Source organism: Thunnus maccoyii, chromosome 17 (assembly GCF_910596095.1).
Source record: "Thunnus maccoyii chromosome 17, fThuMac1.1, whole genome shotgun sequence".
Lineage (NCBI taxonomy): Eukaryota > Metazoa > Chordata > Actinopteri > Scombriformes > Scombridae > Thunnus > Thunnus maccoyii.
Genome location: NC_056549.1, coordinates 4,079,148 through 4,335,577, shown reverse-complemented (window position 1 = coordinate 4,335,577; position 256,430 = coordinate 4,079,148). Strand labels below are relative to the sequence as shown.

General features: G+C 38.1%; 20 protein-coding genes and 2 long non-coding RNA genes across 27 annotated transcripts in view; 12 read left to right on the top strand and 10 right to left on the bottom strand.

The window, feature by feature from the left end:
* Window positions 1-2,909, bottom strand: part of adat2 (adenosine deaminase tRNA specific 2) — a 3,100-nt gene extending 191 nt beyond the window's left edge. The window contains exons 1-5 of the mRNA XM_042390200.1: window positions 2,652-2,909; window positions 1,742-1,846; window positions 1,455-1,605; window positions 920-1,026; window positions 130-202 (exon numbers count right to left, since the gene is read on the bottom strand). Coding sequence (XP_042246134.1) covers window positions 130-202; window positions 920-1,026; window positions 1,455-1,605; window positions 1,742-1,846; window positions 2,652-2,723 — 508 coding nt within the window. The 5' untranslated portion in view covers window positions 2,724-2,909. The remainder of the gene's footprint in view (window positions 1-129; window positions 203-919; window positions 1,027-1,454; window positions 1,606-1,741; window positions 1,847-2,651) is intronic.
* Window positions 2,910-3,472: 563 nt separating this feature from the next.
* On the top strand, window positions 3,473-12,290 carry pex3 (peroxisomal biogenesis factor 3). The gene is made up of 12 exons (XM_042390166.1): window positions 3,473-3,750; window positions 4,916-5,047; window positions 5,145-5,226; window positions 5,355-5,398; window positions 5,528-5,649; window positions 6,103-6,169; window positions 6,298-6,352; window positions 7,285-7,423; window positions 7,543-7,613; window positions 7,693-7,815; window positions 9,240-9,336; window positions 9,940-12,290. Exons 1-12 carry the CDS (start codon window positions 3,678-3,680, stop codon window positions 10,021-10,023), a joined length of 1,089 nt encoding a protein of 362 aa, XP_042246100.1. The 5' UTR covers window positions 3,473-3,677; the 3' UTR covers window positions 10,024-12,290.
* A 37,452-nt stretch (window positions 12,291-49,742) lies between these two features.
* Window positions 49,743-54,656, top strand: atf3 (activating transcription factor 3). Its single transcript, XM_042390196.1, has 4 exons — window positions 49,743-49,869; window positions 51,139-51,397; window positions 51,523-51,630; window positions 52,116-54,656. Exons 2-4 carry the CDS (start codon window positions 51,140-51,142, stop codon window positions 52,422-52,424), a joined length of 675 nt encoding a protein of 224 aa, XP_042246130.1. The 5' UTR covers window positions 49,743-49,869; window position 51,139; the 3' UTR covers window positions 52,425-54,656.
* Window positions 54,657-69,529: 14,873 nt separating this feature from the next.
* batf3 (basic leucine zipper transcription factor, ATF-like 3) lies at window positions 69,530-72,489 on the bottom strand. Its single transcript, XM_042390203.1, has 4 exons — window positions 72,245-72,489; window positions 71,768-71,872; window positions 71,266-71,310; window positions 69,530-70,575 (listed from the first exon to the last, which is right to left on the bottom strand). Exons 1-4 carry the CDS (start codon window positions 72,317-72,319, stop codon window positions 70,441-70,443), a joined length of 360 nt encoding a protein of 119 aa, XP_042246137.1. The 5' UTR covers window positions 72,320-72,489; the 3' UTR covers window positions 69,530-70,440.
* Window positions 72,490-73,108: 619 nt separating this feature from the next.
* On the bottom strand, window positions 73,109-78,285 carry nsl1 (NSL1 component of MIS12 kinetochore complex). 2 transcript variants are annotated; one of them, XM_042390190.1, is made up of 6 exons: window positions 78,043-78,285; window positions 76,885-76,957; window positions 76,635-76,768; window positions 75,475-75,529; window positions 74,259-74,326; window positions 73,109-74,135 (listed from the first exon to the last, which is right to left on the bottom strand). In XM_042390190.1, the coding sequence occupies exons 1-6, from the start codon at window positions 78,220-78,222 to the stop codon at window positions 73,878-73,880; spliced, it is 768 nt and encodes a 255-aa protein (XP_042246124.1). In that variant the 5' UTR covers window positions 78,223-78,285; the 3' UTR covers window positions 73,109-73,877. The 2 variants fall into 2 exon arrangements, with proteins under 2 accessions (XP_042246124.1, XP_042246126.1); XM_042390192.1 differs by having other exon boundaries at window positions 76,635-76,765; window positions 78,043-78,284.
* Window positions 78,286-78,317: 32 nt separating this feature from the next.
* Window positions 78,318-85,421, top strand: tatdn3 (TatD DNase domain containing 3). Its single transcript, XM_042390186.1, has 10 exons — window positions 78,318-78,489; window positions 78,806-78,838; window positions 79,326-79,399; window positions 80,037-80,121; window positions 81,293-81,355; window positions 83,215-83,324; window positions 83,729-83,784; window positions 83,873-83,985; window positions 84,781-84,861; window positions 84,957-85,421. Exons 1-10 carry the CDS (start codon window positions 78,433-78,435, stop codon window positions 85,104-85,106), a joined length of 822 nt encoding a protein of 273 aa, XP_042246120.1. The 5' UTR covers window positions 78,318-78,432; the 3' UTR covers window positions 85,107-85,421.
* On the bottom strand, window positions 80,130-86,649 carry LOC121882164 (spermatogenesis-associated protein 45-like). 2 transcript variants are annotated; one of them, XM_042390205.1, is made up of 2 exons: window positions 86,306-86,649; window positions 80,130-80,276 (listed from the first exon to the last, which is right to left on the bottom strand). In XM_042390205.1, coding segments are annotated over exons 1-2 (243 nt in total). In that variant the 5' UTR covers window positions 86,547-86,649; the 3' UTR covers window positions 80,130-80,274. The 2 variants fall into 2 exon arrangements, with proteins under 2 accessions (XP_042246139.1, XP_042246138.1); XM_042390204.1 differs by lacking the exon at window positions 80,130-80,276 and adding an exon at window positions 85,444-85,612 and having other exon boundaries at window positions 86,306-86,648.
* A 3,189-nt stretch (window positions 86,650-89,838) lies between these two features.
* Window positions 89,839-107,658, top strand: flvcr1 (FLVCR heme transporter 1). Of its 2 annotated transcripts, none has more exons than XR_006092016.1 (11): window positions 89,839-91,081; window positions 91,718-91,862; window positions 93,600-93,740; window positions 96,722-96,789; window positions 98,798-98,901; window positions 99,115-99,225; window positions 101,045-101,150; window positions 101,464-101,575; window positions 101,666-101,733; window positions 103,260-103,457; window positions 106,717-107,658. XR_006092016.1 is itself a non-coding variant. In XM_042390143.1 (11 exons), exons 2-11 carry the CDS (start codon window positions 90,374-90,376, stop codon window positions 103,356-103,358), a joined length of 1,662 nt encoding a protein of 553 aa, XP_042246077.1. In that variant the 5' UTR covers window positions 89,839-90,201; window positions 90,306-90,373; the 3' UTR covers window positions 103,359-105,092. The 2 variants fall into 2 exon arrangements, 1 of the variants encoding a protein (XP_042246077.1); XM_042390143.1 differs by lacking the exon at window positions 106,717-107,658 and having other exon boundaries at window positions 89,839-90,201; window positions 90,306-91,081; window positions 103,260-105,092.
* A 2,436-nt stretch (window positions 107,659-110,094) lies between these two features.
* On the top strand, window positions 110,095-113,191 carry LOC121882769. Its single transcript, XM_042391210.1, has 6 exons — window positions 110,095-110,104; window positions 110,985-111,287; window positions 112,187-112,522; window positions 112,631-112,723; window positions 112,811-112,839; window positions 112,921-113,191. The coding sequence occupies exons 1-6, from the start codon at window positions 110,095-110,097 to the stop codon at window positions 112,981-112,983; spliced, it is 834 nt and encodes a 277-aa protein (XP_042247144.1). The 3' UTR covers window positions 112,984-113,191.
* A 5,401-nt stretch (window positions 113,192-118,592) lies between these two features.
* On the top strand, window positions 118,593-122,762 carry LOC121882146. Its single transcript, XM_042390183.1, has 7 exons — window positions 118,593-118,664; window positions 118,871-119,007; window positions 120,340-120,645; window positions 121,311-121,640; window positions 121,852-121,944; window positions 122,031-122,059; window positions 122,141-122,762. The coding sequence occupies exons 2-7, from the start codon at window positions 118,962-118,964 to the stop codon at window positions 122,201-122,203; spliced, it is 867 nt and encodes a 288-aa protein (XP_042246117.1). The 5' UTR covers window positions 118,593-118,664; window positions 118,871-118,961; the 3' UTR covers window positions 122,204-122,762.
* A 1,349-nt stretch (window positions 122,763-124,111) lies between these two features.
* LOC121882767 lies at window positions 124,112-170,186 on the top strand. The gene is made up of 12 exons (XM_042391209.1): window positions 124,112-124,270; window positions 124,408-124,477; window positions 124,768-124,873; window positions 124,974-125,112; window positions 126,337-126,484; window positions 128,863-129,168; window positions 129,372-129,725; window positions 154,946-155,278; window positions 155,566-155,682; window positions 156,371-156,396; window positions 167,619-167,738; window positions 169,556-170,186. Exons 1-12 carry the CDS (start codon window positions 124,112-124,114, stop codon window positions 169,652-169,654), a joined length of 1,977 nt encoding a protein of 658 aa, XP_042247143.1. The 3' UTR covers window positions 169,655-170,186.
* LOC121882171 lies at window positions 132,472-134,365 on the bottom strand. Its single transcript, XR_006092025.1, has 3 exons — window positions 134,215-134,365; window positions 133,939-134,115; window positions 132,472-132,557 (listed from the first exon to the last, which is right to left on the bottom strand). It is a non-coding gene; the product is annotated as an uncharacterized LOC121882171 (long non-coding RNA).
* On the top strand, window positions 132,554-142,057 carry LOC121882149. Its single transcript, XM_042390187.1, has 7 exons — window positions 132,554-133,388; window positions 136,048-136,178; window positions 136,997-137,302; window positions 138,226-138,561; window positions 138,743-138,850; window positions 140,793-140,882; window positions 141,975-142,057. The coding sequence occupies exons 2-6, from the start codon at window positions 136,133-136,135 to the stop codon at window positions 140,813-140,815; spliced, it is 819 nt and encodes a 272-aa protein (XP_042246121.1). The 5' UTR covers window positions 132,554-133,388; window positions 136,048-136,132; the 3' UTR covers window positions 140,816-140,882; window positions 141,975-142,057.
* LOC121882145 lies at window positions 144,897-148,703 on the top strand. The gene is made up of 6 exons (XM_042390182.1): window positions 144,897-144,955; window positions 145,779-146,084; window positions 147,083-147,415; window positions 147,635-147,739; window positions 147,826-147,854; window positions 147,937-148,703. Exons 1-6 carry the CDS (start codon window positions 144,910-144,912, stop codon window positions 147,997-147,999), a joined length of 882 nt encoding a protein of 293 aa, XP_042246116.1. The 5' UTR covers window positions 144,897-144,909; the 3' UTR covers window positions 148,000-148,703.
* On the top strand, window positions 169,658-177,378 carry LOC121882139. Its single transcript, XM_042390172.1, has 8 exons — window positions 169,658-169,694; window positions 171,134-171,268; window positions 172,573-172,881; window positions 173,559-173,879; window positions 174,195-174,302; window positions 174,849-174,874; window positions 175,479-175,568; window positions 176,616-177,378. Exons 2-8 carry the CDS (start codon window positions 171,223-171,225, stop codon window positions 176,712-176,714), a joined length of 999 nt encoding a protein of 332 aa, XP_042246106.1. The 5' UTR covers window positions 169,658-169,694; window positions 171,134-171,222; the 3' UTR covers window positions 176,715-177,378.
* A 4,615-nt stretch (window positions 177,379-181,993) lies between these two features.
* Window positions 181,994-186,805, bottom strand: LOC121882121 (cytochrome P450 2K1-like). The gene is made up of 9 exons (XM_042390149.1): window positions 186,599-186,805; window positions 186,304-186,466; window positions 186,016-186,165; window positions 185,745-185,905; window positions 185,384-185,563; window positions 184,708-184,849; window positions 184,436-184,620; window positions 182,637-182,778; window positions 181,994-182,336 (listed from the first exon to the last, which is right to left on the bottom strand). Exons 1-9 carry the CDS (start codon window positions 186,803-186,805, stop codon window positions 182,149-182,151), a joined length of 1,518 nt encoding a protein of 505 aa, XP_042246083.1. The 3' UTR covers window positions 181,994-182,148.
* A 4,594-nt stretch (window positions 186,806-191,399) lies between these two features.
* LOC121882122 (cytochrome P450 2K1-like) lies at window positions 191,400-195,388 on the bottom strand. Its single transcript, XM_042390150.1, has 9 exons — window positions 195,182-195,388; window positions 194,888-195,050; window positions 194,596-194,751; window positions 194,352-194,506; window positions 194,043-194,222; window positions 192,679-192,820; window positions 192,337-192,521; window positions 191,671-191,812; window positions 191,400-191,587 (listed from the first exon to the last, which is right to left on the bottom strand). The coding sequence occupies exons 1-9, from the start codon at window positions 195,386-195,388 to the stop codon at window positions 191,400-191,402; spliced, it is 1,518 nt and encodes a 505-aa protein (XP_042246084.1).
* A 2,223-nt stretch (window positions 195,389-197,611) lies between these two features.
* On the bottom strand, window positions 197,612-202,172 carry LOC121882119 (cytochrome P450 2K1-like). The gene is made up of 9 exons (XM_042390144.1): window positions 201,966-202,172; window positions 201,672-201,834; window positions 201,387-201,536; window positions 201,137-201,297; window positions 200,776-200,955; window positions 199,402-199,543; window positions 199,060-199,244; window positions 198,353-198,494; window positions 197,612-198,269 (listed from the first exon to the last, which is right to left on the bottom strand). The coding sequence occupies exons 1-9, from the start codon at window positions 202,170-202,172 to the stop codon at window positions 198,082-198,084; spliced, it is 1,518 nt and encodes a 505-aa protein (XP_042246078.1). The 3' UTR covers window positions 197,612-198,081.
* Window positions 202,173-204,290: 2,118 nt separating this feature from the next.
* On the bottom strand, window positions 204,291-208,970 carry LOC121882123 (cytochrome P450 2K1-like). Its single transcript, XM_042390151.1, has 9 exons — window positions 208,764-208,970; window positions 208,472-208,634; window positions 208,181-208,336; window positions 207,937-208,091; window positions 207,626-207,805; window positions 205,859-206,000; window positions 205,517-205,701; window positions 204,810-204,951; window positions 204,291-204,726 (listed from the first exon to the last, which is right to left on the bottom strand). Exons 1-9 carry the CDS (start codon window positions 208,968-208,970, stop codon window positions 204,539-204,541), a joined length of 1,518 nt encoding a protein of 505 aa, XP_042246085.1. The 3' UTR covers window positions 204,291-204,538.
* A 2,116-nt stretch (window positions 208,971-211,086) lies between these two features.
* On the bottom strand, window positions 211,087-219,295 carry LOC121882117 (cytochrome P450 2K1-like). Of its 2 annotated transcripts, XM_042390142.1 has the most exons (10): window positions 219,253-219,295; window positions 215,183-215,313; window positions 214,914-215,076; window positions 214,626-214,775; window positions 214,376-214,536; window positions 214,023-214,202; window positions 212,655-212,796; window positions 212,313-212,497; window positions 211,606-211,747; window positions 211,087-211,522 (listed from the first exon to the last, which is right to left on the bottom strand). In XM_042390142.1, exons 1-10 carry the CDS (start codon window positions 219,278-219,280, stop codon window positions 211,335-211,337), a joined length of 1,470 nt encoding a protein of 489 aa, XP_042246076.1. In that variant the 5' UTR covers window positions 219,281-219,295; the 3' UTR covers window positions 211,087-211,334. The 2 variants fall into 2 exon arrangements, with proteins under 2 accessions (XP_042246076.1, XP_042246075.1); XM_042390141.1 differs by lacking the exon at window positions 219,253-219,295 and having other exon boundaries at window positions 215,183-215,701.
* Window positions 219,296-224,870: 5,575 nt separating this feature from the next.
* Window positions 224,871-228,625, top strand: LOC121882147. Of its 2 annotated transcripts, XM_042390184.1 has the most exons (8): window positions 224,871-225,084; window positions 225,244-225,576; window positions 226,243-226,338; window positions 226,435-226,530; window positions 226,628-226,656; window positions 227,229-227,276; window positions 227,465-227,533; window positions 227,746-228,625. In XM_042390184.1, exons 1-8 carry the CDS (start codon window positions 225,024-225,026, stop codon window positions 227,872-227,874), a joined length of 861 nt encoding a protein of 286 aa, XP_042246118.1. In that variant the 5' UTR covers window positions 224,871-225,023; the 3' UTR covers window positions 227,875-228,625. The 2 variants fall into 2 exon arrangements, with proteins under 2 accessions (XP_042246118.1, XP_042246119.1); XM_042390185.1 differs by lacking the exons at window positions 226,243-226,338; window positions 226,435-226,530; window positions 226,628-226,656; ... (1 more) ...; window positions 227,465-227,533; window positions 227,746-228,625 and adding an exon at window positions 225,719-226,165.
* Window positions 228,626-231,643: 3,018 nt separating this feature from the next.
* LOC121882174 lies at window positions 231,644-232,324 on the top strand. Its single transcript, XR_006092028.1, has 3 exons — window positions 231,644-231,730; window positions 231,822-231,850; window positions 232,025-232,324. It is a non-coding gene; the product is annotated as an uncharacterized LOC121882174 (long non-coding RNA).
* The last annotated feature ends 24,106 nt before the right edge of the window (window positions 232,325-256,430 follow it).

Sequence of the window (256,430 nt, the reverse complement as noted above, 5' to 3'; positions counted from 1 at the left end):
AACAGGAACTGAAAACAAAGATGGGTGAAGATGAAAGGAAACATTACAAATAGAGAAACAAGAAAACTGAGAGCAGACAAGAAAAAAAAAAAAAGAGAAGAAGAAGAAGAGCAGCTTGTTTCTAATCACCGTTTGGATTCTCCTGTTTATAGAAAGTCTTCAGCATCTCTACGGCTTCTTCTGCTCTGTGGCCTGAAACACACTGAACACACACACACACACACACACACACACACACACACACACACACACACACACGATTCAATATGGCCGAATGTTTGTGGACACGTGAGTTTTACAACCACATGTGCTGCTGTAACAAGCTTCCACTCTTCTGCTTTCAGATTTTCCACCAGATGTTGGCACCTGGCTGCAGGGATTCGCTCCCGTTCAGCCACAAGAGCATCAGTGAGATCCAACACTGATGTTGTGGAGGATCAGGTCTGGCTCAGCGTTAGTGCTGGATGGGTTGAAGTCAGAGCTCTTTCACATCAAACTGGGGAAGTTTAAAGCACATTATAATGTCTAAAACATCACTGTGTGCTGCAGTATTAAAGGGCAGGTTGACAAGTGTGTGTTAAAGCAACAGTCAGGTGTCTAAAAAGACTGTAACGTTGAAAGATATCTACTTGATTTGACTCATTTGGACGCTGAAGCTTCATATTAGCTTCACATAAACTTTTAAATACATTTTTTTTGCACAGAAGAAGAGTTTGATCATGTTAGTTTGTTTAGAAAAGGCTCCAAAGACAAATAACAGCGATCACGTCTTCAGTCTCTGGAGAGTAGTTCTGTGCTTGTGTTTCTAAACTAACTAACATGACTGTAATCTTTGTGGTGAAGCAACATGTCAGCCAGTGCAGCAGTGAGGCAGCGGTGAGGCTCACATCCTTTAACTCTTAGATAAACACACACAGACCTTGAACGTGGTCCCGGTGTGAGGCAGGTCAGCAGAGGAAACATCCAGAACTGAAACGCAGCCTCCAAACCGCTCGTTCCTGCAGCCGTACACGACCACCGGGATGTCTGACAACCGGCTAAGGAACAACTCTCAGTCAACACTAGAGCTGTTAGTCGATTAGTCGATCGACAGATAGTCAATCAGCAACTATTTTGATGATCTAATTACCACTTTAGCCAGTTTTTAAGCCAAGATAGCAAAAGTTTGCTGGTTTTAGCTTCTCAAATGTGATGATTTAATGATTTTCTTTGTCATATATGATGATAAACTGAATATTTTGGGGTTTTGGATTGTTGATCAGACAAAATAAGACATTTAAAGACGTTACCATTGACTTATCATTTTATCGATTAAACTAAATAAACTCATTAAACTGAAAATAATCAGCAGATTAAAATAGTGTTAGCTGCAGCCCTGGTCAACACACACAAACACACACACACACACACACACACACACACACACACACACAGAGGCGGGGAAGGAAGGATACTGAGCAGACGCAGGGCTGCGGCACACATGATGCACGGCTCCACGGTGACGTACAAGGCTGTCCGCTCGCACACACTCCTCACATCCAGGTTGCTATGGCGACACCAGTCCAGAACCTGGTCCAAGGCCACCATCTCAGCGTGGCGAGTGGCCTGAGATACACACAAACACACACACACACACACACACACACACACACACACACACAGACAGAGAGAAAAGAAATGTTCTGCAGGGTCTGACTGGAGTTTGTTCAAACAGAGACGACACATTCGTCATTTTTCCTACATTTTTGGTCTCGTTGACCTCGTTGCGTCCCTTCCCCACCACTTCATCGTTGTAGACCATCAGACATCCGACCGGTACCTCTCCGTTGTCCAGAGCGTCTTTAGCCTGCAGCGACACATTCACAGGATGTAAACTGCACACGGACAGTTAGCTAGTATTGACCAGAGGAAAATAAGTCACTGATGCAACAATTAGTCGATGAATCGTTTAGTCGTCAAGTATTAAATTAGTCTCCAACTATTTTGATAGTCGATTGTTCGATTCCAGCTTCTTGAATGTGAATATTTTATGGTTTCTTTAGTCTTCTGTGACAGTAAGCTGAATATCTTTGGGTTTTGGACAAAACAAGACATTAGAGGACGTCACCTCAGGCTTTGGGAAACACTGATCAACATTTATCTGACATGTTACAGACTAAACAACTAATCAATTAATCGAGAAAATTATTGACAGATTAATCGATAATTAAAACAAGCGTTAGCTGCAACCTTATTTGGGTCAATTAAAAATTATGGAGCACTTACTTTTTACCATTTGTGAACAGGTGCCATCAAACAACTCACATGCTAGAGCTACAACGATTAGTTGATTGATCGATTGACAGAAAATTAACTGGCAACTTTTTTAAGTTTAAAAAGTCAAAATGATCTGATTCTAGCCTCTAGAATTAATATAATATATTACGAACGTGGAATCAGAGATGTTTTTTCTTGAAAACTGACTAAAAACGATTAATCGATTATCAAAATAGTTGGCAACTAATCGATTAATCGTCGCAGCTCTAGTTTAGTTATTATTTAAGAACTTGGTATCCGAAAAAATGGCTTAATCAAAATTATTTATTTAAAATTGTGACTAGCTGAACGATTAATTTCTTGATTACAGTATCTGACTGTTATCGATCACCCACCATGTCAAACGCGCTGGACATCCACCTCTCAATGTCCTCATCAGTCGGACAGAAACTCTCCTCTGTTCCCATGGCGACCACAACCGCTACTTATCCTCAACAAAACTCATATTACTCGCATATTGTGGAAGTTTACCGCCTGTTTATTCGCTTTTTGGGGACAATTTCGACCGTTGTCGTGTTCATAGCACGCAGAACCACGGAAGGGGGAAGATAATATTGGTCGGACCGGTCTCAGACACGACCAATCGATCTTCCACGTTTTGATGCATCAAGTTCACTATAGTAAGTTAGATGTAAACCGGAAGTGGGGTGATTTGCGTATAAAATGAATGAACACAATTTGTTAATGTGTTTCTCCAGCGTGACTTCAGGCAGTGGTGGAAGAAGTATTCAGATCCTTTACTGAAGTAAAAGTACCAATATAACAATGTAAAAATACTCAATTACTACTAAAAGTCCTGCATGAAAAGTCCTACAACAGTAAAAGTAAAATAAGTATTATGAGCTTGATGTATATGTGTGTTATATTATCCATTGTGTCAAATCTTCATCTGAAAACTAACTAAAGCTGTAAAATAAATGTAGTGGAGTGGAAGTATAAAGTAGCATCAAATGGAAATACTCAAGTAACAAAAACTTGAACACAGAAGGAGGACTGTGGATTTTGTTCCTCATCACTTACGTTGTAAGTGCTTTATGAAGGGATCTTCTAACGGTCAGTATGAAGAGGAGGAATGATTACAGCAAAAAAAACATGTTTCAATGTTCATTTGAGCTCCTGACTGTTATTTTTAGGACAGACTTGAAAGGTCGCGGATTTAATTTTGAAATTCATAACCGGAACTCACGTCATTCACTCTGCGTAACTTGATCGACATACTTTTTGACGGTTAGCATGTTAGCAAGGAGCTGCTAACTATCCGAAACTCTTCAGATAACATGTCCGTAAAATAGTCAGCGCGAAGTTAAAAAGTACGGAGTGTTTTTGTAGTTTTAGTTCGTGAATCCCTCACTTGTCCGAGGATGTTTTCGTCTGCCTGGAATTTTATTAAACGCCACAAAAGGAAATTTATCTTCGCCGGAGCTGTAGTTGGAGGTAACTGGTGTTTCTGTTAGCTCCTGTGCTAGACGCCAGACTCCACCGAACAACCTTGAAATATAATGTTGTTTTAACTATAAGTAAAAGTATACGTCTCTTGAGATATATTTAAAGACCTTTTAGCAATTTAGAGGAGTGTCCTTTTAATTTGGCACACATTTTTTCTCCATCAAGCAGCTCAATTTCCAGTATAACCAGCTGTTTATCTGGTCTCAGCTACCCACCAGGTGTATATTAATGGGAAATAACTGGAGCAAAACCAGACGACAGAAGTAAACATTTCAACTGGAATTGTGTCGGTTTTATACCGAGTTATAAATGACTTGTAATTCAATGAAGGTGTTTAGTTATATTGTATTTTAGGCTTCGCTTTTTATAAGTAAGACATCTTTAAAATGCCAGAAAATTGAATGAAGTTTGGCGTGACGCTCCATGCATGAGGGCTGCTAGTTGTTAGCATATTAACTTATCACTAAGCTGTTTTAATGCGAGGTGCAAATGAAACATGACAGATGAACAACAGCTATAACTAAACTACTGGTTAGTCAGTGTTAGATATGTATATATCTCTCCTGTGGCTGGAAATATTGATGTCTTATCAAATTTCTATTTATTTTGTAATAAATCGAGATAGTTAATCAGGCAATGACTTCTGCATGTGTTCAAGTCTTAAATGCTTTAAAAGTTTGTGGATTTGTTATTTATAAGGCCACTAAAAGCTTTTGGAAATGATTGGATCTGTCATTTAGAGAATGTGTTGGGTCAAACAATATAGAATAAATATGTTAAAGTAGTGAAATAATTTTATAGGCTAATAAATAAACAAGAGAAACACATTATCTGGGTTTTTTTCACCTAATGCTTCCTTACTTTGCATTATAATAGACAAATTTATAGCTATCGCTAGAGAAAGATTCAGTTTTTTATCATAGAGACCATAAAATATTCACGTTTTAGAAGCTGGAACCATATTATTTGTACATTTCTTTCTGAAGGAATGACTCCAAACAAGGAATCGATTATCAAAATAGTTGGTGATTAATTTAATAGTTGACAATCAATTCATTAATCGACCAACAGCTCTATATTAAAGTTGGATTTCAGGTTGTTTCCTGTATTTATTATCTGCTAGTACTACTTCTAACTCACTGTGCCTCCTCAGGAGTTTACTTCCTGGGTAAATATGCCCAGAAGAAGATCAGGGACATCCAGGAGAGGGAGGCGACGGAGTACATTGCTCAGGCCAGACGGCAGTTCCACTTCGAGAGCAACCAGAGGACGTGCAACATGACCGGTAACCGGTTCACACTTATCCTTAAGAGTTCAGCTTTTCTCTCACATTAAATGTGATTGGACTGTGTTGACGGTTGGTGTGTGTTTCTGCGTCACAGTGCTGTCTATGCTCCCTCCGCTGAGAGAAGCCATCGTCAATCAGCTCAACTCAGAGAGTCTCACTGCACTACTCAAGACCAAGTGAGCGCTTTCAAACAAATCATTCCCAATCAGCTAACACACAGATATAACATACTTTCTATATATTTAATGCTAAAATAAACTGCTTATTGTTATTATTATTGTCCTCCTCTCTCCTTCTCTCACAGACCAGCCAATAAACTAGAGATCTGGGAAGATTTAAAGATCATCAGTAAGCGTCTCTCACACTAAACTATCCTGAACAAAAAAAGAATTACTGCCTTTAATTTCTCACATTCTTCCCAGAGACTTAAGATCCAGTGTTTGATGTTTAACGTGTGAAACTCGTTGTCTTGTTCAGGCTTCACTCGCACCATCGTGGCGGTGTACAGCACCTGCATGCTGGTGGTTCTTCTGAGAGTCCAGCTGAACATCATAGGAGGATACTTGTACCTGGACAACTCTGTAGGCAAGAACGCAGTGGTGAGAAACACCTGGACGTTTATGAGCTTCTGCTGTTTCAGAACATTTACAGCAGAAACTTTTAACTAAGATCTGAAGAACAAATTTTCTCATTTTCACAGTTTCTCAAACTTACACTAAACACAAGTCAAGTAGTGGAATATATAGTTTTAGCACTCACTCATATGAAAACCTGTTACTTAAGACTTTGGAAAGCAGTTACATTGTGCTGGTTGTACTAAAGAAATACAATTACTTTCTTAAGATTATGTAATTCCTTTTAAAACATGATTTTTTTGACATAGATTTGACTTTTCTAGAAAGATGAAATGTGTCTTCAAAGCTTTAGTGTTTCAAGTGTTTTACTGGGTTTTGAGAGGAGAGAACAAACTAAAGACTCTTAAAGTCTTAAAGTTAAACTTGTGAGTGTGATAAAAGAAGCTGAAGGTATTAACGGTTTGTGTTTTCTCTCAGACTCCTCTGGCTCCTCCAGACGTCCAGCAGCAGTACCTGTCCAGTATCCAACATCTACTGGGAGACGGTACCACACACACACACACACACACTTTACCTGTACTGTTCAGTCTTGTTTACTTCATCCAGAATGTGTCGCTGCTCTCTGAAGATGAAGATGAAGATGAAGACTTGTCTCTGTCTGTGTCTCACCAGGTTTGACAGAGTTGATGACGGTGGTGAAGAAAGCGGTTCAGAACTCACTGGGAAGGTGAGTGTGAGGAGCTAAAAACCAGGCCTGAGTGACTGTATATAGAAATCCTGAAGGTGTTGTTTTAACACCTTCAGTTTTACATCAGTCTCAGTCATGAATACAGTTTAAATATGTAACATAATAATAATAAAACTATTTCACTAGAGTTAAAACAGATAAACTGCAGTCAGCTGACCAAGATGTATTTATTAGCTGCCAGAAATGCAACCAAGCAGCCAGATTCATTAGTCATGACCTCAAACTACAGACCAGGCAGCAATTCAGCCAGTTATAAAATGAGTTTGGGGTTTAATCTGTACACAATGTGTTCCAGTTTTCATTATCAACTAATAATGAACAGTTTTTGATTAGACACTTAATTGTTTAGTGTCTAAATGTTAGAAAATAGTGTAAAATCCCACGTTAACGTCTCAGGTTCCTGCAGTTCAAAATGACGTCTTCACATTGTGTATTTTGTCCAACAAACAGCCAAACAGATGCTGTTTATAATGATATAAAACAGAAAACAGCAGCGAATCTTCACATCAGAGAAACTGGAACCAGAAAGTCTTTGACATTCTTGCTTTTTGAACGACAGAAGTGATTAATTGAATGGAAATTGCTGCCCATTGACTTATTGTCCCCGCTCTAGTCTTGATGCCGTCTGTCTGTCTGTATAAACACATTAGAGCTGAAAGAACTATTAACCAATTATTTAATCAACAGGAAAATAATCAGCAACTATTTTGTTAATCAACTAATCGTTAAAGTTATTTTTCTAGCAAAAACTTCCCAAACATGAAGATTTTCTGCTTTTCATTGCTGTGACAGTAAACTGAATATCTGATCATCATCTCAGTTTTCTGACATTTTACAGGCTGAAAGATATTAATCAATAATGAAACCAGTCGTTGCAGTTTTAACCGCCGTGTTGTGGACTTTGTGCTCAGGGTGTCGTTGAAGCAGAGTCTGTCCCTGCTGGAGTTGGAGCAGCAGGTGAGCTGGATCAGAGCGGAGGTGGAGGCCGGCTCCGAGCGCCGTCTGTCCTGGTACATGCTGGCTGACGACGAGAACGCGCTCGCCGACCAGGTGACTACACACACACACACACACACACATACACACACACACACACACACACACACACACTGTATGATTCACAGCGTTCACACACAAACCTGCGTCTGTTTTCTCCTCCTCTGCGTCAGGCATGCGGTTTGACAGAAAACGACGTAACAACCATCCGACTGTTAAACGAGACCAGAGACATGTTGGACAGGTAAACATCACACCTGTGTTTGTTTGTTTGTTTATATTATTAACGTGAACACGCCTGTAAAGTGTGTTTGTGACTCCAGTCCAGACTTCAGCACCGTTTTAAACGCCTGTCTTCATCGGGGTTTCTCTCGTCTCCTTGACAACCTGGCCGAGTTCTTTCGCCCGCCTCCCGGTGACTCCGCCCCCAGCTCTGCACCTGATAGGTGAGCAGTTTAACGACACACCTGCTGATCAACATTAATCATCAGTGTGTCCCATATCCATTCTATATATACACATAAACATAATAAACATCACAGTGATGAAGCCTTTTATACAGGAGACAGGACAGGAAACAAATATGTCCGACAGACGTTAATCTCACTGCTGATTAAACTTCACTAAGAGGCGGGAAAATGTCTCTCTTAAAGGTGCAGTGTGTAGAATTATGTTTTAATTAATGTATAATCACCTGAAAATAAGAATAGTTGTGTTTTGTGACTTTGGAGTCATTTCTACGTACACACAGAGCTCGCCATGTTTCTACAGTAGTCCAGAACAGACAGTGCATTGCATTGTGGGAGAATAGTGTGTCCACCAGGAACACACTCAAAAATCAAGCAAATTCAGTCTCCATACTGACTACAGCTGCAACGATTAGTCAATTAATCGATTAGTTTCCAACTATTAAATGAATCTGCATCTATTTTGATAATCTGTTCTTCAGTCTCTGACAGTAAACTGAAGATCTGAGTCGTGACTGTTGAGATTTCAGGACGTCATCTTGAACTTTGAGAAACAGTGATCCACATTTTTCACCATTACTGACTTTTTAAAGACCAAACAACTAATCGATTAATCAATAATGAAAATAACTGTTAGTTGCAGCACTAATACTGGCTGTTTAATGTATATTTTATGTCGTCACTTTTCCTGTGAACACCTGAAACCTACATGTGTAATATGGATTTGTGTTTATCTGACAAATTATTTGCTTGTTTGTTTTTTGTATTTTTATTCAGGTATATCACAGCAGTAATATTTGTTCATTTTATGACAACGTGTCATATTAAATCCGAGCTGCAGCTGACGTTTGTTTACATTATTTTCTTGATTAATCAATTAGTCATTTGGTCTATAAAAATCTGAATATAGTAAAAAAAAAAATGTCAATCACTGTTTGTCAAAACCTGAGTTAATGTTCTCAAATGTCTCGTTTTGTCCACAACTCAAAGATCTTCAGTTTATTGTCACAGAGACTAAAGAAACCAGAAAATATTCACATTTAAGAAGCAGAAATCAGAGAATTTCTTAAAAAATTATTCAAAATGATTAATCGATTATCGGAATAGTTGGTGATTAATATTCTAATCAACTAATTGTTGCAGCTGTGTATTAAATTAACTGTAGAATCTGATGAATTATGTAAAGAAACACAAGCAGCCTCTAAACTGTCTGTAACTTTCTCTCATTGATGTTTCCTTAAAGATCATAAACAGTAAATTATTTAAGTGTCAAATTATCACGACGAGTGATTAACACGAAAATAACAGTTTAACTTATAGATTGATTGTTGAACTTGACTCTTCTATGTGTGTGTGTGTGTGCGTGTGTGTGTGTGTGTGTGTGTGTGTGTGTGTGTGTTCAGTCTGTCTGCAGTCAGTCTGCCGCTGGCGAAGATCATCCCCATCATCAACGGTCAGATCAACACCATCTGCAGCGAGACGCCCAGTCACTTTGTTCAGGTGAAACCAGTCTGCAGTCACGTCAGTGTTTCCAACGTTCAGACACACAAACACCAAACGTCAAACGTTAGATTAACGTCAGGATGAGACGCCGACTTCCACCTCTTACTATTTCCTTACATTTTAGAAAGATGATACTAATAGTTTTACTTATTTAGCACATTTTGAAAAGCAAAAGTTACCGAACTGTAAAACGATTTACAGTAAAAACAAAGAAAAAAGTCATAAAATCCAAAACATGGAAGATAAAACTTACCAAACACCATCAGTTAGATTAAAAAATGATTCCCCAGTTGAAGCTAAAACAAACAAGCGTTCACGTCTTCAGCCGACTCGTCTGTCAGCCACCAAATTTAGTCAAAATAATCCGACCGACATCGGCTCCGTTATCTGAAAACCAAACAGAGTCCTCGGTCCATTAATTTTTATGTGACATCTGCGCTGATTTAACGTCGGAAAACACAACATACCAGAAATATCAAAGACCCATTTTAAGTCAACTTTTACATTTTGAAAATAAAGCAGAAACGAGAGCAGCCAAAGCATAAAAAAAAATCTTAAATCTTTTCTTGCTTTTCTTCTCTTTGAACTCTTTTGCTGCAGGACTTGCTGATGAACGACCAGGTGAAAGAGTTCGCCGCCAACGTCTACGAGACCTTCAGCACGCCGCAGGAGCTGCAGAAATAACACGACGACAGGAAGCGAGATAAAAGCCCCGAAAAGACTTTTATTCCCTCCTTCCTGTTTTCTGGCGAGACTCTTCTTCTTCCCTCCTCGAGATCCTCGCAGACTTTTTTTTTCCGCTCGGTGAAAGATTTGTGGCTTAAAAAAAACGTCCACAGAACAGAACAGAACGGTGGAAAGGAGGACGGCACCTGCGTCGGGTTTGCCTGTGAATAACCCCCCGGGGGACCACACTGCATCTTGGGAGGCCTCATTTATAAACCTGGTAATGTGGGTTTTATTCGCCCTGAGCGGTGGAGGAGGGGAAGGTAAGCAGGAAAAACAACAAACTGTCGGTGATTGGACCTTTCACAGGCGGGATTATACTGAATTATCGTCAGTTTATTCTGTTGAAACGACAGATTTTATGATGGTTTTTCCCCCTTTTTTTTTTTTTTTTTTTTCTATCAGCGGCGGCGGCGGTGAGTGTTTTATGTCTGATTGTGTCTCCAACACTTTGGTTGTGTGTGTTTTTAGATCAGAAGGGTTTACAAGTGTATAAATCAACTTTTTTTTTTGTTTTCCACACTCATTAATCAGGGCGGTAGAGGGACGTACGGAGGGTCGGATGCACAAAAACTGCTGATTTTTTTTTCTTTTTTTTGTGCTAATACTTTTAAACTTTCTCATCATGGTTGGAAAAAGTATCTGCAGCAGCTTGTTGATCATTCGGGGATATTAAAAACTTAAAAAAATAGTAAAAAGACAAAGAAACAGATTAAATTATTGTATTAAAACAGTCGACACCTTTTCGTTTAATTCTACACTCAATCTGTCGTCATCTGTTTAAAAAATTGCATTTTTAATTTTCATGTTTAAAAGATGCAAACACAGCTGTTCGGGTGCAGAGTCAGAAAGTTGTTCATGACTTTAAAAAAAGCACATTTATTATCATTTTTTCTGTCTTCCATGTTTTCAGGTGTAGTTCTTCTTCTTGTCCAGCAGGTGTCGCACTCTCTCAGCTTGTCGTCTTCGTAGGGAATCACTTTAAACCAACATACTTCACATGAAGGGCTTCATTCCAAACATCTCCTGGTTTTTATTTTTTAGGATCAAATCAGTACTCAGTATTTCTGTAACATTTCATTCCTCACAGTCAGTTTTAATCATCCACCAGGTTTTTACTGTAATAGCAACATTTTCTCACTAATTGTCAGACGTATTGTTTCGGAATGACATCAGTTCAGTTTGTTTCTTACTCATTTGTTTGTTTCTGTTTTTTTTTTTTCCACAGAATTATTTGTGTGTTTTGACATCATGAAACACTGAATTTTAAAAGTCTTTCTGCCTGGAAGTTATAAGACATGTTTACACAGAAGAATCGGTGACGTTTCTCTTGATTTTAGTCGACACGCGACTTGAGTCAGCGAGATGAGTTATTCTCAGACACGCATAGACTGAACGGACAGCGATGGGTTTCACTAGTGAATTATGAACCGTTTTTTCTCATTTTCATGCCTGTAAACTACTTTTAAAAACTTCTTTTTTTTTGACAGCACTCATGTCAACTCTTATTTAAAAGCCACAGAAACACAACAGCTGCTCGTTACTGCGGTTACAGGTGCGTTACATCATCCAGACGCCTGTAATCATAGAAATAAACACCCTCTCTAAGTGTTACTACATTATTCTGACAGATCTGTTTTTCCCAAATACCACATAGGCTTTGATTTATCACACCTCTCAGCCAGGCGGGTGGGGTTAGCTACATGTGAATGTAGTGGAAAGTAGATTTTTTTTAAATTAATCTGTCCGTCAGGAACTTCAGGACAAAATAGTTTTATTCAGTCCACGTCATCTGTTTTAGTTCCTAATTTGAGTTCAGTGCTGTTACTCCGAAAATCCTCTGATTGGTTGCACAAGTCCGACTATAAAAGAGTAAAAACTGAAGCAAAGTTGTGGGATTATGCAGATGAGATTTAACAGAAACTAACATACAGATTTAAAAATAGTGAATCCGCTTCCTTCAGTTCTATTGGTGGGTGACGGTTTTTTTTTTTTTTTTGGTGTCATCCGGAGGTCAAAGGTCAGATTTCGGTGAGATGAGAGAACATCAAGTGTTTCCTGGGTTTACGCAATTAACGCGGCGGTCATGTGAGAATGTACAACCCTTGTATGTAATCGATGATGTCATGCGTTTTGCAAGCATAACATCCTTAATGACAGTTGAAATGTATGTTTGTAGCAATTTATTGAAGAGATAATAAATGTTGAAAAGCGATTTAATTATACACGCTTCATTTTGTGTTTTCTTTTTAAAAAAAACAAAACCCTTTAACTCCAAATAAGTTTTAACTTGATAAACAGTCGAGAAAATGACTGACGATGATGATGATGATGATGATGATGATGATGATGTCATCTCTAAATTAATGATTGTTCTTTTTTTCCCACCCAAAGTAGAAATATGGCGTTTCAAAATAAGACTCAACTTTGTCATGGAAGTCAAAAGTCAGTAGTTATTTTTTGTGACCAACTTGTTATTTGATTTGTTTTACAGCAGTCACACACAACATGACAAACTTACATTAATAGACCAAAGAAAGAACACAAGAAAACAAATAAAGGAAAGAAAATTATAGACAAAACTACAAAATACAGACAATACTGAGTTTTTCAGTGTATTTTTTTACAAAACGAACTCCTTCCTTTATTTCGCCGGATCATGTGACCGATCTGCCCGAACAAGACGCCATATTTGGTTGAGTTTACACATGAACGACTCTCATGAATCACGTTTGTCACAATGTTTTAACTGAGAGCCAAGAACGTAAAAACAAAACCGACAAAAATGAAAGACAAAAGCAGCTGGAAATGAGCTGTAATCTCTTCCTGTAATCCTTTTGTAAAATGAGTTGTTGGGGGGGTTTTTTTTTTAGATTTATTTGCGTATCGTTGATCAATTTACTGATATTAACTATGATGATGAGAACTACAAAGGTGCTGTCAGAGCTCTAAAAGTTATAAAAAGTGGAAAGATGTAATGTTGTAATGCATAAACTGTGAAATACGCGGTTTTTACCGTCTTGTTTTTCTATGCAAACTTTTCTTCAAAGCATCCTGATACCATAAAAACTTTAATAATCCAAATAAATATTTGCATTTAACAACCTTTTTTGCAAAATTCAATATTCAAACCAAAGTGAAAAAGCAGAAAATGATGCTTTTTGGTTAAGTTACGATGAAAAGGACCAATTATAAAACCTTTAACCCTCCTGTTATGTTACGTTAAGTCTCAAAAGTGACCCAATCATGTGTTTAACAGCAAAGAAATCTCCCAAACATGAAGTTTGATAACTTTTCCAGTTCTAATCATTAGAAAAAGTGAATTCAAGGCCTTTTAAAGGGTCCAGAGATTGTCTTTGGGGCATTTTTAACCCTTTTCTAAAAGTATTTACAGATGAAATTAAGTATTAAATGTCTCAAATGTTAAAGGAGTGCAACGCGAAATTAGTGGAGCCCTTAAATATATATATGAATATTACAGAGATACATTAGCTACAGACAAATAGTACCTAAAATATGTATTTGTAACAACCCTGGGGTCACTAATTCTGACTCACACCCTCAATCTTTCAATATAATCATAATTCTTCTCAGTTTCAGTCACAGCTCACTCGTTGGGTGTTATGAAACTTACCCCATACAGCTTTTTAACGCTTGTCTTTAAAAGGGAACTTCCTGATTGATACCCTTGTTGCCTTTTTCAGGTTGACGCCTGAACACATCGTTGATTTTTAAGTTCTTCGTGAGGTCGACAGACGCCGTCTCTTTGGAAAGGAGGAGCGGTTTCAGTCGAGGCTTCACGTCATCTCGTGATCACTGGATCGTATCGTTCAGACGTCTCTGACGACGCTCAGTTGGCCTCGACTTCTGGCTGAAATCAATCAACCGGTTTATTATTCTCAGGAAAGATGTCTTAAACTCTACAAAACTCCTCATTTATGCAAGTTTTTACTGTCGCTTGATGCTCAATTAAAAGGGTTTCAGATTTACTATGTTAAGTGTTGAATCTTAGTAGATAAATGATCAATATTTTCACAATTCACATTCATTCTGTCGCTTTTCTTTTGTACTTTTCTCTCACTGTTTGCCTTGAAAAAAAAAAATCTTGTTTTCCCTCAGGACAAGTTTTCCCACAGATTTTCCCCTTGAGCCTTGAATAAACACAGACAAAATCCTCGGCGGGAGCTTTTGAAGAAGCCGCCGGGTTTTCTTATCGGGACGAAGGTGAAAGGATTGCAAACACTGGAAAAAGCCAGCAGACAAAATATCAGCAAGCCAAACGATAACATCTCACAAGAGTACAAGGGTCACCGCAGCAGCTGAGAGGAGGAAGGAGCGATCAAAACACTCATCAATCATCAACTATATTGATTTATTATATTTCAGATAAATGGCGTGGAGCCAGGATGATGAATTAAAGAGCAGTTTAAAGTACTTGGAAGTGTAATCCTGGATGTGTGACATATAGTGAGAGATGTGTGTGTGTGTTATCGAGCACATAATGATATTCTCTTCCTGGTTGAGTGTGTGACTCAAAAGATGACTTCATCTTTTCTCCTGACCCTGTCTGTCATTTTTACCTTATAAGGAGGAGGGATGAGGAGATAGTTTTTTCACCATATGACACTGAACTGCTGTCAGCCTGCGATGAGACGGAAGTTTCTTCTGACCTAAAAAAAAAAATAGAGATGTGAAACTCTGTGGCTTCTTTTTCTTCAGTGAGTAATTCATTAAAATGTTGTCATGTATAAGTAATAAGTTTCTCTTTCATATAAAGAGTGTCGGTTTCAGTGGAGAGTTTTTGTCTTGTGGTTTTTGTTTTATTTTTAATTTTGTTTTCATTCCTAATGAGAAGAAAAAACAAGAAGGAAACACTGAACACGTAATATATTTCACTTTCTATTGTATATAAGATATTTATAATAATAATCTGCACTCTAAAACTTTATTACATATATCACACATTACATCTGTGATGTAAAATCTGTATTCTACGTTGTGTAAATGTTGTAATAACATGTGATTCATCTTGTAAATCCCTGTAATTCTACACTGTTATGGTTTGCCTGACATGTATAAGTGCTTGTTATTTATTACGCACAGACAGAGGAGACTGCTGCTCTGCTCTCGTCTCTGTATGTTTTGATCTGTCTAACTTGGGAAATACCCTTTTTATTATCTCGTCGTCTTGTTTTTTATCTGGTTTTCTATCGTTTCTGGTCTCTGAGAGTTATTAAACATAATTTCGTCGTACGGTTTGCCTACGATGACAAATAAGATAACTTTAAACTGATATTAAAGGTGATATAAAGTTAAACACAATGAGAAAATGAAACTCTTTCTGATTAAAGTATGTAAACGATGATACTGACTCAGCCTTATTCCCCCCGGAACAGACAAACACGTCTGGATCTCATCCGATGTGAAACATAAACATTTAAAGGATGTTGCATTTTGTCATGAAAAAAAAAAACCCAACTAGATTGCTAACGTTACATCTGCTGGGATTAGAATGATATTAGTTCAGAGCTTTTTGTGTTTAATCCATTTTAAAATGAGCGTTAGATATGAAACAAGCTTTTATTGTACTTTTAAAATAGAAAAGACTGTCACACACACTTATAAAGACATTGCTTTGACTCGCTGTGATTTTCTGTCGTTTTTATACTGTTATGATGTTAAACATGGTTCCAAAACTTGAGGTGAAGGTTTGTAAAAATGCTGCCTGCAAGACAAAAATCAGGGCTTCATCTTGCTCTGAGTGCTTCCTTTGCAAAGTTAACTTCCTCATCGAACTGACGCCAGATTGTTCACACACGCCCTCAAACAGCCGTCCGATCGTAGTGTTTGTTGCTACAGTCGATCCGTGTGTTGTTCACGTCGTCCAATCATATTTCAGATCAGATTTGGATTCAAACATGTACGAATGTATTTGAGAAGTTTCCATTTCGAGTAAAGAACAAGAAAAAGAAGCAAAATCCGACTATTACTGTTTTTTTACGTAGCTTCCTGAAGCTGACCAATCAGAACAGAGCGGGCTCATCAGGAGGAGGTCCTGTTTAAAGCCGGTATTAACATCCGTCTCAGGTGATCCAATCACAAGTAAACAGCTCTAAACACAGGTGTAAACGCACCCAAGACGCTTTGAGGACGGATTGAGATCCGATCACTCAGACCACATTCGGAGGTGGTCTGGCTCACATGTGACCACATTCATTCAGAAATGTAAACACGATGTGTCCTGGACCACATTGAAGGACCGCCTCCTCATCTGACGTCCTCTATTTTCCAGCAGACTAGGCAGAGTATTGCATCGCTGCCTGCCGGGTCCAAAGCTGTTTAACTAGTTTGATAACAGGATGAACAAATTAATTTGTTCTTCATGTGAATTAAAAAACTTAATCACCTTCCTGTTTTTCCCGTTTCCCCTAACCGGTTTCTCTCCTCAAAGAGACAATTAGAATAATAATTAAACCAAAACCAAACTTTCCTGTCAAGTTGACCTCCTGATCTATCAGGAGGACGACTGCTTCACTACAAACAGTATCAACCTGGACTGAACATCTGTTGGATGTGTAGAAGAAAACAGAACATTATAAACATTAGAGCCGGACCGATCCTGTCGGACTCAATTGAGTTATGCTGCTGTGTCTCGTGAGTAAATGCGCACAGCTTTTCTCTCTCTCTCTCTCGCCACTTAACATCGAACGAATTTGGTCTTTGTGAACGGAAATGATGTCCGTGTTTATTTGCATATAGAGCGGGGAAGTGAGATCCGATCACATGTGGTCGCTCAAGACGGATGTTAATAGCAGGTGTAAACTGGGCCTTAAAGAGACAGGAGCTAAAACAGCCTGTTTCAGACAGAGGCTGAACCGAGGGGCTGCATTAAGGACCAGCAGAAGATAAATAAGGAGTTTTTTAAACTGTAATTCATGCAAAGATATTCCATTAGAGCCCCAGAATATAAATATAGAGCTGTAACTATGCAGAATATGACCCCTTTAACATCCTCATAGGTTTTAAAACATGAATAAAACCTGCAATATTCTCAGTTTACAGCAGATGAGAATGTTCAGCTACTTTATATAAAACACAGGAAGAAACAGGATGTTCTTCAAAATACAAAACCATCACTGCAGGTGTTCAGTAATGAAAGGTTCGCAGTAAGAGAGACAGAAACAGCTGAGTCAGCTGCACCTGCCACACCGTCAGACTGTTGTTACATGTTTTGCCAAAGTTTTTTTTATTTTGTTCAGGTATGTAAATTAAAGTTAATATGCATAGATAATATATATATATATATATATTCACAGTCTGTTGAGGTGGCATGGGCCCCCAGTGATGCCGACACTGATCCCAATAAACAGCCAAGATTTAATCGGTCTATGGTCTATTAAATGTCCAAAGGAAATGAAAAACTGTCCAAGATAACATCCAACACCCAAAGATATTCAGTTTATAATGATACAAAACAGAGAAGATTAGAAAATCCTCACATTTGAAGAGCTGGAAACAGTATTTTTTTGGTTTTTTGCTTGACAAATCACAAAAAAATACAATAAGTTGATCAAAGGTTTCAGTTTGGAGGTGAGTCCCCTCGTCATGTGACAATGTGTAAACAGACTTCACCCAACCTTAATTCAATTCTAAACTAACAATAAAAACCCATTCTCCATCATTTTCCATAAATGTCGTCCCTCCTAAGGCCTTGAAACGCTTAATTGGTCGTCACAAAAACAGAGAAGCACACGAGCACTTTGTCTGGCAGACGGTTAACAAACAGCCACATGATTAAAAAAAAAAAAAAAAAAAAAAAGCCCTGTGGTTTGCACCACTGTGAGTGTGTGAGATGACCTTCTGTAAGTTTCAACACAAGAGCCTCCAGTCAGCTGCAGCCTCACGACCCGCTGACCCGCTCTGCTCCAGAGACGCTCAAAACCGACGATACCCATCTGCTGCTGATTGTCGGGTATGAAAGGTGTCAGTGGGCCAGTCACGCTGACGACATCATTTCTCACGTCCTTAAAATAGATCCACGTATAAGAATGGAGGCTTTTGTTCCATAAAAAGGGCCTTTATTTGCTGAGTAACTTGTGTTGCGGTGAAGCCGTTGAGTCACGTTCAGAGCTCTAACAAAAACAGGTTCAGCTGAAATTAACTCGAACCACATGACTTGCATGTCACAATTTGAACTTTTTGTCGTGGTGGTGGTGGTGTTGTTTGTTCTCGGTCCACAGAAAAGTGATCATCCTTTGCCCAGTTTGTGGCCCCACACAGCTGGAATCCCCCCCCCCTCAGCTTGTTATTGAGCTGAAAGTCTGAGCCACTGGTTGTGTGTGATGCTGCTCACGTCTGAACCCCTCGATAAAGTGGAAATTATATGACGAATGGAAACAAGTAGTTCTCATCTGTCATGTTATGTAACGTACTGATGAAATCCTAGAAAACAAAACGCTTTCAGTGATCTTTATCTGCTGCTCCCATGTTCCAGATAAGAGAGACAATAGCTCGACAGACAAAAAGGTTAAGACTATAATGTTTTCTTCTCTGTCTGACTCATTTTGTGGTTAAATGAGTCTCACAAACAGGTTTGTAGCTCAAAACATGAACAGGAACAAAGTTGATTCTGACAATTTTGACAATTATTTTAGTGATAAAAGTTGGTTTTTTGCTTGAAAATAAAACCTAAATGTTTCTCTGACAATAAAAAATATCTTTTATTTACATTGAGCAACACGTGAATAAAAGATTTGACACCTTGAACCTCTGCTGCATTATTTTCAACATCTCTCTGATAGCTTTTCACTTCTTTTTCAAGCCTCATTATTATCTTCTTCACATGCATTATCACCTCTTTACTCCTCATATTGACATAAATCGCGACTCTGCATCGACTCTGAGCCACACGTGAGCTCTTTTGCGCGACGTTGAAATGACAAACAGCTGAAATATTTAGTAGCCAAATGTCCAATTATGTTTGAACCCCTAAACTTTGGCTGCTGTGTGTTAAAAGGGCTCTAACTCCCACACAGTTCTTTCTATTTTCATGTAAGACCACTCAAATTAAAGCTGAAACTTGGCACTTTAATGTAGCGTCCGTTACTTTATTTCAAATTGAATATGCTGAAGACTCTGAACAAGAACTGTCCGGACTGTTTATTCTGTACACTAGAGAAGAACACCAACAACCCAAAAATGACTGACATGTATGTTTAAGTTTCGGCTCTGTAATTTAACAAAAAAAAAAAAAAAAAAGATCTAAACACATTCCAGTCTTATCGCGGTTTCATTCTGCCAAAGAACACAAAAGATAAAGATCATCAACAATATTTAAACTCAAACCGACGAGTCAGTGATTCAACCCGAGATTCTGTCAAAGTTTAACAAGCTCTTTTAGACATTATTTAAATAAATCCAAAACCTCCCCCTCACATTTTTAACTGCTTAGAGCTCCGAGTGGGCGACAAAAACAGCAGAGTCATCCTGAAGCCAAAAACAGGGGAAAACCCCCCCCCCATCAAGAGGTTTTACTGTAATATTAAGAAGTTCAGTTGTTTACTGGGACTAATGGTTTTGAGTGGGTTGAAAGTTTGTTTGTCATTAGTTTCAGATTATCTCACGTCAGTTAAATCACTCAAATATCAATATTTACATTCCCATCATGTGGTTGACAATACATCTACTGTAATGTGACGTTAAATAAAGTGAAGTGAAAACATTTACAGTTTCATCACATTTCATAACTGATTAGAAAGTTTCAAAATATAAAAATACAACATCAAGCAATAAAAGTGGCTCCAAACGGAAGTAAAGCATGTTTTTAACTAAAAGTGGTGACTAAGACAATCAGCAAAAACAAAAGCTGATACAAAAACCTCAATTCCTCCCAGTGAAACTTGGCGCATGACACAGTGACTCAGGTCATGTGACCTCTGAGTTGGCATCAGGTTTGCCTGTAACCATTGTGCCTGATGTAAGAGTCAGCGTTTGAAATTTTCCCTTCAGGGTGACATTTCCTACCGAGCGTAAAAGGATCTCTGGTGATCTTGTCAGGTGCGTGCGGGTTGTTTCAAAAACTTTCCAACCGTCAGACATAACAGCGACTCAGCAGGTTTACGGTACAGGTTCATTCAAGTTCATATTCAGGTTTGTTTCTTTCGGTTTAGGATCTGGTTTTCTGGTTCAACTAATACTTTAAATGTTTTAATTACTACTGCTATTACAAGTACTTATATTGCTACAACTACTATACTACTACTGCTGACACCAACCTCATTTGTCAGAGCTTTCTGAAACCGTTACACATCACTGTTAAAAACTAATTATATTTTATGATGTGACATCGCCGTGGTTAAGGTCTGGTTAGGGTTAGGCACAAAAACCACTTGGTTATGTTTACGGAAAGATCATGGTTTGGGTGAAAATGACTACTTGAAAACGTGGTTAGGCAGCCTTCGTCGTCATGGCAGCAGTAAACACCATGACAATCGTAGTTAGGGTTTTTAAAAAAAAACAGTCCCGACTCGCGGTTGGAAACTGGTCTCCTGCAGCTTAATCTATCTATCCAACCATCCACCCAACCCGCCTCCTGCTAATATGGGAATTTGTTACTTTATACTGACGTCATATGAACTGTGTCACTTCTTCGGGTCATAAGGGAGTTGTTTTTACTTTTCACACCTTGGTGAGGTAAAACATCACACTGACACGGTAGATCGGAGGGTGTATAACACACTTTAGCGTGTTATACACCCTCCCTGGCTGATACACTAATTTACAATGACCATTACACCAACAACTGCTTCTACTGCTCCGTTACTCTGCTATGTCATTACTCCAGAGAGTGGTTCCGTGTAATAACGTCATAACTTAAGTTATTTAGGATGTATGATGTAGTACAAAGTCAAGAGGTTGTGTTATGTAGCACAACAAGCTAGCGAAGCTCTGTAAACAGAACCGCATTCCCGCACATACTCAGTGGCGTCTGCTTTACACAGAACTACTCTCCAGAGACTGAAAAGTAATTGCTGTTATTAATCTGATTTATTGATGTTTTTGGACAGTAACAGAGGTCTACAGCACAGAGGAATAAGATATATCAGACTTTGGATACACACACAATACTTAAGTAGGTAAGTAGATCGATTCAGTGTTGGATTGGCTCTGAACATGAGATTCGTTGCCAATAGCAACAATACAGAAAATAGTCGGCCTTATCCTTTAATACCTTAAGCGTATTGAACTTGTTACTGCTGGTTGAGTTAACTTTACTCAGTTACAATTTCACAACTCTTCAGATGACTTTAAAGTAATTATCCAGCTTAGATTCAGTTAACTCACATTTTTAAGGCAGCAGGGAAACTTGCATGTTTTTACAGGTGTAGTAGTACTACTCTACAGTAGTACTGCTTCTGATACTATTACTACTATCACAAGTGGCAAAACTCTCACTAATACTGCTGCTGTTATTACAAGCAAAAACAAATCTTTAGAAATATGTGAAAACCTCCTGATCAATCTCTCAGAAAGAGAAAAAAAAAAGGAAAAACACAAGCAGAAACTAAATAATCAGTGTGATGACGGAGCCAGATTTGCAGTTTGTAGTATCAACAAACAGCTGATGACACAGAGAGAGTGAGAGAGAGAGAGAGAGTGACAGGTGAACAGTAGCCGACTCTGGTTTTAAATTGCTGTTACAGCGGTGAGTCACAGCTACTGGCAGTGAATCATACACACAAAAAAGCGCTGAGATCAACCTGTCCACTTTACTCTCACTCCTCTGTCCTCCTTTATTTATTTATTTGCACGCTCGCGTGTAAGTTAATCTGTCCTTCCACCTCTCTAGTACTCTATCTTCCACTCAGCTCCGTCATTTACTGTAATAGTAGTGAGGGCAGGCTCAGGGCAACTGTGTGTGTGTGTGTGTGTGTGTGTGTGTGTGTGTGTGTGTGTGTGTGTCTACATTATTGATTCCCTCTGAGCTCCACCAGGCAGTAATCTGTGCACTGAAGAAATCTGATTGGCTCTCTGCCGTCAGGCCTCATTACCTGATAATCCAGATCTCCGCTGATTGGATGCCCCCCCCCCCCCTCCCTCAGATCCCTCATTAGGAATTCATGATGATGCAGGCTGAGGTCACACTACTGATCGGAGGGGTGATGTCATCTCACCTGAGCCTTCTGATTGGCTCAACTTGACCCACAGAGAGAGAGAGACGGAGGGATTTTATTATTCTGTGGTAAATAAGACGAGACACGGGAGAATCTGAAGTTTATAAATGTAAAGATGATGTAAAATGAAGGTTGATGAGACAAAATGAGACTGAAAATCGACAATCAGATGAGAGATTTAATAAAAATGGATGAAATTAGGTTAGAAAAAGTGACATCAAGTGAATCGTGTGAGATGAAATGATGAGAGTAGACAGGATGAACTATAAGATATGTCAAATTAAAAGAGAGGTGACAAAAAATGGCAAAATACTGAACTGTATGAAGACTTTAATTGATATCAGATGAAATAAGACGAACTGGCAACAAGAAATTATGAAACAAGAGGAAATAAAATGAGGTCAAGTGTCATGATGTGAAATATAATCAATAGAAAATAACATCTGTAGTCCAGATGTGAATGAAAAGATTTAAAATACAGGACTGAAACTAGATTTAAGATAAAAACTAAGACTGGACAATGATGAAACTTGAAATGTTGATGCTTCTGAAATGATTAAAGGTTTATTTACAGCAGTGATGTTGCTACATTACATTCATTTGGCAGATACAACAAAGTGAGATGCAAACATCTGGCACCGGGTTTCTGTAGGACATTTTATCTTGTGGACAGATATCAAAACACCAGCTCCTCCATTAAATAAATGACCCCGGCTAACACTTGAGCGAAGGGTTTGAAGAAGAAGAGGCTCTGGCAGCGCACCAGTTCACAAGCCAATTAATCACCGTAGCAATCCGAGCCCAGACAGGCCCCAGAAATCCCCTGTTAGACCAAACACATTCACACCTGCCCACCAGCACATCCCTGCACTGTGACAGACAGACGGGTAGGATTACACCACGGTAAGCAACTCTGCCCACAAACCTGACGCTCACTGGGGGAAAGTAGCTAAGTACTTTTACTCAAGTACTGTACTTAAATACAATTTACTTGAGTATTTCCATGTGATGCTACCTTATACTTTCTACTCCACTACATTTATCTGGCAGCTTTAGTTACTTTTCAGATGAAGATTTGGTGTAATCGGGGTCACATTTCACATGTCTATGAGTTGTTAACAGCTCCACCAAATAGTGATTTTTCCCTCTAAACTTCTCACATGCTTTCATTTCAATACATGTTCAAATTTGTGTATCAGAACTTTGTTTTTTCTTCTTTCCTCTCCCATTAATCATCTCACGACCCCTCAGATTTATCTGCTGACCCTTCGGAGGGGGCCCCAACCCCTAGGTTTGGAACCACTGGACTAAACTAGCTAACTGTATATAAAGTAGTGTAAACTAGCTCCACCTCCAGCAGCTACAACAGTAACATGCTGCTCTAACACTGATGCTTCACTATTAATAATCTAATGATGTCATATATAATAATATATCAGTCAGAGGGACCAAACCACTACTTTTACTGCAATACTTTAACTACATCAAGCTCATAATACTTATGTACTTTTACTGCAATAATTTAACTACATCAAGCTCATAATACTTATGTACTTTTACTGCAATACTTTAACTACATCAAGCTCATAATACTTATGTACTTTTACTGCAATACTTTAACTACATCAAGCTCATAATACTTATGTACTTTTACTGCAATACTTTAACTACATCAAGCTCATAATACTTATGTACTTTTACTGCAATACTTTAACTACATCAAGCTCATAATACTTATGTACTTTTACTGCAATACTTTAACTACATCAAGTCGTAATACTCAGGATTTTTCATGCAGGACTTTTACTATTTTTACATTTTTATATTTTTACATTGCTCTGTTGGTACTTTTACTTCCATAAAGGATTTGAATACTTGTTCCACCAAGATCTTCAAATCCCAGTCCAGTCTCTGAGTCCTGACCCAACCCTCCATGTTGGTTAAAAGTCCTGATCCAGCTAAATACTTCAGTACAGTTTGGTTTAGAAGCACAAATACTGTGAATAAATACACAGTTTATACCTCAAATGTATAGCAACATACTGTTTGGATGACATGATGAGAGCTGAGATACCTTAATGTCGTGAGGCAACAAAAAATCTGAACTTGAGTTGAACCAGCATGACATTGCAAAACGAGACGTGAAATGTGAAATGAAACGGCTCAAGGTTACATTAGCTGCGATAAAAACGATATGATGAAATGAGGTTAGAGACGGTGTAAACCAGCTCACATGTTTCCTCACCCTGCAGCACACACAGATCTGCTGTGTCATGCAGCCCGAGACACCTGTGAGCGACCAGGGAACACACACACACACACACAAACACACACACACATAAAAAAGGGAAGCAAAATAACAAAACATATGCTGGATAAACATTAGCAGTAAGAAACATGCCTAGTCATGATTAGCAGGGCAGAACTGAGGATTCTTCTTTGTGTGTATGTGATCTGATGTAAAGAGCAGAAACAGGAAGTAGTGTGACTTCTCAGAAACTACTGGAAGTCTGAAGTTAAGCTTTAACTTTAATGACGGCGGAGCAGCGTCACAGGGAAGAGAAATGAAATACTTCTTTATAACTGATTACATTTGCCGTCAACATGATGAAGAAATTTAAATAGAAGCTACGTCAAACATTCACCTGAAATTCTACATTTTAAGGAGCTCATATCTGAATAAATGATTATCTAGTGTCATTTTTCTCATGTATGGCGTCACTTTCTTCATGTCTTTTAAAAGCAAATAAAAGATATAAATATGAACTATACAGATGCTAATATTAGCCGCTAACCCAGATATGTCATATATGACTACGAGTCTATTTACACAGTTAAAGTATCTCCCCAGTGATGTAAAGTCTTTTTTACACCACTCACTGCTTTGCACCTCTTGTAGGAGACAAATAAAGATCTGCGGTGTTTTAACGTCACCGATGCTTAAAACAGGGTGTGTGTGTGTGCATGCATGTGTGTGTGTCAGGCCACATAACCCAGTTTACACATGATCTAAAAATAACAGCACAGAGGTCGTGACGCCACGTCGAGCCGCGAGAGTCGACAGCCGAGGCCTCGGAGGCCTGGGAATCCTGGGATACGTCCCGTTCCAAAGCTATGTTTCCTTTTTATGATTCCTGGTTGGTATTTATTGATTCTTGAAGCACAGATTTAATATATTTGAGTGAAATAAGCACTTTTTTAAATCACTTTACATGTGTTTTGTATGTGCTGATAAAATTTCATGTTTCTTGTGTTTTTCATATGGTTCATTATAGGAGTATAATGAATAAATAAAGTTATTAGGATTATTATTATTATCTGTTACATAACAATAAGGACATTAACACAATACGTGTGTACTTTTCAGAGTGCTGCTGCTGCTTTTTTGTACAGTTTTGACAAAAAGATCTTAACTCAAACTCCATTTACTCACTTTTTTGGTAGCTTTCAACTGCTTCTTTTTGGTTATATATATTTTTTTTTGCATTTTTGGGTCTTTCTCAGCAGTTGAAGTTTATTTTATTAATTTTTTGTTCTTATTTTTCTCCTAAACGTTACAATTTTCTCCCTTTTTCTAACTGCAACTACTGAAGAATCTTTGTTTGTTTACACTTGTTGTTACCATGGCAACAACTACTCCTGCTGTTATCCACAATAAATCTATACAATCTAATCAAAAATATTTTAAAATATTTACAATTACACAACATACAGTTTCAACATCAACATCACACCATTGTAGTTTATTTTATTTATTGTGTTAATAAAATGACAAATCAAAAGCAAACATATGTTTTATGATCATTAATGGAGCAACAGTGAAGCCAATAACAATTATAATAACTGAACACTTTATTGATAATAATTATGTTTTTATTAGGGTGAAAAAACATGAACTAACAACAAAATACAGAGAAAAGAAACAAATAAAGGAAGTAAACTCTTCAGATTGGGACGCGGCCCTGGCAGAGGCTTCCCTTCCCTCCCTCTCTCTCTCTCTCTCTCTCTCTCTCTCTCTCTCATCTGTGCCTCTACCTCGCTCGCCCGCCCGTCTGTCTGTCTGTGTGCCAGAGGTTGAAGTCCACAGGGCGTGAATGTGTTGTCGCCGCGGTAACAGCAGCGTAAACATAAACACAAGGGTTGGTGCGGCAGAACCTAAAGCCTCAGTCAAAGATCCTTTTACACAGAATGAATAATAAATGAGCGAGGTCAGCCGGCAGGGGATTCATGGGAAATCTGTTAGGAAAATAACATGTTCTGTATAAACACTGTGTTATATTTAAATTCCTTTCCTGTAGGGAATTTACTATCCAGATGTCATGACTTGGTGTTTTTAAAAAAAACAATTGCATAAATCTTGGAAAGTGTTACGCTTTTATAAAAAAAATCAGCACATGACTAATAACTATTCTTATTACAAACAACAAAAAGGAAGCACATATTTCCGAGGAGGACCCAGAATCCCTTTATGGATTGCGTAGGACATGACTTTCATGGTCCTGGACCTCCAGGGACCATGAAAGACCATTAAACTCACAGTTGATTTGGGATAAACTGACTGTAGCAAGTTCACATTCTTTTGGGATTATGCACCAGTCAATCACAGTAACAACTGAACTGATAAGAGTTTTAAGGCTGTTTATTACCTCATCCTGTTGCCCTCCTGTAGAGGAGATCTGCATCAATATATATATAAATATATTAAGAGCTTATTAATTTAAGTAGGTGTTGTGTTTAGATGGTCCATATTCCTCTAATATATTTGTGTTTAATCAAACTTATTTGACAAAGGGTAAACTTGAGACCCAGCTGTAATAACGGAGCTGGACAAAGTTCAGACTGACCTCATGTTTAAAGGTACCTTTGTTCAGCTGTGAGGTTGTTCAGCCAGTGGAAACACTGATTCACATGGAAACTGAGAAGTTATTAAAGGGCATATATTGCACATATTTCCAGATTGATACTTTTATTCCGAGGCTTTACTGGAATATCTTTACATGATTCACAGTTTTAAAAAAAACTCCTGATTTATCTTCTACTGGGCCTTTATGCAGCCTCTCAGTTCAGCCTCTGTCTGAAACAGAGGATGTAAACTATATGTAGGAGGATTTCACTTATTTTGCTCATTTTGTTATCTTCTCAAATAAATCTGTACATGTTCAAGCTTGAATCCGATCCAAAATATGAGAGGACGGTCATTTGTGAGCGTGTGAACTGCAACTGTTTTTTTCCCTAGTGGCCACTTGCGGTATTGCAGCGGCCCAAAAAACATTTTCCCCAATAGACCACGATTATAAAAGAGACGTCTGCAAAACTGTTGACAGGACAACTCAAACTGTAAATTAAGGTCAATTATTCCTCTTTCTATTATGCAGTTTTTGACCCATGAAGGTTTTATATTTGTAAATCTTTCCTTGAGCCCAGAAAAGTGATTATAAAATCAGTGATGTCATCCCAGTGTAAAGTCTGCAGGCAAACCTGGAGGCTAGAAATGTTTTTGCTCATTCAACTGAGTAAGTTTCACCTTTGCGTCCGATATCCAGTTCTTATAATACATCCATGGAACAATCTGACGTCAGTTCGATGGAGATGTAGAGCAGGCTTAAGCCCTGGCGTCTGACTTTCAGGGAACATTTTTACATATGTTTACATGTGTTTACATGTATTTACATACATACATATGTACATTTACTTACATTCAATTTTTGGAGCTTAACATCTGATGTCATAATAGTGTAAAATAACAGAAAAATCACTTTAATCTAACGCGTTTCATTATGATTTTTAGCACATTATCACACTACCAGACTACAGACTGTGTCTCACTGTGTCATGTATCACTCCGATCAATATTAATTTATTACCCAAACCAGAAACATGACCTCCTTTTTTCAGGGCTGAGTCTGAGGAAATTCTGTTGAATGGAAACATGTGACCTTACTCTTCAGATTTTTTTTTCCATTTCCTGTTTCCACCTCAAACAGCTGACTGAGGGTGTTATTACATTTAAACTGATCAAATTTTACCACAACATATGTCTGCAAATCGTGTCGTTAATGTCAAACTGCTCCGTTCTCCGCCGCGGCCATCAGCCCCCCCCCACCATCTCCACCTCTGGTTTCATCAAAACCAGCTGTTCAATGAGCAGAAAAGTAAAAGCCTCGCTCCTCAGAGTCTGACAGTTGGTTGAAAATATGAAAATAATTATGTCATGGTTTAACTTGTGACTCATGTCCACACCTTTGCTGACATAATGATAAACATACATACATAATCACCTGTTGTATCGCCGACATCTCAACTGCTTCAAAAACAAACAAAGTGAAACGAGATGCCTGCAAAGAATTCCAGGATTTCAAACCTGTTTGGTTTCTTTCTCAGCTTGTCGGAGCAAACTCGGAGGGAACTTCCACTTCATCGTGGAAAAGGTTTGAGGCGGGAACGCCCGATCTTTTCCATTGAAACCGAGAGTTTAATTGTTGCTCCTGCGAATTTTGTCTCATCGTAGGAGGAAATGAACAGGAGAGTCACTCCTGACGCACCTGCAGGAATGAGACACATTTCCTTGGATTTTATATTTTTTTCCAAGCCAATAATTATGTCATATGTTATGAGTTTTCTCTTCTTCATTTAGTTTATTTACATTATGTTGGACAGGATTATTATTTTTATTATCTAAAGCTTTCTTATAAAGCACCTTGAAACACAAAAACAGTTCAAACATCTTTAACTTATGTAAAATAAGCATAAAGCAACTTTTAAAGGACAATGAGAAGCATAAATAAAATAAATGACCACAGCTTTTCTGGACCTTTTCATCATATAACATGATCTTCTTCGGCAGATGTAGTTTGCACAGCTGTCGTACGATTCTAGATGTTCAAATTTCAGTTTTTTTTACAAAACAAAATAAAAATAAAAGAAATAAAAATGATAAAATAAGGGAAAGTTTGACAAAATTTATTTAGTAAAATTGAATTGAATAAATCTAATTTCAAAATGTTACTGAAGAACCTGTAAACTAGATAAATACTTTTTATTTTTCATGCATATTATTTTGAAAAACAGAATTTCCTTTCCACAGAATGACGCAACACAGAGAAGGGAAAAAATGATGGAATGCACCTTTAACTGAAGTAGCTAAGACATTATAAATAACTATGACCGGAGCAGCTGGAGTATGTTGGTAGAGTACTGTAAAAGAAGGAGGGGCGCCGAGGAGGAAAAAGGGAAGAAGAAGGAGGAGAGACAGAGAGATAGAAGAGAGATTTAAAAAAAAAAAAAAAAAGGAAAAATGGAGGAATGAAGGGATGGAAGGAAAGAGGAGAGGAAGTTAGGAAAAGAATGTGAGAGAAAGAATGAAGGGAGGAATGTGAAGAATGAAGGAGGTGGAAGTGAGGAATGGCTAATGAAGGGATGGAAGAAAAAGGAAGTGGTGAGGAAACGGAGGAGGAATGTAGAACAGGCAGCTCTGGCACCGTGTCATCAGTAGGAGCTGCGTTCCCATGCTGTGAGGTCGACCGGCCGAGTTTAGAGTCCCAAAAAACCACGACGTCACCGACGGCGTCACCGACTAAATATATTTACACTGCCGCACTGTTGTTAATGTTTCGCTTCGGTTACAAAGATTCAAACAGTGGGCGTTTATCTATCTGATCTGAAAACATGCACAGTCACATAGGTGGGTGGCAAAAAAATTCTCAAACATGCAACATAGAAACTCACAATGTTTATGTGGCTTTAAGTTTCTGTTTCTGGGTCGACACAACGAAGGAGCTGAAATCTCAAAAACTCTCAAAATCACCTGTTTTTTGGGCAATATGTTTTAAATATCCTATAAAACAAAACAAAACCTCTTTTACAGTTGTAAAAATCTTAATAACTGATGAAAACAGGTATATTTTATTCCCTTTATTGATACACAAATGTAATATAATTGTAGCTTTTGTTATTTTTTGTTACTTATTGATTTGCATCAATTTCCAGCTTTCATCATGTGGTGAGATATTTGTCCTCCATGTAAGAGTTAAAGGCCGCAGCAGTTGGAAATGTTGTTTTTGTTTATCAGTTTTTATATATTTGTTAAGTTCTGATACACTCGTGCATCCAAAACGCTGACATACAGTAAGAGCAGCAGAAATCAGGAGGCTCCTGCTGTCAAAATGACCCCACATGATCATTTCAGCTGATAATTGATTATAAAAAGTCAAAAAGTCAAACTTTTACAAACAAATTAACTTTATAAAATAATTCTGTTTCTTTCTCTATTCATCACATAATTTACTCTCTGACAAAAACGTCTCACATCTCAGCGTCTAGATTGAATTACATTTAATTTGTATTTTGCGTCTCTCGCTGTCAACAGAATGTGGAAGAGCTGCACGGTCGATAACGTGCTCTGCAACATGTGTCCTTCCCTCTGTTGCTTCATACCAGGTTTTACGATGGCAAAAGAACATTAACGGTAAAAATGATCTGGCATCTGATTCTCATCAGTGACACAATGATGAGAACACCAGACACTGTTTCCCTCCCCGCAGGCTGTATCAGTGTGCACCTGTGTGTGTGTGTGTGTGTGTGTGTGTGTGTGGGTATGACTTGAGTCACTTTCAGGGGCACATGTCAGACTTAAAACCAGTTGACTGGGGATGGTTTGTGCAATCAGGGGCAAAAGCAGTGTCCCCAGTTGGTAAAATTCCGATTTTCGGGTGGTTACAGTCACCAGGAAATGACTGTAAGTGTATGTAAATACCCAAAAAGTGACTTAAGTAAACCTCTGTGTGTGTGTGTGTTCCAGGTATTCCTCACGTTGTGGGGACTCGTCTCCCTTATAGGGACAAAAAGAAAGTCCCCTTAATGTAAAAATCATTAATTTTGGGGTGAAGACTTAAAGTGAAGGTTAGTTTAGGGTTATGTTAAGGTTAGGGTAAGGGTCAAGGTTAGGCATGTGGTTGTCATGGTTACGGTGAGGATAAGTCTCCAGGAAATGAATGTAAGTCAATGCAATGTCCTCTGAAGTGATGGAAGCGCGACTGTGTGTGTGTGTGTGTGTGTGTGATTCTTTGTTTCTTCCAGGAAATTATAATATTATATAATTACTGTGAAGTTTTTTTTTATAAGAAAACTTTTCAAAAACACCACTAAAAGATAACTTGCATGAAACATTATTTGAACCCCGTGTGATGTAATTTCCTAAATTTGCTGATGTAACAACCACAAACTTCACATCCGCACAAAAAAGATGAGCTCGACTTTAAAAACAAAACCACAAGCAACTTTAAAACCCAGCAGTATGCCCATGTGATGCTGCTTCCTGCCTCTGCTTCTGCCGAAACACACACACACACGCACACACACAAACGTGCACACACACACACACCTCTACGAGGACCGTTTGAACTGCAAAACATGATTTTACCGTGTTGCACAAGCATATGTGTAAATGTGTAACTGTGATGTTCTCTCTCCTGTTGGGAAATCAGTCAGCTTCCTTCAGTCATGGATAAATACATTAAAACATGATCATTTAGCCACAAATACACACTAAAATAAAACAATCTGAAGTGCAGAAAACATATACAGACCTCCTGCTCTTTCTATGGAAGATATCATGAAACTTTAATCATCCCTGCAGGGAAAATGGGACGCTGCAGCAAATAAGAGACAGAGCAGAAGAACTGAGTAAGAGTTCACAAAAACTGGGGGGGGGAATTTTTCACACTTTGTTACAAAAGGGGGGAAAAAATCAACGTGTTTAAAGATGAACTTGTTTTAATACTTTTCTACAGTAAAGTGTCATTTTTCATGTCAAAATGCAGACATTCATTTCTAGAAAATGCTTGAAACTTGGTTGAAAGAATAAAACAAAATTAGAATTAAAGTATGAAAACTGATAATGCCTCCAAATCTGTTATTTTAGTGACAAATGTTTGATCCAGATATGCATCAAAATACACAATAAATAAATAAAAAAAGTTCCAGGAACTGCATTAAAACTAAAGGACTTCTTCCTCCCCACATGGTCAAACTCTCCACTGAATTTCATTGTTAACAAGTTGTAAAACCATTCCTGACTCTCAAAAAAAGGAAACAAATGGTACAAAGAATCATCTGTAGCCGTGAGAGGTTGTGTAAAACGATAACAGAGAAACCTCCGCGGTGAATTCATGCGAAAGCTGTGACTAATATCTACTGTAAATTTAACTTCTGTCATGCAGAAGTAGGTCAAACAAGTCAAACGAGAAGTTTTCAGCCTCGGGGGCGGTTGAAGCCTGATTTCCACAAAAGCCTCCGCAGCTCGATAGCAGGAAGGGGGGGATTCATTTGTTTCCTTTTTTTTTTTTTTTTTGAAATTACATATGAACACAATGAACTTCCTATTTGGAGTTTTATGTTGTTCTGAAGTACACCGCACAATCAACGTGGGTTCTGTGCTGTACTTAGAAAGCAGCTACAGTACATTGGAGGTGTGAGAGATGAAAGTTTAATGAAAGTTTAATGAACCCTGAGGGGAAACTGGGTCACTGCAGCAGAATATGAGTCAAACTATAACAAAGAGAACTTGTTCATATTCAGGCTGCAGCAGCATCATCACTAACAGAGAACTTTGGTTTTGTATAATTCCCCTTTAAGACAAAAGAGAGACACATTTTTGACAGGGGAGTTAAAGGATATGGCTGGCGGCTGTCAACAAGTCTCACATGCAGAGCCAAACCAACAACGAATTGATCTGCTTACAAGTATTGTGTGTGTGTGTCCAAAGCCTGCAGCCCAGTATCAAGCAAAAGCATGTGATACACTAGATTGATATCTAGATAGAGGCCAAGATGGCAAGTGGACTCAGCTGCAGGAGACGACTGTTCACTTCCTGTTTCAACAGCAAGTGTCATGTGTCCACCTGGGAGTCAGTAAAAGCATAATGTGGTGTTTATTATTACCATGATGATGACGGTTGCGTAACTTTACTTTGTATTTTATGTCTCTGTCGTCAACTGATTGTGAAAGAGCTGCACAGTTAATAACGTGCTCTGCAACATGTGTCCTTTCCTCTGTTCCTTTTTTTATAAAAACCATAACCTGGTTTCCATCATGATGAAGGTTGTGTAACTTTGATTTGTATTTGTGTCTCTTCAGGAAGTATAAACCACATTTTTAAGCACATTTAAAGTGATTATTTTAATCCAAACCATGATCTTTCCCTAACCCTAACCAAGTGGTTTTTGTGCCTAAACAGATCTTAACCACAGAGTTGTCACAGCGTAAAACATCATTATTTTCACTCCTAACGTGGTACTTTTCATGCCTAAGTGAGGCAAAATGTGACTCTGACACTTATTCTTCTGTGCCGTAGATCTCTGTTGTTGTCCCACAACTATTAAAAACACCATCAATGAGCCGCTGGGTGACATGTTCCTTCATTATGAAGAGTTTGGTCATGTTAGTTTGTTGAGAAACGGCTCCAAAGACTTAAAATAGCGATCACATTTCAGTCTCCAGAGAGTAGTTCTGTATATGGCACACACAACTGAGCATGTGCGGAAACGTGGTTCTATTTATAGCGCTTCGCTAGCTTGTTGTGCTACATAATAGACTCTATATGAAGATGGACATTGGCAAAGTCACCCATTTGAAGCCTACAGTTGCAGCTTATGGTCTGCGCCATCTTTTTTGTTTGGAGCTAGGATCTTCCAAATAGGAAGTGCAGGATGTTTCCTTTCACGCTCTGGAAAAACACACCCGGCTACCTCAGACCAAGCTAATGCTAGCTTACTGGAAACACTGAGCACTGCACACTCAGGCTAATGTTAGCTGTTTTAGCTAAATTGTGCTAACAGGGAAGGTATCGTAATCAAGCAACATTAAACTTAGTGAAATATTGCAACAATAGTCCGACTCAGTGTGAGTCCTGAAGTCAGAGAGAGCAGCAGGTGAGTCAACTGTCAATCACAGCTGTCAATCAACGACCACACAGCAGACATCAAAGCTACTATAAGTCCTCAACTCTTATTAACAGAGCAATAATTTCCAAAATGACCACCAGCACAGAGGGCCAGAATTTAGAGGTTGGGACCAGAATGACTCTTTTAAAACATTGACTTAGTATTTCTCGAGAAAAGTTGACGTTTTTTGAATGGGAGCCAGTTGGAGCCAGGGATTTTTTGGAGCTAGCATCTGGCGTCCATCAGTGTTATTGCGCCTTAAGGGACTTACGCTTTGGCTTCAATTTCAAGCCGTGGTTGCTGCTGCTTGGTTACATATCACAACCTCTTGACTCTATACTGAAGTTCAGACACCGCTGCCCATGCTGAGTGCCGTCTGCCGTACATGGAACTACTCTCCGGAGAATGAAAATGTGATTGCCGTTATTAGTGTTTTGAGCTGTTTTCATAAAAAACTACTGTCACTGTAATCTTCATGCTGGAGGAACATGTCGCTCAGTGCAGCGGCGTGGCTCATTGACGTGTTTTAAATAGTTTTGGGCAACAACAGAGGTCTACAGCACAGAGGAATAAGATATATCGAGCTTTAGATACACACACAATACTTGTTAGTAGATTAATTCATTGTTGATTTGGCTCTGCGCATGAGATTTGTTGACAAAAAGAAAAATAAAGAAAATAGCAGTGGAAATAATGGACAAAATGAATACTGGGACAGATCTCACAGGGTTTTTTTTAATAAAAAAAACAAAAAAACAAACTGCTGACATAAAACAGTGAATCTGAAATCCTGAATGCAATGTGTTGACTCACCACCAGTTATTTATACATAATGTGTAGGATGGGTCAACTGACACACTGCGGTTCCTTAATTAGGAACCTATGATAAGACTTGACCACAACACCACAGCCTGACCTTTGATCTGATCACCTCCATCCCACATGACTTCACCAAGCACACTGAACTCTGTCACACACACACACACACACACACACACACACACACACACACACACACACACCTGGTTTAGTCACCCGAACGTGGCCTCATGATAATAACACCTGCAGGGCTGAGGTTAACGCAAATGAGGAACGGTAAAGGAAGGGACAACTGACGGAAGAAGGAAATAATATTCTAGGGAAGGAGAGAGAAAAAGAGATATGCAACGTAGGAGGACAGAAAGGATTAGTCATCGTATTTTTTTTTTTACTTTGACTAGTTTCCAAAACAAGCTAATTATTGCTATTACTGCGGTATTATTCAAAGGAGCACACTCAAGTTTTACCTCTCTGAAAAAATCCCCTCCAGACATGTTTTGAAACATATAAAGCTTCTCTGCTTTGAATAATGTTTATACCACAAAAAAAAAAGTTCAATCATCTTGTTAGAAATTCTTAAAGATGCTCCTCCACACATGTTTTAAGATATAAAAAGTCTCTGCTTTGAATAATAACATGTGTCCAGTCTGTTTTGTATCGACATCAAATAGCAGCTACTTGAAACTTGTCAGTGTTCAATAATATTTGTCAGAGTTACGTGTCAATGAGACTTACAGCTTTACTTCATAACAATAATCAAGAATTATATAATTAAAGCAAGTTTTAAGTGCAGCATTTTCCTCTTGTGGGACAATAAAGATCTGAACTGAAGGACTCTTTACACTTGCTTTGAGAATGGGAGACAATTAAGGGGCTAAAACATACAAAAACACTGAGATCCTTCACTAAACTACAAGTTAAGAAACTAGATTTAACCTTTTAAACCTCTCTGACCTGCGGATGTCATTACAAACTCACACTACGCAGCCAAATTTGTGCTAGGGGAGATCCTAATGGAGTTTCTAATGATATAAAAACGTGTATATACGATGATGCATCTGGTGAAACATTATATAGCTTCTTATATTTCCTGTTAGAAAGTGAGGAAGAAGAGCCTTTTATCAACTTAAAAACTACTTAAGGGGAGGGAAAACTGAATGTTAAGGGACTGTTAAGTGTTGACCTGCTGTGTTGCTTGTTTGTCTGTTACACGATGACTTGATTATTACTCACGAAACTGGTTGGTATCAGCTGGCGTTAACCCAAAGTGTACTGAGCTGTAAAAATTAAATAGCCTCATTGTGACCCGTTCAGGTAGTTTGGAAACTCAAACAAACTGGTGCAAAGTTAAAAAACACTGAATCATCCTGTTGTTTCTTTTTTTTTGTCCTCTATGACCTTCAGCACACAATCTGCACACAATGTGGTTCCTTTATTAAAGATCACAGCCTGTGTCTTTGACCCAGTCCACTTCATTCACACTGTTCAACCCAACAGCAGCTTTTAAAAAAAGAAAAGAAAGAAATGACACCTACGCAACCACAACCTCCCCCCCACCCCTCCTGGTTTTGGCTCATCGACAGTAAAATCAAGCTTGTGTGTGTTTTTTTTTATTCGCAGCTGGAGTTTATTTACTGCATGAAAAGCCTCGAGGCAGCAAATGTTGTTTTTCAAGAGAAAAAGAAACAAAGAAAATTCATCACAAAGATCAAACACATAATACGAATTATAGCATCACTATATTAGAGTTAATACGGCACAACAACAGCATTTAAATTCAGCACAGAGCTCACATTGAACACGTTAGAAGGATCCTGTTTTCATATCGTGTCACATGATTCTGCTGACTTTTATAACCTTCAGCCCGTTTTAAGGACTGAATCATCACTCTGTGCTGCTGCGCGTTCAGCTGATGTAATTACAATGAATCACAACCACATCAGTCGACTTTCACATCAGCCTGATCTTTTATCTCCTCTAGTCTGTTTGTCGCAGTCGAAGCCGATCCATAGAAAGTCCTTTAAAAAACAAATTAAATGACATTTGTTACTTTCTTTAGAACAATCCATCATTTAACTGATTAAACTTCTTTTCGGAGCCGCAGGTGGTTTCAGCTTTATGAGGTCACAAGTACCACTTATGTCAGCCTGATTTCTTTTTGAGATGCATCTTGAGCATCATTTTGTTGGTACAAACACAAATACTTGTGTATTATACATGTTATTATCATATAGAGTATATATTTTTGTCAAAAACTAAAATTTAAGGGAAGTTTGAGGGAAAAAAATCAAGTATCTTTGAGATTAACATCTTAAAATCTGCAAGATTCAATCTTTAAAAATTATATTTTCTGGACAAACATGAACTTTATTTTAAATTCTGGACACATTTTGAAGCTTATTAAGATTTTAGGGAATTTTTGGAGAAATGTCAATAAAATGAAATTAGGGAGAAATCTAAGATAATTAGTTAATTAGTAGGATTTAAGTTTATGAGGCTAAATTATACATATGAGCTGTTTTACACCGTGAGGTCAAGTTCATCTTTATTGTCCTGTAGCCAAGATTTAAAACAACACACACACACAAACCAGACAGTAAGACAGCTGAAACAACAATAAGGTCATAAAAACATGATATAAAAAATTATGATACGATATAAACATTAACAGAGCAAAAACAACTACCGGTATAAAAACCTGAGACTTTATCAGAGGTGAGCTGGTTGTATAACAACGTCTCGACTGATGTAATGAGGAGGAAGGAGGTTAAATCACATGACTTGTTTCCAGCATGATGTTTGATGTTAAGATGCAGGAGTTCAGGTGACTTTACATCTTTAAACTGCTTGTTTTGATCCTAAAAAAAAAAAAGTCTAAAACACAAAGTGATTCAACTGCTTTTTCTAAAGTCCAGACTGAACTTTTGATGTGAATTTTTACAGTAAATTAGCTGCTCAGTGTTCCAGTAAGGAGTTTATGTTTGTGTTGTTTTTATGTATCAGATTGCAGCAGCAGTCATTTTGTGTTATATTGTTATATAACAGTTTGTGTTAATTGCAGAATTGCAGGTTTGGTCGAGTCCATGAAGTTTGGAAGATGAGGTCACTGTGACTGTGTGAAGAGTTTTGAAAAAGTGAACTGTTAAAAACCTGTAATCCATCATAGACGAGAAGTTCTTACTTAAAAATGCTCAGAAAGATGGAAATTTGAACGTCTATAATCTTATAACAACCGAGCAGCAACTACTGCTGCAGGAACATCATGTGATCCGGTAGAAAGCTCTAGAACTGCTGCTAAATGGAGCTTGTGAGGGTTTTTTTTGTGTAATTTTCATAAAAAAAGATTTAATTTATTGATTATATAAAACATTCATGATCAAAGTTGTTGAAGATTAATTTTATATTAATTGACAAATAAATTCATTAACTTTCAGCATTTACTGTAAATTAAAAATATAAACCTGCTGCAGCTTTTATGAAGGTTTGTTTCAATTAAAAGATAAAAATAATGATTTTCTGACAAATATTGATGATGTGTTCACGAAACAAAGAGCTATAATAGCTTTTGATATCAGGCCACCAGAATAATTTAATATGCTGATTAATTAATCAATAGTCTACCTAGAATACAGTTACATTATTCTGGGTTTTTGCAGTATTGGTGGTGATTTATCCTTAAAGGTTGTTTCTTTTTACAACAACATAATTGCAGTCGTCTATAAAACGATGTGTTTTGTTCTCTGACAGTAAAACAGAGCAGCAGCTGCAGTGAAACGTCTTTTCTGGAGGCAGAAGTGGATGAAACTGTCTCCTTAATCTTTATTACAGTCTAATTTATCCTCATCTCTCATTCTGGATTATAGTTTGAGTACTTTTTCCTACTTCTCTCCACAAAATGCTGGTTCTGCAGAAACATTTACAACCCGATCAGAGTCACACATCCTCCAGATTCTTACTATTTATGACGTTAATAATTCTCAAAATATGTGTTTTTTATTTATAAGACACATTGAAGTGAGCAGTTCAACACTTATTATGAAGCAAATCTTCAGATCTTTTTCCTCTTAAATTTCTCTTTCAATAAGATTTCAAGGTACCAAATTATAGAATAACTTTTCCCACCTGGCAATAAACTGATCTTCTATAAAATGTTTAAAAAAAAAAGATGCTTAAAAGAACATTTAACCGCTTTTCTCCTTGTATTCATGTTTTATTTATTTAACTCATAGTGACAAGTGTTTCATTACTGTTGCACACGAGTCAATACAGGAATATAGACCAATATCACCTTCATTGTGATTTTATTATATTTATATATATTTTGTTAATATTAATTTGTTCTCGATATCATTTTCTTTACCTGTTATCCTCTAGAAGGGGGCAACCTGGACAGTTCAACAGCCAATCACAGGTCTGACATATAGACAATTATTATTCTCTCTCACATTAACACCATTAAATTTAATCTGCACATTGAGAACATGTAAACACACAGCAGGGTCTCAGCCGGTCGGTGGGTTCGAACCCGGAAACCTGCTGCTGTGAGTCGACCTCGCTAACCACTGAACCACAGTCCTCGTCGTTTTTATGTATTTTTGTGTATTTTTTAAATTATTCAAAAGGCAAAACTGGAAGTGCTAAAAACGATAAGCCTGCTTATGGTAAAGCTGCTGTTACGGTCAGTCATCATCTCGTTTCAGCATCACGCAGATTTACCAGAATGCGGTGATTCACTCAGATCGAAAGTGCAAATGATCCCGACCGGCTGCCGTAACATTTAAAGCTCGTTTACCACATTAACACGTACAGTAAGATGCATTATCCATCCATCCATCAATCCATCCATCCATCCATCCATCCATCCAAACTCCGCCCCGCTTCTCATCAGTGGCGTGAGCGAGGAAGAGGAGGAAGAAGAGGGAGGAGGAAGAGGGGAGGGGCAGTGGGATTTCCCGGATCCCCCGTGATAGAAAAGAAGAAGAGCAAGAAGAGGAGGAGGAGGAGGAGGAGGAAGAGCCGCCGTTTCCCGGAAAAGGTGACGCAATCTGGACCAGGACGGAATGAAGAAGAAGAAGAAGGAGAATAACATTGATTTAAAAATATATAAATGTAAAAAAATATATATTCGTAAAATTGCACAAGTGTGTAATTTAAAAATGTAATTAAATTACATTTGAAATGAAATTTAAAAAATAAAGGTGGCATAAATAATAACCATGTGTTATTGTTTTGATTGTTTATTGTTTTCCTGCAGCAGACTGGACTATTTATAGAATAATAAATTGTAATTACCGTGACTAATTATTCTCAGCTGTCATAGTTGCAGCAGAAGCCTCAATTTAATTATGAATATTATTTGTATACGTGAATATGAATGATTTACATAAATAGCCTATTACATGCATGTTAGATAATAAGACTTAGATGAAAAAATATCATGTTCCAATTAATTCATCAAAAATTAATTAATTGTATTTTTGTTATGTTGCAGCTAATTAACAACAGCATAAAAAATAAGGATGAATTTTAGGTTCCTCATACTGGGATTTTTATTTTACATTTTTTCTACAGCAGCAGAGCCGTAAACAATAGCTCCTCTGTCCTCCTCCTCCTCCTCCTCCTCCTCCTCCTCCTCCTCCTCTTTATCATCTTTTATTCTCAGCAGGAGCAGATTACGTCACCCTCTTCCTTTCCGGGAAATAATGCCTCTCATCCAGCCGGTGGATTTACCGGGCAACCAGTGGGGCAACCGGGAAGAGACAGAGAGAGGATGGGAAGCCTCCCTCCTCCTCCTGCTCCCGCTGCTACAACACAGAGCTGCAGTGTCATTTCGCCGTACAGGAAACAGAAAAGGTCACTTTCTCCAACAGCAACAAAACAACAAATCCTTTGTTCTTAATCTGGATATCTGGGTTTCAGGAGGGAGGTTACGCTACGCTTCAGCGAACTTTTTATGTTACAAAATCATGTCTGGTTTTTTTTTTGGAGCTTTTCATGCTTCAAATTAATTGACACACAAGCCAGAAGTGTTGCAACACTGTTTCTGTCACACAGACACAAAAAAACAAAATGTTTTTAAACTTAAGTCATAGTCAGACTGTAGACTTCTCAGGAAAACTGCAGGTTTGAACTTCTGAGAGCACAATAAATCAACACGATGATAAAAAACTGGCTGTCATGACAGTGAATAAATGTGCTGAGTTGACTTTAAAGTCTCCTCCAACTCAGATGTGTTTTTCTTCTTCTTGTTCTTACAGTTGGATGTTTGAGCTTCTTTGTGCTTTCCAGAGTTTATTTGAACATTTATCTGCTGAAGGATGAAAGTTTCTCAAGAAGGATGCGAACCTACGAGCAGGATTTGTGACATCACAGCTACTTTAGAGCCACTTACACCAGAAACAGAAACCTTCAGAGCACAAACACTGAGAATAGACTTCACAGTGTGTCCAGCAGGAAAACTTTTGAAGAGATAAAATAAATGCATATCTAGAATTTCTCAATATGAGAGAAGGAATACTTGTAATTTTAAGGATTTTAACAAACTTTTTCATTCAAATTAGACACAAACTATCATTCCAAACAGTATCTTTTATACATCTGAAAACATGCCTGGAGGGGATCTTTAAACTATATTCAGTTAGTGTGATGAAGTCTACAAGATTTAAATACTTGTCTTATTTTAACTAAAGTAGTTTTAATTATCCAAACTAAAACCTGATCATCTGTTATATGAATCTGTCATTCAGACACACGTGATGGTCTGACTTTCATTTCAGCTTCAGGAGATGCGTCAACAGGAAACTGCTGCTGTAAACTTCACCAATGAGAGCGGCTGGTTCTCAACGTGACACACTGTCCGTAACCCTTTGACCTCAACATGATGGTGTATTAAATAAATATAAATACATATATGTATGTAGCGCTGAGAAAAGTCTAGCGGTTAAAAAGCTGCAAACATAAGATGATTTTATGTTTCCAATGCAAAAAAGAAAACTGTTGAGTTACATCAGCTCTCATGAAAACAATAATAATGTACAGAACGTCTCATATTATACAGATTATATAGATATAAATTCTGGTTTTCTGTGATGTGTCTCAGTGAAAAAGCGACCAACACAGAAAGACTTTTATTTTTCTTTTCACTTTCCTTTCTGTGAGGAGTCAACTCTCAGTATGAGAAACTCCCTGACATCCTGCTCCTGTTCTCTCATAGTGAAACTCACTGTTTTCTTTCCCAACGCCGCCGCCGCTGTGGCTGAAAGTTCATAAACCAAATGTGTGTTTTTTTCTTTACGATCCGGGGAATTGAAACCTGACAGCAGGTCAGCGACGGAGGGTGAAAGCGAGAGCACGGTGGTGGTGTGACCTTGCTGTGGTTCGCTATCAGTTTGAATTAACCGTGTTTACATGAGGCTAAAAGTCAACGACTGATATGATTCTGACGACCTAAAACACATCGACGCTGTTGGATTTATTGTAAAGTGCAGGTTTCATTTTACGAGAACTGTGACAGGAGCTCAGGGCTCGAGTTTCTTTAAAAAACGCTGTTTTATGCTGTTATATAAATAAAATATTGCCTGATTTAGCTTTAATATCATTTGTGGACTGTCACAGTAAAAAAAAACAACTAATAATAACAATATATTTGATTTATAGGGCGCTTTTCAACGAGTCACACAACAAGTTACTGGAGGTTAAAGGTCACACCTGATGTGATTTTACAGCTTTTACAGAGTCAGTGAGAAAAACAACAGATGATGTAAAACATTTCAAGACTGTTTCATTTATTGTTGACTTTGTGTAATCAATAACAGCTGATCTGTTGTTTATAACGGCTTTTTTTCCTCCTGCACTTTATTTTATTTCTTACTGTTTATTCCACCAGCGATTAAACACTGAAAATACTTTTTAAAACACACCTCTGATCCGGTTTCATTTCCCTTTTTCACTCCTACTTCAGGCGTTTTAACTCTACTTGTGTTAATTCTACAGATTTACACTATTTAAAAAAGTGTCACACTTGATCTTGACGAAAAAAGGTGTGAAATGTAAATGTCACGGCTAGAAATCCAGAAACTTATTAGATCTTTAAAGGAACACTGTGAATGAATACGACCATCTGTTTTTTCAGTTTTTGGCTAACAAACAGGAGTTCAGTCTTTTCTCCCTGCACTATGTGGGTGTGAATACATACTGTACAGCACTTTGGCACCGTATCAAACCCTTCAAACATAAAAATAGAGAATGTAATATTTAGCCGACGGGTTAGCGCTCTGATCATATGGTATTAATAGTCAACAGGGTCAGCAATGACTTCACGTCGCAGCATCAATCTGGATTACCACGTTGACCTCATAAACTTTTCAGCACCGTCTGCCTCTTGAGGCAGAGAGAGAGAGAGAGAGAGAGTATGTGTTTCCTGCCTGGTGTGTTAATTCCTTTATACCTACAGCATCTTCTCCCTCGTCTGTCGATCTAAGAATAAAAATACAACTACACCATACGTGTGTGTGTGTGTGTGTGTGTCGCCTTTAATTAGACGCAGCGTCGCGCAAAAACGTCATACTCTTAACGGCGTATTACCTAAGACTCCGTTTGTCACATTTGTGAAATGAAAATCATCTCAGGTAGTCGTGGCATGACACGACAGCAGCCTGAGAGTTCAGTCACAGCGGCTTTTTATAAACTGCAATGTTTTGGACTGAAACTGATTCATATCGACGAGGTAAAATAAGCAAAAATAAACCTGTGCGATGCTTTCACGTATATATGTTCAAATGTGGTGAACTTTGACATGCATTTCCTCATACTGTCATGCTTGTTCTGTCCTTTTTTTTACCTACTGTATGTGCTCATAGCAGAGTCACACTATTGACTAATTGCAAACTGTCATATCAGTGCTGATCTAAATTCCATGAAAAAGTCTCATTTGAGTATATTTTTAGTATTGTTTAATCTGCTACAGCGTGTCACAGCATCCAGTTTTCTATAATCTTGCCCAGTAAAGCTTTCCTCTTCATGTCCGTCTTGCTATGAACAAAACCAGACACCACCAGCAGCAGCAGCAGTGGTAGTCACTACGTCACCAAGCTTACAGCACACCACCTATTTTAGGAGGACGTGCACATAAATTTGGCAAACCGCTTTCTGGTCCAACTAGGCACAAAGTCAGGCACACGTAGCATAAAAAAGACTTTAAAGGGGACTTATCATGCACATTTCCAGCCTCTATATTTATATTCTGGAGCTCTACTGGAACATCTTTGAGTGATTTACACTTCAAAAAACTCCTTTTTTATCTTCTACTGGCTCTTTATGCAGCCTCTCAGTTCAGCCTCTGTCTGAAACAGGCCGTTTTAGCTCCTGTCGCTTTAAGGCCCCTCTCTTAATGAGCCCATTCTGCTCTGATTGATTAACTTCTGGATGATTTCCCTTCTTTTTCTCATTCTTTACTCAAAATGGAAAGTTCTCACACACATCCGTACATGTTGGAACCTGAATCCGATTCAAAAGTAGACGTGAACAACACAGAAAACAACCATAGGCCACAAAAGAAGCCTTCAGAGCAGAATGAAGCTTTTTTTTACATACATTCACCTCAAGTTTTGAAATGTTGACCATGTTTAATATAAACATTTGACATTGTAACTATAAAAATCACAAAAAGCATGATATATATATCCCGCTGAATCCTTTTTTTTTTTTTTCAGCACGTCATGTCATTTCGCAACTGATTCATATACATCAGTCTGACGCTGTTTCCCTTTCTTTTCTACTCATTGCTGCTGACACTGACGCCACCGGCAACATACTGGTTTTACTACACTACAAAATATATATAGGCCTACAACCACGTACGTGCTTCACAAGCAGAGGTCAAAGCAGCGGCAGCCGTGCATTTTCACACGACTCAAAACCACAAGAAAACCAGAACTAAAAACATGAAGTAGCGCTCCGGGGCTGCGAGCTCTGACATACTTTACATGTCACATATTTTATACGGTAGTACAGTGTGGTGGGAGGTTGTGTAAGCCATGAAACCGGAAACCGGCATCTAGTTTATTATAAAACGTAGCTACAAATACCTTAAATTCCAACATTTCTACTTATCTTTGGGATGAACCATTTTTTTCACTTTCCTTTCCTGAGAACAGGTGTTTCATGTTTGTATAACTCAACCTCATTGTCCCAGATCTCATTTTATCTGTAAACCCTGAATTTGTTCTATCAGCAGCAGGTAAAAACGTGTCATTTCGTCATTTTCAAAGGTTTCCACTGTGAGGCCGGCTGCGTATCTCAGCAGGGGAGCACCATTTGGTTGCTTATTAACCATTTTTATGACTTTTACAGCTGACTGATATTCACCATGACACCTTGTTTATACAACAAACAAACCCGCACACACAGGCAGGTCGTGAAGGATCTCCTGACTGGAAAATTGACACGAAGGTGTTTTTAGGGCTTCCCTCAAGATAATGTATAACCATAGATTAACAAAATCACACACACACGCTTACCACATACTCTCTTGCCGCACAATGACAGGAGAGGCGGAAGTTTCTAGATCACTCACAGCAGTTATACCACACGTACTCATATTTCCTGTTGTACAATTCATTTCGGGTAAGGCCACGAACGTTCAGGATGCCAACATGCAGACTGAAACATCAGATTCTCGATCTCGATATTTCACAATTTTTTTTCTAAGCTCGTCAGGAAATGGGTGTTTCGAAGAAAAGAGAAAGTAGAAGTCCTTTAGTTCTGAGCAGAAGAAACTGGAAGTTTCTATATTACAACAGTCACAGCCTTTTAGCTGGAAATGGCAGGAAATGACTGCTGAAGGAAGGAAATAAATAAATAATAAATAAATAAAGAAGACTACGATACTAACATTACAGCTGATGGTGTTACTACTAGTCATGTTTATCTGATTTGTATAATCCAAAATCATGATATTCTGCCTAAAATCTTTTGTTTCTGAGTGTGAGTCACCCTTCTGCAAAGTTGAAAAGTGTCTGTAAACAGTTTGTAGTTGGTTCATTTACAGAGAAGAGCAGCTCGTGTGTCTATGAATGTTTTTACAAGTTTTCGTGGATGTTTTTTTTTTCCTATCCCGAATTGAAAACAGCTGCTATTCTCAGGAATGATGAAACTATTTTACTTTTAGCATCCCAAATCAATGACAGCTTTTGTGGCAGCTCAAGCTAAAGGACGAGGAGAAACTGTCCAAAAAAAACCTGAACGGTGAGAAGGAAAATGGGAAAAAAACCTCAGGAGACAAACTTCAAAAAGAGAAAAATAGCCTCACTGTCTCTAACAGTACTTCCATTTTTAAAAAAAGCCCGTCATTATCCCTCATAAAAACATTGAAATTAACTTTGATGCGGCTCACAAATAAAAACACACAGCACAGAGAGTCGACTGCTACTATGAGTCTACTGTTCAGAGCTCAAATACCTGCATGTACAACGGTGTTTCTACAGAAACTGAAGGATTAATTGTTCCTTCATGTGTTGAGAAAATCCCCCGACTTCTTAAGTGAAATAAACCATTTTAAAACCTGTTGAATTAGCTAAAAATACATCGTCATAAAGCTGAAAACAGACAGAGGTAAGTTTGTCTTTGCTCTTGTGTTGTGAATTTTGAGATAATTACTTTATATGAACTTTTATAATGTGACTACTGCTCCTGCATGTTGCATTACTGCAATTACTTAAAACTAATATTACTAATACTACTAAAACTACTACTACTGGTTTTATTAAAGCCGTCAGTTTGGGTCGGTATGTAGCACCAACACAATACAGGTTAATGTTACCTAGAAAGCCACTGGAGACAAGAGGTTGTTTTGACCCAGTTTTAGTGTTTTTATGTTATTTAATCTACTCAACACTTTTTAAATGTACGTGTCACACTTTGTTATTGATTTTTGATAACTTGTGTGTCTTTTAAAGGTCATATGCACATCGTTTTGTACAAGAAACAATACATTTGTGACGGCTTTTACTTCAACTTGTCGTGTGTGACTTTGGGTCAAACAGGGTTAACTTCACCAATCTCTTGTTTTGACCCTGGTGTTATTTTTCATTTACACACTAAAAATCACTGGTTTCAAATTCTACACAGTTGTGGTCAATAAAGCACCAAAAACTAACTGAATGCAACGGTTGTTTTGACCCTGCGTCGGTGTTATTGGATTGGGTTAAAAATATGGTTATTTTGACCTAACAAGCCCACGTTTTATCTTAAAATAGTCACAGATTTATTGTCAGCCGTACAAAACGACACGCATGTGACATTCAAAAGTACATATTCATCCTTGTTACTTTCCTTGTGATTTCATTTAACTGTACACAGGGCCGCTGCTGTAAAAGAGCCAACCTATCCCGTATAAACAAAGGTTATTAACAACCAACAACAAACAGTGTTTAAGTGTAAGTTTAAAAAAGAGCTTGAGTAGATTATAACTATATTTGCAACCACCAGCTTTCAGTTTAGGCAAATAACCTAATAAAAATATAAGAAATAACACTAAAACTGGGTCAAAACAACACTTTGTCTTGAATGGTTTTCTACCCATGAGTACTAACATAAAGATAATATAACTTCACCACTTCAGCAAAACTATAGTGTGTTAATACCATAAAAGACAACTTGTACTACTTTAAGCACTGCTCAAATACTATTTCCACTATATCTACACAACTACGACCACTACTAATAATATAATAATGTATTTTTAAGGTAAAAACGCTTCACTCATCTGCTCTTTGGAAGAAATGGAAGGAAATCCCCCGTCTGTGTCAGCAGGCGAGAAAACAAGATTAACTGATTAAGACTAATTAAGACGCAGCGTATCCACATGGATCAGATTAGAGCTGCTTTACTACTGCGAAATGTTTTTATCACACCGGTCGAACTAAAACATGCAAAAAAAATATATAGTTTCACCTACCAGCTGAGCATCCGGATAATTTCACTTCTTGGGGGAAATGTTTAAATAAAGTTTTTAAAAGTGTCTTACTAATCAAAATGATCATAATATCAAGAAAAGGGACACACACACACACACACCTTCATCATCCAGCCAGCTCTTTGTCTCTGAGTCTATAACCTCATAGTTTTATACCCCGGCTGGTGAGATGGAACCACAGAATAAATAACCGTGTGTGTGTGTCATTCAGCTTGAACGGCGTTATTCACTCGTTAGTGTGGAAGGTCTGGAATTAGAATCCACAGCGGTGTCAAAACAGGGAGGGAGGATGGAGAGGAAAGGAGAGAAGGAAAGAGGGAAGGAGGGAGGAAGAGAGGGCAGATATGATCTTTATCTGTATGTATTTGTTGGTACGAATTTAAAGAGATGTGAGAAAAAAAATATAGAGTGATGTAACGCAGGAAGGAAAGAAATGGAAGAAGGAAGGTGTGGAGAGTTGAGGAGGTAAGGAAGAAAGGAGTGAGGAAGAAAGAAAGGTAAAGAGGGATAGGTGGAGGAACAGGAAAGGAGAGGAAGGAAGAGAAAACGGCAATATAATGATGGAGAGATGGAAAAGGTGAGGTAATAGAGAGGGAGGAAAGAAAAAAGGTTAGAGGGAAAGAGGGAAGATGTAGAAGAAGGGATGAAAGGAAATAAATAAAACAGAATGAAGGAGAGAGTGAAGAAAGAGGAAATATGGTGAAGGTGATGATGGAGGGATGAGGATGAAAAGGGAGAGAAGAAAAGAAAGAAGGATAGAGTGAACGATGGATGGGAAGAAAGAGACGGGAGGGAAGAGGTAAGAAAAAAGAAAAGAGAAGATCATGGGAGGATGAAAGATGGATGCTAAAGGAGGTGAAGAAAAGACGAGCAGTTACAGATGATGATGGAGGAGTGGGAAAGGGAAGGGTGGAAGAAGGAAAAGAGGGAGGAAGAAGAGAAAGAAGGGATGAGTGAACATATGGAGGAGAGAAAAGGGAGGAGGAAATAACATAAGGAGAAAAGGAAGATAGAGGGAGGAAGAGGTAAAAGAGGGGGATCAAAGGAAAGAAAAAACAGGAAGACAGAAAAGCTAATGATGGAGGGATGAAAATAAAGATGAAAAAGGAGAGGAGGAGACAAGGGAGGGAGGAAAGGAAAGAAGAGGTAGAGGGGATGAGAAAAAGGGAAGTGGAAAAGGGGGAGGAAAAAGGAAAAGAGGGATAGATGTAAAAAAAAAACAGGAGGGAAAGAGAGAGAAATGGACAAAATAATGATGGAGAGAAGGATGGAAAAGGAGAGTAGGATGCAAGGGAGGAAGGAATAGATAGAAGGAGGAAGACGTAAAAGTGAGGAGAAGAAGAAAACAGATAATAACGGAGGGATTAAAAAGAAGAACGAGGGAGGAAGGAAAGGAGAGAAGGAGGTAAAGAGGCAAAACGACTAAATGAGGAAAGAAGAAAAAGGAGATAGGGAGAGAGAGAGAGAGTAGGGAGGGAGGGAGGGAGGGGAGGGAGGGGAGGGGAGAGAGGAAGAGGGGAGGGGAGGGGAGGGGAGGGGGAAGCCTGTCCTGTTATGGCAGAGCAGCTCGGGGTTGCTCGATTGCATCATCGCAGGATAAGCCTTCTATAAATAGGATGACGTCAGCCCCGCTCTCCCTCCACCCTCTCTAGTAGCATTCCTGACCACGTCATCACGTCACGCCTCCCCCCCTCCTCACACCCCACCCCTCCCGCCGCCCTCCCCCCCTCCCTCCGCTGCCATTGACTATAAGAGCGGGTGATGCAACGGAGCGGCCACAAGCGCAACTTTTACGCACCGGCAGGAAGAGAAGACAGAGAGGAGAGACGCGACTATAAGAGGAGGTTTCTGTTTTCTCTCAATCCACTTCAGCCGATCCAGTTTCTCAAAGCTTTAAGAGGTATGTTAGACTTATGAATCCGATCTGATTGGTTTTGTTTTTTTTTTTTTGTTGAAGTGACAGAGGCGGTGTTGTGGTCGTGTGTGTTGTGTCCCGGTTAGTAGAGCGGAGAAGTGTCGGTGCGTCCCGGCGCTCGGCTGTCCCGGGACGGCTCTCACAACTTCTAAACACGCTTCTGTCTGTCTGTCTGTCAGATTCATTTAAAATAGGTCAAATGAAACACGTCGACGCGCATTTGTAGCTCCGTTATTATTGTTTTTCATTTATGACTCTTTGGAGATATTTTCCTCTCGGATGTTCGCTTCTGTTCGGTCTTTGTTGTACGTTACAATCATTTAGAACAAATACGAACTTGCGAGAGTTTGTTTTTTTTTAATTTGTGTGTTTCAAAGCTTAAGTTTTGCTTGTTAAACTGACGTGTATTGCGCTAATTTTCCTTAGTTCCTTCCTATTTTTTTGAGACTTTGAGGTTTAATGATATGGAAAAGAACTGCAATATATTCTCGGACACATTTTTAAAAGATAACCTACAAGGAAAATTACAAAATTTGAGAAATTACGGAGATAAAATTGCAAAAATAATCATTAAGTGACACTGAACATACTGTAAATAAAATATAATGACTTACAGTTAAGTAGAATAGTAATTACAGAGAGCTTAACTATAAGACTCCATGGCAATATCATAGAAGAATAACTTTTTAATATTAACTTCATGATTCAGTGTGTTGTATAAGTGTTACGTGCCTGTATGCGTGTTTGTTTTGGTTCTGTTCTCATGGAGCTGACATAAAATTCATAATTATCTTATCAACAGGTCGGTCGTAATTCTTCATGAGTCAGTGCTCTGTGAAAATGCCAAACATCCACATCTATTAATGATTCTCATTAATTATTTATGGCTTTTTTTTCTTCCAAAAGACAAATATTTGTTCAAGTTCACATGATTCTCAGCCAAATAATATGTTTATATGACCTTCTGTTTATGTTATCTTCTGCAGTATTATTATAATTATACTACAGTAACTTACTGTATGTTTGTGCTATTGTAATCCTTTATAGTATCTCTATAATATATTAATATCTTTAAATACTTGTAGTCTTTTAGTATTTTGTTAGTCTTTCAATAGTACTTTTTGTATCTTTAGAATATTTTCATGAAGTAGTTTTGTAGATTTTTTCCCCATAGCACTCTTTTGAAATGTATTATTTGTAGTATTTGTATTTATTACTCACATGTTAATAATCAGTTTCCTCTTGTGTTTCCAGAATGATGCTGCAGCACTCGGGTCCCTCGCTGGCTGACATCAGCTGCTCTGCCCTGGTGCCCTGCCTCTCCCCGCCGGGCACACTCACCCTGGATGACTTCACCAACTTCACACCCATCGTGAAAGAGGAGCTCAGGCTGGCCATCCAGACCAAGCGGCTGTCCAACGGGCTCAGCGCCGACATCAGCTCGGACGGCGCCAGCTCCAGCTCGGACCGAGGCTTTGAGCAGCACGGCTGTGTTTCCCGAGTCAAGAGAGAGGTGAGGCGGAGAGAGAATCATCTGCTTTTTTTTTTTTTTTTACAGTCACTATCAAGTGTGGCAAATGAGTAATTAGATGTAAAACCGATACCTGTATTGACTGTATTTCTGCCTGTGTTTGTCAGTTGACGTCTGAGGAGCACGACAGGAGGAAGAGGAGGAGGGAGAGGAACAAGATTGCTGCTGCAAAGTGTCGCAACAAGAAGAAGGAAAAGACTGAATGTTTGCAGAAGGTACCTTTCAACTTCCGTCAGTTGGAGAAAAGATAACTGAGCCTGTATGATGTTTGTGTCGGGATTGTTTCTCAAGATCTCCCAGTTTTGTTTCTCATTTTCAAACCACAGAAATAACTTTGGATTAGAAATGTCTGGCTTATAGGAAAAACTCATGTTAAAACTGTCGTACGTGACTTAAAAGGTTGACCTTTCTGGAGTGCAACAGGAAGTCTTGAAATATTTAAAATTCTCATGAAGTAATGTGGGTAAATACAGTAGTTTTTGAGCTCTTTGATGTACAGGATTTATGTTTTTATGTCAAGACTTGGCCATTAAATATATTTTAATGTGTAATCAGCAAACTAAATTTCTTGGTTGATAAGTCTGAGAAGTTTATCAATTGTTGTTTGAGTTCAGCCCTTTCTACCCAATTGCTGCTGTTTATGTATGTTTTTGTACAGGATATCCCTGTCTGACCTTTCTCTACTTTCTCTTCTTTGTAGGAATCAGAGAAGCTGGAGAGCGTCAATGCTGACCTGAAGGCTCAGATCGAGGAGCTGAAGCAGCAGAAGCAGCAGTTGGTCTACATGCTCAACCTGCACCGACCGACCTGCATCGTCCGAGCCCAGAACGGACAAACACCCGAGGACGAGAGGAACCTCTTCATCCAGCACATCAAGGAAAGCACCTTACAACTCCACAACCTCACCTCCACCTCCACCACCTCCTCGTCCACATCCACCTCCACGGTGGCACCTCTAGACGCAGGACTTCTGACCCTCGACCACATTCATTGTACCGGTCATCAATAGGTGATTTTGTGTCAGTTTTCTAAGACTTACAATGCTTCTACCTGGCGCAGGTGGAGCTGCCACAAAGACTTATGACCCGAGAATGACAGTGAAATATGACGAAAGCCACCTTGGGATAACTCCTGGGCCTCATTCACCGTCCACAAAGCTGCTAGAGAGAGCACCTCCCACTCCCTGAAATCGTAGCTGCTGATTGGACAGAAAGTGACATACAGCGGACAGCACCTTTACATGCATTATGTATTTCGTTTAAAACATGACAAACAGTCAGAGCCAAGGAGAGACGATAGAGCACTAAAAAAATATATATATCCATTGCAGTTTTTTATTTACTGATATTGAAGGAGATGAGTTAGATTTAGTGTCTGAATTTTTGTACCAAAGCGCGATTTCAAGGTGATCAAGGCACATAATTTCACTGTTCACCCACAAAGAAAGTAGACGCACACTGATGGGTGAGTGTGTACAGACATTTGAGTGTGTGTGAGCTACTTAAAAAAAAAGACATTGTTGTTTGTGCTTAGTGCATAGAAGATAGTATATTTATTATAGTAACTGCTGTATGACCTGTTATTGCCGTATCAACCCTGTCTGCTAGTCATTTATACCACATGAACTACTAAATCTGCTGCTACTAACCACTCAGGATCTATACTGGCTGTAGAAGTCAAATTCATGTTTTTTTTTTTATTGCCTCATTTAAAAGCAAACAGTAGCAGTCACATTAAGGAAATGTATTTTGCAGGCAGGGATTATATTTCTGCACTTAAGGAAAAAGCATAGTAAAATTTATAATCCATATATGCAGATGATACCTTACTTTTCGTAACAATTTGAAATTCGCAGGCAAACAAAAGTGAAGAAAAAAAATGATTACTGTATACAATTTCACAAATACACTTTATCACTGCATTCCCTCTTAACAGAAACTAGTGTTGCTTAAACATCTTCTGTGACGATGAAGCTACACAAGTACGTATGAGTGTTATTTTTCAGATGTGTTGTTTTCTACCTAAAATCTTGTATGTTGTATCGACTGCGCATTAACTCTGTGCTTCTTTATGTAAACACCGGATGCCTCCTTTGGTCTTGACAGAGCAAAACAAAAAAGATTGTGTTATTTTTTAAAGATGTATTTATTAATTCATGACATTTGGTTTGGAAGTTGTGTTCACTAGATATCAGTAGCTAGGTATCGGAAGTGTTGCATCAGCTTTTGGCCCATTCTCTAACACGTCTGACTCTGAAGTTATGCAAGATGATGTGATATTATACTGTGTGTTATGAGCTTTAACGGTATCCAGGCTTCGACGTACTGCCAAACCCCTCCTTCCACTCCCTTTTCCATTTTCTGGCCTGTTAGAGTGAAATCACCCCTCAAGGGAAATGTGGTTTATTGCGCAAACAGAAACTGAGGAAGTGTAATACTCGAGAGTTAAGAGGATATTTTCTTGTCAAATACTATTCATAAAATTGATCCAGCGTGTTAATCATTAGCCATGTATCTATGAGGAAGACATTGAAACCCTCCTCTTCCTCAGTCATTGCAATTTGAGCTAAAACATCAAAAGGGAAACTCTGGTTATCAGTATTTGAGTAATTGTCAAAAATCCGTAACACTTCACCAAGCAGACTGAGTGTAAATCATGTTAGCATCATCTTTGTGTGTTAGTGTTAAAGATTATCTTAAAGGTGTGTCACTATTGGGGAAATATCCCCGAGTAGTACATGACAGAAGAGTAAAAAAAATCTATGTATTTTGATTTTGAGCGGCACATTATAAATGTTCATGATGAGGACTGAAGTTTTATATTTTCTGTTTGCATGGTTGAAGTTTCACAGAAGAAGGTTTATATTGTTCATCGTGTGTTATGTAAGCAAAAAAAAAACAAAACTTTGAAGGTCACACGGTTAAAGAGATGCAGGCGTCTGCGTGTGTTAGTGTGTATGTTGTTTTTGTGATTGAAGTTGTTCGCTGTCTTGTTGCTAGGTTGCTACTGAGCACTGAGTTTGACTCGTATGTATTCTATTGTGCCTACTACTGGAGGCTTTTTTTTTATTATTATTTTTTTTCATGTAGCCACTTGACTGTCGGAGCATCAAGCCTGAACAAATAAACTGTTGGCTGTCAGGTACAACTGCACTGCTACTACCAATGTGTACTTCCATCTTCGTGATCTGTCAATTTTTGTTTTTGATACTTTGTTAAATAAAAATATGTATTGCCAATGACACCTCTTGTGTTTCTTACATTTTTGGTAATGGTCCCTTTGAAAGAAACCCATCCCATTTGATTCATATGAAAAAAAAAATATTGATTTAAATTAAGTTTGTGGTTAAAAATGACCTGATCCTAATATATACTTTATTTACAGCGTGCATCAGCTATTATAGCACTGTGATAATGAGAGAGATAATGAGAAATACTAGTGTAACTGTCTTGACTTTCAATATTTGGACAAGTAGGTTAAATATGGGGGAATACCTTATTTCTATACATTATATACACTGAGGCTCCACATTTAACCCTAACTTTATGAAGATTATTATTAATAATGTTCAGTTTCTGACACTGTCAGAGAGGAATTTGATTAACACTTAATTAACTTTTGAGACTCATATATTTGCATCAAATTGAAAGAGGTTTCTAATGTTGTAGCTGATCCCCATTCACCTACATCACATATTATTCATATTAAAAAATAATAACATTTAAACTTGGGATTATAGGCTTAAATTATTTATCGTCCTCTTTGGCTTCTGTTTTAATGAAGTCCAGCTGAAAAGTCTGCACACGTTGACATATTATGCAAAAATTATTATTTAATGCGCTGACATTTATGAGTAGAAAAAGACAGTACAGTGCATATCTTTAATCTGTCTTATTTAGAAAATCACTTGTATATAAAAATATAAGGAAAAACAACACTAGTAAAGGTCAGGAAAAATAATAATCTTCTATTTCCTCATAATATGTATTGATAAATAAATCTTACATCTCCAGATAAACTCAGGGAAGATGTTATCAGAGGAACTAAACGTTTTTTATTGTTATGAAGAAAACTTCATAACAGGAATATGAGTTCACTTATGGACTTACATGAAAGTGTAAGACCAGCTGTGTTTGTGCCGAAAAAAGGGACAAGACTGGACATGTCAGCTGAGATCCAGCTAGCAAAAGAGAGCCAGAGAGAGATAGATAGGTGTGTGTTTGAGAGAGTTGAGGGGGTGGAGGGGTGTCTGCTGCACCAGCTGGTCGGACATGACTCATTGTTTGTTATCTGTGAAGATAAGCTGTGAAATACTGATCAAATAAAAACAAACCCACCCTCTCACACCACTAATATCACAAGGTGAACAAAAACTTTGCAAAAACTGCAATTTGCTGTTAATTTCAGTGTTGCTGTTAAAAAAAGGAATCAGACTGAACTGCAGCAAATGAACAGAGAGTTTAACTTCAGTAAAAGACCCAGTCTGAACACCAACCAACACCGCACCATGCAGATAACAACCAGCTTTAACCCTCACTAACTCATCCGGATGGGTGAGTTTCACGTGGTGGGTGATGCACAAGGTTGTGAAAAAGAAGTAGAAAAAAAAGTAGTTGACAGTCAGTGGAAGTTTTTCTGATTTGCAGCTATTTTCCCATGTTGTTACACAACAACTAATTGGCCCGAAGCAGGAAACCCCACCCCTCCAGCTCACCAAGACGCATTAAACAAACACTGAGAATCACTTCTGACAGACGATGTCGTATGTAGTTCGACCCCACCTGTCTGGTACTCAAAGGTGATGAAAACAAACGCTAAAGTTTCCGTCGTTTGATATCGTGTACAAGTTTCTTAAGTAATTCTGATAAATCTATGGCTGGGTGCCGTCTCACCCTGGATAGCTATTATCTTTAAGGTTGTTTAAGGAAGACATTCTCCATCTTAAGAACTAATTTTGTTAATTATTGAGTCCTAAAACTCCTATTTCATTAAAGCAAGTTTGCCAAAGTTTAGACCAGTGAGTAAGTTTAGGATCACAGCAGCCGGTAAGAGCGATGTATTTAAAAAAAAGAATAAATTGAGTTCACTGAGTTCAGCTGAAACAGGAGCAGACATTTTCGTAAGAGTATGCTGTCTGGAAGATCCACAAACCACAAAACTCAGCTGTAGAGCAGTAATGATTAAGTGTTCTGTTTCCTTGAGGGCAACGTTTCAAAGCGTTCCCATGTTGTTTGATACTTACAGTAACTGTTATGTTAATTACAACTCATGACATGCCAAGACATCGCACTCCGGTACGCTCCTCCAGTTTCTTCCTGTTCGACTGCCATTTAAAATGTGGCGTTTGTCCAGCAGCAGCCATTGTGTGACATTACATTATATTCATTTAGAAATGTGTGCGTGCCAAGACAAAACCATTAAGACAACACTGAGGTTTAATTTAAAAAGGTAAATTACCCCCATCTTGTTCAACTTACTCACTGACTAGAATCAATAAACCTCAGACCCGGGTGACGTTGAGTTATATGACCCCTTCTTTTATAGATGTATATATTTTCACACGGCCCTCTGTAATACATATTGTTTGTCATAGCACAGACTCTTTATATTATATCAATGGTGGCACAGGTGCAACTAAAATATTACTGAGAACACAGGTGTGGTTGAAAAATGTATGACAACACGGGTGTGACAAACAACGTTAATGACAGCGCAGGCGGAAATGATGGCACTGGCATAATTATAGCACAGTTGATGCCACAGGTGTAACTAATATCATTTCTAATACCACATGTATGACTAACACAGGCATAACTGAATTCTATGACAGAGCAGGTGACACAATTACATCAGTGACAGCACAGATGCAGCCAATAACACCAATGACAGCACAGGTAAAACTAATAATATTGATAGTATGAGTTTAACTAATAAGATTAATGATAGCATAAGAGTAACTAGTAGCATTAATGATGGCACAGGTAACATTAAACCTGCAGTGTGGAACTTTTACATGTAAATGAACCTCCGTCACATTCAGACCAAATGAGTCCACACAATGCTGATTAAGCCTATCACTGCCAGATAAATCTCTCTGTATTTCACAGTACACCGGAGATATCAATCTGGTGTTGGGTTTGACATTCCCACGCTGGTCGGATAAATGCATACTGAGCATGCTCTGTGGGCAGAACAAGTGCACCAGAGACTTCCACCGGCTGAGCTGGCTAGCTTCCAGTTAGCTCTCTGCTAGCTTGAATGGGGATAAAATAATTTAATCTTGCAGCTTTTCTAGACTTTTCAAATGTTACCAGACCAAATGGATCAAATTCTAATAGTGAAATGAGTCATTTTGTGGAGGTTGTGTGACGCTCAAAATGATTTATCCACCGTTTTACAGCCACAACTCAGTAGGCTACAATAGAGCCTATGAGGTAAGCATGTGTCTACAGTGTTTTTGTAATTACTGTCACTGCCAGGAGGGGGAGACAAAAGTCCCAGACTCCGTTTTTAACAAATAACATCAGTTATTACACATTGCACATGAGTAACTAATGGCATAAATGACGTCTATGCACCTTTAAGTGTCCCAATAAGAGTATGTGAGTTGGCCATTGGTGTTTTCTTCCATTATATCTTTAATGTTATTAGTTACACCTGTGTTTGACAAGTTTAACTGAAGAAAAATACATTGCATGCATTTTTTTGCATCTTATTTTTTCTTACAAAACTTTAAATTGAGTCATCTTACTCTTCTCTCCTCCACGAAAAGAAGAATATGAAAGAAATTGCTAATATTTCACCTGGTGATGGCATGTTTTCAGAGGTGAGCCAGGGTTCAGCTGTCTTTTCTGCAGGCTTTAATTAAATGGTTTGATAGGAATGCCGGGAGCAGAAACACTAGTTGGGGTGAACAAGATCTGACATGAAAGTGTTTGTTGCTCAAATTAAATGTAATAAGATGTTTTTGTTGTTTCTGTTTGGTTATTATGAGAAACTCTGCCATAACACTTTTTTTCTGTTATGTTTATTGCAGGAATAAAGTTTTGCAATGCACTGTTAACCGAGGTTATGTACACCATGTTCATATATTTTTTTCTTCTCATGAGGTACAGTACATTCAAGCGGAAGCAAAAGTGGGAAGTTGATGTTTCAACACACGCCCTGAGCCTCGTGGAAAGCATCCAACAGTGAAGTACAGTTACTTCTCAGTTCAGATCGGGGTCATAATGGTGCTCAGTGTTGGTTGAGTTGCTCTCTAACCAGGATTCACTCCAGGACGTTGCTAGTTTTTTTTTACTACAAACTCTTACCATCTTTATAATAAACAGACATGTTTCTTGGTGGGTTTGTGTTTGTTTCACTGGCTTTGGAGTGAAAACTGAAATCCTGAAGCACTGTGGGCTGTGGTCCAGATGTTCTTACAGGGTATATTGGCTAATATAGGGCCAAAGAACACACACACACACACACACACACACACACACACAAAGAGAGAGAGAGAGAGAGAGAGAGAGGGGAGAAGGGTGAAAAAGAGAAGGAAGATGCTTTGTCATTCTCTCAGTTGAGGGAGAAACTGATGCAACTCAGTCACAAGTGGAGGCAAGGGAGGGGACTGATGCAACAGCAGTGCCATAAGCTTTGACCAGCAACATCTTGTGTGATGAGGTCAAAGGTCACAGCTGAACACACAAGCGCATAGACGTGGACCTATTACCAGTTCATCGGGTCAATCACTTTAGTCACCTCAATAAAATAAAATTAATTCAGGAACTTGTGCAAGTGGTGTAAGCGGATTTCTGCCCACAGTTAAAGAGTAACTAAACTGTACATATTGTGACATAACACGTACAGTAAGAGCTGTTTACTCATTTACTGACATATTGACAGAATACAGAGATAAGTTTAAAGGAAGTTGCACTGAACAAAACAGAGAGCACAAAATACATTATAAATGAGTGAATCCTAAGCATGACATATTTTCATATACAATGAAATAAATGTGTAAACTGTACAGCTATCTTATTTAAAAATATTTTTAAATATATATACTACTCTTCAAATCAAAGTGATGACAGCCTTTAAAAAGGGAGGGACAGGAAAGCAAAACAGGCAGTAAAATAACGGAAGAACATAGGGGAGAGAGAAATCTAACAAGGAAGAACAACTTATCAGGCAAAGGCCACATAAAAATCTGTACAGAGAAAGGTAACTGAAAGACAAAAATTACAAACTTAACAGACAGGACTGGGAAATGTAGCAACATTTGTTGTAAGTTGGGTTTTCAAAGATGTGAAAATCTTCCTGAGTTCATCAGACAGTCAATTCACATCAGTTAAAAAATGATCATCTTTAGTTTTCACAGATAGATAGACAGATGTTGCCTGGGTGGGGTGTTGTATTTGTATTTCTGGCTTTTTTGTCTGGTATATTTATATAAATCCTGTGCCACTGGTAAAAAAAAAACAATAAAATAACTGTGGACGGGGAGGGACAGGTTACATGTTTCCAGTAAGATCACAGTATTTTCTTTTAAAAGGATATGATTTCATGAAATTAAATGCAGTATTTGTGCGCCGCACCCAATGAAACCATTAAAATGACGTCGTCAAAAATCAGCTTAAACATGTGAAAACAATTTGCAAAAACCCTTGTTTCACCATGGAGAGTAACAGGCCAACAGTCCCATCCATGATGCAACGTGAGTTGCAGGCTCAGTTTGGTGTGGTGTTGAAACTGTCACGAAGTCTGTTTCTGTTAAACCACTCTTGATGCAAACCAAACTCTTTCCCTCCCCTTCAAATGAAAAGACTTTCACCATCAAACTGCTGGAAAATCCATTATTATGAAGAAGCAAGAGGAGGCACACAAGTTTAGCAAGTACTTTTTTAAAAATAGAACATCACAATAAAACATTTTTGGCACTAGTTTGTCAGTTTTTTTTTTATATTGCAGGAAGAATTGGTAAAAGATGTAGCAGCTGACAAGACAATAGCCAAGATTTAGAAGGAGTTAGAGGGGGCATAACATGCTTTTTGTGATTTTCTGTCATTTAGATACTAATTATAATTATAATTATAATTATAATGTCAGACGTCTATGTTAAACATGGTCAAAGTTCCAAAACTTGAGCTGAGCATGTGTAAAAAATGTTCCCTGAAAGTCAACAGGGCCTCAGTCTGTAGCCTTTGTTATCAAGGCATGTACAGATGTGTTTGAGAAGTTTTCAGTCTGAGTAAAGAATGAGAAAAAAGAAGTGAAATCCTGCTACTACTGTTTGTTTATGTAGCCTCTGGAGCTGGCAGAAGCTTCCCGAAGCTGGCCAGTCAGAACAGAGCGGGCTCATCGGGAAGGGGGAGACGGGAGCTAAAACGGACAGAGGCTGAACTGTGGAGCCGCATAAAGGGCCAGTAGAAGATAAATGAGGAGTTTTTTGAACTGTGAACCATGCAAAGATATTCCAGCGTGCATGATACATCCCTTGAGAAAATTAATTGAAAATGGTTTCACTCCAAAGTGGATGCATTCCTGATGCATACAGCCTGTTTTAATGGTTTAATGTTGCAACAGTAGCCCTGACAACGCTAATGTTCAGTGCTAATGCAAGGTGTAGTGTGTCCTAGCAAGGTGGAAACTAAGGGTTGAGGAGGTCAAACTTGTGTAACTTTCATGTAGGAGATCAGACTTCTTATCCTGTCATGTTTATATTAGCCATAACCATAATCTGTCTCCTGACAGCCAGTGAAGCAGAGCAGTTCCAGGTGCTGGTCTAGGAAGAGATGCCTGAGAGACGTGAGTGGGCAGGAGGAGAAAATAGGAAGAGAGAAGGGTACATAGCTCAGATGCTCATGTGCTTGTGGAACAAACAAACAGAAGGTTAGAGAGATGCAACGGTTATCAGAACAGTTGCAATAATCAATAACCTTGTCAGCATGATAGCGCTTAGTACATTCATTTAGACAGAAACTGACCCACCATGCAGCACAATGTAATGAAGGAATCAATTAAAGGCAACTAATTGTACATTAAGGTAAATAGTTGAGTTTTAAGTTTAGATTTAAGGGACTCAGCAGACTCAGATTGTCTGACATCAGCAGGGAGATTATTCTGTAAGAGGGTCTGATAGGAAAAGGCCCTGTTGCCTACTGACGTCTTTTTATCTCTGGGGACACACAGGAACCCTGCATTTTGAGAGCGGAGATCTCCAGGTGGAATACAGGGTTTAAGGAGGTCAGACAGATATGATGGGGCCCATTTAGGATTTTATAAGTCATCAGAAGCACCTTAAAGTCTGATCTAACATGGATAGGAAGCAAATGAAGGGAGGCTAGAATTGGTGTAATATGGTCAAATCATTCTTGTTTTAGTTAAGATTCTAGCTGCAGCATTTTGAATCGTCTGAAGACTTTTAGTACTTGCATGTGGCACACCTGAAGACCAACCTCAAGTCTGAATGAAACAAATGCATGTGTTTATGAATCTATGCATCAGCCTTTGACAGGGAGGACCAAATTTTAGCTATGTTGCATAACTGGAAAAAGGCAGTCTTGGCGATTTCTTTAATGTGCTTATCAAAGGAGAGGCCGGGGTCAAACGTAACACAAAGATTCTTGGCTGCCATGTTTTGTGAAATCACACAGTTGTCGAATGTTGCTTTTACTCGATCAAACTGGTGTCTGTGTCTACCAGGCCAACGATCAATAGGCCTCCAATTTAATAATTTGAATATGATCATCAGCCCTTATAGGCACATACAGCTGAGTATCATCTGCATAGCAATGGACATTTTTTCATGACTACGTATAATTTGGCAAAGAAATTAAATATAAAGAAGGAAAAGCAGAGGGCCAAGGAGGGCCTGAGGTACTCCATATCGCACATCAGATAATTTAGATGTAGTATTATTATAGCAGACACACTGTGTTCTTTCAGATAAGTAGGACTTAAGCCAAGAGAGAACTGGGCTAGAGATCAAGCATCTTCAGCAAGAAGGGCAGTTTTGATATATAGTAGATAGTGGCATGTTTTAAAAAGAAGGGGACAGAGTCAAAGATAGTGAAATATTCTTAATAAATGTGTGGGCTGTTTGCACCAATGACCTTTTTGAGGAATTTAGTAATAAGAAGGGGGAGGATTTTACATGAGCAATAGTATCTTCATGGGTGGAGGGGGAAACACAAGTCCCAGTGGCTTAAATCAAGCCAAGCAGAGGAAATTGGGCATATAAGGTTCTCCATTTCACAATTTTCACATGCAATGAGTCAAAAACTCCTCATGAATTTCTGTGAATTTCTTTGAAAGTGATGGAATGTATGACATTAAAAAACTAGACAATGAAAATGTCAAAACATCCGATAAATATGTTGCAATATAATCCTCGCCCTCTCTCTCACACCCTGATGTGTAAGCCATTTTGAGAATTGCTGACCTTTATTTCTTTCTACATTTCCTCTTATAATCCTGTGTGTGGATTGTGTTGCTGTGAAAGAGGTTTCAGTGTCTAAAATCACCAAATCTAGTAAAATCAAGGACTATTTTGATTCGGACTGAGGACAAATTTAGTTTGAAGCAGAAAGTACTGCAGGTGTTTCAAAGATGAAAGTTTGATTAGGATCTTAATGAAAATCTTTACGTCTCATTACCTTTTATTAATTCACTATGAAGATGTATGGTGGAAACATGTTGGATGGAAACCATAAACTGCAATTAAGCCCTTATATGGTGAAGGCAGTATATGGTAATATAAAGAAAAGTCAGCTGCAGACAGAACAAACAACAACAACAAATGGCTGGAAAGAAACTAACATAAAACCCAACAAACTATCTACAGTGACAAAGCCGATGCTCTTTCTACTAAGTTTCTGAAGACAGCAGCTCAATCTTGTACTAGCTTGATACTTGATACATTAATTATAACTGCAGACAGTCGTCGTTTGTGCTTTTAATCCCATGCAAAACTGCATTTCCCTAACCTGTAAAGTAAAAATTCCACCTCAAATTATTGATCGGGAATTATTAGTCCTAACTGACACCACAGTATTTGTGAATTGTTGTTTTTTTCTGTTTATTTTTTAAAGATTTCTTAATATTCCTGCTTTTTTCTTCCTCCTCTCAGTTGAAAATCAGCTTTGATACCATACTGGGTGTAGTAAGAAGGCTCACCATGATATTTTGCATGGAGTAAACACATACTCAAATAAAAACATTCAAAAATATTCATTTTTAGTGAGAAGTGCATCAGTTACAGACAGTATAAAACCCTCCATGCCTTAAATGAACTCAAAAAGTTTTGCGGAACTGCTTTTCATGAAATGCTGCTGAAAAATCCAGTGATGAAATATGTGTATACTGACACTTCCTTGATTATTCTTCCAGAGAAGTTCACAAGAATTCACTCCATAATTCAGCAGAAGTGTTTGTTTGTGTATGGAGGGTGAGAGCTGTAATGTTTATTTAATTGAGTAAATGCAGATTTATATGGCACTTTTCAAAACCAGCGTGACTAAGTGTTTCACAGATAAAACATAGAGAAAACAACAATACAAAGCATTTAGATAGTTATCTAATTCAAAGACAAGCAACAACAAGAACAAGAATTGGGGCAAGGAAGCATCAATAAATGCAATTTTAAACCCCTCAGCCGAGTTTATTGACCTAACCCAACTGTAGATAGAGTCTTGAACCAACCAGGAGCCCTTGATCTGACAACCTGAGAGGTCTAGTGGATAGGTATGAGATTAGCAACTCACTGACGGGCTAAATGGTGAAGCGAAGTTGTGTTATGAAGATTTTGAATCTAATCCTAAATTTGACAGGAAGCCAGTGTAGCGAAGCTAACCAGGGTTTGTGTACATTTCAGTTTTTGTGTGTTTGTTAAGACTGCTAGGTTTTTTGGGGGGGGCGGATACATCCTGTCAGGAAAAAGACATGAATCAACACATACTGTCACACCAAAAAGTCATGATAGCAACAATAATATCAACATTAGCTCTGTACCAAAAAGCACTGCCAGCTCGTTAAGTTCAATGAGGCTGTTGAGACTCCGACAAAAAAATAACAAACTGATAATATAATGGTTCAATGAATGATATAAGGAATACATAAAATCTATTAAAAAGCTAATGTCCTGTGATTGGTCATTTTAAATTTTTGTGTACAACTTGGTCATTGTGTTCATTATCATCTGTCAATAACGCACATAAAGTTATTTATGGACATGTTCAGGGTGTTTTTTATGTGTCAGGGCTCATAGGCTTCTGTTTATGTGCCTCTGCCTGATCATTGTGCATGGATTCGGTGTCAGATTAACAGAAAGTGCAGAGTTCACATGTAAACAAATGGAATGAGGGGAAATATAAGGGGGAGCTATAATAGCATCCATACCTGTTATATACCTATTATTCTATAAAGTAATTAAATTAGCGGAACTGATCTGGCAGGGGCTCGGACCCGGAGGACACCAACTCTACAGGACAGGTCACCTGAAGAGAGCGAGGGGGCTTGACAGGAAGTGGGCAGGTGCATGTGAATGGCTAGGGAGTGGTGGAGCATGCTGAATGCTGTAAACAGTAAGATAAGTTTACCGTTTAGCGTGTTAGAGCCAGCACTATTTGGGTGGAGGCCATCCCTCCAGAAAAGCTTTCAACGCTCCCAAAACAAGTTAAATTCGTCAATGAAAGCCACATTGTTATCGCTGCAGTTAGGTGTGCAGGCTCAGCAGGCAACTGAGACGACCAACCCCTTGGCCAAGAGATGTAAGCTTGGTAGTTCTATGTCTCCAGCACCTTCAACAAGTGGATGTAATCCAGTTTAAGCTGTTCTGACTGTTGATTCACGATATCATTTTTCCCCCCACACGGAATACAATTAGATCCAACCCTGTATGGCCTTGTGTAATCATCCTTTCCTCATTCTTTGCTGTTCTGACTTGAACTTTTTAAATTTTCTTCCAGAGAAATTACATGGAACTGTGTCGAGAATACACCAGAAATCTGTGAATGTGTGTGTGTGTGTCGGCGTGGGTGTGGAGGAATGGTGCGTATGTACAGTGTGTTTCCATGTGTCTCAGCAAGTGTGTGGTGGAAGGTGTGTATTTGTGTGTAACAGTTGTGTTTATGTTCTTATGTTTAGACTTTGAGTGGCCATTAGTCTGCGCTGGCATCCTACTGTATTCCTCAGAACTGCTCTAATCTAAATAGTGACGAGTTACCTCCTGCCCCTGCAGTATTTCCTGCGTTGCTAGGCAACCAGTGTTGTCATTGCAATGATTATTTAGGAACTGATCTCAGCTCAGTTTCACTGCACCACCAGTTTCCTGCGGAAGTCTGAAGTGTCGAGTAGGCAAAAAGCGAATACTGTTCCCTAATACTTTGTTTCAGGATTCCGGGTGACAGTCAAGGAGAATCGTGGTTATGTAAGGGGAGTTTTCTATCACATGGATGTATGACTCAGCAGTGCTTTATAGTAATTCAAGGTGTGTTGTTTAGTCCAGTTTGACAAGCACCACTCATCAGTTGCTCATCAACAAAACAACATACAGACAAATGATGAAAAGCAGCTTGTCTTTGCTTTTCAATGCTGGATGAATGCAAGTGCATGTACTGTAGATCAGCTTGAATCTTCATGTTGGGTCATTAAGAAACTTTTCTCTTTGCCTAACAGATATTTTTTTTTATCTTTACAAAATCCTTTTTTCAGTGGCTAAAATGAAACACTCCATGTCTTTTTTCTACATCAGTTAGAGTTCATTTAATAATGTGATATACAGGCCTGTATGGACAAAAGTATGCAGACACACACTCAAATACTCGATTACTGAACTTGAATTTCAATATAAATAAGCTACCGGATAATCTTCAAAAACCTAGAAGGTTGTCTAACAGCTCTTTCCAATCTTTAAAGGTATTTCCAGAATCCTAAAAGACACTTTTAGCCATGTGGATGAAAAAATATTCTGTCCGCTGCACAATGTAAAAGACTTTTTAATCCATTTCCCAAATTGGAACTCAAAGGTACAACATCAGAAACATATAAATGAGTTACTGTGCTTGTAAAATATAAAATAATAGAGAGTAAATTTAATTTAGAGAAATATAAATGAGGATTAAACTTTTTAATTTAGATTCATGTTGTACAAATTGAGCAAGGACATAAGTAATATTGGCTTCTTTATTTGTTTTTCAGACTGAACAATAATACATTCACAACTTAGGAAACGGGTTCATATCTTTTTTATCCTGCAGTGGACTGAATAGTTCTTCACCCATGGTTCAGAAAAGGTCTAATTTGTGCATACTGTCAGCAATTAATTAAATAGACACAACGTCAATCTTTTTTTGGCATTTTGTTTATTGGCTGACATCAACACTGGACACCCCTGCCAGGTATTTATCTTTCACAAAAAATTAAATGCTTACCTCTGTGATTTGAATGTAATGGTAAAGTGAGAGGCACAAACTGGTGGTAGCGCATTAATATGTACACTATAACAGCCTTCACTCTTCTGGTTTCAGGCTTTCCGCCAGATGTTGGGACCTGGCTGCAGGGATTTGCTCCCATTCAGCCGCAAGAGCATCAGTGAGGTCCAACACTGATGCTGGAGGATCAGGTCTGACTCAGAGTCGGTGTTTCAGATCATCCCAAAGGTGTTGGATGAAGTTGAGGTCAGGGCTCTCTGCAGGCCAGTCAAGGACTTCCACACTAAACTGTGAAAACCATTTCTTCATGGACCTGACTTTGTGCACGGGGGCATTGTAACATTGAATCCAAGCGTTAACCACCACAGCTTGAGACTGAAGCCAATGCAGAAATACCTTAAAGTGCCACCGATGGACACTAGATGCTCTGAATGACTCATTTTCTCTAGAAATAATAATAATCATTTTCTTCACCAGTCACTATAGTCTCAATCACTAAAATCAGGCCCCCTAATAAGTGTGCTGGTGGTCATTTTGGAAAATATTGCTCTGTTAATAAGACTTGAAGACTTATAGTAGCTTTGATGTCTGCCGTGTGGGCGTTGATTGACAGCTGTGATTGACAGTTGGCTGACCTGCTGCTCTCCTTGGCTCCGGATCTCACATTGAGTCCGACTATTGTCACAATATATCACTAAATTTAATGTTACTTGATTACAATACCTGTCTTGTTAGCACAATTTAGCTAAAGTAGCTAACATTTGCCCAACTGTGCAGCGCTCAGTGTTTCCAGTAAGCTAGCGTTAGCTTGGGTCCGAGGTAGCGGGGCGTGTTTCCAGAGCGTCAAAGGCAACACTGGAAAAGATGGCACCAACCATAAGCTGCAACTCTGGGCTTCAAACTGGCTCCAGCACAAACCAACAGGTGACGTCACACCTCGCTACGTCCACCTTTATATAGAGTCTACGGTTGAAACAGGAAAGGGCCAAACACAAACTGTTGCCACAATGGTGGAAGTTCACTGTTGTATATTGTAACATTAAGTACTTCCTTCAGGCCTTCAGGACAGTATGTGTCCACATACTTTTGGCCACATAGAGTAGCTTTGAGCAGCATCATCAGCTCAGTGAGGGAACAAAAACCCTTCATTTGATGCATGTTAGCTGAAAATTATCAGAAATTTAAACAATAATTAACCCTAGAAAAATGTGTCTTTTCCACAATTAATAGTGATATTATATGTAACCTATATTCTCCTTGTGTGCTCTTTCACTCAAGATTTAATTGAAACTTAATCCTTTAACTTTGACATAAGGATCCGGTTTCATAATCACACTGAAACATTGGTCATGTGAAAGATTATGTCACAGCTGGCTGATCTTCTGAGTCACATCTGACAGCAATTTGTTTTAATTATTTTTTATTTTTATATTATTACTTAATTCACTAGCTGCATATTCTCATTCAGTAGCCTGTTGTTTTTCACTTTATACTGAATCATCACAAACAGCTGTTCATTCTTCCTCTTTTTTTAAAAGATTTCTTCAAAAAATGAGTAAAAAGGCATTTTAAGAATAATTGTCAGTTCAATTTCTCAGAAGCCTGCTGCACGGAAATGATTAACTTCCACTTCTCCTTCTGCACCGAGATGAACTTTTCATTCATCATGACATGGAAGAGAGAGGAAAAACAGAATAGAAACCCCGAGCAGATTATGCAAAAATAAAGTGATTGTGGTCAAATTGGGGAACTATTACTTGCAGTGAGTGTCCACAACCAACGTAACCAAACCAGAAATCTCTTTTAATACAAATGAGACTTCGTTTATAGAGCCTCTCTAACACGTCTGTGACTTCAAAATGACCTCAATAAAATGAAGAAATATCCTGGAAGGTCTTTATTTTCAAACATGACTAATAATATTGGTTAACATGTTCAGGAAATGTATGACATATTTGAGGGTTTTTGCAGTTTTCATACATCAGACAATACTTCATTTATTGCTGTGTTTTATTACAGAAACATTTTGACCTCATGTGGTTTTTCAAAACCACCATCAGAAGGAAAACGACTTCAAACGCACATCCTGATTTCTCATAATCACAATGTGTCATACTTGCATTTTCCCATGTTTCTGAATACGTTTTACACACTTAATTACACTTAATACTTAAATTAATAATAAAATTCAAACGCTATAATGACTGCATCAAAATTTCAGAACCATCATCAAGCCATCAAGTCTGCAGTTATAGATGTTACTAAGTCATTAAGCAGTGTTCAAATTCACAAACCTTTATTTCAACTTCTCAAAGAGCTTCCACAGTTTCCATATAGAGGAATATGAATATGTCAGGTTTTATTTTATGCAAATGTGTATAAAATGATGGAGGATGAAGCCAGAATAAAAGATCCAGCCATAAAAAACGGAATAAATACTGTGTAAGCATCATAATGTTGAAACAAGCAGATCAAGTGTGGGGAAATGTTTGCTAACTTTAAAGCAATTTAAGAGAAAATAAACTAAGGTAAAGGGTTAATAAAGGGTCATGAGTGTAGAGTTGATAGTTTATAAGCCAGCCAGTGGATTTTATATATATTTATATGTATGGTTGGCTTGTTGGTTTAACAACCCAGTGACCCAAAAGTTGTTCTTGGGAATGGTTTAATACTGGTTTACAAAGCATGACCTATTTTATTAACATTCATAGAGGGAAAATAAAGAACATTGTGCTGAACCGAAAACAAAAAGGGAAACTGGGGCGCCTGCAAACACAGTTCAAAGCACAAAAAAAAGGATTCACACACCAAAATCAGTCAGATTTCCCCCCCCCGCTGCTCAAGTTTGATGAACTAAATGAACAGAACAATCTAGCTAGATTTGAGTGCGCAAACCCCTTTTTTGTGCTATTAACATTTATAGATATAGAAAAGTTTCAATTTATAAACTCTTTATAGAATATACCTCAGAAAGTGGTACCTAATAACTACAACTGTAGTGATTCTGTTTCAAGTCGAGTTGTGAATCCAAACACAAGTTCAATCATTATTTTGCCTTTAACAGTCTCATTTGTGATTAATAATACTGAAAATGTCAGCATTTTTTAAAAGATCATTTTAATTGGGTTTAACTGAACACATTGTGAAAACTGTGACGAAGAATCAAATACAGATTTTCACTTATCTTTCTCCAAAAAGAAAAAAATAAATAAAAAGGTTAAGTCATGTAATTTGTGTGTTATATACTCATAAACAGCACAAAATGGATTGAATGAGTGTAGAATCGATGAATTCACTCTGCAAACCAATTATTACATTCAACAACTTGACCTTTGTGTTTTATAGTTTTCACCTGTAAGCTGAAAGAGGAGTCAAACCCAGCGGTATCAGTGTGTACAGAGTGACAAAGTGTATAACTGTATTTATATTATTATGTACATGATCAGCCTCATGGACCGTTTAACCATCAGAGAACAATCGTCACTGCTGTCACCAGAGTTCAACCTGTTGCATCGCCACTTTGATGATGGTGAGCAGCGCCCTCTAGGGGCTTCACTGCGGCATTAAACAGACATTCAGAAGTTGTGGTGAGTGATGTCACTCCAAGCCTCAGACGGAGCGGGCTGCTATGGCATCGGGCTGCAAGTTGGAGGAGGCGAAAGAGCAGTGCATGATGGGACAGAAGGGCTCATGGACTCTGAGAGCTTCGGTCAGCAGACGCTGCTCCTCAGAAAGAGAATCCACCTGCAGACAAATCAGCAAGAAGAGATTCACTCTATTACTATACTGCAAAACCTTTTTGTCTATTGTTTATTTATTTCTTCATTTTGTTGTTTTAATGCATTTCTACATCTTATTTAAAATACTTTGACTAGATGCTGCATAAATAAACCTTATTTTACCTTTAAGAGACAGAGGAAAGTGTCATAAATAACCATATTATTATTATTTAGAGTAGATTATTTTATATACATACATCTTAAAACATGCCTGGAGGGGATTGTTAATATGCAAATATTTTTTTATTCAAAAGTTGAACTGCTGGATACAAGATGTCTCCTACTTTACTGAAAAAAAAAAAAAAACATCCTCAGAGTTTGTGCACCAGAGGCTTTTAAGTTCACACAGGTGTAAGTTGCATACTGAATCACATCTGTGATGTCATAAATCATGCTTGTAGGTGCACGTGTTAAACTGCACAGAGAAGCTCAAACATCCAAGAGAAGGAACAACACAAAGAAAAACACATTTTTAAGTGGAGGGAGAGTTAATAATCATAAAATGTATAAATGTATTACTACTAGTAGAGTAACCGATGGCACAAATTACCAAGGGGTAAGGATGTCATTGTAGTTTATGGGGACATATTTAGAGATGTGCACAAACAGCTACAGTTAAGCTATATACAGTAAAGTGGACTGGATGTTATTTTACCTCTCTCCTCAGCTTTCTGTTCCTCTGCTCCAACAGCTCGCAGGTCTGGAAGATAGAAATGGAAGAAAGAAGAAAGGAAAGGAGAGAAGGAAGAAGACAATGAGTTTAGTGCAGTGAATGGGTTTGCAGTTATGGAAATGTGATATTCAAACACACATATATTTGTACTGCACATGTGAGGAGATGCATTCCCTTCTAACCAGAGACTAACTTGACTCAAACTGTCTGATTTATTTGTGCCTCCAGAGATGAAGGCTTGTGTGTATTTTGTTACTTTCTAAACTGACTAAATGAGAGCAGGTGTCCAGATGAGGTGTTAGCAGGGTCTAAATGATAAAACTTTTCACATTAAACTGCTCTAACTCATCCAGAATTTGATGTTCTGGGGATTTTCTGATGTTATTGAGATGTACAGGCATAACTCTAACCTTAACTAGAAGTGTGGACCTGACACAAATGGGTCCTCATAAAGGTATATATATAAGAACACACACACACACACCTCATGCAGCACATCAGCTCTCTGTGTTTGTCTTTTCCGACTCTTCTGGGCTGCAACTCTGTTCTTTTCTCTCCTCTTCAGCCTTCTGCCTTCATCCTCTGAACCCTGACACACACACACACACACACACACACACACACACACACACGTAAAGTTGCAGAATATGAGAAACAAGACCTGCAATTGTCTTATCTGAGGAAGTTTATGCTTTACTGCAACCGCATTTTCGACCTCATTTTCATTTAGAGACAATACATTCATAACATGCATCATTTCCTCTCACAACAAAACAATCGTGATATTACAGATTACAATTTAACCACAAGATATTTGTTCAAACTCCAATATTTTGTGCCATGATTTGACCTTTGACCTCTCCATGGAGAGAGGTAGCTGTTGTGGGAGGAAAAGTGTTTCCCTCTCGTGCTGAAATAGCTTAATAGACATAAAAACACAACACGATGTGATCTTTCTTACCTCATATCTCTCACAGAGGAAGTTTTTCTTGATATTCTTCTGCTGAGAGCTGCAGGAAGAATCACAGTCTGACATCACAGGTTGTCGACGCGTCTATGCATTAAAATGAGAAATTTAACAGGAGGATGTCCTGGACACTGACGGTGTCACGACATAAAATGTGTTATTTGTTGAGTGGGCATCAAGTCCAGTGCAGCTGAAACAAAACAGGCAGAGAGTAGGCTACAGTTTCACTTCACTTTTCTTCCCACTTTTCAATTTCGTTGCCGGTTTAAAAGAAGCAGCGAGGACAGTTCACATAAGTCATATGACACAAGGGCCATGGTTGAGCAGGACTGCAAAGTTTTTTTTATCATAACTGGACATATAATTAAATCTGAGTGAGATATCAAATATAATATAGAGATAGTATGAGAGAAGCTGTACACTTGACTCGGAGTTGCTCTGTTTACGTCTTCATCTGTATCCATATCTAAAAACAGCTTACAAATGTTTTCTGCAGATGTCAGCTACACTACATGGCCAAAAGTATGTGGACACCACTGTCCACATGCTTTAATGTACTTTTGTTTAGTTCCAGTGAAGGGAGATCTTAATGCTGCAGTATTCAGTGATATTTTAGACAATAGTAACCTTTGAGGGAGGCCCTTTCCTGTTTTAATATGACAACACTCCAGTTTGGAGAACTTGACTGGCCTGCACAGAGCCCTGACCTCAACCTCATCCAAAACCCTTGGTATAAACTGGGACACTGACTGACCGCTAGCCAGACCTTTAGTGCACAATACGTATCTGTGGTATTCTTTCCAATTAGTCACATATAAACATCATTATGTTATTAATAAAAGCACAAGACAGATACAGTTCAGGCTGGAAAAGCTTTATATTACAAACAAAGTACAGTACAAGACTTTGCATCCTTTTAAAGTGACCAAAGCTTCTAAAATGACAACACAAACTCTAATTTTAGTAACATTTTATTCAAAGGAACAAGCCCTCTAGTGGGCTAGTAATGTAGGTAATATAAAAGCTGCAAGAAGAAGACAGTTGTAATGTCATGATTAATGTAGCAAGCTTTAAAATAAAATGATGAGGAAAATCATCTTCTATGTTCTTTAAGTCTGAGCTGCAATCTCAAACTTGTCTCCGCAAATTCATTCTTTCAGTCGCAACCCGAAGCTTGTGACCATAGATGAGGGTCGGGATGTAGACCGACAACACCCGCATTACCGCTGATGCTGCACCGATCCGCCTGTCAACCTCACGCTCCATCTTACACTCAGCTATGAACAAGATCCTAAGATACTTGAACTCCTCTACTTGGGACAACAACTCACTCGCAGACCACTGTGGCCTCAGATTTGGAGGAACTCTCATCCCGACTGCTTCACATTCTGCTGCAAAACACATTTGGCTGCTTCTCTGCAAAAAGTAGAGAAGCAGTCCTGAGCTGCACCTTGAGATTCTGTCCATGAAAATCACAAACAGAATCAGTAACAAGGGACAACCTTTATGTTCAAAATGAAAAACCTGAAGAGTCGCATTATATTTTACTGTTTACTGTGTACAACAAAGACTTGAAAAACAAAAATGCACAGAAATTTAACGTGTTAGTCCATCTCATCATATCATCTTAGTTCTTCTGTGGTTCCCCGTCTGGGAAGATCGGTTTCTTGGCGAGGGGCACGTAGCCGTCCGTAGCCGCCGCTTCCTCTACGGCTCTTTTGATCGGCTGCCTGTTCCACATCGCTTCCTTCGCAGGAGGCAGCGGAGCGTCTGATTGGTTGCTGCAGCCGAACACTTCTCTGTGGATCTCTAGAGAGGCGTGGCTCGGTTTCATGTTGAGGATCTCGCAGAGGCCTTCAGCTTGTTTCTGCAGAGTGTTGATCGACTGCAGAGAGAAGGAACATACATGTGTGAATGAAGCGTCGATCCGTCTGTTTGTCTGCCACCAAACTGAAACCGTATAAACGTACATTTCTAGATTAATCTGACCGGTTTGGTGTGTGTTTACCTTTATGGCCTGGATGGCCTGTTTCACCATCCCAGGAGCTGCTGCTGACAAGTCATTCATGATGCTCTCTGGTCAAACACAGCATCATTAAACTTTTGTTAATTTGTTAATATTTACTCACAGCTTGCTATGAATCATTAATATGGACAACAGAAATTTGTGAAACTTAACTGAACAGTGATCAGAGAGAAGAACAACATATTTATTACATGTGTTCATGTAACTACAGTAGAGTTGCAACGATTAGTTAATCGACAGACAATCTGCTTGATCGTTTATATGCGCTATATAAATAAAATTGAATTCAAATTGGATTGAAGTCATTTTTCATGCAAAAATACCAAAATCTCCAGGTTCTCAAATGTCTGACATCACAATAAAAAGCATATTTTGAAGGTTTTGATCACTTATTTAGATGAAAGAGAACATTGTGATGCACATTTTAACTCCTTTCTGAGGTTTTATGGACCAAACGATGAATTGAAACAATAATCAGCAGCTTAATCAATAATGAAATAAGTTGTAAAGTTGCAGCCCTGAACTGCAGACTGTCAGACACGACTGCAAACAAGGAAGCACTTCACTTGACCCGAAGAAAAGGAAATACAGTTTCAAAAAAGTACAAAAATAACATTTCGTGCTACATTCTGAAACTGACAAGGTGAACAAAAAGCACTGATGCATTTAGGTATTTCACTTCACGGACGGTGAAAGTTTCAAATGCCCAACCTTAAAGAGAAGTAGTTCTTCCTATTTATCAGAAAGAAAATGTCTGGTGGATCCTGAACAGCTAAAAACAGCTAATATACAACATTTAGCAAAGCAAATAATGATTTTGTTCATTAATGCATGAATTGTATGGTTTATAAAATGAAGGTGACATCATCAAATTACTTCTTTAATTGAACTAAAACTCCAAAACTCAAAGATATTCAATTTATTATCCAATACAACAACTGAGAAGCTGGAACTTGTTTGGAAAATGAGAACCTGATTATCAAAATAATGGCCTTTTTTTTTTTAACTGAATAATTGATTAATTAACTGATCGTTTCAGCCCTAAATCATTTCAAACATGACAGAAATATTACAACCAACTCTGAGATTTGACATTAATTTTAATCTGCTTGGTCTCTGCTGACAAAACATTAGAGAGAACACAAAGAAATGCATTTACATGTGTGTGTTTGTGTGCATGTGGATTATGGGTAACTACCTTGATCGGGGTTTTTGATCACCGCCTGAGGTTTGACGGTGTGTTCGTAAAGCCCCTGAAAAACACACAGAACACCGAACAGCAGCAGACGTCAGTGACATGTTCAGTTCTTCTACTACTGAATGAGACAAGTTTCAGTTGCTGTTTTAGTGTGTTTATAATAAATAATAATAATAAATAAATAAATAATAAATCAAATTAAATTAAATCAAGGATAGAAAACATATTTTCAGGATTTATTGGAAAACATTACATCAGCTGAAACTCTGCATTTACAACTCAATATATGAATATAACTCATGATGTGTGTTACCTCGATGCCATCAGTCATTTGTAAGCCTGAGTTAAAAATGTCAGTTGTGTCCGTGGAAACGGCGCCCTCTGGTGGCAGGTTTTAACCTGCACCGTCATGTGTTCATTATCTTTTAGTGTATCATTTGTAGTTTAAGTAGTAAGTGACCAGTTTATTTAGATAATGACAGTCTTGGTAGTTATGAGGTTAATGGGTGTCGCCGCTACAGCTCTCCTTAATTGATCGTTAAGTCATGAACCTTTTTCCCTGCTGTGTGATTTTCCTCTTAATGTGTACATGATTAAGTTACAGTTATTTATTGCCATTCCCACATTAGATGTTGTAAATTGTTATTAGCTTGATTACATCAGGAGACTGATGTGTGTCATGTACGTTTACTGTAATTCAGATACTGAGATATAGTTTATTGCACCCTTAGGTAGGAGGTTACTGTAGTGGAGAGAAAAGTAGTCCTCATTTGCCTGTAATTAATGTCACCCCAAAGGTAAGTAAGTGTGACGACAAGTGCTAATACAATTGTAAATGTAAATCTTATGTTACTGTTATTGCCTTTAGAACCACATATCAGATGGTTAGATATCTTTTGTTGGTCAATAAATCCATCAAACCGGAATTCACTGAAGTCTCATCTCTGACTGGATGCCTGTGGTGATTCACCTGCTCTGAATCACTTCCCAAACTGTATAATAATTAACAATGTCTGTACTGTCTGTAAAGGTCTCTTTGTCTGACAGTCTGAAACTCAGCTGTAGTCACGTTTCAGGCCCAACCAAGACCACCCACACACACATATTACTGCACTGTTATCAGACCTGGTAAATAGAGACAGACTGACTATGACACACACCATGAGTTTGCGTTCAGCTTTGAGGGAGTGGACCGCGTGACGCAGGATCTTTTTGGGGTACGTTCGGCGCTTCCTGGTGGTCTCGACGATGGTGTCGTCCAGCAGGCTTTCCAGATCATCAGCCTCATACTCTGCTGAGTGTTGGAGGGAGAGGAGAAACAGAAACTGTTCAATGAATAAAGCTTTAAATGTGGAAAGCTTCTGAAAACAATGCAGCTCTTCAAAACTTAAAAAACAGGTTTTGTACCACCTTCAACATCAGGCGCCTCTTCCCAAGACTGTCCGTTCACCAACACGTTGTCCTGGACAGCGGCTTCGAAGTTCTGCACAGATACAAACAGTTTTCACCACTGAACTGAACACAGTTATGACAACAAACAGCACAACCATTAGAAGTCATATCTTAAATAATAAGGCTGCATTCTACATGTTTCTTATTGTCAACAAATCCCATTCATTCCTCTTAAAGATATAAGCTTTAAAAACAGTTCACAAATATAGTTTCATTTTTAAAAGCTTCAGTAATTTCCTGCAACAATGTAGCTTTTAGCAAACATGACTCAAACAGGAGGAAATAGTGCATTTGTTGGGGACTATTTTCAGTGGCGGATGAATCCACATTTGGTGATCTAGTATTTACTTTAGCAGGATGATGTATTTGGGATGTCAAAAAATTCTTCAGCTTTATTCAAACAAAACTGAGATGCTTGTTTGGGTTCCAGCACACTGGAAGACAAATTCTGCCATCTGCTGGTTCCCTACTGGAACACATCAAGCCTGTTGGGATGCATTTTGGTGTTTAGTTTGACAGTAATATGAGTTTTGAGCAGAACACCACAAAGCTAGTACAATCGTGTTTTTATCATTTTAGAATTATTTCCAAAAAAACCCCATCAATTTTAAGTTTTAAAGACACAAGAGATCATTTTACATGCCTTCATCTCATCACACAAGATTTATTGCAACATTTTTACTTGCATAAACCAAAAAATCTATTTATCGACTCCAGGCTGTAATGTTGAGATCTTACTGACTAAGTTACTTTTAGGCCTCTGTTTAATATGTCTCTGTGCTGTTCCACTGGTTTCATCTTTCACAATGTATTGTATTTTAAAAGCTTGTTATATTATCCATTATGTCAAATCTTCATCTGAAGGGTAACTAAAGCTGTCAAATAAATGTAGTGGAGAAGAAAGTACAATATTTCCCTCTGAAATGTGGTGGAGTGGAAGTATAAAGTAGCATTAAATGGAAATACTCAAGTGAAGTACAGGTAACGTTACCTCAACGTTGTACTTAAATAAATATACTAGTTACTTTCCTCAGCGGTGTATTGATACAGTTTAATAATCCCTGTATTGTGTATTTATGTATATTTATCAACATGAAGCTGTAGACTGAGACTCACCGCCAGCAGCTCCTGCAGTAAAACTCGCTTCACGTCTTCCGGTTGTCCGTCTAAAGCCGTCTTTAAAACCTCTTTATATTTATTTATCTGCTCCGTTACTTGTTTTTTCGACGTTACTTGCACTCTATACTCTTGATTTGTTTCATTACTGCGTAAAGTGTCACTCTCTGCGGGCTCCATCTTTACCGCCAATTGTTTATATTTGTTTTGACGCAGACCGGAAGTAAATGTGTAACTTCCTGGTCCGCTTAGCTTAGCTTTCCCCCCGGAACAACACTTGGCACAAGTGTTTCCGCATGCTGTTAGCTATGCTTCGAAGAGTGAATAAAGACAACATTGGCAGTTTTTCAGCATCGTTTGCGCTCTCAGCTCTTATTATTTGTATTTTCAATGGAGTATGGCTTCGTAGACTGTCACTGTCATGTTTCAGCCCGTGAGTTTGAAGAGGTAGGCTGTCAAATGCTGATGAGACTGTGAACGTACAGCACTATTATGAGTATTTTGACCCCAACTACATCAGTTTCAGACTTCTAAACTATATATACAATGCATTTACATAAAAAACATTCATGTCAGCTTATAAAAAGCGTATACATTAAATTTTAACACTTCCATCACAGTTTTTAGCCACAGCTTCTCCTTTTTCCTAACTTTAGTTCTTGTCCTCTTTCACGTCTGTGTTACCATCATGCAAAGAAATAAACATAATAAACTAAAAAATGATGTTAATAAAAAGAAATTAACTTTTTTTTTTCCTTTGTAGGATCTGGAGGATGTGATTCAGAGGACCAGAGAGGTTAGTTCTTCTTTTCAAGACAAAACTTATTACAGATATATTATTGTTTTATAGTTTTAGTTAGTTATGATTCACAACATTCTGCTTTTAAGTTGCGTGTTAGATGGACACTGTTGCAGGAAATTAAATGTCAGACTTGCCGGCTAAATCTGTTATTTTTATAGGCTGTAAACTTCATTGTGGAGCTGCACAATGAGGCTGAAATCATCACAGTTATATGTTGACTTTTTTGTAACAGGATATTACAATATCATGACAGTTTATTGATATTAAACAGTCTGTGAAGATTTATGGTCATGGTTACAGAGACGAAACATCTTCAAGTATCTACAACCAAATCCAGTTGCCCTCGATTCAACCCTCCTTGGATATTAAACATTGAATATTGAATGACATATAGGCTGATTTTATTGGTTTCTGAAGGGAAATGGAAGAAAACTGACTTGTGTGTGTGTGTGTGTGTGTGTGTGTGTGTGTGTGTCTGTAGGTCGGCGTGAAGACGCTGGTTGCAGTTACAGAAGAGGTCGGAGAGTTTGACAGAGTTCTGCAGCTGCAGGAACGGTCTGTATGTCTCCAGTGTTATATAATCATCCCAAACACACACACACAATCTCTATCCCATGAATTTATGTCACACCGTGTGCATTTTATTGGGACTGCAGGAATGACTGATACATAAAAGATAAAAAGAAGAAAGAAAGCATGAAAAGAAAAAAAACATAGAAGCAAAACATCATCCACTTAGTGTGAAGTAAATAAGAAAACTGAGCCAACAATTACCTAATAAAGAATTTCGACTGTCTCATAAATGATTAAATGAATGAATAAATAAAATGAAATACAATTTTACATCTGAGAATGTAGATTTCCAAAAAGGATATTCAGGTATTATGCATAAAACCTTTTTTCTAGCTGGTCTAAGTGTCTAATAGCTGCTTGTTCACTACAGAACTACAGAAATGATACTTTTTACTTTATAAATGTGTTGTTGATAAATGTTTATCTTCTAAAATAAAAAAGAGTCTCATGAAAAAGAAAGTTCTGATGATAAAGGCTCAGAACCTTTAAACTGTATCAATGAGTCACTCACACACACTGTAAAGAATAAAAACGTATACATTGTCCCGTGCAGCTGCTCTCAGCTGGACGGCAGCGTGTTTATTATTCAGGGTGTTTCTGTTGAATTCTTCTCTCTCAGTTATCCAGATCTGGTGGCTCCGTGTTTCGGCCTCCATCCGCTGCAGGCCGGCGGGGGGTCTGAGCAGCGCAGCGTGAAGCTTCAGGTAGTGAAACACTCTGAGCCGCACTCAGCTTTTGATTATTTTACTTGATTGATTCTGGGAACAGGAGGAGAGTAACTGTATCCAGGCTGCTCTGTGGTGTCCCAGGTGGAGGAAAACAGGAGGTGAAGAGTTAGATGGGTGTTTCTCTGAGGCTTCTGGAGGGGATGAAAGTGTATTTATTTTTTCTAGAAAGCCATTGTTCATATAGCTTACTTATAATATAACAGCATAATACTGGCCAAACGCTGGGATTTGATGTTTTGAAACAGGATGCTGTAATGGGAGGACAGGAAGTTTCTGTATACCTAAAAAAAAAAAAAAGTAATTTGATGAGCTTGGTAGAAGTTGTGATCCTCTTCAGGGTTTCATGTTTTACCTGCTCAGTTGAATGATGCCTGGGTGCACGATAAAGTGTTGCAGGAAGTCAGCTGAGTTATTAATGTTAGTGTTAATACATTTAACTGATGATGACAAGCTGCTGTTGCACTGCTGCTGGCTTCCCACAGACTTATAAAATCTGTGTGTGGACTTCAGAAGTACAAAATATGCTTATGTATTTTATATTTCCATGCATCTGAAATCTCTTGGGTTTCCTGCGACAAGAAAATGTTATTCACCAGATTTTACAGTAGATGAGGTAAAAGAATAAAGAGAAAATGCAAAAACTGATTATTTACCTAATTAAAACTGATTATTCTTCTAAACTAAACAATAAAGAGTTAAACCAGAGTGTTTAAGCTGCAAATGGTCTTTTAAAGACAGAGTTCACCCAGTTGTTTAACATTTAAAATAAAGAGTGACCCTGAGCTCTCAGTCTTAAAATGTAACACACCTCACACACTCCTGCATAACTTCAACCGGTCATGTGTTAATGGTTAAAGTAGCTGCTGTAGGATTAAATCACAGTAACCAATGTTGATTGATGCTTTAAGTCAGTGGTTCTCAAACTGTTTCACGTCAAGGAATTAGACCACGGACCCCCGTCTGATAAGACAGAAAGTGTATGAAACCCATCACCAAAACAGCCACACATTCTGTCATTGTGTCATTTTTGCTGGGGACCTCCTGGAACCAGTAAAAGGGGTCTTTGATGGGGTTCCTCACTTTGAGAACCTGCTTTAAGTAAACTAAATCCATGCTACAGCTCTGAGTAAAGATGTTATTTCCACAGGACCTGGATGCTGCTCTGCCGATGTTCTACAAACACAGAGAACGGCTCGTTGCTATTGGAGAGGTGCTACACACACACACACACACACACACACACACACACACACACACATCTATATCTGTCTGACCAATAGACATTATGCCTTCTCTTGCCCCTAACCCTAGTTTTAACCAACCTAAATCCATCTCTGGCTCTAAACTTTACCTAAACTTCCAATCTCAACAAAAAGTCTTAACCCTAAAATTAATGGTTTATCATGTAGCGACCACCAGATGGGAGGTGAGTATCCACTATTGGATTAAAACAACATACTTGTGAGGACTGACATAACACATGCCCTTATTCTAACCTTCACCTACCTCTCATTTTAACCTTAACCCTCAAACCAAGTCTTAAAGGTGCAGTTTGTAGAATTTAGTGGCAGAAACAGAATAAAATTGTGAAGGAATTTTCATACATGTATTATATATGAAAAGCTCTTATTTTCATATATGTCATGTATGAAATGCTCCTTAGACAAACGGACAGTGAGGGACAGACAGCTGTCTTCTTCCTGGTCGAGCCGACCTGGTTTTATGATTGTTGCCATAGAGACAGTGCTTAAGTAAACAACCTTATAGTGATGTTGTGACTAAGGACAAGGTCACCTGAGTGCTGCCTGAATAACTGAGAGTGGTCCAAGTCTTTTTCCTCTGATTTGCTGTGGTGTTTTCATTTGTAACTGCTATCTCCTCGGTCGATCAAGTTTGTGTTTGTCAATAAATGTTTTTGCATAAGACGTCAATATCTCCTGGAGTTCCTGCATTAGACCGCTGGAGGATTCCACAACAATAATATTCATAAGTATGTCTTTATTAGTGTATTATCACCTGAAATTAAGAAGCATGCTTGTGTTACCTTAGAATGAGCCCTTTATGTATCTACATAGGGAGCAGGTCCTCTTCCACAGAGTCCGCCATGTTGTGCCGCCATTTTTCTACAGTAGCTCTTTTTTTTGTGAGTTTCATGGCCACCGTAGGTCCTCCTACACACTTGGAGGGGGAGGGGTATTCAGTTTGTCACTAAATCCTACACGCTGCACCTTTAAATCCTCAGACGGACCTGTAATTGGTCCTCACAAGGATGGAAATACAAGAGCACAGACACACATAATGCAAAAAACCATTTTTCACACATTCTTGCATACTGTTCACACAGAATGGCTTAAAAATGTTCATAGATTTAATAAAGCAAAGCATCACACACACAGACACATGTGCCCCCCCCACCTAAGTTAACAGAGTCTAACATTAATGTGACTTCTGGTAAAGCAAATCAGATTAAACTTGTTAAAACTCCAGACTCACCTCCTAATCTTCCTTGTAAGGAAAAAGTTAATGAACACAGTCGGTCACAATCTGTCTCATGCGTTTACACAGTCACACACACACACACACACACACACACCCTTCATTCTCCAGCAGTCTTTAATGCTCTGGAGTCTTCTAGGTCCTGTTCGTTGAGGAATGTGGGTGTTTGTCAGAGCAGATTTCAGGCATCACAAGGTTTAGTCAACGGTCCCAGACTTCTGTTTCCGTAACTGTTTTTATGGATCAGATTGGAAGTGCTGTGAAATCCGGCCTCTGCTGCACTGAACGCATTGTAGTTCATCTATGAGTCCGTAATCACTTCCCACATGTAAATGTTCTGGTTGACTAGACTGGGTTTGAACTTGAGTCAAATTTCAGTCACAGAAATAAAGACTTGAGTTGGACTTTACTGCCGTGAGACTTGACTTAGCTAGCCTTTACTGCACAATCAAATTTGAACAACTTGTAATTTTAACAAAGATAATTTAACAACTACAGCTCCCATGAGGCTTTTGACAGCACGCCAGTGGCTCACGGGACGTGTGAAGTTCTGTTTGTTGTTTTTGTTTCCAGATCGGGTTGGACTTCACGCCGTGGTGCGCTCCCACTGAGCAGGACAGAGACGACCAGATGAAGGTGTTTATTAAACAGCTCGACATCGCCAAGGAGCTCGATCTACCTGTGTGAGCGCAACAGACGGAATAAAATAAAGGTTCAACGTTTGCTGTGAAAGCTGCAGAATCCTTAGCGGCCGTTTAACGAAGGAGACTAGAGCAGCAATGATTTCAGTCCACAAAAATGCAGCAAATATGTTCATTTATAATTAATAAAATAATTTATTGCATCAGTGCCAAAACATATTTTTGCATGTTTGCATGTTGTCACCTCGACTTCATTTGAACCTGATTTGAATAAAAGCATGTGATTAGATAGATTAGCCTTCTGCCAGCTCTCAGCAAACTGATTTTCATGGCAGCGCGTTATTAAACAAGCGCTCACTGTTCACCATGAATGAACTAAACTGTGACTGAATAAAACAAAATGAATTTTAAAATATCACAAATTTACATCCTGTTTCCTGTTACAGGAACGTCCACTCACGATCAGCTGCTAAAGTCACAATAGCAACCATGAGAGAACAAGGTGGGTGTTCTACCTCCATATATCATATATCATATAAATCGTTGTAAAACAGACATTCGGAGGTTACGACTTTGTGATTTTCTTTCAGGTATCGGTCGAGCTCTGCTCCATAACTTTGCGGGGAAGCCGTCAGTGGCTCTGGAAGGGGTGAAGGCGGGTTTCTTCTTCTCTTTTCCACCTGCTGTCTGCAGGAACCAGCAGGTGAATTCACACTTCTGCACTCATGTGTAACTTTAATTAAAACTGTTGTACAGATGGCGTCTTTTACACCCCACAAGGATAGAAATACAGAAAAAGGAGGCATATCATCATCATCACTAGGATACATTTTATGGTTGGGTGTACCCTGAAACAATCGTATTATATAGTTAGCTTAAGCCCTCAGGTGATATTGTATAAGTAAATGCATATGTGAACATACCTAAAAAAGTGCCTGAATCATCATCAACATGGTCTTTGATCTCATAAATCATCTGTTACATGTACATGACAGAAAAGTCTTTGTCTGCATTTTCACTGAATCCATAAAACTGAACCATCGTATAAAATACACAGATAAAGTACAACAGGTTCTCAGTGATATACGATGCAGGAAAAATATTCTGTATGTAGCAACAGTAACAATAGTAGAGTAGCTGTAACCATGATAACAGTAATAGTGCTAGTTTAGTTACCTGGAGTGTGATAGTAATAATGGTTTATTGTTTTCAGGTATAATAAGTGATATAATTCACATTTGCTACATATTTAGTATTTTAGCAGAACGTTTTAATGCAGATAATGTGACAGCAGCGGTAAAATCTTCAAAACCAGGCGCAAAGAGGTCAAAGGTCAGAGCCACAACATCCTAATAATATTCCCGTAAACCAACTATGAGAATAATGTAATATATGAGGAAGAGCTGGAGCTCCATCGCTGAATCTGCTGTTCTGGCTTCAGTTGGAACTGAAGTCCAGTATAATGAGTTAATGTTATGATCCCCCTCTGATATGACAGAGAGACAAACTGATCAAGCAGATCCCGCTGGAACACATCTGTCTTGAAACTGACTCTCCTGCCCTGGGCCTCGACAAGCACGTAAGTTTTATCATTTGGAAATATGACACGCTGTAACACACCTGCAGATTGTTTTTTTTTTTTTTAATCTCTTCCTGTCTCTTTTTGTCTTCCAGGTGAGGAACGAGCCCTGTAACATCGTTCTGTCCTGCCAACGCATCGCTGATGTCAAAGGCCTGTCGCCGCAAACGGTTCGACTTGTCACAGCGCAAAATGCATACAGACTTTTCCCCGGCGCTAACACACACGTACATGAAACTGTATGAAAGGTTTGGCCGGAGGAAAGGACATGATATGTATTACGTCAAAAGGATTCTGCTCTGTTTTGAGCTCAATACAATCTTTTCATAACATTTTTAGCATTTTATCTGTAATGTTGCTAACGTTTATCTCATTAGCGTGCTATGTTAGCATGCAGCTCAAAGTGTAGCTGAGACCAACAGGTTGTTAGTTGAACTTATTGTGTCTGTGCCACATTTCATCTTAATCTATCCAGTAGTTATAAAGATATTTGACTCTGGAGCAAAGTGCTGGACCAACAAGCTTTTGTCTACGTTTGTTATTTGATTATTTGAAAGACACAGACCACAAACAAATCCTCGGTTGTTACACAGACTCTGAACTTTTGAAAGTAAATGAGTGAAATAAAATACTGAAAACTGAACACACTAAACTGAATGCTCTGGTTTGAGTTGGAGGTTTGTGTGTTAAAAGTCAGACGGAGCTCGCGGGCCTCGTCAGGCTGCAGCCGTCTACACCAGGTGTGATTTATCTGGAGGAGAGACAGAAAAGATACATAACAGACAGTGAAAAGGCCGGAGATGTTATACTGTCGATGGGTTAACAAGTCCGACTGTAGCTGACTGTTTTGATTTCTGAGCATGTATTCAGTTGGTTGCAATCTGCAACCTCACCACTAGATATCACTAAATTCTACACACTGCACCTTTAAATTTCTTTTCCAATCCGAGAACCTGATTATAATCCATCCACAACACAGCTCAGTTTAATCAGTGAACCTTAAAAATCTGACTTTTGAATCTGTCTTGTATCACACTCTGTGGTGTTTGACAATTTTAGGACAACAATCAGTCAGTCCAGGTGGAAAATGCAGAACACCAGGCAACATAAAACCCCAATGTGTATCACATAAACTTGTATCATAATTCAGTTGAACCTCCTCTCTATATTATAGCGTCTATAATAGGCAGTAAACAAATATCATAAGTAATGCATGTTAATAATAAGCCTACTGGAAGAGTTGGAAATACCAAACAAATTATGATAAACGCCTGTGGGAATATTGTAGATAGTCTATTACGTTATATCACCAGCTCCCATTAGGCCCTCAATTGTAGCTTATAAACTACAGTTTTGAGTTTTACTGAAATATTAGACATTTTGTAGAGATTATTGGACACACGTGGTTTAGGAACCATAAATACACAGTAATATTTTTACTTACAGCTTTCTTCAAAGTGCTTTCTCTCCGGAAGCTTTGCCGGAGGCGGCCGCTCGGTGCGGGCCGCCCTGCGCTGCGGTCCGGCGGTCAGAGCGGTGAGGAGGACCGGGCTGGTCCGCAGGTGACTCCGGTAGTGTCTCCTCTCGGTCCGCTCCCAGGACTGCCGGGGTTTCCCCTCCACCTGACACCACGTCTCCCTCCGCAGGTTCAGCTCCAGCAGAGCCTGCTCCTCGGATCCGGACATTGTCTTTATATTTATGAGTGTTTTTCCTTGTATAAATTAGCCAAAGTGCAGTTAGTTAGCTTTGTTAGCGTTTCCATGGAAACGGGAAACTTGAAGAAGCGTGCGCGCGTGCCAAAGACCTTCTTTATTTGTGAAGATGAGTCACTCTGTTGAGAGCAGGAAGAACACATTTCCGGAGTTTCCTCTTTTATTTCATGATTAATACTCTTAGAATCTCATTTGCTCCACTAATACCGGAATAACGCACACATCACATCAGTCATCAGAATATTAGACAGATTTCTGAGTTATAAAAATAAGAAAAGACTTTACTGTTCCAGAGGGACATTTGCCTTGGACACATAATGCTGCTGCTGTACAGCTCACAGTAATTCAACAGTAATACACATCACATAAACAGATAAAAAGTAGTTGTACATTGTTGTAAATTATTCAGGATAAATACTAAAAATCAATAAAAGGCCTACTCAGAAATCTGAAAAACTCCAAATAAAAGATAAAACATCCAGGAATCTCATCTAATGTTCAGTGGAGAATAATGTTACAGATGCTGCTGTAACTGCATCCTGTGTTGGACTCCAAAATACCAAAGTACTTCAAAAACTACCAGAAGCACTTACAATATGTAGTATCTTAAAATCTACATATATTATTAGATTATTATTATCAGAAAACTATAGACTAAAGCTGTTGATATAAACAATATATTGGTCTGTGTGTCCAGATAAACTTTGTATATTTTTTTTTTTAAGACGTGTCCTGATACTCCTTCATTACAACAGAAATGTCCAGATTCATCAAACTATCCACTGAGGGACAATCCTTTCTTTTCCTTTCGGTACCTGAAAAACAGTGACAGAGTGAGAGTTCATGGCTCTAATCGCATCTTCCTCCAAATCAAGTCCTCATGTTGTTAGAAGGTCATTTGATCTTCCTGGGAGAGGCCAGCAGACAACAGAAAGACTCTAAGTGCTCCAACATATTACACAATTATTGGAAATGTTCCTGAAATATTCATGTTTCTTCTTGTCAATAACTAGAAAAACTTTATGTGCAGTAGCTTCAGCAGAACAGGACTGATGAGATGCTGGTGTTTGTTATCACAAACTGGGTGATTATGTCTTACTATCAAATATATAAATGAAAAACAGCAACCTTGCTCTCATCGCAGTAGAAATATTTCACTTTGAAAATTAACACTGTTCAGATTAAAAACTCTTATGTGAGCAGTGTTGAGTTTCACAACATCAACAGTGAGTTTGATGGTAATTTGGGGATGTGGGGGCGCTATTGAGGAGAAGTAAAATCAGATAGTAAGATTCATGTTTTTGCAGATCTCCAGCAAAAGATATAGAAGTGCCACATCACTGAGTGTGTCTACAGGACCCTTTAGTATCCTGGTTTTGGTTATGTGTTGCATATCCTGGTTTCATAAACCTGGATAAGCCCTTATCCTGGTTATGAGTGGAGTAGATATGGAGTAGGCCACTCCGATAGGAAGCAGAATACTGGGGCATGTGCACACCTTATCCAGGTTTCTGATAATTATCTGCTATGTTTGCAGGTGTGTAATGGACTCAAGTTAAATATGATGGTAAATGATGTGACGTAATGATGAAGTCTGACTTTGGTGATGCAGATTATGAAATGTGTTGTCACTCTGGTTTTCCGTTAGATCAGATGGAAAATCTAAATCCAGCAGAGTTATACAGAAACCAAACTGATGTTCAGATCGAACACACCTGTAGACGGCAACTCGTTCTCATTCCTGGATGCTGTTATGATCACGTAAACGGAGGAAATGAATAACCAGGTTTCTCGTGTTTCATGTAAACGCCCCAAATATGATCAAAACCAGGATAAGAGTGAAAACTGCAGGATACTAATGTGCATGTAAAAGTACTCACAGGCAGGTGTGGTGACAGGTGCATGCTGGGTGAGGTCAGCGGTGACACACTTGAAACTTTAACCCAGAGAGGGCAGTAGGGATGGGCGGATCGACGCTGCAGGATTGATACTTCGATACTCACAAACTCTTTTGGTGTCGATTCCTTTAAACAAATATCGATAATAAAGTTAAATAAATAAAAAACGTGGGTGGCTGCATCACCTCTGAATGGTTTCAGTACTTTTGTAGAACGTTTGTGCCAATAAACAGCCCTGACATACTTGACTAGCCTGTGTCACATGACTGTGGAAACCTATGTGACACGAGAATCGAGACGCAACCGCACACAGTCGCACACTTACACATTAAACTTGTGAGAGAACGGCAGAAAGGAAACGTAGTGCGGTGTTGTGCTACTTTTCACCTGTAGACAAAAATAGAGCAAGATGCACAATTTGTGACAAGAAAGTGCCAAACAGCAGCAACATGAGTGAATAAATAATTTAAGAAATGATCAGTATCGGCATCGGTATCGTTAAAATTGTTAAAAAAGTATCGGTATCGTATTGAATTAGTTTGGTATCTCCCGTCCCTAGAGGGCAGTGCCTTTCAGCTTGGTGTTAAGTTACTCTTTGTCAGAGTTAACAGCTCTTTAATGTCAAAAACTGCTGTGGTTAAATTCACAGAGTCCACAGATTTTTCACACACCTATATATATAGTGAGGAATCGGTGTCATGAGATCAGACTCCTACCTGCAGCTTCTCACTGGGTCAGAGGATGATTAGGATTAGAGCAGATAATGACCAGAACATATGGACACGCTGGGTGGGGTATATGAAGCAAGCAGCAACACTAAAGGGACAGTAAAGGGGAGAACAGAGGTTTATATTTGTCATATTGTTTGTTTAGAGCTGAAGCAGTTAGTTGATTAGTCAAATTAATCTGCACCTATTTCAATAATTGATTTGGTTTTTAAAGGCAAAAATGCCAAAAAATTGCTGGTTTTCTTAATTTTCTGTGTTTCTTTTTTAGACCAACTGATAAAATCAACAATGAACATAATCATTAGTTGCAGCCCTAAAATACTGAAATATTACGGAAAATTTTAATAATTTTTCAGTTTTTCTCCTTTTTTATTTTATTATTTAGTGCAAGATAAGTGATTAACATAAAAAGACAGCAGGCTACAAACAGGAGGAGCAAAAGAACCAAACAATAACCCAAACAAAACGACAAGATGAGCAAAATAATAATAAAAATAAAATAAATAAATAAAATTTTGGCTTAATAGCCCTGCTAGATGCACGTTTGGTGTGTCCGTGTGTCAGTTTGTTGAATGTTTCAGTTTTGATCCTGATAAAAAATTCAAAAATATTGATACATTTTGCATAAAATTAGTAATTAAACTGAATAATTAGCTTTGGCTCATGTGTAAGTTGGAGTATCTAATAAATATTTGACGTTGCAGGTTGTTGCGTCCCAGCTTCTACATGGTAACAGATTACCATTCACACTCTTACACACTGTTGTACAAGATACTACAGGCTGTTGCTGCTCTACTATTGGTTCATCAGCATCGGAAGGCCGCGTGTCAGCGTCGGCTGAACAAAAGACAGAGAGACCTGGAGGTGGCATCTAGAGAGAGGGAGAGAGAGAGAGAGAGACGCACGAGTGTGGTTTACAAGCAGCATGCAGGTTCAGAGAAGCCGGCGCGAGGAAGACAGAAGTGGTTTAATGATGACTGGACGATAAGAAAAGAAAGAAAAGTAGGTGGTTTCTATTTATGCTGTTTACATTGTAGCGGTACCCACTTCCCCGAATGAGGAAACCACTCTGTCGTGCGTCTCCTCGCTTCCTGCCTCGCTTCTAGCTGTCATCAGCTACTCAGCAGCCGCGCGGACAGCAAGAGAGAGGAAAAAAAAACATCAAATACGCATCATGGTTGCCGGCGAGCTCGTGCAGGAGCATCTGCGCGCGGATGCCGGCGCACCTGACGACATCACGGTCGGCAGGAAGACTCCTGAGCTGCAGGGAGCAGCCGAGCCATGCACGGACCCGATATACCGAGAGGCGCTGACGGGCGGGGCGGGGGAGACGCTGGAGTCACAGACGGAGCCGGAGAAGGAGGTGCCGCCGGATGAAAGAGACGCGATGCTGCCCAGCGGAGGAGGATGGGAGGCGGGGAAGGAGGAAGGGAAGCGGCTAGAGACCAGACTGTACTGGAGGCGGTTCGCCGTGCTGACCGTGTTCAGCTTGTACTCTTTAGTGAACGCCTTCCAGTGGATCCAGTACAGCATCATCACCAACGTGTTCACCCGGTTCTACGGGGTGACCAACGACAAGGTGGACTGGCTCTCCATCGTCTACATGGTCGCCTATGTGCCCCTCATCTTCCCGGCAACCTGGTTGCTGGACCGGAAGGGTCTGCGGCTCACGGCCCTGCTGGGCGCCGGCCTCAACTGCGCCGGCGCCTGGCTCAAGTGCGCCAGCGTGAGCCCCGAGCTGTTCGGAGTCACCGTCACCGCGCAGGTCATCTGCTCCGTGGCGCAGGTGTTCATCCTCGGCCTGCCGTCCCGCATCGCCTCGGTGTGGTTCGGACCCCGGGAGGTTTCCACCGCGTGCGCCACAGCGGTGCTGGGGAACCAGGTCAGTGTGAGCGTGCATGTGCGCGTGCCACATATTATTGATACATTTCACAGTGTTTTTAGGTTAGAATAGACTAGAATAGACCAGACTAGAGACATAAAGAACAGAGGAGAAAAGAGAGATGTAGATAACGGAATATAAAATGTCAAGAAAAGACACAGAATAGTTAAGAAAAGTTAAGTGAGGAGAGATGTAGCTAATAGAATACAATATAATAACCTACATTAGAAAAGTAAACAGAAGAAGAGAGACAGAAGAGAAGAGAGGAGAGGAGTAGCTAATGGAGTAATAGAAAAGATAGAATAGAATAGATACATAGAATATTTAGTAGACGATAAAGAGAAGAGATGAGAGGTGTGGCTGATGAATTAGAATAAAAATAGACCAGAATACAGTTCAATGCACTGACAAAAAAAAGTATAAACATGTATATCATAACAATCAGAAAACATGATTGAACAGAACTGAATAACTGAACACAATGAGGAATCCTACTGAAAAGAGTAAAACACACAAACGTCTCAGAATCACCAAAACCTCAATTTACATGCTGTTATGTGACATGATGAAACACAGTATAACAATGATAATACTGTAATAGTTTTAATAATCTCTGTTTATGTCTCTCGTCCCTAGTTGGGGACAGCCATTGGCTTCCTGTTGCCTCCAGTTTTGGTTCCCAACACGCCCGAAAACGATGAACTGACAGGTCACAACATCAGCATCATGTTCTACGGCACCGCTGCTATCTCCACAGTCCTCTTCATTCTCACAGTTATAGGTACTCTCCACCAACACATACACACATATACACACACACAGCCACTGCCCTGCGTCATGGGAAGTTGCATACATTTACTATGTGCTGCCATCTGTTCCAGTTGCTGAGGATTTGTGCTTCAGTTACCTCAAAGCAGGCATAGCTCTGTACATTAGAACAGAGGACTGTGTGTGTGTGAGCAGATGTCCCCACAAGGAGGGAAATGTTGCCAACGTAGGGACATTTTTCTGCTCCTTATATATTTAATGAGCCACTTTAAGGTTAAGACTTGAGTTTGGGATTAGGATTAGGGTTAGACCTAAAGGCTAAAGTTAAAATATGTGAATTAACTATGTGTTGTGTATTGGAGAGAAAGAGGAACACTTTGGCTTTTAACAGCTATGAAACAGTTTGCAAACATATCGGACTGTTGAACCCGTGGCTGCGGTTTAAACCAGACAATCAAATGCAAACAGGATTCCTAATTACTGCATAACACAGCGATTACATACAACTTTGATAATAGTAAAAGCAGATATGAAATTCATTGGATTACCTGTTACAAGCACACACACACGCTGTTGTTTGTTTTAATCCCACAAACATCGTCTTGCTGCTGCAAAATACTCACCAGTGAACCAAATGTGTATTAATCAGCTGCTGAAAATAGTCTCCAACAAATTCACTGTGTGCAAAAGGTTGCAAAAACTGAACAGTGTACAATAAAAGAGCATTACCAGCATCATCCGTTAACCGTAAATGGAGACGTTTATACATCAAAACTCTTTTTAGGCTCGTGCAAATATTAATTTTACTGTAGAAGGTTTATACACTTGTCTTGTTACGATATTAAAATGACTAAGAAATGATATTTAAGGTGGAGCGGCCACATCTGGTCGCTGTGTGTTCCATTTAAAAAGGTCAGTGTTTGTACTGCTACAGGAGCACCAAGCTAGTTAATCAGATACTGTAGATGCATCACTAGTGTTTATCTAGTGTGATGCACAAAAGGTCATCAAGCTGCTCTTATTGCATGAACATTCAGTGATAATGTACACAGATTGAATTGAAAGTGGATTTAAAGTAGTCCTACTTCTCGATGAACCAATTAGTTTGATCTATAAAATGTCAGCAAACGGTGAAAAATCACAAGATGCAACTAAAATGTCCCGACCATCAGTCCACAACCCAAAGACATTCAGTTTACTGTCATACAGAACTAAATAAACCAGAAAATATTCACTTTTAATATTTTGTCTTAATGACTAATTCTCTGTTGATTGACTAATCGATTAATTGACTTATCGTTTCAGCTCTAGTTAGAAGACTAAGTAATAATTGAGTAATTGTTTCAGCTCTAGTGGGTTTGATGTTTGTGAAAGTGTTGTTATTTTATATGTAAACCTCATGGAGTTCCTCAAGGAACCCTCCTGGGCCCCCACATCCGATCACAAGTGGACGGTTTTAAGTACGTCTGTTGGTTAGAGAGGATGGATAGAGGATGTTGGTTGAGTAGGTGGTCCTTCAATGTGGTCCAGGACACATTGCGTTTACATTTCTAAATGAATGTGGTCGCATGCGGCCCAGAGACCGAGACGGATGTTAATACCAGGTGTAAACAGGGCCGTAGTCGGCAGTCTGAAGGCTCGTTGAGCGGATCAGTGTTTTCTGATTTTGTGTTTTTTACAGTCTCTACCTTTCTGTCAGATAAGAGACACATTGAGCTAAACTTTATGTTTGTTTATGTGTGTTTCACAGTCATTAAGGACCGCCCTCCCCTCCCTCCCAGTCAGGCCCAGGCCGTCCTACCAGACTCTCCTCCTGAGGATTACTCCTACAAAAAGTCCATCATCAACCTTGTAATGAATAAAGCCTTCGTGCTACTGCTCATCAGCTACGGTAAGAATGAAAAGCCACCAGATAAACTAGAACAATTTCAATCAATTTGTCGACTTTCATGTCCAGAGAGCAACTTTCAGTGACCGCAACAAGTTGTCTCAACACCTGAACTTACTCCTGGAACTAAAATCGAGAACCAGGACTAAATTGGTACTGGTTCCTGACTGGTCAGTACTGTAATATTGATTAATTCATTCTAATATAGCTGGAGTTTCAAATTCCTAACTGTTTCCTAATGATGACGAAGCCGCCGGCGTCAGGTGACCACGTCTGATGTTGCGTAACTGCATGTTTACACTCTGTCCTCTGCAGTCATGGCTGACAGAGCAAAATGTTCAATAGTTCAATGCTCACTTTACTAAATATAATGAAAATGTAGCTAAATGCTTTATATGTAAAAAGATAGTTGCATGTAAAGGAAAAACACTTTCTATAAACCTGAAGCAGTGCAGCGTGTTTGACTGCTTTAGCAAAGCGGCAGCTGCAGTTACGTCCTCAAGTCAAGGTAACACTTGTTATCATTATACAAATAAGTCTGTAGTTATTAACTAAGGACACAGTTAGCATCTATTTTAAGCACTTATGTTTCTAATTAATCCCACAGACAACGTCAGTCAAGCAGCAGCTGCAGCTTCATCTCTCATTATATATACAGGAAACAATTTAAAAAAGTATAATAAAATTACTGTTTAATCTTTTCACATCTTTTCCTGTCATGTCTTTATTTTTTTAAGTGTGGAGAGTAGTATCAATAAGATTATCAATAAGTATCAATATTAATGTCAGTATCAATAAAATCCTGATGATACTCATCCCTAGTAGTAGGGACCACTACTACTTCAGCTAGTACTACTACTATACTACTACTATCACTTTGTTTACTTTTACTCCTATTATTACCACTTACTACTGCTATTACTACCATAAACAATACATTTACCAGTAATACTGCGACTAATGCTGCTACTACAACTACTTCAACTATCACCTCTTGCTAGTACTACTATCACTACTATCTTCACCAATAAGTACTACCACTACTACTTCCAATAAGATTGTTATCACCACTATAGTTACCACTTCTACTAGGCCTGTTACTAGTTCTACTACAGTACCACCACTACTATTACTGCTGCTACTACCTCTAAGACAGTTATTTCCAGTACTACCACTAATATTACTTCAAATCTATCGTTACATCTGTACTTTTACTGTTTCCATCAGTACAACTACAGCTGCTTTAAGTAATACTGCAGCTACCACCACTACTCACATTAGTGCCTCTATATTTTTGTAAAATCAAAGAAAAAACACATAAATATTATTTTTTTAAATGTCTGACATTCCTGAGACCACACCTCACAGTTACAGGTTGTGTGTTTGAAAACCCTCAGACCCTTCAAACCAGTTAAAGTCCAGTTCAGATTAATGATTTGCAACAAGACTGGATCCAACTTGCAAAAGAATCCCCTGACGTCTGATCGTAAACCTTCTGTAAACCGTAAACCGTTTCCATAGCAACGATGCACTGGCATACCCCACTACTTCTGCGTTGATACACTGTATTAAGTGGATTAGCTGGAAGTCTGCGGCAGAGACAGGGTGTCTACTCCGATCTATGTAAGGAGTCGGAGCTCCGCCATGTTTTTGAACTGGACTGTGCTGTTTCCTGATTGGCTGAAGAGAAATAGCTACGTCCTTACGTTCTAAAACCGCACTTAGCGATGTGACAACGACTTCAGACTCTCTGCAACTCACCAGTTCACACCGCTGCAACTTTGTCTTGTGAATCACTGATTTGAACTAGGCTTTAAAAAACTCAGATTTCATGATATAATAATGCTCTAAAAGTGAAACTTGAGGTCTCTGTTTGTTATGTTGTGTGAGTTTCAAGACTCTCAGGCTTATTAAACCTGTAAAAGAAAGATTTTTTTGGTTTTCAAATTTCCCCTGGGAAGAAGGGGCCACTTTAAGCACAGCACTGCAAACTGCATGAGACTGAAAGTGCTCCTCTTCACTCTCGTGTTGCTAGAGTGACCATCTCCTGACACGTGTTGTTTCACATGACTCCTCAATGTGTGACAGAGCAAACAACACACACACACACACACACCTCACAGCTCTCCTTGTATAAATGATCTGTCACACTCATTCAGCCTCACACTTTTGTGATCTCCTGCGTTTGACAGTCCAACTCAGCCAAGAGGAGAAAGCCCTTTTTTTAATGTCATACCCCTTTGACCTGCATGTGTAATGACTCTAATTATGTATGTAACCTGGCAACAGCCAATGAGAGAGCACACACACTCAAGGACAGTCAGGACAAGGTGGAATAGACAAAGAGACACAGCTGGGCAGCTAGTTGTATGTCACCATATTTACTTTCTACTCCACTGATTTAGCATTTTACTCATATAACATCAGACTCATGATGGATAGTTTTTTAAAAGAAATTATCAAAATTGATGCAGCAGAACCAGAGATATCATCTTTTTTTATTGGTCTTCCTTGTCAAAACCCAGTGCCTACATTACCCATAATGCAATTTGACTTCAGATAATTCAGTCTGAGATTAGAGCGTGTTATGCTGGTAGTGGCTAATGTAGCCTGGAGCTGCTAGCCTCCAGTAGAGATGAGGAGAGGTCTGGTAACTTCACTTCTTTCTAACGCCACGCCCCCCCAGATTTTTGTAGTCTTCAGCTCCAGCCGACGCTGACTCAAGTGACATCACTTGAGGCAGTTTATCAGATTTTACACAGCCCCCTCTGGAGACACAAAAGACTTTATTGAGTGGATTCCTCTTTTATTCATGTTTCATTGTTGTAACACTGAGCAGTGACACTGACTGTTTGTGTTTGCTAGCAGCCGCAGATTTGAAACCATTAAAACAAAACCTCAACATACGCACAATAGATTCACTTAGCGTACAAAACAGAATTGCTAAAATGAACTATACACTCCTCTTCTTCTTCTGGCTGCAGGTATAATGACTGGCTCCTTCTACTCTGTCTCAACACTTCTCAACCAGATGATCATGGCCTACTACGAGGTAAACAGCTGGGAGCTAATGAGTTCATTAAAACAATCTGTTACATCTCACTCTTGTCTTTTTAACTGCTTTGTAATTACGACTCTTTTGGAATTTATCCAGATATTTGTGTCTGTGGTATCTCTTGCCTCCTCTTGACAAAACACAATCATAACTCAAGGTCCATTTACTAGCTTTCAGCTGCACTGCATGGTCATAAAGTTTGTTTTTATAGCCACAACAGGAGTAGAGTTAATGATTAAGATGATTGACGATCCATAGACGGTCCGTAGTGAATCTCTTGACAACTACTTGTCAAGATTATGCTCAAATTTGGTGCAGATATTTAAGGCCTCCAGAGGGTGACATGCTAATGATCTGGTGATCTGTAGCGCCACCGACAGGTTAAATCCTGTGCAACAAATTTAGTTCATGACAGGATACCACAGCACGCTACCACGCTAATCTCAGCATATTACTGGAGCTCTGCAGTGATAAGTCGATTAATCGATCAATCGAAAATTAATTGGCAACTGTTTTCATTATCGATTCATCGTTTTAAGTAATTTTTCAAGAAGAAATGCTTCTCAAATGTTTCAAATTCTCAAAATCAGTCATATGTGATAGTAAATCTGAATACCTTTGGGTTTGGACTGTTGGTCAAAACAAGATATTTGAAGGTTTCAACTTGGGCTTTATGAAATAAATACATACAATTAATAAATAATAAAATTATTAATGATATAAATAATAATAACAACAATAATGACATTATTATTATTAAATAATAATAAATAAATGAAAATAATCATCAGTAGTTACCATGCTAACTGCTCATATGTGAATATGTACATGTAACATACTAATCATATACATGCTGATGTGGCTTTTTCCTCATTTCTGATCCTCAGCTCCTCCAGACATATTGCAGCATAAATAACACACACTAAAAGCTTTTTCTGTTCTGCTGCAGTTAATTTAATTTGTGTTCTTGTGGGATTCGGTGGTTGTTTTTTGCCGTTTGTCCTTAACTGTTCACTGTGTTTTCCACAGAAAACGTTCTGTATCCGCTCCTCTCTGTGAGCAAGACTAACAAATCTGTGTTGTTGTTGTTGTTTGTGAGCATGAAAAGCATCTGGACTTCAGGTGGATCAGCTGTACTGTTGTATTTATAGAGTTGTGCAGTGAAGAGAAGCAAAGCTCTCAGTTTACTGCTGATCTTTATTTAGACCCTCACATACTGTTACACGTTGAAGATCGTCAACATAACTCAGCCGTTAAATCTCTTATCTGGAGCGTCTATCTAAGTTTGAAATGTGCATATAAGCAGGTGGAGGGAGGATGGAGAGAGAGAGAGAGAGAGAGAGAGAGATAGAGAGTTACTGGAACAGAGAAACTTCTGATGGCTTTGATGAGACATGAGTTTATTGTCTGTGGCTCTGAGTTCATTAGCTGCTTTCACGCATGCCTGCTGCCCACCATAACACAGTCCTCGAACACACACACACACACACTCCCACATACTCCCACGCACACACACACACACACACACACAAACACTCTCACATGCACAAGAGGCAAAACAATGGAGAGAAAGACTGATTCAGTCACTTTAAAACAATTCTGCCTTTCTTTCTCTCTCTCTCTCTCTCTCACACACCTACACACTGACAGGAAGGTTATTCACTTTTTGCCTTTCTTAGCAATACACACCATCCCTGTCTCACACACACACACACACACACTCTTACTGGGAGATGCTCACCCTTGTGTGAACTTATAAAACTCTTTGTCACTCAGCTGAACTGTCAGATGACTTTGCAGCTCTCTCCCACCAGAAATACTGTAAATCCCTGTTCCTGCCCTTCACATACACACACACACTTATACACACTTACAGAACATGTGACTGGTTTATAGTCGAAACGTGTGTTTCTGCTGAGATTTGATGAGTTTAAGGGAGCAAAAAGTCATTAAGTCAGCTTCTTTAGTCCCAATAATGCTTTATTCTCTTATCTTCTTTCCTCAGAACCAGGAGTTGAATGCTGGGAGAATTGGTTTGACGCTGGTTGTGGCTGGGATGGTTGGCTCCATCCTCTGTGGCCTGTGGTTGGACCACACAAAGACCTACAAGTAGGTAACACACTAATTCAAGTACCAATCCCAACTCAACTGGTGGAGTTTGATCAGATCAGGTTCTACTTCAAAGCACCAATCATTGATTCCTCTAAGAATCATAGGTTCCCTTCAAAGGATGATAACAGAAATTGAAATATATATATAATCTCTGTTTGTTAACTGAAACACAATCAGGTAAATGTTAATGTTTGTGCTGGTGTTTTACAGGATGACCACTCTGATCGTGTACATCCTGTCGTTTCTGGGCATGGTGGTCTTCAGCTTCACTCTAAACCTCGACGACATCTACCTGGTCTTCTTCACGGCTGGAGCGCTGGGGTACGACTGACCTGAGTCACTAAATTATTCTGTTACATCACAGACTGTATAACACTTGTGTTATACTACATACTGTACAAGTGCTGTACATTATTTACTCTTTTTATACTTTAAAATTGTATTTAAGTTATGTAAAAAATACACGGCTGTGTTTCTGGAAGTAAACAGAGGACAGCAACATTAAAACTGCACCTTTTTAAGCACTGAAAAGACAAGATTAACATGTGGAAACTCATATTTCAATATTGAACACTTGAATAACTGTGTGATATTTGTCAGGGCAGAATAATGTAGTGCTGTAAGCAATCTAAACAAGGTTTCAACTGGCTGTTTTTCTTTGACTATAGCTACTTTACGTATTATACAATGTGTCATCTCTTATCAGAGGTTTGACCTTGAAACCAGAGGCTAGAAAGCAGAGAGGTCGGTTATCTTCAGTTATGTCAGAGGCCTCATAAAGTCCAACACCTGCAGAGTCTACATAATGAGTTCCTACCTCACAGTTCATGTGTATGAGGAAATACAATGACATTTCTACTCATACAGGAACATGCTCAATAGACTTGTTCACAGTCAGATTTTGAAAAAGTTAGACATCTTAGGTCGCCGCCGCCGTCGCCCTGCAGTTTATCCTCTCAACCCCTCGATGCAGCTTTCAAAACAAATAGTGAATACACCGGGTGTGGGCTCTATCGTTCTCTCATATTGTTGTGGGTTTAAACACACCTGCTGTAGGTATGAAGCAGGCACTGTCAAGATGTTTACACTAAAAATATACAGCTTTCAGCCCACAGATTGAGTGTACATTTACAGAATTACATATTGTCCAATACCTTCTTAGATATTTAGGCTCCAGTGTGTAAAAGTCACAATTGTGAAGAGATGTCCCTTCTTTCAAACCGGAACCTCCTCACCTACCAAATGACAAAACACAACATTGTTTTATATGGTATTTCCTGCAGTGTGGATTTAAATATAAAGACCAACAGCTGTGTGACAGCTACAAAATACACATTGTTTAGATCCTCAGAGGCTTTGACCACATACAGTACATAAGCACAATAGACAATTCAATTCGTCAAATGCTTGAGGAGCCTGTCAGCCAAGTTTAGGCTGACAAAAGGCCTCTCAGAGGAGCTGGAGATGGTACAAAAATGATACCGCGAGGCGTGATGAGGCCACCCTGCCCTGCACACCCTCACCAACATACTCGAGGACGGTTCATCCCCTCCGCACGCTTTCCTGCCTCAACACCCGCTTACGTCATCGACACACAGTGCTTATGGGTTTATTTTAGGCTTTATGCTCTTAAATTCATGCTTTGCTTACGATGTTGATCATTATGTTTGACGCGTTATGCTTCATTTGAAAGGTAACATCTTCTAGCGAAATGCGCTTGTTTAGCATGTGGCTAAAACACATCGGTTCAAACATGGTTCAAAAAAGTGGTTTTGGTTTATAATGAGTCGTATTTAATTAACAATAATTAGGATATGCTCTATGCCAGAACTATGTAAATCACCACATACTTTCTACATCTTTTCAACCACACATGTATAAAATTCCAGACCTCTAGACCTAACCTTGACAGATCTTTGGAGTTTTTAGTTTGTTTTGTCACCGGTGTCCCTGAACTTCTCCAAAAGGTCTCCAAGTGGCCAAATTGTGTCAGTTGCTTTTACTCATAACTGTGTGACGCTAAGCTGCTTACAACCGGCTTAATTGGGTCACCGGCGACCCGGTGGATGTAAAGAGGTCAATAAATGAAACATGAGAAAGATTTAAACTGTGACTCATCAGCCTGACGTCCGTGTTGCAGGTTCTTCATGACGGGTTACCTGCCTCTGGGATTTGAGTTCGGAGTGGAGATCACCTACCCGGAGTCTGAAGGGACTTCGTCCGGGCTCCTCAATGCTTTCGCTCAGGTATCGTAAAGATTTTAAAGGTGCTAAGTGTCAAACGTTCACATTATACATCATTATTACATCAATTTTGAAACTCTGCATCTTACATCGGTGCGTTTACATGCACATAAGTGACTGGTTTACAGTCGATAGATGCACATGGACAACAAAAAGCAACCAAGTTTAACATAGACACTTGACATAAAGCATAATAGGCCACCTTTAAAACATTTAAGGTGACAGCAGATGGTAAATAAATGAATGTTTTTTCCATGTTTCCTACTGTAACTGTGTACCTATGTGTGTGTATGTGTCTATGTGTGTGTGTGTGCAGATATTCGGGATCATTTTCACTCTGATTCAGGGCAAACTGACCACAGACTACAATCCGCTGGCAGGAAACCTCTTCCTCTGTGCCTGGATCTTCCTGGGAATACTGCTCACAGGTAGGGAGTGTCCGTGTGTGTGTGTGTTCATTTGTGCTTAGTGTTAATCGAAATATCAAAAATTTAATGTTTCCTCGTTGTATGTTTCAGCCTTAATTAAGTCAGAACTGAAAAGACACAACATCAACATGGGAGCAGACGGAAAACACACACAAGCAGTAAGTACACAAAAAAAAACACACCCAGGAGTTTACAGTATATTTCATCAGGCAACTTTGTCCTGTATTTTTTTTTTTAAAACATCAAATTCACCCAAAAGCCCTCTTTTCCCCTGTATCGCTCTTCTTCCTCTCTGTCATTTGCTTCCCTGTGGATTGCCCTTTAGAAACGACATTATGTCTGACGATGTATCTTTGTTCAGTGTGTTCGAGACAGATTCTTGAACCTCGGTTTGGATGTTTTGTCTCTTTTTCTGTCTGTTCTGGCATTGCTCCCGTATAAATCGTCCTCTAAACAGACACGGCTATAAAAATCCTTTCTCCTCTTGAATCTTAACCTCGCCACCGGCTAATTATTTCTGATGATTTCTGAAGGTGCCTTGCAAAACACCCTTCAGACAAGCCAGGCCATTAAATCTTTTTTCTGTTTCTGCGCTCTTCAATCAGTCTTTATTCCACCTTCCCACCATCCTGCTGAGTCACGGGTGAAGTGGCTCTCAGAGAGGGCAATTCATCGATCCCGTCCTCTCCGTCTGCTTCTTTCTTAGCTCAGAGGTGTCCAACTAAAGGTTCCCCAAGAGGTCACACACTCAAGTTTGACACACATTTATATTTTTGTCCTCTTTTTGAAATATAGCCTGGTAAAATAAACCAAATGAAATAATTTTACAGGGTCATGACTTAAAGGACAGGTTCACAATTTTACAAGTCTGTCGTAAATCACCTGTCATTTAAAGCCACTATGTAAATGATTTAAATGTAGCTTTACTTTGGCGCCATCTGGTGGTGGTATAAAGAAAGAGACTGTCGTACTCACTGAGAATGGACTGCATCACTTTTCATCAGGGTTTAAAAGATGCTACAATCACATAAAAATTCTACTACACATTTAAACCTGTAATAACTGATTTTTTGGCCACTTAAGAGCAGCAAAAATAAGTCGTGAACACAACACTGATATATTATCACCTTTTAAGTTGATATGGCGAACTTGAAAGGAAAACCAGAACAATACAGTGATGATTTTCTGTGTTTTTCTCATCACAATCAGCGACACAGTCATGTGATCAATTGTTAATATAAAAATATAGATTAAAGCTGCTTTAAAGAAAAGCCAATAACCACTATCCTAAGTGAACATCTTGTCTTGTATTTATTGATGCATTTAAACAAAAGGCTTCACATTTTCAGAATTGTATTTAATTGTCTCTGTGGAGGTTCAGTAATTTCCGGATTAAACAAAAAAGGTACATTAGTTGTTATCTTCACTCAACACATCTCCCAACTCCCAAACCAAACATCATGCTTTGTAGATATAAGATTTCTCATATTATATTCTGTGAATTTCCCATCTGAAAAACAGAAACAAATATTAATGACAGCCCAACAATGGGTGTGTTTGTCTAATCCGGTTCATATTTCCTGCTTCGCTAATTAGCACTCCAATTCATCCATTACTCTTCAGACGCATACAGAGTACTTGACTTATTGTTTTTCTAATTGCCCTTTAAATGTCTTTCTCCCAGCTTCTTACCGAGTGTCCCAGGGACTGCCCTTCAGAGAAGAAGACCAACGGAGTCCAGCTGGAATCCTCAGTCAGCTTCTCCCATGAAACCTCATTGTAACCCTGCCAAGACAATGGATCACAGGACAACTAAAAAAAAAGGTTTCCCTGCTGCCCTGGGATACATGTTGGCACCACACTATATGTGAAGTACCTGAAGGTACACTTGATATTTTTATTGCCAAGTATAATCTCTTCAGTTATTGGAAAGCTGGAGGCTCTGGATGTGAGCCACGTTTAATCAAGCACAGCCACAATTTACAGTGGATTCAGGGCAGGTGGGATGACCAACATGGCACAGAGGGAGTTTGTCAAAATGCTCCACCCAAGCTGTTTGACTCCTTCTACTCTCCTCTGCGGTTTGTACTCCCAAACACTTGCACAGAGGAAGCATTGCCTCCGGTTTACAGAACTTTCGGTTTTGTCCAGAACAGGTCGTTTTTGGATTGGTGATAAAGTATGCAAGCAAGACGCTCCGCTGCACTTTATTTGTGTTGTAGGTGAAGCATGGCGCTCCTAGTTTGGTTACTGTATGTAAATCTGGTTTCGTAGGAAAACAGGATGGTGAAACAAGCTTCAGATTCCTAGAAGAACCAGAGAACCGTTCTGTTTGGTTTTGTACTGTGGCCACTGCCCACTGCACAGGGCCAACGTTTCCTGAGTTTACTTGAATTAATCTTTCATGCTCATGGATTATAGTTGTAAAACACACTGTAAATGTTGTTAATATTGTTTCATTTGGTTATTTCTTTACATACAGCAGTGCTTATGTTGCTAATCCAAGAAGAACTTTCAAATTTCAGATTTACACCTGTAATCTGTTTTGAAGCAGCACGGGATAAAGAGAGACGGAATAAATCATGTTAATTTTCTACAGTTCTGCATGCATATAAACAGACAAGCTGCAAATAATTTCATAAAGCTTGTTTTAGTCTTTGTCTCTGCATAATAATGGATGGATCTTCAGATCCAAGTCTAGACAAAATGCAAAAAAAAAACGACAGAAATTGTAGCTTACTCAATTGATATTGTCTAAAATTATCTGCACATCCACACTGATTTTAATTTTCACCCAGCTTTACATATGAATGTGCTTCTTATTAGCTGGGGTACATAAATAGCTGCAGTTAAAATCTGCCATGGCTCTTATTTTGTGACTGACAGCACCTACGCGGCAAAGCAAACACAGCTCAGCTAACCCAAACTAACACGTCATTTCATTCATGACAAATGAGTCAAATAGCTCAGAAGTATTGTTGCTGGCTTTGGGATTCATGAGCTTTACCCGCTCTTTACTTCACCACCACAAAGGGACATATAGAGGGGAGGACAGGTTAGGGAAAGTGGACGCCGTTTAGAGCAGTTTTTTTTGCGACTCTGTCATCAAAAGTGGACGTCAGCCACTTAAGACGAGGCCCTGATGTAACTGACACCGAGAATATGTTTATGGTTCATGCAGTTGGAATAGAAAATGTGAAAACACCAGGGACCAGGATGGAAATAAGTCCAGGTCGTTACATCCCTGACAAAGTCTGATATGTTGTATATCAAAATATATTGGAGTGTTGTCAATAAACCTGAACCAAAAAATTATAAGTAATTCTCAAAATTGTTGGGTTTTTATCAAAGGGCCCAGTTATTAACAAATTCTTTACCTGTTGCAGTTTCTTTTAGTTCGAAATTTTAACATGAAAATGTTGACGTCACAGGAAGTTCCAGCAAATAGTTTAATCACCATTTGATGGAGAAAAGTTACAGACTTGATGATACCTAAATTTGACTGTAATGAACGGGATTAAAGAAAATTATGACATGAGAAATAGCTATCTGCAGTAGTATAACATATTATGTATGTGAATAGAATATAGCGGCTTTCATTGTATCTACCTAATGACACAACTGTGCTGCAGTGTTTTCCCACACAACCACTAAGGACCAAACAGAATGTGAACATGTTCTGAGTTCAGTGCACAATAAGAAACACACGCACAACTTCAAGTTTTATACTTAAACACATGATTTCAAATGTGTTTGTAATGTCGACTCCTGTCCATTATTACACACTGAGAATCTGTATGACACTGCTAAGTCGAGCTACTGTTTGTGAGATGTGGAGGTGTGACAGAAGGAGAACGCTATCTTGTGGGTTTTCTATGGTAACAACAAAGAAAGCAGAGTGGATGGAGAAAGCACAAAGGTGTTTAATTTTCTCTGTGACTAAAGAAGATGCTAATTTATATTTTCAGGTCCTTTTGTTCATTTCATTTCTGTTGTATAAAAAATTGGACTTGCAGAAGTAATTTTGTTTTTTGTAGCTTTCTTTACCCATTGTAACTCAAAGCACTTTTTTTACATCTGTGTGTATGAATTTGACAACTTCAGGTAGCTTACCTCCACTTTTGTGTCAAATGTCTCATGTCGTGTTCACACCAAACATGAAGCGTTATTCACGCTAGTTTGACCGCGGTAACATTTGTTTTTATTCGTGTAACGGTGCAGCAGCCCCACTGTATTCGTATAAACTTGCGTCCGCCCGGTCGCACAGCTGCTACACACAGCTGTTCAGAAAGTCGCTGGTGCTGCAGCTTGATTGGCTGTCTTGATGTGAGCACTGTTTGAATTTTTGAATTTGTCTGTCCTCTCATCTCACCGCCAGCTTGGTCCGCGTTGCCAGATCACCAGTCAGTTCGCGTACAGCGGGGCAGCACTGTGATTTGTGTCATTCGCTGCACCCGGAGCAAATAGACACAAATTTGCATCTTTGCATTGACTTTGTATGTAATCTCGTTGTGTGAAAAATTTGCTTCACGTTCTGTGTGAACACACCATAACACCATGTCTACATTGGGTATGTTTTAAGTATTTCTTTTGAATTTTACTTTTACTAAAGCCTATGTAACTGAATCCTTTTAGAAAAAAGTCTTTGAGTAAGTCTTCAGTAAATTATAGTTTAATTTGATCTTGAACCCTTTTTTTAAAATCAAAAAAATAATTTTCTGTGAAAAACGAAAAGCAAAAACAAGAAGCCCAGCTGTGACATTTTTGTCGCAGCAGGAAAGGCACAGGTGTAAATAATAAAATGAATGATGGCTGAATTCCATTTAGCTGCTTCAGTTTCATGGTCCTTGTATTGCACATCCTTAATATTTATTTGTTACACCTGTGCTCTTCCTACTATGACAAGTCATGCTACAAAAAAGCTTATTTTACTTATGTCATGCCCTCTTATTATATTTACAACATGGTAACATGTTCCTCTAAACCACTCATAAATCTGCTGCTTCACTTTCTTTTGATTTATGGTAAATATTTATTTTATTTTTTCTGTTATGACCAACTTTTGAAAACATTTCATTTGTTTTACTAAATTAGCAACTCTAACATTTCTTTGTCTTTTTCTTTCTTTTTTTTTTTTACAGGAACTTTTATGGAGAACTAATTTATATATTTTTGTCTTGTCAAGTTATGCTGTTTATTAATATCTGGTCACAGTGAATAAATTATAGTAAAATTATGGTAAATAGCCTTAATAATGTTTGTATCTGGTGTGTAAGATACTGATAATTTGACATGTTTGTGAGACTTTCATATGTTTGTGCATAATAAAAAAACAATACTAACAAGAGCATTTTTCAAACTTTTCAAAGTGACCTAAAAGTTTTGTTGCATTTGGTAAAAATATCTCTTCAGTCTCATGTTTGTTCAACCATATTTTACGTTGTCTCCATCCTCCTCCATGACCAAAATAGTTTTCACAAGTGAAATCAGTAAAGTATGTTATGCATAGAGAGACTATTTACAGATTAAAACCCTTTGAACTCTTTCCTTTCCTGGCACTACTGTATCCATGTAACAGATCTTTGGATGTAGAAGCTGTTTGACATCGTCATTCAAAGCAAATTCTAAAGATCTTGGTTGAAGGATGTTTCAATAGGTGGTGAACAAAGGACAATTTGCAGTTAACAGTTTAACTGTTCTCTGATACACAACACCTTGGTCAAATTGATGTCTACAAGAGCAAAGACAGAATACATCATTTGTGTATTTTCCAGACTGCTTTTACAGTGGCACATACTTTAATCCAGAATGTATTTTGACCCAGAACTGCAGTGCAGATACTTAAATCTGTGTACTGTCTCAATGTATACCACTACTGAAAAATGTAAAGGTGCTCATTTTATTTGCCTGTGAAACTTCTGTTGGACTTTCAGTTACTTTGAAAGCCATCCACACACTGTGGGATGTGGAGGAAACTTGTCTGCTGTCGTAAATACTGGAAACACTTTATATGCAGATGACATTACTCTGTACATGTCCGTTAAAGTCAAAGGAAGCTGTGTAAAGTCACAACAATAAAACCATTTTACTCCAACATCCTTGAATGTTTTCATGTCAGTTTTGTCACAGATAAACACACATTTCCTTGTAAACCACACACAAAATCACTCACAAACATAATTTGTGAGTGATGGAGTGAAATCAACATTTTTGTGATCACACGCTTACAGAGCCAGGGAAGGGCTGTGTCAAACGAAAGATTAGCATATTAGATTCATTTTTAAAAACTCTATAATGACCATATTTCCCATATACTACCAAATTACATAACCCTTTCAAGTTTAAGTTTATGTACTTGTACTGGCTGCTTACAGTCTATGGTTAACTGTGATAATGCTAATGCTAATTTTCACTAACGAAAAACATGCTTAACCCAAAAAGCTGACCATTCATCTCCGTAGAAGGTCCTTTAGTACAACCAAATGCTGAACAAGACTTTTTTAGGCGACCAAAATCTTACAATTAACTTTCATGAATGGAAAACACACTGAAATAGCGATAACTACAGCTACGCCTCTACTCTGTGAATCTGGGGTTATGCCACGGTTATGTTTATCACTACCCGATTTGCGTCGCTTCCCAATCTGCATCATGCATGCGCGAGCAGTTCTGCCATCCTGGACAGCTACGCACGTCAACACTACTTTGACAAATCATATTAGAGTTTAGTTTAACAGTGTTGTCACTGCCCGATTTGCGTCACTACCCAATCTGCACTGTGCATGTGCAATATTTTATTACATCATATTTCATAGATGATATTGCAGCATCGCACTGGCCACGTTCCCCTGTCTGTTACAGCCCAATAGCTACAGCATCAACAAAGATGAAACATTTTGAGTATGAAGCATATCAAATTGCTTCAGATCAGAAGAAAGGACATCAATAGTCAAAACCTGAAAAAGACAAGAAATACTAAAAGTAGACTAAATGTTTTTTGACCCGATGTAGAAAATATAACCTGGGTGATTATCTGTCCTCTCTGCAACATCTTGATCAAACACAGTGTTAGTGATCACCAACTTGCTGTAGATAAAGCACAATTTAAAACTGCAAGGCCACCAGGAGAGGAGTGTATATCACCCGAGTTTAAAACCTTTTCATCAACATTTTCTTGTTCAATATTGCTATTAGATGCAATATAGTTTTAATAAGTGTAATTCAATTATAGTTACTGATGGGCATGGTTTGGTGTGAACATTAACATTGTGAAACTGTGCCCCCCTACATGAGGCCCCTGGTAGAAACGTGTATGAGTGTTTTCCTGAAAAATTAACAAATCACTGTGACTGACATGAAGAACATCAAATTAAGGAAGTGGAATGCTTTAAATAATGCTCTTTCACATGTCTCACGTAGCTATTACATAAAAGAGATTGTGTAATGACACTGTGATGCCCACAACTTCTTCAAGACTTGTGTGACTCAATTCTTCCGTTTTTTAACAGGGTGAGGCAGCAATAAACCAGTTTTCTGTTTTAATACGCAAGCATTCACAAACTGAAAAAAAACAACAACCTAGAAATATGCTTTTCTGTTGCTTGAGGGATACATACAGTACATACAGACACCTACAGAAATGATGTCGCTCATTATCTGGATATTTTAACAGACTCAGTGGTGACTGATGCTGTTTCACAAACTGACTCAGAATCTCAAGCACAAAGAGGAAGTTTCATCGTCACCTACAGTTCTGTATTAAAGACGGAGAGCCTTACAGAATATCCGCGTGTTTGCAAAGAACAGACTGAGAATGACTCCACTGGAATTAATACTCATTTTTATTCTTCAGTTTGAAGGTAAATCACAGATTTTATTTCATTATATAAATGTTTATCTGAGCTTTTACATCATGTAAACTTACCTTGTTATTAAAGCCTGGCAAAATTAAACCAGCATAGGAAGCAAGAATATTATTGAGTTCTTTATTTGGAATCTTAAATTGGTGAATTCTGAATTCTGAATCTAACCTACCTAACACTAACACTAACCCTAATCTGATAGTGAATGGTTTAATGCTTAGCACATTTGTCAATAAAAAATATCTTTAGTAATAGCGAATACTTCCTTTTCTTTAACTTAACAATTAAAGACCTCTACCTCTTACCAACAGATGTTCAATAAATAAGCAAAAAAGAGCAAAAAAACTTTGTAATAAACAAGATATTCCGGTAGACAAGATCTATACGCAAACTAAAATTTTAAGTTTTAAGAGTGAGATGTGCAAAATTCTATAATTTTCTTCCTCTTTTTTTTTCTTCATTTTTTTTTTACCAACAATGAATTGATCAACTAACAAGTATTGTGTGTGTATTTAAAGCCTAATATAGCTTATTCCTCGATGTCAAATGTCAAAAACACGTCAGTGTTTCACTCACATTGCTGCACTGCGTGACATGTTCCTTCACTACCATGAACACACACACTGTAGTTTATTTCAACTCAATCCCACAAACACAATGCTGCAATGTAAGTAATGGGGGACAAAATCCACAGTGTGTCCACACAGTCATTTAAAAGTTGATGTGAAGCTTATATGAGGCTTCACCAGTCTGAGTTAGTCATATCAAGTGGATATCTGACACATTTACAGTCTTTTTAGTATCAAATTCCCTCTTTGTGTTTCCTCGGACAGTGTTTCCCTGTTGAGCTGCTGTGGAAGTATAGTAACAAAAAGAGGGACTTTGGCACTAAAAAGACTGTAACGTTGAAAGATATCTACTTGATTTGACTCATTTGGACGACTGAAGCTTCATATTAGCTTCAGATAAACTTTTAAATAGATTTTTGCACAGAAGGAGGACTGTGGGTTTAGTCTCCCATCACTTACATTGTAAGTGCATTATGAAGGGATCTTCTGGTGGTCAGTATGAACAGGAGGAATGATTTCAGCAAGAAAAACATGTCTCAGTGTTCATTTGGGCTCCTGACTTTTATTGTAAAACAGACTTGAAAAATTGCCAACCTGTCTATTAAACTCAGTCCATGTGATAGAATATACAGATATTAACATTATAATATAATACACAGTTAGTATATATAATGCACAGAATGATAAAAGCACACAAACCAAACCAAAGCATCAGATCAGCACGTTTGATCAGAATCTACTTTTGTTTATTTTGATTTACTCTGTGGTTTTAACATTAGAGAATAGTTTAGAAAATCCCAAAGAGCCAACAGCTCACTGAATAATTGAGACATAAATGAAAACGATTCTCTCCTATAAACACCACCACTAGATGGTGTAGGTTGACAGATTCTCTCACTGTGGTTGCAAATGTAAAATGCAGATGATTTTAAATGTAATGTGTCATTTCTTACAAAACGTGTGATTTCTTTCAACCAGGCATCAGTGGAGGAATCCATCTCTTCTACAGACCTGGAGCCGAGGCCATTCTGCCCTGTGACGATGTTTCATCCTCTGACAGAGTTTGTTCCACAGTTTACTGGCTTTACAGCAGAGATCTGTCTCAGACATTTGGTCTGGTTAAGAATGGAAATGTGAATAAGTCAGCCCGAGCTGCCAGGATGAGTCTGGACACCAACTGCTCTCTGGTCATCAACAACATCACTGCTGAAGATGTTGGTTACTACTCCTGTCGACAGGCCCAAAAACTGGACATTAAAGTGTATCTAAGTATTGTAACAAGTGAGTCTCATTTATCACTGAGATTAAACAGTTGAACTATGTTTAATTCAGATGGCATGTGGTGCTAGATGTTGTCAGCTGACAGGAGCACAGAGGTCAATCTCTAACCAGCTACTACACCTTCACCCTGTCCACCCCAACTCTGTTTCCAAGTTCAGGTGGAGGGTTCAGTATGATGGGGCTCTCCCAAACTAAGGGGGAGTGGAAGTAGAGTATAAAACCCTCCCTTTGAATGGTGACACAATGCTGGGGTGGTCAGGGGTGAAGGTGAAAGAAATAAATTATCATAAGTGTACAAAAGATCAATACAGGTGATACAGACATGAAAATATCTACTATTTAAGCTATTAATATATTATATGTATTTGCTTCACTTTTAGTCACACAGGGTTCAAGGGATGGCAGTGTCTGTCAGTCAGTTGGTCTGGCCACTTTGGTCCAGACTGAAATATCTCAGCAACTATTGGATGGATCGCCATGACATTTGATACAGTCATTCATGTTCCACACAAGAAAAATTAAAATAATCTTGGTGATCCCTCATCTATTGCCATCACAAAGTCAAAGTTTTAATTTGTCCAATCAGACATTCCCCTTCACTTCAGCTATACTTTTTGTCAAAGTCATGCACATTTGACCAAAGGGTGCACAGATGGCAGTGGCGTAAAGTCCCCATCCACCACTGAAGAGACCCAGAGTTCATTACAGGTCATTTGTAATGTATTTATTTTCAGCTTTAGTCAGCCTGTCTAATTCAGGGAAACACCATGGATAGGTCCTGACTCAGTTTTCCTTCATTTAATTTCAGTTGTTTTCAGTCAAACTGAATTTGCCCTCACACTGGTCAGGAAAAGCAGCTTTTTGACTCTAAATCAACAGTTTTAACTTTTTTCTTTCAGTCTTGCCATCTCCACCAGATGCTGATCCAAAGACAGACGGTAAAGTCACATTAGAGTGTTCTCTGCTGAGATTCAGCGGCCTCACTCCTTGTCGACAGAACAGCATCCGCTGGGTGAATGAAACAGGCACTGTGCTGCCTGGTGAAGGTGTCACATACGAGATCATCGAATCGATGAAGTGTGTCTCTCCTCTGACTGTGAAGCGTCAGAGTGGCCACAACAGGAGATACACCTGCCAGGTGGTTGATGAGAGGAATAATGTCCAGATAGAGGTTGACTACACACCTGTCTTCACATGTGGGATAAATGATGATCAGACAGACAAGTCCAATACAGGTAAGATAATGTTCAGCCTACCAGATACACTGCTGGGTTTGTTCTGCAAGGAATTCAATATTAGTTCAATGATTAACTGATATGTTTTTTCTAAACAATGTACCACAGATTGGTCTCCTCTGGACTACGTCATGTTGACTCTGCGTATTTCAGGACTTCTCCTGATTACTGTAATTGTTGTTCTTCTCATCAAAGGCAGAGGTCAGAACATAATTTTGTATTCATTTTTCAACCTGATGCCATCAGAAGTTCAGAATTTAAACTACTATTCATTTATTTATTTTCCAGGGAACAAAACACCACCTCACCAAAACAACGTGAGTTACAAAAAAAACTACAACATTTTGTACCCATGAAACACTTTTTCAGAATCTCACATGTTGTGTTGTATTTCACAGGTGCATGACGATGGCGATGAAGTCAAGTATGAAAATGTAGAAGCAACTTCTGCTGCTACCTGACTGCACTGATCAACAACCTTCTTATTGAATTCCATTTAGCTGCTTCAGTTTCATTGTCCTTGTATTGCACATTGTTAATGTTATTTGTTACACCTGTGCTTTTCCTACTATGACAAGAGGTGAAAAAGGCTCATTTTACTTGTTATGTCATACCCTTTACTTTTCTTATTATATTTCGAATATGGTAACATGTTCCTCCAAACCATAAATCTGCTGCTTCACTTTCTTCTGATTTAGGATAAATATTTATTTTATCTTTTTCTTTTGTACAACTTTTGAAAACATTTTATTTGTAAAACTTTAGGGGATGTTTGATGCATTCTTTTTCTGCTTTTTACTAAATTAGCAGCTCCAACATTTCTTTGTCTTTTTCATTTTTTTTTTACGGGAACTTTTATGGAGAACTAATTCATATATTTTTTGTCTTGTCAATTTATGCTGTTTAATATCTGGTCACTGTCAATAAACTATAGCAAAATTGAAGTAAATGGCATTGATAACATTTGTATCTGGTGTGTAAGATACTGATAATTAGACATGTTTGTGAGACGTTCATATGTTTTTTGCATAATAAGAAACAATACTGACGAGCATTTTTCAGACTTCTCAAAGTGACCTAAAAGTTTTGTTGCATTTGGTAAAAACATCTCTTCAGTGTCATGTTTGTTCAACCATATTTTACATTGTCTCCATCCTGTTTTCAGACTTCCTCTGAATGACCAAAATAGTTTTCACAAGTGAAATCAGTAAAGGGTGTTACATGTAGAGTTAAGTAGGTTAGTAACCCTAACCCCTAACCCTGACCCTAACCCCTAACCCTAACCCTAACCCTTACCCTAACCCTAACCCTGACCCTTACCCTAACCCTAACCCTAACCCTAACCCTAACCCCTAACCCTGACCCTGACCCTAACCCTAACCCTAACCCTTACCCTAACCCTAACCCTAACCCTAACCCCTAACCCTAACCCTAACCCTTACCCTAACTCTAACCCTAACCCTAACCCCTAACCCTGACCCTGACCCTGACCCTAACCCCAACCCTTACCCTAACCCTCACCCCTAACTCCTAACCCTGACCCTGACCCTGACCCTAACCCTAACCCCTAACCCCTAACCCTAACCCTAACCCTAACCCTGACCCTAACGCTAACCCTAACCCCTACCCCTAACCCTAACCCTAACCCTAACCGTAACCCTTACCCTAACCCTAACCCTAACCATAGCACTTCAGGCTTTCCTCCAAGCCTGTAGTAATGCCCTAGATTGTCAGTAGTATTGCAATTTCTGAAGGTGACTCATTTTGCTCACTACTTTCATGAAAACAAACAAAAAAAAAGCTTCATTTTATATCTTGGGCCTTTAAAGTGCTCTCTGAAACTCGGCCTGGGATGGCTTGTGTCCATGAAATGAGAAAATTAAAACTTTATCGTAGAGCTAAACCAAATACATCATTGGAAAGGTCTTGCCCTGGAGAGTAACATATGTCGGTATGAAGATTCTACATGGCTCCCGCTTTGATATACTGACCTTTGAACCTTGACCTCAGCGCATGTTTGAAGGCTTATAATTCAGCAACAAACGGGGCTACAGACATGGTACCACCTGTTATAGAGCACGCTTGACCTGAACTATCATGTGAGTATAGTCAACAACTGGGGACACTGTCATATATGGGTAAAATATGGTTAAAATTATTTTCTGCCTATTTAACAATTAGATATTTAAAATCTGATTACACTAATGTATTTACTGTCCTCTTAAACTCACTCAGTGTACTCTCAATTCAGAATTCATAACTTCCAATTCTAAGAAAACACAAACATTTTTAAAAAAAAAAACTACAATTCCCTAGAGCCGGGCCATGCAGCTTGATACAAATTGGCACCACAGTTGCAGTTCTTCCGGTTTTCAGAGTAGGGTTGTACATATGGGGTCGTAAAAGATATATTTACTGAATATATCAAATATCTAGTACAGCTGAACAAGTAATATGATAAACATACTACATCTAGATGGCCTGTTTTAAGAAAAAGTTAAAATATTGGTTTATTTCAGATATTTTAGCTCATATTCTAGAAATGGGGTTTTGAGTCGGCGGTTCTTCCAGTTTCCGGTTGGACAAAAAAAACATTTCCCAGAATTGAAGGAGAAATTATTAAAACTGATGGCCTTAACATTAACCTATTGTATTGTTGAGTTCTCTATCATATTGAGACTATCTCTCCACCCAGTTACATATTACATATGTACGGGTACTGACCCCACTGCGACAGTTGACATGGATATCTCTTTAAGACACACCACTGCGTGACACATGCACGGGTATTTAAAGCTATAATATGTAACTATTATGCATTAAAATGTCTAAAAACCACTAGACCTATGTTATATATTTTGTTGAGTTGTGTATTTACATTATCCCAAATGTTTCCAACAATTTTCCACCCCAGGGAAATCTGTGATTTTAATCAAGGTAAAGAGTATACACGAACAAGATTCATGTGTCGGCATTTTGTTTGTCCCCTACAATGGCGTCTACCAAAGAGTATACCCATACAAGATAATACCTTGGCGTTGTGGTTGTTCGACAGACACTGTTATGAATTGACTTGTATTCAGTTAAGCCACATTTTTATGATAAACTTTTTAGATCTTGGTCATTTCTAACTGTATCTTTTAACAGGATGAAGGATTTTAGTCATCGGATCACTGGATTTTAAGTTATCAGAGAAACAAGCTGAGCAAACGTTAGCAGCAGCTCATCTACCAGCCCCTCCCGGAAGTCCGGTGCTCGACGAACATCATTGGAGAAACATTGATTTTTTTTACATGAAACAGCTTTATTCAGTATTTTTACAGTTTTAATCCTCATGTATGTTTGTTGTTGGAGAGGAGGAGATCTCTATTTGGCCCCTGGTAAAAACATCCTGAACGATGAACACTGGTGTAATCCTAACCTGAAGAAGCTGGTTGTTTAACAATGAAGACAACAACTCTCATGATCCCACGCTACTTCTCACCATCATCACACTCCATCTTTTGTTATTATTTTGATGAGAGACCCCTAGCAGCTGAAATTACATATTTTGCGTTTAAATAGACAGTATAGTCTAATAGTCTAATAGTCTAACTGCATCAGACAAAGGATTTGTCTCTATACTTGTCCTGTTAGATCTTAGTGCTGCATTTGACACAATTGACCATCAAATCCTTTTGCAGAGACTGGAACATTTAATTGGCATTAAAGGAACTGCATTAAGCTGGTTTAAGTCCTATTTATCAGACCGATTTCAGTTTGTACATGTGAATGATGAATCATCCGTGAAGGCAAAAGTTAGACATGGAGTTCCACAAGGTTCTGTACTTGGACCAATTCTATTCACCTTATATATGCTTCCTTTAGGTAATATTATTAGGAAACACTCCATAAATTTTCATTTTTACGCAGATGATACCCAATTATATTTATCAGTGAAGCCAGATGAACCCAATCAGTTAAACAAACTCCAAACATGCCTTAACGACATAAAGACCTGGATGACCTGCAATTTTCTACTACTAAATTCAGATAAAACTGAAGTTATTGTGCTTGGCCCTAAACACCTTAGAAACACATTATCTAATGATAAAGCTGCTCTGGATGGCATTACCCTGGCCTCCAGCACCCCCGTAAGGAATCTGGGAGTTATCTTTGATCAGGATATGTCCTTTAACTCCCACATAAATCAAATTTCAAGGACTGCCTTTTTTCACTTACGTAATATCACAAAAATCAGGCACATCCTGTCCCTAAAAGATGCAGAAAAACTAGTTCACGCTTTTGTTACTTCTAGGCTGGATTATTGTAATTCCTTATTATCAGGCTGCCCTAACAAGTCTCTAAAGACTCTCCAGCTGGTCCAGAATGCAGCTGCACGTGTATTGACTAAAACTAGAAAAAGAGACCACATTTCTCCCATTTTAGCTTCACTACATTGGCTTCCTGTAAAATCTAGAATAGAATTTAAAATCCTTCTCCTAACTTACAAAGCCCTTAATGGTCAGGCACCATCATATCTTGAAGAGCTCATAATACCGTATTATCCCACTAGAACACTGCGCTCCCAGTATGCAGGCTTACTGGTGGTCCCTACAGTCTTTAAAAGTAGAATGGGAGGCAGAGCCTTCAGCTATCAGGCTCCTCTTCTATGGAACCATCTACCGGATTCAGTCCGGGGTGCAGACACCCTCTCTATGTTTAAGAGTAGGCTTAAAACTTTCCTTTTTGATAAAGCTTATAGTTAGGGCCGACCAGGCTCGCCTTGGATCAGCCCTTAGTTATGCTGCTATAGGCCTAGACTGCTGGGGGACTTCCCATGATGCACTGAGCTCCTCTCTCCTCCTCCTCCTCTCCATCTGTATGCATTCATGTAACATCAATGCATGTCACTAACTTTGCTTCTTCCCCGGAGTTTTTTTTGTGCTTTCTCATCTCACAGAAAAACCTGAGTCCCGGGCTGAACCTTCGCGGTCCTTCACAGTCCTGATGGCATCCTTCCCTGGCTGTTGCTGCCCCCCCTGTCCCCCCTCCCCCTTTCCCTCTCTCTTTCTCTCTCTCAACCCAACCGCTCATGGGGGAATTGTTGGGTCTCTGTAAATTAAAGAGTACGGTCTTGACCTGCTCTATGTGAAAAGTGCCTTGAGATGACTTCTGTTGTGACATGGCGCTATATAAATAAAGATTGATTGATTGATTGATTGATTGATATAAAATAAATAAGGAGTTTATTTATCATATTTCAGATCGGATTTCAACTTGAATATGTACTTGAGAAGTTGACATTTCGAGCAAGAAATGTGAAAAAGTAATGAAATCCTATTATTATGGGGTGTTTCATGGTTTGTTGATGTAGCCTCAACAGACGGCAGATACCTGCTGAGGGGCAGCTTCCAACAGCTGTTGAATCAGAACAGAGGGGGGCCTTAAAGAGACAGGAGCTAAAACAGCCTGTTTAAAACAGAGGCTGAACTGAGGGGCTGCATTTAGGGCCAGTGTAAGATAAATAAGGAGTTTTTGGATCAGTAAATGATGCAAAGATATTCCAGTAGAGCCCCAGATTAATAGATTAATAGAATAGAATAGAATAGAATAGAATGGATAAGGTGAATTTGATGTTGATGTTGATGTTGATGTATATTATATATATATATATATATATATATATATATATATATATATATATATATATATATATATATATATACAGATCATGCTCTGTAAGGAAATAAGAATTGGCTAATGTGATGATAATCTTTTTATTCTCTTTTTGGTTTTTCACCAAACAAGCACTTCCTCTTTTAATTTCACAACTTTTACAGCTTCTCCATTATTCTGCACTGTGCGTGAGCAACATACATCGCAGAAATAATGGTGCTTTTGATTACAGTGGAAAAACTGATATGCTGATGTAAACCTAGATCATCCTAATACGTTTTTTTTTTTTTTTTACATCTTAGGCTAAAAAAAACGAAAACAAACAAGAAAACACCAAAACATTTCTCTACATCTGTAGTATAGGATGTCTATGTCTGTTCAGTCACGTCACCTTGAATGCACCGTCAATCATTTAAAACATCGCATTAGTTATATTATTAGCTGTTTGTGTTGTTCTGTTCAAGAAGTCTATCAAAGTAACGAGGTAGGGTGCTCTTAAAAAAGGATTTTATTTGTAATTTCCAAAATGACACAACAGCAGTTTGTGAGAAACAAGTTTCTTATAATTGTGGCTGCTGCGTGCTGTGGTCTGAACTGTCTGAATGCACAACACACAAACAGAAGTGTTGTAACCCATTACTCTGTAGGACTTACAACAGGTTGGGTGGTGGGTGATGTTGTCATTTTCAGTCAGGCAGTCAACCACAAAGAGGAAACAGCGCCATCACAGACATCTGTATCAGAGGAGAAACGGCCGATAACTTCTGCCTGCTGACAGAGAATGACTCCACTGGAATTAATTCTTATTTTGGTGCTTCAGTTTGAAGGTAAAGTAGTGTTTTATTATTTAAATGTAAATTTTTGATTACAAAAATGAATGAATTAAAGGTTGGTGTGAAAATTAGTACTAGGAACTATTTGCCACTATTTGCCTGCTTTAGCTGCTCCTTTAATAATCTTTAATAACCTTTCTGGAATGTAAAAATGTAACAAAATATACAAATATTTGTGTGAGAGAATAAAAAGTACAGCAATTATGAGTCAGTTTAGGTTTACATGTATTTTCAAATGTATATAAACTAGATCAAATAGTCTGTTTGCTCTGTTCTCTCTGTGGTTCCTTTAAAGGACAAGTTCACAACTTTTCAAGTGTGTCTTAAAACAGCAGTCAGATGTCCATATGAACGGTGAAAGAGGTTTTCCTCACTGTAATCATTCCTCCTGTTCATACTGGATATTAAAAGATCCTTCAAATGTGCTTTCAATGTAAGTGATAGAGGCGGAAATCCACAGTGTGTCCACACAGTCATTTTGTGAAAAAATACATTTAAAAGTTGATGTGAAGCTTATATGAGGCTTCAGCAGTCTGAGTTAGTCGTATCAAGTGGATATCTGCCACATTTACAGTCTTTTTAGCATCAAATTCCCTCTTTGTGTTTCCTCGGACAGTGTTTCCCTGTTGAGCTGCAGTGGAAGTATAGTAACAAAAAGAGGGACTTTGGCACTAAAAAGACTGTAACGTTGAATGATATCTGCTTGATTTGACTCATTTGGGTGCTGAAGCTTCATATTAGCTTCAGATAAACTTTTAAATATAGTTTTTTGCACAGAAGGAGGATTGTGGATTTATCCCCCATCACTTACATTGTAAGTGCATTATGAAGGGATCTTCTGGTGGTCAGTATGAACAGGAGCAATGATTATGGTAAGAAAAACCTGTCAATGTTCATTTGGGCTCCTGACTGTTGTTGTAAGACAGACTTGAAGTATTTCCAACCTGTCCTTTAAACTCTGTCCATGTGATAGAATATGCAGATATTAACATTATAATATAATATACAGTTAGTATATATAATACACAGAATGGTAAAAGCACACAAACCAAACCAAAACAGATCAGCAGATATGACAGATTTGATCAACTTTGGTTTATTTTGATTAACTCTGTGGTTTTAACATTAGAGAATAGTTTGAAAAATCCCAAAGAAACCACAGCTCACTGAATAACTGAGACATACATGAAAACGATTCTCTCCTATAAACACCACCACTAGATGGCGTAGGTTGACATATTCTCTCACTGTGGTTGCAAATGTAAAATGCAGATGATTTTAAATGTAATGTGTCATTTCCTGCAAAATGTTATTTCTTTCAACCAGGCATCAGTGGAGTCATCCATTTCTACTACAAACCTGGAGACGATGCCATTCTGTCCTGTGATGGTGTTTCATCCTCTGACAGAGTTTGTTCCAGAGTTAACTGGCTTTACAACAGAGATCTGTCTCAGACATTTGATCTGGTCCAGAATGGAAATGTTGTTAAGAACTCACAAGCCCGAGCTGCCAGGATGAGTCTGGACACTAACTGCTCTCTGGTCATCAACATCACTGCTGAGGATGCTGGTTACTACACCTGTCGACTGAGTTCTAAACTGGACAGTGCTGTGCTTCTAAGTATTATCACAAGTGAGTCTAATTTATCGCTGAGATTAAAGAGTGGAACTCTGTTTCCATGTTTCCTGTTCCAGGTGGAGGGTTCAGTATGATGGGGGCTCTCCCAAACTAAGGGGGAGTAGAAGTAGAGTATAAAACCCTGGTCTGGCCACTTTGGTCCAGACTGAAATATCTCAGCAACTATTGGATGGATCGCCATGACATTTGATACAGTCATTCATGTTCCCCACAAGAAAAATTAAAATAATCTTGGTGACCCTTCATCTATTTTCATCACAAAGTCACAATTTCAATTTGTCCAATCAGACATTCCCCTTCACTTCTGCTATACTTTGTGTCAAAGTCATGCACATATGACCAAAGGGTGTGCGGATGGCAGTGGGGTAAAGTCCCCATCCACCACTGAAGAGACTCAGAGTTCATTACAGGTTATTTGTAATGTATTTATTTTCAGCTTGAGTCAGCCTGTCTTATACAAAGACACTTCATGCTTAGGTCCTGACTCAGTTTTCCTTCATTTAATTTCAGTTCTTTCCATTGAAACTGAATTTTCCCCTGATATTACAAGTCACATGTTAAATCAGATACACTGACACTAGTTAGGAAAAAACTTGAAAAAAGGTCAGGAAATGCAGCTTTTTTACTTTAAATGAACAGTTTTTACTTTTTCCTTTCAGTCTTGCCATCTCCACCAGATGCTGATCCAAAGACAGACGGAAATGTCACATTAGAGTGTTCTCTGCTGAGATTCAGAAGCCTTGGTTGTCGACCGAACAGCATCCGCTGGGTGAATGAAACAGGCACTGTGCTGCTTGGTGAAGGTGTCGGATACGAGTTCATGGGACAGACAAACTGTGTTTCTGTTCTGACTGTGAAGCGTCAGAGTGGCCACAACAGGAGATACACCTGCCAGGTGGTCGAGAGGAATAAAGTCCAGATAGAGGCTCACTACACACCTGACTTCACAGAAGGGACAAGTGATGATGAGCCAGACAAGTCCAATACAGGTAAGATAATGTTCAGCCTACCAGATACACTGCTGGGTTTGATATGACAAAAAGAAAACTTTGCCTCTAAGAGTATCTTCACAACAGCAACATTAAAAAGAGGAAACAGTGTTTATTCTCCACAGATACATTATGGTTATTTTGTTCTGCAAGGAATTCAATATTAGTTCAATGATTAACTAACATGTTTTTTCTAAACAATGCACCACAGATTGGTCTCCTCTGGATTACGCCATGTTGACTCTGCGTATTGCAGGACTTCTCCTGATTACTGTAATTGTTGTTCTTCTCATCAAAGGCAGAGGTCAGTGCATAATTTTGTATTCATTTTTCAACATAAACCACCAGAAGTTCAGAATTTAAACTACTATTCTTTTATTTATTTTCCAGGGAACAAAACACCACCTGATGAAAACAATGTGAGTTTCAAAAAAAACTACAACATTTTGTACCCTTGAAACACTTTTTCAGAATCTCACATGTTGTTTTGTATTTCACAGGTGCATGACGATGGCGATGAAGTCAATTATGAAAATGTAGAAGCAACTTCTGCTGCTACCTGACTGCACTGATCAACAACCTTAATATCAACGCAAAAAAAGTAAAATGTCGTTTTACATGAGTGATCAAAGCTTTGAGATAAAATGAGAGTTTGGGATATTTTTTACATTTACAACATAGATTTAAGTGCTTGCAATTAAAAAAAAACAACTTATGTTGACAAACCAACAAGGAATTAAAACCAGCTCTGCAGCTTTACTGAGCTTTTTGTCTCTTTCAGCTCATAGTTTTAGTTTCAGGTACATTTAGTTTCAGGTTCAGTCTTAGAGCTCTCATGAACCTTCTTTCCAGCAGCAGCAGCAGCTGTTTTCAGCAAAAAAAACTCAGATAAACCAACTGTACACTACCTGCCCTGTACCAAACAGCTGGCAGACAAAGTTAGTGACTAGCTGATGAAGAAAGTGGAGCATTTAGCAGCCAAAGAGCCAGATATGTTTCTCAGGAGATGGTAAAGACCAAACCAGAGCTAAAATGAGAGTTAATATTGAACTTAAATTGATCAGGTGACAGAAAGACTCCAATGGGATGATATTGTTGTTCTGTGTCTGCTGGAAGTGTAAATAGGCGGCTATTTGCTAGCACAATATTTTGCATGTAATAAAATATGTTGAATAATACACAAGTGTACATCATTCCTATGAGTGCTTTCTTTACATTCATTCTTTGTATAAAAGGTAGACATGAGGTTACATACAGTACAAGCTTTTTTTTAATATGTTTTTACACTGTTGGAAGTGTTGACAATATTCATGAATGTGTAAGTTTAAAAAGGGTTTGTGTTATGATGGTTTAAGGAAGCTACATGAAGCTGAATTCCTTCCTCAAGTCAAACTCAACTTCAACAGCCAGTTTTGCTTTAACCAAAGTTGAGAATGTTAAAAAGGTAGACTACAGCTTTACTTACACTGAAATTAAATGTACAGATGGATAAAAATCTAAATAATCAACAGTATATGATTCTGTCATTAGGAAGTAAAATACAGTATGTCCTCTCTCCCACTAGATGGTGCTAACGGTCTGTGATGGCTCCATGTCTCAGTAACAGACTGTAGTTATAGTAAGGTGTACCTCGTTCAGTCTGCATCAGGATATCAGAACAGGTGAAAGTTTGGGTCACTCTTTATTTTACATGTCCTTTAATTTTATACTAATCTCTTGACAATGTTGTAAGTGTTTTGCAGGTATTTATCAGTGAATATTTGGGACATTTTACAGGAAGGGTGGTGCAATTTGGTACAAGTGTTGAGTTGATAAGTGTCCAATCATTATATTTAAGTTCATATGTAGTTAATTTCCAAAAATTATTAATAAATTAGACTTTTAACAATTATTTAACTGACACTTTCGGTGTGCAGTTTTGTGTGTCAAAGGATATGTCCACAGCTCATATTTCCTTTGTACAGTCAATATTTCACTTCAAATTTCATATCTTATTTCAAAACTATTACTGTTCCATTCTGTAAATAGGTATCCTTTCTTGATTTGGGGTGAATAAAATTAAGAGGGGTAATGTACAGCATATTGCATGACCAGCTCTGCTAACGCACCCAGGTGTAGCCCACTACCGACGCTGACCTAGTTGGCAGAGGTAGTGTGGTGTCCCTCTCTGCTCGGTGTAGTGTGGGAGTGCTGCGGGTGTATTTCTGCATTCGTCTGGCTAGTGCACCCGTTTATCATCCCTTGTGTACAACAAACACTCACACATTGCCCACTATTGAAACCGACCTAGTCGGTGGGAATAGCATGAGAGTTCTCGCTGCCATGTCCAAACAACACAGCATCAGTTAGCCGCTATGATGTTGGTCCATCATTTTGCAGTTTTAGGGACTAAACAAGTTCCTCAGGCCTCTGAAATGCAAAATGTTGACCATACCAAGGGTAAAGCAGGCTATCCTGGCGACTGGCTTGCAATGGTCAACCTCAAGGATGCCTGTTTCCAAATACCAATCTGGGAAGGGGTGGCACCCCTCTTGGACAGGAGGCCATGGGAACTCCTGGTTTGCTGGGACCTCCTGAGTCACGTGCAGGTGGCCCTGTTCCATCCCTTTCTACAGGGGCTCAAAATCTGGGTTTGGCCCCTGAGAGGGCCAGTCTGTTAGGCGCTTAGGCTCACACTGTCAGTGGTTCAGACCATGCACAGTGCTCAAGCACTGTTGACAAGGGCAGCTTATTCGTATTGCTGGGACCTCTTTGTGTCTTGGTGCAGGGTGAACTGAGTGGACGCACTGACATGTACAGCTCCGGAGGTGCTCCAATGTCTGCAGGAGCTACTGGAGGCAAGTAAATCACCATCCACCCTTAGGGGCACAGTAGCAGCCATCAAGGCCACTCGTGTTGGGGGTAATAGGATGGCCAAGGGTGATTGCAGCCTCATCTCACAGTTCCTGAAAGGCACTTAGATTCTGGCACCACAGAGCAGAATGTTGAATCTCATGATGGCTGCCTTACAGCGTGAGCCCTTCGAGTCCCTGGAGACATTAAATGGTTGTCACTGCTCTGTCGATGGATGAGAGCTGCTGTGGATTCCTGCCAGATGACGTGGGTGTGATCTTGTGTTCAAATCCAGCATTCCCTCCCAAGGTACTCTTCAACTTTCACATGCATCAATCAGTGGAGTTGCGATACCTCTGCCTCGCCCAGGAATGGGGTGAGGAAGACCAAGAAGGGTCATGGTTATGCCCAGTCAAAGCCCTGAAGGCCTGAATGGAGGCGTTCAGGAAAACAGACCAATCGTTTTTTGCTTTAAGCCCCAGTGCCTGGGTCTAAATCCAGGCTGTCTCATTGGGTCATGGAAACAATCCAGCAGGCGCACAAGGTGACTGGTGCTCTGGCACCAGGGGGAATGAGGGCGTACTCCACCCAGGGCGTAGCAACCTCCTGGGCCTTGTCGTGGGGAGCCAGCCTCTCAGAGGTTTGAGTGGCTGCTACATGGTTGCATCTGTCTATGTTCACCCAGTTTTATTGCTTGAATGTGGCTGCCGGCACCTCCCCTGTGGAATGGGTGCTGGGTGCCTCTCCACCTTAGACAACGTTTTCACTATGCCACTGTGCCGGTGAACCCATCTTGGCCCAGCCAGGGAGATGTCTTGTATCATTGTCAGTTGGCCTAGCAGGGGGCAGGCTATCTGAGCAGCCTCTATCCTTTCACACCCATCCTTTGCACCATGCCTGGCGCCGGAGTATTGGGCAGTATTACAGAGTGTCTGGTGGTTTCACTTGCCGAGGTCAGGGATCTCGGAGTGTACTTAGGGAGTGGTGCCAGTGAGAAAAATAGTTCCAGGGTGGGTCCTCTGGTCATCCTCACAAAGCTTCAAATTATGGATTTCTAATTCAATTCATCCCTGGGGCAACACTCTAAAATCTATGTTTTTTATTGAAAGAAAATCATCAAACAGTTACATAAAATAACACAAATAACATAACAGCTCAGATAAGTACACATTGCAAAGACAGTCATTCAAACAACATACAACTACATGGTTTCAGCCATAGCAACTACCATAGCAACAATAGAAAGCCTGAAAAAATCTTCGCAATAACTGACAAACAAAACATCATATACATTCACTGAATGAAGATTATGATATAAAATGCACATTTCTCACTAGAAATATTATCAAAATGCATTTTAATGCCAAAACTATCTTAAAATATTGCATTTTGCAATGAGAATAAAAGGAATGTCAGCCATTTTGGTTTTATTTCACAGACAGAAACGTCACAGTCATGTGACATAGATGCAGGCCAAGAGAAAAGAATAGGCCAATAAAAAAAAAAAAAAACAACTGCATGAGGCCCAGTTATCAAATTAAGGACGTAAAATGCTTTGAATAATGCTGTTTCATTGTGTCTTTCGTAACCATAACATAGAAGTGATTTCCTAATCAAACTTAGGACACAACTTCTTCAAAACTTCTTCTTCTCAGTTCTTCCTTTTTTGCAGGGTGAGATAGCAATAAACCAGTTTTCTGTTTTAATATGTGGGCATTCACTGACTGAAAAAACAACAACCTAGAAATAAGCTTATCTGTTGTTTGAAGGATATATACAGATATCTACAGAAATGATCTCACTCATCATCTGGATATTTTAACAAGTTCAAAGGTGACTGATGCTGTTTCACAAATTTACTCAGAATCGCAACCACAAAGAGGAAGTTTCACCATCACCTACAGTTCTGTATCAGAGATGGAGAGCCTTACAAAACTGCTGCCTGTTTGCAAAGAGCAGACGGAGAATGGCTCCACTGGAATTAATCCTCATTTTTGCTCTTCAGATTGAAGGTAAATCATTGATTTTATTTTTTAATATAAATGTTTGTCTGAGCTTTTACAGCATGTCAACTTTGACATCACATAATGAATAGTTTAATGCCTGGCACATTTGTCGATAAACTTCTTCACCTGCAATAGGGGATACTTCCTCTTCTTTAATAACAACAACACTAATAATAATTCTTATAAGAACTTTATTTGTATAGCACCTTTCATACAAAAAATGCAGCTCAAAGTGTTTTACCACAAAACAAATTACATGCACCAAGTGCTTCACATGAAAAAAATGAATGTAAAAACATGTAAATATACAGTGCTGCTTGTGAGTTTGTGAACCCTTTAGAATTTGCTCTATATCTGCATAAGTATGACATAAAAAATGTGATCAGATTTCCATGCAAGTCTTAAAACCAGATAAAGAGACATCAATTAAACAAATGAGACCTTAAACTCTTTATTGGGATAAATGATCCAATGTTAGATATTTGTGTGTGGCAAAAGTATTTGAACCTCTAGAATTATCGATTCACTTGAAGGGGAAATTAGACTTGGGTGTTTCAATCAATGGGATGACAATCAAATGTGAGTCTGGGAGCTCCTGCCTTATGTAAAGAAGAGAAATATGGGTCTTCACTATTAAAGTCTGAGCTTCACAATGGCTCAAACAAAGGATATTTCTGAGGACCTTAGAAGAAGAGTTGCTGATACTCACTAGGCTGGAAAGGGTTACAAAACCATTTCTAATGAGTTTGGACTCTACCAGTCAACTGTCAGGCAGATCGTGTACAAATGGAAGATATCTAACTCCATTGTTACCCTCCCCAGGAGTGGTCAAACAACACAGATCACACCAAGAGCAAGGCGTGTAATACTCCGGGAAGCCACAAGGGACCCCGGGGTAACGTCTACGAAACTAAAGGCCTCTCTTGCAGTGGCTATAGTCAATGTTCATGAGTCCACAATCAGGAGAACATTGAACATCAATGGTGTGCATGGCAGAGTTGTAGGGAAAAAAGCCACTTCTCTCCAAAAAGAACATTGCTGCCATCTATGGTTTGTTAAAGACCACTTGGATAAGCCAGAAGGTGATTGCAAAAATGTTGTGTGGATGGATGAGACCAAAATCAAACTTTTTGGCTTGAATGAGATGCGTTATGTTTGGCAATGAGCAAACACTGCATTCCAGCATAAGAACCTTAACCCATCTGTGAAACATGGTGGAGGTAGTATCATGGTTTGGGCCTCCTTTGCTGCCTCTGGACTAGGACGGCTTTCAATCATTGATGGAGCTATGAGTTCTGAGTTGTACTAGCAAATTCTACAGGAAAATGTCATGGTATCCGTCTGTGAACTGAAGCTCAACAGTAAGTGGGTCATGCAGTTAATATCTGATCACGTTTTAGGTCACATTTATGCAAAAATAGAGAAAATCCCCTCTATTCACAAAGTTTCAAGCAGCACTGTACATAAGATGGAAAATAAAACCCACTTGATAACAATGAAAATAAGATAAAATAAAGTGAAAATAGAATACATAGAATGCGTACTTCAGTGGTAATTTGAGAATTAATAAGCAAAAATTCAGACAACTCAGAAAGTATTTCACCATGTGTACACAATCAGTAAATCGGCGCCTAGGTCTCTGAAGCCTTTAAGCATTACAGAACCTCCCTTTTCCAATTGACATAAGTCAAGACTTACCACCAGCCTTGATTAACTGAAATAAGCCTCTTTCAACTTACCTTGGAACGTCTTCCCACAGGTTTAACCTCACTTTGGGTCTTATCAAACATTACAAGAAAATAACAGCAACCTATTATTTTTGAAAGCATCTGAAATCGTCTACAGAAGAAAGAATTTAAAACAAGTAAAATGAATGACGGAGAAAGATTCTGGTAAAGCAATAGGAAGAAAGTCACATTCCCAACACTTTTGTATGCATTTAACTTGAAGAAACCCTTGCATGAATTGGCACACAGTTCTCTTTAAAAATAGCAAAACATTTCTTGAAGAATATTATGGTATCAATTCTTTTAAACTTGCGGCAAGAAAGTGAATAAACATATTTTCCAAAATGTCAGTAATTCAAGTTAACCTTTGTTTATATTAATTAACTGTGTGATATTTCAACAATATATAATACAAATATTCCAGTAACTGTGATGTATGCTAACTGTGAGGTATAGACTTGAAAATCACTTTTGAATAAAAATAAATAAATCAACTGATTCATTTTTCATTGAAAAAACAATGTATCCCCTTTGAAAATGAAATGAAATTGTAAATAAAAATCATCAGTGATTACTAAATATTTACCGTAATAATGTAATAATTTTGTGTGTAATCTGTCACTCAAAAAAACAAACAAATGTGTTTTGTCTTTGCAGCAAGCGTCGGTGTTATCTATCTTAACTACTCTCCTGGACGCAATGTCATTCTGCCCTGTGACGGTGTTTCCTCCTCTGACAGATTTTGCTCCACAGTTAGCTGGCTTTACAGCAAAGATCTTTCGGAGACATCTGACCTGGTTCAGAATGGAAATGTTGTGAACAACTCAGCCCAAGCTGCCAGACTGATTCGGGACACTAAATGCTCTCTGGTCATCAACAACATTACTGCTGAGGATGCTGGTTTCTACACCTGTCGACAAAGACCTGAACTGGACATTGTTATGTATCTAAATATTATGACAGGTGAGAATCATTTCTTTAAATTCCATTGTTGTGATAGATGCAAATATTTACATATTTACAATATTTATAATATAATATAATACAATATAATAATTATAGTAGCACAAACAAAATAAAACCAAAACATCAGATCAGCAGATTTGATCTGAATCAACATTTTTCTTTATTTTGATTAAATCTGTGGTGATTTCATCCCATTCCAGGACTACGTGGTGGAGGACCAAACGGTCCCCCTGGCGTTGGAGGACCACGCGGTCCTACTGGTGCTGGAGGGCCCACTTATCTCTACTACACACCTGGAGTCGATGTCATTCTGCCCTGCTCATCCTCTGACAGAGATTGCTCCATGGTTAAGTGGCTTTACAACAGAGTTCAATCTCAGACATCTCTTGAGGTTCTGAGTGGAAAAGTTGTGACAAAGTCAACCCGAGCTACCAAGCTGAGTCTGGATACTTACTGTTCTCTGGTCATCGACAACATCACTGCTGCGGATGCTGGTTACTATACCTGTCGAAAGAGAGAACATGACACTGGTTTGTTTCTAAGTATTATGACAAGTGAGTCTCATTTATCACTGAGATTAAAGAATGGAACTATGTTTAATTTAAATGGCATGTGGTGCCAGATGCTGTCAGCTGACAGGAGCACAGAGGTCAATCTCTAAGCAGCTACTACACTTTCACCCTGTCCACCCCAACTCTGTTTCCAAGTTCAGGTGGAGGGTTCACTTCAGCTCTCCCAAACCACTAGGAGGCAGTGAAGAATATACATAGTTACAGATCGGTGGAGTTAAATGGTGGGGTGAAGAGAGGGTGAAGATGAAGAAAATAAATGAGAATACGTGTAAAGAGAATCAGTACCCTAAACTCATGCAGAGGTGATAAATACATGCAGATGTGTGTTATTTCAGTAATGAATCTTTTCAGCATGTAAATATGTATTTGCTTCATTTTTAGTAACACTACCAGCAAGGTTCAAGGGGTGGCAGTGTCTGTCAGTTATGTGGTCTGACCAGTTTGGTCCAGATTGAAATATCTCAGCAACTGTTGGTCAGTCTCGTTCGCCACAAACAGTAAATTAAAATAATCTTGCTGATCCCTTATCTATTGCCATCACCAAGACATTTTTTTATTTGTCCAGTAGTTTGGTTTACAACCTGCAAAATCAGACATTCCCCTTCACCTCAGCTATACTTCGTGTTTAGCGTTTATTAGCAAACTAAGATGTTAAAGATTATGGGCTGAATCTCTGTATGTTAGCATTGTCAGTGTATTTCAGTGAATGCACTGCTGGGTATAACTGTGGCTGTAGATGTTCTTGTTCTCACACTGTCTGTAACAGTGACTTAAAACAAAACCTGATATCGATGGCCAAAGAGCAAAACCCCCTATCTGAAAAATGCACTTTTTTGAGAAAACTAAAAAAAACTTGTTTTCTCGCAGAATTCTATTTGTTAAGGATACCCAATACATAATACACTGTTTTTGGACTATATTATTATATTATGTGTTAACAATACTGACTAGATATTAATGCCTCACAAAGTGCAGAGAGGAGCTTTTGTACTTGGTGCAAGTTGGAAGAGGTTCTACAAAACAATGTTCTAAATTAAGTTAATAATTAAAATTAAATTAAAAATAAAATTTAGTTTGTTTTCAGGTAAACAGATGTAGTAAATGTAATAGTTACTACTACTGTAGTATACCTGGGTCAGAATTTCTGAAGTGGGAAATTCCTTAAATTCAGTGTATTTGCTTCCTTGTCCACTGGAAATGAATGTTCAGTGATTGTATAACCCACTCGTGCTGCAGCCTCTCTACACACTCAGGGACTCTGCGTTGTTTTTTTGTTTTGTTGTGTGACTTTTCTGTCACAACGAAGGGCGGGATTATCTTGCAGACAGACTGAATATGAGCAGCCTTCCTTGTTCTCATCATCAAAAGTGAAATCTGCCAATCAGAAAATTCTGCAGATAGGAGGTTTTGCATGTGTAATGTAGTACCTAAAGTCATGCACATACCTTTGTTGTCAATTACTTTTTTTTTTTTTTTAACCAAATTGTGCTTAAATAAGTCACCTCACACTTTAATGTGTCAAATTCCAATTGAAGGGTGCAAGGACTTCACTGGGGTAAAATCTATATCCACCATGAGACCCAGAGTTCATATGCTGTTTTTTTTTTTTTTTTGGTTAGTAAACACTACAGGTTATTTGTAATATACTTTCAGCTTGAGCCAGCTTGTCTAATTAAAGGAAACACCATGGATAGGCCCTGATTCAGCTCAGTTTTCTTTCATTTCACTTCAGTTCTTTCCAGTCAAACTGAATTTTCCCCTGATATTACAAGTTACATGTTAAACCAGCAACACTGACACTAATTAGTGAAACATGAAAAAAAGTCAGGAAAAGCAAATTTTCAATGATAAAATAACAGTTTTTAATATTTTCTTTCAGTCTTTCCATCTCCACCAGATGCTGATCCAAAGAGAGATGGTAAAGTCACATTAGAGTGTTCTCTGCTGACATACAGCGACCTTAGTCCTTGTCAACGGAACAGCATCCGCTGGGTGAATGAAACAGGCACTGTGCTGCTTGGTGAAGGTGTCAGATATGAATTCATCAGACAGAGGAATTGTGTTTCTGTTCTGACTGTGAAGCGTCAGAGTGGTCACAACAGGAGATACACCTGCCAGGTGGTTGATGAGAGGAATATTGTTCAGATAGAGGCTCACTACACACCTGTCTTCACAGAAGGGACAAGTGATGATGAGCCAGAAAAGTCCAATACAGGTAAGATAATGTTCAGCCTACCAGATACACTGCTGGGTTTGAAATGCCAAAAAGAAAACTTTGCCTCTAAGATTGTGAAAAGGTCACATGCACAAGTACCTTCACAACAGCAACATTAAAAAGAGAAAACATTATTTATTCTCCACAGATACATTATGGTTATTTTGTTCTGCAAGGAATTCAATATTAGTTCAATGATTAACTGACATGCTTTTCTAAAGGATGTACCACAGATTGGTCTCCTCTGGATTACGTCATGTTGACTCTGCGTATTGCAGGACTTCTCCTGATTACTGTAATTGTTGTTCTTCTCATCAAAGGCAGAGGTCAGAACATAATTTTGTATTCATTTTTCAACATAAACCACCAGAAGTTCAGAATTTAAACTACTATTCTTTTATTTCTTTTCCAGGGAACAAAACACCACCTGACCAAAATAATGTGAGTTACAAAAACTGCAACATTTTGTACCCTTGAAACACTTTTTCATAATCTCACATGTTGTTTCGTATTTCACAGGAGCATGACGATGGCGATGAAGTCCAGTATGAAAATGTAGAAGCACCTTCTGCTGCTACCTGACTGCACTGATCAACAACCTAATATCAACATAAAAAAAAGTAAAATGTCATTTTACATGAGTGATCAAAGCTTTGAGATAAAATGAGAGTTTTCGATGTTTTTTACATTTACAAAATAGATTTAAGTGCTTGCAATTTAAAAAAAAGTCACTTGTGTTGACAAAACAACAAAGAATTAAAACCAGCTCTGCAGCTTTACTGAGCTTTTTGTGTCTTTCAGCTCATAGTTTTAGTTTCAGGTACATTTAGTTTCAGGTTCAGTCAATTGATCAGGTGACAGAAAGACTCCAACTGGATGATATTGTTGCTCTGTGTCTGCTGGAAGTGTAAATAGGCCACCTTTTGCTAGCACAATACTTAGCATGTAATAAAATATGCTGAGTAATACACAAGTATACATCATTCCTATGTTTTACACTGTTAGACGTTTTGGCAATGTTCATGAATGTGTAAGTTTAAAAAGGGTTTGTGTTATGATGGTTTAAGGAAGCTACATGAAGCTGAATTCCTTCCTCAAGTCAAACTCTTCAGCAGCCAGTTTTGCTTTAACCAAAGTTCAGATGGTTAAAAAGGTAGACTACAGCTTTACTTACACAGAAATTAAATGTACAGTTGGATAAAAATGTAAATGATTCTGTCATAGGGGAATAAAATACATTATGTCCTCTGGATACTTTGATGGTAGTTTGTTGCAAAAAACCCCAAAACAACCTCCCACTAGATGGTGCTAATGGTCTTTGATGGCTCCATGTCCCAGTAACAGACTGTAGTTATAGTAAGGTGTACCTCATTCAGTCTGCATCAGGATATCAGAACAGGTGAAAGTTTGGGTCACTCTTTATTTTACAGGTTCTTTAATTTTATACTAATTTTCTGAAAATGTTCTGAGTAATTTGTACATATTCAAAAAAAACATATTTAGGGCATTTTACAGAAAGGGTGGTGCAATTTGGTACAAGTGTTGAGTTGGTAAGTGTCCACTCATTATATTTGGGTTCATATGTTAATATTGTTAATTTGCAAAAATTCTTAATAAATTAGACTCTTAATTATTTAACTGACAAAATAATTTTCAGTGTGTATTTTTTTTGTGTCAAACGATATATTAGTAAATTTTATTCTTTCTTAAAAACTCCATAATGATCGTATTTCCCATATACTAACAAATTACGTAGCCCTTTCAAGTTTAAGATTATTTATCTGTATAGCACTTTTCATGCAGTAGTTGCAACTCAAGGTGTTGTACACATAAGAAAAACATTAAAAATAAACATTTAAAATACTTCAAATCCATTTAAAAATAAGAAAAACATTAAGATACTTTAAAAATAAGAGAATAAAACATGAAAAATATATTAAAAAATAACACGTGAAAGTGCACAAAGTGTAATAAACATACGTAGGTAGATGTTGGGGAGGAAGTTAATTGAAGGCCAGTTTGTGTAGATGAAGTTTTACTTGGCTTTTAAAGGTGCTCGCTGGGGTCATCTCTTTCATTTCTGCTGGTAAGGTGTTCCATATTTTGGGTGTGTAAAAAGAATAACCAGGTTTCTCATGTTCCATGTAAACGCCACATCTAGAATACGTACAATCAAAACCAGGTTACTAGTGTGCATGTTAACACACTCACTGAAAAGTATTTTCTGTCTGTTAAAGAAAATGAGTGGGTATTTACCTACTGAATCAACTTAATACTTGTCACAACCTGGCTCAAGGCTGGACAAAGGAGGGGAGACCACACATGAGGTATAACTAAAAATAAATTTATTGTACATAACTTAAAGATAAATTAACCTAAACACAACCAAAATCAACATAGTGGAAGCCAGAGGGGAGAGGGCAAATGACTGCCTCCAGCTCATATGGAAGCTGGGCAGTCCAGGTGAGCTGAATCCTCCTGACGACCCAACTCCACCCACCAGGCTCCTGCAAGTAGAGGACTCTGAGTCTGTTCAGAGAGGGTCATCACATACTGTTCTCTGTTTTTTCTTATAATTTGTACCAAATCGTACCACCCTTTCTGTAAATGTTCAAAAAGTTAAAAGTTGAGTCAATGATTCTGGAGAAAGATTGTTCAAAACACTTTTTGTCAAATTCAGTGAACATCTCCTCACAGTCCGCTAGCTGCCCGTTCTGTTTTTAGATTTACATTGAGTGTTGTTGTGGGTGTCTGTCAGCACATTTACTGTATACCATGATGTAATTTTTTACAGTGTGCGTGCTCAGCACACTCAAAATCTGTCTAAAATATAAATGTAAATTAGAACACAGCTACTTTCTGACAGTCAGTGTGGTGACGTCAACAAAAGTGTCAGTCACCAGATAATTTTCAATTGTGCACAAAAAGAAACACTTCAAACATTAAGCAAAACACTGGACAGAAATAAATCAGATTACAGGTATTTATATAATCCCTCAGAGTACCCTCAGAGGTAAAGGGGACATATCATGCTTCTTCTGGTTTTCTGTTATTTATATACTGTTATGATGTTGGATGTTAAACATGGTCAAAGTCCCAAAACTTGAGGTGAACGTAATATGTAGGAAAGCTCCCTGCAAGTCAAAATTCAGGGCCTCAACCTGATCTGAACGTTTTGTTTCTATCCTGCTGATGAGCTGATGTCAGGTCGTCCTGCATGCTCATAAGCAGCTGTCTGTTCTGTAGCCTTTGTTGCTAAGGTTGTTCTAAACATTCTTCCATGTGTTGTTTGCGATGACCACTCTCATATGTCAGATCTGATTTCAGCTTGAACATGTACGAATGTATTTGAGAAGATGACATTTGAGTAAAGAATGTGGAAAAGTACTGAAATCCTACTGCTATAATATGTTTCATAGTTTGTTGACGTAACCTCAACAGATTATTTTTTTTTGGTTTCTCATGAAACAAGCACTTCCTCTTTTAATTACACAACTTTTACAGCCTCTCCATTATTCTGCACTGTGCGTGAGGAACATACATCACAGAAATAAAAATGCATTTGATTACAGTGGAAAAACACACATGCTGATGTAAACCTAGATCATCATAATATGTATTTTGTATTAAAAAAAAAATCCTTTCAGTTTTCAGCATCTTTACATTTGGAGATACAAGATTTCACTTCAGAAAAAGATTGTACATGGACAGAATGAAGATATTTGTAGAATCTGCTGTCGATTTTTGGATAAACTACATCTGTAGTATATGATGTGTATGTCTGTTCAGTCAAGTCACCTTGAATGCACCGTCAATCATTTAAAACATGGCATTAGTTATATTATTAACTGTTTGTGTTGTTCTGTTCAAGAAGTCTATCAAAGTAACGAGGTAGGTTGCTCTTAAAAAGGAATTTATTCATAATTTCCAAAATGACACAACAGCAGTTTGTGACAAACAAGTTTGTTATAATTGAGTCTCTTGTTCTGCTGTCTGAATGTACAACACACAAACAGAAGTGTTGTAACTCATTACTCTGTAGGACTTACAACAGGTTGGGTGGTGATGTTGTCATTTTTACTCAGAAAGTCAACCAGAAAGAGGAAACAGCTCCATCACAAACAGATCTGTAGCAGAGGAGAAACGGCAGACAACTTCTGCCTGCTGATGGAGAATGGCTCTACTGGAATTAATTCTTATTTTGGTGCTTCAGTTTGAAGGTAAAGCAGTGTTTTATTATTTAAATGTAAATGTTTGATTACTGTTAAATAAAAGCTGGAAAGAAAATTGCTACTAGGAACTATTTGCCACTATTTTTCTGCTTTAGCTGCTCCTTTAATAATCTTTAATAACCTTTCTGGAATGTAAAAATGTAACAAAATATACAAATATTTGTGTGAGAGAATAAAAAGTACAGCAATTATGAGTCAGTTTAGGTTTACATGTATTTTCACATGTATATAAACTAGATCAAATAGTCTGTTCACGCTCTGTTCTCTCTGTGGTTCCTTTAAAGGACAAGTTCACAATTGTTCAAGTGTGTCTTAAAACAGCAGTCAGGTGTCCATATGAACAGTGAAAGAGGTTTTCCTCGCTGGAATCATTCCTCCTGTTTATACTGGCTATTAAAAGATCCCCTTCAAATGTGCTTTCAATGTAAGTGATGGAGGCGAAAATCCACAATGTGTCCACACAGTCATTTAAAAGTTGATGTGCAGCTTATATGAGGCTTCAGCAGTCTGAGTTAGTCATATCAAGTGGATATCTGACACATTTACAGTCTTTTTAGCATCAAATTCCCTCTTTGTGTTTCCTCGGACAGTGTTTCCCTGTTGAGCTGCAGTGGAAGTATAGTAACAAAAAGAGGGACTTTGCCACTAAAAAGACTGTAACGTTGAAAGATATCTACTTGATTTGACTCATTTGGACGATTCTGTCCTATAAACACCAGCACTAGATGGCGTAGGTAATGTAAAATGCAGATGATTTTAAATATAATGTGTCATTTCTTACAAAACATGTGATTTCTTTCAACCAGGCATCAGTGGAGTCATCCATTTCTACCACAGACCTGGAGATGATGTCATTCTGCCCTGTGACGATGTTTCATCCTCTGACAGAGTTTGTTCCACAGTTAACTGGCTTTACAGCAGAGATCCGTCTCAGACATTTGATCTGGTTCAGAATGGAAATATAGTGAAGAACTCAGCCCGAGCTGCCAGGATGAGTCTGGACACCAACTGCTCTCTGGTCATCAACAACATTACTGCAGAGGATGCTGGTTTATACACCTGTCGACTGAGTTCTAAATCGGACAGTCATGTGCATTTAAGTATTATGACAAGTGAGTCTCATTTATCACTGAGATTAAATAGTTAAATTATGTTTAATTCAGATGGCATGTGGTGCCAGATGTTGTCAGCTGACAGGTGCACAGAGGTTAATCTCTAACCAGCTACTACACCTTCACCCTGTCCACCCCAACTCTGTTTCCAAGTTCAGGTGGAGGGTTCAGTATGACGGGGCTCTCCCAAACTAAGGGGGAGTAGAAGTAGAGTATAAAACCCTCCTTTTGAATGGTGACACAATGCTGAGGTGGTCAGAGGTGAAGGTGACAGAAATAAATTATTATAAGTGTACAAACGATCAGTACAGGTGATACAGACATGAAAATATTTATTTCAGCTATTAATATTTTGTCATAAATATGTATTTGCTTCACTTTTAGCCACACAAGCTTCAAGGGATGGCAGTGTCCGTCAGTCAGTTGGTCTGGCCACAGACTGAAATATCTCAGCAACTATTGGATGGATCACCATGACATTTGATACAGTCATTCATTTTCCCCACACGAAAAATTAAAATACTCTTGGTGATCCTTCATCTATTGTCATCACAAAGTCATTATTTTGATTTGTCCAATCAGGCATTCCCCTTCACCTCAGTTATACTTTGTCCCCATCCACCACTGCAGAGACCCAGAGTTCATTTGTTGTTATTTTTTTGGCTAGTAAACACTACAGGTTATTTGTAACGTATTTATTTTCAGCTTGAGCCAGCTTGTCTTATTCAAGGAAACACCATGGATAGGTCCTGATTCAGTTCAGCTTAGTTTTCCTTCATTTCACTTCAGTTCTTTTCAGTGAAACTGAATTTTCCCCTGATATTACAAGTTACATGTTAAACCAGCAACACTGACACTAGTTTGGTATAAACATGAAAAAAGTTTTAACAGTAACAGTAACAGTTTTTCCTTTTTTCTTTCAGTCTTTCCATCTCCACCAGATGCTGATGCAAAGTCAGACGGTAAAGTCACATTAGAGTGTTCTCTGCTGAGATACAGCGGCCTTCGTCCTTGTCTATGGAACAGCATCTGCTGGGTGAATGAAACAGGCACTGTGCTGCTTGGTGAAGGTGTCGGATACGAGTTTATCGGACAGACAAACTGTGTTTCTGTTCTGACTGTGAAGCGTCAGAGTGGCCACAACAGGAGATACACCTGCCAGGTGGTTGATAAAAGGAATAATGTCCAGATAGAGGCTCACTACACACCTGTCTTCACAGGTGGGATAAGTGATGATCAGTCACAAAAGTCCAGTACAGGTAAGATAATGTTCAGTCTACCAGACTGGTATTAAAACTGTATTTGATTGATCACATGTAAATCATAAACCTCATGTATTGTGTCAATAGATCCTATAGTTTAAGATGAGGTGTCACATGTTTGAGTATTTGTTTTGTAATGAATTTGATATCATTGGTTAATTGTATCCTCTGAACACAGGTCCCTCTCTTTACATCATCACTGGTGCAGTGGTCGGGGTGGTGGTGGTGGTGGTCGTCATCATTGCTGTCTTCATCAAATTCAGAAAGAGACACACAGTGACAGAAGGTCAGTAAAAAGAGCATGTACAGTATTTGTTTAAATATAACATGATATACTTAATACACAATATGAGTTAAGTGTTAAATGAGATATGATTCAATATGAGTCTAGATGAGTAACAATTCAGCCTGAGCTATGGCTGAACTATGTGACATAAAATCTATATTAAAATAACTTAACATATTTACATATATAACAACAACTATTTATTTTCAAATATCAGAGCATATTTCATTTGTGGCTTCCTGACTGGACTGTGGGCTGATTGGCACTGGTTAGACATCACTGATTATTGTGTTTATTCTTTGTTTAATGTTCATATGTGATTCTGATCATTTATAGTATTTACTGAATATTGCAATTTGGTTGGTAAGACTTCCACAGTGTTGCATGAAGCTTAAGTACCAAAACTAGTAATGTACCTTGCACACGGATATAGAATGGTGATTTGAAATGTTTTTTTTGACTTTCCATTGCCACAATGTAAATGATAACATGAATACTGTCAACGCAATCGCCAGAATAAAAGGTTGACATTGTACGTTTCTGCAAACCACGGATACCTTGAATGTCTACATTTCATATGTTGAATGTGTACATTTCAATGTTGGCCATTATCACTTGAATAATGATATTTTATGATGTGACAGTGCTGTGGTTAAGGTATCGTTGGGTTTAGGCACAAAAACCACTTGGTTAGGGTTAGGGAAAGATCATGGTTTGGGTTAAAAAAAAAACAATAAAATAAAATAAAAACGGCTGCAAATGTCCCGACGTCTCACCACAAACACCTGGTTTTATTGGTTGAAACAGGGAGGCACTGGTTTCCAGGTGGTCTCGAACAGTGCTCTCTGCTATTTTCCAACTGTCTTTCATCTGTCATCTAACTAACTTTCTAGCCATCCACCAACCCCTCCTCATCCTAATAAGAAAGTCAGCTCATATTGATGTCATGTGAACTATGTCACTTTAGAAATGTTGATATGATACATATTGTTGAAATGTTGATATGCTATGTATTAAACATTTTGAAACATACAGATTCAACGTATCAGTGGTTTGCAGAGGGGTACAATGCCAGCGTTTTATTCTGGCGATCAGGCTGATACTGTATAGAATGATGACATTTGAAGACTAATCTTGAAATTTTACCTTCCCTTTTGTTCCAGATTTTCCAAAAATAGTCAATCCCCCTGTGAGTAAAATGTATTTTCAAATATATTTAATATGATAGACAGACACATAAGCAGCCTCTTGCCTGTTTCATGATGCTAGAAAATTAAATTACAGTATCTAAATCACACAGTAAAACTCTATCCGGATAACTCTGAAACCACCAAAGACCAAATCCAATTCATTTAAATTAATGTGGATTCTCTCGCTGCAACAAAGTAAATTCACATGATTGGAGTTTGGTTTCTTGGTGGTTAACACCTGATGTAGTGACGCCATATTATGTATCACAGTCCTGGGTGGCTACAGGAGTCAAGCAACATGTGCCATTTAATGCTCATCAGTGCTGTAGAAAATAAAAAAACATCAAGGATTAAATTAACATCATGTATGTATGTAAAGTAACAAAATCTTGATTTACACTGAGAAGTGGAGATGAATTCCGTGGTCGAGTCTATGTAGAATCTAAGATGGTGTGTAATTTTACTTTTCTTTCATCAGTTTCATGTAAAAACATTAGATCACCAATGACGCATATCTGTGCTCAGTGCTGCCACTGGTGGCCAGAAGTTGTACTGCAATAATACAGCTATTTAAAGTACTTGTAGTACTTGTCTCTAAGTAAGTAGTAGTAGTATTTGTCTCTAATGTAAAGCAAAGTTAAGTTACACATTAAAAAAGAAATGTATTTTCACAATAGGTTGGGAAACAATACTGTACTTGATAAATACAGGTGGGTAACATGAACTTTCTGTTTATATTTTATAAACCACAGGATCCTCAGGAATCTCAGGATGAGCCAGACGGCAGTCTGACCTATGTCACTGTTAACCATGCCAATCAAAAGACAACTTCCAAGAGAAAGGTAAGTGACCAACCCCCCCCCCCCCCCCCCCCCCCTTTATGTATTGTACATTAATAATGGTCCCATCAAAAATCTACACTATATTGCCAAAAATAAAAAACACCTGTCCACACAGTTTTTGTACTTTTAATGTGGGGCAGTTTATGATGGTTTGGGCTAGATCCTTGAGTTCCAATGAAGGAAAAATCTTAAAGGGGAACGTAACATGCTTTTTATGATGTTGGATGTCCATGTTAAACATGGTCAAATTTCCAAAACTTGAGGTGAGCATATGAAAAATGTGCTCTCTGCATGTCAAGGGCTTCAGCCTGCTCTGAACGCTTCATTTGCACTTACCTCTGCTTATCCTTGCATATTTTGCATCAGATTCAGACTCAGACATGTTTGGATGTATTTGAGGAGTTTCCATTTCAAATAAAGAACGAAAAAAAAAAGAAATCCTGCTACTACTGTTGGTTTATGTAGCCTCTGGAGCCAGCCAAAGCTTCTGGGAACTAACCAATCAGAAAAGAGAGGGCTCATCTGGAGGGGGGCCTTAAAGAGACAAGGGCTAAAACAGCCTGTTTCAGACAGAGGCTGAATTGAGGGGCTGCATAAAGAGCCAGTATAAGATAAATAAGGAGCTTTTAACTGTAAATAATGCAAAGATATTCCAGTAGAGCCCCAGAATTTAAATATAGACCTGGAAATGTGCATATTAGTTCCCCTTTAATAATAATGCAGAATACAGCAATATTTTAGTGTGCTTTCAACTTTGCAGTAACATTTTGGGAAGGGACATTTCCTGTTTCAACATGACAATTACCCTGAGCACAAAGCTGGGTCCATAAAGAAATGGTTTTCCCAGTTTGGTGTTGAAGAACTTGACTATGGCCGGCACAGAGCCTCAACCCCATTCAACATCTTTAGATAGATTGCATATTAATGCCCATGGTTTTGTAATGAGATGCCCAGCAATCATATACAGGTGTAATAATACAGTATATATTATGTATAATATACAATCAGGATTGATTTGCACACATACAGTAGACAGTTTTGCAGTTAACAGTCTTCTGTTTAATAAATAAACCTCTGCTTTGTGTTATACAGGTGAAGGAGGAGGAGGTGACTTATTCTACAGTCAAGACTGCGGTGACGATGGAAGCAGACGATGATCCCAGCAGGATCTACAACTATGTCAGCGATTAACAATAAATGAGAGGAAAGAGGAAGAGGAAATGAGACTAATCATAATGTAGCTACATTCATAAATCCTGCTGAGTGTTTTCTGTCTGTAAGGGAGCGGACAGTAGGATCATCAAACATTGAGTAGTTGTTTCTAGTTTTTGTTGGACTTGCTTTGCTCGGCATTAAGATGATCGTTCTATTAAAGTGATGTAGAAGAATTTGGTGATCCATTACTTAGCCAGTGTATGATTTTAAATAGATGAAATTGGCAGCATCATTGTCTCTTATAACAAGTGAAATTACAAGTTCTAGTAATAAATATTGACTAAAAAACAACGTGTTATTTTCAGCAGTTCAGTTTTACAAGTTGCAACGAAAAAATAATCACCATAAATAGTCAAATGAGTTCTTGTTCTGAGAAAATATTTCATAGCATCCAAATGTGCCCCACCGTGGGATTCAACATTGTAGGGGGTGGACTGTGAGCCTTTTTTTATTGTTTTTATATTATTTTATCACATACTTACTCGGGATGTGCAGAGAGCCCGGTATTCGTATTTGCATCTATATTTGTTATTATTATTATTTGTTTGAATAAATGTGGAAAAAGGCCTAAAAATCCTGTTTTTGTCTTTATTACGTTTTTAATTTTAGAAAGTTAAAAGTGTTACAATGAGTGTTCATGAATAAACTACCTTACGAAGGAGGTCCCCACACCGGGTCTCAAACTGGAGTCTCCCAGATCATAGATGACTGCGCTGACTACTGAACTAAAACTTTACTCATCGCCTCACTGCAGACAGACCTCTACCTATTTATACACCCATAACACAGAGACAGTACAGCGTGTAACGTGTAGGGAAGAACTTCAAAGGCGATTATTGCTTTGCACTTTTCTTTTATTGCCTATTTTTTACAACCTAACTTTGTGGAAAGGAGAAGGGAAACAACAGATTATGGAGAGTCCTTTGGGAGCACTTCGCATGTGCCAGTAGCTCAGCTTTATCTCTGGTGAACACCCCCAACGCTGGGAGTGATGTCCAAATTAGGAAATGTGCGTCATGTAGCAGTTCGATGTTGAGACCAGCTGATAGCCGTAACAGCGGAGGCTTCTTTAAGGCAGAAAACTCTCTGGAAAGCTGAAAACACACATCTGACAGATTGTACAGCTGTCATAGAATAGATTAAGAATCCTGTATCCTATAATACAGGTGCTGTATATATGCTTAGCACTCATGTGATTGGCTGAGTACTGATCATGGGATTGCAATGATTATTGACTGAAACAGCACTGTGGCTAAAGACACCACAGCACAAGTAAATGGATAGGTTCCCGTCTTTTAAAGTCAATCTTAAAACACTCACATGTCCATTCTGTATGTACATTGAAACAGATTTTGGTTGCTGGAATGATTCCCACTCTACATACAGCTACTTTCTGACACTGTGTAATTGATGATGATGACATCAACAAAACTGTCAGTCACCAGAAATGAACAAAACATGACAATTTAAAACTGTGCACAAAAAGAAACACTTCAAACCTAAAGCAAAGTGGACAGAAATAAATCAGATTACAGGTATTAATACAATCACAAGTACTTTCAGAGGTAAAGGGGACATATCATGCTTTTTCCGCTTTTCTGTTATTTACATACTGTTATGATGTCGGATGTAAACATGTTAAAAGTCCGACGTGTTTTTCTTACCCATAAATGGCCATCCGTACTGTAGCCTTTGTTGCTAAGGTTGCTCCAAACATTCTTCCGTGTGTTGTTTGTGATGACCACTCTCATATTTCTGATCTGATTTCAGCTTGAACATGTATGGATGTACTTGAAAAGTTGACATTTCAAGTAAAGAATGAGAAAAGGTAGTGAAATCCTGTGTTTTAGGTTGTCTTTACACAGTGTCCATAGCCGGCGCTTATCTGTAGAGGGGCAGCTCCTGAGATCTGGCCGATCAGAACAGAGTGGGCTCATCGAGGAGGGCGGCCTTAAAGAGACTAAGGAGCTAAAACAACCTGTTTCACACAGAGGCTGAACTGAGGGATTGTTGAAACTGTATATGTGGCCCAGACAAACTCTATTCAAGCCTGCTTTAAACTATTTCATTTAATTAAAGTTGGGGACAAAATTAACATAACTTAATGTGTTGCACCACTTTCTGAGGAATTTGCACAATTTGTGCAACGTGTACTAAACTAGAACTGAACCTTCAAGAATGACTGTACAAATACAAACAAATACATCACAAAACTTAGGCAACCACCTGATACTCTGAGGCAATACAGGGGCTGTTCATGCATCTTGCAGAAATCCTCCGATAACAATCTCAAAAAGTGAATGAAAATAAGTACAAAAGTTCCATGTACTCTGCTGTAAGTGACAGATAAAAAGTATAAAAAGTAAAGCCTACAGACGTGCAGGGGGAGAGGCCATCCTGAATTCCTTGGGAGAAGAGGACGACGCTTTTTCCTTGTAGGAGATCTCCTAGAGACTCTCTTTAATGTTTGTTTTTTGTATTTATTATTTTTGTAGTTTTAAATCGCTTGCTTTTTAAAACCCAATAAAACTGGTTTGTATTTTTATACACTCCAACCAAAGCTCCTGACTCATGCACATCTCTGAGGTTCTCTGAACAAGTTTCTTATAATTCAGTTGTTCTGCTGTCTGAATGCACAACACACAAACAGAAGTGTTGTAACTCATTACTCAGTAGGACTTACAACAGGTTGGGTGGTGGGTGATGTTGTCATTTTTACTCAGAAAGTCAACCAGAAAGAGGAAACAGCTCCATCACAAACAGATCTGTAGCAGAGGAGAAACGGCAGACAACTTCTGCCTGCTGACAGAGAATGACTCTACTGGAATTAATTCTTATTTTGGTGCTTCAGTTTGAAGGTAAAGTAGTGTTTTATTATTTAAATGTAATTTCTTGATTATTATTAAATAAAAGTTGGAGTGAAAATTGCTACTAGGAACTATTTGTCACTATTTTCCTGCTTTAGCTGCTCCTTTAATAATTTTTAATAACCTTTCTGGAATGTAAAAATGTAACAAAATATACAGATATTTGTGTGAGAAAATAAAAAGTACAGCAATTATGAGTCAGTTTAAGTTTAGATGTATTTTCAAATGTATATAAACTAGATCAAATAGTCTGTTTGTTCTCTCTTCTCTCTGTGGTTCCTCTAAAGGACAAGTTCACAATTGTTCAAGTGTGTCTTAAAACAGCAGTCAGGTGTCCATATGAACAGTGAAAGAGGTTTTCCTCGCTGTAATCATTCCTCCTGTTCATACTGGCTATTAAAAGATCCCCTTCAAATGTGCTTTCAATGTAAGTGATGGAGGCAAAAATCCACAGTGTGTCCACACAGTCATTTAAAAGTTGATGTGAAGCCTGAGGCTTCAGCAGTCTGAGTTAGCCATATCAAGTGGATATCTGACACATTTACAGTCTTTTTGGCATCAAATTCCCTCTTTGTGTTTCCTCGGACAGTGTTTCCCTGTTGAGCTGCAGTGGAAGTATAGTAACAAAAAGAGGGACTTTGCCACTAAAAAGATTGTAACGTTGAAAGATATCTACTTGATTTGACTCATTTGGACGACTGAAGCTTCTACAATTCTGTCCCATAAACACCACCACTAGATGGCGTAGGTAATACTAAATGCAGATGATTTTAAATGTAATGTGTCATTTCTTACAAAACGTGATTTCAACCAGGCATCAGTGGAGCAGACATCTTTCCCTACCACAGACCTGGAGATGAGGCCATTCTGCCCTGTGACGATGTTTCATCCTCTGACAGAGTTTGTTCCAGAGTTTACTGGCTTCACAGCAGAGATCCGTCTCAGACCTTTGATCTGGTTCAGAATGGAAATGTGAATAAGTCAGCCCGAGCTGCCAGGCTGAGTCTGGACACTAACTGCTCTCTGGTAATCAACAACATCACTGCTGAGGATGCTGGTTTATACACCTGTCAACAGAGCGATAAAGAGGACATTAATGTGCACCTAAGTATTATGACAAGTGAGTTTCATTTATCACTGAGATTAAATAGTTAAATTATGTTTAATTCAGATGGCATGTGGTGCCAGATGTTGTCAGCTGACAGGAGCACAGAGGTCAATCTCCAACCAGCTACTACACCTTCACCCTGTCCACCCCAACTCTGTTTCCAAGTTCAGGTGGAGGGTTCAGTATGACGGGGCTCTCCCAAACTAAGGGGGAGTAGAAGTAGAGTATAAACCCTCCTTTTGAATGGTGACACAATGCTGGGGTGGTTAGAGGTGAAGGTGAAAGAAATAAATTATTATAAGTGTACAAAAGATCAGCACAGGTGATACAGACATGAAAATATCTGTTATTTCAGCTATTAATATTTTGTCATAAATATGTATTTGCTTCACTTTTAGTCACACAAGGTTCAAGGGATTGCAGTGTCCGTCAGTCAGTTGGTCTGGCCACTTTGGTCCAGACTGAAATATCTCAGCAACTATTGGATGGATCGCCATGACATTTGATACAGTCATTCATGTTCCCCACAAGAAAAATTAAAATAATCATTGTGATTATCTGTTGCCATCACAAAATCACAAATTCAATTTGTCCAATGAGACATTCCCCTTCACCTCAGTTTTACTTTGTGTCAAAGTCTTGCACATTTGACCAAAGGGTGCACGGATGGCAGTGGGGTTAAGTCCCCATCCACCACTGCAGAGACCCAGAGTTCATTTGTTGTCATTTATTTGGCTTTTGAACACTACAGGTTATTCATAACATACTTATATTCAGCTTGAGCCAGTCTGTCTTATTCATGGAAACACCATGGATAGGTCCTGATTCAGTTCAGCTCAGTTTTCTTTCATTTCACTTCAGTTCTTTCTAGTCAAACTGAATTTTCCCCTGATATTACAAGTTATATGTTAAACCAGCTACACTGACACTATTTAGGTAAAAACATGAAAAAAGGTAAGGAAAAGCAGCTTTTCAGTGGTCAATTAACAGTTTTTACTTTTTTCTTTCAGTCTTGCCATCTCCACCAGATGCTGATGCAAAGAGAGACGGTAATGTCACATTAGAGTGTTCTCTGCTGAGATACAGTCAATTTGGTTGTCGACCGAACAGCTTCCGCTGGGTGGATGAGACAGGCACTGTGCTGCTTGGTGAAGGTGTCGGATACGAGATCATCGGACAGACAGACTGTGTCTCTGTTCTGACTGTGAAGCGTCAGAGTGGCCACAACAGGAGATTCACCTGCCAGTGGATCAATAAGAACAATAAAGTCCGGATAGAGGCTCACTACACACCTGTCTTCACAGAAGGGATAAATGATGATCAGCCAGAAAAGTCCAATACAGGTAAGATAATGTTCAGCCTGCCAGATACACTGCTGGGTTTGAAATGCCAAAAAGAAAACTGCCTCTAAGATTTTGAAAAGGTCACATGTACAAGTATCTTCACAACAGCAACATTAAAAAGAGGAAACAGTGTTTATTTTCCACAGATACATTATGGTTATTTTGTTCTGCAAGGAGTTCAATATTAGTTCAATGATTAACTGGCATGTTTTTCTAAAGGATGTACCACAGATTGGTCTCCTCTGGACTACGTCATGTTGACTCTGCGTATTGCAGGACTTCTCCTGATTACTGTAATTGTTGTTCTTCTCATCAAAGGCAGAGGTCAGAACATAATTTTGTATTCATTTTTGAACATAAACCACCAGAAGTTCAGAATTTAAACTACTATTCTTTTATTTATTTTCCAGGGAACAAAACACCACCTGATGAAAACAACGTGAGTTTCAAAAAAAAACTACAACATTTTGTACCCTTGAAACACTTTTTCAGAATCTCACATGTTGTTTTGTATTTCACAGGAGCATGACGATGGCGATGAAGTCAAGTATGAAAATGTAGAAGCACCTTCTGCTGCTACCTGACTGCACTGATCAACAACCTTAATATCAACATAAAAAAAGTAAAATGTCATTTTACATGAGTGATCAAAGCTTTGAGATAAAATGAGAGTTTTTGATATTTTTTACATTTACAATATAGATTTAAGTATTTGCAATTTTAAAAAAAGTCACTTGTGTTGACAAACCAACAAGGAATTAAAACCAGCTCTGCAGCTTTACTGAGCTTTTTGTCTCTTTCAGCTCATAGTTTTAGTTTCAGGTACATTTAGTTTCAGGTTCAGTCAATTGATCAGGTGACAGAAAGACTCCAACTGGATGATATTGTTGCTCTGTGTCTGCTGGAAGTGTAAATAGGCCACCAATTGACAGCACAATATTTAGCATGTAATAAAATATGATGAGTAATACAACTGTACATTGTTCCTAAGAGTGCTTTCTTTACACTCATTCTTTGTATAAAATATAGAAATAAGGTTACATACAGTACAGGATTTTTATATGTTTTTACACTGTTGGATGTTTTGGCAATGTTCATGAATGTGTAAGTTTAAAAAGGGTTTGTGTTATGATGGTTTAAGGAAGCTACATGAAGCTGAATTCCTTCCTCAAGTCAAACTCTTCAGAAGCCAGTTTTGCTTTAACCAAAGTTGAGAATGTTAAAAAGGTAGACTACAGCTTTACTTACACAGAAATTAAATGTACAGTTGGATAAAAATGTAAATGATTCTGTCATGGGGGAATAAAATACATTATGTCCTCTGGATACTTTGATGGTAGTTTGTTGCAAAAAACCCCAAAACAACCTCCCACTAGATGGTGCTAATGGTCTTTGATGGCTCCATGTCTCAGTAACAGACTGTAGTTATAGTAAGGTGTACCTCATTCAGTCTGCATCAGGATATCAGAACAGGTGAAAGTTTGGGTCACTCTTTATTTTACAGGTTCTTTAATTTTATACTAATTTTCTGAAAATGTTCTGAGTAATTTGTACATATTTTAAAAAAAAACATATTTAGGGCATTTTACAGAAAGGGTGGTGCAATTTGGTACAAGTGTTGAGTTGGTAAGTGTCCACTCATTATATTTGGGTTCATATGTAGTTGTTAATTTGCAAAAAATGTTGATAAATTAGACTCTTAACAATTATTTAACTGACAGAAAATAATTTTCAGTGTGTATTTTTTTGTGTCAAACGTTATATTAGCATATTTTATTCCTTCTTAAAAACTCCATAATGATCGTATTTCCCATATACTAACAAATTACGTAACCCTTTCAAGTTTAAGATTATTTATCTGTATAGCACTTTTCATGCAGTAGTTGCAACTCAAGGTGTTGTACACATAAGAAAAACATTAAAAATAAGAAACATTTAAAATACTTCAAATCCATTAGAAATAAGAAAAACATTAAGATACTTTAAAAATAAGAGAATAAAACATGAAAATATATTAAAAAATGACACGTGAAAGTGCACAAAGTGCAATAGATGTAGATGTTGGGGAGGAAGTTAATTGAAGGCTAGTTTGTGTAGGTGAGTTTTTACTTGGCCTCTAAATGTGCTCACTGAGGTCGTCTCTTTAATTTCTGCTGATAAAATGATCCATATTTTGGGTGCATAAGAAGGCTGCGCCCCAATGTTTTCATGGGTTTGGTACTGTGAGAGCAGCAGCGGGGTATCAGAGGACCTCAGGGAACAGAGTCAGACATGTGGTTTTAGTAGTTCTGCTATATAGGCTGGGGCCACTTAATGCTTTGTAAACCATTAAATGAATTTTGAAATAAATTCTAAAAGTAACTTCTTAAAAGTAAACACCTTGTCCTGGTTTCAGAAACCTGGATAAAGTATTATTCTGGTTTTGAGAAACCTGTATATGCTACCTGGTGCACTTCAATAAAAACCAGGATACTGTCGCATGTAAACACCTGATCCAGGTTTCTGAACATTCTTTCTTGGTACAGAAAATAGTGGCTGAGATGCTCATAAATCAAGACAATGAATACTGGATACTGTGAGAATCATGTAAGCAGGGATATGAATAACCTGGTTTCTCATGTTCCATGTTAACGCCACATCCAGAATACGTACGATCAAAACCAGGTTACTAGTGTGCATGTTAACACATTCACTGAAAAGTATTTTCTGTCTGTTAAAGGAAATGAGTGGGTACTTACTTACTGAATTAACTTCTTACTTTTTTTTCTGTTTTTTCTTATAATTTGTACCAAATTGCACCACCCTTTCTGCAAATGTCCAAAAAATTAAAGGTAGATTCAGTGATTCTGGAGAAAGATTGTTCAAAACACTTTTTGTCAAATTCAGTGAGCATCTCCTCACAGTCCGCTAGCTGCCCGTTCTGTGTGTACACTGAAAAAAAAAATCTATTGTTCATACACAGCACTGGCTCTGTAGATGGGAAACAAACAAAGTGGCTATTTGTTATAAAACAGACCTTTATTCATCTATGAGCTGTTTTTCCATTTATGTTGAGTGTTGTTGTGGGTGTCTGTCAACACATTTCCTGTATATCATGATGTCATTTTTTACAGTGTGCGTGCTCAGCACACTCAAAATCTGTCTAAAATATAAATGTAAATTAGAACACAGCTACTTTCTGACAGTCAGTGTGGTGACGTCAACAAAAGTGTCAGTCACCAGATAATTTTCAATTGTGCACAAAAAGAAACACTTCAAACATTAAGCAAAACACTGGACAGAAATAAATCAGATTACAGGTATTTATATAATCCCTCAGAGTACCCTCAGAGGTAAAGGGGACATATCATGCTTTTTCTGGTTTTCTGTTATTTATATACTGTTATGATGTTGGATGTTAAACATGGTCAAAGTCCCAAAACTTGAGGTGAACGTAATATGTAGGAAAGCTCCCTGCAAGTCAAAATTCGGGGCCTCAACCTGATCTGAACATTTTGTTTCTATCTTGCTGATGAGCTGATGTCAGGTCGTCCTGCATGCTCATAAGCAGCTGTCTGTTCTGTAGCCTTTGTTGCTAAGGTTGTTCTAAACATTCTTCCATGTGTTGTTTGCGATGACCACTCTCATATTTCAGATCTGATTTCAGCTTGAACATGTACGGATGTATTTGAGAAGATGACATTTGAGTAAAGAATGTGGAAAAGTACTGAAATCCTACTGCTATAGTATGTTTCATGGTTTGTTGACGTAACCTCAACAGATTATTCTTTTTTGGTCTCTCATGAAACAAGCACTTCCTCTTTTAATTACACAACTTTTACAGCTTCTCCATTATTCTGCACTGTGCGTGAGGAACATACATCACAGAAATAAAAATGCATTTGATTACAGTGGAAAAACACACATGCTGATGTCAACCTAGATCATCATAATATGTATTTTGCATTTTTAAAAAGATTATCCTTTCAGTTTTCAGCATCTTTACATTTGGAGATACAAGATTTCACTTCAGAAAAAGATTGTACATGGACAGAATGAAGATATTTGTAGAATCTGCTGTCAATTTTTGGATTAACTACATCTGTAGTATATGATGTGTATGTCTGTTCAGTCAAGTCACCTTGAATGCACCGTCAATCATTTAAAACATTGCATTAGTTATATTATTAACTGTTTGTGTTGTTCTGTTCAAGAAGTCTATTAAAGTAACGAGGTAGGTTGCTCTTAAAAAGGAATTTATTCATAATTTCCAAAATGACACAACAGCAGTTTGTGACAAACAAGTTTGTTATAATTGAGTCTCTTGTTCTGCTGTCTGAAGGTACAACACACAAACAGAAGTGTTGTAACTCATTACTCTGTAGGACTTACAACAGGTTGGGTGGTGGGTGATGTTGTCATTTTCAGTTAGAAAATCAACCACAAAGAGGAAACAGCTCCATCACAAACAGATCTGTAGCAGAGGAGAAACGGCAGACAACTTCTGCCTGCTGATGGAGAATGGCTCTACTGGAATTAATTCTTATTTTGGTGCTTCAGTTTGAAGGTAAAGCAGTGTTTTATTATTTAAATGTAAATGTTTGATTACTATTAAATAAAAGTTGGGGTCAAAATTGCTACTATTTGTCACTATTTTCCTGCTTTAGCTGCTCCTTTAATAATCTTTAATAACCTTTCTGGAATATAAAAATGTAACAAAATATACAAATATTTGTGTGAGAGAATAAAAAGTACAGCAATTATGAGTCAGTTTAGGTTTAGATGTATTTTCAAAATGTATATAAACTAGATCAAATAGTCTGTTCGCTCTCTGTTCTCTCTGTGGTTCCTTTAAAGGACAAGTTCACAATAGTTCAAGTGTGTCTTAAAACAGCAGTCAGGTGTCCATATGAACAGTGAAAGAGGTTTTCCTCGCTGTAATCATTCCTCCTGTTCATACTGGCTATTAAAAGATCCCCTTCAAATGTGCTTTCAATGTAGGTGTCATAGCCCCTCTGCTTTGTGCTACTTGTTGCTGCTGTGTCCTGCAGGGGCAGGTTCCTGAGTGCACACTGATTAGCAGGACTGGACACACCTGGGCCCTGTGTGTCCCATGTATAGAGCCAGAGAAGCTGCCAGTTCAGACTCTTCTCTCTCCTCCACACTTTTCTACATTGCTTTTTGGTTCTTCTTCCTTTGTTTCACCATACAACACCTACACAGCATACACTCACTCATGCACTCCCTACATGACTGATTTTACACACTAACCCTACCCATTTGTTATTTTATGCTTGTTTTGAGTACTTTGTTTTAAATAAATTTACTTTTGTGCTATTGGATACCCGAGTGATTTCACTTTTTTTAGCTGTAGTCGAGAGCTGGGCTGTGACATTAGCGATGGGGGCCAAAATCCACAGTGTGTCCACACAGTCATTTAGTGCAAAAATGCATTTAAAAGTTGATGTGAAGCTTATATGAGGCTTCAGCAGTCTGACCTAGTCATATCAAGAGAATATCTGCCACATTTACAGTCTTTTTAGCATCAAATTCCCTCTTTGTGTTTCCTCGGACAGTGTTTCCCTGTTGAGCTGCAGGTGGAAGTATAGTAACAAAAAGAGGGACTTTGCCACTAAAAAGACTGTAACGTTGAAAGATATCTACTTGATTTGACTCATTTGGACGCTGAAGCTTCATATTAGCTTCAGATAAACTTTTAAATAGATTTTTGCACAGAAGGAGGACTGTGGATTTTGTCCCCCCTCACTTACATTGTAAGTGCATTATGAGGGGATCTCCTAATGGTCAGTATGAACAGGAGCAATGATTATGGCATTTAAGACAAACTTGAAAAAATGCCAACCTGTCCTTCAAACTCTGTCCATGTGATAAAATATGCAGATATTAACATTATAATATAATATACAGTTAGTACATACAATGCACAGCACAATAAAAGCACACAAAACAAACCAAAACATCAGATCAGCAGATTTGATCTCAATCAACTTTTGTTTATTTTGATTAACTCTGTGGTTTTAACATTGGAGAATACTTTAAAAAATCCCAAAGAAACCACAGCTCACTGAATGATTGAGACATAATTGAAAACGATTCTCTCCTATAAACACCACCACTAGATGGCGTAGGTTGACACATTCTCTCCCTGTGGTTGCAAATGTAAAATGCAGATGATTTTAAATGTAATGTGTCATTTCCTACAAAACGTGATTTCTTTCAACCAGGTGGCATCAGTGGAGCAGACATCTTTCTCTACCACAGACCTGGAGATGAGGCCATTCTGCCCTGTGACGATGTTTCACCCTCTGACAGAGTTTGTTCCACAGTTTACTGGCTTTACAGCAGAAATCTGTCTCAGACATTCGATCTGGTTCAGAATGGAAATGTGAATAAGTCAGCCCGAGCTGCCAGAATGAGTCTGGACACCAACTGCTCTCTGGTCATCAACAACATCACTGCTGAGGATGTTGGTTTATACACCTGTCAACAGAGCGATAAAGAGGACATTAATGTGCACCTACGTGTTATGACAAGTGAGTCTCATTTATCACTGAGATTAAAGAGTTAAATTATGTTTAATTCAGATGGCATGTGGTGCCAGATGTTGTCATCTGACAGGAGCACAGAGGTCAATCTCCAACCAGCTACTACACCTTCACCCTGTCCACCCCAACTCTGTTTCCAAGCTCAGGTGGAGGGTTCAGTATGACGGAGCTCTCCTAAACGAAGGGGGAGTAGAAGTAGAGTATAAAACCCTCCTTTTGAATGGTGACACAATGGCGGTTTGGTCAGAGGTGAAGCTGAGGGAAATAAATTATTATAAGTGTACAAAAGATCATTACAGGTGATACAGACATGAATATATCTATTTCAGCTGTTAATATTTTGTCACAAATATGTATTTGCTTCACTTTTAGTCACACAAGGTTCAAGGGATGGCAGTGTCCATCAGTCAGGTGGTCTGGCCACTTTGGTCCAGACTGAAATATCTCAGCAACTATTGGATGGATCACCATGACATTTGATACAGTCATTCATGTTCCACACAAGAAAAATTAAAAAAATCTTGGTGATCCTTCATCTGTTGTCATCACAAAGTCACAATTTTGATTTGTCCAATCAGACATTTCCTTCACCTCAGTTATACTTTTTGTCAAAGTCTTGCACATATAACCAAAGGGTGCACAGATGGCAGTGGGGTTAAGTCCCCATCCACCACTGCAGAGACCCAGAGTTCATTTGTTGTTATTTTTTTGGCTGGTAAACACTACAGGTTATTCATAACGTACTTATATTCAGCTTGAGTCAGCCTGTCTTATTCATGGAAACACCATGGATAGGTCCTGATTCAGTTCAGCTCAGTTTTCCTGAATTTCATTTCAGTTCTTTCCAGTGAAACTGAATTTTCCCTGATATTACAAGTTATATGTTAAACCAGCTACACTGACACTAGTTTGGTATAAACATGAAAAAAGTCAGGAAAAGCAGCATTTTGACTCTAAATTAACAGTTTTTACTTTTTCCTTTCAGTCTTTCCATCTCCACCAGATGCTGATCCAAAGAGAGACGGAAATGTCACATTAGAGTGTTCTCTGCTGAGATACAGTCCACTTGGTTGTCGACCGAACAGCATCCGCTGGGTGGGTGAGACAGGCACTGTGCTGCTTGGTGAAGGTGTCGGATACGAGATCATCGGACAGACAGACTGTGTTTCTGTTCTGACTGTGAAGCGTCAGAGTGGCCACAACAGGAGATACACCTGCCAGTGGATGAATAAGAACAATAAAGTCCGGATAGAGGCTCACTACACACCTGTCTTCACAGAAGGGACAATTGATGATCAGTCAGAAAAGTCCATTACAGGTAAGATAATGTTCAGCCTACCAGATACACTGCTGGGTTTGAAATGCTAAAAAGAAAACTTTGCCTCTAAGATTGTGAAAAGGTCACATGCACAAGGTGGGAAATGATATGACTGGTCAGAAAAATCAATAATTGTACAAAAACTGTATTTCATTGATCACATGTAAATCATAAATCTCATATACTGAGTAAATAGATTTTATAGTTTAAGATGAGGTGTCACATGTTTGATTGTGTGTTTTGTAATGAATTTGATATCACTGGTTAATTGTATCCTCTGAACACAGGTCCCTCTCTTTACATCATCACTGGTGCAGTGGTCGGGGTGATGATGGTGGTGGTGGTGGTGGTCGTCATCACTGCTGTCTTCATCAAATTCAAAAAGAGACACACAGTGACAGAAGGTCAGTTAAAAAGAACATGTACAGTATTTGTTTAAATATAACATGATATACTTAATACACAATATGAGTTAAATGTTAAATGAGATATGATTCAATATCAGACAAGACGAGATGAGTAACAATTCAGTCTGAGCTACGGCTGGACTATGTGACATAAAATCTTTATTAAAATAACTTGGCATATTCACATATGTAACAATAACTATTTAAAATTGTGCTCATAAGTTTACATACCCTGGCAGAATCTGTAAGATGTGTATCATTCATAGTGTCTATAGTTGTGACGATAAAACTCAATTTTGGTTTCATCACTCTAAATAACTTTGTTCCAGAAGTTTTGAGGCTTGTGTATATATATATATATATATATATATATATATATGTATGTATATATGTATATATATATGTATATATATGTGTGTGTGTGTGTGTGTGTGTGTGTGTGTGTATATATATATATATATATATATATATATATATATATATATATATACACATTGCAATTGGGTCGGTAAGACTCCCACAGTGTTGCATGAAGCATAAGTACTAATACTATTAATGTACCTTGCACACAGATATAAACATTTTTTGTCTTTCCATTGCCACAATGTTAATAATAAAATGTCTACTGTACAAAATGATGATATTAAAGACTAATCTTGAAATTTTACCTTCCCTTTTGTTCCAGATTTTCCAAAAACAGTCAATCCCCCTGTGAGTAAACTGTATTTTCAAATATATTTAATATTTTCTAATATGATAGATAAACACATATACAGCCTCTGGCCTGTTTCATGATGCAAGAAAATTAAATTACAGTATCTGAATCATGCAGTAAAACTCTATCCAGATAACTCTGAAACCACCAAAGACCAAATCCAATTCATTTAAATTAATGTGGATTCTCTCGCTGCAACAAAGTAAATTCACATGATTGTAGTTTGGTTTCTTGGTGGTTAACACCTGATGTAGGGCCACCATATTATGTATCACAGTCCTGGGTGGCTACATGAGTGAAGCAACATGTGTCATTTAATGCTCATCAAGCTCCACAATGGATGAATGTAGAAAAACCCCCCACCAAGGATTAAATTAATTTCATATATTTATGTTAAATAACAAAGTCATGATTTACACTCAGAGGTGGAGATGAATTCCTCAGGCAAGTCTATGTAGAATCTAAGATGGTGTGTAATTTTATTTTTCTTTCATCAGTTTCATGTAAAAACATTAGATCACCAATGATTTATATCTGTGCTCAGTGCTGCCACTGGTGGCCAGAAGATGTACTGCAACAATACAGTTATTTAAAGTACATTTGTCTCTAATTTAAAGCAAAGTTAAGTTACACATTAAAAAAGAAATGTATTTTCACATCAGGTTGGGAAACAATACTGTACTTGATAAATACAGGCAGGTAATGTGAACTTTCTGTTGATACTTTATAAACCACAGGATCCTCAGGAACCTCAGGATGAGCCAGACGACAGTCTGACCTATGTCACTGTTAACCATGCCAATCAAAAGACAGCTTCCAAGGAAAAGGTGAGTGACTAACCACAAAATAAAAAACACCTGTCCACACAGTTTTTGAAGTTTTAATGTGGGGCAGTTTATGATGGTCTGGGCTAGATCCCTGAGTTCCAATGAAGGAAAAACCTTAAAGGGGACATAATCAGTCAAAACAGATTGGGCTCATCAGGAGGGGGGGCTTAAAGAGACATGAGTTAAAACAACCTGTTACAGATACAGGCCGAACTAAGGGGCTGCATAAAGGACCTGTTTCTAAGTCTAAATCATGGAAAGATATTCCAGTAGAGCCCCAAAATATACATGTAGACCTGGAAATGTGTCTATTACTTCTCCATTAATGATAATGCAGAATACAACAATATTTTAGTGTGCTTTCAACTTTGTGGTGACAGTTAGGGAAGGGCCATTTCCTGTTTCAACATGAGCCTTGACCTCAACCCCATTCAACACCTTTAGTTAGACTGCATATTAATGCCCATGGTTTTGTAATGAGATGTCCAGCAATCATATACAGGTGTAATAATACAGTATATATTATGTATGATATACAATCAGGATTGATTTGCAAACATACAGTAGACAGTTTTGCAGTTAACAGTCTTCTGCTTAATAAATAAACCTCTGCTTTGTGTTATACAGGTGAAGGAGGAGGAGGTGACTTATTCTACAGTCAAGACTACGGTGACGATGGAAGCAGATCCCAGCAAGATCTACAGCTGTGTCAACGAATAAAAATAAATGAGAGGAAAGAGGAAGAGGAAATGAGACTAATCATAATGTAGGTGCAGTCATAAAACCTGCTGAGTGTTTTCTGTCTGTAAGGGAGCGGACAGCTGGATCATCAAACGTTGAGTAGTTGTTTGTAGTTTGTGGACTTGCTTTGCTCGGCATTAAGATGGTCGTTCTATTAAAGTGATGGTAGAAAAACTTGGTGATCCATAACTTAGTCAGTGTATGATTTTAAATAGACAATTGGCAGCATCACTCTCTTATAACAAGTGAAATTAAAAGTTCTTCTAGCAATAGATTGCATCTAAATATTGCACATTGTGTTATTTCCACCAGCTCAGTTTTACAAGTTGCGAATAAAAATAAGCACCCTTAATAGTCGAATGAGTTCTTGCACTTAGAACATTTTATTTTGCACTTCTTTCGTGAACATATCACAGTATCCAAATGTGCCCCTTGGGATTTAACGTTATATGGGGTGGACTGCGAGCCTCTTTTAATGTTTTTATGTTATTTTGGCAGTTGCAGCACTTCATTTTGTCATAATTTTGTGTCATATTGCATTAGCACTGCTGTGATATCCAGTAAAAAAGATTAAAACAACCAAATTAGTTGATTATTGTTATTTTTTATGCAGTGTTTTAATTTATTTTCTGAATCTTGGATTCAAATAACTGATTTAAAAACAATCAGTTATTATTATTACAATCGACTGCATTAGAGCTATACAACACTGCACACTGAATTTTGATCAATATTCTGTTAACAATACTTCAAAAGTTATAAGCTTCTTACTCTCTGGTGACAGAGGAAGCAATTCCAAAGGAATTCCTCTTGTCTCTCACAAGTGGACTCAAAGTAGGGGATGCTTTCCTTCGCAAAATGCCTGTGAGTTGCACTAGATTTGTGAATTTTTTTTTTTCTAAGGACTCTGTATCTGTCAACTTTATCAAGAGGGCTTGAGAGAGGGAAATCAATGCTGTGTTGCCTGATAAAATATGGAGGACAGTACTTTCCTGTATTCATAGCTGTTCAATAAACAGCAGACACAGGTTAATTCAGTTCGAAGTGATTCACCGTTACCATCACTTTAAGGTCATGTTACACAGATTTTACCCCTTTGTGTCTCCAATCTGTGATAAATGTAAATTGAATGATGATATATTATTGCATTTATGTTGAGACTGTCCACTAATTCATCCATTCTGCTCAAGAATTTTTTTTTCTTTTTTCTGGGGTCTACCATAGGACCCTCTCTCCTGACAGGGACTTGCATGAACTTGTTTTGATTATGAGAACAATCTTGGGGTATCTTTTTTCAATATCTGGACTCAATTTGACCATATTTGTATGTATATATAGATTGTTGTTTTTGTTTGTTTGTTTGTTTTTATTTAATATTCCTATTATCATTGTCATAGTCACTTATGGATGATATGTGCTGTTATGTGATTTTCTGTCATTGACATGTTGTTAAGATGAACTTTTCTTACTTATATCTTACCGGTACTTGTATCGCTCTCCTCCATTGTGTATGTGTTTGTATGTGTGTGTCTGTGTGTATATGTGTATAAATGTGTATCTGGCACCCAATCAGAAGGCTTCCTTTTTTGCTGGATCATCCAGTGAATAGCAGTCAATGAATACTGTTTCAATTATCTGACTATGCAACCAGTAAAAATAAAACATTTCTTGTTTCTTGCTTCCTGTTTACCATGATGATGATGTTGATAGGTCAGATTTGTTGAGCAGCAGTGCATTTCGCTAATGCCGGATTGCAAGCAGCCTCTCCTCTTTCACTCAGTGTACAGCATTGCACAGAGGAGTAGGAGCCAACTGTCCACTAGCCAGCTGATTTTAATGTAGGTCAAGATAAAAACCATGGAGAAACAAAGCAGTCACAGAAAGACGTTAATGTTACTGTTTATTGGGTAGCCTATAGTTTTTGTTGGGTGTACAATTGGATTTTATGCTGACATTGCTGTGTCTGCCATCTCTGCGTGTGTGAATGCATGTGTGTGGTTTATGTGGCCACTGAGCATGTTGGTACTGGTTTACCTCTATCCATACACTACGCTGTTGTGTCTGTCAGACTCTGGCTCCAAATGATGTCACACAAGTAGGATGGCACCTCCCACAAAGGAGGTATTTTGGCTTCACTTTAGCATAGTGGCAGGAAGTGGAGACGCGTCATCCATATTTATATACAGTCAGTAGTGTAAATATGTGGCCATCGTGCCCGGCTATGTGATGCTGTTAATGTTCGTCTTGGTGCCTGTGACATTATGTCTGATGATGTATAAGGCTTCTAATGATTAAACTGTGGTCCATACAGGCAAGTATAGTTGTAATGGCCTATTTTGGTTAACATATGCGTTTCAGAACCTATTAAGTATGATTGGTCTTGGATTGGATAGGCCCACCTGATTCTCTCCATGCCCACCCACACTGTGATTTCTGCCTACACTAATGATCACAAGATAGTGCTAACGGGTTCCATGTCTCAATAACAGAAAATACTTTTCACTTTCACTTTTTACTTTTAATACTTTTCAGTGTGTAGTTTTGTATTAGATTTGTGTGATATATTATCATATTAGATTATTTCTTAAAAACTCTATAATTATTGCATTTCCCAGTACTACCAAAGTACATAAATGTTTCATACAGTAGTTGCAACCAAAGGACATAAGGAAAACGTTAAAAATAAGAAACATTTAAAATACTTAAAAGACATTTAAAATAACAGAACATTAAGATACATTAAAAATAAGAGAATAAAACATGAAAATACATTAAAAAATTGGACATTAAGTGCACAAAGTGCAATAAACATACATACATACATAGGTAGATGCTGGAACATACATAAGTAGAAGAGGAAGTTAATTGAAGGCCAGTTTGTATAGGTGAGGTTTTACCTGGTTTTTAAAAGTGCTCACTGAGGTCACCTCATTAATTTCTGCTGGTAAGGTGATTCATATTTTGGGTGCATAAGACTTCTGTGTCCCTGATGTTTTTATAGGTGTGGTGCTGTGACAGCAGCAGCAGGGTATCAGAGGACCTCAGGGAACAGGCTGGGACATGTGGTTTTAGTAACTCTGCTCTATATGCTGGGGATAAGCCATTTCATGCTTTATAAATCATTAAAAGGATTGTCTTTCAAACTTACAGTTTTCTTAGCACAAATGTTTTCTTTGTGTTTTCCCAGACAGTGTGTCCTACAGCTGAGCTGGTGGAGGGAAAGTAACACAAAAGGGAAAGTTTTGTACTGAAGCAACTGGAAGTTTGGTAGATACCCACTTTGTCCATTTGTCAAACTCAGACTGTTGAGGTCTCACATTATTAATCTCTTAAATGCAAGTATAAACAGGATTACAGTGATCAAAGTCTTACTTTAAACATAATTATACCTATGAAATAAAAACTTGCCAAAATCTGTAATAAAACAGATCTATATAACCATTTATGAGCTGTTTTTCCATTTATGTTGAGTCTTGTTGTGGGTGTCTGTCAACACATTTCCTGTATATCATGGTGTCATTTTTCCAGTGTGTGTGCTCAGCAAACTTAAACTCTGTTTAAAATTTAACTTCAAATTAAAACACAGCTACGTTCTGACAGTCAGTGTGATGATATCAACAGAACTGTCAGTCATCAGAAATTCACAAAACATGACAATTTTCAACTGTGCACAAAAAGAAACACTTCAAATGTAAAGCAAACTGGACAGAAATAAATTAAATAAAGTACTCTCAGAATTAAAGGGGACATATCATGCTTTTTCTGCTTTTCTGTTATTTATATACTGTTATGTCATGTCGGATATTAAATGGTTAAAGTCCCAAAACTTGAGGTGAATGTAATATATAGAAATGCTCCCTGCAAGTTAAAATCTGGGGCTTCAACCTGCTCTGAAAGCTTCGTTTATGATGGTTTTTTCTATCCTGCTGACGAGCTGATGTCAGGTCGTCCTGCATGTCCATAAGTAGCTGTCTGTTCTGTAGCCTTTGTTGCTAAGGTTGTTCTAAACATTCTTCCATGTGTTGTTTGCATTGACCACTCTCATATGTCAGATCTGATTTCAGCTTGAACATGTACGGATGTATTTGAGAAGTTAATATTTCAAGTAAAGAATGTGGAAAAGCAGTGGAATCCTACGACTATAGTGTGTTTCATGGTTTGTTGACATAGCCTCAACAGACCGCAGATACCTGCTGAGGGGCAGCTTCCAACAGCTGTTGAATCAGAACAGAGGGGGGCCTTAAAGAGACGGGAACCAAAACGGGCTGTTTCAGACAGAGGCTGAACTGAGCGGCTGCATAAAGGCCAGTATAAGATGAATAAGGTGTTTTTTTAAAAATTGTAAATCATGAAAAAATATTCAAGTAAAGCCCCCGAAAAAAAAATAGGGGATAAGATGAATTTGATGTTGACAATTACACACAAACACACACACACACACACACACACACACACATATATATATGTGTGTATATATACAGATCATGCTCTGTCAGGAAATAAGAACTAGCTGACATGGCCATAGTCTTTTTATTCCTCTTTGGTTTCTCACCAAACAAGCACTTCCTCTTCTAATTTCACAACTTTTACAGCTTCTCCATTATTCTGCACTGTGTGTGAGCAACATACATCACAGAAATAAAAGTGTATTTGATTACAGTGGAATAACTGACATGCTGATATAAAGTTAGATCATCCTAATGTGTATTTTGTATTTCTTAGACAAAAAACCCCCCCAAATCAAACAAAAACATTTCTTTGGATGATGGCAAAATGCATTATCATCCAGCTAAAAAAAAAAAACCTTTCAATTTTCAGCATCTTGACATTTGGAGATACAAGATTTCACTTCAGAAAAAGAGTATACATGGACAGAATGAAGATTTTTGTAGAATCTGCTGTCGATTTTTGGATAAACTACATCTGTAGTATATAACGCGTATGTCTGTTCAGTCAAGTCACTTTTAATGCACCGTCAATCATTTAAAACATTGCATTAGTTATATTATTAGCTGTTTGTATTGTTCTGTTCAAGAAGTCTATCAAAGTAATGAGGTAGGGTGCTATTAAAAAGGAATTTATTCATAATTTTCAAAATGAGTTGGGTGCTGTGCTCTGCTGTCTGAATGCACAACACACAAACAGGAGTGTTGTAACTCATTACTCTGTAGGACTTACAACAGGTTGGGTGTTGTCATTTTTACTCAGAAAGTCAACCACAAAGAGGAAACAGCTCCATCACAAACAGATCTGTAGCAGAGGAGAAACGGCAGACAACTTCTGCCTGCTGACAGAGAATGACTCTGCTGGAATTAATTCTTATTTTGGTGCTTCAGTTTGAAGGTAAAGCAGTGTTTTATTATTTAAATGTAAATGTTTGATTACTATTAAATAAAGGTTGAGGTGAAAATTGCTACTATTTGTCACTATTTTCCTGCTTTAGCTGCTCCTTTAATAATCTTTAATAACCTTTCTGGAATGTAAAAATGTAACAAAATATACAAATATTTGTGTGAGAGAATAAAAAGTACAGCAATTATGAGTCAGTTTAAGTTTAGATGTATTTTCAAATGTATATAAACTGGATCAAATAGTCTGTTCTCTCAAGTTCACAATTGTTCAAGTGTGTCTTAAAACAGCAGTCAGGTGTCCATATGAACAGTGAAAGAGGTTTTCCTCGCTGTAATCATTCCTCCTGTTCATATTGGCTATTAAAAGATCCCCTTCAAATGTGCTTTCAATGTCAGTGATGGACGCAAAAATCTACAGTGTGTCCACACAGTCATTTTGTACAAAAATGCATTTAAAAGTTGATGTGAAGCTTATATGAGGCTTCAGCAGTCTGAGTTAGTCATATCAAGTGGATATCTGACACATTTACAGTCTGTTTAGCATCAAATTCCCTCTTTGTGTTTCCTCGGACAGTGTTTCCCTGTTGAACTGCAGTGGAAGTATAGTAACAAATAGAGGGACTTTGCCACTAAAAAGACTGTAATGTTGAAAGATATCTACTTGATTTGACTCATTTGGACGACTGAAGCTTCATATTAGCTTCAGATAAACTTTTAAAGAGATGAAAGGAGGACTGTGGATTTTCACTTACATTGTAAGTGCATTATGAAGGAATCTTCTAATGGTCAGTACGAACAGGAGCAATGATTATGGCATTTAAGACAGACTTGAAAAAATGCCAACCTGTCCTTCAAACTCTGTCCATGTAATAAAATATGCAGATATTAACATTATAATATAATATACAGTTAGTACATACAATGCACAGAATGATAAAAGCACACAAAAAACAAACCAAAACATCAGATCAGCAGATTTGATCTCAATCAACTTTTGTTTATTTTGATTAACTCTGTGGTTTTAACATTGGAGAATACTTTAAAAAATCCCAAAGAAACCACAGCTCACTGAATAATTGAGACATAAATGAAAACGATTCTCTCCTATAAACACCACCACTAGATGGCGTAGGTTGACACATTCTCTCCCTGTGGTTGCAAATGTAAAATGCAGATGATTTTAAATGCAATGTGTCATTTCACACAAAACGTGCTTTCTTTCAACCAGGCATCAGTGGAGCAGACTTCCATCTCTACTACAGACCTGGAGATGAGGCCATTCTGCCCTGTGACGATGTTTCAGCCTCTGACAGAGTTTGTTCCACAGTTAGCTGGCTTTACAGCACAGATAAGTTTAACACATTTGGTCTGGTCCAGAATGGAAGTGTTGTGAATAAGTCAGCCCGAGCTGCCAGGATGAGTCTGGCCACTAACTGCTCTCTGGTCATCAACAACATCACTGCTGAGGATGTTGGTTTATACACCTGTCGACAGAGTCCTGAACTGGCCAGTGCTGTGCTTCTAAGCATTATGACAAGTGAGTCTCATTTATCACTGAGATTAAAGAGTTAAATTATGTTTAATTCAGATGGCATGTGGTGCCAGATGTTGTCAGCTGACAGGAGCACAGAGGTCAATCTCTAACCAGCTACTACACCTTCACCCTGTCCACCCCAACTCTGTTTCCAAGTTCAGGTGGAGGGTTCAGTATGACGGGGCTCTCCCAAACTAAGGGGGAGTAGAAGTAGAGTATAAAACCCTCCTATTGAAAGGTGACACAATGCTGGGGTGGTCAGAGGTGAAGGTGACGGAAATTAATTATTTTAAGTGTAGAAAAGATCAGCACAGGTGATATAGACATGAAAATATCTGTTATTTTAGCGATTAATATTTTGTCATAAAAATGTATTTGCTTCACTTTTAGCCAAACAAGGCTCAAAGGATGGCAGTGTCCCCTTTCACCTCAGCCATACTTTGCATCAAAGTCATGCACATATGAGCAAATGGTGCACAGATGGCAGTGGGGTAAAGTCCCCATCCACCACTGCAGAGACCTAGAGTTCATATGTTGTTAATTTTTTGGCTAGTAAACACTACAACTTATTTGTAACATATATATTTTCAGTTTAAGTCAGCTTATCTTATTCAAGGAAACACCATGGATAGGTCCTGATTCAGTTCAGCTCAGTTTTCTTTCATTTCACTTCAGTTCTTTTCAGTGAAACTGAATTTTTCCCCTGATATTACAAGTTACATGTTAAACCAGCTACACTGACACTAGTTTGGTATAAACATGAAAAAAGTTTGAACAGTAACAGTAACAGTTTTTACTTTTTTCTTTCAGTCTTGCCATCTCCACCAGATGCTGATGCAAAGAGAGATGGTCAAGTCACATTAGAGTGTTCTCTGCTGAGATACAGCAGCCTCCCTCCTTGTCTACGGAACAGCATCCGCTGGGTGAATGAAACAGGCACTGTGCTGCGTGGTGAAGGTGTCAGAAATGAGATCACCGAACTGATAAAGTGTGTCTCTCCTCTGACTGTGAAGCGTCAGAGTGGCCACAACAGAAGATACACCTGCCAGGTGGTCGAGAGGAATAATGTCCAGATAGAGGCTCACTACACACCTGACTTCACAGAAGGGATAAATGATGATCAGTCAGAAAAGTCCAATACAGGTAGGACAATGTTCAGCCTACCAGATACACTGCTGGGTTTGAAATGCCAAAAAGAAAACTTTGATAAGATTCTGAAAAGATCACATGCACAGGTGGGATATGACTGGTCAGAAAAATCAAACTAGAGCAAGAAAAATCAATAACTGTACAAAAACTGTATTTGATTGATCACATGTAAATCACAAATCTCACATACTGAGTAAATAGATCCTATAGTTTAAGATGAGGTGTCACATGTTTGACTGTATGTTTTGTAATGACTTTGATATCATTGGTTAATTGTATCCTCTGAACACAGGTCCCTCTCTTTACATCATCACTGGTGCAGTGGTCGGGGTGGTGGTGGTGGTGGTCGTCATCATTGCTGTCTTCATCAAATTCAGAAAGACAGACACAGTGACAGAAGGTCAGTAAAAAAGAGCATGTACAGTATTTGTTTAAATGTGATATGAGATACATAATATACAATATGAGTCAAATGTTAACTGAGATACGACACATGCCGATACAATACGATACAATACGAGTAATATGAGCATAAATGCAGCCTGAGCTATGGCTGTGACCTTAAATCTATATTACAATAACTTGGCATATTTACAGATATGACCATATATACTTATTCTTTGTTTAATTATATGTGATTCCGATAATTTTTAGTATTTATTGAATATTGCAATTGGGTCGGTAAGACTCCCACAGTGTTGCATGAAGCATAAGTACTAATACTATTAATGTACCTTGCACAAAGATATAAACATTTTTTGTCTTTCCATTGCCACAATGTTAATAATAAAATGTCTACTGTACAGAATGATGATATTTGAAGACTAATCTTGAAATTTTACCTTCCCTTTTTTTCCAGATTTTCCAAAAGCAGTCAATCCCCCTGTGAGTAAAATGTATTTTCAAATATATTTAATATTTTCTAATATGATAGATAAACACATATACAGCGTCTGGCCTTTCATGATGCAAGAAAATTAAATTACAGTATCTGAATCATGCAGTAAAACTCTGTCCAGATAACTCTGAAACCACCAAAGACCAAATCCAATTAATTTAAATGAATGTGGATTCTCTCGCTGCAACAGAGTAAATTCACATGATTGTAGTTTGGTTTCTTGGTGGTTAACACCTGATGTAGGGCCACCATATTATGTATCACAGTCCTGGATGGCTACAGGAGAGAAGCAACATGTGTCGTTTAATGTTCATCAAACTCCACAATGGATGAATGTAGAAAATAAAAAAACATCAAAGATTAAATTAACTTCACGTATGTATGTAAAATACCAAAATCATGATTTACACTGAGAAGTGGTGATGAATTCCTCAGTCTATGTAGAATCTAAGATGGTGTGTAATTTTACTTTCTTTCATCAGTTTCATGTAAAAACATTAGATCACCAATGATGCATATCTGTGCTCAGTGCTGCCACTGGTGGCCAGAAAGTGTACTGCAGCAACACAGTTATTTAAAGTACATTTGTCTTTACTGTAAAAGCAAAGTTAAGTAACGCATTCAAAAAGAAATGTATTTTCACATAAGGAAACAATACTGTACTTGATAAATACAGGCAGGTAATGTGAACTTTCTGTTCATACTTCATAAACCACAGGATCCTCAGGAACCTCAGGATGAGCCAGATGGCAGTCTGACCTATGTCACTGTTAACCATGGCAGTCTGACCTATGTCACTGTTAACCATGCCAATCAAGAGACAACTTCCAAGAAAAAGGTGAGTGACTAACCACTAAGGGTGTGCATGATTACAAATATGTTATTTGGCAGCGCACAAATAGTGGGTTTTTTGGGGTTTTTTTGAATGAATATTTGTTTCATACAAATATTTTAAAAAATCATTTGTTTTTGGAAAGAAAAAAACCCCAAAACATGTCAAATACCAGCTTGCAGGTCGATTACATTGTTATCTCAGTCTCTCTCCTCTGCTCCGCTGTTACGTCTATCAGCAGGTTTCAACATCTACCTGCTACATGATGCACATTTCCTAATTTGGACATCCCTCCCGGAGCTGGGGGTGTTCCTCAGAGATAAAGCTGAGCTACTGACACATGCAAAGTGCTCCCGAGGGACTCTCCATAACCTGTTGTTCCCCTTCTCCTTTCCACAAAGTTAGGTTGTGAAAAAGGCAATAAATGAAAAGTGCAAAGCAAGAATCGCCTTTGAAGTTCTTCCCTACATGTTACATGGTGTGCTGACTCTGTGTTATGGGTGTATAAATAGGTAGAGGTCTGTATACAATGAGGCGATGAATGAAGTTTTAGCTCTGGGAGACTCCATTTCGAGACGACTTCCTTCGTAGGGTAGTTTATTCATGAACACTTATTGTAACACTTTAATTTTCTAAAATTAAAAATGTAGTAAAAACAAAAACAGGATTTTTAAACCTCTTTCGACTTTTATTCAAATACAAATACAGATACAAATAATTTTGCTGCCTCAACAAATATAGATACAAATACTGGGCTCTCTGCACATCTCTACTAACCACACCTTTATGTATTGTACATTAATAATGGTCCCATCTAAAATTTATGCTATATTGCCAAAAGTAAACAAACAGCTGTCCACACATTTTTTGTATTTTTAATCTGGGACTGTTTATGATGGTTTGGGCTAGATCCCTGAGTTCCACTGAAAGAAAAACCTTAAAGGGGACATTACATACTTTTTATGATATTGGATGTCCATGTTAAACATGGACAAACTTCCAAAACTTGAGGTGAGCATATGTAAAAATGCTCCTTGCATGTCAAGGACTTCAGCCTACTCCGGACGCTTCATTTGCACTGTTACCTCTACTTATCCTCGCATATTTTGGATTGGATTCAGGCTCAAACATGTATGAATTTCCATTTTAGTTTCCAAAAGAAGTGAAATCCTGCTACTACTGTTGGTTTATGTAGCCTTTGGAGCCAGCCAAAGCTTCTGGGAACTAACCAATCAGAAAAGAGAGGGCTCATCTGGAGGGGGGCCTTAAAGAGACAGGAGCTAAAATGACCTGTTTCAGACAGAGGCTGAATTGAGGGGCTGCATAAAGAGCCAGTATAAGATAAATAAGGAGCTTTTAACTGTAAATCATGCAAGGATATTCCAATAGAGCCCCAGAATATAAATATAGACCTGCAAATGCGCATATTACTTCCCCTTTAATAATAATGCAGAATACAGCAATATTTTAGTGTACTTTCAACTTTGTGGTAACAGTTTAGGGAAGAGACATTTCCTGTTTCAACATGACAATTACCCTGAGCACAAAGCTGGGTCCATAAAGAAATGGTTTTCCCAGTTTGGTGTTGAAGAACTTGACTATGGCCGGCACAGAGCCTCAACCCCATTCAACATCTTTAGTTGGATTTCATATTAATGCCCATGGTTTTGTAATGAGATGTCCAGTAATCATATATAGGTGTAATAATACAGTATATATTATGTATGATATACAATCAGGATTGTTTTGCACACATACAGTAGACAGTTTTGCAGTTAACAGTCTTCTGCTTAATAAATAAACCTCTGCTTTGTGTTATACAGGTGAAGGAGGAGGGGGTGACTTATTCTACAGTCAAGACTACGGTGACGATGGAAGCAGATTCCAGCAAGATCTACAGCTATGTCAACGAACAAAAATAAATGAGAGGAAAGAGGAAGAGGAAATGAGACTAATCATAATGTAGGTGCAGTCATAGAACCTGCTGAGTGTTTTCTGTCTGTAAGGGAGCGGACAGTGGGATCATCAAACATTGAGTAGTTGTTTCTAGTTTTTGTTTGACTTGCTTTGCTCGGCATTAAGATGATCATTCTATTAAGATGTTGGCAGAAGAGCTTTGTTATCCATTACTTAGCCAGTGTATGATTTTAAATAGAGGAAATCGGCAGCATCATCGCCGCTTATAACAAGTGAAATTACAAGTTCTACTGATGGACTCCGTCTTTTTAGGTAAGCAAATTGACCACAAAACAACGCGTTATTTCCAGCAGTTCAGTTTTGCAAGTTGCAGCTAAAAAAAAATCACCATAAATAGTCAAATGAGTTCTTGTTCTGGGAAAAAAAAATTTTCGCACTTCTTTTGTGAACATTCGGTAGCATCCAAATATGCCCCACCTTGGGATTCAACATTGTAGGGGGTGGACTGTGAGCCTTTTTTTATTGCTTTTATGTTATTTCGACACATACATACTAGGGATGTGCAGAGAGCCCAGTATTTGTATTTATATCTATATTTGTTGAGGCAGCAAAATTATTTGTATTTGTATTTGAATAAAAGTGGAAAAAGGCCTAAAAATCCTGTTTTTGTTTTTATTGCGCTTTTAATTTTAGAAAATTAAAGTGTTCATGAATAAACTACCTTACGAAGGAGGTCCACACAGCGGGTCTCAAACTAGAGTCTCCCAGATCATAGACGACTGCACTGACTACTGAACTAAAACTTTACCCATCACAAGTTTTTTTTTAGTTTTCTCAAAAAAGTGCATTTTTCAGATAGGAGGTTTTGCTCTTCGGCCATCGATATATGTATTATAGATATTCAGATCTTGTTCTGTCAAGAAATAAGAACTGACGTTTTAATAGTCTTTTTATTCTTTTTTTGTTTCTCACCAAACAAGCACTTCCTCTTTTAATTTCGCAACTTTTACAACTTCTCCATTATTCAAGATTATCTTTTTAGTTTTCAGCATCTTGATATTTGGAGATACAAGATTTCACTTCAGAAAAAGATTGTACATGGACAGAATGAAGATTTTTGTAGAATCTGCTGTCGACTTTTGGATAAACTACATCTGTAGTATATGACATGTATGTTTGTTCAGTCAAGTCACTTTAAATGCACCGTCAATCATTTAAAACATGGCATTTGTTAAATTATTAGCTGTTTGTGTTGCTCTGTTCAAGATGTATATCAAAGTAACGAGGTAGGGTGCTTTTAAAAAGGAATTTATTTATAATTTCCAAAATGACACAACAGCAGTTTGTGAAAAACAAGTTTGTTATAATTGAGTCTGTTGTTCTGCTGTCTGAATGTACAACACACAAACAGAAGTGTTGTAACTCATTACTCTGTAGGACTTACAACAGGTTGGGTGGTGGGTGATGTTGTCATTTTTGCTCAGAAAGTCAACCACAAAGAGGAAACAGCGCCATCACAAACAGATCTGTAGCAGAGGAGAAACGGCAGACAACTTCTGCCTGCTGACGGAGAATGACTCTACTGGAATTAATTCTTATTTTGGTGCTTCAGTTTGAAGGTAAAGCAGTGTTTTATTATTTAAATGTAAATGTTTGATTGCTTTTAAATAACAGTTGGGGTGAAAATTGCTACAAGGAACTATTTGTCACTATTTTCCTGCTTTAGCTGCTCCTTTAATAAGCTTTAATAACCTTTCTGGAATGTAAAAATGTAAGAAAATATACAAATATTTGTGTGAGAAAATAAAAAGTACAGCAATTATGAGTCAGATTAGATTTACATGTATTTTCAAATGTATATAAACTAGATCAAATAGTCTGTTCACTCTCTGTTCTCTCTGTGGTTCCTTTAAAGGACAAGTTCACAATTGTTCAAGTGTGTCTTAAAACAGCAGTCAGGTGTCCATATGAACAGTGAAAGAGGTTTTCCTCGCTGTAATCATTCCTCCTGTTCATACTGGCTATTAAAAGATCCCCTTCAAATGTGCTTTCAATGTAAGTGATGGAAGCAAAAATCCACAGTGTGTCCACACAGTCATTTTGTACAAAACTTCCTTTTAAAAGTTGATGTGAAGCTTATATGAGGCTTCAGCAGTCTGAGTTAGTCATATCAAGTGGATATCTGACACATTTGCAGTCTGTTTAGCATCAAATTCCCTCTTTGTGTTTCCTCGGACAGTGTTTCCCAGTTGAACTGCAGTGGAAGTATAGTAACAGAAAGAGGGACTTTGCCACTAAAAAGACTGTAACGTTGAAAGATATCTACTTGATTTGACTCATTTGGATGCTGAAGCTTCATATTAGCTTCAGATAAACTTTTAAACAGATTTTTGCACAGAAGGAGGACTGTGGATTTTGTCCCCCATCATTTACATTGTATGTGCATTATGAAGGGATCTCCTAATGGTCAGTATAAACAGGAGCAATGATTATGGCATTTAAGACAGACTTTTAAAAATGCCAACCTGTCCTTCAAACTCTGTCCATCTGATAGAATATGCAGATATTAACATTATAATATAATATACAGTTAGTACATACAATGCACAGAATGATAAAAGGACACACAAACCAAACCAAAACATCAGATCAACAGATTTAATCTGAATCAACTTTTGTTTATTTTGATTAACTCTGTGGTGATTTCACAAACCAAACTTATCTGGTTTTAACATTTATATATCCCAAAGAACCCACAATTTACTGAATCATTGAGACATAATTGAAAACGATTCTCTCCTATAAACACCACCACTAGATGGTGTAGGTTGACCCATTCTCTCCCTGTGGTTGCAAAAGTAAAATGCAGATGATTTTAAATGCAATGTGTCTTTGCTTACAAAACGTGATTTCTTTCAACCAGGCATCAGTGGAGCAGACATCTTTCTCTACCACAGACCTGGAGACGATGCCATTCTGTCCTGTGATGGTGTTTCATCTTCTGACAGAATTTGTTCCACAGTTAGCTGGCTTTACAACAAAGATCTGTCTCAGACATTTAATCTGGTTAAGAATGGAAATGTTGTGAAGAACTCAGCCCGAGCTGCCAGGATGAGTGTGGACACCAACTGCTCTCTGGTCATCAACAACATCACTGCTGAGGATGTTGGTTTATACACCTGTCGACTGAGTTCTAAACTGGACAGTGCTGTGCTTCTAAGTATTATCACAAGTGAGTCTCATTTCTCGCTGAGATTAAAGAGTGGAACTCTGTTTCCATGTTTCCTGTTCCAGGTGGAGGGTTCAGTATGATGGGGGCTCTCCCAAACTAAGGGGGAGTAGAAGTAGAGTATAAAAACCCTGGTCTGGCCACTTTGGTCCAGACTGAAATATCTCAACAACTATTGGATGGATCGCCATGACATTTGATACAGTCATTCATGTTCCCCACAAGAAAAATTTAAATAATCTTGGTGACCCTTCATCTATTTCATCACAAAGTCACAATTTCAATTTGTCCAATCAGACATTCCCCTTCACTTCTGCTATACTTTGTGTCAAAGTCATGTATATATGACCAAAGGGTGCACGGATGGCAGTGGGGTAAAGTCCCCATCCACCACTGCAGAGACCCAGAGTTCATTACAGGTCATTTGTTGTTATTTTGGCTGTTAAACAATACAGGTTATTCATAATGTACTTATATTCAGCTTGAGCCAGCTTGTCTTATACAAGGAAACACCATGGATAGGTCCTGATTCAGTTCAGCTCAGTTTTCCTCCATTTCACTTCAGTTCTTTTCAGTGAAACTGAATTTTCCCCTGATATCACAAGTTACATGTTAAATCAGCAACACTGACATTTGTTAGGTATAAACATGAAAAAAAAGTTTTTACTTTTTTCTTTCAGTCTTGCCATCTCCACCAGATGCTGACGGAAATGTCACATTAGAGTGTTCTCTGCTGAGATACAGCGGCCTCGGTCCTTATCGAACAGACAGCATCCGCTGGGTGAATGAAACAGGCACTGTGCTGCTTGGTGAAGGTGTCGGATACGAGTTCATCAGACAGACAAACTGTGTTTCTGTTCTGACTGTGAAGCGTCAGAGTGGCCACAACAGGAGATACACCTGCCAGGTGGTCGAGAGGAATAAAGTCCAGATAGAGGCTCACTACACACCTGTCTTCACAGAATGGACAAATGATGATCAGACAGACAAGTCCAATACAGGTAAGATAATGTTCAGTCTACCAGATACACTGCTGGGTTTGAAATGCCAAAAAGAAAACTTTGATAAGATTCTGAAGACTAAGATTCTGAAAAGGTCACATGCACAGGTGGGAAATGATATGACTGGTCAGAAAAATCAAACTAGAGCAAGAAAAATCAATAATTGTAAAAAAAAGTGTATTTGATTGATCACATGTAAATCATAAATCTCATGTATGGAGTCAATAGATTCTATAGTTTAAGATGAGGTGTCACATGTTTGTATGTTTTGTAATGAATTTGATATCATTGGTTAATTGTATCCTCTGAACACAGGTCCCTCTCTTTACATCATCACTGGTGCAGTGGTCGGGGTGGTGGTGGTGGTGGTCGTCATCATTGCTGTCTTCATCAAATTCAGAAAGAGACACACAGTGACAGAAGGTCAGTAAAAAGAGCATGTACAGTATTTGTTTAAATATAACATGATATACTTAATACACAATATGAGTTAAATGTTAAATGAGATGTGATACAATACAATATGAGACGAGATGAGTAACAATTCAGCCTGAGCTATGGCTGGACTATGTGACATAAAATCTTTATTAAAATAACTTAACATATTTACATATTTGACAACAACTATTTATTTTCAAATATCAGAGCATGACATTTAATTTGTGGCTTCCTGACTGGACTGTGAGCTGATTGGCACTGGTTAAACATCACTGGTTATTGTGTTTATTCTTTGTTTAATGTTCATATGTGATTCTGATCATTTATAGTATTTACTGAATATTGCAATTTGGTTGGTAAGACTTCCACAGTGTAGCATGAAGCTTAAGTACCAAAACTAGTAATGTACCTTGCACACAGATATAGAATGGTGGTTTGAAATGTTTTTTGGACTTAATAATAACATGTCTACTGTACAAAATGATGATATTAAAGACTAATCTTGAAATTTTACCTTCCCTTTTGTTCCAGATTTTCCAAAAACAGTCAATCCCCCTGTGAGTAAAATGTATTTTCAAATATATTTAATATTTTCTAATATGATAGACAGACACATATGCAGCCTCTGGCCTGTTTCATGATGCAAGATCCAGTTCTATTAAATGTGGATTCTCTCGCTGCAACAGAGTAAATTCACATGATTGGATTTCGGTTTCTTGGTGGTTAACACCTGATGTAGGGCCACCATATTATGTATCACAGTCCTGGGTGGTTACAGGAGTGAAGCAACATGTGCCATTTAATGTTCATCAAACTCCACAATGGATGAATGTAGAAAATAAAAAACACAACAAGGATTAAATTAACTTCACATATGTATGTAAAGTAACAAAATCTTGATTTACACTGAGAAGTGGAGATGAATTCCTCAGTCAAGTCTATGTAGAATCTAAGATGGTGTGTAATTTTATTTTTCTTTCATCAATTTCATGTAAAAACATTAGAGTTACAGTTATTTAAAGTACATTTGTCTTTACTGTAAAAGCAAAGTTAAGTAACACGTTGCGAAATGCATTTTCACATCAAGTTGGGAAACAATACTGTACTTGATAAATACAGGCAGGTAACATGAACTTTCTGTTGATACTTTATAAACCACAGGATCCTCAGGAACCTCAGGATGAGCCAGATGGCAGTCTGACCTATGTCACTGTTAACCATGCCAATCAAAAGACAGCTTCCAAGGAAAAGGTGAGTGACTAACCTCAACTTTATGTATTGTACGTTAATAATGGTCCCATCTAAAATTTATACTATATTGCCAAAAATAAAAAACACCTGTTCACTTTTAAACTGGAGCTGGAGGTTTGGGCTAGACTCCTGAGTTCCAATGAAGGAAAAATCTTAAAGGGGACGTAACATGCTTTTTATGATGTTGGATGTCTGTGTTAAACATGGTCAAATTTCCAAAACATGAGGTGAGCATATGAAAAGATGCTCCCTGCATGTAGAGGGCTTCAGCCTGCTCTGAACGCTTCATTTGCACTTATCTTTGCATATTTTGGATTGGATTCAGGCTCAACCATGTATGAATTTCCATATCAGTTTACATTTCAAGTAAAGAAGGAGAAAAAGAAGTGAAATCCTGCTACTACTGTTGGTTTATGTAGCCTCTGGAGCCAGCCAAAGCTTCTGGAAACTAACCAATCAGAACAGAGTGGGCTCATCTGGAGGCGGGCCTTAAAGAGACAGAAGCTAAAATGACCTGTTTCAGACAGAGGCTGAACTGAGGGGCTGCATAGAGGACCAGTATAAGATAAATAAGCAATTTTTAACTATAAATCATGCAAAGATATTCCAGTAGAGCCCCAGAATATAAATATAGACCTGCAAATGCGCATATTACTTCCCCTTTAATAATAATGCAGAATACAGCAACATTTTACTGTGCTTTCAACTTTGTGGTAACAGTTTAGGGAAGGGACATTTCCTGTTTCAACATGACAATTACCCTGAGCACAAAGCTGGGTCCATAAAGAAATGGTTTTCCCAGTTTGGTGTTGAAGAACTTGACTATGGCTGGCACAGAGCCCTGACCTCAACCCCATTCAACACCTTTAGTTAGATTGCATATTAATGCCCATGGTTTTGTAATGAGATGTCCAACAATCAAGTGTAATAATACAGTATATATCATGTATAATATACAATCAGGATTGTTTTGCAAACATGCAGTAGACAGTTTTGCAGTTAACAGTCTTCTGCTTAATAAATAAACCTCTGCTTTGTGTTATACAGGTGAAGGAGGAGGAGGTGACTTATTCTGCAGTCATGACTCCAGCGACGATGGAAGCAGACGATGATCCCAGCAGGATCTACAGCTGTGTCAGCGATTAACAATAAATGAGAGGAAAGAGGAAGAGGAAATGAGACTAATCATAATGTAGGTGCATTCATAAAACCTGCTGAGTGTTTTCTGTCTGTAAGGGAGTGGACAGTTGGATCATCAAACGTTGAGTAGTTGTTTCTAGTTTTTGTTGGATTTGCTTTGCTCGGCATTAAGATGATCATTCTATTAAGATGATGGCAGAAGAGCTTTGTGATCCATTACTTAGCCAGAGTATGATTTTAAATAGAGGAAATTGACAGCATCATCAACAAGTGACATTACACGTTCTAACGATAGATTGCATTTACATGTTGAACTTTGTGTTATTTCCATCAGTTTAGTTTGACAAGTTGCAACTAAAATACTCATCCAAACTAGTCGAATGTGTCCTTGCTGTCAAACAAATTTTGCATTTTTTGTGAACATATCAAAGTATAGCATCCACAGGTTCCCCGACTTGGGTTTTTACATTGTAAGTGGTGGACTATGACCCTTTCTTATTGTGTTTATGTTTATGTTTTTTTATGTTTTGACAGTTGCAGTACTTCAGTTTGTTGTAATTTTGTGTCATATAGCATTAGCATTGCTGTGATATCCATGAAAAAAATTAAATAAAACAAATTAGTTTATTGTTAGTCAGTTGTTAGTTTTTTTATTATTGTTATTTTTTTATGCAGTGTTTCAACTTATTTTCTGAATCTTGGATTCAAATAACTGATTAAAAACAACTGATAATGCATTATTTCAGGGGACTATACAACACTGCACAGTTAATTTTGATCAGGAATCTGTTAACAGTACCTCAAAAGAAATCCATTGCCTTTACCTTATCATCACTGATTATTTAAGTTAAAATTTTAATGCAACTGAGAGCAGGAACCATTTTATTTTATTTTCCTTGGCGATGTTTTCAAGGACACTCAAACATTTGAGAGTAAACTACTAATAAGCATTTTACTCATGAACAGTTAGAAAATTAACCCAAGAGGACAATCAATAAGCAAACTGGGGAACTGGTGGTGTCTTGTATTTAAAGGGTGAAATCTGAGTGTCCTTGAATGCATTGAGGTAATCTTTGCTCAGTACTGCATTACAATATGATCATAGCTTCAATATTACATATTCCATGTCTGATAAGAAGCGTAACTATAATGTAACTAAAAGAACAAAGATGACTAAATGTTCACTCTGAAACTGATTTCAAGCATCTGTGTTGAAATGAACTGTTGGGTGTACTGAACTATGCTAAGTCTAGGTCTAAGTTACTATACTTTTTTTTTTTTTTAACAAAAATGTCTGTCAAATCAAGTAAATTTTATTTATATGGCACAAATCATAAGTTTGCCTCAAATTCTCCAACAATTCTAATATATCCTATAATCCTCAGTAAAGCATTAAGGTAATCTTCAACAATTAATTAAGTCAAAAAATATCACATATAACATGACCGGGTACAGTATTTGTGAGTTTTTGAGTTTCATCTATTTATCTATTTCTAATCCTGCCTCTGGTGTGTCCTCATTGGAAATTGATGAGATTTATGATAATGTTTCCTCTGTTCCTGTTATTATTGAGTGCTATTATTATTGAGTGCTTTATTAATTACCAAGTCATTTATCGCTTTGTGTATGGATGTGGGGCGGTGGGGGGTTATTGTTTATTGTGTGAAGCAATACGTACAAGCATTTTGCTTGTATGAAAAGAGCTATACAAATAATAAAAGTCTAAAAAAAGTCTGATTGATTGATTGATTGTGTTCACGTGTTGATCAGTCATTGGTACAGTGTATCACATGAAGCAGACCAATAAAAAAAGCCAATGCAGGATGTAAATAATGTAGGCAAGGTATATATATATGGTGTTCTTTTCTCCATAAATGATGTTAGTCACGGAAAAATAAGGTAACAGCAGAAGTTTACCACTGGTATTTACACATTTTTTATGTTATTCTTCTACTGTACTGTGTTGTTAATCAGTTGTATTGAGCTGTCTTTTTAAATTTGTTAAGCTATCCTTTACTGCATAACATGTTTTGCTGGTTATGTTGGCCATTCCCACACTGAAGTCTTACTCTCTTTGTCAAGTCATTGCTTCATGTGTCTCTTTGTGTCGTTTCGAAAAATGAAGAAAGACAGTTTCATGTTCCTCCCTGTTGTGTCAGAACTCTGAACTTCCTGTAACTCTCACCAGTGCAAGCAGATCTAAAATACTTTTTATGCCCAGTACATAAAAAACCATTTCGTAATACAACATCATAAAACACTGAACATCTGTTTCCTTTCTAACATGACGGTGCACATTGTGTATCATACATTTAAATGTGTTATAAAATTACAAAGTGTTCCCTTTTCAAGGTTGAACTTGTTTTCTATTCGTTTTGGAGGAAGCTGGAAAGCTCTTATCAGTGTACTTCAAATGTAATTCTAATCATCTGGCATACATCCATAGCACTATCAGAGTGTCTAAATGATCTTTGATCTGTATGTGATCAGCTTTATCACTGTTTGAGTTTGGTTTCTACACTTTGCCACCAATTGGCTGTTTGCCCAAGTCCATCTGACTTAGGGTTAATCCAGCCAAGTACTCTCTGGATAAAAACTGTAGTTTCAATAGATTTATTTTGGTCCTCTTCAAATAAAAATGATGCCACGCCTCATTTTGTGTTGTTTTGCCAGTTTTTAATCAATGCCATTTAACATAGAGCCTTTCCAAATACAACTCTGGTACCACAGCATATCCCCCACTTACACAAAAAGTGTCATACAGACTTTCATTTTCTTCAACTACCATATTTGAACCAAACACAGGCAGTGCTATTGAGAGGCATGATCATTAAAATACTATACTGAATTTGTAAATTACTTGATAATGGTTATTTTTTAGAGAACATAAAATATAAATGATTTTTTTCATGTTTTTAAGAGGGAGTTGGTGCTTTTGATTATCCTTTTCATATTTCTGTCTCATAAAGAGCCAGGAGAAGGGTTGTATTATTCAGCAGGGCTGTGTGAAAAGTGTAGGTAGTAGCTTAAGTATTGAACAAAACAGGCTATAACCCCAATAGCACAATTGCTGTGACCGAGATCCGGCCCACATACCATGTGAAATGATGGCACTTGGGTGGTCCACTCCTGGTTCCGAGATGTGGGCCACAAGCAAGCTGTATGTCAACCAAGAACAAACCAGAACTGGCCCACATCCAGAATACACATACCTGAGAGCACCGCATCTTTACCAAAAAAGGCCCACATTTGATTTGGGATATTTGGGCCACATTTGCTATTTTACATGTGGGCCTTTTCAGGCTCACATCCATTTTCTCCGGGCCAGAAGAAGGCCATCTGTGCCGCATCATTGCTTGAAGTGGCCCATTTCTGTATGCTATCTGGGTATAATATGATATTCCTATAGTGACTTAAAACATACTTTACATTCATATATATAACCATGCTATTTATATCATTTTAAAATATTATTACAGTAACATAATATCTCTCTGTCATGGGAATTGTATTTAAACATTGTGACTTCATTCAACTTAATCTTTTATCTATCATATCAACATATGTTCTATTGCAGGAAATCAACTCTGAGTTTTTGATATTTTTCTCAGTGACATTTGTGTAGCAGTATGGATCAGACAAACGGGGGTTTACAGCAATTTTTAGCCCCCCCATGGATGATGTCCTGGCACAAAAATGAATCAAAACTCTCACATGAATTCATCCGGTGTGAAACTAGCACTTAATGAATTGTCTTGGTTTTATTTTGGAAGCAACAGAAAATTTGCAGCATGACATGTATTTCTTGTTTTTTGGCCAATAGGCAGCAGAAGAGCCCCAAAAGCAAGGTGGCACACAGCCCTCACATGTGATCACCTCCTGTCATACTACTAACATGTTGGCAAACAGCTTTCTGTTTAAATCCAGCGAACGCAGAGCAACATTATCATTACACTGAGAAGAATATCTGGCTCTTAAGCTGCTAGATGTTCAATTTTCTTCACCAGCTAGAATTAACTTTGTCTATCTGCTATTTCCAACATTAATCAGCCATAAATCTTTAGATTTAAAGGATAGGTTCACAATTTTTGTCCTAAAACAATAGTCAGAAGCCCAAGTGAATATTGATGGGGTTTTTTTTGTTTTTGTTTATTTTTGCCGTAATCATTCTTCCTGTTCATACTGACCATTAGAAGGTCCCTTCATGATTGCACAAAATGACTAAATCCTTAAAACTATACTTTTAAGGGTTATTAAGGTTGTTAAGAAAAAAAATTGACGTATTCATGCACCAATCAATACATTTAATATGATAAAACTGCAGTCTAATTGAGGAATAAATGTCTTAATGATTATTCAAAATGTAAACTAGTCTGTTTTTATGTTTCTGCTGTGTATTACATAGATGTACCAATCATCCCAGATATCCCAGAAATTCCTGTTTCAGCACCCTTCATTTTTCTAGTTAATAGTGATGATTCTTTATGTTCAGCAGTCTGGTGTTGAACATATTCAGTGTTGTTAGTAATAATCTAAGGTTGGGTTAACACAGGGTGGACATTAGCCCTGTAAGTGAGAAAACCTGTAGATTACTCATAAATTATATTGGTAGAAATTTATACAACTGAACCAGAACACTGAGGTAAATGTTATCATAAAATATCTTATTTGAAGAGTGCAATTGCCTCCATTCATTTCAGATATTTTGGCCACTTCTTTTCAGCAGAAACATGCAGTGAACATAACTCTGACATATCACTTTTTAAGTTGATATGTTGAACTTAATGGCAAACAGTTGCTTATTTCCACATCCAGTAGATATGGGACAACATTATCATTCATTTGGAGTTGTGTTTCTGTCCACCAGGTGAATGTAAGTCCAATATTCACTCTCTTTTAGCTCTGTTTTTGCTCTCTACCAACTCCTGAGGGAAATATGAAAGCGCTGAGAGTGAACCAAAACAGTAAAGTTGCTGTCGGACAGATAAGCAATGAGCTGCAACTCACTATAAAGCTCCGTAAAGCCGAGAGGAGCTGCAGAGTCTCTATAGGTCATCACTACGAGCCACGACCAACACATTACACACTGTTATCTTATACACACACACACACACACACACACACACACACACACACACACACACACATATATATATACATATGTACATATATATTATCTGCTTTAAGGTCTTGTACACAAGTGTGGGTTGATGCAGCGTTCTTTACTGTGGATAAAAAAATATTTATATATTACAAATTTATTTTGCATCACAGATTATAAAAATAATTTTTCAAGATCATTGTACATGCAATATTCTTAGAATGATTCCTCTCTGCAGACAGAGTTAGTGATAATGTGAATGAGCCCTTCTAGACCTGCAATTCAACATACATGTTCTTAATTACATATCTGATACTTTGCTGCTTAATACTGCCCTCCTCACATACGTGAGACCGCACATAGTTTATAAGGTGAAGGGCAGAGGGTGATGTTCACACGTGGTGTCAGATCCAGATCCTCCTCTGAAAGTCCAGGTGGAGGAGTGAAGCGAAAATGCTGCAGGATGGTGGTGAAGAAGATGAAGAGCTCCATCCTGGCCAGACTCTCTCCAAGACAAATCCTGCGACCTGCAAGAGAGGATGAAGGAGGAGCATTATGTGATGTGAGTTAACTAAACCAAAAAAGATTAATCTGGACAATGTTTTGATCCTACTTGGATCTTCGTCAGGTCAGAATGTTTGTAGAATGGAAAGACACACCCATATTTATATGGGCACCAATAGGCTGACAAGCTCTATGATGACAGGTGTGGTTAATTATCCAACGCGCCCATCCAGGGTTATAGACATCTCAAAGCAATAAACAATTCAAGAAAGTACATAGAAAAGACTAAACATTTACAATAAGTGATGGCTGAGCTCACAAACCTGCAGAAAAAGGCATGAATGCATCTCGCTTGACAAACTTTCCATCTTTGTCCAGGAAGTGGGCAGGATAAAAGGTGTGTGGATGCTCCCACTCACTCTCATCAAAGAGGACGGACATCAGGAGAGGATACACTGTGGTCCCCTGTACAAACAGTTTGGGAATCATTTTGACTTTTTTTTACATGATTATATCAGCAATTGCCTCAGTAATTTTAGGATTTACTGTTGGTAACAGTGTGCTGGACTGGACAACTCTACCCAAGGCTAATCAGGAGATGGACTTGGGGAAATTTCTTGACCTGTGACCAGGCACAGTAGATGTTTCTGCCCTTCCAGTGAGTCATGAGTCACAAAAAGTAACCCACATGTGTTTTTTGTGGTCTGTAGGCAATCTGGCATGCAGTATATCCTATATCGATGGCTGAAGAGCAAAATCCCCTATCTGAAAAATGCACTTTTTTGAGAAAACTAAAAAAAAACTTGTTTTCTTGCAGAATGCTATTTGTTAAGGATACCCAATACATAATACACTGTTTTTGGACTATATTATTATATTATGTGTTAACAATACCGACTACATATTAATGCCTCACAAAGTGCAGATAGGAGCTTTTGCACTTGGTGCAAGTTGGAAGAGGTTCTACAAAACAATGCTCTAAATTAAGTTAATAATTAAAATTGAATTAAAAATAAAATTTAGTTTGTTTTCTGGTACACAGATGTAGTAAATGTAATAGTTACTACATTGTAGTATACTAGGGTCAGAATTTCTTAAGTGGGAAATTCCTTAAATTCAGTGTATTTGCTTCCTTGTCCACTGGAAATGAATGTTCAGTGATTGTGTAACCCACTCGTGCTGCAGCCTCTCTACACACTCAGGGACTCTGCGTTGTTTTTTTGTTTTGTTGTGTGACTTTTCTGTCACAAAGAAGGGCGGGATTATCTTGCAGACAGTCTGAATATGAGCAGCCTTCCTTGTTCTCATCATCAAAAGTGAAATCCACCAATCAGAAAATTCTGCAGATAGGAGGTTTTGCGCTTTGGCTATTGATATATAAAGATGGGCGTAGCGAGATGTGATGTCACCTGTCAGTTTGCATTTGAGCCGGTTTGAAGCCCAGAGTTGCAGCTTGTGGTCAGGACCATCTTTTCCGTTTGGTGCCAAGACCTTCCAAATAAGGAGTGCAGGCTGTTGCCTCTCACACTCTGAAAACATGCCCTGCTACGTCAGACCCAAGTTTGGATGTTAAACATGGTCAAAGTTCCAAAATTGAGGTTTGTCGCATATTTTGGATCAGATTCTGGCTCAGACATGTATGGACGCATTTGAGAATTTTCCATTTCAAGTAAAGAATGAGACGAAAAGTGAAATCCTGCTACTTTAGTTTGTTTACGTAGCCTCCAGAACTGCTGTTATTGGCAGTTGAAGCTGGCCAGTCAGAACAGAGTCGGCTCATTGAGGGGCCTTAAAGAGACAGGCGCTAAAACGGCCTGTTCCCGACAGAGACTGAACTGAGGGGCTGCATAAAGAGCAAGTATAAGATAAATAAAGAGTTTTTTGAACTGTAACTGTTGCAAATATTTTCTAGAAGAGCCCCAGGATATAAATATAGACCTGGAAATGTGCATGACATGTCCCATTTACCATAACGTTTTTGCATTAAGGCATGCATGTGATACAGTTAATTCTTACATTCCTGATAACTCATGAGGTATTACATGAATTAATTCATGCGTTTTCATGCATGAATTCATGTAGCCTCACTGAAAAGTGTAACCTATCTTTTATTCAGTCTGACCTTCTTGATGAAGTGACCCTGGAAGGTGACATCTTGACTCATTTTGTGAGGAAGGGATGTAGGGATGATGTTAGCCAGTCTCTGTGTCTCATGGATGACGGCGTTGGTGAAGGGCAGGTTCTTCCTGTCCTCAACCTGCACCTGACGACTCCCTATCACCCTGCTCAGCTCCTCCTGGACCTGGTCTGAGAGATTTTGTGTTGGTAAAGCACAAAGTGTGGCTTTGACAGTATGTTGTTCTATGAAAGTAGTGGATATCTACAGCCATTTACCTTGTATTTTTGGATACTTGATCATGAGCAGAAGTCCCCATCTGAGTGTACTAGCTGTTGTCTCAGTGCCAGCAGCAAACAGATTCATTACTGATATCAAAAGGTTTTCATTGTGGTAGTGACTGTTGGTAATCCCAGACTCCTGCAGGTGAAGATTTATCAGCACATTTACTGAAACAATCTGTCCCAAAGTTGGATGTTTTTTAAATTAGTAAAAGAAACCAACATACTGATTTACTGTTTTATTCTAACAGAAATATGCTACAGTTCATAGACAGTTGTCAATCAATTTGCAGATTTGAAATGTCTTTGCCAATAAACTAAAAGTAAAACTTTACACTTATTTTTTTGTTTTACGAGAATTTTCTGGATCTGTCCCAGCATCTTTCATAGTCTACATCAACAGCACACTCAGAAATCAAGCCTTTTAGAGTATGCATGCACTGACACTTTTAAGTGTACTTAATTGGACTCAGCTATGGCATCATACACTGCTTTTTTTTAATGCCGGACAGGAGCTCCTTTCCTTGCGTGGCATCTGGATTCACAAGATCACACATCATCTGGCACGTCAGGTTAAGCAGCTCCACCAGGAGGGTCAAATTCACACTATTCCCAAGCTCTATAAACCAGAATATAATATAATATAATATTGATAGGTGACAGTTTTACCAACCTCAAGATTCTGTTTTCGTAACAGAAAGGCATCCACAAAGCCTCTGCACATCTGTGGATTAAGGGTCTCTTTCAAATGACTTAACAGCACCAAGTTCTGTTTCCTATTAGCAGCAGCCAATTTGTGAAATTCCTTCCTGTTAGCAACCCATTTGCCAATCCATGGGAAGACATTGTACAACTATAAAAAAATATATGCGTCAGTGATTAAAATAACATTAATAAAGCTTTAAAGGTTTTACAAAGAGAGTGAAACTGAAAGTATTTCCTCTTTTTTCCCTTGTTTTATGTGTTATGTATTATATACTTCAGTCACTACACTGAAATTATAAACTTGACAGAAAAGCTTGTTAAAATGATACCTGTATTGATGTTGAGCCCACAAGTTCATTGTTTCTGTTTGTTCGATCTACCAGGGATGTGAACTCTGGATCATCATATTCAAATCTGTTGCCATAGACCATGGAACAGATAATATTAGAGACTGCATAGTTCACTGGTCGGGTCGTATCAAAAGCTTCTCCTGAAACAACAGAAACAGAATTAATCTAAATGATAAATTAAAGCCTGAAATGTTGCTTATCGTGCAGTTGGCATACATCAACAACCTATATGCAAAATGACAAAGCTTACCTTTGAAGTTCTTCAACACTTCCATAAGATATTGACATTCCTCAATGATTTTATCCTCACATGCCTTCTTTCCCATCCCAAAGTCTCTCAGGTTAGTCAAGGCAAAGCGCCTCATCTCTTTCCATGAATCCCCATTGGACCATAAAACCCCTGAGATGAAGTATTTGAACAAAATATGTTAAATAAGTAACAGATTGAAGGCTGTACACAATAAAAAAGGATTGGAAAATGATTGGGTAGTGTATCATTTTTCTATCTGTCTTTTTTGTTTTATTTTAAATTACTTACCATGTCCTTGATTAAATTCATCAACAATCAGCATTGGATCTCTGTCTCCAAACTCATCAGCATGGTTGACAAGTGCCTCCTTCACTGTCTTGTATCCTGCCAAGACCACCACTTTCTTGGGTCCCAAATAGACAGTGAACACTGAGCCATATTTCTTGGAAAGCTAAGAACAGAGGCATACTGTCATGACATTTTTTATGCTTCACAGGAACACAGGAAAAAGGAAAAAAGTGACATAATTATTAGCAGACACAACAAACTAAAAAAAAAAAAAACTACTATGGCACTTCCTCACCTTCAGTAATGTGTGGAAGGGTTTCTTAAGGTCCAGCTGCAGCAGGTTACCCAGCAGGGGAAGTGGTTTTGGTCCAGGAGGTTCCTTCCTGTCCTCCTGGGAGCTGAAGCTGGAGGAAGAGATGAGGTAGATGAGCAGCAGGACCACCAGAGCCCCCAACAGGGAGACAGAACTGGAGGACTGAAGAAAAAGATTTAACATCTCCATGAAAAAAGTGTCCTGCAGTTGCAAGTACACTGACAAAATGAGTCTCCTTCTGGTGTATTTAACTCTATTAGTGTTTTGGTGCAGAGGAGGGATCTTTTATGGCTGCCATTAAAAAGTTGCCACAGCCAAGTTTTAAACATTACAAGGACAAATCTCTCTTCAAAGAAACAACATTCAAGGGGAGGCAGGGAGGGGAATAGTTGTTTGGAAACCTGATTTCAAAACAGGTCAGGTCAGAGCACACCTACGACGCACCTACGATGTGCACATATAAAATTGTACGCTCAAACACACAAACAACACGTGCATACTTGTGTGCATGAGGATTAAACACTGATGATGATGCACATAAAATACACATGGAATAACAATATCTAATGCAATTGTTATGTTAAAATTGTCCACAAATTCATCCAACTTTAACAGATGATATGGAGACAAACATAGTTAAATGAGACACAATAAATGGACGTTTAATATTTCAGTAATGATTCACCTTTTAGCTGGCTCCTGCAATATTATATAATTAACAAAAGTACCAACTTGCTTTCAGGTAGATATAAAATAACCAAGCAAGCACACAGCTGGTGAGATCATTAGCTCAACACTGGAAGGAAAGCAGTGGAAAATAAGTGACTAGCATTATCATGAATTTTATAGATAAACATTACTGTGAGGCTACAGCATGTGTGACTGTTATATAAGGCAATAATACAAGCCGTGCAACTATACGCAAAAGCATACTATTTTAAAAATGTAATATTAAATAAGGAGAGAACAGAAATCTTATTAATTGGCCCCACAGCAAAGAGTGAAAAGCTATTTAAAAGATTTGGTAACCTGACTCCTTTGAAAGTGACTAAAAAGCATTCTTTCATCTCAGAAATATTGTAAAGGTTCACCTATTCCTAACTCAGCAAGATGCTGAAAAACTAAGTCATACTTTTGTCTTGAGTAGGTTGGACTACTGCAATGCACTTTTTATGGTCCTCTTAGTTGTTTATAAAGCTCTCAATGGGTTATTGCTGAGCTACATCACAGACTCTCTGTTGCTTTATGTTCCTTCATGAGCCCTTAGATCCTCTACTGCAGGTTTGCTTTAGACCCATGAGCCTACCCAAAAGAAAACTGGAGATGCAGCTTTCTTCAATTATGCTCCCAAATTATGGAACGCCTTACCTGAAGACGTTAGAGAAGCAGGCTCGGTTGAAAGCTTTAAACGACACTTAAAAACATATCTTTTTAACCTAGCCTTTCTATAGCATGATTTTTGCACCATTTCTTTTGCACCATATCCCATCATCTTTAAGACACTTTATTCCATTTTAAGGCATTTTTATTCTTTTTTCATGATTGATTATGTCTTTTACTTAGGAATTTTAGCTGTGTTTCCTTTTTAAGCTATTCTTGTCCTCTCTTTTAATGCAATGCACTGTTTTCCATTTTTCTTGTTTGCCTCCTTTTATTCTATTCCTGTTTAATGTTCTTAATGTCTCTCTTTTGTTTTTTTTATCTCTTTAATGTGAAACACTTTGAGCTGCATTTTGTATGAAAGGTACTATACAAATAAAGTTATTAGGGACCGAGCCCAAAAGGAAGAGGACCCTATTGTTTTTCGTATGTTTGTTTGTTTGTTTGTTTCTTTCTTTCTTTATTTATTTATTTATTATTACGCCATTTAAACCCTTAATTTGACCTACAAATCATACACTGACACAAATCCAACAGGAAGTCCGCAATTAGCCTTTCACAATAAGACTTTGCCCCAATTTTGGCTGCCAAACAAACGCTATCTCCCCCAAAGGCATTAATGGTATCGGCTTCAAACTTCTTAGATGACTTATGACACTATGCTGAAAAAAAATTGTTAAAAACTTTGTAATAACTGGAACAGTTTGAATTTTATAAGCCCTCAATGTTACAGTGCCACACCACTCTTACAATGTAAAACAATGGGGAGGCATGAACTCTTAACAATAAGTCTGACCACTTTCAAACCTGTATCAATGGATTCACCATGAAATTTCCTACTAATACATGATTTTTAATGTAAGATTTGGCCAAAGTAATGGGATTTATGAGGATATTTCACAAGAAGTGTTCTCTAAAATCCTCCTCTCCAACTGCTCCTGGTGATGTCACTCCCTCAGTGCTGTGAAACATTCCGCAATACACACTCATTATAAAATCGCAGGAGGAGCAAGAAAAGACTTTATAAGTCAAACTCTAATATCTCAAAAACAGTAAAAGATAGAAAAAACATGTAAATTCAAGATTTGTAGGTCAAAGTCTCATGACTTATTTAAAGTTCAAATGAAGTCTGTATCTAAAAGTTCAAATGAAGTCTGTATCTAAAACTGTGGAAGCAGTTATGGACCAGCCTCCACATAGTGGAGAGGTTGATCCCCCTCTATCTTTTAAGAGGCAAGAGGGAGATCAAAATATAAAGAATTATATTTGGTTGATATAAACCATTAGCAAATAAAAAAAATATTTATACAACATATTTTCTCTCTCTTCTTCGGAAGAGACATGTCAAATGATGCTCCAAGGGAGGACAGCCTCCCTAACCAATCAAAAACCAGAATGCAATATTGACATTGAGTTGGTCCAGTGATAGTTTCCAGAATTCATCTTCAATTCTCTCCACTGTAAGGCGGAGTAGCAGCAGTAGATAGCTCCTTACATTAGCCAATGCAACAGCTGGCTTGTTGTAGCAGCCTGAAGGACTCTTTATACATCCATGGAAGGACTGTTAAGGACTGTTGTTAAGCTAATGGGAGAGATGATCTGGACTATGCAGCGCAGCAGCAGCAGGACACCACAAGGGAGCGGCTGGAGAGAGAAGTACCGGAGAAACAACCAGGAGAGTTAGCTTGTTTGTCATTGTTGCTAATGATATCAGACTGGTTAAGCAGCAGCCATAAAGTTCTGTTAACTAACAGATGACCAATAGTCACAAATGGATGTTATGACATGAATACTTCATTCTCTATGATAGAAAGAAGAAGACATCAGAGTCAGATATTTTGTTATATTTTGTATGTCATGCACAAAGATAAGAGTGTGTAAGTCATGTGTTTGATACATGCATTAATACTTTCTGATTTGAACCTACACTTTTAGATCTGTGAATGTTTTTAGTGTTCAGTCTTTCTAGTATTCAGCACTGGTCTGTTCCTGTATCACATTATAAGCTTTGTGGTACTTTATATATTTCTGTATACTAAGAAAAAATACATAGGAAACACGTGTAAATCATGTGATAGCTTGTCTGTTGATGAGATCACTCAGGGGTTTTTGTTTTTAAAAGCATATTGGCATATAAAATTGCCCTCCGCCCCTCCAATTTCATCTGGTGGGGGACAATGATATAGTTTGATGCAGTATGTTGGTTTTCCTCCTGTCCTCCCCAATTTTTTGAGTCACCAGCCGTCACTGGTGTGAGGGTTGAATGCAGCTCATTTTTGTAGGATACAGCAGAAAGATCTATATACATACAGTACATTACATACAAACTTTGTATGAAGTTTGGTGTTATTATAATTTATTTTACAATAATTATAGATCTTATATTTATAATTCAGTAGTGGGGATGACCTATGAGGGCAAGGGTGACAGTTTAGTAATAAAGTGCTGTAGAAAAATACCATCAAAACTAAAATTTGTGGCTCTGTACTGCAGTTTTTCCTTTATTAGGGCCCGAGCACCTAGTGGTTTGCTCTCCATTCAAATATATGTGTATTTTTCTGTGTCTAGCTGCAGTTACTTATTGTCTCTACACACCCGACAGTACACATTTCAATCAAACTTTGACCAGGTCATGTGGGTTAAAAGTCGTTACTTTTCTAAAAATAGACGATGAAAATTAGGAAATTAATTTGTTTTACACACAAACTCATCAAAAGTTTTAAATTTATTAATTGAAATTCAAGTGAATGGGCCCAAAACTTGAATGATTTTGATGACACAGGTGTGAGCAAGACAGAAATTTCTCACCCTGCAGAAAATTCTCATCCTCACACCGTTGAGATTTGATGTTTTGCCATGACAGAGGAAGTTGCTATAACTTTATTGTACATACTCCAGTCTGCACCAAACTTTACATGTTTGATAAGAGCCCGGCCTGAACACGTCTACAAGACAATATTCCATCAGTGATGCAAACTGGCTGAATAGCGCCCCCTACGAAATTGCAGCAAAGCAGCCCCACCAGCAGGCAAAATAGTGGACAAAGGAAGTGATGTTTAACTCCTTCTTGCGCTGTCTGAAAACAGCCCGGGTCTGAAGACATCTAAATGCCCGTGACAGAAGTCCTTCGACTGCGCCGCGGCCCAACGTGCGCAGAGGTGTGAGGGCCCGTTCATCGCTGCTTGCAGCTTTGATTATTGTTATTATTGAGTATAATGCAGGCAGCAACACAGCTTGGATGCCCAGTCACCTGTTGTTATTGTATTGTACTTGGTGTAATAATAATCAGAGTGGCAGCAGCAGCAATAAAAATAATTTTATTATTAATAATTACAATCATATACAGTATATTTATTAGTTTGGTCCAGAAGGGCATAGGTGCAGCATTTTCAAGCCCTCCTCCTCACATACAGGGGACAGCACACAGTTTATGAGGTGAAGGGTTAAGAGTAATGCCAACTCGTGGTGTCAGATCCAGCTCATCCTCTGAAACTCCAGATGGAGTAGTGAAACGAAAGTGCTGCAGGAGGGTGGTGAAGAAGATGAAGAGCTCCATCCTGGCCAGACTCTCTCCGAGACAAATCCTGCGACCTGCAAGAGAGAACAGAAGAAATGTTTCAGCTCATCTGCAAGAACATTAACATCATCAATAAATGACGGTTAAATTCACCAACCTGCAGAAAAAGGCATGAATGCATCTCGCTTGACAAACTTTCCGTCTTTGTTCAGGAAGTGGGCAGGATGAAAGGTGTGAGGATGCTCCCACTCGCTCTCATCATAGAGGACAGATGTCAGGAGAGGATACACTGTGGTCCCCTGTAGACAACACAGAATTTGAAAAAGCTTTTAATATGCTGAGCAATACATCAACTACAGAGAATATTTCATGTGGCCCAGTTTCGCCACATTTGGATTTTAATTTCACAGTTTTTATTCTGAACATGAAGATGGGTATGGATGACCAACAAGACTCCTTAGAAGATAAAGAAATTAATTAATCAATTAAAGTTACATTTAAAAAATAAAGTAAATTGCATAACTGAAAACTCACTGTGATGATCCTCGTGACATGACAGAAAAAAAATATTTTCTCTAACCTGAGTTCGAACTTTTTGATGGAGGTTTGATGGAGCTCAGGACGCATCCTGACGACAGCCGCGTTACTTCAAATTATTTTACTGTTAAACTTGGAATCAGTGAGAAGATTTTAAAGTAATTTTTAAAGTATTTTGACATCTTTATTACAGTAGACAGAAGACAGGAAACAAGGGAGAAGGAGATGCAACAAAAGTCCACAGCTGGAATTCAACCACAGGTTTTTGGGTTTGCCCCAATTTTACCTTTTTAATAAAGTAGCCCTGGAAGGTGATGTCTCGGCTGGTCTTGTGAGGAAGAGCCATGGGGGCGATGTTAGCCAGTCTCTGTGTCTCATGGATGACGGCGTTGGTGAAGGGCAGGTTCTTCCGGTCCTTGACCTGAACCTGACGACTTCCTATCACCCTGCTCAGCTCCTCCTGGACCTGGTCTAGAAGATGAAAGCGGGTGAGGACAAATTATGTTTAAGTGCATGTTGTTTATTTGTTTCTTTTGCTTTTTCTGTTCGTTTTTATGATGATTTTTGTGTCAGTAAAGCTGGAAAATCTGTTTAGTGATGAACGCTGTTTATACATACGGCTCCTTACCCTGTATTTTTGGATACTTGGCCATAAGCAGAAGTGCCCATCTCAGTGTAGTTGCTGTTGTATCAGTTCCAGCAGCAAAGAGATTAAGGACGGTATACAAAAGGTTTTCATTGTGGAAGTGGCTGTTGGTAATCCCAGATTCCTGCATGTTCAGATGAAACAGAGCAGTTACTGAAACAAATCTAATCTAAATCTTTGATATGTAACATTACTTTGAATGACTAACTGAGAGTCACAGACTTTTTGTTTTGATAATGATGGTGGAGGATTCCATTCTTGTCATTAAATGACCAGTTTACCGTCAACTTTCTCGAATAAACTGATTTCTTAAATGTCATGTCAACAAGAATCCAGGCTACCATAGTTGGGGTATAGGATTATGGAAACCTGATTTCTCCAGCTAGATTTCTCCTGGACAACATTGATTTCTTGCTTAACTCAACACCAACTAGGATCTCAGGACTCAGGGGCACTGACAGCTCACCAGAAACATCTTCCTGCTCTTGATATCCATTGAAAACAAATTGTGCACCAGAATCGCACTGATTGAGGTTTTATGTATGGAATTCCAGACACTATGCAAGAAGTTGGAATTCAGCCAAGAACAAATGCTAACCAAAGAAAACAAAACACTGCAAAACACCACCAGTACTCTCACCAGTCAACTATCATCAGTTACAAAAGAAAAAAAAAGACATGACAGAGGCAATTCTAGATGTACAATCCTGATAAAAAAATTCATGGCAACAAAACTCAACTGGGTACAAGCTACAGTACATCAAAACATCAATATCAAAAAGGTATTCAAACATCAACCATAGACCTCAAAATCTGTCTTTATGCACATTATGTATCACTCTTTATGGAAAAAAAACCTTTCCTCATTGTAAGAGAGCATTAGAACCATTAAAACATTTTCAAATTATTCAATTAACTGGATGAAACCTCCCTCCTCTATATGGACAGAATATGACAGTCCACCAGTTGTCCCAACATCACATATCTTGGTTTAAACATTTACCCCAAGCTGTCACCCCACTGCTCAGTCCAGTAAATGATTTACTATGCTGGATGAACCTGCCTCTCTCAATTATGGGAAGAAAGATGACAATACTTTCAACACTGAACTTTCTTTTCCACAATGATCCCAACACAACCCCATCCTACCCGGTTTGAATATCTGCACGCCATCAATTCTAAGTTTTAGCGGAAAAATAAAACAACCAGAGTCAAACTAGGATCAACATGGACCTCATTTGTGGAAAGATACGGGACATGACTATCTAATGTGGGACACAGAAATGACACAGAATTAAAATAATGGCTATGAACATATTTTGATAGGTGATGATATGTTTCCCAACCTCCAGATTTTGTTTTTGGACCAGAAAGGCATCCACAAAACCTCTGCACATCTGGGGATTGAGGGTCTCATTCAAATGACTGAAAAGCTTCAGGTTCTGTTCCTTGTTGAACTGAGACAACTGCTGGAATTCCTTCCTGTCAGAGAATAATTTGCCGATCCACGGGAACAGGTTGTACAACTGTTGAAAAAAAAATTACCAGGAAAGTAAAAAATGAAATTATGTATTCAGTTGAAATATTTTTATGTATTATATATTTTGAAACCACAATGCTGAAAGTATAAGCTTAACAAAAGTATAATATGATACCTGTATGGATGGGGAACCGATAATTAGAATGATTCTGTTTGTTCGATCTACCAGGGATGTGAACTCTGGATCATCATATTCAAATCTGCTGCCATAGACCATGGAGCAGATAATATTAGAGACTGCATAGTTCATTGGTTGGGTCGTATCAAAAGCTTCTCCTGAAACAACAGAAACAGAGAAAGAATCATTGTTTTTAAAGTCCTAAATGTTAGTTTTCATTGCAGTTGTTTAAAATGAAAACGCTTACCTTTGAATTTCTTAAACACTCCCATAAGATATTGACATTCCTCAATGATTTTATCCTCACATGCTTTCTTGCCCATCCCAAAGTCTCTCAGGTTAGTCAAGGCAAAGCGCCTCATCTCTTTCCATGAATCCCCATTGGACCATACAACCCCTGAGATGAAGTATTTGAACAAAATATGTGTAAATTTATAAGCTGATTGTGGGCAAAGACTATGAATATAAACATGCAAGTGAATAAAAACAGGAACATAATTTGGTAAAAGCTCAGGTTTTTTTTTATTCCTTACCATGTCCTTTATTAAATTCATCAACAATCAGCATTGGATCTCTGTCTCCAAACTCATCAGCATGGTTGACAAGTGCCTCCTTCACTGTCTTGTATCCTGCTAAGACCACCACTTTCTTGGGTCCCAAATAGACAGTGAACACTGAGCCATATTTCTTGGAAAGCTAAGAACAGAGGCATACTGTCATGACATTTTTTATGCTTAACAGAAACACGGGAAAAAGGAAAAAAGTGAAATAATTATTAGCAGACACAACAAACTAAAAAAAAACAAACTACTATGGCACTTCCTCACCTTCAGTAATGTGTGGAAGGGTTTCTTAAGGTCCAGCTGCAGCAGGTTACCCAGCAGGGGAAGTGGTTTTGGTCCAGGTGGTTCCTTCCTGTCCTCCTGGGAGCTGAAGCTGGAGGAAGAGATGAGGTAGATGAGCAGCAGGACCACCAGAGCCCCCAACAGGGAGACAGAACTGGAGGACTGGAGAAAAAGATTTAACATCTCCATGAAAAAAGTGTCCTGAAGTTGCAAGTACACTGACAAAATGAGTCTCCTTCTGGTGTATTTAACTGGTGTGTTTTGGTGCAGAGGAGGGATCTTTTATGGTTGCCAGTAAAAAGTTGCCACAGCCAAGTGTTAAACATTACAAGGACAAATCTCTCTTCAAAGAAACAACATTCAAGGGGAGGCAGGGAGGGGAATAGTTGTTTGGAAACCTGATTTCAAAACAGGTCAGGTCAGAGCACACCCACTGTATCGCACCTACGATGTGCACATATAAAATTGTACGCTCAAACACACAAACACACACGTGCATACTTGTGTGCATGAGGATTAAACACTGATTTGATGATGCACATAAAATACACATGGAATAACAATTATTAATGCAATTGTTATGTTAAAATGTGTCCCTTTTCCACAAATTCATCCAACTTTGGGCCTTATTAAACCCCTGACTTTGGGCTTAAATTGCTGAAAAACTACAAAAGATATCACTAAACAATCTGATAACTTTGAAAATTCAAAGTTTTGTCAACATTTTACAGTTTGAATGGCGTCTGTACGATAAGGGACTTCCGGGCAGTTGAGTGTCAAAGTGACCACGGTTCCAACTCAGTTGGACAGTTCGTCCCATAGACTGCCATTATAAATTTTAATGTTTTAAAAAATTATATAAAATCGCTGAAACATGTTACATTTCAGAAAAATACAAGCACACATCTGCTGAATGAGTTGCACAGATTGACAGTTGAATGGTTTTTATAGCACAAAGTATGCATCAGTTGAAAAGCGACAAAAAACGTACGGAAGACGGAATAAGAATAAGACTGAGAAGAACAATGTGTGATTGCTGGAAGCAATCACACAAATATACCTTGCCGGCTTTAGGCTACAATAGATTTTTGTGTGGCACTCTGTCTCCCTCTTCTGCCACCCTCACTGAACTAGTTTTCACTGTGGGGTGACAAGCAGTTTTTGGTTGTCAAAGAGCATTTAAAAGATTGTGAGGTATACGAATCTACTCTGGATACTTCAACCTGTCTATCAAATACAAAAGAAGACCAACCGCTCCCATTAATGTGGTGTTACCTTTTAAGTTGCTTTTGTTCTTAGGAAATCACAGAAGTGCAGAAACATAAAGAAGAACACATCACACAGGTAGATGAACTGCAGTAGAAATCCAGTAAACACATAAACATGGGCAAGTAAAAAAAGATTTAAATTAAATGAGGAGAGGACAACAATCTTATTAATTGGCCCCACAGCAAAGAGGGATGAGCTCTTTAAAAGATTTGGTAACCTGACTCCTTTGAAAGTGACTAAAAAGCATTCTTTCATCTCAGAAATATTGTAAAGGTTTGCCCATTCCTAACTCAGCAAGATCCTGAAAAATTAATTCATGCTTTTGTCTCAAGTAGGTTGGACTACTGCAATGCACTTTTCTTCCTAAAAGGTCGATTGAGAGAGTGCACTCTGTGACTAGACTGTTAACAAAAACAAAAAGAGAGAACACATCACTCCAGTCTTGGCTGGCCTACACTGGCTCCCTGTGTCATCCAGAATCAATTTTAAAGTCCTCTTGGTTGTTTATAAAGCTCTCAATGAGTTATGGCCAAGCCACATCACAGACTCTCTGTTGCTTTATGTTCCTTCATGAGCCCTTAGATCTTCTACTGCAGGTTTGCTTTAGACCCATGAGCCTACCCAAAAGAAAACTGGAGATGCAGCTTTCTTCAATTATGTTTGGGAGCATAATTATGGAACGCCTTACCTGAAGACGTTAGAGAAGCAGGCTCGGTTGAAAGCTTTAAACGACACTTTTAGCCTTTCTATAGCATGATTTTTGCATCATTTCTTTTGTGCCATATCCCACCATCTTTAAGACACTTTATTCCATTTTAAGGATTTTTTATTCTTTTTTCATGATTGATTATGTCTTTAACTTAAGAATTTTAGCTGTGTTTCCTTTTTAAGCTATTCTTGTCCTCTCCTTTAATGCAATGTGCTGTTTTCCATTTTTCTTGTTTGCCTCCTTTTATTCTAAGCATGCATTCCTGTTTAATTCTTAATGTCTCTCTTTTTTTTTTTTTTTTATCTCTTTAATGTGAAACACTTTGAGCTGCATATTTGTATATTATAAGTATAATGCAGGCATTAACACAGCTTGGAAGCCCAGTCACCTGTTGTAATTGTATTGTACTTGGTGTAATAATAATCAGACTGGCAGCAGTGGCAATAAAAATAATTTTATTATTATTAATTACAATTATATACATTATATTTATTAGTTTGGTCCAGAAGGTGCAGCAGCTCGAGCCATTTTAGCCACCATGTGTGCACATCTCTGCCAGAGATTGCTGTCAAACTGCTCAGTCTCCCCCTGGTGCCCGAGTACAGTACAACCTGTGCTACATCTTGTAGCGCAGGTTGAGGAGGCAAGAATGACTGTTCAAGTAAATGTTTTTAACAACTGAACTCTGTTGGCACAGAAAGAACAAAATCCATTGCTGAGACATGAGTTGTTCTGAAACAGCAATTCAACATAGATTGTGTTCATTACATCATTGATGTTGAGTGTATTCATGGTTGTTGCACTACATGGAGTATAACATTGTAGAAATTAGAATCTACTCTCTTAAAAATAACTGAGTTCAAATCATGACACTTGGCCAAGCAGCATTTTCAAGCCCTCCTCCTCACATACAGGGGACAGCACACAGTTTATGAGGTGAAGGGTTAAGGGTCATGCCAACTCTTGGTGTCAGATCCAGCTCATCCTCTGAAACTCCAGGTGGAGTAGTGAAACGAAAGTGCTGCAGGAGGGTGGTGAAGAAGATGAAGAGCTCCATCCTGGCCAGACTCTCTCCGAGACAAATCCTGCGACCTGCAAGAGAGAACAGAAGAAATGTTTCAGTTCATCTGCAAGAACATTAACATCATCAAGAAGTGACGGTTAAATTCACCAACCTGCAGAAAAAGGCATGAATGCATCTCGCTTGACAAACTTTCTGTCTTTGTTCAGGAAGTGGGCAGGATGAAAGGTGTGAGGATGCTCCCACTCGCTCTCATCATAGAGGACAGATGTCAGGAGAGGATACACTGTGGTCCCCTGTAGACAACACAGAATTTGAAAAAGCTTTTAATATGCTGAGCAATACATCAACTACAGAGAATATTTCATGTGGCCCAGTTTTGCCACATTTGGATTTTAATTTCACAGTTTTTATTCTGAACATGAAGATGGGTATGGATGACCAACAAGACTCCTTAGAAGATAAAGAAATTAATTAATCAATTAAAGTTACATTTAAAAAATAAAGTAAATTGCATAACTGAAAACTCACTGTGATGATCCTCGTGACATGACAGAAAAAAAATATTTTCTCTAACCTGAGTTCGAACTTTTTGATGGAGGTTTGATGGAGCTCAGGACGCATCCTGACGACAGCCGCGTTACTTCAAATTATTTTACTGTTAAACTTGGAATCAGTGAGAAGATTTTAAAGTAATTTTTAAAGTATTTTGACATCTTTATTACAGTAGACAGAAGACAGGAAACAAGGGAGAAGGAGATGCAACACAAGTCCCCAGCTGGATTTCAACCATGGGTTTTTGGGTTTGCATTTCACATTCAGCATCTTAACATCCTATCCACAGGGACGCCCCAATTTTACCTTTTTAATAAAGAAGCCCTGGAAGGTGATGTCTCGGCTGGTCTTGTGAGGAAGAGCCATGGGGGCGATGTTAGCCAGTCTCTGTGTCTCATGGATGACGGCGTTGGTGAAGGGCAGGTTCTTCCGGTCCTCGACCTGAACCTGACGACTTCCTATCACCCTGCTCAGCTCCTCCTGGACCTGGTCTAGAAGATGAAAGCGGGTGAGGACAAATTATGTTTAAGTGCATGTTGTTTATTTGTTTCTTTTGCTGTTTCTGTTCGTTTTTATGATGATTTTTGTGTCAGTAAAGCTGGAAAATCTGTTTAGTGATGAACGCTGTTTATACATACGGCTCCTTACCCTGTATTTTTGGATACTTGGCCATAAGCAGAAGTGCCCATCTCAGTGTAGTTGCTGTTGTATCAGTTCCAGCAGCAAAGAGATTAAGGACGGTATACAAAAGGTTTTCATTGTGGAAGTGGCTGTTGGTAATCCCAGATTCCTGCATGTTCAGATGAAACAGAGCAGTTACTGAAACAAATCTAATCTAAATCTTTGATATGTAACATTACTTTGAATGACTAACTGAGAATCACAGACTTTTTGTTTTGATAATGATGGTGGAGGATATAAATTCCATTCTTGTCACTAAATGACCAATTTACAGTCAACTTTCTCCAATAAACTGATTTCTTAAATGTCATTTCAACGAGAATCCTGGCTACCATAGTTGGGGTATAGGATTATGGAAACCTGATTTCTCCAGCTAGATTTCTCCTGGACAACATTGATTTCTTGCTTAACTCAACACCAGCTAGGATCTCAGGACTCAGGGGCACTGACAGCTCACCAGAAACATCTTCCTGCTCTTGATATCCATTGAAAACAAACTGTGCCCAAGAATCGCACTGGTTGAGGTTTTATGTATGGAATTCCAGACACTATGCAAGAAGTTGGAATTCAGCCAAGAACAAATGCTAACCAAAGAAAACAGAACACTGCAAAACACCACCAGTACTCTCACCAGTCAACTATCATCAGTGACAAAAGAAAAAAAAAAAAGACATGACAGAGGCAATTCTAGATCTACAATCCTGATAGAAGAATTCATGGCAACAAAACTCAACTGGGTACAAGCTACAGTACATCAAAACATCAATGTCAAAAAAGGTATTCAAACATCAACCATAGACCTCAAAATCTGTCTTTATGCACATTATGTATCACTCTTTATGGAAAAAAAGCCTTTCCTCATTGTAAGAGAGCATTAGAACCATTAAAACATTTTCAAATTATTCAATTAACTGGATGAAACCTCCCTCCTCTATATGGACAGAATATGACAGTCCACCAGTTGTCCCAACATCACATATCTTGGTTTAAACATTTACCCCAAGCTGTCACCCCACTGCTCAGTCCAGTAAATGATTTACTATGCTGGATGAACCTGCCTCTCTCAATTATGGGAAGAAAGATGACAATACTTTCAACACTGAACTTTCTTTTCCACAATGATCCCAACACAACCCCATCCTACCCGGTTTGAATATCTGCACGCCATCAATTCTAAGTTTTAGCGGAAAAATAAAACAACCAGAATCAAACTAGGATCAACATGGACCTCATTTGTGGAAAGATAAGGGACATGACTATCTAATGTGGGACACAAAAGTGACACAGAATTAAAATAATGGCTATGAACATATTTTGATAGGTGATGATATGTTTTCCAACCTCCAGATTTTGTTTTCGGACCAGAAAGGCATCCACAAAACCTCTGCAATTCTGGGGATTGAGGGTCTCTTTCAAACGACTGAAAAGCTTTAGGTTCTGTTCCTTGTTGAATTGAGACAACTGCAGGATTTCCTTCCTGTCAGAGAATAATTTGCCGATCCACGGGAACAGGTTGTACAACTGTTGAAAAAAACAAAACAACAACAACAACAAAAAAAAAAACACAACACATCAGTATGTAAAATAAAATATCATTATCACAAAAATTAAATAATGAAATTATTTATTCAGTTGACACATTTTATGTATTGTGAAACCACAATGCTGAAAGTATAAGCTTAACAAAAGTATAAAATGATACCTGTATGGATGGGGAACCCCCAATTAGAATGTTTCTGTTTGTTCGATCTACCAGGGATGTGAACTCTGGATCATCATATTCAAATCTGCTGCCATAGACCATGGAGCAGATAATATTAGAGACTGCATAGTTCATTGGTTGGGTCGTATCAAAAGCTTCTCCTGAAACAACAGAAACAGAGAAAGAATCATTGTTTTTAAAGTCCTAAATGTTGGTTTTCATTGCAGTTGTTTAAAATGAAAATGCTTACCTTTGAATTTCTTAAACACTCCCATAAGATATTGACATTCCTCAACAATTTTATCCTCACATGCTTTCTTGCCCATCCCAAAGTCTCTCAGGTTAGTCAAGGCAAAGCGCCTCATCTCTTTCCATGAATCCCCATTGGACCATAAAACCCCTGAGATGAAGTATTTGAACAAAATATATGTAAACTGATAAGCTGATTGTGGGCAAAGACTATGAATATAAACATGCAAGTGAATGAACACAGGAAGGTAATTTGGTAAAAGCTCAGGTTTTTTTCATTCCTTACCATGTCCTTTATTAAATTCATCAGCAATCAGCATTGGATCTCTTTCTCCAAACTCATCAGCATGGTTGACAAGTGCCTCCTTCACTGTCTTGCATCCTGCTAAAACCACCACTTTCTTGGGTCCCAAATAGACAGTGAACACTGAGCCATATTTCTTGGAAAGCTAAGAACAGAGGCATACTGTCATGACATTTTTTATGCTTCACAGAAACACAGGAAAAAGGAAAAAAGTGACATAATTATTAGCAGACACAACAAACTAAAAAAAAAAAAACTACTATGGCACTTCCTCACCTTCAGTAATGTGTGGAAGGGTTTCTTAAGGTCCAGCTGCAGCAGGTTACCCAGCAGGGGAAGTGGTTTTGGTCCAGGTGGTTCCTTCCTGTCCTCCTGGGAGCTGAAGCTGGAGGAAGAGATGAGGTAGATGAGCAGCAGGACCACCAGAGCCCCCAACAGGGAGACAGAACTGGAGGACTGGAGAAAAAGATTTAACATCCCCATGAAAAAAGTGTCCTGAAGTTGCAAGTACACTGACAAAATGAGTCTCCTTCTGGTGTATTTAACTCTATTAGTGTTTTGGTGCAGAGGAGGGATCTTTTATGGCTGCCATTAAAAAGTTGCCACAGCCAAGTGTTAAACATTACAAGGACAAATCTCTCTTAAAAGAAACAACATTCAAGGGGAGGCAGGGAGGGGAATAGTTGTTTGGAAACCTGATTTCAAAACAGGTCAGGTCAGAGCACACCCACTGTATCGCACCTACGATGTGCACATATAAAATTGTACGCTAAAAACACAAACACACACGTGCATACTTGTGTGCATGAGGATTAAACACTGATTTGATGATGCACATAAAATACACATGGAATAACAATATCTAATGCAATTGTTATGTTAAAATGTGTCCCTTGTCCACAAATTCATCCAACTTTAACAGATGATATGGAGACAAACATAGTTAAATGAGACACAATAAATGGACGTTTAATATTTCAGTAATGATTCACCTTTTAGCTGGCTCCTGCAATATTATATAATTAACAAAAGTACCAACTTGCTTTCAGGTAGATATAAAATAACCAAGCAAGCACACAGCTGGTGAGATCATTAGCTCAACATTGGAAGGAAAGCAGTAGAAAATAAGTGACTAGCACTATCATGAATTTTATAGATAAACATTATTATAAGGCTACAGCATGTGTGACTGTTATGGCAATAATACAAGCCGTGCAAGTATATGCAAAAGCATACTATTTTAAAAATTTAAAATTAAATGAGGAGAAAACAGAAATCTTATTAATTGGCCCCACAGCAAAGAGGGATGAGCTCTTTAAAAGATTTGGTAACCTGACTCCTTTGAAAGTGACTAAAAAGCATTCTTTCATCTCAGATATATTGTAAAGGTTCACCTATTCCTAACTCAGCAAGATGCTGAAAAACTAAGTCATACTTTTGTCTTGAGTAAGTTGGACTACTGCAATGCACTTTTTACGGGTCTTCCTAAAAGGTCGATTGAGAGAGTGCACTCTGTGACTAGACTGTTAACAAAAACAAAAAGAGAGAACACATCACTCCTGTCTTGGCTGAACTACACTGGCTCCCTGTGTCATCCAGAATCAATTTTAAAGTCCTCTTAGTTGTTTATAAAGCTCTCAATGAGTTATGGCTGAGCCACATCACATTGTTTTATATTCCTTCACGAGCCCTTAGATCTTCTACTGCAGGTTTGCTTTAGACCCATGAGCCTACCCAAAAGAAAACTGGAGATGCAGCTTTCTTCAATTATGTTTGGGACCATAACTGTGGAAGGCCTTACCTGAAGACGTTAGAGAAGCAGGCTCGATTGAAAGCTTTAAACGACACTTATAAACATATCTTTTTAATCTAGCCTTTCTATAGCATGATTTTTGCACCATTTCTTTTGTGCCATATCCCATCATCTTTAAGACACTTTATTCCATTTTAAGGAATTTTTATTCTTTTTTCATGATTGATTATGTCTTCAACTTAAGAGTTTTAGCTGTGTTTCCTTTTTAAGCTATTCTTGTCCTCTCTTTTAATGCAATGTGCTGTTTTCCATTTTTCTTGTTTGCCTTCTTTTATTCTAAGCATGTATTCCTGTTTAATTCTTAATGTCTCTCTTTTGTTTTTGTTTTTTATCTCTTTAATGTGAAACACTTTGAGCTGCATATTTGTATATTATAAGTATAATGCAGGCATTAACACAGCTTGGAAGCCCAGTCACCTGTTGTTATTGTATTGTACTTGGTGTAATAATAATCAGACTGGCAGCAGTGGCAATAAAAATAATTTTATTATTATTAATTACAATTATATACATTATATTTATTAGTTTGGTCCAGAAGGTGCAGCAGCTCGAGCCATTTTAGCCACCATGTGTGCACATCTCTGCCAGAGATTGCTGTCAAACTGCTCAGTCTCCCCCTGGTGCCCGAGTACAGTAAGTGTGAGGTTCAGTCGCTCCAAGTCTGAGGCCAATGTTGGGAATAAGTTCCCCAAATGAAGGATTTAAGTCAACAGGTGGTTGTGATGATGGATATATACATCAAATCATTACATCTTGTAGCGCAGGTTGAGAGGAGGCAAGAATGACTGTTCAAGTAAATGTTTTTAACAACTGAACTCTGTTGGCACAGAAAGAACAAAATCCATTGCTGAGACTTGAGTTGTTCTGAAACAGCAATTCAACATAGATTGTGTTCATTACATCATTGATGTTGAGTGTATTCATGGTTGTTGCACTACATGGAGTATAACATTGTAGAAATTAGAATCTACTCTCTTAAAAATAACTGAGTTCAAATCATGACACTTGGCCAAGCAGCATTTTCAAGCCCTCCTCCTCACATACAGGGGACAGCACACAGTTTATGAGGTGAAGGGTTAAGGGTAATGCCAACTCGTGGTGTCAGATCCAGCTCATCCTCTGAAACTCCAGGTGGAGTAGTGAAACGAAAGTGCTGCAGGAGGGTGGTGAAGAAGATGAAGAGCTCCATCCTGGCCAGACTCTCTCCGAGACAAATCCTGCGACCTGCAAGAGAGAACAGAAGAAATGTTTCAGCTCATCTGCAAGAACATTAACATCATCAATAAATGACGGTTAAATTCACCAACCTGCAGAAAAAGGCATGAATGCATCTCGCTTGACAAACTTTCCGTCTTTGTTCAGGAAGTGGGCAGGATGACAGGTGTGAGGATGCTCCCACTCGCTCTCATCATAGAGGACAGATGTCAGGAGAGGATACACTGTGGTCCCCTGTAGACAACACAGAATTTGAAAAAGCTTTTAATATGCTGAGCAATACATCAACTACAGAGAATATTTCATGTGGCCCAGTTTTGCCACATTTGGATTTTAATTTCACATTTTTTATTCTGAACATGAAGATGGGTATGGATGACCAACAAGACTCCTTAGAAGATAAAGAAATTAATTAATCAATTAAAGTTACATTTAAAAAATAAAGTAAATTGCATAACTGAAAACTCACTGTGATGATCCTCGTGACATGACAGAAAAAAAATATTTTCTCTAACCTGAGTTTGAACTTTTTGATGGAAGTTTGATGGAGCTCAGGACGCATCCTGACGACAGCCGCGTTACTTCAAATTATTTTACTGTTAAACTTGGAATCAGTGAGAAGATTTTAAAGTAATTTTTAAAGTATTTTGATGTCTTTATTACAGTAGACAGAAGACAGGAAACAAGGGAGAAGGAGATGCAACACAAGTCCCCAGCTAGATTTCAACCATGGGTTTTTGGGTTTGCATTTCACATTCAGCATCTTAACATCCTATCCACAGGGACGCCCCAATTTTACCTTTTTAATAAAGTAGCCCTGGAAGGTGATGTCTCGGCTGGTCTTGTGAGGAAGAGCCATGGGGACGATGTTAGCCAGTCTCTGTGTCTCATGGATGACGGCGTCGGTGAAGGGCAGGTTCTTCCTGTCCTCAACCTGAACCTGACGACTTCCTATCACCCTGCTCAGCTCCTCCTGGACCTCGTCTGGAGGATGAAAGCGGGTGAGGACAAATTATGTTTAAATGCATGTTGTTTATTTGTTTCTTTTGCTGTTTTTGTTCGTTTTTATGATGATTTTTGTGTCAGTAAAGCTGGAAAATCTGTTTAGTGATGAATGCTGTTTATACATACGGCTCCTTACCCTGTATTTTTGGATACTTGGCCATAAGCAGAAGTGCCCATCTCAGTGTAGCTGCTGTTGTATCAGTTCCAGCAGCAAAGAGATTAAAAACGGTATACAAAAGGTTTTCATTGTGGAAGTGGCTGTTGGTAATCCCAGATTCCTGCATGTTCAGATGAAACAGAGCAGTTACTGAAACAAATCTAATCTAAATCTTTGATATGTAACATTACTTTGAATGACTAACTGAGAATCACAGACTTTTTGTTTTGATAATGATGGTGGAGGATATAAATTCCATTCTTGTCACTAAATGACCAGTTTACAGTCAACTTTCTCCAATAAACTGATTTCTTAAATGTCATGTCAACGAGAATCCTGGCTAACATAGTTGGGGTAAAGGATTATGGAAACCTGATTTCTCCAGCTAGATTTCTCCTGGAAAACATTGATTTCTTGCTTAACTCAACACCAACTAGGATCTCAGGGCTCAGGGGCACTGACAGCTCACCAGAAACATCTTCCTGCTCTTGATATCCATTGAAAACAAATTGTGCACCAGAATGGCACTGGTTGAGGTTTTATGTATGGAATTCTAGACACTATGCAAGAGGTTGGAATTCAGCCAAGAACAAATGCTAACCAAAGAAAACAAAACACTGCAAAACACCATCAGTACCCTCACCAGTCAACTATCGTCAGTTACAAAAGAAAAAGAAAGACATGACAAAGACAATTCTAGATCTACAATCCTTTAGCATGAGAGACAATCTGGGCTTTTCCAGCATCCCTGAACGCAGCCCCAACAATCCAGAAAACATAATAAAATAATTCATTGCAACAAAATTCAAAGTTCCATCTGAGCAATTCAAAGACATCACATTCCACAAAAAAAGAACTGCAAAAATACAAACTTCATTTAAAACAAGCTTACAAACAAGAAAAAAAAAATCTTAATATACAGACTGACATGAACATTTCGTAGATGGTAACAAATCAGAAAAATACCTGGCCAATCATCCACCAAAACAAAGAATAAACAACAATTTCAGTAATTAAGGACCCAGCAGGGAAGCCCATTTACCTTCCTGAGGGAATAAATGATACCTTTCAAGATTTTTAAAGCAATTTGTGTTCATCAGAGCAAGACCCACATACAGAGGACATTAACTGGGTACAAGCTACAGTGCAGCTACAATCCATCAAAACATCAATATCAAAAGGTATTCAAACATCAATCATAGACCTCAAAATCTGTCTTTATGCAGATTATGCATCACTCTTTTTGGGAAAAAAAAACTTTCCTCATTGTAAGGGAGCATTAAAACCATTAAAACATTTTCAAATTATTCAATTAACTGGATGAAACCTCCCTCCTCTATATGGACAGAATATGACAGTCCACCAGTTGTCCCAACATCACATATCTTGGTTTAAACATTTTCCCCAAGCTGTCACCCCACTGCTCAGTCCAGTAAATGATTTACTATGCTGGATGAACCTGCCTCTCTCAATTATGGGAAGACAGATGACAATACTTTCAACACTGAACTTTCTTTTCCACAATGATCCCAACACAACCCCATCCTACCCGGTTTGAATATCTGCACGCCATCAATTCTAAGTTTTAGCGGAAAAATAAAACAACCAGAGTCAAACTAGGATCAACATGGACCTCATTTGTGGAAAGATAAGGGACATGACTATCTAATGTGGGACACAGAAATGACACAGAATTAAAATAATGGCTATGAACATATTTTGATAGGTGATGATATGTTTCCCAACCTCCAGATTTTGTTTTTGGACCAGAAAGGCATCCACAAAACCTCTGCACATCTGGGGATTGAGGGTCTCTTTCAAACGATTGAAAAACTTTAGGTTCTGTTCCTTGTTGAACTGAGACAACTGCTGGATTTCCTTCCTGTTAGAGAATAATTTGCCGATCCATGGGAACAGGTTGTACAACTGTTGAAAAAAAAAAATTACCAGGAAAGTAAAAAATGAAATTATGTATTCAGTTGAAATATTTTTATGTATTATATATTTTGAAACCACAATGCTGAAAGTATAAGCTTAACAAAAGTATAATATGATACCTGTATGGATGGGGAACCGACAATTAGAATAATTCTGTTTGTTTGATCTACCAGGGATGTGAACTCTGGATCATCATATTCAAATCTGCTGCCATAGACCATGGAGCAGATAATATTAGAGACTGCATAGTTCATTGGTTGGGTCGTATCAAAAGCTTCTCCTGAAACAACAGAAACAGAGAAAGAATCATTGTTTTTAAAGTCCAACATGTTGGTTTTCATTGCAGTTGTTTAAAATGAAAACGCTTACCTTTGAATTTCTTAAACACTCCTATAAGATATTGACATTCCTCAATGATTTTATCCTCACATGCTTTCTTGCCCATCCCAAAGTCTCTCAGGTTAGTCAAGGCAAAGTGCCTCATCTCTTTCCATGAATCCCCATTGGACCATAAAACCCCTGAGATGAAGTATTTGAATAAAATATGTGTAAACTGATAAGCTGATTGTGGGCAAAGACTATGAATATAAACATGCAAGTGAATGAACACAGGAAGGTAATTTGGTAAAAGCTCAGGTTTTTTTCATTCCTTACCATGTCCTTTATTAAATTCATCAGCAATCAGCATTGGATCTCTTTCTCCAAACTCATCAGCATGGTTGACAAGTGCCTCCTTCACTGTCTTGTATCCTGCTAAGACCACCACTTTCTTGCGTCCCAAATAGACAGTGAACACTGAGCCATATTTCTTGGAAAGCTAAGAACAGAGGCATACTGTCATGACATTTTTATGCTTCACAGAAACACAGGAAAAAGGAAAAAAGTGACATAATTATTAGCAGACACAACAAACTAAAAAAAAAAAACTACTATGGCACTTCCTCACCTTCAGTAATGTGTGGAAGGGTTTCTTAAGGTCCAGCTGCAGCAGGTTACCCAGCAGGGGAAGTGGTTTTGGTCCAGGTGGTTCCTTCCTGTCCTCCTGGGAGCTGAAGCTGGAGGAAGAGATGAGGTAGATGAGCAGCAGGACCACCAGAGCCCCCAACAGGGAGACAGAACTGGAGGACTGGAGAAAAAGATTTAACATCCCCATGAAAAAAGTGTCCTGAAGTTGCAAGTACACTGACAAAATGAGTCTCCTTCTGGTGTATTTAACTCTATTAGTGTTTTGGTGCAGAGGAGGGATCTTTTATGGCTGCCATTAAAAAGTTGCCACAGCCAAGTGTTAAACATTACAAGGACAAATCTCTCTTAAAAGAAACAACATTCAAGGGGAGGCAGGGAGGGGAATAGTTGTTTGGAAACCTGATTTCAAAACAGGTCAGGTCAGAGCACACCCACTGTATCGCACCTACGATGTGCACATATAAAATTGTACGCTAAAAACACAAACACACACGTGCATACTTGTGTGCATGAGGATTAAACACTGATTTGATGATGCACATAAAATACACATGGAATAACAATATCTAATGCAATTGTTATGTTAAAATGTGTCCCTTGTCCACAAATTCATCCAACTTTAACAGATGATATGGAGACAAACATAGTTAAATGAGACACAATAAATGGACGTTTAATATTTCAGTAATGATTCACCTTTTAGCTGGCTCCTGCAATATTATATAATTAACAAAAGTACCAACTTGCTTTCAGGTAGATATAAAATAACCAAGCAAGCACACAGCTGGTGAGATCATTAGCTCAACACTGGAAGGAAAGCAGTAGAAAATAAGTGACTAGCACTATCATGAATTTTATAGATAAACATTATTATAAGGCTACAGCATGTGTGACTGTTATGGCAATAATACAAGCCGTGCAAGTATATGCAAAAGCATACTATTTTAAAAATTTAAAATTAAATGAGGAGAAAACAGAAATCTTATTAATTGGCCCCACAGCAAAGAGGGATGAGCTCTTTAAAAGATTTGGTAACCTGACTCCTTTGAAAGTGACTAAAAAGCATTCTTTCATCTCAGAAATATTGTAAAGGTTCACCTATTCCTAACTCAGCAAGATGCTGAAAAACTAAGTCATACTTTTGTCTTGAGTAAGTTGGACTACTGCAATGCACTTTTTACGGGTCTTCCTAAAAGGTCGATTGAGAGAGTGCACTCTGTGACTAGACTGTTAACAAAAACAAAAAGAGAGAACACATCACTCCTGTCTTGGCTGAACTACACTGGCTCCCTGTGTCATCCAGAATCAATTTTAAAGTCCTCTTAGTTGTTTATAAAGCTCTCAATGAGTTATGGCTGAGCCACATCACATTGTTTTATATTCCTTCACGAGCCCTTAGATCTTCTACTGCAGGTTTGCTTTAGACCCATGAGCCTACCCAAAAGAAAACTGGAGATGCAGCTTTCTTCAATTATGTTTGGGACCATAACTGTGGAAGGCCTTACCTGAAGACGTTAGAGAAGCAGGCTCGATTGAAAGCTTTAAACGACACTTATAAACATATCTTTTTAATCTAGCCTTTCTATAGCATGATTTTTGCACCATTTCTTTTGTGCCATATCCCATCATCTTTAAGACACTTTATTCCATTTTAAGGAATTTTTATTCTTTTTTCATGATTGATTATGTCTTTAACTTAAGAATTTTAGCTGTGTTTCCTTTTTAAGCTATTCTTGTCCTCTCTTTTAATGCAATGTGCTGTTTTCCATTTTTCTTGTTTGCCTTCTTTTATTCTAAGCATGTATTCCTGTTTAATTCTTAATGTCTCTCTTTTTTTTTTTTTTTATCTCTTTAATGTGAAACACTTTGAGCTGCATATTTGTATATTATAAGTATAATGCAGGCATTAACACAGCTTGGAAGCCCAGTCACCTGTTGTTATTGTATTGTACTTGGTGTAATAATAATCAGACTGGCAGCAGTGGCAATAAAAATAATTTTATTATTATTAATTACAATTATATACATTATATTTATTAGTTTGGTCCAGAAGGTGCAGCAGCTCGAGCCATTTTAGCCACCATGTGTGCACATCTCTGCCAGAGATTGCTGTCAAACTGCTCAGTCTCCCCCTGGTGCCCGAGTACAGTAAGTGTGAGGTTCAGTCGCTCCAAGTCTGAGGCCAATGTTGGGAATAAGTTCCCCAAATGAAGGATTTAAGTCAACAGGTGGTTGTGATGATGGATATATACATCAAATCATTACATCTTGTAGCGCAGGTTGAGAGGAGGCAAGAATGACTGTTCAAGTAAATGTTTTTAACAACTGAACTCTGTTGGCACAGAAAGAACAAAATCCATTGCTGAGACTTGAGTTGTTCTGAAACAGCAATTCAACATAGATTGTGTTCATTACATCATTGATGTTGAGTGTATTCATGGTTGTTGCACTACATGGAGTATAACATTGTAGAAATTAGAATCTACTCTCTTAAAAATAACTGAGTTCAAATCATGACACTTGGCCAAGCAGCATTTTCAAGCCCTCCTCCTCACATACAGGGGACAGCACACAGTTTATGAGGTGAAGGGTTAAGGGTAATGCCAACTCGTGGTGTCAGATCCAGCTCATCCTCTGAAACTCCAGGTGGAGTAGTGAAACGAAAGTGCTGCAGGAGGGTGGTGAAGAAGATGAAGAGCTCCATCCTGGCCAGACTCTCTCCGAGACAAATCCTGCGACCTGCAAGAGAGAACAGAAGAAATGTTTCAGCTCATCTGCAAGAACATTAACATCATCAAGAAGTGACGGTTAAATTCACCAACCTGCAGAAAAAGGCATGAATGCATCTCGCTTGACAAACTTTCCGTCTTTGTTCAGGAAGTGGGCAGGATGAAAGGTGTGAGGATGCTCCCACTCGCTCTCATCATAGAGGACAGATGTCAGGAGAGGATACACTGTGGTCCCCTGTAGACAACACAGAATTTGAAAAAGCTTTTAATATGCTGAGCAATACATCAACTACAGAGAATATTTCATGTGGCCCAGTTTTGCCATATTTGGATTTTAATTTCACAGTTTTTATTCTGAACATGAAGATGGGTATGGATGACCAACAAGACTCCTTAGAAGATAAAGAAATTAATTAATCAATTAAAGTTACATTTAAAAAATAAAGTAAATTGCATAACTGAAAACTCACTGTGATGATCCTCGTGACATGACAGAAAAAAAATATTTTCTCTAACCTGAGTTTGAACTTTTTGATGGAAGTTTGATGGAACTCAGGACGCATCCCGACAACAGCCGCGTTACTTCAAATTATTTTACTGTTAAACTTGGAATCAGTGAGAAGATTTTAAAGTAATTTTTAAAGTATTTTGATGTCTTTATTACAGTAGACAGAAGACAGGAAACAAGGGAGAAGGAGATGCAACACAAGTCCCCAGCTAGATTTCAACCATGGGTTTTTGGGTTTGCATTTCACATTCAGCATCTTAACATCCTATCCACAGGGACGCCCCAATTTTACCTTTTTAATAAAGTAGCCCTGGAAGGTGATGTCTCGGCTGGTCTTGTGAGGAAGAGCCATGGGGACGATGTTAGCCAGTCTCTGTGTCTCATGGATGACGGCGTCGGTGAAGGGCAGGTTCTTCCTGTCCTCGACCTGAACCTGACGACTTCCTATCACCCTGCTCAGCTCCTCCTGGACCTGGTCTAGAGGATGAAAGCGGGTGAGGACAAATTATGTTTAAGTGCATGTTGTTTATTTGTTTCTTTTGCTGTTTTTGTTCGTTTTTATGATGATTTTTGTGTCAGTAAAGCTGGAAAATCTGTTTAGTGATGAACGCTGTTTATACATACGGCTCCTTACCCTGTATTTTTGGATACTTGGCCATAAGCAGAAGTGCCCATCTCAGTGTAGTTGCTGTTGTATCAGTTCCAGCAGCAAAGAGATTAAGGACGGTATACAAAAGGTTTTCATTGTGGAAGTGGCTGTTGGTAATCCCAGATTCCTGCATGTTCAGATGAAACAGAGCAGTTACTGAAACAAATCTAATCTAAATCTTTGATATGTAACATTACTTTGAATGACTAACTGAGAATCACAGACTTTTTGTTTTGATAATGATGGTGGAGGATATAAACTCCATTCTTTTCACTAAATGACCAATTTACAGTCAACTTTCTCCAATAAACTGATTTCTTAAATGTCATTTCAACAAGAATCCTGGCTACCATAGTTGGGGTATAGGATTATGGAAACCTGATTTCTCCAGCTAGATTTCTCCTGGACAACATTGATTTCTTGCTTAACTCAACACCAACTAGGATCTCAGGACTCAGGGGCACTGACAGCTCACCATAAACATCTCCCTGCTCTTGATATCCATTGAAAACAAACTGTGCCCAAGAATCGCACTGGTTGAGGTTTTATGTATGGAATTCCAGACACTATGCAAGAGGTTGGAATTCAGCCAAGAACAAATGCTAACCAAAGAAAACAGAACACTGCAAAACACCACCAGTACTCTCACCAGTCAACTATCATCAGTGACAAAAGAAAAAAAAAAAGACATGACAGAGGCAATTCTAGATCTACAATCCAGAAGAATTCATGGCAACAAAACTCAACTGGGTACAAGCTACAGTACATCAAAACATCAATATCAAAAAGGTATTCAAACATCAACCATAGACCTCAAAATCTGTCTTTATCCAGATTATGTATCACTCTTTATGGAAAAAAAACCTTTTCTCATTGTAAGAGAGCATTAGAACCATTAAAACATTTTCAAATTATTCAATTAACTGGATGAAACCTCCCTCCTCTATATGGACAGAATATGACAGTCCACCAGTTGTCCCAACATCACATATCTTGGTTTAAACATTTACCCCAAGCTGTCACCCCACTGCTCAGTCCAGTAAATGATTTACTATGCTGGATGAACCTGCCTCTCTCAATTATGGGAAGACAGATGACAATACTTTCAACACTGAACTTTCTTTTCCACAATGATCCCAACACAACCCCATCCTACCCGGTTTGAATATCTGCACGCCATCAATTCTAAGTTTTAGTGGAAAAATAAAACAACCAGAGTCAAACTAGGATCAACATGGACCTCATTTGTGGAAAGATACGGGACATGACTATGTAATGTGGGACACAAAAGTGACACAGAATTAAAATAATGGCTATGAACATATTTTGATAGGTGATGATATGTTTTCCAACCTCCAGATTTTGTTTTCGGACCAGAAAGGCATCCACAAAACCTCTGCACATCTGGGGATTGAGGGTCTCTTTCAAACGACTGAAAAGCTTTAGGTTCTGTTCCTTGTTGAATTGAGACAACTGCAGGATTTCCTTCCTGTCAGAGAATAATTTGCCGATCCACGGGAACAGGTTGTACAACTGTTGAAAAAAACAAAACAACAACAACAAAAAAACACAACACATCAGTATGTAAAATAAAATATCATTATCACAAAAATAAATAATGAAGTTATTTATTCAGTTGACACATTTTATGTATTGTGAAACCACAATGCTGAAAGTATAAGCTTAACAAAAGTATAAAATGATACCTGTATGGATGGGGAACCCCCAATTAGAATGTTTCTGTTTGTTCGATCTACCAGGGATGTGAACTCTGGATCATCATATTCAAATCTGCTGCCATAGACCATGGAGCAGATAATATTAGAGACTGCATAGTTCATTGGTTGGGTTGTATCAAAAGCTTCTCCTGAAACAACAGAAACAGAGAAAGAATCATTGTTTTTAAAGTCCTAAATGTTGGTTTTCATTGCAGTTGTTTAAAATGAAAACGCTTACCTTTGAATTTCTTAAACACTTCCATAAGATATTGACATTCCTCAATGATTTTATCCTCACATGCTTTCTTGCCCATCCCAAAGTCTCTCAGGTTAGTCAAGGCAAAGCGCCTCATCTCTTTCCATGAATCCCCATTGGACCATAAAACCCCTGAGATTAAGTATTTGAACAAAATATGTGTAAACAGATAAGCTGATTGTGGGCAAAGACTATAAACATATGAAACATGCAAGTGAATAAAAACAGGAACGTAATTTGGTAAAAGCTCAGTTTTTTTTTATTCCTTACCATGTCCTCTATTCATTTCCCGCACAATCAGCATTGGATCTCTGTCTCCAAACTCGTCAGCATGGTTGACAAGTGCCTCCTTCACTGTCTTGTATCCTGCCAAGACCACCACTTTCTTGGGTCCCAGATAGACAGTGAACACTGACCCATATTTCTTGGAAAGCTAAGAACACACACACACAGGAAAACAGACAGGATGTTAGAATTGCAGGAAAAACTAACTACCCTAAAAAGAAAAATTAAAAAAAAGTCCTATGGTACTTCCTCACCGTCAGTAACGTGCTGTAGGGTCTCTTGAGGTCCAGCTGCAGCAGGTTACCAAATAGGGGGAATGGTTTTGGTCCTGGAGGATCATTCCCATCTGCCTGGGAAGATGAGATGAGGTAGACCAGCAGCAGGACTACAAGAGCCGCCAACAGGGAGAGAGAACTGGAAGACTGGAGAAATACATCTAATAACCCCATAACTTTAAAAGAAACTGTATCCTTCCCAGTGTGCTGACACAATATGTTCCCTGCCCTATTTCCTTCAGCTCTGTGAGTGTTTTCGTAAGGAGAGAAGCCTTTTTGTAGCTGCCAGTGAGAGAAAGGTCCAGCCCACGGGTAGGGCCAAAGTATAGAAGTATAGAAAGGTTCACCTGGAAAAAAGTAGTAAATGACTGTCATTATCAGGTGGTTTCAGCACATAGTGCTTTATTTGTTGTTGGATTTTAAAAAGATAAGCTTGCACTTCTGTTATCTTGAATGGCATGTCTTAATGTTGACTTGTAATCAGAAAAGGGAGAGTAATTGAGTCTATAGGTTACAGGAACAAGTGACATAAAGATTTACCCAGGCAGGCAACTCTGACCCAGTGATATTTCGCTGATGCTTGTTTCAACTGTGAGTGGAGGTTTTAAGGAAAGTCATAAATCATTTTACTTGTTTTTTGTGAAGTTTTAAAATGTGTAAATAAGTATCTCTGTTTTTGCTGCTCCAGAACATTAACTGGTTGTTTTAAAGTTCTTTGAAGCCTATGTACAGTGAGTACTTTTGATATCCCTTACCTCCCTTTGTCACATCCTGCCTGGTTTTTGGGACTCTTTGTGTTCTTTTGGTTTCCTGTGTTGCACTTCTGTTCAGTCCTTTTGGTCAGTTGACTTTGCTCTTTCATGTTATTTGAGTTGTTTCTCAGGAAGACTATTAGATTATTGGTTAGCTTGTAGTTCTGTGTTTCTGGGTTCATTTATTCAGAGACAGTTTGGTTTATGCTGGGATGTTGAGTGGTGTTTTCTGGGTTTTGGTTTGCTCTGTTTCCCTTGTGTGATCTTCACATCTCTACTCATCCGCTCCTCCTCTCACCTGCCCTGCATTACCCTCGTTAGCCCTGCCTTGCTCTGTGATTTCCCCACACTTGTCCTCTATCAGCCTCATCAATCCTGCCCTGCTCCTAGTGTCTTTCCCAGCCAATCACTCCCAGCCTGCCCTTGTGTCTTGCCACCTGTTCCCTGTTGTCTATTAGTTCAGTTAGTATATAAGTCTTGGTTTGCAGTTTGCAGATCCTCTGTTCTGTCCAGTATGTTTTTTTCTGTTTGCTGTTCTGTCAGCTTTTGGTTTTGCTGCTCACTCCAAATAAAGAGTTTTCTTGAGAACTGCTTCGCCTTTGGTCTCTGCATTTGGGTCCATTCCTGCTACTCATTGTGACACCCTTTACTTCAGGGACGTTTTCAAAGGTGGACTTGCAATGGAGTATTTTTATATTGTAGTCTGAATACTAACTGAAACTAACATGACTTTCTAAAAATGCTTTTCTCACTGGCTCTGTTAGGGAAATTTTCTTCAGAAAGAGGCACATAAAGACATAAAGAAAGCATTAAACATTGTTACTTGTTGAAGCAGTTGTAGACACTGTACAATCCATCACACCATCAGTAACAATTATACAAATGTCCAAACACAAACAAAAATACAATCATCTTGTATTTTTGGAGAGAAAGCATGTTGTTCAGTTGGCCCTTTCTTCAAAGCCAGCCCTTTCTCTAAAGATTGTGAACCCAAACTAGACAGCTTTATACCTCTCCAGAAGCAAAGCTAAAAACAGTCTGGTCCCTAAATGGACACTTCCAGAAACCGTTACACCTTCTGACAAACAAGTATGGTCACACGATCTAACAGAGACCTCATGGTCAATCAATAACTTCAAAGTTGGCAATCCTTTAACTTTATCTTGTCTAGGTACCTCATGATCCACACAGTCTCTAAAACAGTAGGCTTAAGACAAAGATATATCTAGCTAACCCCAGAGGTCAGCAAGAAATCCTCAGATAGAAACAAGTTCAAGAGTTCAACTAGCCTAGGAGTAGGATTTCTTCACCAACATGTATCCCCAAAATGACAATGACATTACATCACATTCAGTTGATAACAAACATTGACCTCTTAGTTTAAAAACATTTGTAACATATAGCCTATACAAAAGATTTATAAAATGATAACCTACTATTTAACCTACTACAATTTTCTTTCACAGCTCTTAACAGCGCCATCATTGTCAGACAGTTTTTTTTCTTGTTGACAAAGTTTAATAACATGCCTTGGTGTTCTTTCATATTTGCAGGTTAGTAGTGTGTGCCTGATTAGCTAGCTACCAGTGTTTTAACTGTACTCATCGCTTTCACTCACCCTTCCCCATGAAGTTCACGGGTTATGGGATGAAAGTAAGAGAAGGGGCATTTGTCTCCCCAAGTTTGTTATTAAGAAGGAACATTAGTGCTGTTTTACAGGGCAACTCGTGTTGCCTGAGAGGAGGCACTGTCTTACAGGCTAATGTCAGAGAGCGAGAGAGAAAAGTCTCCTGTGTGCAGTAAATCTCACAGATTACCTGAAAGACTGTAACATGATTGTGTGCAGTCTTAGTGAGCAAGATGAGCATTGATACATATCAACTCTCCATTTGCAAAGTTACCTCTACTTTCTCTTCGTGATGGTATCAGATTCTTTGGCCATCCATTCTGTAGCCTTGGTCGCTAAGGTTGTCGCTAAGGTTGTTCCACAGGCTGTTCATGTTGTCCACTCACATATTTTTGAATCAGAGTTGGGCTCGAACATGAACAGATGTATTTGAAAAGTTTATATTTCAGGTAAAGAAGGAGAAAAAGAAGCAAAATCCAACTACTACTGTTTGTTTACATAGCCTCCACATCTGGAGTCTGGGGCAGTTTCTGGGAGCTAATCGGTCAGAACAGGTGGTCTCCTCAGGAGACAGGAGCTAAAACTGTCTTTGAGATAGGGGCTGAACTGAGGGGCTGCATAAAGGGTCAGTGTAAGATGGATGAGGAGTTTTTTTGAACTGTAAATCATGCAAAAACATTCCAGCAGAGCCCCAGAATTAAAATGTAGACCTGAAAATGTGCATGATATGCCCTCTTTAACCCTATGACATGAATGGCTTATAAACATGCACATAGAATATTGAAGTGATTCTGGATCATATGGCGTTTTTGGTTAGTCCAAAAACAAGGACATTACAGCAGACTAATACAGACATGAATATGACTTTCAGAATCTGATATTGATAAAAACATGCAAACTTTTGGTGGTTTACAGCTGATAAAGAGCAGATCTGGTGGCACTATCCACATATGGAGCAAAGGTTGAACCTGAATGGCTTACGTTACAATGATAAGAAAACAGTGGCATGGATTATTGTTTAACCTGTAACCTTTGAGGTGCTTCAGGTTGATTCTTAGTTGTCTACTGTTTTCTCTGGGAAAGTTCTTCCCAATTGTTTATAGGGAGCGCTTCAGGGTGCTGCACTATCCACAACCCCAACAAACCTCATGTGAGTAGAATATGTGCTACCCCCCAGAGGATGCCCACCAGAGTCATCCACACAAAACTTAGTAACATCTCCTGACTGTCACATTCATCAGCTGATTCTGAGGGATAATAAGACATATATTATTTAGCAATAGGTAACACAATTACATTTTTATGGAGGGAAATAAGTGATCTGTCCTCATTTATGTAAATGGGATGGACAAAATATAACACCTCTATAATACAATGCAAGCCAACGAAACTCAAAAGGAGCAATGCCTAACAGGGGGAATTAGCTTCAAAACAGTTACACAGCAGCATGTCAACACTTAACTTCCTTTAGTCAACAAGTCTTCCAATCCACGATTCCACAACTCCAACCATGCTCTTCTGAACACCAACAAAGACACTCAGCTCACCCAGGTGTTTTCTCTGACCTCAGTTACCCAGAATGAGGCCCAAACCAGAATAAATCAAATAAATAAATCAAGCAAATATATCAGAGAATCCCCTAGGTCCTCCACTCCAGGTGGCATACTTACCAACCTTGTAACAGATTGGTCCCTCCATTTCAACTGACTGGGAAACCCCTATAATCAGTGTCACCTGGACATGTTTCAGCACAAAGAGAACAACCGAATAAATGCACACAAACAAAACACCTAGGAACCAGACTCAGAGGAGCCCCCAATTTGTCAGGACCAGCTCAAAACCATGACAAATAATGAGGGGTGACTCAGAAAAAGTTAAAGCAAAAACACATTCATTTATTTGAAACAACTAAAGGGGGTGTAGCAGTCAGTACGTGTTGCGTGAGTGAAAAAATAGTGAGTGGAATGTTGTATGGTGAAAGGAAAAGCAAAGACAAATATGTGGAGCATGGAGAGTAGGGAGCAGAGTTTCCCCCTTCTCTCTCATCATGGAGTAAATGGGGCGTGCTCTTATAGTACTGGAAACACTGGGCCCAGCCCAATAATCAATGACCCAACCACACCTGCTGGGTGTCTGCAACACAAAACACAGAGACAGGGAGCGCTCCTTTTCAACAGCTGGGGCACAATCCAGCGAGAAGGGATGACGAGCACTGAAGGAGGAGCATATGTATTAAGTGGAGCGGAAAACATTTGCCGGCGGGAAGATGTGTCACCTTAAACAATCAAGGTTTATTGTGTCATTAATTGTGGATGAGATAACAATGTCAAAGAAAAAAATGATACCAGGAATCACCTGCTTGCTGCTCTTCTGTATGTTAAGTACATTTTATCGTATTCACTCATTCAGTTGTAATAGCATAAAATAGACTGTAATCATAATATTGAATGATTTAGGTATATTTGGGGGAATATGCTCCCTCCACAAGTCAAAGTGTTTTGAATAATATTCTACAATGGAGCTTAACTCAACTTACCCTGTAGTGTTTCTATCAGCCATGTGCTCAAGGTAAGCGTACACGCTGCTTTCGCCACTTGAATTTTTTTTCTCTTTTATTATCAAAAATGACAATTTTTACAGTTCAAACAACAGTGAATATCTATTTACATAAAATAAAACTATTTGCAAAGAAAAAAAAAGAAAATGAACATATCAAATTGTATGCCTCCAAACACCATCACAACAAAACTAAAATGCAAAACTCAGATCTTTTTTGTCTTCGGAAATAAATACCATTTTTGCATTTTTCACAAAAACATCTTCACCTTTGTCTGCCAAAAACAATGTTTGAATGGGCAACAAGTTGCAGAACAGTTTCCATTTTTCCACATTTTTGCCCTCTTAGAGGGCAAAATTCGTCGCAGTGTATACTGCATATCTGACGTGGGCCAGAGTGATGTTAATCAATGTGTTTATATCAGACCTTCTCTGGGAAAATCCAAACAATTAAGTCCATGTCCAATCCGTGTCCATCAACGTTTTCAGTCTAGTGAGATGTTCTAACAGAAGCTTGACCTGGTGGATAAAGGGGATGCAGATGGCACACAGAAAGAACAGATGTTCAAAGTCCTCAAGATGTTGTTTGCAAACCGTGCAGTCTCTCCCGTACATAGATTTACTTGTATGGGAAAAATTGAGCAGGGCATCAAGACTTTGTGCCGACTGAGTCGCCTTTTAAATGGTGTGCAGACTCCACCTATTTGGCGCACCATAGGCGTATGCCGGTGTGGTAATGGTGCAGACCCACAAAGACAAGCAGCCAGCCCACCAGCCAAAAGAGGCGGGGTCATCACATAGCCTATGACCAAAGAGTTGAGTCAACACCTCTATAAAACATTTTCAATGAAAATTAACTTAATCTTAATCTTAATGAAAGTGGGACGTATTGCAGTGCTGTTATATTAGCTACATGTATGTTAGAATTCAATACTGGTCATTTGAGAAACCAAAAGGGATGATTTTTCATGTACAGTTTCAATTATATATGAGAATGTATGGTGAAAAATACAGATTTGGCTGTAAACAACGACAGTAGGTATTGTGTCTAACTAGTTTAGCTTATGGAAACCTTAATCCATCCATCATAGCTCAGTGACTACATAAAATAATACATATTTACACATTTTTGCATGATAATTGAAATTGAACTGCAGGAATGTGGGGCTGTGAACACTCTCTGACACAATGACAAGCTTTACGCAACAGTTGCCAACCTACTAAACTGAAACTAAACTAAGATTAAGACTGTGCCCACACATTATGTAAGAAGATACGCAAATACACACACAGTTCACCTTCATACACACAAAATCTCAGATATATCTTTTACCTAGATACTTTAAACCTTGTCAATGATAAACTTTACTGAATGAATTTTATAGCTTAACTTGTTACAAAACCAAGTTATTAAATTGGGGGCAAAGATCTTCACAATATATGTTTTACATCAGACATAATGCCTTTGACTCACATTTTATCCAGGAAGCTTCCTTGAAGCTTCGGCTGTAACAAAACAACGTTGAAAAGTTCCTGTCGAACCTAATACAAGCATTTATACACAACTTTTGAAGTCGATCATGGCAAACAACCTCAAGCTTTGGGAGCTCTCCATCTTCTTCATCACCTGGGACAACTTTTGTTTCAGATGAAGTGAGAGAAAGAGAACAGAGAGATACAGAACAATAGTACAAATGGGGCTCAAATATCAGTGAAAAGGGCATAAAAGATCTGCTAATGTTGAACCAAATTAAGTCTAAAACATCAGCGAATATTGACCCAAACACCAGATTTTTTATAATTTTGTATGTTATCATTGGGTTGTCCCTTATTGCCAATTTTGTTTGCATAACACAGGAAGTAGGAGAGAAAATGTTGCTTTCAAACTCCTGCTTTTAGGTTATTTGCATTGTTATAATGTTTTAAAGATGGTCTTAAGTGTTTGTCCACCAATTTGGTTGAATCTGAATTATCTCAACAACTATTGGATAATTTTCCACAGAAACTGGTGTTTATATCCAGACTTTAGTGATCCCCTGACCTTCCCTTTATTGTTATCTTGAGGTTGACATTTGTGGTGGATTTTAATTAAGATGTCTCAACAACTGTTGCCCTGAAAATTGGTATAGACATTCATGTTCCTCTTTATAACTTTGGTGATCAGTGAGTTTTCATCTGCCACCATCATCAGATCAAATATTTAAGTTGTCTGATACTTGGGTTTATGACCAAATCTGCAAAACTAATTGTATTCCAATCAGATTTATTTAGTAGTGCTAATTGGCAAATGTTAACATGCTAACATGCTAATTGATAATGTGAAACTGCTTTTGTTTTTGTCTGAATTCCTGATCTAATTATTCTGTGTGGGAGCTGCTGGATGGGAGGCAGGTTTCCCAGAGAGGCTGTAGAATCTAATGTGCATCTTTTAGTAGTTTATAACTAAATTGATCAAAAAATCTACTTTACAAATTTACTGTAGATTAACAGGTGCTTAATATTGACTTGTAGTAAGCTGAGAGTATCTTTAAAAGTTCAATCACACGCTGGAGTCACTGTGAATAATGTTTCATTTCATCCATTAGCCTTCAGTTTTATCATGACCAAGGTCGCCCACTAGTGTTTAATGCAAATGATGACATTTAAAGGACAGGTTCACAATTTTTCAAGTGTGTCTTAAAACAGCAGTCAGGTGTCCATATGAACAGTGAAAGAGGTTTTCCTCACCTTAATCATTCCTCCTGTTTATACTGACTATTAAAAGATCCTCCTCAAATGTGCTTTCAATTTAAGTGATGAAGGACAAAATCCACAGTGTGTCCAAACAGTCATTTAAAAGTTGATGTGAAGCTTGTATGAGGCTTCAGCAGTCTGAGTTAGTCATATCAAGTGGATATCTGACACATTTACAGTCTGTTTAGCATCAAATTCCCTCTTTGTGTTTCCTCGGACAGTGTTTCCCTGTTGAGCTGCAGGTGGAAGTATAGCAACAAAAAGAGGGACTTTGTCATTAAAAAGACTGTAACGTTGAAAGATATCTACTTGATTTGACTCATTTGGACGCTGAAGCTTCATATTAGCTTCAGATAAACATTTAAATAGATTTATTTTTAGAATCTTCACATAAAAACACTTCCTCAAAACCAAATTAAGCAATAATTATCATGTGACATTTGCATCTTACAACAAAAATACAGATTTCTGGGATCATGAGTTCATTAGAGAAATTAAAAAAAGAGAGCAGAATGTCTGGTACCAGATGAGTAAAATTTCTATTTTTCTGATGCTGTTGCTTCATTCAACAGGTTTATTTGGAAGATATATTTAGAGCTGGTTGTACGTGGGCAGAATGGAGAACATGTCACACGAAATCAGCCAGACTTACAGCGAACTGTTCTGTGGTTATAAAGAAGGTCAAGGTTGAGTTGTTGTCTCATGACAAGATAACTGGACTAGAGGCTTCATTAAGCATATGAGACTTTATTTATCAGTCTCTTTATCATACAGTATGTCTTAATTAAGCGTTAACTTTTGTTCCTGTGAGCTTCGCGTGTTTCTGATGTTTATCTGCTCACCATTAGAGGGTGAAACCTCCAGAGTTCTGCTGCTGTTGTACCCACATTTTCTCTAAAACACTTCCCTCTGAATTCTTAAGACAACGCTGCAATGAGGAACCAGTGGCTTATAGACCACAAAATGCATCAAGAATAACATGAGAATACACAAGAATACAATTGCTCAATCTATGTTCAGAGGTGACCATGGTGAATGCATGAACATACTGTGATATATATGTATGAAAATCATCTCTGCAGTGTGTATGTAGCGCGACAAACCTCTCAAACACAGAGTGGTGATGACAAAATAAACGTCTCGAGTGTGTTCATTTGTGAGAAGAAAAGCACAATGCGACAACTCATTTAATTTCACAACATGAACAAAACTGACACTGCATATGTAGTATTCAGTCAGGACACTCATCAGTGTGTTAACCATTTGTAGTTGTTATGTTAGAAGATAAAACCTCTGTGCTGCTGTTGTACCACATTCTCACCAAAACACTTCCCCCTCAATTTCCAGGGGAAAAACAGCTGCTAGATACAATGAGGAACTAACAGGTCTCAGACCATTACAACATCATCTTATCTGTGTTCTTTCCCAGCTGTTCCAGTATCACCGTGTTGCACCATGAGTGTCAGAGAGAGTGAAAGAGTCAGAGTCAGAGTCAGAGTCTGTTCATGTGTGCTGTCAAACATCAACATGAATTCTGTCACGAAAGAATCCTAATTGTGTTTTAAAACATACTTTAAACTACTTTATTCTTATCAGATGTTGCAGTTATGTGGTCTGTGTCTTCGCCAATATTGGGGCGCCACAGAAAATGTTCTTTTTTAAAGGGAAATCATTTGTCATTAAATACAAATACTGCTCCTGTGGACAGTGCGGGAGAAAACAATGTTTCCATGTTTTAAAAGCATTGCATGATGAGTTCATGATATATAAAGATAAAGTACTTTGAAAGACAGCAGTGGAAAGGAAGTGGTTTTCGTGGTGAGTGGGTGGAAACATTAACCCTTAACTTCTGCAACATCTAATCCCTCATGTATTTACTCTTGGCTGATTATAATGTAAACTCTTATACAGATATATAAGATTATATAAGATGCAGATGAAGCATGAACTTGCTTGTAAAATGCAAAAATGCTCAAATTTAAAGCGAATATACTCCACCTATAAAAAGTTGATAACTGAGAAGTGAGAAAAACAGACTGAAACCACAATAGGGAGGAGACACTTTGCTTATGATAGGAAGTAGATAGTGTACTTCTGCATTTTGAGAGTTCAGAGCGAGAGAAGAAGACAGAAAGAAAGACAGAGAAGCACGATGGTTGAACTCAGATGGATTAAAATGTCTTTATTTCTGATTCTGGGGCTTCAGTTTACAGGTAAGATACAAAAATCTTCATTATTACATTATTGTACTTTATTAAAAAACCTTCATTTTACTGAGCCAGTCAAATAAGCTGTTTGTTTTTAACATTCACACTACATTCATATTATTATTTCAGTTCATTTATCACATTTCTATCTCAAATTCTCAACAGCAGTAACTGGACAAACTTCCCTCTACATCACTGTCAGAGATGGAGATGAAGTCACTTTGTCTTGTGAAAATGTGATGACTGATCAGGATAAATGTGACAGAATTACCTGGCTCTTCAATGGTTTAAGAAGCACAGCAACAGTAGCGCTGATTGAACTTGGGCAGATTGTTGAAAATGCCAAAGCTAAATCAGACAGACTGAGTGTTACAGCGAACTGTTCTCTGGTTATAAAGAAGGTCACAGTTGAGGATGTTGGTCGTTACACCTGCAGACAGTTCAAATCAGGACAAGAACAAGGTCAAGACTCTCGGGTTGATCTGTCTGTTGTTACCAGTGAGTATTTACATCATAATGTTTTCAGCTCAAACTGTCTTGTTAGAACAATATACTGAAACATTACAATAATTATGATCACAGTGATGAAGTTAATTTTACTCTTGTTGTCTTTCTCTCACAATATCATAATCTTCACCAGTGACTGAACATAAGGACACTGATAAGGTGACGTTAAACTGCTCTGTGTCAACATATGGACAGTGTGAACAGACAGTGAAGTGGGTGTTTGAGGGTAATTATTGGGATGTGAACACTCAGCACATGAAGGAGTCACAGTCTTCTTGCTTTGCCACTGTGATGTTTACAACTTCCCATCTTGCTGAGACGTCAAAGTATTCTGAGTTATTCAAGTGTAGCGTGACAGATAAAAACACTGGAAAAGTGCAGCTGTTTGCCTTCAGTCCTCAGTCTTCAGTTGAGAAATCTGCCTCGTTTAGTTTCTCTTTTTTTGTGTGTAGATGGTTATTATGGGGTATTTTCTCAACACAGTTTGTTGGTATTTTGGGATTTCATTTGTCCAGGTGAGGATGCAAAATCCACAACATCAACACCAACAGGAACAAGTGGAAAAAGCAAATAAGTTGAGCCAAACAACGTTCTTTTGTCTTCTCTCTCTTTTGTTCATCTCTCTGACTGTCTCTTGTTCGTTTTTCATATGTTCAGGTGAGGACACTAAAAGTGCTGCAACAACAAAATCAACAACAACTACATCAACAAAAACAACAAAATTACGAACAACTACATCAACACCAAAACAAGGTAGAGATTTAACAACTTGTATCTCTCTTTCTCTCTTTTGATCAGGATTTTGATCAGAACTGAACTATGCAGTCAAAATGTTTTTAATATTTTCAGATTTTCCAGATTGGGCAAAGTTCATCATTGTGGCTGTGGGTTTAGCGTCACTCTTAATAATTGTTTTGGTGATCATCAGATGGAAGAAAACTAAAGGTGAGAACACTGACAGATGAAACTTTCATAAACAAGACATTTTGATGAACCTGGATTTTCACTGTGGAAGCTAAAGTCGACTCTTTTGTCTTTTCAGGGAAGAAAACACAGATGGATGAAAACATTGTGAGTTCACAAACTGAATTATTAAATGTTTATACAGTTATGACTTTTCAGAGAAAACCAGTGTTTTTGGTATTCTGTTTTTAAGGGGACGTATCATGCACATTTCTAGGTCTATATTTTTATTCTGGGGCTCTACTGGAATATCTTTGCATGATTCACAGATCAAAAAACTCCTTATTTATCCTCTACTGGTCCTTTATGCAGCCCCTCAGTTCAGCCTCTGTCTGAAACAGGCTGTTTTAGCTCCTGTCTCTTTAAGACCCGCTTCCTGATGAGCCCACTCTGTTCTGATTGGTCAGCTGCCAGAAGCTTCCTTCGGCTCTGGAGTCTACCTAAAAGACAGGAGTGGTCGGATTTCACTTCTTTGTCTAATTCCTTACTCAAAATATCAACATCTCAAATACATCCATACATTTTCAAGATGAAAAGTTTTGAAACTTTAACCATGTTTAACATAGACATTTAACATTATAACATTATATAGATGAAAGAAAATCACAAAGCATGTTATGTCCTCTTTAAGTATCCATTACTGTCAATAGAAAACTGTAACTAGACTGTTATTTGTCCAGGGACTGAGCTTAAACCCTGCAGTGACTCCAGAAACCAGTCAGGACACGGTGAGATTACACACTACACCCAGTATAAAATTACACTTGATTTTGTACATATTTGTTCTTTAAAATGTGACACGGTGACCTCTGAGCCTAATTTCCCTCTGAGAGAGAGAGTAAAATAAGATTAGAAGAGTGAGTCAGTATAAATCCACATGTTACTGAGCAGCCATCATGTTGTCTTCACTGTGTAGGCTGATCCTGAAGATGGTGTTTCCTACGTCTCCATCAGCTTCACCGGGAAGACCAACAGTAAAGCCCGGGTAAGCTGAGTGTTTGGTTACACTGGTGTAAAGGAAGGGAAAAGTTTCATCAGATAGGAGAAAAAAAGAAAATATTTATTTTATTTCAGTTCTTAAATAGAAGCAAAATGATGACTTTCAGATCTCTCAGCTCCTGTCGAGTTATGTTGTTATGCTTTTTCATGTCATTATGTGTAATTTATGTGTGTTGCTGTTTCCCTTTTGTTTCCCAGGTTGGTGGTGATGGTGATGATGAAGGTGATGCAGTGACCTACAGCACTGTGAAAGCCTCCTCCTCTTCTGCTGGAGCCTCCACTGATCCCAGCAGCCTCTACGCTACCATCAACAAACCCAACAAATAACAGGCCACAGTGTTCATATCATTACATTTAATTTATAACTGATTAGTTAAAGCTTTCTGATGAGAAAATCAGTTTTTATTCCCAGAATCTCAGACAATTACCCTTTACTTCATAATAGAGACTGTATCCCTGTGGGGAATTTGTCTATACTGTCTAAACCTCATAGAGATTTTATCCTAATAATCAGTTATTTACAGTGTGCAGAACACACTCTGCTTGACACATGAAACAGACATAAAAAACATTTTAGTTTTTTCAGTATTATAATGATTCAGTGTTTGATATGATTTTCAACATTTTTTTTCTCATCTATGTTGTATTTCTGTAAATAGCTTTCTGTCCAGAAAGGCATGTAGTGAATTAAGATATCCTTAATGAACTCACTATCAGTCGCTTTATTGAGTTTGGTGATAGTTGTGTTAATGTTGAGTGAAAGTTAAAATTGTAGTTTTCATTGTTATTTTATTTCTTATCATTTTTGGACTGAACTGAATTCTCTAAGCATGTATTTGGTCAATTTTGAGTGTAATAATTTAAACATGTGTGTCTCTGTTCAGTTTGCTTTGTTGAGGTACAAAAGTGTCAGAGGTGTGATGTGATCAACATCTTTTACTTGGACTGAATTAATGGTGTCGCCCTTGAGACTCATATATTAAAGAGCTTAATGAGTGGAAACTGTGAGAAATTAACAGAAGTTGTAAATCTATTGTTGACTTTTAAAGTTTTAAATAAATTTCAAAATGTTTCATGATCCTTTCAGACTTTTTTATAAACTAACATTTGTGTTTGGTATATTTTTTAGAGAGAAATATTAAAACAAATACACATTCTTCTTATTGCCGTTTTTGTGTGTAAGGCAGACGCCACTGAGCATGTGCAGGAACTTGATTCTTGATTACAGAGCTTCACTAGCTTGTTGTGCTACATATCACAATCTCTTGACTTTGTACTGAAGTTCTTTGAGAAATTTATAAAGTAGCCTAGTAAAAAGTTGTGAGGTTGTGATATGTAGCACAACAAGCTAGTGAAGTACTTTCAGAACTACGTTCCTCCACATGCTCAGTGGCCGTACATACAACTACTCTCCGAAGACTAGAGACAAGGTCTAAGTAACCACTAATTAGGTTATTAGTGATGACTGAGTCACGCACACACTTGTGGAACAAGCACATTCTCACCAAAACACTTCCTGTTCAGTTCTCAGAAACTGACCTCAAATATACAATGAGGAACTAACAGGTCTCAGACCACTAAAACATCATCTTATCTGTGTTCTTTCCCAGCTGCTGCAGTATCACCATGCTACTTTATGCTTATCAGATGTTGCAGTTATTTGGTCTGTATCTTATAATATGTCCAATATTAGGGCGCCACAGAAAATGTCCTATTTAAAGGGAAATCATTTGTCCTTACATGTAAATACTGCATTACATTACATGATGAGGTCATGATTATAAACATAAAGTACTTTGAAATACAGCAGTGGACATAAAGTGTGTTGTGGTTTTGGTTGTGAGTGGTTGGAAACATTCCCCCTTAACTTCTATACTATCTAATCCCTTATATATTTACTCTTGGCTGATTATAATATAAAATTTTATGTAGATATATAAGATTATATAAGATACTGCAGATGTGAGCGCCAGCCTACTCGTAAAATGCAAAATGTTAAAATTCAAAGAGAAGGGAAGCTAATATGCTCTGACTACAAGAAGCTGGTTATTTACAAGTGAGGAAAAACAGACTGAAGCCACAATGGGGAAGAGACACTTTACTCATGACAGGAAGTAGACAGTGTATTTCTCTGTATGAAGCACTAATAAGGACATTTTGAGAGCTAAGAGCAAGTGAAGAAGACAGAGAGAAAGACAGAGAAGCACGATGGTTGAACTCAGATGGATTAAAATGTCTTTATTTCTGATACTGGGGCTTCAGTTTACAGGTAAGATACAAAAATCTGCATCATTACCTCATTGTACTTTATTGAATTACTTTCATTTTACTGAGACAGTCCAATATGCTGTTTGCTTTTAACATTCACACTACAGTCATATTCTTATTTCAGTTCATTTATCACATTTCTCTCTCAAATTCTCAACAGCAGTAACTGGACAAACTTCCCTCTACATCACTGTCAGAGATGGAGATGAAGTCACTTTGTCTTGTGAAAATGTGATGACTGATCAGGATAAATGTGACAGTACTAACTGGATCTTCAGTGGTTTAAGAAGCACAGCAGCAGAAGGGCTGATTGAACTTGGGTGGATTGGTAGATATGTCAAAGCTAAATCAGACAGACTGAGTGTTACAGTGAACTGTTCTCTGGTTATAAAGAAGGTCACAGTTGAGGATGTTGGTTGTTACACCTGCAGACAGTTCAAATCAGGACAACAACAAGGTCAAGACTCTCAGGTTTATCTGTCTGTTGTTACCAGTGAGTATTTACATCATAATGTTTTCAGCTCAAACTGTCTTGTTAGAACAATATACTGAAACATTACAATAATTATGATTACAGTGATGAAGTTAATCTGACTCTTGTTGTCTTTCTCTCACAATATCTCCATCTTCACCAGTGACTGAATATAAGAACAATGATAAGGTGACGTTAAACTGCTCTGTGTCGACATATGGACAGTGTAGACAGACAGTGAAGTGGGTGTATGAGGGTAATGATTGGGATGTGAACACTCAGCACATGAAGGAGTCACAGTCTTCTTGCTTTGCCGCTGTGATGTTTACAACTTCCCATCTTGCTGAGACGTCAAAGTATTCTGAGTTATTCAAGTGTAAAGTGACAGATAAAAAAACTGGAAAAGTGCAGCTGTTTGCCTTCAGCCCTCAGTCTTCAGGTGAGTAAACTGCCTCATTTACTTTATCATTTTTTGTGTGTAGATGTTTATTATGGGATGTTTTTTCATCACAGTTTATTGGGTTTTTGAAATTTATTTGTATAGGTGAGGATGCAAGAACCAAAACAAAATATCAACATCAATACAAATGAATGAAAAAAGCAAATAAGTCGAGCCAAATGCAACAGCATCTGCATGAAAATACAACTGACAAACAATGTTCTTTTGTTCCAGTTCATCTCTCTGTCTCTTGTTCCTTTTTCATTTGTCCAGGTGAGGACAGTAAAAGAGCTGCAACAACAAAACCAACAACATCAACCAACGAAAAACGCACAAAGACAACAGCGGCCTTTTGCGATTTTCACGAGTGTCACGAGATTTACCAGTTTCACCATAGTAGGTTCTTCTACATGCTTGGAAGGGGAGGGTTAGGGAAGTGATATTAAGATAGCTGCAATCTGCAACCTCACCACTAGATGCCACTAAATCCTAGCTTTAACAACTCTTGGGCTAAAGTATGAATGTCAGACTGAGTCTTGGCTGTGGGTGGAGATATTCTCTTATCAGTTCATCTCAGTCAGTGTGTTCACACACATGTCTGAGTCTCCTTGTTGTTGCTCACTGTTCTCGCTCTTTCTGTCTCTCAGCCTTTGATGTTTAAAGTACAAAACAGATAAGAGAGAAATATTTCTAAATGTGTACATATATGGGGGGGGGGGGGGGTAATGGATATTTTTTGGCCTGCCAGGCCTGTACTATTATAAGAGAAACACTGTTTTGTAATGAAGCAGTGATAAATGCAACATTTTTCAGGTTATAAAAAGCACACATGCTGTATATACTGTATTTCTCTCATCTTTTAACTACAGGAGTCTAAACAGTGAAAAATATTTTTAATGTTTTAATTCTCTTTACAGTTAAGTTGCAGCTCATCATCGTGTCTGTGGGTTTAACTGCATTCATAATAATCGTTGTGTCAGTCAACATATGGACTAGAACTAAAGGTGAGAACATTCACAGAACGTTTATGAACAAGAAGTTTTGATGAACTCAGATTTTTACTGATGAAGCTAAACTGTTTTTTTGTGTTTCCAGTGAACAAATCACAGATGGATGACAATGCTGTGAGTTTAAAAACTGAATATTCAAATGTTTATGTTTGTGGTAGTTCACTATTTACTGTGATTCTATAAAGACAATAAGAATAAAAAGTGTTGACTGTATTAGTCTGACACAAAGGTTGTTTATTTGTTCTATTTAATCTCAGAATCTCAGGTGTGTTGTGTTGTTTTTCACAGGTGCATAATGATGAAGATGAAGATGAAGGTACGGTGAACTATGAAAACGATGGAGAACCTTCTGCTACTGTCAGACTCCACTGATCAACAACTTTCACACCAACATCAACTCACCAGAGTCCACCGCAGTTAAATAACATTTCACCAGATTTTATATGAGAAGTTAAAGCCTTTGTTTGTGTTTTGGTGGGTTTAGGTGGCTGATTCTTTTTTTAACTGCAGCACTGTTTTGTCAAACTTTTCACCCTCTTTAAGAAGTTAAGCCAAATTTTTTAATTTTATTTTTTACACTGTAGCTTTGTCTCAGTTTTATTATTATTTGTACAGAAAAACAAATAAGTAACTTTCATTTTGGATTGTTTTTAACATGTTTGTGTAGAATAGACTTAACTGAGCTGGGAACTCTAATAGAGTCAGTAACTGTCTTCTCTTTATTATAACTGATATTATATTACTGGCCAGTATTTCTCTGTGTTTCCTTGCTGAGCTGCAGTGGACGGATAATAAAACAAATAATAAAAAGACTTTAGGAGATTCCCACTTGATTTGATTAACTCTGAGTGCTGAAGCCTCATATTAACTTAAACTTTGGAATATATTTTTGTACAGAATGAGGATTTTGTTCCTCATCTCTGACACTGGAAGCATGTTAGAAAGGGATCTTTGATTACAGAGAGTAAAACCTGTTTCAATGTTCATATGGTCACCTGAATAATGTGAACCTGTCCTTTAAACTGCCTCACTTCAAACTGTACATCGCTGTTGTATTAATTTGATGTTTCTGGCAATAAAAAGCTGTTTCTAAACTTGAGGAATTTGTGAAGTCAAATGGTTTGATAATCTTAATGATGATTTTGCGACGGTACAGGTATTTGAACTTTAAGTGACTGAGATTCAAATACAAGAAGACACCAACAAATTCACTTTTAGTTACACACACATTTATTACTAATACTACAGTTATGTAAGGAATAAAACACTTAAACACACACCTACAAGTTGATTATCCCGCTTATACCATGATCATTTGCCAGCAATATAAAATAAAAGTATTTGCAAATTTTTGGTGAAAGTTTTGAATTCAAAATCAAAATATTAGGAAGCAGGAGTGTACCGTTGTCATGATGACTTGCCACACTGTACTCACCACCAGCATGAACTGAGACATAAAATTCATGTAAGGTGTCATTAAGCATAACGGCAGAGTTTGTCTCCAAATCAGTGTTGTTTTGTTTTTGGTAGAGAAAGTCTCTCAGTATGTTAACTGCCCATTTTGTTGCCTTTTTTGTATAAATCTCATCCTTCTCCTCCATCATTTTAAGCTCTTCAGGTGTCAGATCCTTGTGCTGTTTTACACTTGGTTTCTTTCTTTTCTTCTTCATCTCTTTTTCCTCTGCTGCGTCTCATTCTTCAAAACTTCATGACGAGTAAGCTTTGACAGCTGTGCTCCTTAATGTTGCTATGGTTACAGGTTGGGTAGGAGATGAATTTAGAACGGTGATTAAACTTGAGCCAAACTACTTTTAAAGCACAGCTGCCAGCCAATCAGAAGACAGTATTCACCCAGACCATGGTCTCATAAAGTCTCATATAAGAGTTCACCTAGAATGTTAATATTTGAGGGATATCAACATTCACAGGTGAACAAAGAAGGGTTGAATTCAAGCTCTGACTCCCTCAATCAGCCACTTTTCACAATATTTTAAACACAATAATGACAAAAGAACTTCTCTTTAAAGATATAACAGTATTTATTAAACTTCGCAAAATTAACAGAGTTAACAAATGCTTCATTCAATAAACAACTATTCTAAAATCTAATTCTACCAAAGCAAACACAAACAGCTATGTACAGGGTTGAACACATGCAGGTGAATGCATGTGTGTGTATGTGTGTGTGTGACAAGATGGTGACGTCATCTGGTGTAATGACATTGAGGGTTTGGGACGTGGATGTGACTATGGAAAGAGGTCACGTCACGTGAGAACCAAATGGCGGAAGTACGGCGGTGACTTGGTTAGATAATAGCAAGATGGCGCCGCCTGGTGGTCGGCTTCTTTCACTCACCCAATTCCTTATTAAACACACGTGTCTGATGGTGGATAAGGACAGAGAGAGCAGTGCTTTATCCGACGTTATCTGACCATCAGATGTGTAAGAAGATGTGTATGTATACGTGCGTGTGTGCGGGTTAGTTGCAAGAGAGGGAAGAACGAGGAGGGAAGCGACCATGAGAGGGAGAGAAGCAGTTCCCTTGTCCACAAGAGCGTGTGTAAGGACGGCAGTCTGTAACGCACGTTGTCTGGTTTCTGATTGACAAAGAAACTTACTTTCTCACTCACGGTGGCACAAACACAGCAGTATCCCCGAGCAGGACAAACACAAAACAGTTTAGCATGGTGAACACAACTAAACAGGCAGCAAACTTCAAAATACTCCTCGGCGTATAGCAGGACAAATGGACTCGGCGGTCCATCAATGTACACAACAAAACAATAGCAATAAAGCTTAAAAAGCTAAAAGCTAATAACAGCAACTAAGCTGAAACTAACACACTATAACACTGCCTCTGCCCAGACATAAGCCTCTTACTTGGTCGCCTCAGAAAGCGAGCAGGGTGCGTGTGTTAAATCCGCCTTCGGTCCGGCTCGGTTCCTCGGCTCGGATGCTGACGGTGCCATCCTCGCTCTCGGCGGGTTTCACAGTAAGCTGATTCTCAGCTGTGTGGCGGAGAAAACAGCAGAGTCGACACAGTTGAAGAAGAGCGAGGCAGAGAAGTTGTCCGCATCTTTGTGAAGAAAATCTGTTTTTTCTTCTGCAGGTGGTGAGAGAGCTGGTTGCAGCAACGGTTTCTCTTGGATCCAGAAATGGGATTCGGGTGAACACGAGTGAAGTCTCGTCTCGTCCGGCAAGGGGAGAGTCTTCAGTGGGGGAAAAACATGTGCGAGGGGTACCTTCTTTTTATTGAAGCTGGCTCATGGAGGGACAAAGTATATGGAGTCCGAAATGGACTCTCATTGTTCTCAACAGGGCGCCCTTTACAACAGATCTGTGTTGGGCCTCAAACATGGGGTCACACCAAGAATGCATGCAGGCCTTTCTTGGTGTGACGCCATAGTTGAGGCCCAATACAGATCTATTGTGTAGTTGGTATGACAGACCTGATAGATGGATGAGATGACTGTTACCTGAGAAACAGTGAGTCAAATTGACAGTACAACAGCTTAGTTCTGAATTACCAATCAAGTTACCAACTATGAAGCACCAGGGTTTAAACATGTTAATGGAGATTTTGGGGAAATACTTACTTGCTCTCTGAGATGTTGAGTCTCTTGAAATTCGGAAACCAAGAATGAGACACTTTTGCAAATTTTAGTTGAACTCAAATTTTTTTCACAATAACTATAAACATGAAAGCCATATTCATATTTCAGTGTGTTTTTCATGTTTCTATCTCATCTTCCGTCATTGTCAGAGATGGGGATGAAGCCACTTTGTGCCTTGTGAAAATGTGATAGTCAATCAGGATAAATGTGACAAGACGTCTCATATGTACGTCGCTTTGGATAAAAGCGTCTGCTAAATGAAAAATGTAAACGTAAATGTAATACTAACTGGATCTTCAGAGGTTCAGGACACAGTGGATCTGGTGGAACGTGGACAGATTCATGAAAATACCAAAGTTAAATCAGACAGACTGAGTTTTACAGCCAACTGTTCTCTGGTTATAAAGAAGGTCACACCTGTGGATGTTGGTGTTTATTACTGTGAGCAACACAAATCAGGACGAGTCACCCATGTTGTTCTGTCTACTATTAACAGTGAGTATTTATATCATAATATGTTCAACTCAAACTGTCTTGTTAGAACAATATACTGAAACATTACAATGATTGATAAAGCAATTTTGTCTTTATGTTCTTCACCAGTGAATAAACATGAAGACGGTGACCATGTGACGCTGTTCTGCTCTGTGTCGACACATAATGAAGTGGCTGTATGAGGGTAAAGATGTGGATGAAGATCACAAAGACAATAATACATCACAGTATAACTGCTCAGTTACTGTGACATTTCCTACTTCTCATCTCAACCTCAAGTCAACATCTCATGAGATATTTCAGTGTAAAGTGAGAGATGGTTACACTAACAAAGAACATCTGTTTACTTTCAGCCCTCCGTCCTCAGGTGAGAATATGAATGATCACAAACTACAGTTCAATAAGGAGAGATCAGTTGGAAATGAGTAAAGTTTATTGCGAATTACAACACAGAGATTTTATATCTTCATAAGCGTAGTCCCTTATGAAGATAGGAGATAGGACGGGACAGAGTGCATAATTGCAATGATATTTAATCAACTACAGTTGTTTATTTTAAAGACTTTAGGTGTTGATAAACTTAATTGCCATGTTCTAATAGTTTGATTACAATGTGAGCTAAAGCCGCAGGAAAATTTTTATTGCTTTATTTACATTACAATTGCTTTATACTGAATTTGTGTGCAGTTCAGCATTAATGAATAAGAAGAGGTGCAATAGAAGGTCTGAATACATGCAATAATTGGATGAATGGGATGAAGTGGGAGGTAGAACAGAGGAGATTCTGCACCAGAGAGAAAGACGCAAATGATCCTAACTCTCACTGTTGAACTCCAGTACATTTCTAATTGTGTGGTTAATCAATATTAGGGAGAAAAATAACAGGAAATGTCATTTTTTAAAGGCCTTAAAATGGAAAGACTGCTCCTGTGCACAGGATGTGAGAGAACAATGTTCTCACACTTCTAAAGCGTTAAATAATGAGGTTATGATGAAATGTGAAGTTCGAAATGCAGCAGTGGAAAGGAAGTGGTTTTGGTGGTGAGTGGGCGGAGACATTCACCTTTAACTCCTTCAATATCGACTCATTTATGTATTTAATAAGATATTTTATTGATTTATAAGATTATATAAGATATTGCTTGTAAAAAATGACAACAACAACTCAAATTTAAAGGAGGGATGCTAATGTGCTCCACCTACAAAAAGTTGTTAACTTACAAGTGAGAAAAATAGACTGACGCAACAATGAGGAGGAGACACTTTACTAATGATAGGAAGTAGACAGAGCGAGTGAAGAAGACAGAGAGAAAGACAGAGAAGCACGATGGTTGAACTCAGATGGATTAAAATGTCTTTATTTCTGATACTGGGGCTTCAGTTTTCAGGTAAGATACGAAAATCTGCATTATTACCTTATTGTACTTTATTAAATAACCTTCATTTTATTGAGACAGTCAAATATGCTGTTTGTTTTTAACATTCACACTACAGTCATATTCTTATTTCAGTTCATTTATCACATTTCTCTCTCAAATTCTCAACAGCAGTAACTGGACAAACTTCCCTCGACATCACTGTCAGAGATGGAGATGAAGTCACTTTGTCTTGTGAAAATGTGACGACTGATCAGGATAAATGTGACAGTACTTCCTTGATCTTCAGTGGTTCAGGAAGCACAGCAGCAGTAGCGCTGATTGAACTTGGGCAGATTGGTGAAAATGTCAAAGCTAAATCAGACAGACTGAGAGTTACAGCGAACTGTTCTCTGGTTATAAAGAAGGTCACAGTTGAGGATGTTGGTCGTTACACCTGCAGACAGTTCAAATCAGGACAACAACAAGGTCAAGACTCTCAGGTTGATCTGTCTGTTGTTACCAGTGAGTATTTACATCATAATGTTTTCAGCTCAAACTGTCTTGTTAGAACAATATACTGAAACATTACAATAATTATGATTACAGTGATGAAGTTAATCTGACTCTTGCTGTCTTTCTCTCACAATATCTCCATCTTCACCAGTGACTGAATATAAGGACACTGATAAGGTGACGTTAAGCTGCTCTGTGTCGACATATGGATGGTGTAGACAGACAGTGAAGTGGGTGTATGAGGGTAATGATTGGGATGTGAACACTCAGCACATGAAGGAGTCACAGTCTTCTTGCTTTGCCACTGTGATGTTTACAACTTCCCATCTTGCTGAGACGTCAAAGTATTCTGAGTTATTCAAGTGTAATGTGACAGATAAAAACACTGGAAAAGTGCAGCAGTTTACCTTCAGTCCTCAGTCTACAGGTGAGAAATCTGCCTCGTTTAGTTTATCATTTTTTTGTGTGTAGATGGTTATTATGGGGTATTTTCTCAACACAGTTTGTTGGTGTTTTGGGATTTCATTTGTCCAGGTGAGGATGCAAAATCCACAACATCAACGCCAACATGAAAAAGTGGAAAAAGTGAATAATTCGAGCCAAACCACATTCTTTTGTCTTCCAGTTCATCTCTCTGACTGTCTCTTTGTTCTTTTTTTCATATGTTCAGGTGAGGACACTAAAAGAGCTGCAACAACAAAATCAACACCAGTAAAATCAACAAAAACAACAAAATTACCAACATCTACATCAACAACAGCAACAATGGGAAAAAGCACAAAGACAACAATGAACCAAACAGCTCCTACAACCATTGATACTCCAACAAAACAACAAGGTAGAGATTTAACAACTTGTATCTCTCTCTTTCTCTCTTTTGATCAGGATTTTGATCAGAACTGAACTATGCAGTCAAAATGTTTTTAATATTTTCCAGATTGGGCAAAGTTCATCATTGTGGCTGTGGGTTTAGCATCACTCTTAATAATTGTTTTGGTGATCATCAGATGGAAGAAAACTAAAGGTGAGAACACTGACAGATGAAACTTTCATAAAAAAGACATTTTGATAAACCTGGATTTTCACTGTGGAAGCTAAAGTCGATTCTTTTGTCTTTTCAGGGAAGAAAACACAGATGGATGAAAACAAGGTAATGGTTCATTTCATTTGGTGGCCTGTCAATGGTGTCATACCCCTCTACCTAAGAGTACACGCACACAAGATAATACCTTGGCGTTGTGGTTGCCTGCCAGAAACTGTCATGAATGGACTTTTTTTCAGTTTTCAGCTACATTTTTATGATAAACTTTTTAGATCTTGGTCATTTTTAACTATATCTTTTAACCAGATGAAGAATTTTTACTCATTGGACATTTGGATCTTAAGTTATCTGCTCAAGCTGAGCAAATGTTCGCAGCAGCTCGGCTAGCAGCCCCTCCCTGACGTCCTCTTTCCAAACAGAGTATGAAAAACACCAATTTTTGACATGAAACTGCTTTACTCACTGTTTTTATGGATTTATTCCCTATGTATGTTTGTTTCGGAGAGGGAAAGACGTGTTATCAGAGAAACTATCAGAGAAACAAGCTGAGCAAACATTAACAGCAGCTCGGCTAGCGGTCTCTACCGGACATACTGTGTCCACCGTACAGCATCAGAGAAACATTGGTTTTTAACGTGAAACTGCTTTATTCAGTGTTTTTACCATTTTTAATCACCGGATCTGTTTGTTTTGGAGAGGAGGAGACCTCTGCTTCCAGAAGCTTCCTCAGGCTCCAGAGAATACATAAACAAACAGTAGTGGTCAGATTTCACTTCTTTTTCTTGTTCTTTATTTAAAACTTCTCAAATACATCTGCACACGTTTGAGCCAAAATCTGATCCAAAATATTCAAAAGTCTTACAGAACAGACGGCTGTTTGTGGGCACGTGCCAACGATCTGATGTCAGTTTGATGAGGAAGTAGAGGTAACTTTGCAAATGGAGCGTTCATGACAGGCTGAAGCCCTGACTTTTGACTGTCAGGGAGCATTTTTATATACATTCACCTTCAAGTCAACTTTGATTATGTTTAACATAGACATCTGACATAATAACAGTATATATAAGACAGGAAATCACAAAAAAGCATGTTATGCCTCCTTTAAGTATCTATTGCTGTCAATAGAAGACTGTAACTAGACTGTTATTTGTCCAGGGACTGAACTTAAACCCTGCAGTGACTCCAGGAACCAGTCAGGACACGGTGAGATTACACACTACTCCCAGTATAAAATTACACTTGATTTTGTACATATTTGTTCTTTAAATGTGTGACATGGTGACTTTTTAGAGATTAGAAGAATGAGTCAGTATAAATCCACATGTTACTGAGCAGCCATCATGTTGTCTTCACTGTGTAGGCTGATCCTGAAGATGGTGTTCCCTACGCCTCCATCAGCTTCACCGGAAAGACCAACAGTAAAGCCCGGGTAAGCTGAGTGTTTGGATACACTGGTGTTGTTGCTGAATGAAGGAAAATGTTATTGAAAATAATATTTCAGTTATTAAATAAAAGCAAAATGATGACTTTCAGATCTCTCAGCTCCTGTCGAGTTATGTTGTTATGCTTTTTCATGTCATTATGTGTAATTTATGTGTGTTGCTGTTTCCCTTTTGTCTCCCAGGTTTGTGGTGATGGTGATGATGAAGATGATGCAGTGACCTACAGCACTGTGAAATTTTCCTCCTCTTCTACTGGAGCCTCCACTGATCCCAGCGACCTCTACGCTACTGTCAACAAACCCAACAAATAAGAGATCACAGTGTTCATATCATTACATTTAATTTATAACTGATTAGTTAAAGCTTTCTGATGAGAAAATAAACAGTTTTTATTCCCAGAATCTCAGCCAATTACCCTTTACTTCATAATAGAGACTGTATCCCTGTGGGGAATTTGTCTATACTGTCCAAACCTCATAGAGATTTTATCCTAATAATCAGTTATTTACAGTGTGCAGAACAGACTCTGCTTGACACATGAAGGGAAAGACATAAAAAGCATTTTTTTTCAGTATTATAATGATTCACTGTTAGATATCATTTTTAACAATGTTTCTTCTCTTCTATGACTATTGTTATGATGCAGTACTCTTATTACTGTAAAAAGCTTTTTGTCCAGAAAGGAATGTAGTAAGTTAAGACATCCTTAATCAACTCGCCATCAGGCTCTTTGTTGAGCTCAGGGATGGTTGTTCTAGTCTTAAGTGAAAGTTAAAATCTTAGTTTTCACTACTATTTTATTTCTTCTTATAATTTTTTTTCTATTTAAGCATGTATCTGTTATTTTTTAGAGTGTAATAATAAGTGTTTTGCTTTGTTATGGTACAAAAGTGTCAAAAGGCAAACTGAGCAGAGGTGGGATGTGATCGTGTGTCCCCACTTGGTGTCATCCTTGACAGTCATATATTAAACAGCTGAATGTGGAAAGTGGAAACTATAAGAAATCCAAAGAGGTTGTAGATGCTTTGTACAGTTTCACAGTTTAAAATATTTTTTTTATATGTTTCATGCTTCTTTCAGATTTTCTTAGAAATTAATATTCATGTTTGGTGCATTATTTTTGAGAGAGAGATTAAAGCAAATACATCACACACTCTTCTTGCTTCTTCTTCGTGTCAGAGAAGTGGTCGGACCACACACCAGCAGCACTGAATCACAGCTTCCTCTTCTGCTGCTGTATTTTTAGAACATCTTGGTAACATTTCACTTTATGGGTCCTGTGGTTTCCTAATCATTTTTTTTTAATTGTTAAATTGCTTCTCATCGTTCTAAAGTAACCATCTTTACATCAGTGCAACTTGTCTGTCTGTGAAGCTATAAATTACAACCGTACCGTATTATTCAACAAATATGATGAAATGTGAAAATGTAAATATTACCAAATTACGTTTCCAGAAAACCCATTAGGGAAGTCACTATGAGGAAGTGGCACATTTCTCTTCAACACGCACATGTTCAGATATCCTGACAGTTAATAACTGAGAAGGAGCAGAAAAAGCAGACAGAGAGGCACGATGGCTGAATTCAGATGGATTAAAATGTCTTTATGTCTCATACTGGAGCTTCAGATTACAGGTAAGGATACATAGAACATACCAGTAACATTTTATTTGATTTAAAAGGCGACAATTGCTTGTTTTTCATTTGATGGATTTAGTAGACTCCTACAACCTGCAAATTTCTGTTGAATCTAAAATTTTCTTCATGCTATCTGTCAACATAAAAGCCATGTTTATAATTTGGTTTATTATTCATGTTTCTGTCATTTCTTATCACAGCAGTGGCTGGACGATTTTTCTCCTTCATCGTCAGAGACGGAGATGAAGCCACTTTGCCTTGTGAAAATGTGACAGCCAATCAGGATACATGTGACAATATTAACTGGATCTTCAGCGGTTCGGGAAGCGTAGTGGATCTGGTCAAACGTGGACAGATTCATGAAGATACCAAAGTTAAACCAGACAGACTGAGTGTTACAGCGAACTGTTCTCTGGTTATGAAGAAGATCACACCTGTGGATGTTGGTGTTTATTACTGTGAGCAGCACAAATCAGAACAACACGCCCAGGTTCTTCTGTCTGTTATTAACAGTGAGTATTTACACCATTAAGTTTTCAGCTCAAACTGTCTGTTAGAACAATATACTGAAACATTACAATAGTTGGTGAAGCAATTTTGTCTTTACGTTCTTCACCAGTGATTAAACATGAAGACGGTGAGCAGGTGACGCTGTCCTGCTCTGTGTGGACACATGGTCCTTGTAGACACACAGTGAAGTGGCTGTATGAAAGTCATGATGTGGATGAAGATCACAAAGACAATAATACATCACAGTATAACTGCTCAGCTACTGTGACATTTCCTGCTTCTCATCTCAACCTGAAGTCAACATCTCATGAGATATTTCAGTGTAAAGTGAGAGATGGTTACACTAACAAAGAGCATCTGTTTACCTTCAGCCCTCCGTCCTCAGGTGAGAATATGAATGATCACAAACTACAGTTCAATAAGGAGAGATCAGTCGGAAATGAATAGAGTTTATTGTGAATTGCAACACAGAGATTTTATATCTTCATAAGCGTAGTCCCTTATGAAGATAGGAGATAGGACGGGACAGAGTGCAGAGTTGCAATGATATTTATCTATGCAGGTAGAAAGATCATTGGTCAGATATGGTGACGTCAGAATTGAGAAAAGAAGGAAATAGCAATGTTCACCCATGATATTTAAAGGCAGAGCTTGATGATACAGATCTTCTTTATTGAATTTACACCAAAGCTCACTTGTTTATTTTAAAGATTTTAAAATTTAGGATGGCACATTTATTTATCACGGATGGATATGATGACGTATTTTTTAGCACACGCTTTTGTCATTTCATTTGTCCAGGTGAGTCCACAACAGCAGCAGCAACTATATTAACCAGAACAACTGAAAACAGCACAAAATTAAGGAACCACACATCAACAACAGACAGTAATGACTCAAAATTTGTGTATTTCCCTCTCTTTCTTTCTCTCTCTCATGAAGTCCAAAGTATTAATGTCAGACCGTCACTTCGCTGTGTATTCTTGTTGGGAAAAGCATGTTTATTCTCTCCTCTTGTAGCTACAGGATTCTGAATAGAAATAGCTGCAGCCGAAATGTTTAATGTTTTTATTCTAATTTCTAGGTTTGTGGAGGTTAATCATCGTGTCTGTGGGTCTGACATCACTTATATTAATTGTTGTGGGAGTCAACATATGGACGAAAATTAAAGGTAAGAGCTTTACATTTCTATGAAAAACTTTTGATAGATTTGGATTTTTACCCTGGAAGCTAAACTCAACTCTTGTTTTGTCTTTGCAGGGAACAAAACACAGACGAATGACAATGCTGTGAGTTTTAAAATTGAATATTCACATGTTTGTGTTTGTGTTGTTCACTATTTACTGTGATTCTGTTAAGAGGGGAATAAACAGTGCATTGTGTTGCTGCAGCAACAAAGTTAGTTTGTTTGTTCCGTTTTATCTCACAATCTCAAGTGTCTTCTGTTGTTTCTCACAGGTGCATAACGATGAAGATGGAAATGAAGGTTCAGTAAACTATGAAAATGTTGGAGAACCTTCTGCTTCTGTCAGACTCCCAAGAAAAATGAGGGAATAGGTCGTAAAGTTAGTCACACAAAAACGACATATAGTTACATTTGAGGGAAAGATGCCACCTAGTGGCCTTAGTAATTATGACCCGGAGAAATGGTGCAGTTGAGATGTATATATGGTATATATGTCACCAAATTTCCATTTCCAGCAGTAGGGGTGAATAGAGATGTGAAGTGGGAAGAGTTGATTTGGGCAACCCTGGTTACAGATATAAATATCCCATTCATTTTCCTCATAAACAACATTATGTGACTTTACATTTTGAGCACTTCTATGATTTGGATCTTCATGAAAAAGATGAACAACTGCATTAGAAAATATCTGGTTCTTTGATAGAAAGTCGAAAGCACAAGACTGTGTACATAAAGATTTTAGGGTAGAAGTTGACTCCAGCTCCCAGTGTGCATTTTAGCAAGAAACAGCTTAAAATTCAGCCATGTGTTGCGTTAATGGTGGGCTGCAGCATTGGTGAGGTTTTAACTTTTGGGTCACTTTGAGTGAATTCAGCTGTGTTTTGTTTGCAACTTCAACAACAAAACATTTTGAATTAATTATCACTCTGGTTCGCACCTTTGACTGGCTTCTTATTCATAGGCTCATGGGATTGTAGTTTTCTTAGCCCTCTGCAAAAGTCACGGACAAAACATGATTTTTCAGAAACAAAGTTGAAATAATTGAGACTGGTGGTCAAAATATAAACCTACAGGATTGTTACATCATCAAGGAGAGTCCTGAGTTTCTATGTTCAGTAATGTTGAGGATATTGTTTATTGCTTAAGGTTTCTCTAAACTTAACAAAGTGATCATTTTAGCCCAAACAGTTACCTTTTCCTAAATCTAACACAGCTGTTTTTGTGCCTAAACCTAGCCAGACCCCAACCTTAGCATTGTCACATCATAAAACATCATTATTTTTTAACAGTGACGTGTTACAGTTTTGGAAAGCACAGACAAATGATGTTGTCCTGCCGATTACTGCTGATAGAGGCGCCGGATTAGAAAACACTTCTATGTGTCGTTCTGGAGCCACATGGTCATGTATGAGGTCGTTTCCACCAAAGTTAGATATAGAAATTAAAGCCTTTAGACAAAGAAGATGATTTTGTGTTTTGGTGGGTTTAGATGGGTGATTTTTTAAACTACAGATGCGAAAAGTATTTTTAAGGATTTTAAGGAACTATTATTTAAAGACAGCTTTGAAAATTTGTGAACCTATCCTTTAATCTAACTGACTTCAGATTGTACATTGAAGTTGTATTAATTTTTTGTTTCTGTTACCAAAAAAATGTTTCTAAATAGACTTCTAGTACAAACATGAATATAAATAAATCCCTTTTGTAAGATAGAGAATACGTTCTGTCAGTTGGCAACTACAAATCCTAGCAGACACAAAATTACATGGTGTTCCTCAAGGGTCCATTCTGGGGCCTCTTCTGATCAATCTCTACATGCTCCAACTAGTTCAAAACATGCAAACAATGTTGTTACTTTTCAATAATATGAATACTAATACCTTACAATAGTGAACAAAATTGGTGATGCAAAATTTTGTGGCCTTGAAATAATTTGAAGGATGGAGTAAAACATAAAAACATGGCTGCTTTGACATTTGTGATTTTAAAGGTTCAAATCACTTCTGGTCACACCTGAAGTCACATTTTGATGATGAACATGAAACATCAGCTCTGCCGCTAATAAATCCTGCTGGTGCGTTCTCCATGTTGTTACAATATATTTGTGCCTTGTAGTTGTTTTCTTTTTGTAGTCTGATTGTTTGAGCTATAAGGAGAGGCAGATGTTTGCTAGCAGCGAGCTGTCGGCATTTTTTTTATCTTAGTCTGAAGAATAGTAGTGATGCAGTTTTATTACTTCACTCGCTGATTATTTCATACATGTATGTTTCTGTTGTTGTACTTAACGGAACCTTTTACATTGTTTTCATGGAAAATTGTTGTACTGCTGATCACTACTATTACTGATATAGAGTAAGTGTTGATTAACTTAACTGCCGTGTTCCAATAGTTTGATTACAATATGAGCTAAAGCTGCAGGATAATTCTAACATTTATTACTGTATGTGTGGACTTATTACTTATACATACGCTCTCCACCACCATCATCAAAACACCACATTAGGGAATATCTTTCGGAAGAATGGTGTTCATCCCTCCAGTAGAGTTCAGAGACTTGTAGAATCAATGCCAAGGCACATTGAAGCTGTTCTGGCAGCACATGGTGGCCCAACACCTTACTAAGACACTTTATGTTGGTTTTTTCCTTTAATTTGTCACCCATCTGTATATAGGGCCTTTTGTATACCTGTTTGGAATCAGGTTGAGTTAGTCTGCTTTACTTTTACCTATGCAATAAACAACAATAAAGAGGATATTATATGAAGAAAATCTCTTCTGGATTCCTGTTGATTGACTGAACAGAATTGCATACCTCCCAGCCTTCTCGGAGTGTAAATCACTAGAGTATGAAAGACTCTTTTTCACCAACCATGATATATAATTGTACAAAAGTACCATGTGAAGCGCTGTACTGCAAAGGGACAGAGTGTCTACAGTAACAACCACTAGATGGCAGCTCAAGCAGATGTTATTTGGTGCAGTACAGTTTGTGTACCTCCAGGTTGCTCATTATCTTGGAGTAACTGAAATGAGCGTTTCTTTGTCTTGTACCTTGATAAAGTGTGGCCTGTCTGGTCATGCAAACCTCAATTTTAGGCTGGTTATTGCAGCAAAGTTAGAAAGCAAATTGTGCAAATGTTTGTTTAATTATCGTAACTCCCACAAACTCGACTCAACCTGGGATCCAGAAAATATATATGAATAATTATTTTACTGTCAAAAGAGTAGAGAGGTGGACATAACCAATATTAATCAATATTGGGAAGAAAAATGACAATGGAAATACTGGTCCTGTGCACAGGATGTGAGAGAACAATGTTTTCACACTTTAAAAGTGTTGCATGATGAGGTCATGATTATAAATATGAACTTAAAAATACAGCAGTGGAAAGGAAGTAGTTTTGGTGGTGAGAGGGGGGAGACATTCACATTTAACTCCCACAATATCTAACACATTTACAATGTAAGTGATGGGGGACAAAATCCACAGTCCTCCTTCTGTACAAAAAATGGATTTAAAAGTTTATCTGAAGCTAATAAGAAGCTTCAGCGTCCAAATGAGTCAAATCAAGTAGATATCTTTCAACGTTACAGTCTTTTTAGTGCCAAAGTGCCTCTTATTGTTACTATACTTCCACCGCAGCTCAACAGGGAAACACTGTCCGAGGAAACACAAAGAGGGAATTTGATTGACTGTAAATGTGGCACATATCCACCTCATATGATTAAGTCAGACTGCTGAAGCCTCATGTAAACTTGCTTAATATTGCTTGTAAAATGCAAAAATATTCAAAATAATAAAAACAATAAAACATTCAAAATTCTAAAGGGAAGAGACACTAATATGCTCCGCCTACAAAAGACAGAAGCCACAATGCGGAGGAGACTCTTTATTCATGATAGGAAGTAGAGTAGTACTAGTGCATTTCATGAGAATAAGACAGAGAGAAAGACAGAGAAGCACGATGGTTGAACTCAGATGGATTAAAATGTCTTTATTTCTGATACTGGAGCTCCAGTTTACAGGTAAGATACAAAAATCAGCATTTTTACCTTATTGTACTTTAAAAAAAACATTTTAGGTGTTTCAGTATTATAGTGATTCACTGTTTGATATGATTTTTAATAGTTTATTCTCTTCTATGATGTATTTCTGTAATTAGCTTTTTATCCAGAGAGAGATGTAATAAGTTAAGATATCCTTAATGAACTCACTATCAGGTGCTTTATGAGTTCAGCGATGGGTGTGCTAACATTGAGTCAAAGTTCAAATCTTAGTTTTCACTGTTGTTTTATTTCTTCTGATCATTTTTTTCTCTTTAAGCATGTATCTGATATTGTTTAGAGTGTTATAATGTATGTCTCAGGTCAGTTTACCTTGTTGTGGTACAAAAGCGTCAAAAGGCAAACTGAGCAGAAGTAGGATGTGGTCATGTGACATCCCTTACTTGGACTAAATAAATGATGTCACCCTTGAGAGTCAAGTATTAAACATCTGAATGAGCGGAAAATGTAAGAAATCCAGAAGGGTTGATGATCTATTGTACAGTTTTACAATTTAAAATAACATTCAATTTATGTATCATACTTCTTTCAGACTTTTTTGAGAATAAACATTCATGTTTGGTGCATTATTGTAGAGAGACAGATTAAAGCAAATACATTCATCACACACTGTAGCTTTTTGATTTAATGTGTGTAAGGCCACTGAGCATGTGCTGGCGTATCACCATGTTGCACCACACCTGTGCACAGGATGTGAGAAAACAATGTTTCCATGTTTTTAAAAGCATTAGATGATGTGGTCATGGTTATAAACATGAAGTACTTTGAAAAACAGTGGAAAGGAAGTGTGTTGTGGTTTTGGTGGTGAGTGGTTAGAAACATTCACCCTCTACTTCTATACTATGCACCATCAGGATCAAGAGTCCAATTCTGTCCTCACCTGTCTGCTCATGTGTGCCGTCAAACATCAGCGTGAATCATGTCCATTTTCTACTCAACGCTATCTTAAAAAAAGACCAGTTGATTTCTGGTGATCATTTATATTAATTAATAATCTTCACACATTCAATCTCCTCAGTCTTTTTCTTCTTTTCATGAGCTCAAAGACATTATTGTCACAAATGCACTGTGAGACTAAAGACAAATGTTGAGTCTAACAGGTGATCAAGTGAAGTGCAGAAAGATTGTAAAGAGGGCGGTCATAGCTTACCACCAAAGATAAAAATAAACCCAAACTGCATTAACACCTCCACTTTCTCACGGCTCACCTTGATCCAAATAACTAAACTGCAGCTGAGATCATTCTGCAACCTGTTTTGCTTTGTTTGCAACTTCAACAACAAAACATTTTGAATTAATTATCACTCTGGTTCGCAGCTTTGACTGGCTTCTTATTCATAGGCTCATAGGATTGTAGTTTTCTTAGCCCTCTGCAAAAGTCACATACAAAACATGATTTCTCAGAAACAAAGTTGAAATAATTGAGACTGATGGTCAAAATATAAACCTACAGGATTGTTACATCATCAGGGAGAGTCCTGAGTTTCTATGTTCATTAATTTTGAGGATATTGTTTATTGTTTAAGGTTTCTCTAAACTTAACAAAGTGATCATTTTAGCCCAAACAGTTACCTTTTCCTAAATCTAACACAGCGGTTTTTGTGCCTAAACCTAGCCAGACCCCAACCTTAGCATTGTCACATCATAAAACATCATTATTTCTTAACAGTGACATGTTACAGTTTTGGAAAGCACAGACAAATGATGTTGTCCTGCCGATTACTGCTGATAGAGGTGCCGGATTAGAAAACACTTCTATGTGTCGTTCTGGAGCCACATGGTCATGTATGAGGTCGTTTCCACCAAAGTTAGATATAGAAATTAAAGCCTTTAGACAAAGAAGATGATTTTGTGTTTTGGTGGGTTTAGATGGGTGATTTTTTAAACTACAGATGCGAAAAGTATTTGTCAAATTTTAAGGATTTTAAGGAACTATTATTTAAAGACAGCTTTGAAAATTTGTGAACCTATCCTTTAATCTAACTCACTTCAGATTGTACATTGAAGTTGTATTAATTTTTTGTTTCTGTTACCAAAAAAATGTTTCTAAATAGACTTCTAGTACAAACATGAATATAAATAAATCCCTTTTGTAAGATAGAGAATACGTTCTGTCAGTTGGCAACTACAAATCCTAGCAGACACAAAATTACATGGTGTTCCTCAAGGGTCCATTCTGGGGCCTCTTCTGATCAATCTCTACATGCTCCAACTAGTTCAAAACATGCAAACAATGTTGTTACTTTTCAATAATATAAATACTAATGCCTTACAATAGTGAACAAAATTGGTGATGCAAAATTTTGTGGCCTTGACATAATTTGAAGGATGGAGTAAAATATAAAAACATGGCTGCTTTGATCACATTTGTGATTTTAAAGGTTCAAATCACTTCTGGTCACACCTGAAGTCACATTTTGATGATGAACATGAAACATCAGCTCTGCCGCGAATAAATCCTGCTGGTGCGTTCTCCATGTTGTTACAATATATTTGTGCCTTGTAGTTGTTTTCTTGTTGTAGTCTGATTGTTTGAGCTATAAGGAGAGGCAGATGTTTGCTAGCAGTGAGCTGTCGGCATTTTTTTTATCTTAGTCTGAAGAATAGTAGTGATGCAGTTTTATTACTTCACTCGCTGATTATTTCATACATGAATGTTTCTGTTGTTGTACTTAACGGGACCTTTTACATTGTTTTCATGGAAAATTGTTGTACTGCTGATCATTACTATTACTGATACAGAGTAAGTGTTGATTAACTTAACTGCCATGTTCCAATAGTTTGATTACAATATGAGCTAAAGCTGCAGGATAATTCTAACATTTATTACTGTATGTGTGAACTTATTACTTATACATACGCTCTCCACCACATTATCAAAACACCACATTAGGGAATATCTTTCGGAAGAATGATGTTCATCCCTCCAGTAGAGTTCAGAGACTTGTAGAATCAATGCCAAGGCACATTGAAGCTGTTCTGGCAGCACATGGCGGCCCAACACCTTACTAAGACACTTTATGTTGGTTTTTTCCTTTAATTTGTCACCCATCTGTATATAGGGCCTTTTGTATACCTGTTTGGAATCAGGTTGAGTTAGTCTGCTTTACTTTTACCTATGCAATAAACAACAATAAAGAGGATATTATATGAAGAAAATCTCCTCTGGATTCCTGTTGATTGACTGAACAGAATTGCATACCTCCCAACCTTCTCGGAGTGTAAATCACTAGAGTATGAAAGACTCTTTTTCACCAACCATGATATATAATTGTACAAAAGTATCATGTGAAGCGCTGTACTGCAAAGGGACAGAGTGTCTACAGTAACAACCACTAGATGGCAGCTCAAGCAGATGTTATTTGGTGCAGTACAGTTTGTGTACCTCCAGGTTGCTCATTATCTTGGAATACCTGAAATGAGCGTTTTTTTGTCTTGTACCTTGATAAAGTGTGGCCTGTCTGGTCATGCAAACCTCAATTTTAGGCTGGTTCTTGCAGCAAAGTTAGAAAGCAAATTGTGCAAATGTTTGTTTAATTATCATAACTCCCACAAACTCGACTCAACCTGGGATCCAGAAAATATATATGAATATTTATTTTACTGTCAAAAGAGTAGAGAGGTGGACATAACCAATATTAATCAATATTGGGAAGAAAATGACAATGGAAATATTGGTCCTGTGCACAGGATGTGAGAGAACAATGTTTTCACACTTTAAAAGTGTTGCATGATGAGGTCATGATTATAAATATGAACTTAAAAATACAGCAGTGGAAAGGAAGTAGTTTTGGTGGTGAGAGGGGGGAGACATTCACATTTAACTCCCACAATATCTAACACACTTACAATGTAAGTGATGGGGGACAAAATCCACAGTCCTCCTTCTGTACAAAAAATGGATTTAAAAGTTTATCTGAAGCTAATAAGAAGCTTCAGCGTCCAAATGAGTCAAATCAAGTAGATATCTTTCAACGTTACAGTCTTTTTAGTGCCAAAGTGCCTCTTATTGTTACTATACTTCCACCGCAGCTCAACAGGGAAACACTGTCCAAGGAAACACAAAGAGGGAATTTGATTGACTGTAAATGTGGCACATATCCACCTCATAAGATTAACTCTGACTGCTGAAGCCTCATGTAAACTTACTTAATATTGCTTGTAAAATGCAAAAATATTCAAAATAATAAAAACAATAAAACATTCAAAATTCTAAAGGGAAGAGACACTAATATGCTCCGCCTACAAAAGACAGAAGCCACAATGAGGAGGAGACTCTTTACTCATGATAGGAAGTAGAGTAGTACTAGTGCATTTCATGAGAATAAGACAGAGAGAAAGACAGAGAAGCACGATGGTTGAACTCAGATGGATTAAAATGTCTTTATTTCTGATACTGGGGCTCCAGTTTACAGGTAAGATACAAAAATCTGCATTTTTACCTTATTGTACTTTAAAAAAAACATTTTAGGTATTTTTCAGTATTATAATGATTCACTGTTTGATATGATTTTTAATAGTTTATTCTCTTCTATGTTGTATTTCTGTAATTAGCTTTTTATCCAGAGAGAGATGTAATAAGTTAAGATATCCTTAATGAACTCACTATCAGGTGCTTTATGAGTTCAGCGATGGGTGTGCTAACATTGAGTCAAAGTTCAAATCTTAGTTTTCACTGTTGTTTTATTTCTTCTGATCATTTTTTTCTCTTTAAGCATGTATCTGATATTGTTTAGAATGTTATAATGTATGTCTCGGGTCAGTTTACTTTGTTGTGGTACAAAAGCGTCGAAAGGCAAACTGAGCAGAAGTAGGATGTGATCATGTGACATCCCTTACATGGACTAAATAAATGATGTCACCCTTGAGAGTCAAATATTAAACATCTGAATGAGCGGAAAATGTAAGAAATCCAGAAGGGTTGATGATCTATTGCACAGTTTTACAATTTAAAATAAAATTCAATTTATGTATCATACTTCTTTCAGACTTTTTTGAGAATAAACATTCATGTTTGGTGCATTATTGTAGAGAGACAGAATAAAGCAAATACATTCATCACACACTGTAGCTTTTTGATTTAATGTGTGTAAGGCCACTGAGCATGTGCTGGCATATCACAACCTCTTGTAAATAACATGTGTTGTGTTGTGATATGTAGCACAACAAGCACACTCAGTGGCGTCTGCCTTATACAGAACTCCTCTCTAGAGACTTGAGATAAAATCTAAGTAACCACTAAGTAGGTTATTAGTGATGACTGATTCTCATGCACACTTCTGGGACAAGCACAGACCAGCAAGCACACCAGTTATCATGAGAAACGTACTGCTGGGGTCTGCTGGGGAGATGAAAGTAGTCTCTTTGTCTGGTGCTTTGATAAAGTTTACCTGTCTGTTACTGTGAGCCTCGCGCTCGTGTGGTTGTGGTGTTTATATTTTACCCACAATCTCACCAAAACACTTCCACCTTAGTTCTCATCACCATGTTGCACCACACCTGTGCACAGGATGTGAGAAAACAATGTTTCCATGCTTTTAGCATTAGATGATGAGGTCATGGTTATAAACATGAAGTACTTTGAAAAACAGTGGAAAGGAAGTGTGTTGTGGTTTTGGTGGTGAGTGGTTAGAAACACTCACCCTCTACTTCTATACTATGCACCATGAGCATCAAGAGTCCAATTCTGTCCTCACCTGTCTGCTCATGGGTGCCGTCAAACATCAGCGTGAATCATGTCTGTTTTCTACTCAACGCTATCTTAAAAAAAGACCAGTTGCTTTCTGGTGATCATTTATATTAATTAACAATCTTCACACATTCAATCTCCTCAGTCTTTTTCTTCTTTTCATGAGCTCAAAGACATTATTGTCACAAATGCACTGTGAGACTAAAGACAAATGTTGAGTCTAACAGGTGATCAAGTGAAGTGCAGAAAGATTGTAAAGAGGGCGGTCATAGCTTACCACCAAAGATAAAAATAAACCCAAACTGCATTAACACCTCCACTTTGTCACAGCTCAACTTGATCCAAATAACTTCAAACTGCAGCTGAGATCATTCTGCAACCTGTTTTGTATGATACCATATAAGTAAAGTGACACATACATCATCGTTGTGTGAGAGATGGTTTTAGATGCAGTTTTAACCACAATCACCACTTCCACTCGGCCAGGTGGTCGTGTCATCAAAGTTGAGGTGAGGTTAGAGCATCAGGTGACGTGGCTCACTACAGATAGCTACTTCAGTATAGTTTCTGTGGCAACTGCTTTCAAATTTGGACTTCAGTGTGACTTCACTCCTCCTTCAATGTGACTGAAGGAGGAGTTTGTTTATCAGTCCGGTCGGGGCGACGGATTCTTCTCTACATCATTTGTGGAGCTGATAGTTCAAAGAAGGACAGAAAGAGAAGCATGATGGTTGATTTCAGATGGATTAAAATGTCTTTATTTCTCATGCTGGTGCTTCCATTTACAGGTAAAGTATATACATTATACATAACTAACTACTTTATTCACTAAGCTTTATTTAGTTCAGACAGCCAAGTTTGCTGTTTGTGAGTTTAGATGACTTTTCGGAGACTGAGGCACATTTGTAAACTTCTGTTCTATCTTGACATTTTTCTCCCAACAGCAGTAACTGGACAAACTTCCCTCTACATCACTGTCAGAGATGGAGATGAAGTCACTTTGTCTTGTGAAAATGTGATGACTGATCAGGATAAATGTGACAGTACTTCCTGGATCTTCAGTGGTTTAAGACGCACAGCAGCAGTAGCGCTGATTGAACTTGGGCAGATTGGTGAAAATGTCAAAGCTAAATCAGACAGACTGAGTGTTACAGCGAACTGTTCTCTGGTTATAAAGAAGGTCACAGTTGAGGATGCTGGTCGTTACAGCTGCAGACAGTTCAAATCAGGACAACAACAAGGTCAAGACTCTCAGGTTGATCTGTCTGTTGTTACCAGTGAGTATTTACATCATAATGTTTTCAGTTCAAACTGTCTTGTTAGAACAATATACTGAAACATTACAATAATTATGATTACAGTGATGAAGTTAATTTTACTCTTGTTGTCTTTCTCTCACAATATCTCCATCTTCACCAGTGACTGAATATAAGAACACTGATAAGGTGACGTTAAACTGCTCTGTGTCGACATATGGACAGTGTGAACAGACAGTGAAGTGGGTGTATGAGGGTAATTATTGGGATGTGAACACTCAGCACATAAAGCAGTCACAGTCTTCTTGCTTTGCTGCTGTGACGTTTACAACTTCCCATCTTGCTGAGACGTCAAAGTATTCTGAGTTATTCAAGTGTAACTTGACAGATAAAAAAACTGGAAAAGTGCAGCTGTTTACCTTCAGCCCTCAGTCTTCAGGTGAGAAATCAGACGGGAATATGATGAGCTCTTTAAAATGACTTCATCCTGACGTGAGAATTAACAAAATACATTTGTTTATTTGATAGATTTGAAGTATGAAGATTAAATCATACTTTTGTCTGTTATACTGCAGATAATGACTGTTGAATTCCCTTTTTTTTCCATATGTCCAGATGTGGACACAAAAACAACAGCAACAATGGGAAACGACACAAAGACAAGGATGAACCAAACAACACCTACAACCATTGATACTGCAACAAAACAGCAAGGTAGTGACTGAACAACTTGTGTCTCTTTCTTTCTCTTTTGAAATCTAAAGTATGAATGTCAGTATAAACGTCTTTGAGACGTTCACACATGTCTCAGAGAGTCTCAAACCTTGTTGTTGCTCGCTGTTCTCTCTCTTTCTGTCTCTCAGCCTTTGACGTTAAAAGTACAAAAACAGATAGAAGAGAAATATTTCTGAATGTCATTTGTAGATTTGTATTTTTGGATATATTAGCCAATAGCTTATCATCAGAACTCCACTAATTATATGTAGCACTGATAAATGCAACATTTTTAGGTTGTAAAAAGCACACATGCTATATATACTGTATTTCTTTCATATTTTAGCTACTTATTTGATAGATTTGAAGTTTGAAGATTAAATCATACTTTTTTTATCTGTCATTTCTTAATGTCATTTGCAGAGATTGTAATTTCGGTGTTCAGGTGCTTCCTGTCCGTGACAACAAATGTTTTTATTGTTTTAGTTCTCTTTGCAGTTTGGTTGAGGTTCATCATCGTGTCTGTGGGTTTAGCAGCGCTCTTAATAACTGTTGTGTCAGTCAACATATGGACCAGAACTAAAGGTGAGAACATTCACAGAACTTTAATGAACAAGAAGTGCTGACAAACCCAGATTTTTACATTTTAAACTAAACTTTTTAAGCTCAGGGAACAAAACCCAGATGAATGGCAACATGTGACTTGTAAAATAAAACAATCTAATTCTTATCCAATAAGTTATATATAAAGAAATATTTTAGATTCCTCAAAGTAGCCACTGTTTTCCTTGATGACAGCTTTCCACACTTTTGGCAATCTCCGAACCAGCCTCATGAGGTAATCACCTGGCATGCTTTTTAATTAACAGGTGTGCCTTGTCAAAAGTTGGAAGTTCTTGCCTTTTTAATGTGTTTGAAACCATCAGTTGTGTTGTGCCGAGGTCGTGTTGGTTTACAGGAAACAGCCCTATTCCACTACTGTAGTAATCTGTAATGTAGCTAAGTAAGTAGAAACAACAGTCCACCATTACTATAAGATATGAAGGCCAGTCAATCTCAAAAATTTCAAGAAACTGAAAAGTGAATGAAAGTTTCTTCAAGTGCAGTCACAAAACCCATCAAACACTGTGATGAAACTGGCTCTCCTGAGGACTGACCCAGGATAGGAAGA

Excerpts from the sequence above, each read along its gene's own strand:
- pex3 (XM_042390166.1), top strand. The coding sequence starts at position 3,678 with ATGTTTTCGTCTGCCTGGAATTTTATTAAACGCCACAAAAGGAAATTT. Across the intron at positions 7,424-7,542 it reads AGAACGCGCTCGCCGACCAG|GCATGCGGTTTGACAGAAAA; the intron begins GTGACTACACAC and ends CCTCTGCGTCAG. Across the intron at positions 7,614-7,692 it reads ACCAGAGACATGTTGGACAG|TCCAGACTTCAGCACCGTTT; the intron begins GTAAACATCACA and ends TTGTGACTCCAG.
- atf3 (XM_042390196.1), top strand. The coding sequence starts at position 51,140 with ATGATGCTGCAGCACTCGGGTCCCTCGCTGGCTGACATCAGCTGCTCT. Across the intron at positions 51,398-51,522 it reads TTTCCCGAGTCAAGAGAGAG|TTGACGTCTGAGGAGCACGA; the intron begins GTGAGGCGGAGA and ends TGTGTTTGTCAG. Across the intron at positions 51,631-52,115 it reads AGACTGAATGTTTGCAGAAG|GAATCAGAGAAGCTGGAGAG; the intron begins GTACCTTTCAAC and ends TCTTCTTTGTAG.
- batf3 (XM_042390203.1), bottom strand. The coding sequence starts at position 72,319 with ATGTCAGACTGTGATTCTTCCTGCAGCTCTCAGCAGAAGAATATCAAG. Across the intron at positions 71,311-71,767 it reads GAGCTGATGTGCTGCATGAG|ACCTGCGAGCTGTTGGAGCA; the intron begins GTGTGTGTGTGT and ends TCTATCTTCCAG. Across the intron at positions 70,576-71,265 it reads ACAGAAAGCTGAGGAGAGAG|GTGGATTCTCTTTCTGAGGA; the intron begins GTAAAATAACAT and ends ATTTGTCTGCAG.
- nsl1 (XM_042390190.1), bottom strand. The coding sequence starts at position 78,222 with ATGGAGCCCGCAGAGAGTGACACTTTACGCAGTAATGAAACAAATCAA. Across the intron at positions 76,958-78,042 it reads TACTGCAGGAGCTGCTGGCG|AACTTCGAAGCCGCTGTCCA; the intron begins GTGAGTCTCAGT and ends GTATCTGTGCAG. Across the intron at positions 74,136-74,258 it reads AGGCCATCCAGGCCATAAAG|TCGATCAACACTCTGCAGAA; the intron begins GTAAACACACAC and ends TTCTCTCTGCAG.
- tatdn3 (XM_042390186.1), top strand. The coding sequence starts at position 78,433 with ATGGAGTATGGCTTCGTAGACTGTCACTGTCATGTTTCAGCCCGTGAG. Across the intron at positions 79,400-80,036 it reads GTTCTGCAGCTGCAGGAACG|TTATCCAGATCTGGTGGCTC; the intron begins GTCTGTATGTCT and ends CTTCTCTCTCAG. Across the intron at positions 83,785-83,872 it reads AGCAACCATGAGAGAACAAG|GTATCGGTCGAGCTCTGCTC; the intron begins GTGGGTGTTCTA and ends ATTTTCTTTCAG.
- LOC121882164 (XM_042390204.1), bottom strand. The coding sequence starts at position 86,546 with ATGTCCGGATCCGAGGAGCAGGCTCTGCTGGAGCTGAACCTGCGGAGG. Across the intron at positions 85,613-86,305 it reads AAAGCACTTTGAAGAAAGCT|ATAAATCACACCTGGTGTAG; the intron begins GTAAGTAAAAAT and ends TCTCTCCTCCAG.
- flvcr1 (XM_042390143.1), top strand. The coding sequence starts at position 90,374 with ATGGTTGCCGGCGAGCTCGTGCAGGAGCATCTGCGCGCGGATGCCGGC. Across the intron at positions 96,790-98,797 it reads TGATCATGGCCTACTACGAG|AACCAGGAGTTGAATGCTGG; the intron begins GTAAACAGCTGG and ends TTCTTTCCTCAG. Across the intron at positions 99,226-101,044 it reads TTCACGGCTGGAGCGCTGGG|GTTCTTCATGACGGGTTACC; the intron begins GTACGACTGACC and ends TCCGTGTTGCAG.
- LOC121882769 (XM_042391210.1), top strand. Across the intron at positions 111,288-112,186 it reads GTATCTAAGTATTGTAACAA|TCTTGCCATCTCCACCAGAT; the intron begins GTGAGTCTCATT and ends TTTTTCTTTCAG. Across the intron at positions 112,724-112,810 it reads TCTTCTCATCAAAGGCAGAG|GGAACAAAACACCACCTCAC; the intron begins GTCAGAACATAA and ends TTTATTTTCCAG.
- LOC121882146 (XM_042390183.1), top strand. The coding sequence starts at position 118,962 with ATGACTCCACTGGAATTAATTCTTATTTTGGTGCTTCAGTTTGAAG. Across the intron at positions 119,008-120,339 it reads TTTGGTGCTTCAGTTTGAAG|GCATCAGTGGAGTCATCCAT; the intron begins GTAAAGTAGTGT and ends TCTTTCAACCAG. Across the intron at positions 121,945-122,030 it reads TCTTCTCATCAAAGGCAGAG|GGAACAAAACACCACCTGAT; the intron begins GTCAGTGCATAA and ends TTTATTTTCCAG.
- LOC121882767 (XM_042391209.1), top strand. The coding sequence starts at position 124,112 with ATGGTCAACCTCAAGGATGCCTGTTTCCAAATACCAATCTGGGAAGGG. Across the intron at positions 124,478-124,767 it reads GTCTGCAGGAGCTACTGGAG|CATTCCCTCCCAAGGTACTC; the intron begins GCAAGTAAATCA and ends GTTCAAATCCAG. Across the intron at positions 125,113-126,336 it reads GGGGAGCCAGCCTCTCAGAG|AATCGCAACCACAAAGAGGA; the intron begins GTTTGAGTGGCT and ends AAATTTACTCAG.
- LOC121882149 (XM_042390187.1), top strand. The coding sequence starts at position 136,133 with ATGGCTCTACTGGAATTAATTCTTATTTTGGTGCTTCAGTTTGAAG. Across the intron at positions 137,303-138,225 it reads GCATTTAAGTATTATGACAA|TCTTTCCATCTCCACCAGAT; the intron begins GTGAGTCTCATT and ends TTTTTCTTTCAG. Across the intron at positions 138,562-138,742 it reads GTCACAAAAGTCCAGTACAG|GTCCCTCTCTTTACATCATC; the intron begins GTAAGATAATGT and ends CTCTGAACACAG.
- LOC121882145 (XM_042390182.1), top strand. The coding sequence starts at position 144,910 with ATGACTCTACTGGAATTAATTCTTATTTTGGTGCTTCAGTTTGAAG. Across the intron at positions 144,956-145,778 it reads TTTGGTGCTTCAGTTTGAAG|GCATCAGTGGAGCAGACATC; the intron begins GTAAAGTAGTGT and ends GATTTCAACCAG. Across the intron at positions 146,085-147,082 it reads GCACCTAAGTATTATGACAA|TCTTGCCATCTCCACCAGAT; the intron begins GTGAGTTTCATT and ends TTTTTCTTTCAG.
- LOC121882139 (XM_042390172.1), top strand. The coding sequence starts at position 171,223 with ATGACTCTACTGGAATTAATTCTTATTTTGGTGCTTCAGTTTGAAG. Across the intron at positions 174,875-175,478 it reads CAAAAACAGTCAATCCCCCT|GATCCTCAGGAACCTCAGGA; the intron begins GTGAGTAAAATG and ends TATAAACCACAG. Across the intron at positions 175,569-176,615 it reads AGACAGCTTCCAAGGAAAAG|GTGAAGGAGGAGGAGGTGAC; the intron begins GTGAGTGACTAA and ends TGTGTTATACAG.
- LOC121882121 (XM_042390149.1), bottom strand. The coding sequence starts at position 186,805 with ATGGAGATGTTAAATCTTTTTCTTCAGTCCTCCAGTTCTGTCTCCCTG. Across the intron at positions 186,467-186,598 it reads CCTTCCACACATTACTGAAG|CTTTCCAAGAAATATGGCTC; the intron begins GTGAGGAAGTGC and ends CTCTGTTCTTAG. Across the intron at positions 182,337-182,636 it reads ATTCATGCCTTTTTCTGCAG|GTCGCAGGATTTGTCTTGGA; the intron begins GTTTGTGAGCTC and ends CCTCTCTTGCAG.
- LOC121882122 (XM_042390150.1), bottom strand. The coding sequence starts at position 195,388 with ATGGAGATGTTAAATCTTTTTCTCCAGTCCTCCAGTTCTGTCTCCCTG. Across the intron at positions 194,223-194,351 it reads TCGGTTCCCCATCCATACAG|TTGTACAACCTGTTCCCGTG; the intron begins GTATCATATTAT and ends TTTTTTCAACAG. Across the intron at positions 191,813-192,336 it reads AGGGCTACTTTATTAAAAAG|GGGACCACAGTGTATCCTCT; the intron begins GTAAAATTGGGG and ends TGTTGTCTACAG.
- LOC121882119 (XM_042390144.1), bottom strand. The coding sequence starts at position 202,172 with ATGGGGATGTTAAATCTTTTTCTCCAGTCCTCCAGTTCTGTCTCCCTG. Across the intron at positions 201,298-201,386 it reads AGTGTTTAAGAAATTCAAAG|GAGAAGCTTTTGATACGACC; the intron begins GTAAGCATTTTC and ends CTGTTGTTTCAG. Across the intron at positions 199,544-200,775 it reads TCCGAAAACAAAATCTGGAG|GAATCTGGGATTACCAACAG; the intron begins GTTGGAAAACAT and ends CTGAACATGCAG.
- LOC121882123 (XM_042390151.1), bottom strand. The coding sequence starts at position 208,970 with ATGGGGATGTTAAATCTTTTTCTCCAGTCCTCCAGTTCTGTCTCCCTG. Across the intron at positions 206,001-207,625 it reads TCCAAAAACAAAATCTGGAG|GAATCTGGGATTACCAACAG; the intron begins GTTGGGAAACAT and ends CTGAACATGCAG. Across the intron at positions 205,702-205,858 it reads CAAGTATCCAAAAATACAGG|ACGAGGTCCAGGAGGAGCTG; the intron begins GTAAGGAGCCGT and ends TTCATCCTCCAG.
- LOC121882117 (XM_042390141.1), bottom strand. The coding sequence starts at position 215,578 with ATGACAGTCATTTACTACTTTTTTCCAGGTGAACCTTTCTATACTTCT. Across the intron at positions 214,203-214,375 it reads GGGGTTCCCCATCCATACAG|TTGTACAACCTGTTCCCGTG; the intron begins GTATCATTTTAT and ends TTTTTTCAACAG. Across the intron at positions 212,797-214,022 it reads TCCGAAAACAAAATCTGGAG|GAATCTGGGATTACCAACAG; the intron begins GTTGGAAAACAT and ends CTGAACATGCAG.
- LOC121882147 (XM_042390184.1), top strand. The coding sequence starts at position 225,024 with ATGGTTGAACTCAGATGGATTAAAATGTCTTTATTTCTGATTCTGGGG. Across the intron at positions 225,577-226,242 it reads TGATCTGTCTGTTGTTACCA|GTGAGGACACTAAAAGTGCT; the intron begins GTGAGTATTTAC and ends TCATATGTTCAG. Across the intron at positions 227,277-227,464 it reads CAGAAACCAGTCAGGACACG|GCTGATCCTGAAGATGGTGT; the intron begins GTGAGATTACAC and ends TTCACTGTGTAG.